This window comes from Tyto alba, unplaced genomic scaffold (assembly GCF_018691265.1).
Source record: "Tyto alba isolate M040663 unplaced genomic scaffold, T.alba_DEE_v4.0 Super-Scaffold_46, whole genome shotgun sequence".
NCBI lineage: Eukaryota > Metazoa > Chordata > Aves > Strigiformes > Tytonidae > Tyto > Tyto alba.
The window spans coordinates 10820346-11108703 of NW_024881322.1; the positions used below are offsets into that span (position 1 = coordinate 10820346).

Consider the following 288358-nt stretch of genomic DNA (forward strand, 5'->3'; position numbering starts at 1 on the left):
TCCATAATAAATCTGTTGCTTCATGTAATACTTAAGGAAAAGCATTTGATCCTCCTATCGAAGGCTGCATGAATGAGTTTTTTCTTTTATATTGTCCAACAGATATTATAACTGTAAAAATAGTGTTTCAGAATTACTATTTAACATACATACATAATTTTAGACAGTGCAAGATAGCATTTTAATTTCCCGTGTTAAAGAAAAGGTCTGAGAATGAAAAATAAAATTCTTGGTTTGCCAGAAATACAAGACATAGGGAGATGTTAAATACCTAGATACTGTTTTTCTAAAAGCCAAAGAAAATGACAACATACTTTACAACTATAAACAGATTACTGTGAGGAAAATACTTAGGTAGCATGCAAATCTACAAAATTGAACATTTCTTCATGCTTATTGGTTTCATCTTGACATGTTTAATAGATAAATGTTCTGTATCAAGATTTAAAGCTGTTCTACTGTTCAAAAATACACTATTCTTAATTGCGTTGCTTGCCAAAATCACTAAGAATGTTGTCTTTATTAGACAGCAGAATCACTAACACCCATCATAGTTTGAAGGGTTTTTTTATGTTTGTAGTTGAATGAACATTGAGCAAGTGTTTTTATTATACCAGCATATTTTTTAGGTTTTTTTTTTTTTTTATAGTTACCTAAAATTACATTATAGCCTTAGGAAAAAGAAAGTCCAATTTAAGATATCTGATCCTGACAAGATCATGTCAGCTCCTTTGAAGATGGAAGAGGATACTTTGCTAGATTTCAATTAGAGGTTTGACTGACTTTAATAAGATTCCCTAGGAAGATTTATACCAAATGGACAGCAAAGATTGATTATTCTGCAGCATTAGCATGGTGATTTAACTAATCAAGCTCTGAAACTAATTTACTTACTTTGTTGATTTTGACACAGACAGTATTTCACTATTAGTTATTACAAAATTAGCTAGTTCAGTTAAAGAATGTGAACTCCTTAGTTCTAGTGACAAGTTTTCTTGTTTTAGTTAAGATTTATAACCTAGAAGTTATAAACAGAAGTTGGTGTTTGCTCGTTTTTGGAAGGCAACATGAATCCACGTCTTCTGCCTATGAATATCCAGGATAGATAGCAGGCAGTTGGCCTGAAAGGCTGAGCTCTGCTAACAAGTTTGTTTCTCACTCCACGCTGACAAGAAAGCATCCGGCACACTAATCACACTGTTTTTTTCAGTAGCAGCTATTTTTCCACACTACTGCCTCTGTCTTTGATTTGAGTGCTACTGAAGGGAAAGAGGCAGGAAAAAAATAGAACAAAGAACATTTTCTTCTCAAAAAGCCCATCCCAGTTACTGTGAGGAGCAGCATTATTTTTGAAGGGAAAAAAGACCCCCAAAACAAACCACGAGCTACAGAATGTGGTATCACTTTTCCGCATTAACTTTTGCTACCATAAATGTCACAGGACTGACTAATGCTAATACAAAGTAAATTCAGTGGAAAGAGCAAAGGTAACAACCATTACCCCTAGGTGATTTCAACCGTTGTTGAATACATCCCTAATAATAATGGTGTGTGTGTGTATGCACATATATATTTTAACTGGTGTAATAGTTCCAGCCTCTTCCCCAACACCACAGGTTACCATCCAGCTAAAAGTTGTTTTCAATGACTACCACAGTATTTGGGCTACACCAATTCTACAGCTAAACCCATGAACCATGTCAGAGTTGCCCTATTGGGAAAGGTTGGGGGAGAAGTCAAACTTCTGAACAATACGACTGCACCTCAGACTATGAACTATGTTTTTGTTAAATATCAAGCTTTGCTCAAGGTGATGGTGGACAGAGATCATTATTCTGCATCTGAATGTTAGGTTTCATGTCCATATGTCATTTGTACACACTCAAACAATTCCACTACACAAAATGTGTCCACTTATTGTCTGAAACTTTACAAACGGGGTGTGTGTGTGTGTTTGTGCATTATTTTTGTGTGAAATATAAAGTTACAGTCAGACGCCTCACCCTTATGCATCCTTGACCAGGCTCTGGAGTATGCTTACCAGAGCACCATTAGCCTTGAGGCAGTCTGGGGATCAGGTTTGCTTTATCAACAGCTCAGAGAAAACATTAGCTGTCCCTCCACAAGGATTACCTCTCAGGTGGAAACATGTTGTCTATAGCTGTAAGCAGCTGACTAAAGAAATGGATTTAATTTCATACTGTTAGCAAATGCTTATCAGGAATCACAAGAAGGAAATGATCTGCTGTTAAAACCCCAATATATCATCTGCTACATGGTGCCCACATGATGCAAATGTGTTACTATCATTGCCTACTTCAATTGTGAGGATGACAGCAGTGCAAGGAATACTCTGGGAATTTACTTTCAAATCTTTGCTAATTGGCACTCTCAGTGTAACCTAATTAAGGATCTTTTTATAGAAAAATCATTAACATTTTCATTCAAGCCTTAAGAAAAATCAGAAAACGTGGAAAGCAACACTAATATGTCCTTTTAACATATATGTACTAATTAGCAACTTAATGAGACAGCCAATACACTACTTAGGATTATTTCAGTCAGAATAATTGTGACAGAGAAATGTCTAGTGCCAGTGCGAGTTCTTTAAAACATAACATGATTCAGTTGTGTTCATTACCAAAGCAGTTAGGATTTGTTTCTTCACATGTAATTAGGGACAGGCTGAATCTTCATTAGCAATAGCTCAGTCTAAGGAAATGAGGAAACCTAACAATTTACAACCTGAATGTGTTGTAAATTTACTCTTCCTCAGGACAAACCCTACAGTGTTTCCCTTGGATCTGTGTCTGCAGGTATAGCAAGAAGAACATGAAGTCAACTACATCTGGCACTTTATGGGAGAACTGGACAGAGACCAAAACAGGAGCCTCCACCCTCACCTATCAGCAATGCACATTGCTACGTAACAGGCTAACATCACAGCATTTCATCTCCCCGGTACTTATTGTGGTTACTAATCCCTAAAACTCTCACTGGAGTGGGAAAGGAGAAAGATCATGAAGCTGAATGTGAAGCCCAAGTAGTTTTCATTGGGCAGTGCATCTCCATCCTCTCCTGCACATCCATGTAGCTCTCCTTCAAACACGTCAGTCAGTCTGCTTCCATTACCAGCATCTTTCAGGAGCAAGAGCAAATATTAAGAAACAAACAGGTGAAAACTATGGTTTACCCTGGAAGTTTTAACTCATTCTGTGGTATGATCACTCTATAGAGGTCTCAAAGATAAATTCCTACTGGTCTAATGGAAACAGGTGGTCCTTTGGAAGTCAGAGATCTTACTGGTGAATCCACAGTGGGAAAGACCTGTATATAGCCTGTCACACACGCACTTATTAGATGTCAGAGAATCAACTCTAAGGGTTTTGCAGGAGGCTGCAGGGGAGATTGAAATTTGAAATATTGTTAGCCAAATGCTGGCATTGGGGGAAAAAGTAATTACAGAGTATTGCACTAATGAAGACAATTTCAAATGCACTCACAGCTCAGGAAAGCATCTTCTCATGTTTCACATCAACTAAACTGATTTCCTGTAGTGTCAGAGGAAAGTAATTGTTTATTTGGAAGCAAGCTCCCCTCCCTAAAGGACATCCATGCAAGGATGGTGTGCTGCAATAGTCAAATGACCACCCCTACTAAGGAAGGAAATAACTGTTACACACCACATCGGAAGTGGATACCTTTAAATTTAAAAATTATTATTGTTAACTGGCTTAGACATGCTGAAGTGTAATAAGAAAAAAAACTAGCCAGCTGACTCTAGCCCATTTGCTTTCTGGAAGCATATTGACTCAGTATCTGAAGAAATCTTTAAAATATCAGGTGGGTTCATCTTTCATTCAACAAAAACCTCAGAAGACTCCCTCCTGACTCATCTACCTCCAAATCAGGTACTGAATAGCCCTCGAGTTCTGCAAAACCTCTCCTCCTCATTTCTCAACATAGGCCAAGACAAAGGAGGCACATAGCCTTTTCTGCATCCCCCTAGAATCTTTTTGGTGGACTTTCAACTTCCTTTAAGTCACAAAGCCTCAAAGCCTCTCCCTGTGAAAGCCACTCAGATTAAATCATAACACCAGGCAGTAAATCATCCTACAGTGAAATGCCTTCTTAGGCTAGTCACAAGAATAAAATGTAGGCTTGAGAACACTAGATAGTGTTTGGTTTTTTAACAGTACTAGACTTAGATGAGGAAATTATAGTGCTGAATTATGAGAAGGCAGTGTGGATTTCCTGCAGCATTTATGTGCTGTGTGACTGACAACTCCTATATAATTGGGGGGGCGGGGGGGGACCAGGGGAGTGATGAAACCACAAACTAATGAAATATTTGTGGCTGTGACAGATAGGAGGAAAAGCCATGAAGATAAATATCAGCCAGGGAATAGTGCTACCTATACTAACAGATATTTTACTACCAAACGAGACAGTAATTATGAAACAGATATGAAAAATTTGGGGGGTAGAAACCCAGACGTGATGATAAGCATAAGAGACAGTTCATCTGAAAAAGAGAGAAAGTTTAATTAATAGCAAGAGGAAGCACAGTCTAATTTAGTTAGTGAGTAGGTGGAAGTAGTACAGAAATCTCCTGAGGAAGTAGTTTGATTCCAGTGACAGAGACTTGGAAGATGTATACCATATTTGAATACAGAGTTATTAGTTGGAAACAATCAGTAGCCTCTTCCCTCAGTGTGACACATCAGAAAAAAAATACTCTGAAATGTTGTATCAGAAGACATGAAAACAGACATTAGCTCAAGCTTACACACTGCTTGGCAGAATTAAATAGTATTCTACTAAGTTGTCTAGCAAATACAATGAAATAGTAAAAAATGCTATAATTATGAATTTATTTGAACCATGCAGTAAAACCTGTTGATCTCTCTTTGAGGAAAGAAATATCAACTCATAGTAAATGTTTTCAAAATAAAGAATAAACAACACAACATTTATATTAAGAATCAGAATCCACAGATCCTAAATAAAATAATATTGATTTTTTGAGTACAGTGGCAATAATAAACCTCATACAGTACCATTCTAAGGAGTCACTAAGGAACATATTTGAATCTTTAATATCTACTAATTTTATTATTAAAAATGAAATTTGCATTTAAACCTGTTGGTGGCATTTGTTGTTTCTCCTTTTTTTGCTATGTCTTTGCACTGACCTGTTTCATAGAATTACAGAATGGTTGTGGTTGGAAGGGACCTTAAAGATCATCTCATTCCACCCCCCCTGCCCCGGGCAGGGCCCCCTTCCCCCAGCCCAGGGTGCTCCCAGCCCCGTCCAACCTGGCCTTGAACCCTTCCAGGGAGGGGGCAGCCACAGCTGCTCTGGGCACCCTGGGCCAGCGCCTCACCGCCCTCAGAGAAGAACTTCTTCCTTTTATCTAATCTAACTCTACCCTCTTTCAGTTTAAAGCCATTACTCCTTGTCCTATCACTACATACCCTCGTAAAAAGTCCCTCCCCACCTTTCCTGTAGCCCCCTTTCAGTACTGAAAAGCTGCTAGAAGGTCTCCCTGCAGCCTTCTCTTCTCCAGGCTGAACAACCCCAACTCTCTCAACCTGTCCTCATACGAGAGGTGCTCCAGCCCCCTGATCATCTTTGTGACCCTACTCTGGACTTGCTCCAATGAGCTTGGATTTTAAGCAGAACGCTTATCTCATAGCATGACTCAAATATACAAACTGAAATTCAATACTATATTCTGATATTTTATTCTATCAAAAAAGGAAATAGGTTGCCTTCTGCACACAGCATGAGATTATTTTATTTTCATGTCCACACTGGATAAGACCGTAGAAATGTGAGAGAGAGCAAAGAGGACTGAAGAAGTGCTGTCTTATTTGTTGAATAAGAAGCTTAAACTATTCAGTTTATCAAACTGAAGACTGAGAAATAATTTGATCACTGTATGCCAGTGCTTTCACAGAGTGAAAATGTTTAATGGCATGGGACTTGCTGACCTCGTTGATGAGAAGGTAAGAAAATTAAATTTGCTGTATGCTAGAACTATGCATATTGAAGCTTGAAAGACCATGCAGTCCCACAGCAGCCAGGGCAATTGAACATTTAAGTCAGGGGTGCAATCTCATGCATTTTGAGTTCAGTTACAACACAGCTGTGAAGTTTTAATATTTTGGTCCCATTTAAGTTCAAGACTTAAAATATCAGTTTGATTTCAAAAATTAGTCAAACTGATTAATTTTGGGCTGTAGTTAGGTCACTGATTAAAGGTTACATGTTTGGCATGGTGTCAGATTTACCATCACACTGGAAGACAACTTATTCTGATTTAAAGAATTGAGAAATCACACCAGAACCAAGCTTTTGTGGGAAACTAGGCTGAGAGCATGAGGCAAGGGAATGTGCATCATCTCACTCATACTCTTGTGTCCAGATTAAGACCATAACTCTAATAAAACATCAAACTTCTGTGCTTTAGCCAAACATCTCTAAGATTCAGAGAGAAAAATTACCTCAGGGAAGACAGGCAGCCTCAGAGCTATGATCTCTCTTATTTAAGGCACAGTCCATTACTTCCTTAGCACAAGTAGACCTCTGTCTATCATCAATCTCTGTGTCATACATATATACTCTTGTTAACATGGATGATCAACAAGGTCTTAGCTATTCTGACTAGCTAGGATATTCTTTCCCCCTGCAACCTGGTAATGGGAACAGGTGACCTCAAAATATCCTGAAAGTACATACTCTCTTAGTATATGATATCACTTGTGAACATTTCACATGTCAGAGCATGTCAAAACACCTGGTGAATATTTCCAAAAAATACACACACTTGTCAGCATCTTTACTAGTAGAAGCAAGGACTGAAAATACTTCTCTGGGAGAAAAATATGGCTTGTAATCTCTTCGCTATTTGCTCTTGTTGTGTAATATCCACTGACTTTGCAAGATAACATGTATTCATCATCTCTTCAAAAATTCTTCACAGTTAACTGAACTAACTCAAATAATGCTGAAACAGTGCATGCTCTGCTACTCAAATATATTTCAGGTGGCTTGTTTTCTTTTTTAAATGACTCACATTTCTAGGACTGTTTCTCAAGTTAACGCCTCTAACTGAAGACATCAAAAAACCCCAACAAAACAGTAACCCCCCCAAACTCATGGTAAACACAAGATCCATAGCTGTGTAAGATTTCATAGCCTCCATTTAGGCAACCTGGGAGAAAATACAGCCTTAAAAGTGTCATGAACCTGGAGCTATTAGTGGTCTTGGGCACCCAGCCTGCAGCGTACTCATCAGCTTGGATGATTCCTGTCACAGCCAGGCCAGCTGGGGCTCAGCACAAGCTCAGCACCAGGGAGCAGCAGGACTAGTCTGCTTGGGGCAGAGTTGGGTTGAGGGCCCCAGGTGACAGTGACGGAGGCAGGGAAATATCACCACATTTGCATCAGAGGTGAGTGCAGAAGGAAGGAGATAATTCAGGTCCAGCCACGCTGCCTTGTGTTGCAGTAACATGCGATGATGGGTCAGCAACCTGCACACTCCCTGTTTGAACAGTGAATTCCTGTTAGCAAGCTCAACTCTACAGTAATTCACCTGAAACATGGTAACGCTTACAGCTTAGAAACAGAACAGCACGTAAGGCCAGTTCCTTTGTAAAACAGACAGTTTAGACACAGTCCCTCCACAGGAAAAATTTCCATATAAATATATAAGCAAGAGAAGAAACTAGTGAAAGCACCTCCCAAAATATGGTGGCGATTTCAACTACATCCCCAACCAAGATTTCTTCCAGCAAAGCAATATTTTTCCTGGACTATCCATTCTCTCTAGCTGTTCTTCATTCCTATACTGCATTTTTGGTTAAATTAATTTTTAATTAATATGAACCAGACATTTGAAAAGGTAGTTATGTGGGCTCAGGATAAGCAAACATTGGTCTAGTTACATTATGTCAGTATTTTAGAAAAAGTCTGCATAGTGCCAAACTCCATACAAAAATATCCCATTCATCCCTGCCACAAATTGAATAAGCAAGAATCCAGTAATATTTGTAGACTGGTCTTTTATTTAATGACACTGAAGTTTATTGAATATGAAAAAACTGCTTCTTATTACACTGGATGAGATGTGAACTGCTCTTCTTGCATTTCTCAAATGTTTGGAGCATTGTAGCCAGAATCAGTTAATGTCAGAAAATGGATTTGAGAATGGTGCCAAACAGACACAATGGTGGGTCAGGCAGCCTGTGTGAAATATCAAGGGCTGGGACATGGCTCTGTGTTAATAGGCAAGGAGGAAAGACACATCCAAAGAAACAGAACATTTCCTAACCTCATAGATGAGCTGACCACATGGAAAGAACAAAAATGAGCAATGAAACAACATATTTCACAATGGAAAAAAGATTAATTACACTGAGCTGTTGGGCATTTTCTGCTTTCTATTCTACCACCCATATGAAGTACACAAATCCTTTCTTATCTCTTAGCTCAGCTCTCCAGGCAGGGAAGGCAGGACTCTTCCTCGCCTAACAAGGCCGATCTCTCCTAGCAGATGGAGAAATCTGCCTACCTGGAGCACTTCCTTTCCCATATCTCAAATTCCACAAACCTACAGGTCTTTGCATTACTGAACAAAAGCACGCTCAGAGCACCGGTATCACTCTATTTGCTGCATGACTTAGGATAGCAGTTACAAAAACAGTAGTGATGCCAAGAGACATCTCCATGTCTGAAAAGAAGAACGAGTACCCTGCAGTACAGTATGACACTGAGAAAAGGAAAATAAATCTGTGCTAGAGATTGCTGTTCTTTTGTTCATAGATCAGGTAGCCCACAGGTGCTTTGGAAGAAGCTAGACAGATAATGTTCAAAATTATTTCAGGGCTCGCACATCTGTACCTAGGAATAACAGAGTGGGGATAGGATAGCTGTATGTTAACAGATGCTCTTGCTTCTTAGGCATTCCTGCTTCTAGGTAGTCTGGAAATGACATCATCTTTTTATCCTATTCTGGTTCTATTTCCTGCCAGAACCAGGAAGTATTTCTTTGGCACATCTTCCAAACAAACAAATAAACAAACCAACCCCAAATTAATCATTGATTCTGTGTCATCTTTTTCTCCCAGAACAGCCTTACAACTCTCAGCACAAAAAAAATTAAAAAGTAGTAAATATATTTTAACACCCTTTGAGTGAAAATAAACAAACAAAAATCATTCCAGGAGCAGCAAAACCAATGAAGTCAGTATTCCAAGAGATGTGTATTTCTAAGTGGATTTTGTCATGTTCGGTGACAGATGAATGCTGATGGTTTCCCCTCTATAAGAGTGTTAACAGGGTTTTTCTCCATCACCCAGCTGTCAGTTTCTGTGCCATTTGCACGAATGTAATTGTTTTTAAGACCTCTGCCAAATGTCACTAGAATTGACCAGTAGTTCAGAAGTTAATTGCAATATTCTGACAGACACAGATGCACATACACATGGAACGTGACTCCAAAAGCCTCATTTCCTTAAGAAACCAAAGGAATAGTTACATTTAATTTAGATACCTGAGAATAAACACATGTCCTCACGGAAGAAGTGACTAGAATCAGAGCAAACAAGGATTGCAAGAGTAGTTCATGTTTTGCCTGGTAGCTCAAATGGACACACACAACTGTGAGCCTTACAAATAACATTTCTTTCACCTCAACACAAGCAGCTGTCACCTCCAAGAGCTGCTTACCCCAGCAACATAAGCAAAGGATCGCTGGTTATTGATTCCATTAATCACAAATCCAGATTGTGAATAAAATGTCATCCTGATGTGTTGACAACTACTATTGAGCTTTAATAAAAGAGGCTATTTTCAGGGGTAGAGAGGGATTAGAGGAGGACTGAAATCATGATAACAAGAACTGGATCAAGGGCAACATGCAACTATTGCTAGTGCTTAGCTAAACTACAAAATACATTTCGTGCTAGGAAATAGCTCCATCTCCTGTTCTGCACAGAAAAGTTCTCAATCCTCATTTCAAAATATAAAGAAAACCCACTCCACAGCTGCTGGTTTAGAGTCTCTGTAGAGAGAAAACAAAATTCAAGCTTATGTCTACAAAATTAAATCCTCTTATGTACACATTCAAATACCCCTTTTATCTTGCTGGGATGGAGCATTAGGAAAAAAAAAATCAAGTGGGTGCTAGGAGAAAGATGTTCCTGTTTGTCAAGCCATCATCTGAAATGGTGTGGGATGTTCTCAGTTATCCCTACAAAACTCTTAAATGGTTGGAACGTAAATATGTCATACGTCCTGTGCTGCAGGGCTTTGTTCACCATTTTAGAGTGCTTTAAAGATTTTACTCCATAAAATGGCTACTCTTGGGTGCAAGTTAGGAAATTAGGGTGCAATACTCTTACTTTTCCCAGAAGACAGACATATTCTCATTCCATCTTCTGCTGCAGTGCATACCCTAACACAAACTGAAAAATACTGTATGGGAGATAAATCTTTGAAAAGATGGACCTTCTGCAGAGAGACACAACTTCCTGCGAAGCATTACTTGGAAGACTGCAATCTCCTGTGAGACTACCAAGGGGAAAAACCAAGATAAAATCAGCTGTGACATCTGATTTAATCAAACAGCAGGACACACCCTTTTAAAGCAGAAAGTAGGGACAGTACTGTTGCCCATCAAGCAGACTGCGTTATATTAGTGACAGATATAGAAGCTGCACAGGACAGCATCATTTAATTTTTCTACCAATTCACCTGCATGAGAGGACTTATCCTATCAGGGAGAACAGCAGAGAAGTCATCTCTCTGCCCATTCAGGATGGCAGAAAGGAGATTCTGTGAACAGCTCTGGCAGGCAAGATAAAGTTAGCATTTTCAGGCAAGGCTAATGGACAGTCTACTTCCATGAGTGGGAAGGTGAGAGATAAACCACACACAGAATCAAGACACTGATAGGAAAGTGATGTGCTGCTAAAGGAACAAAGGGATTTGAGTATTACAGAATGGCACATCAACTGAGCAATAAAAGAAGGATTCAGGTAATCCCTTTCAAAAACATGAAGAAATTTTAAAGCTGTACCCTTCTGCCTGATATGGGCAATTTGTTGGTCTGTGAGGCTGCGCTGCAGATGCAAAGGGAGAAGGGAAACTCCAGCTGCCCTATGTTGCCATCTGTGCTGTGAAGCCACCAGATCCCTCATGCTTTGTAATGCAGGGGCTTCCACAGAACTGTGATTCCTGTTCCCATTCAGTACAACCTCTGCACTTCTCTGGTGCCTGTAAACCATCTATACTTCCAGAGCACTAGATAGCAACCAAGACCTATATTTCAAACACTGACAGAAGTAAATCTAAACAGATCAGGTTTCATTAAAGTCTACTCATAAGAAATAGCTATTTTGTGTCTGTACCTCACCACTTTTTTGTCTGGTTATTGAATGAACATAAGAGTAAATACAACTTCCCCCTAAGTGTGTGGGACCAGTTCACACCTACTCACATAGGAGCACTAACCCTAGGACACTCAACTACAGTGAAAGGTTTCATAGCCATTGAGTAGTTCCCTTTGCTACTTATGTACTAACTAGCTTTATCATTTGCCTTTTACAGCCACCCTGGATGCCTTCATAACAGCATTGAACATATACCAGAATAACATCTGTTACATAGCATTCAAACAGAAAGCATCTGATTTATGAGAGAAGTTTGAGTACTACAGAGGTTGGGAGAGAGAATAAGGATCCTACAGCCTTAATTTATTTGTCCATAAATTGCAATGGAGATGGAGGCATGCCAGTCATTCTATACCAGTCCATCAGCCTGCTAAAAAGGCAAGATAACTTATGCTGAACATCTTAAATCTTTCAAGGGCAGCAAGTGGTTCACTGCTGGCACTTGCGTGCTGGAAACCAAGCACCACCCTGCTGGGAGATCATACCCTCCTGAGAAAGTGTATCTACTTGCTGGACAAGAGCCAGGCTTCCCAACTGCTCCTGAGAGTAATGCAGGCTCAAATCCTTCTCATACCCTTACAGCACCCATACTGAAGTTCTGTAAGTAGTGTGGGCTCATGTATATATTGGATGCAACATGAGCCTGTTCTGTACCTGCTTGGTACAACTGGAGTTCAGAGTGGTTGCCAAGCTATTATTTCACACTGGAGGAGTTAGCATGATAAAAATTCAGCTCTGTGGAGCTGGGAGGTTTGTAACTCTGATATGTCACACAGTGCATTCAGACTTTGACACTGAAAATAGTTATGCAATTTATTTCACAGCCTGGGAAGGTAAATAACACTATCATCTACTTTTAAATGCCCAGCAGACAGCATGAGCCTGGTGGATCTGTAGGGAGCATTTTTCAAGTAGGTGCCCTTTGAAAATATATGAAAACACAGCAGCTTTGACCACCCACCTGTAAGACTACAGTATTGGTTGTTTATATTCCACTGCACAGAGTAACATCACTCCTCACTTTCTTTTCACCTTAAGTATCAGTCTTCTCATCTAAGGGCTCCTCAGCAAGGGAATCAAAGCAGCACAACATCAATTTATGAGCAATTACCTATTCTTATAGGCCTGCGGAGGAGGACCTTGATACGCGTTGTCTACCTTCTCCTATGCCATTTCAGGTGTTACAGGGCTAGCAGGATGGCTTCACAATGGAAGCCAGTCTCAATCCAAATACCACTGCTCAAGGTCTCTGCGAGCAACGCAGTTTCAAGGGCTGGCTTTAGAGTGGGTTAAAGGAGAAGCAAAACGTTTTTGCAGCTCCTGACAGCTTCCTCTAAGAATAAGCACTGTAATAAAACAAACAGCTGCATGAGAATTCCCTCAAAGCAAAAATCATTGCAGCTCATAAAGCAAAAGAATTTATATAAAGAAACCTGTTTACAACAGCAGTATGATCTGTCTGGACACCTTTCTGTTGAAGCACTGAGTTTTCACACAGTTTTGATGTCCCTCTTTGAAGGCAGCAAGGCCACACAAAGGCCACTCAAGGATAAATCCAGGGAGGTGGGAAAGAAAGGGGCTGCAGTTGCACTGCTTATTAGCATTTCCTAGAGCAGCACAGAGCACTGCATTGCCAGGCTGTGTTCTGCAGGAGAAGGGGGTCTGTGTCCTGTGTGGTACAGCCTACACCAAGGCAGAACATGCAGATGTCAAGCTGAGCACCTCACTCTGACATCACTGCACTGGAGGTCAAACTGGTTTTCTCTAGTGTCTCCAGAGCATGCTGGACTCGGGATCTGGTCCCAGGGACCCACACCACCCCTCCCGAGTTGATTATACTGCAATGTATTTTGCTGTTCCTAGAGGAATGATGAGCTTTTGTCCGAGACACTGACCTAAAATTCAACAGCTTGAGCTATAATTCCTAGTTCACAAGTTCCCTGGGAGATTGAGTAAATCACTTTGTGGTTTTGGTTTAACCCTCTACTGCGATTATTTACACTTACTTTCTCTGTCCAAAATCTGGCCAAGCAACATGCAGACCTGATCTCCAACACTACTGCTGCCTCAGAGCATGCACAGCACCAAACTGGAAGCTCACAAAACTCCCTCACAGTAACAGTGTGCTCCTTAGATCAATCCTGTAACAAGCTCATGTAATACCCTTGTTGATTAACTATACTTCTTCCTGGGTAGAAGATAGATCATTCAATTCCTCCAGGCGAAACCTACAGTACCTAAAGGTTAGTATTCTGCAGGTGAGATTTTGAAAGACCTGCTATTCAAAGAAGATGTATGCAATGCAGCAAGAGAGCAGATCACTTTGAATGACAGACCAGAATACACATAGGCATAGCCCCCTCCTGTAAGCATGGTGAAAATGTCCTCACCTACAGGAATAACAATTCTTGCAGCTTCAGGTTTTTAAATATCAAAAACAGAAAATAAAAATCTTAGAAGTGGAGTTGGTTAAGTAGTTCAAATAGCTAAACTCTCCAGTGTACAAAGCTATCGTTTTAGATAATGAGACATTTCTCCATTTTCCAAAAGGTTAAAGACAGACTCTATAAATTCTGCATCTAACAGCCCAGGGAGGCTTCTCCTAATAGCCCCAACAGCCATCATTTCATTGCCTGGGATGCATCAGGATCAGTTAATGCTGACGAAGAGCAAGGCTTTGTGTTCAGAATAAAAGCATGAGCTGGTGAGGCTTCATGACTTGAAGCTGCAAAAGAACTTTCTGCAAATAAGCTGCAGGAAGGGAAAAGAAAAAAGAAATTAACTGCCACCAAATACAATGAAACCAGTAAATAGCTACTACAAAACATTTGCTGAGAGAGGAATATACAAGGTCATTATCATACTATACATTGCAAAAAGGATAATCTCTGCAAACCAGACTTATGGGCCAACCTGTGTTTCACAGAGCAGGTGGCAAGGCTGCCCTTTAGGTACTGGCAAGCCAGAGGACGCGTGCCTCAGCCATCTGGAACTCTGTCAGCACGCACTCATGCTAGAAATAAAATGCACAAAGATTTGCATGGCTGATTTTCTGCTTCATGTTTTGGCAAGGACAGCAGAGACGAGCATCCTTGCCCTGCTGACCGCTTGTGACAAGAATTTACTTGGTGACAGAGACCCTCGGGTGGCCAGATGAAACCGGCCATCTGTTCCCTGTGAGACTGCATCCAGCCACTGCATGAGAAAGTAAAAATTAAAACGAAGGGGGGGGAAGGAAAGAAAAAAATAATCAAAAAAAGGACAGAGAAAACACTACTAGCTGTACTGCAGATTTTTATTTTCCTTCCCAACAACAGAGGGCATCAATCCTCCATTCTGCCCGCAGCCCTGGCCCTTTATGAGCACAGTGTAACACTCCCGAGGTTCTCAGCCTTCTCCCTAAAGAGGCAGCAATTTTATTTCTAGGAAGCAAAACATTTTGTGTACTACTTTACCAGAACCAAGAGAGGCAAGAGGACTAGTGGTGGCTTCAGGCAGTCAAATAGACACCACTTCTTTGTTAAATGATAAATATTTTTTTCAGGTTGAAATGCAGAACTGCTTTTATGCTAGGCATGCATGCACAGAGGAGCCATTTAATAAAATTACAGCAGCCCCCCTCTAAGCAGATTTTGAACTCTGCTGGAGGAAAAATCATCCACTGTGGGACATAGAGGCTCTTCTCCCCTCCCTCTTGGTTCTGAGCCTGCTAAGAGGGCTCTGCGTGCTACCTGGCCTGAGCTAAGACAACTGCTCAGAGCACTGGGCAGATTGTGGGTTTACCATAGTCAGCAGATGACATTGTTCTAGCTGATCACCTCTATCCTGAATCCAGCTGGGCCCCTGATGGGGAACGCAAGCATTGGCCTCCAAATTTCATCAGGATATAATCAGGGAAAAGACAATGCATCCTGAAAGTCTTCAGGGCTTAGGAAGGAAGGAACAGATAGGACTTGGCCATTCATGCCATAGCTTTTGACACATAGAACACCTCGAAGAAAGCCTCTCAAGCGTTTAACGTCCTAGTCTGGAGACAAAAGCAGCAGTATGTCTGGTGTTAATGCAAAAAAACAGGAAGGACCATGAAGCCAGGCAGTAGATCTCCTGCAGCCCCTCTGTTTTGAGGCACTCTGACACCACAGTCACTGCCTGCTGCAATGCAGATTGGGCACCTGGGGCCAGGGAGCAGGAAAACACAACCCTACCAGTGCAGAAGGGGAGCGTATATTCCCTCATCTGCCATGTAAAAGTAAACCTAGAAGGTCGGTGAATGAAAACAGGGATACTGAACAGACCCTATTTGAGAGGGGAGTGTTCACCTTCATTACATAAAGGATCCCAGGGCTTTGGAGATTATATGCCTTGCATAAGGCTACAAAGCCCAGGACAAGACCAGAAACAAAACCTACATCTCCAGAGTCACCAGTGCTAACGGCATAGCTCCACATCCACAGAGACTCTGTCCAAGAGCTTCATCTCTGAGCCCTTACAAGATAATCAAACATTTCCTGCTCAAAACATAGGCCATATTTCAGAAAACTTTTGTGGCCCAAGTCTCCACATGGCAACTTGACCTGAAGAGACTGAATCTGAATGGCAGGTCCCTTCAAAAAAATCTTTCACTTTAGATCATGTTAGCCCCTCAGCCCCAATGTTCAGGAAACTGTTACATGACACAGTCTGGAACTCAGTTTCAGTAACATTAAAGTTTTCCCTGTGAGCTCCAGAAAGTAGTTACTAATGCAGTCAAGCCCTGTCACTGTCAGATGATGAAGTTCTAGCTCAAGGTAAAACACATACTCTTTGGAAAAGGAGAAATTTTGATTCAAAGTGGCAGAGGGACTGAGTCTCACAGTGAGCTCAGAACAGGACAGCACAATTCATGATTATATGTTGCATAAAGAGATCAGTAGCTGCTACATATATAATTTATGCTGCTTAGTCAGCCATGTCCCACATTTGCAGTTTTAACCATTAATGCAAATTAAAAAAAAATGCATGAAAACAAACCACCCATATCTAGAAACAGTACCAGTCACTGAGTAAACAGATCATTTGGGTAAAGCTTTGAAGTGGTCGAAATTATTAGGACCTATTTTTCTACTGACAGGAATTGTATTTAAAATTAGCCAAAGCTTTGTTGTAATAACTGGTGTAGCTGTTTTCATTTTTCAGTTAGAATGCTAGTTATGAATAAATAATGAAGGTGCCATTTATTTAAAAACATATTCAACATCTCTCCCTTGGAAGCCTCATAGGATGAACATGCAGCTCTACTTGTCTGTTTGCCTCGTACTAAAAACCTTGTGTCAAAGTACAAAGCTTAGAGTGGGTGACCCAAGTACGTCTAATCCCCTCCCTGCCCCATCTTCCTCCTGCCAAAGAGTTACCATGTCAATAGATATTTATAATTTATTAATGTTTTCTTCAGATTAGAAGTGTGCTGAAAACTTTTAATATCAAAACCAAGTATCTACACAGAAAGCATGATTCTCCCCCCAGTCAATCTAAACTGTCAAGTTTTGTTGAAACTATGTTTTCAATAATAGCCTAAGAAATGCTTTTGTAAGAAAATATGCATTTTCTATGGAATTTTATTTTTATTGAACAAGTGTTTGAAGAGAAAAATTCTGAATCTGCCAGGCTAGGATGCTCTCCCAGTACAGAATGTTCACATTTGCAGCTGGACAGTCCGGTTGCGCAGTATGGAAGCCATGCCCAAACCACTTCCTTTCTTGCTATTTCAAGATATTAGAAGAAACCCATCATTACGATTGTTCATAACCAGTGGTTGAGCTGAGCACTGTGTACTCAGTATGTGGTGAGAGGGGAACAGATAGGAGCAGGAGAGTACCAGCTGTTTTCCCGTAACCCATACAAAGCCCTGTACAAGTAGTCTGACATCTGCAGAATAAGATATAGGATTTTTTTCCACTCCCTGTATCAGTCAGTGCTAAAGCTTAATTTGACCATTGTATCAATACAGAAGTGCAAAATCTAGAGTCTTCATGTTCAACCTCACTTTTTATCATGAGTTACCATTCAGCATTGATTAGAACAGCAAAATACCATTTCCAAGAATCACGCCCATATTTAAAATAGAAAAATATTTTAAAGAGAATGTATCCTCATCTACATGACATTAGCAACCCGATAATTAAGGTTGAGATTTCCCCCTGTAAACAGAGTTTAAAATCAGCTATTTGAAGATGTTGCACTGTTTAGTTCTGGAGACCAGTCTCTGGCCCTCCTACTGCAAGTCAAGGGCAGTTTTTCCAGCTGGCTGTCTGCTGCTGTGCACTACACAAGCCAGAGTAGTTAAGACCACAGTATTCCATTTCCACAAACTTCAGGGTTTGTGAGAGCCTGTTGCAGGAGTCTGGCAACACTAAATAGCAGCTTGGAATACATTCCGATCAGAAGGTAGACTGACAGAACACAATATCCAAGTACAGGCCCAGCTCTGCGTCAAGGGAAGATATTCCCATACTACCAAAGCAATAGCAGGTGCCATGAAAGGCCACTTAGTGAAGTCACCAGATAGAAAGAGTAAAGCTTAACTAAAGGAAGTGATATTATTACCACAATATAAAATTTGTGACCTTGTCACATACTATGGAGAGTGCCAAAATAAGCTGGGGGACAAAATAAATCCATGAGGAACAAGCCTACCCATGGCTTCTAAAACACAACTGGAAGTGAGCGAGGAAAAACCCTCAGTGCATTAGTGCCAGAACATCTCTGACAGCAGAAGGATCACTAGAGTTGCCCTGTGTCCAATGCACAGCGGTTGCTGTCAGAGGCAGGGGGGCAGGTTGGACTCATACACAGTCCTGACCCCAGAGAGCAGCAATAAGTGCCTTGTGCTCCATGTTACCACATGCAGGATCTGCTCAGGCTGCAGCCGAGGTCTTGGCATTGGATGCCACCCCTGAGCTTCTCACAACCATCCTTCCTGCAGCACTTGTCTGCTGAGGATCAGCAATGGAGGAGAGAGCTGTTAGTCAGGGACACGGCAAAGCCATGCCCTGCCAGTGTGCCTGTTGTTAACTGCGGGGACAGGGAGAGATGACCAAAAGCCTTGACCCGTGCTAATTATGAGAAATGTTCATTCTTCCAACCAAACAACTGGTGAAGATGACAGACAAAAATTTCCTTTTAAGAGGGAGAAGATGAGCCAAATTTCATTCCAGGATACAACAGCAAACGTATCTTTACAGACTGACATCTTTGCTTCCACAGGATTTTTCTATGACTTTTCATTTATTTATTTTTCATTTGAGACAGATTTTGTTTTTTTGAGGTCAAAAGCACTCAGTTTACCCAGTTATTTTTAGACATACTGGACAGATTCATTGAATTGTTCCATGAATTATTCATAGCACCGAGAAACAGCCTGGGCATTCCTATGATATTTGAAGACAATGACAGATTCTCACATTTTTGCTGTGCAACTGCAAATCCAGGCTCCAGCAAGACTCTCACAGATTTGTCAAGGGAGGCCAGAAAAGAGCCTGTCTGTTTTCCTCTGGACAAATATCTGTGCTTGAGTGCTGGAAACAGTGAAAATCAGTAAGACCTATTACAGTGAAGACAGAATATCCCATCACAAGGGTCTTTAAATTTTATTATTATTTACTCTGTCACTCTTATCTGACATAAGCTTTTACGTTTGTGTTTTCCAGTTTAAAAAAAGCCACACCTACCAAAGCATAAAAAAGGTCCTCAGAGCAGAGAAAGGAACAGCAGGGAGGAAATTGCTGCTGATTGTTCTGGAAATATCCTTCACCCAACTTACTAATTACACACTCCGCTGATCACCTATAATTATGATCTGAAAGGAAATTCTACACCCTAGCAATTTAGCTGGTGTTTCTTTTTTAAAGTCAACCATTTCCACTCTAATGAACCTCAGTATGAAGCAGCAAAACCTTGGAGGGAAAGGCTACAGACACGAAAATGAGTGCTTGCTGTCTCATTAACATTTTACTTGCTTGGCTAGGAGTCCTTTTGTTACAGGAAGCTAAGTGTTTTTATGGCCAACTCTCCTGAATATGTAATAATATCCAATATGAATGTAAGTGATTTCTGCTTTTAAGCTACTGAGCCTCTAAGTAAATTCCACTAAAGCTAATGTATCCACAGTCAATGTGCAGCACTAGCTAAAGTACAAGTAATTGCTGCCTTGGCCAGCTCCACAGCACAACTCTAAACCTGACATTTGACAGCTGTTAATATTTATATCTGGATGGATCCAACCTGTCAGATATTGTCTTCCTGAAAACAACTGCACAACTGGAGCTAAAGTTCTTCTTTCCAGTCAGTAAAAAGTTGATGTCAAGCTAAGATGCACCAACACAGAACTAAGGCCACAGCAACCATGGAAGAGAGTTTCCCTGCACAGATAGATCTAAACATACCCATGACAAGTATGTATACCTGGTCCCTTCTCAAAGAAACCAACAACCTAGGTTTAACGTAACTGTTAAAAGAAGAGTCTTAGGGAACCACAAGGAATACAAGGCAGTAAAAACTACACTTAAAACATTTCTGAGATATTGATATAGCAGGTATTCAAGTGAAATTTAACAGTAGTTACTGTTATGACTCCTAGTGTAGTGGGGATCCTTCACGATCATAACCAGCTGAAACAGCTGCCTCGTGGCTCCAGAAAATTCATCATATGAAACCAGGTCAAATACGAAAATAAGAGAGCTACCTCTCAGTGAATGAATCTGTGAGGTACGTGGTTCTCCTGAGCCCTGCTCTCACCTTCTCAGTGGGCAAGGTGTTCTAAACAAGAACTGATCAGATGAAGGTGAAGAACATCAAAGAAGATGGGGCTGCCAGTCTTTTGCCACAGGCAGGCACATGTAGCAAAAGTGGTCCAGACATGGTCCTTCCAGCCACTCTCTCACTGCAGTGATGAAGAAACAAGATCAGTAGCAAGGTCAAAGGGAGAAGACTAAGAGGCAGAGACAAGCAGAGAAGCTGAAACTGTACAAGCCAGTAATTATTATTTCTAAATAGGACTATTGGCTGTTGCCTACCTCTTTCCACAGAAATCAAGGTCATTTCAGCTTTTAAAAGCTCTCGCTGACATGCATTATTTGAATTAAGAGACAAAAGCAATGTGTGGCACAGGCCATGTGATTCAAGAAGTCAGTAGCCTAACAGAGATGAGGCAGCAGTGCTCTTCAAACATGTAAAGGCCAAGGAGAGAACCCTCCTCCACCCAAGAGAGATTCTTCTCTGCCCGGAAAACTGCTCTCAGGAGAGCATGCCTCCTGCTCAGGACTTTATTTAAGCCATGTCTACAATGGATGCTTTTGGCCCACTGCCTTAGTGAGCAGGGCCAGCCACGCCCAGAGGTCCTAATGGGGTCAGTGCTATCTACTGCAAGAAACTCTTAAAAACTTTCATACCATTTTCAGTGATACTGGAAGTCAACTTTTCCTTAGAGGATTTCATTTCTGCAGCTGACTTAGAATAAGTCAGGAGAAAAATTAATTGCAGTAGAGATTCTTTTCCGCTCATGCTAGTGTACATTGGTTTATCTAATTTTCACCATTTCTTACATTGCTATCCCTCTGAGATCTTACCTTCTCTTTGGCTGTGTTTATACTTTGTGGTCTCAAGACTCTTCTGTTTGAGTGTGTGAAGTTTTATGGAAAAACAACAGAAGATCACCTGTCTTCATGGATTCTTAGCAGCTCAACTCAAACTTGTGTTGTGAGCTTTGGGCTGAAACTAATATTGATAGGCTACTAGCACAAAAAAATATTGTCACTGTGAAAACTTGTTTTACTCAATAAATCATAATTCAAAGAACAGAGACTAGGTGCCAGTTTGGTCCCATGTACCTTTGTATCAATCACACAGCCCAGGAATTTGAAACATTGAGTGACCTTGCGAGTGTTTGTTTCAACAACAGCTGGGAAAGCAAATAGTCTCACAGAGACCAAAAAAAGGTCTTACTAGTAACCTGGGATTGTTCCCAGCAGTGGCAAGTAGCAGAAGCTAGGAGAAAAGGTAAAAAAGACTGCCATACTTTTATCTCAAATTGTTTTCATTTCATCAATCTGTGGTAGGATTTTGCGAGCATGAGGTGCTCAGAAGGGTTGAAAGATTTGGTATGGAAAGCAAATTTAATTTTCACTGTTGCAAAATTGTGTGTCAGAATGTAAGTTTCATTAGTTATCAAATCGGCACTTTAAATTGTTTTATAAAAATAGAAAACTAATGAAAAACATTTTTCGAAATGTTTGTTTCAAACATGTACAGGGTCTTTGACATTGTGGACAAAGTCATGCTGAGTCAAAAGCTAAAAGTGACTCAAACATCAGCTACTGAAGAAAAACTCTTCTTCTGTGAATGTTAGTGCCTCTCATTTCCAGTCTTAAACCGAGTCAAATACCCTTTTTCTTATCAAGATGGTTTTCTAGAGTCTCTCCTGGTCTTCAAGAACAACTCTTCTAGAGATGTTCCTTCAAGGTAGACTGGGTCAGGTTCTCCTTCTGCATATTGATCATCTCACCCTGTCCCTAGAATGGGACAAGGATCTCTTATGCATACCTGCCATAGCCAGATTAGAGGTTTGAAACTTTTGCCAAATAATCTGGACCTTGTATTTTAATTCAGGGAAACAGTTTGAAGTCCAAAGAGTCCAGTGCCACAGAACAAGAATGGAAAACAGATTCAAAGAGTAGATTGTAGTCTTTGTTATTTGATTTCAGTTGTTTCTCTGACACAATAAGCAGCACCACATGAACGGGACCTTGCACAGCACTGTATGAGAGTACAATTCTGATTTGCCCTTTGTCTATTGAGGGCCAGGAACCTCAATTTCAAAATCCTGACAGCATAAAACTGCAGAAACCAATAAACGCATCCATAGCAGCTCTGATATGAGATTTTACCAGAGGCCAAGAACTTGTCACCCACAGCATATCATTTCAGATATATCATCTAGGAAGAATTCCAATGCTTAAATTAAAGACCTTCTATCACAGACATCCCACTGCAGCATCACAAATTGTTCCAACAGTTACATGTTCTCACAGAAATTGTTGTGGTGTTATTTGCTACTGATAATTGACTAACTTCAGAGATCAATCTTTGGCCTATCTTTCAGAAAACCCTTCCTTACTTAATCTGTTGTGAGTCAAACCACAAAAAGGTTGCAAAACTTGATCCTTTCCAGAGTGAAATCCATAACTGGGAGTAAGATGCATTAGCCTACCTATACAATAAGTAATGATAGAGTCTTGTCCTGAAATTATGTCAACTGCTAATAGGCAGTAGAAGGCTAGTCAGGAGGAATTATCTAGGACAGAACCACATCTGCATCTCTGATAGCTGGGAAGTAATCACCTCTGGCTTTTGAGAATCCATCACCCCACACACACACCAGGAGAGAATCATCCCCCCAAAGTATGTGTCTTTTCTGTGGAAGAGCTATAGAGAATTCAGCCTTCTTTCAAAATGTATGCAAGAGTGGTGGTGACTACCTTTTAAATCAGATCATTGACAGAGAACTTGCATGAGAATCTGAAAACAAATTTAAATCCATCCTCAGGTCGGAGAACAAAGTTCACATTCACATCACTATATTCTTTTTCCAAAAAATGTGTCCAACACTGGTATATATGGAGACCTGTATTCCATTTTCTTTTCTCACTCCCTGGCCTCTCAATTCTTGAATGGTTTCCTAAAGAATGACACAATTTTAAGAACTGGGTAAAGAGTGCTACCCACCATCAGAAACCTCTCAAGACAGCCTTGTGGTTACACCACTGTGCTAGAAGTGAGACCGCCGTACTCTTCTGTCCTGCACTTTCCAGGCAGGTGCACAACCTAGTTGCACGTTACACTAACATGAACATCCCCACTTTTAAACACGGAGCCCAGTGCTGGGTGATTTCATCAGTCATTCTTACAGCTCTTGTTGATGACATCCCTGGTGCACAGATACAGGAGAGATCAGATGAGGAGGCTTAGTCAGGCCAAGGCACAGGCTAGGCGCCATTCTCTTGGCAAGAGACACAATTCTGGTCTGCGATCCTGTGGAGAGCTTTAAAGCCAAATGGGGAAAGTATCTGTGAAATACAGGCATCTCCAGGCACTATAGAAGCTAGGAAGGGGTTTTATAAGAGTGCAGGTTTAAATGTGTAAATCTGAATTCCACATGCATTCTGTATCAGGTGTTATAGTAGCTGGAGACTTTATAGGCTTCATGATCAAGTCATTCCTTAACTTTCCTCCTGGATTGCATAAACAGGCTGATACCGGGTTTGATCTTTCCTGTGCCCCATTCTTACAGCTGTCTTTGAAAATTTAAAATATATAGATTTACTGGAAAGAGACACACACTACTGGACCTGTACAATACATAGCAACAACATCCTTAGTAAACACAACATCCTCCAGGTTTTGGTGGGTTTGTTTCTTGGGTTTTTTTTTGGTGGGTCTGGGGTTTTTTTTTTAGATATTAGAAATTCTGTTTATGATAGGGTTTTGGGAGGCTGGAAGGAGAGATCATATGCATCTTTTGGTGACTTTTTCCTTCCTTTGTATCAAGCTATGAAGGAATAGACATCACTTCTAGAAGTGTGTAAAAGGACATACGTGGAGTTTTCCAGCTAAAAACCAAATGGGAGCCTTTAAATACATCTAGGGGTGAGAAATTCATTAAATGCATTGTCCTCTGAAGTGTTTCAGCATTAACTTTTGTAAACCTTGTTATTTCCATCTTTTTTGTCGCATATGCAAATAAAACGTCATGATCCACAAGAGAAGCCAAGCCTACTTCTTTGCTAAGACAATCAACTTAATGAATAATTAGTGTAAGAATATTAGTAACATTAATGCTTAATGAGTTGAATCTTCTTTGCATCATATCCTCTAGTTTCCCCAGCTTGCTAAATAAAAGTTTATTTATTGTCTTAAATTAAAGGACATTTCTGAAATGAGATATAATAAAATTGCAAAGAAGGAAAAGCTAATCAAGATAATTAAAATGAAAAATTGTTAGAATAATTCACTTTCACCTGCAGTTGCAGTATAGTTGAACTAAGAGTTTCTAATTAAATGAGAAAGTATGTGAAGTGCAGTTCAGCTGATTTGCATTTATGGAACTGGAAGAAAATATTACCTTATTAAAGTGAGTTTCAGAGGAAATGTCATAGCACAGAGGTTGGCCTGACTTGACTTTCTAGTAGTTATGCAGTCATTTATAAATTTGACTGCCTCACAGAGCCAACTCCTCTGTGGCTCTAAATCAGCATGGTCTCACTGAAGTTAATGAAGCCACATCAATTTATACCAGGTAAGCATCTGCCCACTAACCCTTTCAATGTATATATTGCTGCACAGAGCAAAATTCAGCTCCATCTGCCACTGTGTACACCTGAGAAAGATGTCAGTGAAAGACAGCGTAATGCTGCTGTGACCAGATAGTCAATGTAACCAAATTCTGCTGCTTGGACAAGGGCTGTAGCACACTGTCTGCCTCTGGTGATTTATTCCTGCAGCTATGTACAAGAAAATGCACTAGGTGATACTTGCTGGCCATATTTTTGGTAAAGTCCAGCCCACGAACACCACTGCTCTCCATGCTGTACACAGCACTTGTTAAAACTACCATATTTACCCCAATCCATGAGAGCCCTGAGTCTGAGTTGCCCTCATATGTTCACTGCTGGGAAGGAGAAGAGCTTTTGTTGGCACTTCCTGGTGTGATGCACATTACCCTTCATGGTGGGGTCTCCATACTTTCCTACCTGCACTCCCAGCAGTGAGGTTAATGCAACAATATGGTCACAATAAAAACAAGGAAACAAAGCCGCCTTTTGCTGAGAGGAAGCAGCCTTTCATTGCTTTATAAACATGGAGTAGCTGGTGGCTAATCCTGCATTGTCTCACTGCCTGTGTACACTTTCTCGACACAATATAGTTGAGTAGGGTATTCAAGGTACTTCATTCTGATTAAGTTAATCTAATTCTTGGATTTTAAACTCCTGAGGCAGGAGAAATGGCTCTTCTGAGATTCAAATAATTTATTCCATCTTACAGATGGAGTCTAGCAGAACTCTAACTATGGGCATCTGCTGCAACATCACAACTACATCTAGATTATAAAACTGTAATACTTGATCTTTTCAGAGTATTTACTATGTCTCTAAGAAACCAGGATTCTGTCTATTGAAAAAGCAAATGCTCTTGCAGGTATTTTATGCTTATGTTTTGTACAAAGGAATATGACTACTTAATCATACCTTTGCTGGGAAAAACACAGCTGTTTTGAGGAGGCATTCTGTGGTCAAGGATTCAGCTGTCAAAGTTGTAATACATCAGAGACAACAACGACCTACTGGCAGAGATAACAAGACAACCCAAGAGAAGAAACGCTTCAGAGAGAAAAGGCTCATTTCCAGCACTGCTTCATTCATTGCAGCTACAGGCCTAAATTAACCTTGCAAAACTGTCATGAAAACTTATCAGGCCAAGCATAAAATTTACTCTACAACTCTCTATCATAACAGTGATGACAAAAAATATTAATGACATTCAGTTCACCTGTCAGGTTGATTGCTCAGCCCGGATAAAGAGCAACAGTTTTGTGGAGCTGTTTCAGCTGACAAGCCCCAATCACAGCCATGTTATAGCACAATATCCAGCAATGTAGTCATGCTAATTAAGGGGCTGTTCAGCTCTGTCTTTTCCTCAGCTGTCAGGGGTGAGCAGATAGCTAAACAGCCCATACAGGCCTTGCTGTTAAACACAGATCTGTCACTAGGTCAAATGACCTTTTCACCTCATTTGATTTAAAGTACATTAGGCTGGTTTCTTTTTATGTATATTTTAAATCCCCTCAGTTTAATGTTAACTATGGAATTAATTATGTGCTTGGAAAAATCCATTTTACAAAAATTATGTTGCCTTAACACTGAGTATGCAAGAACCTATATTTATGTAGGTTTTCTACGCTGCATGTCACAAGAACATTTCTACATGCCTTGAGCAACATTTAAGAATAAAAATAATATTCAGTTCTACCAAACAGACAAATTACAAATAACCTACAGCCACTATCACAACAATGATTTATTAAAGCAAGGAAGACAAAGAAAATCCTGAGACAAGTCACTTAAAAACCACCCGCACCCTGAAAAAAAAAAAAAAGGGAGGTGGTGCTGGTAGTCCTCTTTTTACTTTTATCCGGCCGCTTGTGACACCACCATTCAACAGCACTGCCAGAGCATGGAGAGGAGGAAAGATAGACTCAAGGAGAAGCAAGAAAAAGAGGACAAGAGACAGTAGCAGGCTTCTCACCTGGGCTAGGAACACCCACCTTGCTGATTTGTTGCTTTGGTCTCTCATGGTGTTATGCAGGTTGAAGCTGACACAGGCCAATGTACCAGCACAAAGAAATTGTTACAGGTGGAGATCAGCACAGGACATTTTTGGGTGCCGGTGTTGGGGCGCCGGCAGCGGGGGCCGCTGTGGGGAGAGGCCGGGCCGCCCTGTGCTGGACATGGCCGGTTCCAGCCGGCTCCAACAGCCCCAGCACAGGGCACGGCCAAGCCCCTCGGCCACGGCAGCGGTGCCTCTGGGAAAGCATGATTTAAAAAGGGCAAAATCCCCCTGGCATGGTGAGGGGGAAACAGGGAGAGGAACAGCCCTGTGAGCCTGGAGGAGGTGCTCCAGGCGTGAGGCTTGCTGGAGACTTGTCACCCGGCCAGCACAGGTTTGAGTATACCGGGGGCTCTTGACACAAGAAGTCTCCAGACACTGCAACAGGTGCCTGAAAATGAAGGTCATGCAAAAGATCTGTGGCCTGGTCTGAAAAGTTTTTAATCAAGGGGCAGATTTTGTAAGTGTGTAGGTTTTCACAGGTGGCCATTAAATCTGTGATGTAAAGATGCTGTCAAAGAGCTGACGTTCGTCCTCCATGTCTATCAAAGCCACATGGAAGGACTGACACTACCATTTCTAAAAAAAAGAAAAAAACACAAAAAAAAAAAAAAAAAGCTTCCAAAAGCTCCCAGTACCTGAGGTACTTAAACTTCATGGTACTCTTGAAACATAGACAATGTCTCAAAATTATTTGGAACCTAGAAAGCATACTGGAAGTTACTATTACAATAAATGTTTGTGTGTACACTGAAATTAAATTGTACTGACAGGAAGATGTTGAATGAAGAGTATGCCTACAAGGGAAAAAAAAAAAAAAAAAAAAAAGAGGAAAAATATGGAACCCCTGTATACACAGAAACAAGTATGGATGGAAGAAGAATCCCATGCTCCACCTGAGATTGAGATCACCCATTTAAAAAACTGGTCTCAAACGAAACGTTAGAGGCCCTTCCCAGCAGCATTCGCTGTCAAGCAAAGATCTGTTCCCCAAAACCCACATTATTTGGGATGTGTGTTCAGTCTGTGGAGCTGTTGGGAGGGTTAGTAGGCTTGCTTTGGAAGCAAGTTGATCATGTATGCCATTGGAGAGTAGAAATCGTACAGAGAAGTCAACATGGCCAAGTTCATCCTGTACTATTTCATGATACAACTTTCCAGAGTTAACTTCCCTTCACCCTTTTCTTGTAATTAGAAATTTATAGCCAGATTTCCAAGTTTGTTTCTTTATTATTTTTAAGCATACAGGAGGAACCAGCCATTGCTTCAAGAAGTTTTAGCATCTTTCTAGATCTGTAAGCCTATGAACATAAGGAAACCTCCATGAGCTAGACAACTAAAGGATACCTTCCTGACAACAGTAGCAATGTTAGTGCCAAAGCCACAGCTGACATGCATTACTTAAGTGACAAATTAGCAGAACATTTAATTCAATAACTTTTTTTTTGTTTGGATGAAACACACACTTCCAATTTGAAGATACAGCTATTTAAAGTTATTTAACAAGTTGTTGGAATATGCTCACATAAACAACTTGTTAGGCATTTCTGCTACTGCATTTGCAATGAGATTTTCCATAGTGAGCAAAAGGTCACATACTGATTCAATTTCCCGATTACAGCATTCAAGTCAACACAGCCAGTGTATTATGGCTGCCTCAGTAGAATCTCCCATTTGCTTGGACAGTTATGGTACTTTATCCATGGACATTCCCACAGATTAAATTAATCAGCGAGAAGTCAATGTCAAATAAACAGACAGGAAACTTCTAGAGAGTACTTTTTCTACCAGTAAGTGGTCACAAATGGTAGACTTTGCAGATTTTTCTAGAAGCGTAGATAGATTTGATATATAGGGAGAATGCCTGTCATAAAATAGCTGGATATGAAAACTTTAAAGCCACAACTCAGAACTTCACAGATGACCACATCAAATGAGGAGGACTTAGGGCTAAGATTTAATGGGATTTAATGCTGAGACTTGGAGCAGAACAAAGAACAGAGTCTCAAAGACCTGATGAGAAGGGAAAGAGGGATTCAGAATCTCCTTTTCAAATCCAGCCTTTGGTAACAGAGGCACCAGTTAGAGCAAAAAACTTTTAACACTTTCATGTTAATAACTGGTAGCACATGTAATATATGTACCAGTGCAAATACACACACGTATAACATATAACTTCAACCATTTCTAGAATCCTTTTTGTAATTTGATTTTGCCGTTCCATTTCAGCTCTGACCAGCATTCTCCAAAATCCATGGACATTCTTTTATCCATCCATCCATCCATCCATCCATCCATCCATCCATCCATCCATCCATCCATCCATCCATCCATCCATCCATCCATCCATCTCCTCCACATTCACTCATCATGGTCACCTCACATTCCTCTTTAAAAAAATTCTTTCCTGTTATCTTTCTATCTTTGTCATATTAAACATCCATCCACCTATCCATCTCACCCCCTCTAAATGCCTCTTTTCTCTCCCCTCTCATTTTTCCATGTCTTTGTGTGTGCCTGCCTTTGGCGATAGAGCTAATTTTCACAATTTCCATATTTCCCTACTGCTTTTCCTACCTTGTCATTGCAAATTTTTTCCCTGCACTTGTGTCTATCACTACTGGAGCAACTGGACAGCCAAGTGTTGCAGACAAGATGTAGTTTTCCATTCTTCCCTCTCCAAGAATATCCCAGTTTCCTCACCTGATTCACAGCACCACCCCACAAACAGTGGTATCAGCAGAGATGAGGGGGCAAGAAACTGCCATGCAAAGGATTGGACTTTGAAATTACCAACATTACATCGCACCCTGAATTTTGCTCTCTCTGTCACTCCTATCTTCCAGAATCAGCCGTCTTTACTCACATGGAAGATATTACAGCAGGTTCTCCTGCTGCTTTTAGTAATAAGAGTACAAAACCCTTTAAATGAAGACTAGTAATGTCTAACCTTCTAGATCAGTGCAGCATTATCCCAGGCAAAGGATTTTAAAAACAGATTTTGATAATGTGCTTGTATCTAGACATCCCCTTATCATGATTTTTTTTAACCACCTCCCTGTTTTATATCCACATCTCTTTCCAACAGGAAAATATTTCTGATATACATCTTGGAAGTTCTCTTAATAGTGTTTCCCTTGTGTACGTAATTAATCCACCCTTTCTTTCTCTTTCCTTGTATTTGTAGATTTAAAATAATGTCTGTTTACTTGTCATGCCTAAACTGAACCTGAACAGACAATGCTCAAAAAAGAGTAGATATACCAACCTGTCAAGAAAGCTTTTCCCTGACAGGAAGGTACATATAAGAGTGCATTCAAAGGAATCATACTGAAACTTCAGACACTGGAAGCAGGAGTAACATATTTCCTAGTTGAATTAAAACTTTACCTTCATGCCTTTTGTGCTTAGAAGAGAAGACAGAAAAAGTAAAGGGGGCACATAATGCTGAACAACTGAAAAGATAGGAACAAGAATGAACATCTGCTGTCCCTGGACAAAGGAAATTCAGTGTTCTTCATGCACATTTGGATACATTTCCTGAGAAACCAAAGCCAAGTCTGGCTAGAATAACAAAACAAGAGTGCAACTAAGTGCAGTAATTTAAGTGGTGCAGTATTCTATTGATTTATGCAGTCCTGACACCAAGTAATTTACTGCATATTTCCTTAATCTTGCATTTAGGATTAAACTATGTAATAACCATTTCCAGTACAAAATTAGAAGTTCACTAAATCTGTTCTGGTGTACAGTTTGTTTGATCCTTTCAGAGAATTTTAAAAAAATGATGAGCTCACAGCTCTGAATATAATCCCCATTTTCGCATGATGGTATTTCTGTAGTAAGAATGTCTTAGAGATTGATATAATATATTGCGAACATCATAGATTATATAAAAGCACACAAAAGGCCAAAGGGATAATATGTTCATACCTCCTCCGTTATCCACCTTCTCTATTTCACAGCAGGCTACACAGGAATGCAATGTGAGTTTTAAATAATCATACTGCTGTGTGAAGTCACTTTAACTTTCTCTCCTGCAAACCAGTAGAGGTGCAGCTAGAAGGATAAGCAGATATGGTCAAATGGTTGGAACCATACACCTTGTCAGGTGATGACAAATGCTTTAATCACTGCACAGATGTACAGCTTGGGCATAAAGCACCAGGTTTCTGCTGGACTAGAGCAAGTAACTTCTTAAAACCATTAATTTCACTTGGCACTACTGTCAGCCTTTCAACAGTTTCTCAGAAAGGAAAACAGTTCTCACTAAAGACTAAGCCTATCTAGATGATGGGAAGATATATCACAAATGGAACAACATGTTCAAAGACAAACTTTGCCGTGTGTATTCCAGATGCATCAGCTCATTTCCTGAGGTCATTATAATACTCTTGAAAAATCTTCACCGATCATTTAAATCATACAAGCATATAAAAAAAATCCTGTAACATATCCAGAAACAAATCGACTAGCAACAGGACAAAGGAACAAGAAAATTCAACTCCTGGGAAAAGGAGGAAAAGAAAAGTATTCATAATAAGTTTATAAAGTCAATAAAACTATACTTTGTCAGATGAAAGCCCCAGGAAGCACTTAATTAAACAAAAGGAAGAGAAAGTGAGCTGTCTTGAACAAAGTAGTATGCAGTTCAGAAGGCTGCTGCTCTGATTAGCAATGGGTGTTAGATATTCAGTTAGTTTAGGGTTGACTTCTGCGAAGAGTCAGACAGATGGTGGCTAAAAACTGAGAAGTCTTGCTTCACAGGTTAATTATTTCTTCAACATCCCTGTTGGGAAAGTTAAGATGCTGGCACAGCTGAACATAACTACTGTTAACTATTGCCATAGAATATTAAGATGTCATAGAACATTAAGAATTTTTCTGTTTGCTTTTTAAAAATTTCCTTCTTAACTTTGTTTCCAGCTCTATACTCAGGAATACATTAGCTTTAACAAAAAAAACTTGCAGTGTTCAAGAACTCCAGGAATTTAGGTGAAGCTGCCTGATACCTCCTGCAAGATAAGGAGTCTGGTAGAAATAGCATGTGGGTACACTACTCCTGCAAGTTCAAGAATAAAACATCAGCTGTGCTAAAAATCAAACCTTATTGCTGGTACACAGTCTCAGATCACATGTAGGGATGCATTTATGGAAGCTTGACAGTTGAGCTAGTGATTTCCCTGGTTCACCTTTTTAAATAAAAATTTTGTCAAGTTGAACAAGATCATTTACATTCACCTATGGAAATCTCTTCTACATTAGCTGGTACTCCATATGATAGCAGACCTTACCTAAAATTAATACAAGCCCTACATGACCTTATAACCTAGTAAATTCTGTTGACTTCATCTCCCTTGCCCAAATTACTTTACTCATTCTGAAGTCTAATACATATTGAGGTGGTGTTATCAACTGAAATTGCAGGGAAACATAATTAGCCAGACTTCATGGCAGTGTTTTATTGCCATTACAGATAGTGTTTCATTCTATTTATGACTACCAACACAACAAATCTTATGGGACTGCCCTATTTTGGTAATTTTCTGTGCACATTGATTTCTTACTAGCAATATTGCTCAAATGATATAGTTCTGAAGAACGCTAAACAACAAAACTAATCAAGACAGTTATTACAGCAGCAATGTAATTTATTTACTCTTCTTCCCACCCCCACCCTCCCAGTAAAAATAACAGATTCTTTTTGTTATAGACCAATATGACTGCAGATGTTAAGAGATTTTTATATGCCCACAGATCAATTCTTCATACCAATGTAAATGCAGAATAAAGGCCTTTTGTTATAAATACATGAGCAGAATGTGGTTCACAGTATAAGACGGGTCACAATGATAAAAGGTGCCAGATAACTGATGCTTAAGTTCCAGATTACTGAACAATCAAAAAGCTGTTAGTGTATTCCACAATAAACTGTAAGCAAAAGTACAGGACACCTAAATTGAAAAACGAGGTCATACTTGAGGTGAAAAAACTTGGTTAATTCTCAGTTTTTTAAAAGTCTAGAGGATGCCTTAAGATCTTTCAACTGGATAACTCTGTTAGCTTCACAGTGCCTAAAACACATACCCTTGCATACCAACTCTGGTATACAGCTCCGAATATATCTAGCGGATGATTCCAAAAAAACATTTCTAAGAATGAGTGCATTTCTTCATCACTGAGTTGATGGAAATACATTGGGGAAGTCTGGGCAGCACCTTAAGTGTTTCATATTCTGTATTTTTTCTGAAAGAAAGAGTTCCTAGGCAGTCACTCAAGGACTTAAAACTGTACCATCAGATAAGCCATATAAATCAAGGAAAGTTTAAGACCTAAAACCATGGAAATAAAATACAGTTCAAGTTGTAAGAAGTGGCAGGACATCTTTCAAGTACCAATACATTGTGTCTCATTGTACTGAAGGACTATAACACATAATGGTTCAGAAATAAAATAATTCATTAGCATCAATACACAGTAGTAGGTAATAAAATTATTTGGAGCTGCAGTATCATTTATCTATGCCAAGTGACACAAATGAAACAGAACATCTGAAGATATTCTTGCAGAAAAATCTAAATGGAGAACATGTCAAACAATCTGAGCTGCATGCAAAGCACATCGTTGTTAGTCTCCTCAACTAAGTACTAGTGTCATTTTAGTCATGGCATAACATAGGTTTGTAGATCCAATCTTATGCAACACAGGCCAAAATCCCACTGTAGCTGTAGCTTAACCTCTCTCCATGTGAGTTCCCTGACAAGCAGGAAGCCACAAGCATGGTCAGATGAGCAGAGAGCAAACCACCACATTTCTTAGATACACTGAAGCAGTATTTGAACCTGCAGTGAGTCCTGGGCAAAATGCTGCTTGGGGGGTGTCTGCTGGTGATTGGTGTGGGACAAGAGCTGGGGGGTGGGGTAGATTTTGCCATAGAAAGCTAGGACCAAACAGAAATAGGGGCAGGGATAAACAGGAAACATCAAAACAAGATGCAAACTGGGAGGTGGCAAGCTGAGGTGGATCCATAGCAATTTACCATGTGAAAAAGATAGCAGGGGAACAAAGGTGGCAGAAAAACAGCACAGAAAGCAAAAAACATAGTAAGGTTCAGCTTAAGGTACCCAGAGAGGGAAAAGAGCAAGCAGAACCTATATTCCAATTGTATAGTGTTGGGACCTGAAAGGGTGAATGAGCTTTTATTTCAACATATTAAAAGCTAATCTCCTGGCAGCAAAAGAGATTAGCAACACAAAAGATAAATGTTAGACTGTCATTAGACTTTCAGAACTCATTGCGCACATTCCTGCTGTCATATTTCAGCATCCCATTAGAAATCACTGGCATTAAAGGCCATTTCAAAGTGGGACCTTCCTGAAAGTGCTTTAGAGCAGTACTGATCTTTCATGATGACAGGGGAAAAACCTCAATTCGCTCATGAGGCTGCTCCTGCTTCAGCTTCTAAATTAATCTGGGACCAAATGCCCAGACAGACACACAGTGCTAATGACAGAAGCCTTTTTTCTTGTAAAAAAACAGCATTTTTTTTCTAATTAAAAAGAAACCCAGCACATGATATAAGGGAGAGGCTGATTACCTAAGAGATTGGTTCAATAGCTGGAGTAGTTGTTGTAGCAGCCATGGGATTCCCAGAAGTGATGCTGCAAAGAATGCCAGTTCAGCATTGATTACTGTACAGAGACACTGGATCCTACTGTGCATCCCAGAAACAGGAGCCTGGTTTCTTAGGCAAGGAGACCTCAGAAAGATGATCATCATTCCTATTTTTAGTAAAAGGTGAAATGCTGAACCCTAGCTTTCTTTGACTATCTTCAAAGAGAGGATTTCACTTTAGTAGGAAAAAAAAGGTGATTATAGACTTCTTGCATCTTGACAAACCTGAAAGCGATAGTACAAAGTTTGGTTGTTTTAGGCTTTTCCTCATATAATACAACACCATTGCTATGAAAATTAGAAGGGAACTTTGCTTTGACACAGAGTATGATTCAGTGGCTTGAAGAGCCAGACTGTTTGGGTCTTCTGGGCCTGACCATCCAAAGCTCCTGACCCTTTAGTGACTGTAGAGCTGCCTTTTGACAGTGTTTATCCCATAGCAGATGCAACATAAGGAGGCACAGTAAAGGATGCTCTATGCATATAAAGAATTGTGCTGGCTTTGGCTTTTTTAGAGATCATTTTCTTCATACTAGCTAGTATGAAGCTGTGTTCTGGATCTGTGCTGCGAACTGTGTTGGTAATTCAGGGATGTTTCTGTTACTGCTGAGCAGGGTTTACACAGAGCCAAGGCCTTTTCTGCTTCTCACCCCACCTCAAGAGCGAGGGGGCTAGGGGGGCACAAGAATTTGGGAGGAGACACAGCCCAGACAGCTGACCCCAACTGACCCAAGGGATATTCCAGACTGTATGAGGTCATGCTCAGCAATAAAATTGGGGAAAGATTATGTTGGGAGGGGCTGCTGATCAGGGACTGACTGGGTGTTGGTCAGTTGGTGGTCAGCAAGAGTTTTCATTCGCATCACTTCTCTTCCCTGGGTTTTATTTATGTCTCCCTGTTATTTTACCTTTCATTACAATTTATTATTTTATTTTATTTCAATTATTAAACTGTTCTTACCCTAACCCATGAGTTCTCTCACTTTTATCCTTTCAATTCTCTTCCCCCTACATCCTGCTGAGGAGTAGGGTAGGATTGAGCAAGCAGCTGTGTGATTCTTAGTTGCCAGCTGGGGTTAAACCACAACAAGAATGCATAAAGCCACATCTGAACTTTGCTGTGCTTCTATGGTGATGAAGAAATACAGCAAGCATGGAGCCTACCAGAGAACAAACATTAGTTTGATTCCATAATTGTGTCCAGACATTAAAAATGTCTTTTAAGTGTGCTCCAAGTGGCAATATCCATCAGTTTTTATGGTGATGGGGTAATCCCAGTTTCACCTTCTCATAAGTCTTCCCAATGGGGAGGAGGGGAAGAAAAAAAAAAAAAAAAAAAAAAAATCACTGTTCTGTCTGCCTAATCTCTCTAGATTCCCACTATCATGAGTGGAGACTGAGAAATTCCTCCAAGCGTTGATTCAGAGCTGGAGCCTAATTTAGCTAAACTACGTGACTGACTTTGTTAGTTCTGTTGAATATTATTCCAATACAACTTCTATTTTATTTTCAAGAATGCTGTCATTGCTCACTCCCACAATTTTTATACAGCCCCTTGAGCACTGCTCTTGATAGGAATTTCACATTGTTCATTAAACTTCAGCCTGTGCACACAGTACCAGCACCCAGCCCATGCGCATCATGAGTCTTACTTTGCAGGTGACCAAGGAGACTTGCTTAAAGGAAGTTTAACTTGGGAGGTACAGAGGGCTGTTCTCTTCTTCCTTTTTGGCAGCATGATGCTGTTTGCAATTTTTTACATTCACTTTAACCTTTTTATTTCATTCACTGAGGCACTAGCATGCATTCTGTGAAAGCACACTGGCCTCAGTCCTACACAGAATGCTTTACTCAAGTATTTAACTACATAATCAGTCTTGCTTAATGAAAGCTGACATATTAAATACTGTTTCTGCTGAAGTACAGTGCGTTGATTCTCCTGGTGATTATTTGATTGTAATGTCAATAAATCAGTCACCAGGTTAAAAACCTAAAACAATTCAAGTGGTCAAGTGTAGAAATCCTAACATGGGGAGGAAAGCAGCACATCGAAAGGCCTGGAAGAGATGCTGAGCCTTTGTTGGTAATTACTGTATTCTTACCCTCATTTGCTCATCACTAACAAAGCAAGCCAACTTCTCCCACTACCAATCAAGACAATGTGGGAACAAAGACTCCCTCCCTGGGAGTAACTGCAAGACAAAAAACACCAAAGAGTTTCAGCTGGTATAAAATTGGAAGTGACGTTTTGCAGACAATAACAGCCAAGAAAGAGGCAGCCCTTTTTCCCCTGTGTTAGTAACTTGCCGAACTGCAGTCACTATGTTGATGTATCAGGGTGAAGATAGATGAGACCCAGTCTTTGAAAAACAAACAAAAAGTATAAGAAAGATGTTGCCCCTTTAAATAGAAAATGGTTAACTATCTTTCATTTTGCAGCAGAACAATGAAATAAGCAGACAACTCCAAGCTTTCTTCATAGTAGTGAGTTACAAGAACAGCTTGGGCTTGTGGTCAGTATTGAAAGAAAGAACTCATCTTTCCTGAGCTTGCAGCAGACTGCTCATTTTTTCTGGAGTACAGTGGGAAATCCTAATGTTGTAATCATAGTCAATGCAAAACAAAGTGTTGGTAATAAGACAGAGATTTACTAATCAGATCTCTGATCTTGTATCTACCTAATGGGAAAAAGAAGAAAACAAGACATGTGTAATTTATCCTGTTCACACGCTTCTTTGTGGCTTGAAGAAAAAAAAAATCTCAAAAAATCCAAAAGAAGGAAAAGACTTTCACAGAACCCAACTGTCATTCAGTTTCTCTTCAAAAGGAAGGTTGCAGCTTTTAGTTTATGAATGATTCACTGTACTTTTGGTAAGTTGCAAGAAGAGGCATTTCACACAAAACCATTTAAAAATATTATTTGGCACCCCAGCAGAGTCTGATTCCCCTCCACAAAAGTTGCAGCACAGCACCTGAAGTGCATGAGCAAATGCCTGGACTACAGTGAGCCACATGTCTCCACAAGGTCAGACAGGAGCTGAGCAATCAAAGATGGCATTGGAAGACTGCACAAAGCCTTCTCTGTCATCACCTGTGAGTGGGTTTTCTGTGGTGGGCTCCAGACATCAGCCATGCTCACTGAGCACTGATGGTCATATCAAATCCCCTGCAAAGAAAGGAGCTGCCTCAGCTATATCTCCTTTGGTTTAGCATGTCATGTCCTCCCTGGGGTTTCCAGGTGGAAGTGCCACAACCATGCCTCTCCATTCTGAGTTTGAAGCCCATCTGGCACCACCTTGCAGCATCTCACCCTGCAGCTTCATTGGTGGTACAATCTAATTCTCATACTATGGCTTAATGGCACTAAGTCAAGAGGGCATCCATTTGAAGGGATCTACCCACAGCAGCCACCTTGTTACCCTGATCCAAGTAGGACAATTTTCTGAGGTCCTACAGTGCCATTTCCCATTGTACTTGTCTGTCAAGAAAGATTGCTTTGCACCCCTCCAGAGATTAACAGTGATTTTCTTAGCACCCTTGAGACTTCCTCTGGGAACCAATCTGTAGCAGATGCCAGTCTGGTTCACTCATTTCTTTAATGCTCCAGTTCTAGTTTCCCTTTTCTGACAAATTCTGTTCATGTAGTTTCTCTTCTCAAACATATATAATCAAATGCATCCACTGTATCATTTCCCTATCAACTGACCTTTCTCAGCTAGAAAAATTACATTAAGAAGCAACATCTTACTAAACATTATCTAATGAACTCCTGCAGAAATATTGCCTTGACCTTCAGTTGACATCTCATCATAAAAGACAATTTATGCGACAGTCTCTCCAATATCTTATTCGCCCACTTACTTTGCAGTAGACAACAAGATGAAGTTTTTGACCAAGGAAAGTAATAAAACAGTTCCCTCATATGTCCATTTAAACATGGAGTACTTAACACCACGTAGACTAGTTATAGCACTTCAGGATACCTTCTATATACCTACAGAAATGGCAGTTGCCATAGTTTGCAATAAGATCTGCAATCAGTTGGCCACTTTTCCTATGTCATCATCATGATTAACACTCACCAATACTATATGTCAATAGATTTTATGCTGGTGGTACCTCACTGAAACATGGGACTCATTACAACATCTATTACACTTAGAGCATAGAGGCAATGTTCTGCTGACTTGGTTCTGAACCCCTCCTGCAATAACTCACTGCTGATCATTCAGAGCTTGTTTCCAAGGAGATATTGCAACATGAGCCTGAGATATATAGACCACAAGTAAGCCCACATCTTAGGAAGGTCTTGTTCAGTCAGTACTCTTCATGCAGTCATCCTAAAGGAAAACAGAATAATTTTAGTAACCTATGGCGACAGACATCAACTAAGTTTTACAGCTTTAGACCAAACTTATGGAGAAGTAACTTCTGGTACAACCCTAAACTGCAGCAGTAATATTTCTTCATATTTAACCTTTGTCCAGCAATTTGTTCTTCTGATGGGCAGTTGGAACTTCCCTTAGAGATGTCTGTAACACGCCACAAAAGGTCTCCAGGCTGGCTCTCACAAGCCTGACCACTGCTTTGCAGACTGTCATATGCATCTCAAGAACAGCAGATTATTTCTGTGCCCTAGACAATGAACTGCCTGTTCAGGACTGATTTATGCCAGTTTTGCTTTCAGACCCCTTTTGGTACAAGGGCAAGAATCTCTGAACTGCTTTCCATTGCATAAGCCGACCCTGAAAAGATTTGTCTTCAGGACTTCCTCCAGTTACAGACAGGATTTTAATGACAAAGCCCAAATAATTGGCAAGATGGGGTCTGGAAATAAACATGCAGATAGGCCAACACTCTCTCTGAAGAAGTTCAACATGCAAGAGGAGATTGAGACTAATGGAGTATCAGGTTGGTTATAACCAAGTAATAGTGTCTTCACACTGTCAGTTCAGTCACTTGCCCACATGACACAAATGAGTTGGCAGCTCCTATGGCTAGCCTAAAATAGCAGGCCCATTGCTCTAGATCTGGGCCTCTTTCTGTGCAAGGCCCCATGAGAGGGACAGCAGCACACCCAGAGCCTCATTTGACATGGAAATTACATGCAGATTTTCCTGCCCAAAACTCCTTGTGAAGGAAGACCCTAAAATCTCAAGACACATTTTCCATGTTTTGCATTAAAAAGGGCCTGGATAATTCTCAAGTAGTGAAAAATCCATTTCTTACTAAGATCTGATGAGCTACCTTACGACTATTAGCCCACAGGAGAAGCAAGGTAATACAGCTCAACTATGTACTCTTCCTTTGCAAGTTAAGCAACAGTAAATTACCTCATATTCCATGGTGACCAGGAGTGCACGTACAGAAAGTTGCAACCCAGTTATAACTTATGCTGTACTCACTGAATGTTTAGTCAGAACCCAGATGTCATCTGGTATCTTGAGGTGTTATGACAGTGTGAGATGCTCATGAGCAGGGCCAGTCCCACGTCACATAAGGCAGCTCTTTCACTCCTTAGAACTTGCTCCATCTCCATGCAATTAAGTTAAAAAAAAATAGCTCTGTTCAGGAACAGATTTGGTGGATTTCTCAGCATTTAAGCCTTACCTAAATGCTTTGCAAGCAGAAAATAAAATTCTCAATCCAGTTAAGCTGATGCTATCGGTAATATCAGCCAATAAGGACATCATCACAAACTAGCTTAAACTATAGCTGTGACATTTGGAAACATAAGCAGATAGATGCATTACCAAGTACTTTTTAACTTTGGATTTTGCATGGAAGAGAATGTTAGTATATTTCTAAATCTGGGAGGAGAAGAAAAAAAAAAAAAGAGAGAAACAGCGTGCTATGCTTTTTCAGTAGTTTTAAGGGAAAAAAAAAATCCTTTCAACATTTTTCATTAGAGTCCTCCTGTAAGATTTTGTCTAGGAATTAAATTTGATTCTAAACTACCTCTAATTTTCTTTATGTAAGTGTGAAATAAGTGCGTACTTCTATCTTATGAACACTCAAGCATATTATACCAATTCATCATGTAGCATGTGTTCCATAGACTCCAGGAAATACCATCATCTTAAATACATGTTTCATTCAGGATCCCAGCTCATTTCCAACATAGCAAGAAAAGATAAAATCATAAGAACTAATAATCAAAGACATTTTTATGAGTCTCAGTGCTCCTGACTCTCTAAGTTCTGTAACAACAACAGAAACTCACTCCGAGAATAATGATGTTCTCAGTATTTTTTTTTTTCCTGTTGCTGCCATTTATACCAGTCCTAAGGGTGCTGTCTGGGAAAATAACAAGGACTACTACAGAACATCTTGTTGTCAGCATTGAACATCAGCCTAAGTGAAACAGAGATCAACGTGAAGTGCACTTTACAAAGCCTATCTTCAGGCCTCAGGTATATGCTTGATGGCAGGAATTCTTCAAACAGCTGGAGACACTGCATCATTCCTGCTCCCTCCCCACCCCCTGCTCTCTGCAAACTGAATCAAGGCAGCAACCTTTTAAGCAGGTGCTGCATCTGAAGAGTTAACACTTTCTCTTCCTTTCTGCAATATGGAAGATCCAGAAGTATTTTTAGGGATGCCTGGGCTAGAGGAACAAGTGGGTAGTGCACCTCTTCTCTACCAATGCGCTTCTCAGCTGAATGGCAGATCATCATTTTTATCTTGTGTCATACGAGACAGACAACTTCAAGTTGAATGAAATATCTACTGCACAAAAAGTTATTTTGTTGGTCACGTCATGAAATACCCACCATGTGCCACATGCCATTAGTAGCACTGGCTTCTCCTCTTACTCAGGTAAATCAGTGAGGTTTATGCAGATAGTAAAATTGCACCACTATGAAACTGATACATCTGGGAAGAGAAAGACTTATTGTATGCTGCGATTGACCTGTTAACCACATCTAGTTAACAGCTACTATTTCACATGTGGTGTGCTTTTTTCTTTCATGTTCTCTGAATGATTCTTTTCCCTTGTAATGAGTAACACTCCTCAGGTTTTTAGATCTAGGGCTCTTTCGAGAATAGGTGAGAGAAGCCGCTTACTACTACTATGGCTATGTTTTGGAGCACCAGCTATTCTGTTATTCAGGAAGTGCTGGAAAAACAAAGAAGTCATTCTACTGAATCCTACCCCACAGCCCTCCCTGCACAGAGGCAGTAAGTTGTTGCACACGCCATAGTCACTCTGATACTGCTCTCGCTCTTTCACCTTCCTCCATTGCTCTGGTACTTTCAGAAAGTCTACAATAACCTTCAGGGGTCAGTTAATGAGTTGGATAAACTGTTTCATCAATTTGCTTTCAATTGATGAAATTACAAAAATAATCTTTGTGAATTCATGAGTCCTTTTGTACTCCTCCTTATAAGCTGTAAAATAGGTAATTTATGCTGTACTTGCAAGTTACATAATTGTTTAGGTATTGGGTTGCTAAAACCCTAAGAGGGGGATGGATAATCATGGGGGAGTGGAAACAAGTTTATGGACATAGAAGTATTTTCCAGATGATCTTTCACTATCTGTTAAAACACTGCAATATGTCAGGTGCTAGAACTTTTTTCATTTGCAGCTCCACATAAAAAAAAGCAATCAATCCAAAGTTATGCACACCAACAATTGGATACTGACTTCAAAACCCCTGAATTTGAAGATAAAAATAATTTCTAGTCAGTGTGAACTCCCAGGCTTTACCATACACCACACCCCTCATCGACATGCCTCTCGCAATGGATTGGGCTGTCCTCCTTGCCTCTTTACTCCATGAGATGGACTCCTCCCCTGCATGGCTGGCTATCAAACTCCAGTGCAGCCATCTCATACCACATCACATTCACACTATTAGAATATGAGCAGAATGAGACTTGAGTGGTCCAGCCAAAGTTTAGGCAGTGCATAATTTCTGGCAAATAGCTTTGTTAAAAGTATCACAGTTGGACATGTGATTTTCAGATAGTGCATTTTCCTCAAAGAAGAAGAGAGAATAAAAAGACATTGTCTCTGAAGGGCAACACAGATAACTCCTACTGATTTGTCTCCAGGGGAACCAATACCTCAATTGACTGTAATATTTCCTCCTAAAATTTGTGATTTCAGTTTTCATCATCCAAGTGTTAGATGTTTCCTCAGACTTGTAAAAAATTTCATTTACATTTCATCTCTTCAATTCTTTTTAAAACTGTTGTTCTTTCCAGTTTAACAGCACACCAATTTAAAGCATTCTGCTTGTGTGCCAAATGCCAGGCATCATATCAACTAAAACCTTGAATATGCATACAAAATATCAACTTCTCTGGCATTTCCACTTGTCCAGAGCTAGTCCACATAACCTTTCCACCAGTATTCAATTACGATGAAAGTAAGAAGTTTCCAGACAATTATCCTCCTTTAATATTATCAGTACAGTGTAAATACAGATAAAATTATATATCTTTCTTCCAAGCCTGCTGTGCTTAACTGTCTCAGAGTGAATAAATTTCAGTTGAGTACTCCAGTGCATGTGTGTCATGCTTCTATCAAAAAATTGGAATGAAAAATACATGTCTAAAACACAACTCTGGACCTCACTTAAGGTATATATAAATAACATCTTAGAAAAGTAGCATTCTTAAAACACACAATGAATTGAACAGAATATGACCTCAGTCAACACTCGTTCAAAACTATTGGTTGTAACAGCCTTTCAAACATCCAAGACCCAAAAGTTTTCACTTGTTGCAAGGGTTTTTTGTAAGGCCTCATTTATTTGATATCCAGACAGGTCTGCCTCCAAAATGTCAGAACTGCTGCATCTCTAATAACCAGACCCCCTCAGGAATTTTCCCCTGCAGAACTTGTCACCTCAAAACTGTTGGATCACCATCATACGTATCCTGTATTATGAGAGGGGAACTCAGAGTATGCATTGGTCATTTACTTATTGGTAAAAACCAGTGTTTATTGCCAAGTTACTGTCATAAGGCTGCATTAAGTCAGTAGTTTTATTTATTGCCTGACCAGAAGATGGCCCTATACAGCCGTGTCAGGAGGACAACAGCATTCTTTCAAAATTAAGCAGGGACAATAAGCACACCTGGGGACAAGAAGTGCAAGAAACAAGAAGTTCCCTCACTTACCTCCTCCTGATGCCTTAATTAAATATTGTCTTTATGAATTACAAACTCTGAAAGCTGAAGGCCTCTCTAAGGAGAAAACAGCAGAGACTTCTCCCAAAGCTGGTTGATGAAAACAGTATCTAAAACAATATCTGAAGTTTTGCAAGAGACACAGATGCCAGCCAGAAAGCTTTTTAAATGTGTGAAACTAAAGATAACTTGAGAATATGTTGCTATAAAGTCTGCTTTTGTCTCACTTGTTTCTGCCTGTAGTGCTAAGTTCGTCAATTTTGCCTTACAGTGAGTTCTATTTATTCTTCTCTAGAACCACAATGTTGATCTATTAAAATGTTGTTTCAAATGGACTGGTACCAGCCACAGGACCTGGAGGTCCCTGTTCCCAGAAAGGGAAGGCAGTCCGTACAGAGACTGAAGTCACCATTTGCAGATGTTTGAGGCATCAAAAGTACCCCATGGCTCATTCACTGATCAGTTGCTGACCTCTTAGCATTAATTTGTGCATTGAGCTGTCTGGAAATTGGTATGGGAGGATGGCATTAGCCGGGTCATTATTGGTTGCAGCAGGTTGTGACTAGAGTCCTTCAAGCAACTCCACTGAATTCCAGACCCTTTGAAAATCCTGGCTTCAGAAATGGACTCTGCGAAGTCAGGAAGCTCTAAGAGAAGCACATCTGCAATAACATCTGGCTAGTTTATTTTTTTCTGAAAGCATATCAGCTACCATTACACACATACAAAGTATTTGGGTGGAGCAAAGCTCAGAGCTAGGGCACAGGTGCTACACAATACCCAGATGGACCAATTCACTGATTCACTACAACTTTGGGGCAGTTCCTTCCTTTTGGCTTTCTTATGGAGCTGTGGCCCAAACACAAACTTTCTTCTCCCCACCACATTGCCATTTCAGGTTGATGCATTCTGTGTATGGCCTCATTTCTGACATGTTTCTCAGAAGTAAATGGTAAGTATTGTACTCTCATGGATCTCAGATAGAAAGACAACCCACATACACACCTCATAATCTGTAAAGGATAAAACAGGTCATTTAATTAACACACATTTTGGAAAAGCACATAGAACGGGTAGAGCACTGCCAGTAGCCTTTGGGCCAACTGTCTTTAGCATCCCTGACCAAATTCCTCTATGGACAGCAGTTACTTTAGTTCTTCCCAGCTGTGGAGGAAAGCTGGGAAATTGGACCATGATGCAATTTCCAGTGCATGCAGTTGAATCCATCTCCATTAGGTAAGGTACACAAGACCAGATGATGTAACATTGGTTTTCCAGGGTAAACCCAAGTGTTTTGTTAAATCAAAACCTAAATATTGGTTACTATGAAGAAAGCTAATTCACACTGGGGAGGTTATCATCAGTGCTTCCTTTGTTTGCAATCCTTGCTGCCAAGGAAAGCGAGCATGTAACCAAGCAGAGACTGGCAGGCAGTTCCTAAAGCAAGGGAGGATCCCAGCAAGCACCAGAAGACCCATGATCAAAGCACATTAGCACATCTGAATCCTTTCACCAATTCCCTATAAGCACTAAGTTTTAAACAGGAGTCTATTGCCACGTCTGATAATGCTGTATTCCCTCTTCTGTCAGGGTGGCTTAACATGATGGTAGTCACTAGGAGTTAACGGGGGAAAAAACGGGCTTATATTGAGGAAGCAGTCATGCCTGTGTTTTTTATACAACTAAATAGTAATGAAACTACAGTCACCAATGGGATCCTAAAACTTATGTTTGCTAAATCCACACGAACACACCATGTCTGGAGGCATTCTATCTCCAGCATTTTTTTATTTTTTACAAGGTGCTAGAAGCAGTATTTTTCAAACTTAAAGGCAACATTGCTTATAACAGCCAGAAAGAGATAGGAGGCAAGGGAACTCATATATATTAGAAGACCATAACAAGAGGGAATAAAAAAAAAATCCTTCCCCTACATTAAATACATAGCATATAAAAAATTAGCCCAGTTGGAAATGTCTGCCAATTACATGGCCAAATTAAATACATAGATAACTGGTACAAGATAATTGGTACTAAGTTAAACTCCCATCTAAAGGGTTGTGAAATTGCAAATGGGAGAAGTGAAATGAGGAGGAAGTATAAAGTTAGATCTGATTATGTCTTGTTTGACTTGACCATTTGAATAGCTAATCCTTTGCTAACATATCTGTTTTCAGAGATATCTCATTTTTATAAGGCTGAATTTGTTGTTGCCTAATGTTATATGCAGGATGGTTTTGATCTGATCTAAGGTTTACAGGGTGGTGGCAGGTTGTTTTACTCTGCTTCAGATTAATGAATCTTTAATCACATTGATGGGGCAAAGTTAATAGAAAAATTAATGAAAACACAACATCAGTGGCTGTGATGTGTAATGAATAATAAGGAGAACAACAGATGCAGTCTGTTTGATGGCCCAATTTAAAATACTTCATGCCCAATTACAGACACACTCATTTTCTGTAAGGCAGACAGTTGGATAAGAAACCAATTATAATTTTCTGCTTTGAGACTACTATATAGAATACTTAGGGTCATAACAGGGATGATTTACAGAAAACAATAGTTCTCACAGGACATATGTATGACAAGGAGCCCCAGTTCTCACCTGACACACAAAGGTACAACCACCAGGAGGACCTAGGTAGCCTTGTGAAGGAAAACTACCAAATGTGAGTCTTGTTTTACAAAACTCACCACTACCAGAAGAGTTTGTTCTTGAATTGTATCACCCAGATGCAGATTTCCTGGTCAAGAAAGGAGGTTGGAGTACAATTATGTCCTGCACAGCTACACACTCCTCCTTCTTTACTCTTTCTTCCCCTCCACAGGAGCTGTGTCTATCCCTGCTTCACCTTCACTGCTTCTCTTGCATGAGGGAAACTTCCCCCATACAGAAGAGCCAGCTGAAGGCCCTTCATCTTGGTGACATCCTCTTTTGGATGTCCTAGATGCTCTCCCTCTTACCTGGGCAGAAATACAGTTCTACTTTACACAGGGAACTCCAGGATCTCCATATTGTCTCTGTTCCACGACACCCCTTTGATTAAAGTTATAAAAAGAAAAAAGCCCAACACAACTAGGAAAACCAAAAAAAAAAAACCAAAAAAAAAAAAAAAACAAAAAAACCACACACATAAAATGAGGAATGATACAAAAAAGAACCAGGTCAAAACAAAAGGTCCAGACCAAACTATTCGGTTCAAAATAGCAAAGTACAATGTTGTGGTTTCAACTTCCCCTATTATAACCCACAATTTGAAAATTCTAGACCAAACCTATCTGAAGACAAAATTCGAAGTGTGTTCTTTACTTCCCTGTTTTCACAGAGCTCTGTTCAGGTTTGAGGAGGTGGGGAGCAGGGAGGAGGGAGAGAAACAGGGAGGGGTGTGTTTTGGGGGTTTTATTAGTTTCAGTTTCTTTTAAACTAGAACTTAGTTCAACCTCTGATGAATTGATACCTTTGAATGACAGAATAGTCTGTTGGGAAATCTCTGACTGGATACACTTCAGCCCCTTGCACAGCAGAAGTTCAATATTACTTTAGGTAACATGACATAAATCACTTTGAGTGTTTTGAAATAAGTCTGCAAAATGACAAAGTTCCTGTGTATTAGTTTCATCCAGGATAAATTTGTATAAAGGTGACTCCTCAGATTGTTACTGGTATCTATGAGAAAAGTCTTTGAACCCAATTTTAACTGCATCTGCCTGTTGTCTGCACAGGGGCAAACCACCTCAGAGAAACAATTGTTTGACTTATTAAACCCACATGAATAGCTCTGAAGTGTAAGGTCACTGTTTTAACCGGATCTTGTTTACTCTCCCTCTTATTGATTTGGGTAGAATGTAAGTGCTAGGAGTGAAGTTGAAAAAAAGCAATATGATTTAAACTAAATTACTTTTGCTTGTTACCCAGGGCAAAAATACAGTGAGGTCTGAAATAGATCAAGTCCTGTTTTATCAGCTGCCACCTTAATCAGTCTGGACATGTGATGCTATTAACCATCCATATGGCTATTTTATATAAACAAGATATTCTGTATTATCGTGAGAATCATTTTCAGATTCATGATCTTGTAAATAATCATTTTTGAAAGGGCCTAGTCAAAAATGGGGTTTCATATATTTTTCACTAGGTGCCCTATAGTCAAAGAAGATGACATTAATAAAGCCTTAAAATCATACATTAGCAAAAAGTGGTATGTATCAAGATTCATATCATGTTATTTCACCTAGAGCAAAGATCTTACTGCCTGTTAAACAATAACCTGGTACCTGCAGAGACCAAAGGAGAAAACAGGCTGTATTGAATCACAGCAAAGTCAATCCAGCACTCAGTTCTGTCTCTGACCAAGGCCCACAGGAAGCACTTTAGGAAGAGTATAAGACTGGGAAAACATATTCTGTCCTTCCCCATGATACTTTTCCAGCCTCTCAGGATCTTAAGGCTCAGGAGACTTTTCAAACCAGAGACAATGCCTTTGTCTACATATTATCAAATTTTTCTTCCAGAAATTTGTCTATAAATTGTGGTCATCAACAGCAGCATGTGGCAAAGAAACCCACAGTTTCACTTCATATGATTTTTAAAAAGCCTTCTGGACTAAAACAGAAATAAACAAGGAAGGAGCCTCCAAAAAGTATTCCTAGGCACAAAACTGCATACTATCAACCTCCCACTGGAGCTACAGAATTTTCTGCTGTGTAAAGAAATTACTAGCTGCAACATTAGAAGGAAAAGACTACTTACTGATTCTTGATAGTTCAGGTTGCCTGGAAGATACAGCAAAACATGCAAGACTTGAATAATCCAATACATGGCAGCAGAACATACAGCTCCATGTCACAGCAGTACATGTGCAAGAAATAAGTAAATATAAATATGCATTCTCAATTCTCTAATCTAAAGTACACAAGAAGTAGTCAGTTGTTTCAAGCAACACCATTTCTGTTATTTCTGAGTGAGTTGTCTTTGAAATTAGCCTTGCACTGCTTCAGTACAGAAGTTTTATCTATCAGAAAAATCTGAGATTCTCCAACAGCAGAGGCACATGAGCTAACAAGGCATAGGTAACAGGATAGTATGTGGTACACCAAAGACCATAATTACTGTGAGGTCTTAATCAGTGACAGATGATGGGGCTGATGAAGAAGGTCCTGCTTTCCAGTGGAAGCTGTGTTTTGTTCATGGACAACATTGAAGATAGAAAATAAACCCACATGGCTTATTTGACCCTGACAATCTTTCCAATGTTCTCCTAACAAACTGCCATGTGCAGATTGTACTATTTGCATACAACCAGTGTAGCACTCGCAAAGCATGGTAAATACCAACACATTTTGTAGTTACCTCAGCTCAACATCTTCCTAGCCACCTCTAGCAACAGAGCAAGAACACCACAGCAGTGCTTTCCTCCACTTCAAGGGAAGTATCACCTCTTTCCCATGTTGCTCTTAAGGGAAGCAATGCAACATCTCAGAAATCTCACACCCACTTGTTCCCTTCTAGAAAACAAGCAAGCTGTAATACCACCACCCTTCACAGTAGTCTCCAACACATGTCAATTTGCTCTCGTCATTCTAAACTATGGAACTTACCACTCTTTTTCAGTGGGATAATTGGGCACCCACTAGTGCCTGTACGATATGGGAACAGGATACCGCACCTTCCCAAATCCCAAAAAAGCAAGTTTGTAAAATACTGCCTGAGTCTGATAACCTGAAGGATGATTCTGCTACTAAATGGTGGCATCTTTGAGCCCCTTTTGTTTTCAGTACAGACTGACACATCCTAATGAAGAAGAAAAATTATGCAGCTTTGGCAGAGCTTCTACTGTTTTTTTTTTGTTTGTTTTTTTTTTTTTTTTTAAGCCAGTTTAAAGTTCTTTTTATATTCTTTGCTAATAACCTCTCTGCTAGCAGGAAGTAAAAAAATCACAGGAAGATTCAAAACTATACATGCTTAAAAGGGAAAACTCTGCTTCTACTTTGGGCATTTCCTGAAGTGAAAAAGCTTAGGACACACATCATTCAGAAGGTTTAACAAAAAACAACGACAAAAAGAAGCAAACAAACAAAAATCCCATGCAGCTTTATGGGGAGCCAGCAAGCAGGAAGGAACTTCAGAGTACTGCTAGTAAGCAGTAAATACTGCCCACAGAAGAAATCATGCCAGTTTTTTACTAGTCACCATTACAAGAACATTTCTAGAAATGGCAAAGTGCCTGCTCATGTTAAGGATGTATACTGCTGATGTAGTCATGGATCCTATCTAATACTCATTCTACAGAAATACCTGCACAGACATTTCTGTGTGGCCAAGCCCACCAGTCCATCACAGCTGTTGTATATTACTATCTATGTAGACATCAGCAACCCTTCACAGCTGCTTGCTCTGCCCAGCACTCTGGACTGAGGCAAAATAAATGGGAGCAAGTGGGTAGGGTCTGTACGAGGCAAAAACTTCAGTGTGTAATAGCTCAAGGGCTAAGGAAATGGGGTTGACCCGAGGGCCAGACTACACAATAATAGGATTAGATCAGTACTCTCTATTGAGGTGTCATAGGAGCTGTAATAGGAGGACTGGGGAAGTAGGAGAAAAAGGCATCTCCCCAACTTTGAGGAGATGCAGGGAAGAACTTTGGAATATGCAGGAACTTTGTGCTGCTGCAGTTTGATCTCCCCAGCATGCACATTATGCCCTGCAAAGGATTTCACAATATTAACCAACTGATTGATGCAGTGCCCCTTACCTCAGTTGTACCAACATGGAAAACAATCACAACTTCTCAGATGCCAGAATTACAGGATACAGTAGCAACTAGAATTAGTACTCACCAGGACTCACTCCCAGCACTCTCAGCCCACCACTCTGCCTTCCAGAAGAAGGAACAGAGGCTCTCAGAAAGCTCAGTTATACACAGCTGACCCATCACCACCACCAATAGCTGTAAGTAATCCACAGCTACTGCCTAAAGAAGTCAAAACCTAATCAGAGAGTACCAAGCCCAAGTCCCCTTGAAATAATAGCAAAACCCTTAAGGAAGCTAATGGAATAGAGACTTTGTCAGTGCTTGTTAGAGTTCATCTGTGAGGTATATCTGATCAAAGTTTTAGTTCATGACCAAAAGCCTGACAGTAGAATAAGATGTTTGTCCGTCTCTTTCTGATTTTGGAGCATTCCTGTAAGACTGGAATGGCAGTGTGTAGGGATACTGACACATTTGCTGCTAGTTAAATCTTTGTTCCTTTCCTCAGCCCCTTGCAGAAGTGTTTGTGGAGCAGGAACTAATTGGAAAACAACAGGATGCTGAATACAGGTCAGTCCTCAGCTTGGGAAAGAGGTTGTGGACAAACACAAATGCATGAAATGAGTACATGCTCCTGATGCAGCCTTTCAAGCCTCAAACTGCCCAGATCAGTCACTTAAAATGGTGTCCTCAAGGTAGCTGAACACCAACTGTGAAACACAGTCAGGAAAACAGATATTTGGATCAAACCCTGTTGCTACAGAGGCCCCAGCATCTGTGTTTAATAGCAACTCAAATCTCTCTCTACGCTACTGTCACCTCAGAAAATCTTACCATATGTTTGACGATCAGGAGGTCTCAAACCACTGGATGGGCATGGCTCCAAACCATGCACACAGGAGCACGGGGACAAAATGTCTCTATGGTTTTATACTCATCCATGGATGAAAGCAACAGGGTGACACACTGCTTTAGACAGGATTTCTTGACACAAAAGTTCCCTTTCAAGCTGTACTTCCTCTGTTTTCATGTTTAGGTTTGCATTTACACACAAAAACCAAAAACCAAAAACCAAACCATTGACCTTCATGCCTTTATTTCTGCTTAGCTATCCCATATGCTTAGAATGTACCCATAAGGACATTGACTTTGGTCACAGGCCCCACAGAGACCCTTGCTGTATGTGTCCATGTGGGAGAATTGTGGAAAGGTGAGATGAATGAGCTATCAAACAGTGAGATTGGCATACACAAAATCCCAATAAGCCCACTCTCATGCAAACTGAGGGCATAATTTTCAAATACAGCCTCCCCAGGAGCCTGTATGTGGTTTGTGTTCTTCAAACTTTGCTGTGTTCGTGAAATTTAATTGCACAGTAGGCCTGCTGAGACAGGGGTGGTGAGGGAACCTGACATTTTTAAGCCCTTCTTCAGGAGTAGACATTCATGTCACATCTTTGTTGGTCCTTCCTTTCCAGAGGACCTAGGACTGCTCACAAGACACAGCCTTATTTTGCTTTGTCTTGCAAGAACTTGGCCAAAAATTGCTCAATTTTATGGTGCATTTATTGAAATCTTAGCATACAGGATGGCTGACAGGTAGAGCAGGAAGTCAAGTCTCATTTTCTACCCCGTAAGTGACTGTCTGCTTTTTCTACACCACAAGTCTAGGAAACCAGGCTGCTACTGCTGAGATGAACACTGGGGCATACAGAGAAAAAGTTACTGAGTTGGCTCCACACGCCCTTCTCCCATTCCCCAGCAGCCATACAAGGGGCAGCAAGCCCAGCTTTAGATATCTGTTTTATTGCTTTATCTTCTCTTGTCCAGACTCAAACTTTTCTTTCAGCGGGCAAACTCTGGATCTTACCTTGCTTCTTTCCCACATTTTGACTTACTCTGCAAGGGAGCTTGCACCTGAGCCTAAGCAAAGGTTAGCTTTTGGGTAGACGGGACAGCTGCACTGTCTTTAAATGGAGCCATATGCCCACCCAGGCCAGATTAGCTCCTCTGCCAGCATCAGTGCCTCTTGCCTCATTGTCCAGGATATCTCCTGTGCTCTAACCATACCTATCCAAAATGCCCAGTCCTGACACTCAAAAAATTATCACCAGCTCCATGTAATATAGTTACATTTGCCTACAGGCACATATCTTTCTCTGGCTCTCTTCTATCTTATGTGAAGGAAAAAGAGTGGAAAAGAACCCACAGCATGTAACATGTTGCATTTAAGCAGAAACATAAGCACAAACCTTCAGGAGGAGAGTATCCTTCCAAATAAGGCACTTCCATTCTGCTTTCTACATGCTGTGTCTCAATTTACCTGTAAAGCCATGTGCACCTCAAATGTATTTCAGAATTGGGCCTGATTTCATGGGAGCCAGGAGACCTGAAATCCATTCCTGTCCCTGACACTGAACTGTGCCCTTGGTTGAGTCATTTCCTTTCTCTTTCTTCACCTCTTTGCACTTTTTTGAGATTAAAATTCTTTCATCGGGATAATTTCACAAACCAGCTCTGCTGCTGAATGGAGCCATCATTCCTTCTGCCTTACCCATAAAGTCTGTAGAGCTGTGAGCAAACCATGGCATTGACCCTGGTTAAAACAACATAGTTTTTTTTTTCTAGTTTTGAGATTGCTAAAGGCTTGTGTTGGGGGAAGGATGAGGGCAGGAGTCAAAGCCAGAAAGCTTGTCCTGCCCATTGTCTGACAGGAGCTTGTGGAAAGACCACTCACACACATGGTCTGCAGCAAGAAGCAACCTCCTAACCCGCCTGCTTTGAGCTGCTCTCAAACTGGAGCTCACAGCCAAGAGGCCTGGACTCTGCCTGGTTCTGAGTTTCCTGCTTTATACTGTGCCTCCATGATGCACTCTTAGAAAAAATAAGGAGCCACAGCTGGGTTCAGATAACCATGTTCTTTCATCATGAAAACTTACCCAGACCTGACACTTTTTGGTGACTTACAAAATACATTCAGCACCTGGGAGAAGGCTCACAAGCTGCTGAGGTGCGTAACCCCCTCCCCAACCTCTCTGTTCACTGGAGCACTGTTGAAGAGGGAAGAAAAGGAACAAGCACAGGGGAATCACTCTCAAAATTGGACAAACCCAAGATGTACTTCAAAAGCTTCACAGTACCAGACAGAAACACTACAGTTCAGATGTATTTAACATCATGTTAATACTCAGTCTCATACCTTAATGAGAAGCAGTGTGACATTATTTATTCATTCAAAAATAATTTACTTCTATGATGGTGAGACTGAACTATGGCTCCAGCAGAATCTTATTTTTCTTACCAGTGTAATGAAGTTGGTTTCACAGCAGCACTCTCCCAGTTGTAATGAGCTGCCTGTCTCCTGCCACTACAACCCAGTGAGAGAAATAAGACCAGCTGAGAAATACTTTATACTTTGATCTGTCTCAACAAATCAGTTCAAGAGCTCTAAAACAGAAACCCCAGGGAGAGGGAAGGGGAAGAGGAGAAGTTCAAGCAGAGAAGTTTTAAAGCTGTATTTGATTTGTTTCACTAGAGCTGTGGTAGTTAAAACAAAAAAACAACAACAAAAAAAAAAAAATCACATCTGTCCATCTTTTTGAGCTTTCTCAGCTCTCTCATGCCATACTCCAGTCCAAACTTTAGACAACATTATTTCAGTGATAGACAAAAGAACAACTATATATATATACACACATCTCTTTACATATACTTATTTATATATATACTTATATACCTTAAGAGATATATATATGTATATAACTTTACAAAAACCCCCTGTCATCTTGAAAAGTCAAATTATGTAAGCTGGCTGAGCTGGATTTCTCCTGTTGTAAATATATCAACCACCATGTTATCCACCTCTCAGGAGAAAAAATGAACCACGCAAGAAAGTACAGTAAGAAAAGGGAGGGGTGCAACCACACACACACAGGTTTTACTCCTTGCCTTTGAAGTTAAGCTGCTCTGAATAAGCAAGGCATGAATCCTACCTCTGGGATTCATCCTGCACCCTCCTTTGCAACACTGGGAACAAGGAATTCATTACATCCTTGAGCACTGCCGTGCTGATGTCTCCTAGTTTCAACATCAGCTACATGGAGGAACTTTGTATTTCTCTTGCACTCTTGCACTCTTTTGTTTTCTGTTTTTTTGTTGCCTGATAACTTGCTGTATGATCTTGGTCAAACCCCTTCACCCAAGTGGATCCATCTGCTAAGAAATTATGAGGTTAGCCTCTTTACACAGGGAGTGTACAATGAAACATCTGGGGAAAATTATTATCAAGTGTTTGGTGCTGTTGGAGAGGTTTTCTTATATGATCAGCAGTTCTCCTGAAAGAGGGTAGAAATTTTGAGACTTTTAGTAAAAGAGATCAGGAATTAGCAGGAAAAAGCAGATTTCAGTCATGAAACTCTTCATTATCAACATCCAGAATAATCTTCATTTTCCTGTGTGTCAGTATCACAACTGCTATTTCTAATACAAGCACACACTAGAAGCTGAATCTGTTCATGAAGATGGCCATCAATGTGCAAACCAGTGATGCCTTAATGCAAGTTCATGGCTCACACTAGTACTACATGGTGTAAAATAGAATTGTAAGGACTTCGTAAATCTAGTCCCTATGATGGCAGTTTTCCTGCCCATCTATGTTTTGTAATGGACAGCTCTACTGTACTCAACATTCAACCAGAATGCTCTTTCAAAGAGATGTGCCAATCAAAGTCACATTTGGTATCTTGTGTATTTTAGCCAAAAGCATATTAGCTAGCCTGAGAGCCAACAGCATATAAGATAACTTATGTTAGGGAGAAAATATATTCTCCAGTGTATTGGCTGGTTTTATACTTTTAATACCACGTTCCATTTCCAAGAGCATTTTGTAGCTAAGAAGACTGTTTTAAAGTAAAAGAAAATAAAGATTAAGTTTAGGAAAGTGTGAATTTAAGACCAACAAAAATCAGGGAGAAATTCAGAGATGGTGAGAGTGCTTGAAATATAACTCTTCCTTTCTCTTCTAATTGACGTTCGATGATCAATGGCATTTTAAGAAAAATGCACAGCTGAGAAAGCACACGTAAGAAGGAGGAAATAAAAATGAGTGAATAAATAAAAAGCATTCAAGTACCACACCAAAGTAGAGAATTATTTACATTTGTCCTTGTTGGTTTTGGTGCTTGCCACTATCTTATATGCACTGATATCAGAGATGTAACAAAATTGGAACTCAACACAATTTTAATTAGCTAGGTTTTCAGACGGACTTAATTTCAGTGTAAAACAACTTCCATACGTGTCCCACCTCTTTCTATAGGATCATGATGGAAATGAAAAGGGTCAAAAAAAATCCTGCTACCTTATATAGTAGCATCCAATGTATTAAACACAAGTGTGTCCCAGTGCTACTCTCATCAGCCCTAGACTGCAGTCTAACAATTCAATGGGGAGCTAAAGCTAGTGCTCTCTGAGTGGTGGAGCAAGCTTATGTTTAAAAGGAAAGAGAGTCATGACTGGACCCCAGCAGCGTGCCGGTGCAGGACACTCTCAGGCCTGCCTTGCCACCAACCCCCAGTCGCACTGGACCCACCGTGACACCGCTCCGGTTTGCCAGAGGGGACACATCTTTGTGGAGGACACGTCTGTTCTGGCTGAGATTGGAAGAATAACCCTGGCAAAGTTGTTCTGCCAATTCCTTAGAGGGCTGCGCTTCTTCGAAAAGCTGAGGGTGTGCAATATTTATACTGGCCGTATCAGCTTACTTCAGGGCTGGACTTTGCCCGGCAGTTATCGGTGCTGGCGGGGAGGGGGCAACCCCACCTGCTGAAGCCCAGCTCCAGATTCCAGCACCACAGGCACGGAGGGCTCTTAATGCCCCCTTTGGCCGCTCTAAGTAAGCAAGAAACAAATGCAGGATTAAGTGTCGCAGCAGATTACCGAGCGGGACGCCTGCTTTTATTGTGACGCTGAGCTCCCCAGATGCCAGGATGGCCCGGTCCACACAAGTGACCAGAAGGTCACATAGCTGCGTGTCTAGGGCCATCGGCATTAGGCGGTATTTGCAGGCTAACTGTGGATGCAAACCAAAGCTAACTGACAGGAATGTGCATCTGTTGAGGCAGTTGGGCCTGCAGATGACATCCATCGCCATCTGAAAGCCACTGACAATGTGGGTCTCTGCTGTCGGGGTCTTAACTGCTGTGTAGACTGACGTGGGACCCAGCTTCTCTTACAAGCTGCCAGCCACTATTTCACTCTGAAATGGACCAGCTGAGAAGCCAGACACGGATAAATGACTGTTGAGAAGAAATACAGTGGGTAATAGGCTGAAAAACAGAGCGGTTGTGACTCTCGTTTTTCTGGGATTCCCAGACACAGTGCACTGAATTGAAGGCCCTTGCTCCGTTATCTGTCAGCAGCAAAGATCACGTCCCGGCACTTCTCCTTGGTCTTCCCACAGCTCAAGATTTTACTAATTCTGAAGAAATAAGTCATTCTGTGAGAGAGCATCCCAGACCTTCAGGCCTTTTCTTCAACTACTACCCATGAGACACGCTGCACTGATTCATTTTAAAAAGGCTGTGCTCCACTTTGGTAAATTATTGTGGGGGGGGGGGGGGGGGTGGGGAGGGAGGGTGGTAGGGGAGGGGGGTAGTGTTTTAACGATAGTTGGCACAGGGCGTTGGCAATCCAGTATTTGTCATTGGTCTACCTGGAATGATTTCTGTGCCCTGGGTATCATTTATCCCACTTCTCTCTGTCTAGAAGTTAGATATCGAGCTGCACTAATTATCTCAGCTCCCCTACTGTCAATAGAGAGAGGAATGGGGACTTGCACAGAGCAATTAATTCTACCTAGAATATTGCATCCTCACAGATCTCTGTAAAGGATGTATCTTTATCATGAAAAACTGAGGATAATAGCTCTTTTTTTAATGAAAGCAGCAGCAGCAAAGGGAAATATTCTTTGCCGGTAGCACAGGTTGAGAATCTCTAACGGTGCGTTTTCTGCCTGTGTTTCTGTGTGAGCTCAAAAGATCGGTCCTCTCCCACAGAACCAGTCCCATAGTGTGGTTATTAGCATCTGTTTCATCTCCCTTCTGGATCTCAGGGGTGCCAGAGTGTTACGCATCCTTTTTCTACTGATCTTATACATATTGCTGATATTAGAAGCGCCCTCCCTGGCACCTTGTGTATGGCCACAGCTGGCTTCTTCATGCTTCTGTGGTACAAAGAGCACTACAACACTGTTCACAATAGGCACAGAGAACAGGCAGCCAGGGCCTGATTTCATTTGCAATACACGTTGGCATCAGGTCACACACGTCTCTTCTCACTCTGGTGCTGACACGCCTTCACAAGCAAGCATGAGCGCAGGCTCCTCACTTTAGCCAGCAGCTTCAGAGACTTTGCCACGCAAATCTCCAGGGGCTCAGCACACAGGCCTGAAGAATATGGCAGCATTTCATCCGCTCTGAACCTCCTCATGTGCTCTCAAAAACTAGCCGCCATCACACCTCTCCCACTGAATCTGCAAGCTATTTGTTTTCTGTGTACAACATTTTAGAGCCCTTTTAATCCCAGCCCCCAACAGTACATTTATTTACCCGGAACAAAACTGGGCAGCACAAGGAGGAAGGAAAAAGGGAAAAAAAAAATGCAGTAAAATTTCTCTTTTAGACACTCGTGTCTCGCGGCATCCACAGAGCTCATCACAGCAGAGCTGAGCAAAAAGGCCTTGCCACTGCAGCTTGCTCCCAGGTATTTCTGTTGCTTTTGAATGCAGAAGAAATTTTCAGTTCTCACAAAAGACATGTTTCTTTGCACAGAAACATTTTAAAAGAGCCACTGTTACCTTTGTACTTAGGCCTCTGTGATTTTTATAAAAAACATGTTTTATTGATGAGAAGAGTGGTCATAGATTACAGTTATACCAGAAGAGTCCTGTGTTGGATGAGTGGTTTGAAAAAATTGCTGCTTCCCTTTACACACTTGTACTTAGACAATGTTAGTTACTCTCACTGACATTTTTGCTAAACAGATACATACATCTGTTCAGACAATTAGCCTTCCCACTCAAAGAAAAAAATGATCCAAAACAGAATTATTTCTTAAGCAAAGAGGGACAATGTTTCTAGCTCTGTACCACAGAACATCTGCTGTAGAGCAAGGCAACTTTCTAAAAAATACACTCCCGGTCCAGGGGAGCGTAGAAGCACATGAATAAATAATATAACAACTCTCAGATCAAAATTTTTCATATGCTGTATGAATGCTTCATGTCCAGAGCTCATTCCACTGCTGTGTGACAGCTCTGATGTCTGCAACATCTTTATTCACACATCAGCAGTAACTCCTTCCACCACATGCCAACTACATATAATTTCCAAGTCCCAGTGAACTGGGAAGATAAAATCTGTTCAAGAAATACTTAAAACAGACCTTTTTCTCCCTGCCTCTCTATCCCCTGGACAGCAGGAAGGATCCAGATTTATCGAAGCATCCAGATTTACCCGAGCGTCTTCCATATAATTTGGACCCCTTTGTAGTATCTGAAACACTCCCTGATAATTTCAGGCTAGTGGAAGATGGCAGCGAGCCCCATGACATGCAGTTTTCTGATATCCATGCCAATAAAAGAAGAATCAAGCTGTGCATAGCCCATAGTCATGGGAATACGTTGCCCAACAGGCTTATGCACCCAGTAGGAAGCAGGACTGTGGATGCCTGAAGCAGTTCTGAATTACAGCATGCTGTATGTCTCGCTGTTTCATCTGCATGGATGAAACGAAATGGAAGAGTGGCCATTGACGCGCACAGGAGCTTAGTTCAAGTGCCGCATGTGAGCTTCATGCAAATGCATTGCTGTTTGCTCTGCATGGGAGAAACCTTACCTCAATCTTAAACAAACTCAGGACTTGAACCTCCCTGAAAATTTGGGTCAGGGAGATTCTGAATGCTGGTTGGCCTCCATTTTTCTTACTCTTAATGTAATTAACTGAGCGTGTACATGTGAATTGCTCCAAACTGTTATTTATAGGAAGCTTACAAATACCTACCACTTTGCTCTAAGGTCTGATCTCCTGGCCTTTACAATGGGTGGCACAGCCTGAGGCATCGAAAGTAGTTTCTTTTTTCTTTTTTTTATTTTTTTTCCCCTGTGGAAATATTCTCTAACATATTTGAGAACTTTTTATCTCAAAGGCAGAACGTGTCCAGATTTATCATTTAAGGTTTGATCTCAAGGTCAATTTTTTCCCTCCTTGGTTCTTAGACAAGATCATTTGTTGTGCAAGTAACTGCATGAAATTTTGCACATCAAAGGATTGTACCGTGACCACCCACCTCCTGACTTCGTGCCCCATGACTAAACTGTGCCCTCAATGAATCAGCATCACTTATCTTGGAAAACAGGAGCATGGCTCATGAGAAAATCTGTAAAATCTTTGTTTTTAATTGAAAGGCTGTAGGAAAAAAACAATTCTTTTTTTCTCCATCATGAAGATTTTTAGTCACATACACACACGTGCACAGAAGCCCTTTTCCCCAGCAAGCTCCACCTGGCATAAGATCTGATCCTGGTGAGATCAAAGTTAATGGGAGCTAAGTAGAAATTGTCCAGACTTGTCTGCTCAATTTCCTTGGACTTCCTATCACACTGAGTAGCCCAGTAGCCACTGCCTAGAAAAAACATTACCAAAGGATATCATATACATCTGTTTTCCATGCAGATAAAAGCAATTTTTTCATGATGGTGGAGGTGATCTAGTCTATATTTGCAAACAAAACCTGGGTATGGCAGATGCCTTGGTCCACACTCATATGATTCACCCTTAGGGATAAAAAAACAGCCTTGGGAACTATGAAGTCTGCTTTTTATCTCAAGATATACAGCCCTCTTTGAGGGGACCATTTTAAAGCATTCCTCGAATAGAGTTCAATGGAGATAACTTCTGTACTGGGGAGCATATATCTTTGCTATAACATTATCTTCTACTTATATTTCCTTTTAACAATTGCCTTTTGTAAAACTGCACCCATAACATAAAAGGCAAAGGGCTTTTTTTACTCATTTTACTTATTTACTAAATCTGCAGCCTCAGAAATTATGGTTTAAAAACACAAGGATGAACCGAGATGTAGTGCTTCATTAAGCATGCGTACACCTGCAGCTGATCTCTCCAAATGAAAACAAGGGAAGGATTCAATACTGCTTTTCAACAAGTGATCCATAAGTTTACCCAGGACACCTGTTATTCTTCAGTTTGAAAGTTAATCTCAGGTGCTCTCTTGCAGTTTATTCTTGTAATTCTTATATCAATTAACCTTTGTTAGGTCAATGACAAAACACTTTAAAAACCACTCTTAGTTGCAACTACACCTGATGCTCAGAAAAGCCAGGACTTTTGACATGAAATAATGGATTATATACAAAATGCCACATGGAAGAAAATACTTCAATTATTATAAACTAAAGCAAACAGCTCTTAGCACAAAAGCATTGCTTGTGCATAATTAACCTTTACAACAATAACAAACAATTATATGATATAAAGAAGAAATGGAAGATGATGAAAAGATGATGAGGCACTTCCCACTGGCATTACATCCTACTCCAAACAGCAGAACAAGCGGCTGTGTAAGACCAGTCGCAGTCACTTGTGCAGTCAGAGGCATTTGACACTAAACAAACTGAAGAAAATTAATCCAAGGTTAGCCTCACCTCCTCCTTCTGAACCTTACACATTTTGTTACAGGATGAACTTTGTCAGATAATTTTTTTTTTTTTAATTTATTTTCTTATTAAATATTGGGCAACAAATATTGCTTTATGGAACTGCCATGTTTGGTCAGGTCAGAGGTTCATCCCCAGTCCAATACTCATCTCTAATAGTGTCTGGGGAAAGGTTTAAGAATGAGGCAATGGTGTGGGCAACATTTATTTAGGCTGTTCTCTGCCTAAACGTCCATGAACTAGACACTGGCTGGCTGTATTTAACAGCCTCCAGTACAGCTTACTTCTCTGACCTTGTCCACCCATTTCTGAAACCACACCTAACATCCTGCAGCAAGGAACGCCACAGGTTGTCTATAGACTCTATGGGGAAAAAAGAGCTCTTCTGTTTTCTTTGTTTAGAGAATAGTGATTTTATAAGTCTTTTTCTCTTACATCCTTATATCAGAAGAGGTAATGAGGAGTCATCCCCTTCCACAGTTGGTGGGATATTGCAAAAAGAGCCAGAAGAACAGGGTTTGATTTCCTGCTCTAACATGCACTGGAAAGCAGTATTTTTAGCAGTATTCAACCCAAAGCCAAACTCGGCAAAACATGTAACAGTATAGCAACAGTTCATTCCACTCACTGAATGCTGGGCCAATCATCCTCAGAAACACTGTGTGGCATTAATTATTTAACCATCAATCCACTGCCTCAAAGGCTCATTATATCCACTTTTCTGAAGAATGAAAAGAAACAGCAGGGATGAGAGTCAATATTACAGTAAGCCAGGGGCAGAAACTCAATGAGAAATGGGGATCTTTTGCCCTGTTTTGGGAGCAGGCATTCCCAAAACTGCTGCACCACCCGCATTACGGTAGGCACAGGCGATGTGCATGCAGCGAGGTTTCTCTTTCTCCAAACCACTGAAGACATTTCTATTGCCTGCCCCGCAGTGTTTGAGGCTCCTAGGATTGCTGTCAAAGCATTAGTCAGAGCTCGGCTCAATGTTTGCCCTATGCTGGCCACTGCCCAAGACTAAGATGGTGATGTCCTACACCACACACATGGTTTTAGACAAGATGAGGTTAGCAGGTGTGGACGCTGTGAGCGTTTCTAAAGCACAGTCTCTGGGCTAAGCATGAGTGGCATATTCCTGAAGACCGCGGAAACTAGTCTTCCTCTTCCTTGCCCATCAAGAGGGGAGCTCTTGGAGACAGCGAGACAAAGCTCCCAGCCCTGAGCGGGCATCACCCTTCTCCACAGCCTCTCCACTGAGTGTTAAGGGAGGAAACTGGTTTCTCTGCAGTCAGCCCAAAGGGGCAACGCGTGTCACAGCTCAACAAACAGCTTTGTGAACGGGAGGGCTGAAAGGACACTGGCCAGTGTGCGTCGTGTATCGCTTTGGGGACAGCCGGTGGAACGGTGGCACTGAAACACTCGCCGGCCGTGCCAGGGCAGGTCGCCGTGCCACAGAGCAGCTAACGGGGCAGAGAGCAGGATGCTCCGGGCATGCCGCAGCCTCCCCGTGCCTCTCCATTCCTCGTTGCTGGGATAATTTATGCAGTCTTCCTGCAGTACAGGAAGCTCTTCACACAGAGTTAAGCAGAAACATAAGGGAATGCAGTTTTGGAAGGAAATCATTGACTTCTCGGGCAGCACAAAGGGCAAAACAATAGCAAAAGGCATCTGGCTTCCATTAGGACATACAGCCTCTGCAAATTACAACCCAAGTGAATTAGATCCATCCGAAAGGCTGATCAGTGTCATCTGAAGGAGTCAGCTTAATTCAGGATATGCATCTTTGGTTTCTCAGTGCAGCATAAATTTAAAAAACAGTGGCAAATTAAATATGTATGGGGCCTTGAGAGAACTTTCCACCAGCCTCAGAATATAAAGGAGAAAGCAATATACAACTACCAAAGCAAGTATGCAGCAGGTAAAGGGAAAATGCAACTAACAGTCCCTAGCACCACAACAGGGCTGCCACAGAGCAGCTGCCTGAGCCTGCCAAACTCTAAGGGAAGACTAGAGAAAAGCAAACCCACCGTCACAGAGAAACCCCACCGCAGAGAAACATGTCTTGTAAATCGTTTCACTACTATGAGATGGACTCTGAATTCAGGGTTACCAACTGCTGATTTGCTTGAACTAAGTTTGGCCAGGGGAGTCTAATAGCACTCCTCTTATGGAGAGTGCCTACAAAATATTTAAAAGGACTCAGAAAAAAGCACTGTGCTTCACTTACCTATTTTTGTTACATGTATTTGCAGGTCACTTCTTTTTTCCTCCTTCTCACCTTCAGACAATGCTGAGACATCTCTGGTTTAATAGCATAGGGCTGCTAAGCAATCCAGCTCAGAATGTTTTTATTAATGGACAAGAAGTTTAGGAGAAAGACTTCTAATTCTATGATTAAAAAAATAAAATTAGAAAATAATTTTTGTACTTCACTTGATATAGAAACAGAATTATTTAATTGTAATCAAATATAGTCTTCCAGCATAAATCAAGTATGTGCACCACCACGTTAGATGTCTCCCCCATGTATATGATACCTTAATAATTAGGGCATTCTCCATAGCTGAGGGAGATCAAATTCAGTTTCCTCATATGCCTAAGGAGATTCAAACTCTTTGGAGAGTGAGACAATCAGAGGATGTAGGCCATTTTGGGGTGGATGGCTGCGACCTCCTCCTGAAATGGCTCAACTGTACATAAAAAGTTAAAGTCTCGTTTCAGCAGGAAGGTGCATCGACGTGCGGGTAGGTGCTGCTGACACAAGGCTGAGAGGTCAGTCAGCGGGATCCCTGCTCCCACAGCTACGTACGTGTCTTACAGAAGCTGGTCACTGAATGGGCAGGTACAGGTAAATCATGGGAACCCACGGCCATGGTCAGCCATAGGATATGTTGTTTGCCAAGGGGATGTGAACAAGAGTGGCGTAAGGACATGAGGAGATTCTCTCTTTACAGAAGCAAGATTCCTAGGCTTTGTTTTTTGACTCCCTTCCCCATCGCTACAGAGAGCATCTACAGCCCAGCTTGCCATCTATCTATAATGCTGACAGCAGATTTTTTTTTTTTTTTTTACCAGGCAATTCATTCATAGTTCTCTGACAAGAAGGAAGATCAATAAGGTAACAGCAGTGCTTCAGAGAAGAAACTGAACTTAAATATAGTGATTACCAAAGGGTCTCTTCACTTCAGACACTGCATGTCCAGAGCTTCACCTTCCATCCCCCTCGCTCAGCCTGGATACACCTAACCTGTCCTGCACAAGGTCACGGGCGAGTCCCTCCTGCTGGACTCTGGGGCCTGGACAGAGAAGGACAGCCCTTCATTCAGCCGTCAGTCATCCAGCAGCAAACCCAACTATGTGTAATTACAGTAATGCTAAGAGAAAAACCTCCATCGTACATAAAACACTGGAAGGAAATAAGCCATACAATGCAAGGCATCTGAAATGAGAGCTCAGGGTCACAAGCAAAATTCAAATGCAGTATCTCAACTTAAAAAAGCGAAAAAAAGAAAAATCAATCAGTATGCTCTCCCAGGGCATTCCATCTCTAATTGAAGAGTGAATTGTGTTTACTTACTTGCTCATGTTCTTGACTGTCTTTCAGCAAATGAATCGTGATTACACTACATAAAATTCAGTGTTTGGCATTCTTATGATCCCATAGGACTGGATTCAGTAGAAATTGCACACTATAAAACACGTATGTAAAGAAAAAGTCTGAACCCTGAAAAATATTTATTTATTGTACAGAAAAGTATTTGCTTTAAATATAGGTTATAGCCCTTCCAGTTTGTGATTCCACAGCTGAAATGTGCAAAGGAAATGCTACCCCTCTTAAAGGGAAGACAAAAGCTGTTTCACCTTCAGAATAACAATGGTCAAGGGCACTGTAGGCTACTGTGTACCTAAATCATAGTATGACGCATGCAGATTTTACATACAAAATGATGTCAGGCTTTTTCATGATGCATATGCATAATGCTGGTGGGCTCAACTCCTACCTATTTTAAAGGTGTTCAAAGTGATCAAAAATGCAGCTTAATTGAAAACCAACACAGGCTATTGTCTGGTAAATACATTTGCAACTTGAATGTTGTCATCACTGAAGCAGAATGAGGAACTCCATGCAGCATTTATGAATGAAGAATAATTTAACAGAACAAGCTGGGAATTTGAGTGAACATGGATGTAATAATGAGAAACACCACAGGAACTCAAAAAAAGGTTCTAAAAATTTCTGGCAAACCACTGTGCTGCATATTTTAAGAGCCAAAACCCCAAATATATTGTTCATCCGCACTACTTGAGCATGATGGATGAGATTCTTGGGTTGTCATGTTTTTGTTGCAAAATAGCTTTATAGCTGGAGTAGCAACAATTGAGTAGAGTATCTCTACAGAACAGAGTAATTACTGTAGTTGCTACCTCAGTAGCAACTGATCTTCCAGGCAGTGGATGGGATATCACAGGTCATCTATGTCTTCTTATATTCAACTGTTGGCTGGCCTCTTGAAGAGGTGTAAGTTAGTAGATAGAGTTTGCAGCTGTGGCAAACTGTGTTTGTGACATTACCACTCCTAGGGATTGGGAAAGCACAAACTTAGTTTAAGACTATCTGGTACATCATTCATGGAACACTTTCTGGGTATCTACGCTATTATTTTATTTCTAAGAGGTCTTAGCTGTTATGGTACTGCACGCTAAGACGCAGGTACTTTGCATTTTCATCAAACTCCCATAACCCATTAAGCATCATTCCCCCTTTAGCTTCACCCGAAACAAGATAATGCAGAAACAAAGGGGAGTTCACTCAGAAACAGAGAGGAGACCAAGCAGGTGGTAGAAACATGACCTTTCTCCATGAGGTCAAATAGCTTTATTGTGATTAAGCACTACAATACAGTATATATCCATAAAAAACTCTATAGTGTATATAAATTATTCCTTCCATTCAGTAATTCTTTTTTTTGTTTTCATTTTTTCATTTCCATTACAGCTTTGGTACAATGTGATTTTATTATATTTTTAAATACTTTTAGCTTCACAAACTCAACACAAAGTACAAAACTAATCCGAATCAGGGATATTACAATCTACACAGTGGTGTTCAGTGGTAGGAAAAAATCTTACCTCAATGAATTCATGTCACTAGCTAAGCTATAAAGGCATACCTAGCAGACATGACAAAAATATGCACCATTAACCAGCAAACATTTTTTATTTTTTCAAAATTTATTTTATTTTATTTTTACAGATTTTTCCAGCAGCAAATCACTTGAGCATAGTCAGTACTTATGTCCTCAACTGATTATCCTGTTGTGTTCCTCTTCAATTGAAGGCCATGAGTTATTTGTCAAATAATGCACCGCTATCCTCGTATATCCACACTAAGCCACAGTGTCAGTACTTGACCTGCCACCCTGCATTATTAATGCTCGCACAGTTTGTCCTGCAGCTGGCAGAAATAACTGGAACGTTATTGGAGGGGCAGTGTGGGGCAATCAACCGTAGGTTGTTCTGTGGGGCAGGAGGTATGACATTACAGTAGACAGGCATTCCAGTGGCTGTAAGTGTTCCTTGACCTGATTGATTAGGTAGCATGATTGGTTGTTGATATGATTGTTGCGGCAATCCTTGAGAACCCTGGGTCATTGGCACCTAGGTAGGAATATGGAAAGATGTAGGAAGAAAAATAGTAATTACTAAACACATTAAAGTAGATCCCTTCCCTAAAGTATCTTCCTTCTAGATGAACTTGAGTATACAACATGTTCTGGCAAAATGTGTCATTTTCTGCTTCTCAGAACTGTTCTCATCCCTGAGAATTTTCTTTGTTAGAGAAGGGTGAAAGAGAAATCCCTTTGCTCCCGGGCCGAGTAAGTGGCTCTGTTATGATCTAGCAGAATATGAATTTCTGGAATCAGTGCAAACAGAAGACTCAACCCTGGTATATCTAGGCAACCTAAAAGGTCTAAACTTGATCATTAACCTTTAAAACACATTTTCAGTATAGTAATTCTGAAGACGTAAGGGGAAAATTTTACCCAGAAGCTATTCCCCCATTTCCATCTGGGTTGCCGTGGTGTTTTCAGAGAAGCCGAGGGAAAAGGTGAATGGTTGATCAATCAGTACAATCTATTAAAATGAATTAGATGTCATTTAGTTTCCCAATTTTCCAGACGGACCATCAGGAAACGTAAGCACAGGCCAGCTCTCACAGGCTGTTGGTATATCTCACAAAAACCAGGTATGAAGTTGGGGAAATAAGTCTGGGTAACTTATGGACTTGGTAAAAATCAAGCCACTCTCTTCCCTCTCCCTCGAACCCAATAAACAAAAATCTATCTGGCTACAGCTTGCTATAGAAGACATGGTGAGATCCTTGGCAGGAGTCTCTACTGATGAGTAATTTTTAACTGGATCAGGCAAAGCCCTCAACTTCATTACAGGAAACAATAACGCATTGGAAAAAAAAAAAAAAAAAAAAAAAAAAAAAAGAACAATGTTCTGTCTTTTATTATTTTACATTTATTTTTTTCACAGGAAGAAGTATAATTCCTTCATCCTTTGTGACATTTTACCCGCACTGCAGGCTGTAATAAATAGTTTATTTGAAGTATTCCCAATTCAGAATGAAAATCGAGAGTACTAAGAATACGTAAACAGGAAGCAAAGAAAAGAATTTGACTTAGAAGCATATTTATCAGGAGGCCTCCTGCCACACACTTTCCTAATGAAAAGACAAAGACCATTCTGCGATGTGAAAACTTAATTCAATTAAGCACTGTCCAGCAAAAGCAGTCTTTCTTTATGGCTCCCAAGTACCTGATAAGACGACATGGCTGGATACTGCACCATCATGCCTTGCACCTGATTTCCCTGTTGATTATTCATCAGGTTCTGGCTTTGGGGCGGCTGCTGCATTCCCATGAGACCCTGGAACCCCTGCTGCTGGTTCGGCAGGACGGGCTGGTAACCTGGAAGAAGAAAGACACCTTCAAATACCCTGTCACTCATAAGGGCAAAATTGAAACTGCTCTAAGGAACCGCCCATAATCCCATCATTTATCCCCACATTCATCAGACAGTTCCTCTATTTCTAGAAAAGCATTACTGGAAGGGAAAATTGAAGGGGAATAAACAAATGCTGTGAGTTGACAGCCCCGGCAGGCCAACATGAGCGGGCAGCACCGTTTCCTCATGCCATTCAACCCTGCAGCAGAGACCACCTTGAGGGCTGTAAAGCCCTGAACAGACACATGGTGCTACTGGCTTCTGGCTACTTCCTCAGAGGCAAAACTCCCACTGGCTTCCAGGACACCAGTATTTGGCCTTCACAGTCTAATCTGGTAGTTTTCTTTCAGGTCACGCTTTTTATCTTGCCCTCTTACCTTTCTCGTAACGCAGCTCCCTGGCACAATGTAAACAGAGAAGGCTTTATTTAATCAAGAAGAACACCTGTATACACACTAGCTCCTACCTGCAGTGCTTTTTATACAATTAGAGCATATTAAGGGTCATATTCTACCCTACTAGTTCTGTGTTTGGCAAAAGAGGAAGATCATAAAGAAGGGAGTGTCTAGTCCTCCCCGTTGCTCGGTGGTACCACCACTGACACACAAGTGACCGCAAAGGGATGAGAAGTCGATGCTTCTGTTTCCACCTGCGATTGCCTCTGTGTTCAAAGTCACCACAACGCTGGGGGTTTCCTCCTGGGACAGCTCCTCTAGGACTGACTGAGAAACGGGCAAAGTCTGGCTGATCTGGAGGGCAAAGCTGCTAATGAGGCAGAAGCGTGGATGGGAAGTGAAGTGCGAGCGGCGCGCTGCTTGGCAGCAACACAATCCAGCCCGGGGATGAGCCTTGCCGGATGGAAGTGGGCTGCCTGCGTGGTGCCACTATTTAGAGACAGAGGATTTTGCAGAAAAAGCGGGGAAGGAAGATGCAGAAAGATCCTGTCCTTGAAAAATGCAGCCAGCCACAGTCATTATAAATCTATGAATAATTTCTCCTTAAGACATTGTGTGTCCTTTAGCACTCATATTTTTTTAACGTGCAGTTATGCAGTGCATTATTAACTCTGTAGTGAGGTTCTCAGAATAAGCATTTTTTAGGCAAAGAAGAATTATCAGAAGAAGCAACGCTGCGTTATTTTTATATGAAAAATGTGTGTCACGTCTGCTCAATTTATATTCATGAATACAGTACATGGTTCAATATACTTCATGAATTGGAAATCATCACCTGGGTATTTCTTCATTATGTAAGAAAAATAAAGTAACGAATGTCTCTGTTTCTGCTGGTCTATTGTCAACTGATAGTTTTCCTTCAAAATCTTTTCTGATGCCAAAGAAATGCTGGATATCTCTGATCAATTTTTTGGCATTAAAGATACCCTTCCACAGATATAAGATTAATGTCTCCAGTCAACTGAACAAAATAAAAAAAAAATTAATTCCATAAGTGATTAACTTGGCTGGGATATAGCATCAAACATCTCCCAAATGCACCGGATTATTATACATTCAAATTTGCTCTTTTCCTATGCACAAACACAGCGTCAGCATATTTTTTAGTCACAAAAATTACTAACATCAGAAGTGCTGTAACTGAGTTTACAGAAGGCTTATACAGCAATAATAAAATTGCAAGTCCTCTTCTGCTCCCGTTTACCAATTATGGGGGGGAAGGGGAGAAAGGACAGAAATAAAAAATTTAGCACTACTATTCTGGTGTTTGCAAGACTGGAGGTCTAAGCAGAGAGGAGTCAACTGACAGCAGAAGCAGCAACAGACGACTCATCTCGTATCACTTGGGGTTGTCAAAGTCAGTCCCAGATGCTGCAATGAATGACAGATTGATGGCGGAGCAGGGATCAAGTGACGCTAAGTTGGGCAGTGCAATAAAACATCGGATCTGGGCTCGGAGAGTCGGACCGTGATGCAGTGGCACAGGGTGGTGGATGGGTGCTCTGCAGAGATGGACAGACACCACTGGTGTAAATGTAACTGCATTACCATAACTTTAGCCAGACTACTGCCGATACTCTCCTGTATGTTTGAACATACAGTTGTCCCTTCACCTCAGCTTTGTCTCCCGGATTGTCCTGGGTTGAGTGAATGGTGAAGTTTTTTGGTGGCAGGGGAGGGGGCTATCGGGGCGGCCCCCTGTGAGAAGCTTCTCGAAGCTCCCCCAGCTCCACGTCAGCTCCACCACTGTTTGGGAAAATGAGCCAATCAGCTGCGCCTCTGCGATAACATATTTAAGAAGGGACGTGGTGACGGGCAGTGGGACTTGTGAGGAGGAGTTGCTGTAGCTGCATGAACACCAAGGTCAGTGGAGGAACGGAGGAAGAAAGGAGGAGGGAGGTGTGCCGGAGCAGAGACCTCCCTGTATCCTGTGGGGAGACGGCAGGGCGGCCCCCCACTGTCACCCATGGAGATCTACAGTGGAGCAGACATTGATTTATGGCCTGTGGCTCCTGCTTGCATTATCAAGGTGCTGTGCCAGAAGAAGGCCGGGGTCTCGTGGGAAAAGGCAGCCTGCTGCTGTAATTCAGTGCTGGGAGGATTGCAGCATGTGGGGGAGTCCCACGCCGGAGCAGCTCGAGAAGGGCTGCAGCTGTGGGAGGGAATCCAGTCGGAGGAAGTTAGTGACCCATGACGGAGCAGTGTGGGGAACGCTGCGGCCCATGGGAGGAATTCAAGTCGGAGAAAGTTTGTGGAGGACTGTCTCCTGTGAGAGGGGGACCACGATGGAGCAGGAGGAACAAGTTCCGAACACTCCCCTCACCAAAGATAAGGGAAGTGGCAGCACTAACTGCACCCCCCATTCCCTGCCCCTGTGCCACTGGTGGGAGGAGGTAGAGATATCGGGAGCAGAGCTGAGCCCGGGAAGAAGGGAGGGGTGGGGGGAAGGTGTTCTCAAGATGTGGCAATGCTTCTCACTGTCCTACTCTGTTATGTGTTGTTAGTGTCGGTAATAAATGTATGTTCTTTTTTTTTCTTCCCCTAACGAATCTGCCTTTTGCTCATGACCATATAGGGGGATTTTTCCCCATCCCAGTCCTATCTTGAACCCCAAGCCTGGCTCTCTGTCCCTTCTCATTGCCGGAGGGGAAGGGAGAGAGAGCTGCTGAATTGTGGTTGGCTGCCAACCAGGCCCAAACCACGACACAGATTCTCCAAATACAACAATTTTATTGTCCAATACAGACATGACTAGAAGACTGAAACAAGAAGTTATGGAAATAGTGACTAAGTATTTACCCTTATATTGAACATGCAGGCATCATCTTATGGGGATATTAGAATAAGATGTATCCCTGCCTTGAACATCTCCTCTGTATTAGCAAACAGTGCTTAGTATATGGCACAAGCACTCCATGTTTTAGGAGCAGGAATACAAAAACGGGATGGGTTAAGAGCTGAGGTCCACTAAGCTATATATTATTACTGTAACAATCTTATTGCTCTTCAAGGCCTTCAGCAATTTCTCCTGCCCATTGGGCATGTGCACCCCTCACCTGTCCCAACTTGCAGAGTCCTGCTTACGCCCTAGAGAGTCAGAGAAGACTTCTTTCCTACTCCCCCCACGAACCCTTTGCAATGCTCTAACTACACAGAGGGTCCTCAATACAAGCAGAAAAATACCTCACATGCAATCTAACACCCTTCCAATGTGATTAGATGGGAGCAAAGATGTATTAATGTAAGAACCTGATCGCACTGTCTCCTGAACCTTCTTTCCTGTTAAGGGAAATTAAGACACTTTGGCCCAGAAGGAGGTACTGTGGTCTCTTGACCATTTGCTCCCTTGACTTCTGGGTGGAAACTGGGATGTTTAAGAGGATTACTGGCCTGCTTGTATCCTTGCAAAGATGCTGGCTGTCATCTCTTCCTCACTTAATATTCATGGACTTCTTCTTTATGATCAGTACCTTTTGGAATACAATCAAGTTTATGGTTGTCATACCTTGCTACAGAACCCTAGTACAGCATTTGGTCAAAATCCAGCATCTTCTTCAAGGCTCTGCAACTCAAGTGAGGCCACTTTGCATTATCTGACAGCAAAGTCTGACCCTTTACTATGTTAAATATACGAAGAAAGATCCATTCTTTCATATATCTTCATGTATGATCCATGTCCATCCACTCTACTGAACATAAAAACCTGACAAGCTACAAAAATATACTCCCAACTGTGCTGAGGGGGTACAGAGTACTAAAAGCTAAATTCATTTTTTTATCCACAACAAGCTCTATAAGCAGGAGGAAAATGCTGTGAAAAAATCAAAGCAGCCCAAGTCCGCTTTGCTAGACGGCTTCTGTTTCAGCACAAATGCAAGGGGAAGGAATTGACATTCTACATGCTGCTCTGAATTTCCTACCTCTGCAGCTCAAATTCTGCAACTCTGACTCTGCACGCCATGTAACATCTGAAACAGATCCTTCAGTGTTTACTGTGTGTTGATGTCTTCAGATGTTCTTGCGCACTGGCCAGGAAATGAATGTAGATGGGAGAATTGAGACTCAGCATAACTGATAGTCTTAATATACAAACCTTTCAGCAATGTTCATGAAACTATGTATTTTTGAGGGCATAGAATATCCCCCGAAATTATCTATTTTGTACACATACAGCAGTTTCAACCCTCAACTCAGCTCTGCTGCGTTTGTGACATGCTATTTATTTTTCAATTAAATTAAAATAATAGTGTTCTCAAAAGTCTTGGGAACCAACTGCAGTGCACGAAAAGCCATGCATTGCTGGGAAGAGATGGACGTTTTGGAGCTACACAGGTGTCAGAAAACAAGTGAGACCAGGAGTGGCACCATGCTTTTTGCAGCAATAGTTTCCTTGATACTTGCTCTTTTGCTCATTAGCTTTCATACTACATAAAGTGTAATCCTTAAAAGCCTCTTTACTGTCCCCTGAGAACATACATACGTGGGTTATTTTCTAATGGCAGTACACATCAGATGAACCATCCTATTACTGCAAGCTCCAGGGCCTCTTTACTGCAATTATATCATCCTGCTCTATGTTATCTCTGCTACAAAGGAGGATTTTTAAAATCAGGGCAAACATGAGAGACATTGTTAAACAACCAGAGGAACAAATCGTGCACAGAATTTCAATGAATGCCTCAGAGGAAAAATGAGCCTTGGATTGCAGTTGAAATGGAAAAGGTCGTCATACCATCAAGGTAATTCTCTGAACCTTTACAGCCTGCATCACCATGCTGACAGTCAGCCAACTTAAACATCCCAGGGGGAGAAAGGCTGCATGAAAGACCCACAGATGTTTTAATTTCTTAATGAGGTTACAGAGCTCAAAAGACAAAACACAGTGGTCTTACACCTCTGCCAGTAATGTCACCCAGAGATGTAATTAAAGCATGTTTGGTGCTCTGCTGGCCTCGGCAGACATCCTTCATGAATGGCACATCCATGTTTGGGGGAACTGTTTCATTGCTGATTTTGGATTTGAAGCATATATCACCAAGATAGCTTTGTAATATGTGTATCAGCACCCTGGGTAAAGAGTAATCAGCACTTCAGCTGACAAGCGCAGCAGTCTGGCACGAGTCCCTGAACTGCAAATCTTACTGTACTCTTATTGTACTCTTACCACTTGAACAGAGCCTTGGCATCTGAGCCCATCCAACGCAAATGCATAAATTCACAGTGGTTTGGATGTGAAGTGATTCGAGAGCTCATCTGTTCCCTTCCCACCCCACTCCGTGTAGCGCTGGGAGAAGCCGAGACGTTGCCACCAGCGAACCCAAAATGCAGGTACCTTGGCAACGGGCTGCAGCGGCTTAGGCAAGCAAAGCCCAAAAAGAAATTCAAAAGAGAAACCTCAGCAGGGCTAACCGGGCTGGGTGCAATGCTGCACAGGTCTGGTCATGCTCCTGCCCGCTACCGCAGTGCCTTTCTGGTGCCCTGTGCAACCCCCCCCCCCCCCCCCCCCCCCGTAACAGACCAGCTCAGCCTCTGCTGCAACTGCCACCAGGAGCACTGGGAAGAGATTGAATCTGAGCTCCCATGGAAAAGCCAAGGGGAGCGAGCACCACCTCTGGGTGCAGACACAAGGGAATACCCTGCAATGTACTGAAAACAGTGTAACAGCAGATTCTGCATCCAGTCCCAAGTGCTGTGCTCGCTGCAGGGGCTTACATTTGCAGAAGACTCCCCCCAAACTGATAAGGGCTGAGAAGAGAGCTACAAAAACGATCCAAGGTCAAAAAGTGTACCTCTTCCTGGAAGGCCTAATGAGCTCAACTCTGCTCAATTTATACAAAAGATGAAGACATATCTGCTGGTAGAGAGTTCTCGAACAAAACAGAAGATGGTACAATAAAATCACAAAGTCAGGAGATAAACCTAGAACTGTCCAGATTAGAAATAAAACACAAAGTTTCAACAGACTCTGTAATTAACAGGGAGCAATTTACCCACTGAGGAAGCACACTTACTATCACTCAAAACCTCTAAAATGAGAATGGACAGCTTGCTAGAAGATACCAGTTTCATAAGAAGTTCTGGGGATAAAATATGACTAGAGTGTGCTCTGTGTCCAGTATTATTCAGAGTACTAAATTACATGTTCCAGACTTGAAATACTTACGAGAATGTTAGTCAGTTAGCTCTTAACATTATTCCTGTCTTCCAAGGAAAAGGACTAAACTTTTGCATGTGAGACAGGATCCTCTTTGCAGTCTCTCCTCCCTTTGATCACATACTGGCAATGCCATCCAATTCAGTCCACAAGCAAAGAGCTCACCTGCGCACGGTGGATTTCCTAAGGGCTATTTCTGGCCTATTTTAGTTTACTTTTGCCCTGGCTGGAGCAGCGCTCAGGAGGTTTTGTAGGCTGAAGAATATGATTGGTATCTATTCCCACAACTTTGCTAGGCTACATTTTCCTTTACTTTTTAAAACAAGCTATGGGTAAAGTATTAAAGTGGCTGGATGTAGCTTTCACTCTATAACCATAGAAACTTACAGTGCCCATGGTAAGCTACTAATCAGTGAAGAAAAAATGTCATTATAAAACTACAGTTCAGTCTTGCACACATTGGTAATTTTGGTAAAGTTTTTGGCAACTCACTTATTTGCCAAAAGCTCTGAGCTGGTCCATCCCAAAGTACTTGCAAAACTGTAAGGAAGAAAAAAAATGAAGCAAGCAGTTCAGCAAGATCAAACATTGTGCCTTGACACAACGATTCTCAAACAGACCCCCTAAATGTTATCTGTAAAATACGAGGAAAGGAAGCCAGGTTGGGGAACCTTGCATTTTGGATGGTTGGCCAAGCTGTGGGAGGTGAATACTTGAAACCCCTTCCCAGCCCAACTGAGAGCAGGGATTTGAGGCAAGGGGTTTCTAGCAGCCAGAACAAAGCCCTCCCTGCTACAGGGGTCCGTCAGTCCCTCCTGCCAACGCTCCTTACCTCACAGGAGATACCCAAGAACTGGACTGCAACCAGATGCTTCACCTCCTACAAGAACACCGTAATTACCAGCTACAAGATCTCCCCCTGTACTTCTCGACCTAGAGGAGCACTCCTCCGAGGCCTTGTGCTCAGACTGGCTTCTCGCATCCAGGCGTTACGCCTTAGACTGGGGTGGCTGCTGAGGAAATCAGAGGTGGGGGTTCATTATGCATCTGGTAATTACCTGGCCAGTTTTACTGCAAATGATGGACTAAAAGTCTCATAGAAAACATAAAATTAAGCGATAAATTCAAGCTGGTTTTGATTTTAGCTTCACTTCAAAGTGTCTGCAGTTTGGAAGACAGCCACAGAACACACGCTAATTAATGTCTCTCTGCCGGTGTGTCATTTTCTGGGTGAGTCTGCTGCATCTTGTGCAGCTGGAATCCAAAACACTTTGTAAATGATTTTGTAGTTTAAGCTGGGATCTAAAATCCAAGGCACGCTGCAAACCAAATCTGCTGCAGTTGATCAATCCACTCCTACTGTGTCTGCTTTCTCTCTGCAACACACATAAAAATGTCTTGACCTAGTAAGATATTCGGGTCTTGTCTTCCACTTGAAGATATCACAAATAATTTATGGGTGTGAACTGGATACCATGTGAGCTAGAAGAACAAGTATGTAATAGCTTAAAGCTAAAAATCCATCCCTTTTCCCTCAAAACGTAAGAACGTGAAATGATTTTATTTAGTTTTTGCACACACACAAAGGAAAAGACAAGAATACCTATGCCTGAAATAAAGGACTCTTAAGAAGCAACAGATAGTGGAGGTATGAGGTGGCTTATAACGCACAAAAACCAGCACATCTCCCCAAAACCATAGCAGTACACAGACTCCTTTCCACGTGGTACTCTGCAGGCTCAGACCCTCACAGTTTGGCTTCTTTCATTTCAGGTAAAAACACAACCCATTCCAGCAGTACAGCTTGCAGGGGAAAGCATGGGGTATTACGCTAGTTTTGTTTTCAAAATTTAAAACTAATGACATTGATTCTTTCAAGTTGTGCAAGATCAAAACAATTTTTAGCTAATGGCAATCCAGTTACATTCACTGAAAACACATAACACAGTAAATATATTCCCAAACTGATTACAATGGCAGTGACTCGAATAATTGTCTGCGGAGTTGGGGTTAGAAAACTGCAGGATTTTGAACTCAGAGTCTCGACACATAATTGCTGCCAGAATCTAACTCCCTGGTCCCTAAATTGGCCGTAGCTTTGCTAAGAGCACATTCATGCTTTTTGAACCTGGTAACAGATCAACAGCAATGTTTGTTGGCAGATCCACAGAGAAAGAGCCATATCAGCTGCATTAAGGAACTCAGCAAGATGTATATGCAAGATATGACCCAGCAAGATTTATTATCACAAGAGAAAGAAGAAAAATGCTGGTTAGAAGACAGCTTGTCTGTCTTCCCCATCCCTCTTTCTCTCTTCAGTTTACAAACCTATAAATCCCACAAAATCAATAGCGCAAAACTATCTTCATCCAGCTTCAGAAGAAGAAATAAAACTTGGAAATTTGATGCAATTTCGCATTATTTCAGAATGACCTATTTGATGAATTTGATAAAAAAACTGCTGATGAAAATACTCTGATACACAAGAAATTTTTTTTGTGGGTAACAGCTCTGAACCCCCCCATCCGGCTAGTTCTGTCCAACTGCTAGAGCAGGATCTGTCTTATCTAGTGGAACTGCCCCTCCTTGTCCTCGTCATTCATTATTCCTCAAAAAGCTATGTGGAAGCCTAGTTTTACTTGTATGGAAATGCTGGGGGGCTGGAAGAAATCCAAAGCACAGAGTATCTGAAGTGTGGATAGTTTCACTTGCTACTTGACACAGCCAACCGCGGGCACTTGTCAGCTGCTAACGAAATGGGGAAAAAACTAGGGGAATAACACAACTCCCCTAGCAATGCAAACCCTCCCAGTTCAAAAGTTGTGCAGGATCAGGGCCTCACAAGCCCATCTTTTAACTCTGCTTGTCCTATATAAACTGAAATAAGGTACATCTTTACAAAAGCTAAGAGACAATGCTTTGTGCACAGACTTTTCCTCAAGAATAGTACCCGTATAAAACCAATGGCCTCATCTGGGTGGTAGAAAGCCTTCTGTTATGGTGGTTTAGATTCTGCCAGTGAGAAATGATCTAAGTAACAATGCATATCACACGTGAGATTTAGAGCTTCTTACATGTCAAATAAATATCCATTACATTTTCTATCACCCTTTTTCTGCGATGCCAAGTTCCAACTGCTGGAGACAAGGAATAACACTATCTTTTAAAAACCATTTATATGCATGCTCGCTGTCCCATGGGGGAAAAATGTTTTCGCAAAGAGCACTGAACTATTATTTAGAGCCTTCTACTTCATCATCCAAGCAACTATGTCCAGAGCAAACATGCAAAATCATGGATATAAGGAATTTATGAATCACTTAAAGATGCTTACCCACCCCGCAATTAATTGTCCACATCTTAAAAGAGTTGTTTTAAAATTTAGTAACCTCACTACCAAGTAAAAAGGCCCAGACAAATAAGAGGCATGATTAAATACTTTCATTATATACCTAATGAAATCACATACTGTAACATCTTCTGAGACTAAAATTTTAATTAAGACAGGCTGGCATTTTGGCTTCCCCACCCCCCCACTATGTTCCAGGGGAACAGCAGGTAAGGTCAAACAAAAAGCTTATGTGATAAAATTGTGCGAGTGTGCTCCTGGGAGACCTGGCATTATTAACAAGAACATGAAGAAGGGCACAGTTGAACAGTTCAAAGATAAATGATTGCATTCAGTTTACTTTTCGCTATCAACTGGAGAACCTGAGAGCTCTGTTATTTGACAAGAAATGTATATACATAGGTATCAAAAAGAGCTTGAATGGATATAAATATAGGAGATTCAGGGTTGGGGAAACATTTTTCTGTAGTTTAAAATCTGGACCTATTATTTTACTTGTCTACACAAAGGATTTCCAAATTATAGGGACAGCTTTAAGAACAACTTGCTACCAGTAAGTGGCTTGATGCTGAAAATAAACCTGTGCTTGCTGAGAACCTAAACCCATGTTATTACATGACACTTTAATCACTTATTTTATTTCCTTTTCAATATACTTTTATTTTATGTTTTAAGATCGATTAGCACTGTTCCTGTTCTTCAAAAACTATTATAAAAATTATTTGCTCTTCTCCTTGAAGATAAATCTGAAGATAAATGGAAGGGCACCTCTTACAGACATGGTATGTAACTCAAAGCTTCTGTAAGTTTCAGAAAAGAAAATTCTATTTTTAAGACAAAATCCTTTTATCTCACTTCAGTAAAAATATAGAGGGAACAGCCAGCTGCAAGCCAAAATAATTGCAACACAATAATGCAGGGCTCCATTACAGCAGCATAATTCTGGTAAAGCAGCTGATCCAGGATCTTGGCACTTACCCAGACCCTGGAGCCTGACTTAAATGCATTAACCCAGACTAAGCATGTGCAGCTGTTTTGGTAATCTGAGGCTTCTGCATTTTATTGCAGACCAAAAAAAAAAAATAAATAAATAAATAAATAAAAAAAATCACTCAGCCAGCAAATGACACAGGCACTATATAGAGAGAGGAGGAAAGCATTTTATGCTTTTGAACTAGATTAATCCATGGAGTCATGTGAACAGGCTCAACAGCTCTGGGAGGTGGGCTTCAGAAAGAGTCTCCCTTTGGCTAGCACAATGAGCAAGGGTTTACACCGGAGCACTGCAGATGCCCAAAGCCAGCTGAGGTGTCTGCAGGGAGGGTACTACAGGACGTGGAAAGCATTATTCTGAGAGGGGTGAAGCCTTCTCATCCTCATGGAGCTGAGCCACTGACAGGATGCACGGCAAGCTGGTGTGTGGGTCTCCTGACACCCGGGAGGTCCCAAAGAGTGCTAGGGAAAAATCAAGTATAATCCATCTGCTCTCAGCCCCTGCCCGCCGATCCCACTGCCATTAACAAGTATTAAGGCAGACCCATGGGCAGGCCAATAGATCATTCTGGAGAATTTGGGATTGTCCTTGAGAGAGCTTTACTGCTTAAAGATCAGAACAGATGCAAAGCTGGTCATAGCCCTTACTGTGGCCATAGACTGTTATACTGCTGCAGTCTGCTGCAATTCCTCTTTATGGGATTTTTGAATACCTAATATACAACTAAAACACCCATGTAAAAACTCATTAGTGTTGATAGTAATATTCCTTTGGCATATGACGTGCTATAACTCTTGTCTCACATTGGAAAGTGGCATCTAGAGAGATGCCCTTGCCAGCAAAACATTATAGAGAGTTTTCATTTGGAATAACTACATAATATTATGTTCAGGATTCTGCTGAATTCAGAGACAAAGTGTCCATACATTCTTGCAGAGAAACTGAATTTTCTTTAAAGCTAAGATTTACAGTGAACTGTGAAGAAATGTAGCATACAATTAACTATTTTATTACTATTATTTTCAGAAAAAAAACAAAACAAAACAAAACAATAGCTTTGGCTGAAGACTGAAAGAACAAACTGATCTTTTCTCATCTCTCTACCCAGTAAACTGTACTTTGAAGAATTGCAAAATGTAACCTTTATTACAAATGCATACATTTTCACATGGGAATATTATTCATGCAAAATGGCAACTTCCCATAGTTCAGGGCAGGAATATCAATACTGTAGCTGGTACAAATGTATACTTGGTATAAATTCAAACCCTTATTAAAAAGTTGGCACTAACTTAACTCTTGGTATGCATACACATACACACACACTCGTATCTGTACCAGTGGAAACAAATAACAGATAAAATGGAGAGCTAAAAAAAATTAAATAGTGATTAAACTGCAACCTCAGAGCTCTAACCTAAGCACCTGCTTTACTGTTGGGATGCAGGGCACGTGACAGCTCCCGACTGCGTGATGCAGCGGTCCCAGCACAGGGCTGCCCAGGAGAGTCTGTATAAATAATGAAAACAGTCAAGTAACATCAACTTCAGGTAGTCCACTAGAGAGATTTTTCTTTCTGATTGCATCGGAATGATTTCTTCACCCGAGTCAAGTGGCAATAAGATCATTTTCCCCAAGTACAACGAGCCTGGCCTTTCCAGGGACAGCAGGCTTACAGCTGTTATTTCCAGCCAAAAGTACCTGCAGACATGAGTGGCAGGGCTCAAGATATAGGAAGATAATAATAAATGCCCAAGTTACTGATCATCAGCCAGGCTACGCAAATTGACTGTGCACAACTGCTCTGTGCTGAATGCAAAGAAAAGCAGGAGGTGGGGTAAGGCTTTGTGCATAGAGGAGGCTGGAAGCACGAATGGTCAAGCAAATGTAGCTCATGAGATGAGCAGCACCCTGTGTAATACTCCCTGTATGTACCCACATCTGTGTTTGCATTCTCTTATATAAAACAGTTCCTGGCCACAATATAACAGGAATTTGCAACATCCATAGCATAACAGGAATTTGAGATATCCATAGCATAACAGGAATTTGCAACATCCATTGGTTTTGTTAGCAAATCCGCAAGAACTGTGTGCAGTGGGACAGCTAGGCACCCAAGAAAATTTAAGTGTGATGCAAAAAAAAGAACAAATACAAAACCATCAGGATCACATCTTCCATGCAAGCTGCAAACCCACAGATTCACTGAATTTCAGCAGGTTCATCTCTACATTACACTAGTTTGATTTTCCGCATTGCCCCCAGATAAATAACAGCAGGTCTGAGCAAACAAACTGTTGATCCCCCGTGTATTGATCTATAACTTAGGTCCTGGTATTGCTGAAATATCTATGAGCACAAGCCCAGGATGAACCTCCACCATGCCAGCTACTGTGCAAAGTCCAAGTAATAGCTGCAGTCCCTGCACTGAAGATGGCACGTTCCTGAACAGACAAGACAGCTGGAAAACGGAAAAATAAGCACCCAGGAGAAATAACTTGCCCAGAGGAAAACAGCAGAACTGCACAAATCTTTCCTGGAAAATACAGCAAAATCTCAGTGCTTAGAGCCTGCCCGGGCACAGTCACAGACACAATGCCCCACGTGCTCTCACTGCTTCTGCCACGCTGTTTGCTTCCACACAGCTTCAGGTACTGGCTCCTGCCCACATTCTACGTGTTGGAGGAAGGCTGCAGCATGCAGCATGCGTCAGTGAGCTGCATTTGACTGAGGGCAGAGTGGGGTAAATGCAACACAGGATGGGGTGAACCGCACTCCTCAAGGAGAGTTTTCATAAATGCGACACCAACTGTAAATACCATCTGCAACAAAGGCACCGCCACTGCCTGATGGCACTCCTCCTCCCCACTGCTTCTACGTCTACCTATAGGTCAATGTATCGAATCACTGAGCAAAAGGACTTGTACTTCTTTATTTACCCATAACATAAGGGCACAGCAAGTTATGGGCTACATCCCCCAGCTAGATGCAAACAGACGCAAGGATGATACTGAAGCCAACAGGACTTTGATGGAGCATATGTCTGCCCATATGGGTCCAACGGCAAAAATCTCATCTTTTCCAAGTGCACCCATGCAGAACGTAATCCGAAGACTACTGCGGATAGCAATCAACTTTAACAGGCTTTACGCCCTATTAGGAGCACTCACCTGCAACACAGTGATTATTCTGGCCTCTATACAGCAGAGCCCTTAAGCATTTGCTTAACTTTTAAGCATATGAGCCAATTTCTTGATTTCAGAGCAATGATTTGCAGGCTTGAGTACACTTCTGGACTGAGGCCAGGGAACTCAGCCCCTTGACGGAGGGAATCTCCAAGGGGACAGATACCGACACATTTATTCTTAGCACCCTTTAAAATGCCTCTGAGAAACTTGACCAGGCAGGTAGCAATCAACCTAAGGAAAAAGAGGCTCCATTCCAATAAAATTCAATTCTACAATATACGAAATAAAATAATTCCTCAACTCTCCTTTGGCATAGCCACTGTTTAATCCACAAGCTGGAAAGTGGGAGAAGATGGGACTGAGCCTGCATTCAGAGACGGCCCAATGAACATATATGTAAGTGCCATTAGACTTAGAACTGGCTACGTACCAAGAGATATTGGCAACTAATAAGCCAAATGGCAACCAGGGATGAGTCTAACCACTTCTGTGGCACAGGCAAAGAGTGCTCCCACTTGTGTTTATCTTGCAGTTGAACCCTTCCCGTTTACTAATAGACCCCAGCTTACTTCTCTTGTCTGTCTTAATTAAAAAGACCTGTTATGGAAACTGGGTTAGGCCTTTTCTGCTACTAAAGCAATCATTATCATTAAGACCTCCACTGGCACTACCCCTTGAAGCCCAAGGCAAAAGACGTGTATCAGCCTCTGTTCCAGGCACCCACTCCATTCTGTATCACTGCAGAAACGCAAACGGATTGGAATTCTGCCATGGGTACAAATGCAGTACATTAGATTACTGCACAAAAACTGGGCTGTATCTTCCGCTAAACCTTTTCTTGGAAGAAGGTGAACAGCAAAATCTAGAGAGGTACACACTCCAGTGCCTGGTTAGCTTCACCTGTAGCCAAATTATTTTTCTAAAAAGAAGGGAATAAGTGAGTAAAAGCCAAAGACGTCTGAAAAAGTAAAAATATTCCCTTTTGACATTCCAAATAGAATATCACCAATTTCTAAGACTTAAAAAATTTTGTTGAATTTCCATTTAAAAAAAACACTTTAAATGAAAATGAAACAGTTTAATTGTCCATAGGCAATTTAAAGCTTTTGTTTCATCTTTTGGGTTGCCTTGGAAGGGGGGGAAACTGTCTAATTTCAACAGAATTTGAGATTTTTTTTTTTTTTAATTGGCCAAAGAATCTGCAAAAGAACTAATTTATACAGTTTTATAAACTCTTTTGATAAATCAGGCAGTTAAACCTGCAAAGCATGCCAATCTCCATATCACAGGCAAACCTATTTTCAACTCTTTCATTGGGTGGGCAGACTAATACAAACTACACTTTTTTAAAAAAGAAAAAAGCGAAATTCATGGTGAATGTAAACTTTCACTTTTGCCTTTTCTGAAAAGGGTTTAGGGGCACTTTTGAAAACAAGAGTATTAACACCTGGAGACACAAGTTCCTTGTGTATTCATAAAAGAAATTAGAAGATATGACACTGTCAGCAGTGTCAGAAATTTTGGCCCAAAGGGAGCCGGAGAAAGAAAAAAGGGAGGAGGAGGATGGAAGTGGCTTCAGAAGAGACTGCTTGGTTTCTACATTGATTGCAGAGTTTCTCTGTGGAGTTGGGCAACAGGCTGACAGCGGTGCGTCCCCGCCTCACTTGCGCTAGCAGCTTTTCTGTGGGCTCGAGGAAGCCCTGGTATCAGGCCTGTGGTCAATAGATGTCAAAATGTTCAGCCAGACCATGGTATAAATCAGCTACATGGAAATAAACCTCTTTGCCCTTGCTTGCCTCCAGGTTTCGCTGCAGAGCACATTAGTCAGTTGGAAAACTCCTGCTATAGCTGGTGCAGTGTTATCTACTGCACAAGGATATTTTGTTTTCCCCAACTAGTGCAACAGCCGGAGAAGGCTGATCTGTCAAGTGAAATCTGCAGGATCAGTCCTGATGCCCTTACCTCCCCCCTCAAGGTATTTGCAACTGTGCAACTGTAAATGATGCAAAACTTACTTTCAAAATTTACTTTTTTGCTAAGTAAGCAATTTTATTTACTTAGCAAAAAATCAAAGCATAACACAAATTTAAATGTAGGAAAGTCTCTTGGATATCTGTGCTTTGTCTGTTGTGGGTCTCTCCAGGGCGATGTCTGCTCTCAGAAACCACTGGAGCAGAGCTGCCACAGAGAGTTTGCTGCCATACGGCACATTTCTAATAGTCTGCAACCCCAGCAAAGCTGTGTTTACAGTCTTCATGGCCAAAGGTATTTGCAAAGTCTGAACTCGTGAGCAATGCTAGCTAAGCATTCAGAGCTAAGGAAAATGCACAGTGAAGACCATAAACATACGGAGTCTTCAACTCAGCATAAATACTGAAGATCAGCCTGGGTGTGTGGTCAAGGTAAATTTGAGAGCCACCAGCAGAACTATTTCCTTGAATACATCATAAATAGATAGCTTTTTGTTTGTCTGGGAGGTAGTACACCCTAAGTGCATTACTTCTTATTTCTGCTTATTAGTTTTCTCATCTGTAAAATAAGGTTTTGAGGGGTGACTTCTTCATGAGACATTTTGAAATCCAGCAGTGCTGAAAAGTGCTATAAACTCAAATGATAAAGCCAATGGAAAACCAACTGATCTCCAATATAATATATAATATGAAGAGACCTCTGGGTGCTGAATTTGCTAAGAGTTACATACGGAGATTTGCAAAATTTTCAGTTCTACGAAGAAACCTACTTTGATCCAAAAAAGATGTGTTTTTTCTTTCTGTCAGCACCTGGAAGAGTAGGGCCAAATTCCCAGAGCCCAAAGTCTGCCAGTACTGGCAGGAAGGTGAGGAAGAAGGCATAGGAAGAGGCATTTGCCCAGAGCACGAGTCTGAGACCTTACTACAGGTCTCTGCGAATCAGAGATTCGCCAGCAAACCAATACAAATGGGCATTCTGAAATTAACCTGCAAGGGTTTGCAAAACCTTTGAAATGCTTGCTAAAAGGCAATTGCCAGCTCGCCAGGCCCAGCTGAGGTGGGAGAGAGGTCTTCTGTGGGAAAAGCAGGTTTCTTAGTGTTTTTTCACAGAAATACAAGTCCTCCAGCCTTCGCTCCTCTGATCCTATGAAATGATCTATACATGTAGGCAGGGGTATATATGCATTCCTATGCATGCAATCACTGAATTTACTATGCAGCACCGTCATCCAAGTTGAGTTTAGGATAAAACACTTGTTTCTTTGTGGTCTGGATGGGGTAATTGCTTTCATATACAACTTCTGGGGCTGTTCAAAGTCAAACTGCAAAGCAGCTGCCAGAAATCTCTCTCCATGTAAAATTTACAACATGCATTTCTGCAGTGGTAGCTGATGTGCCTAGCTAATCTGCCAAAAATGTCTGTGTAGCTAAAATTTTTGAAAAGAGAAAATCACAGCATCTGCAAACACATCTGCAAAATGTTCTTTAGCAACTACTGCTCACTCCAAGTGCAAACCCTGAGAGTAAACTTCTGTAACTGAAAAAGGACAAATATAAGTCATACCTTAGACTACTTCTCATGACAAGGAACTCCATATATACCTATAAATTTTCCTTATAGTAGAGCCATTGTTCAGTTTTAAACAATTAGCATAACTTTGTCAACCTAAAAAACAGATGAATACAATCTTCACATTTGAGCAAATGTATCTGCTGCAAATAAATAATTTTCTAATTATAAAAACTGACTACTTTATAGACCTTGTTCTCATATTCTGGAATAAGCTTTTGCATCGATTAAAAGAAAAGCACTTATTGTCCCATCATAGGAGAAGCCATGTCAAATTGGTTCATAAATATTCACTGGTATTTTAGGCATGGCCATAAAAAGGAGACAGTTTACTGGCTGTCCTGGAAACAGTGCATTTAATGTCAGAGCATCCCTGAGAAAAGAGAGCTGAGGAGAGGCTCTTGTTGCAAGGAGTAACAGCGAGGTCCTGAAGCAGCCACAGGTCATGTTCATAAACAGATCTAACACTGTGGCAGGGGAAGAAAAGTACGATGGATGAGCTTCTGTCTGTCCAGATCTTACAGTGACGTTACCAGGAGCCTGCCTGGTGGGGAGGCTGAGCTGGCGGATGAGAGCGTCCCACCCGACATGCTTGGGCCAGGGCCAGGGCTGGCTGACGGTGTGAGCACAGTTGGTCCGTGCCCAGGAGAGTGGGTCTGGCTGCTGAGACACAATTTTCCTTCTCTACAGCCAGTGCCTGAACCAGGGCACCACATCCCAGCTCCGAGTCCTCCTGCCGCTCATGCTCTTGGCCATTTCCTACAATTCAGGGGGAAGGGCTCCCAGACAAAGGAATTAATTATGCCTCAGGCACAATTAACTATTCGTGACTTCCCTGTTATGCTACCCTTCAGGTCTCAGGTAGGAAGGCTTGTTTGCAACTGCTTCCTGGATTTGATGAGGTTTTTTATTTTAAATCCACACAATTGATTAGCCTGGTGGATATTCTGCACAGTTAGCGAATAAACTCTATGAGGCAGGGAGGCTCCTGCATCTCCCTGCTGTCGTACTCGGTGCAGGGACTCCGTGGTCCTGGATTGCTGTGTAGCTGCTCTTCCTGCTACACAGCAGAGTGGGAGAGGAAAGGAGCTACAAAACAAAGCTACTCTGACTGCGTGAACTGCTTAGAAGAATGAAAATTAACAAATTGAAAACAAACTGCAAGTGTTCTTAGAGATAATTAGTAATAAAAAATAATAATTAGAGCTATAAACCACATTCCATAAAAATGCTGTCTTCTTTACAGAGCAGGGCAAAGTTACCATTAAAAAAAAAAAACAAAAAAATCCCACCCTCAAATTTGTTTGATAAAATAAGTTATGATGCATTACAATTTACACAAATAAAAGTCCAGAATAGTATCAAGACTATAAAGCATGAAGATAACATATTGTTCTGGCAAGTGATAAAGCTGCTCACAGTGACAGCTGTGATTTATTGAAGCAATTCAAATACACTTTGAAAGTATATTAGCTTCGCCTCTGCCCACAAAGGGCGGATTTTAGCAGGGTAGGCCATGCCAGTGATAAATTACATACCAGCAAGGAGTGAAGGCAATTGGCAGCATCAGATGCCCGAAGGCCCTGAATTACTGTGATAATGTGGTTTTCATGATAATACCTCACATGCACCAGCATCTGAGCACCTAAAGAAACACATCAAAGCTGCATTTTCGCTGGCTTTTTGGAAGATAACGTTACGATGGTGAGAGTGGCTGGGACTTCCCAGCTAAAGTTGACAAACAAAGCATTTACAAATTGGCTCTGGAACAAAGTCTGGTACAGGAGGTCACAGTTGAGATGCTACCTTTTAGGCAGAAGCTGGAAAATAACTGCCTCTTACTTCCAGGTTGTTGGCACTGAAGCAAACCACGGGCTGCAGACCTACAGATCCTGCCTGCTGCAGGGCTTTAACAGGACCGGTAAAGTGACCCAAGTGCTGCTGTGGTTTAAGCCGTGCTCATACCCGGAATCGGATGGGGACTTGGCTACGTGGCGGGTACCGCGGCCGTGCTGGCACCTGCATCACCACTTCTGTGAAGGAAGCAAGTTCCTGGGCACACTTGTGCACTGGTCCAACCAGTTCAAACCCGCAGAAAGAGCCTGACTCTCTCCATGACTCAGAGCAGCACTGGGGAAGGAGCACAGGAAAAGCATGATGCCAAAGTCTCCTCCCACAGCAACATTTTACTACTGTAAAAGTACTGAAAAATTATTTTATTTTAAGATGGTTTGAGCTAAATTCTACCCTCTGACCTACTAGCATAGACCAAGATTGACTTCACAGTCAACCTGGGCTTCAGAGGGTGTCCCTGGACAGTGCCATGCAGAGCCATGCAGCAGACTCTTCTCCTCATATTACCAGGGAAAGTTTAACAAATTGTATCTGCCTCCAGTTATTACAGTCTGCCTATTTTGACACACTAGGAAGCACATCTTTGTGTCTTTGCAGCTCCTAAATTAAGAGCAACAAGAGAAACTAAGGACCTGGCCAAAGCAGATACATCTTGCTGCGGATCGAAAGAGGTTTATCAGCAATTATCCTGTAATCGGCTCATCTCTATAAGATAAAGCACGTTTAACAAAGAGTTTGCTTCTGGCGGGGATTTTTAACTTCTATTTAATCCAAAACACTCCCTTTGGAAGTGATAATGAATATCTATATATTTCTGTAATATCCATTACCGTATAACCTGAGGACCTCTGACATATTGCATACTTAAAGAATGAGCTTGTGTAACTTTTTAGAGAAAGTTGGCCATTTCTTGAGTTTATGCCAGCAAACGCCTGAGACAATCATGTTTCTGTATTTACAGTCTCTGTCTGAAAAATGCCTCAGTGACAATGTAACTGAAATGGTAGAAAACACCCATATACAGATTGATACTTTAAGCTAGCTAAACACTTTCTCTACAGATGGAGACTTGGAGAAGATACAAAAGTGGCAAAGCTTAGTAGTTATTTTTCTAATTTCCCTAAAGCATATGGGAAAGATGAGCTCAGCACCTTTTCGAACCTGCCCCTTTTTATCTATTTTGTAGCTCTAATCTAATGATCAGAAGAAATAACATTTTTTCCTTGAATTGAAATTCTGCATAGTACAGATATTACAGCACAGTGCAGTGCACTTATTTATGGCTCTGCAGCACCATTCTTCTTCAGAAACATTTGCAGGAATTGAACTGATTGTATGTTAAGTGTTATTCCTAATAGTTTTTTCATTGCTAGCTAATGGAAATATAGATTCAACATTGTTTTAAGCTTAATGCAGTGTAAAAGAATTCATCTAGTACACTGTAATTATATATATTTTTTTTTTTACAGCACTTAATAAAAATACAAAGCGTAAATAGATTTTTTCAAGCAAGGGAGAAGAATGGGAGCATTTCTGTTTCTTCAGTAACAATAACTTGAGTATCAAAGCTGTAAGGAGGAGGTCACTCCTCCCCTTTCTTTTTCTTGTCTATACCCATCAGATTTACATTTGCCACTTAAATACAGGAATGTGTTTTCAGCATCCCTCAAATTCTATTTTACCAAAAGACAGAAATATTCTGCTAAACTTTACCTCTGAGCAGGGGAGGGTTTCTTCCCTCTCTGCTGCAAATTGGGTAGCAGGCAGTAGTAATTGCTACAGTCCCTGACTTGAGTTCAATGACAGAAGAAATAAGAATAACCTTCCCTGCCCCATCACCTGCCCACACTTGTTTTTCTGACGTGATGAAATAACCCTCACAGCATTCCAGTAACCGGGGCAGTAAAAGTGACCAGAAAATGCTCATTTCTATTCCTCCCACATCCTCTAACCCAGAAAACATGCACTTTGTTCCCTGGAAAAAGTCACTCTTAAATAGGTTTCAAATCTCCCTCCTTCCCAAACACCCGTTTCTATGTTGCAGTCTTCAGAATGTCTTTTGGGACATTCCCCCCGGAAGCCTAACTTCTCCTTGTGGGCACAAATGTGACTTTGTCTGAAGAGCCCAATTCACTGGAAAACTATTGCTCCGTCTCTACCTCCTCTGACACCTTCCCAGGTTCTCCGCGTTGCACAGCCTCTCCAGCCACAGCAGCCAGCCTAGCTGCTGCAGCCGCAGTTCATTTTTCTTCCAAAGGGAAAACAAGGGTGGTCTCCTGGGCCTCCAAGATCTCGTTACAGAACAAAATCCAGCATCTTGTAACACAGTGAGCACGATGGACTTGGGATTTCATGACTCTGCAAGAAAAAGACTAAGCAGACAGCACCGTTGAAAGGGAAGGAGACAAGGTGGTCTCTGATCTTGCCATCTGCCCCTTGCTGCCTCCTCATTTTCTCCATACTGCTCAGAAACTTGCTAAGGCACATAGTCCCCCTACCTCCCCTTCCTTTTTACTCTGTGTTAACAACACCTAGCCATGGCTCTACTCGGGGGCTCTAGCAACTATGTCAACAGAAACAAGTTAACACGAAAACTGGAAATGCTCCATACATGTCGGATTCCTTAGGCCTCTGAGGAAAATAGTAGCACGATTCCCAGGCCTAAGACTGGTTTTGGAAAGCGGCCATAAAAGGCAAATACCATATAAAAGCTGACAGTATTCTACCACCTGCTTTTACAGACTAGTAGCTGTAAAGCGTCTTTTTGCAGCACTGCCCTTCAAATGAAAGGTCTCCCCTATATTATGTTCAATTTTTCAGTTTCTGTTATGTCAATATAACAATCTTTTGTAACAAGAAGACAAAAGCTTCTCCATCTTCTTGGGATCAATATTATCACTCAAGCAAGGATAACTGGTATCTCTTTGTTAAGGCTCTATTTTAACGTACTGCCAAAATACAAATACAATTCTAACTCAGTAGATAATAATCTGCTTTTCAGGCCAAAGGCTGAAGTAGCCAGGATGGAAAACCTACATACACTTTAGTCATGCAGCACCATTTTCTCCCAAGCCCTGCACACAAATAAGGAATCTGATGGTGCAGGATGGTCTGTGCAGCTGCACCTGACCCAAATGTCAGCTCACTCCAGCAGAAGGTTAAGGTCTGAAGTAAAGAGAAGTCCCATACTCCCCGAGGCTCCCTTCATGCCAGACCCCGCTCTTCCACAGTGTGATCACAGCAGTTTCACCACTGAAGGACCCTTCAGCAGGGAGCTGCAGTTATTCCTAAAGCTAGGGATGCATGAACTGTAAGAAAAAGCTTGAAGAATTAATCTGGAGCAAACCACATGGAGGTATCTGTACAGAGACAAGCAGGTCCCTGAAATGAAAGTCAAGCGCTGAAAACTAAGAAATTTGTCATTGCTCGGCTACAGCTGCATTGCCTCAAGGGGTCACACTTTTAGATTTTTAGAACAGGAACACAAGTCAATGCATTTGTGTCTGTACAATCTCAGAGAGTGCTGGGGTGGTATAGTTAAATACTCAGAAATCAAGAAAAGGCAATACAGAAGTAGCCCCTACAACCTTAATTCCAGCGACTTAGGCATATATGAATGAGAAGCAATGTTTAATTACCTAATAATCATATATACTGCAACAGAATTTGCCCTACAAATTGCTGAAGCATCCCCCAGAAGAACTTCTAATCTTCCTATTTCCTGTTGTGAACCACAGGAGGACTTCAAAATAGTTTTTAGCATGACAGCTTATAAAGACTTTACCTCAGCCCTTACACAGGTCTAGACATTCAAGCGCACAGATGAATTGGTATACATTGCTAGCAATTTTCTCCAGATGGATCCTTTGTGAGCTGTGTGAAAAATCCCGTGAGAAGTATGCTAAGTAGGCAAAGTGAATTTCAAAAGATCAAGCCTTGATGAAATCTGCATCTGCTTTTGCTGGGACACATCGAAAGGGCAGTCGTCTTGTCAAAATGTTATCCTGCCCTGGGGAGAGCTGGTGCTTGAAGCCATAAGTTTTTTTTCCTCTTTGTTTGACCATACAAGGAGGAATGTACCTGCCTACATACGTTCTCCTCATACTTGGAAGTCGCACATGTGGGGCTTTTATTAATCATTTAAAGAATGTTCATCTTCGGAAAGAAATAGATTGACACAAAGCATACTGAAAAATAAATGGGCAAAAAAGCTCCACACAAACTTATCAAGTCTTGGGGTCACCCCAAAGCATGGGTATTGAAGATGTTAAGAAATCACCTGCTGGTGAATTGGGATCAGAACAGATTCCACTGTCCCTTCGGAAGCAGCACTGCTCAGCTCTGCTTACGCTCTTGCCTCAGATATGAGAAGAAAAATCCTTATACAGGAAAGCATTTTAAACATGTAAGCAAGTCCTACTGAGCAAGATGGGGCTCACATCGTTGAAATGATTACCTGAACAGGAACAGATGTAAGTATGCACTTTAGTGGCCCAGAGCTCCACTGCAGGGGGAAAAAAAGGATGTGTCTAAGGAGGCAGCTGGTTTTCTCATGAAAGTAGCCAAATTGGGGAAACTATTTGAATAAGCCTTGCCGATTTCACCTTTCCTTCTATCATACAGTGAACGCTCTAAACCTCACAAAATTGTTTCCAAGAAAAAAAAAAAAAAATCTTAAGTACCTTTTAAACAGGATTGAGTGACTGGTACTAGGAAGTCCCCAACATTCATGAAACAAAGACCAGCTCTTGAGGCCAACACAATTCTTCCCAAAGACACCAGCATCCCACGGGCTGTGTTTCTAGCATGTTAGATACAGTGAATTGTAGAAATTACAGGTGCTAAGAGAAACAAGGTTTTTAAAAGGACAGATTCAGTACCTTCTTAATTCTGTTCTTTCTTAGACACTAGAAAACACTTGGATAGCCACTTTTGGAGCAAAGGTAACAATTCAGCTAATATACTGAATCCTGAAAGAGTGCTTTCAGTACCTTCACTGTGCAGCAAGACTAAGGCAGTATCTAAAGCGACTCATAGGCATTCTTAGAAAATGAATATAAAATTATCCCCAGTTTCAAAACCACTGAAAAGACATGATACATGACCTTGACCTCAGGAATTAAATAACAATTTGGAACATTATGGCTTTTGCTCATTTACAGCACAACCAACTATGAAATTATACTCATGACCCCACCTAACTGTTGGGCTGCTATTTTTCACTCTAACAAGCTAGTTCTTAAGATTTTTTTAAAAGAAGTCAACTCTTGTAAATTAAGCAGGTGGTTTTCTGAGAGCTGATTCCTGTAACGGACACCCAAACACTCCCCTCTTCCACACCCAAGAAGCCCTACCGTCCCTGCAAATATCCTTCCCTAGCCAGTAAGCTCTACTGACTTCGCACCAAACAATGGATAGCTGGGAGTCCTTTGGTATTCAGGTATTAAAAAATAAATCTCGTTCCTGAATTGCTAAACAAGAAGATAAATGAGATATTCTTGAATCTACTAAAGCAGAATTTGAAATCAAACACCTGCACAGCAGATTCACCAATATCCAGCCCTGTTTCATCACCAGCATAGCATCTGTGGTGAAGTCCTACCTCTTATCGTGACAGGTCTGTCACTAATACAATACATACAAGAATCAAGCTAGATCACATTTCTGATTATCAAAACTTACTGAGATTTTCAAATTACTACAATATATTATAAAAACTGGGTTATCACTTGTTTCATCTTCAGATTAAACATGCCCAGACCTAAAGATTTTGAAAACCCTGTGACAATGCTGCTGTAAAATGGATATTCAACATAAGTTTTTGACATTCACTTTTGTGCTTAGTGAGCTCAGCATGATTAGAGTTATTACAGCAACTACCGATGTACCTGCACACCACAACATAATGAAAAGAATATGAGAGAAAATGTGTGAGACCATTTAAGGGCTTATCAGAGACAGGTTTTGATTTACCAGAACATGTTTTGTGCCATCGTTCTTCTTGACCCACCTCAGCTGCCTTCTTGGCATGCAGTAGCCACTGCCAAGTGTATTAAAACTTTAAGAAACCTACGAGAAATGAGAAATTCAGGATTTCTTTTCAAAGCAAATGTTGCGATCACTTAGCAAAGCTCCTTGCTGGGATTGCTTCACTGAAATACAACCACTTTGCTCACTGGAGACTCAGGCTTTTTCCCCTCTCATTTTCTCAGTTTCTACTTGATGGATGTGCTGAGTCTGTTCATTTACAGCAGGAAATTCAGGAAAAGAATTCTTGCTGATTAATTATGGCCTACTCAGAAACAGCATTTTACTAGTCAATTAGAAACAACTCTCTAAGGCAAATTGTGTTTCCACGTGCCCACACCTGTTTCTCCAATAAATCATATCATTCTGTATTTACACAATGGGCCATATAATAGCACAAATGAGCTGCCTAGTGCATTTCAAACACCACTGTAAACTCATGTAACATATTAATCAGGACTGAATAGAACGAACAGACAGAAATTGAACTGCGCCCTCCCGCAGGCTTCAAAATCGGTCAGAGAACTGATTTGTTTGAGGACTGAAAAGACTCAGTCCTACCTCCACTGCTCAGCAGACTACGACTCTTAATAAAAATGAATAGCTCTGCACTTCCACTTTCTTCCTTATAATGTAACAAGTAAATATATCAAAGTGGGGGGAAAAAAAGGTACAAGCCACACTTCCTTAACTTTTGTCAGACTGAAGCATACCATGTCACCCTTTGTACCCATTTGGTTAGTCCCAAATTTGCATAGAAGAAATAAAGACCGTGTGAGTAATTACACATTACATTTATTTTTTACGTTTTATAAAACTAAGAAATCTCTTCAGTTTAGTTTGTGAACACTCCATAGATCACTATCAACACATAGACAAAATGGATGAAAGCAGATGAGTCTTTATCACTGTGATGTTTCCACCATGGAATTATAAATATGGTTCACTGCAGACATATGGTATCTCCATGAAATTAGTGGGACCAGTGTGCAGACTCAACAATGCCCTACAGACCCACCGCTATTGCTAGCTGTGTTTCCTAGGAACGAGTTTCTTGCTCCTTATGTTGCAAGGCTGTATTTCTGGCGGTGCCAAAATGAGCCTGACGTAACAAACTCATGGCTTCTCATTGTTATGGAGCTAGCCAGGGGCTTGAACGGCTCCTGACTATTGCTCTGGTGGGCCAGTATGCTGCGACACAGTTCTGGGGTAGAAAAATACAGCTCTTTTCACTCCTGCATTTATTTATTTTTTCACATCCTTTGCCTCTCCTTATCAGAGCACCCTGTACACTGCTCCGTGAGATGAACTGATGACTGATATCACACGTGCTTCACAGATCCTTTCACTGACCAGCTCCCACTGAGCTGGCTGAAAAGCCCCAAGGTGAAGCGAGGTCAGCCACGCTGCTTTGGGATCTGCCAGGCACGCACGGGAGCCGTAAGGAACAGCAGCGTGGTGCGGCGGGGAGAGGTGTCCCCTGAAGCCATGGGGGTAGGGGAAAGAGAGGAGTTCAGGGTAAACCAGCTCTGACTTGTATCTTTAGTCTCCTCGGCAGCTCACCACTATGGAGCAGAAACTTTCTATGATGTGGTACCACTGAAAATTCCATGGAAGGCAGCACTGATGATATGGTGCCCTGAGTGAAGAGCAGAAAATTATTCAGAAGATGTTAATACACCCATGCACCTTGGAGATCACCTTCTCCCTCCATAAAACAAGTCCTATCATCAGAGGCTCGATGTGAGTTATAGCCGAGAGGGTGCAAGAGCATTTGCCTAAGCCAGCACTGCAATACAAATCCTTTGGTGGTAGCTTGGGTATAAAAGGTGCTTTGTAAAACCCGGCTCCGCTCTTTTACACACAAATCACAGGCAAATTCATACTTTTCTGGAACAAAGAACATCAGGAAACCTAATTCAGATTTCTAATTCCTGCATTAGATGATAATCTATTTCACCAAATTACTTTTGCCTTGCGATGTAGCTGCATTTATAATTATTTATTGCCCGTCTCAAGGTTAAGTGAATGAACAGCCTCACTGAGATCCTGTTTAAGCCCTTATTTTTCACAATGTGCTACAAAAGATTAACTGCTTTCTATTTCTCCAATAGAGACAGAATTAAAATTGCCATTTGATACAAACTATTAACGCAGCAATCATTTTGAGGTAGCACATTGCTTCTTATAATTTAATACATTTCCCCTCTTTTGCTTATTCTATAAAGTGGTACTTGGTGACCTTAAAAATTTAATTTGTGGAGGTTCCTTTGTAGGACCTGTAAAAATCCAGTCTTCTGCACTCCTGCAGGCCTGATGAAAGGTAGTTCTCAACAAAGAGCAAACTGGAAATGCAGCATTGTTGAGCAGATGCTATTGAAGATGTTCTCTTACCAGCATGCTACTTGGAAGACTTGAGGACAGTGCTGAAGCACATAATAAATTGTTTTGATAACATAGGCTGACACATAGAATAATGACACATGTACATATATATACGTATAGCCTAAGTATTTGCATGCTCAGAAATGGCTTCCTTTTTTTTTTTTTCTCTTTTATCTCTTAAGTAATGCACAGGGCTAAGGTCTTTCAGAAAGAAATTATTCACAACATGCAAAAAACTGCAGTTATTTACAGGCCAAGTCCACTACTCACTTCTCATGATGGTTGTCGCTTTTCATTCTATAAGCAAATATAAAGAACATCAAGACTGAAGATAATGAGAAATTCAAACTTGCAAAAACATGAATTATTCCAAGCAGTAATATTTAGGAAAGAACACCTAGGCAACCTACATGTATGATCCCAAAAACTACTTATTGTTTTCAGCAATCAGTGGGAACTTTGGGTGCCCAGTGTTTTACAGGTAGTGAATGAATGAACAGCTGCCACAGTGAAAGCTTTTTCTTCCTTTTTCTGATTTACCTAAGCTGTCTAAGAGACTTTGTAGAGATGGACAACAGCCTCAAACTGGACCGCCACCATGGTGCTTACCTTAATATTCTTTTAGCCCTGGATGCAAGCTCCATGGTGGATCCCAGGACTGAAAAATAAAATCTCTTCACATTTATACATACAGTTCTTAGCACAGAGGGCTCTCAAGGCTATCTGTAGCTCCTTGCTATGACTATGGTACAAAAGTCATTATTGCCCAGATTAACCTCTTTTCCTTTCCTTGTTCTTAAGCACTTGTTGTATGACAGTAGTCAACAGACTGTATTTGTTACTAAGACATTAGGATCTTGGGAACTGCATTGAAAATAAAAATTCAATATGTAAAAATACAGAGGGAAAATCCACATTAAAGTAATTCTAATCTCAGCTTGTTCCAGATAAACTGGGGTAAAAGCTTATCTAACTCCCCATTATTCACGTGTAGTTGGGTTAGGGAATCAAAATTCTAAAAAAGCATTGTGTAAAAAGGAATTTCAGTTCAATGTATTGAGTAGTGTGCTTATCTGCCTCTCCATCCCGAAAACAACATTCCTGATGAGGATATAGTCACATCTTGCTACCAGCACATAAACAGAAGCAGAAACAGCAGCTCTGAATAGTATTAACCAACCTCTATTTGTCAGTTCTGGAGGGAATTAACATAAAACAAATTGCATTTACAGCTAGGTCTTTAGACAGGCAGCAAAGTCTGAGTAAAGAATCACCTCTTTCCCTTCTCAGTCTACAATCTATCAGCCACGAAGGAACCCTCACCAGAGTCTGCAGCAAGAAAACCTGCATTTATCCTTATCGTTCATAATGATAAATGCCAGCGATACCCACTGGAAGTGAAACCTCAGCAGGGACTATGTATCACTAGTAATAACAGAAATAATCAAGCTGTTGTTAGAACCAGACACTCGGAGAGCAAATTCAATTTTTTTTAATTTTCTGTCCAATACCAATGACAGCTACCAGCCATCACGCATTACAATTAGCTCATGCTGCAGGAATGTGATCTGCTCTGGTGCATAATGAGTGAGCTGCAATGGAGAGCAGGACCTGGGGAAGAGGTGAAGAACTATTTGGAGAGGTATCGCGTATCCTTGCCTGTTGCTAAGGAAACCAGATCCTTTCTTTGGGAAGACTCAAGGGCTGCCTCCTTCACACACCCACACCATCACCCCTATTTCACTTTCAAACAAACAAAAGAAAAATTAAGACAATTGCTCACTTGGTATATAAATGCATACATTCTATATATCTAAGGTTGGTGAGTCAAAATGAAAATGTCCTTGCAATTGCAGAAGGATGCTGTTTTTGTGGATGGTTTAGGCAAACAATAGCTGACTGTAAAAAAGATTTAATAAAATTCAGGTAAAGGCACTGGGACTGCTTTACATTTCAGGGCTGGTCAGCAGAACACTGCTTCAGTTACTGGGACATCATTCTTGAGTTCCTCTGCCCTAACACTGACCACACGCTGTGGCCCATCTTCCAGGCAGCTTATACTCACACGCATTTTTTTGCCACGTCCCAGTCTAAGGAAGTGTCCCGTTCTATTCAGTTTTACAACTGCAAAGCATGCTTCCATTCTTAAATGCTCAGTGAATAGCAGCTGTAAGGTAAACCCCGCTCCCGTCCCCACCCTCCGCAATGCAGTTATCTGGTGCACATTCCGAGTATTTCTTCAATTACCAGCTTAGACTCAAAAGCCCTCCTGCAATTCTCCATCCCATTGCATGCTTTCAGCTGCAGGAAAGTTACAGAAAGCTGAGCCCCACAGCCTGTAGACCTACTGTGAGCAGCATGCCTGAAGGAGAGCTGGAGATGGCCTCTGCCCCTCCAGAGAGGCCTTCCTTCTAGCATTTCTGTCGATGGTGGGGCTCCAGTAGTTCTAGCAATGGCAGGATGGTATCGGAAAAGAAAAAAATAAAAAAATTCAAAAAAAAATTAGAAAGAAGAAATCTGTCTTTGCTCTCAAGGACTACACTATAAACCTCTCAATTATTCAGAGTTGGAAAATTCCACTGCAAGAAGTGGGAGCACTGTGCAGTGATCCAACACAGAATTAGCAATACAGATGATGTATGACTCTTTTTGGCAAAGAAAAGACAGAAATGTAAAGATTCTTTACAGATATTGTTGAATGCCTTATAGCGCTCCTTACATCTTAGTGCGGCCTCTGCAATTTTCACAAAGGCTACTTTGAAGTCCTATCCACTGCACAATGCTGTTAGAATTTTTTTCTCTGCTTATTCCTGTACATTAACTGACATGATATTAACAGATACTAATTCTCAAAAAAAAAAAAACAAAACAAAAAAAACCCCACACCACAAAAAGCCCAGAACAAAACCCAAACCAAACCAAAACACCCCTGTATTTTAGTGTGAAACCCTAGGAACACTGTCAGAAATGGCTTAGATTTTAATTAGTGCCAATTCACAAAACTTGAGAAGTCTTAAAAGAAAACCACAAATAAATGCCTGTCTTAAGACTCTTAGGGCTGTTGAGCCTACCGGTGTTCTCTTCCCTCAATATTTGCACTCTCTTGGTATGAATGTTGAATAATTAAACAAGTCATTTGAGGAAGAACAAAGCTTTTTGACAAAAGTGATTTTGTCTTTTAATTTTCAGAATCAAGTATGCTGCAGGGAGTGTGAGAGTATTAATTCTGCTATTAATTTAAATTACAGATATTCTGTGAAGCTGAACACTGGGTCAGTACTGGTGCAGTACTATTGCTTAATGTCAGAAGGACAAGATCTAGTTTCTGAGACTAGAAACTTAAAAACTTTTAAGTCCCAGTCCTGGCTCTCTCAGCAAGCTTCTGATAAGTCTTGAATGCAATATTCAGTCACAGAATCCCCCTCCAGCAGTAGGAGAATGAGATCCAGGGTGCAAAACTCTAGGTAGGAAACTCCCTATGGGTAGTTAATAGGAAACACTGAGGAGGTGGATGGGTCTTGGAGCTAATCTTAATCACACATGCTGTGCAATAGCTAAATACCGTAACAGTAAGACCGTAAACTTGCAAAAAAAGAACACAAAAGATAGAATCAGAACTAAGCAAGTTTCTTGTTTATGCCCTTCTTTTTCAGGCACTTAATTCTCTGTTCCTTCACACCTTTAAAGAAAGCACAGTAAGAAGGATGGAGAATGCCCCTGAGCAGCAGAGATCCCAGTGAGCATTTCCCCTGCAGAGCACAGCACGGGTTAAACCCCTCTCGGGCCAAGGCATTCAGGTTTCTCATACCATGGGAGTGCCTAAAGTTGGAATCAGATCATAAAATTAAACGAAAAAAAACCCAAGGGCTGATACTTCTCCAGATATGATTTAGGGAAAAAAGAAAAAAAAAAAAAAATAAATAAAAGCAGCAGCCCAAAGAGCAGTCCCCCAAGTTTGCTACAGGCACAGCCATCAGAAGTCCCTGAGGCAGTCAGGCAGGAGCGGCTCTGAGCCCTGCCCTGAAGATGCTCTTGGTCTGAGACACTCGGTACTGTCCAAATGGAAATGCTTCTAGGTAAAGCTTTGAGTTTCTGGGCAACTTAAACATAAAACAGTTGCACAGAAACTAATAATATCGGTGTGGATCACTTCAAGGTCACAATTTTGAACTGAGTCCTTCTACTACAAACTCCTTCTTGATCTGACCCTACTATTTTATAAAATGCTTTGAAATTTCAAAGCCTTACATCGACATGAATGAAAGCAGCACTACACTTAAATATCTAAAACAGTAGGACTCTGTCCCTCTCGTTCCTGTCAAGACTCTGTAAAAATGTGACACATCCCCCCCTTGTAATGCTTTTCAGGAGCAGCAGAATCTGATGAAAAAAATATAGCATTAAACACAGATGGACACCTTCAGTACAAATCTGTTTCAATAGTGCAGTAAGCAATTACCGTTGGAGAAATAGTTTCTTCAAATAATTAGATACTTAAAAATTGAAGTTGTTTATGTTTATATAAGCACAGAAATTATAGACGGAATTATGCAAACAAATCTATCATGGACCATGAGCTCCTGTCAGGTTGCTAATGAAGGTAGAAAGCAGCAATCTTTCTTTATAAGGTTCTCTAATGACCATGATAACAAACCATTTTTTTTTTTAGTGCTGTACATTTCCCTTCCCCCATTTTTTCCCTCTCAGTATCAGCTTATAGTGACAAATGCTTTCAGAAGACAAAGAGGATGAAAGAGACTCAAAGATAACACTCTTCAATTATGCTGACACCAAAATGATTAAATTAAGCAAAAATTCAGTATTTCATTGTCAATTTGACTCTGATTTCTACCTCAACAAATTTATGGACTCTGTTAAAGTACATTTTGTCTTTGCTTAAAATTTGTTTCAGAGATGCATTAAAGAGACAATTACCTCTTTTGCCTTACTGGAAGCTGTAAAGGCTAATAATACAGTACTCCATCAGAAATATTACCTCTCCTTCAAGACAAACATTTGCTGTTTACAGAAGATCCATGTATACTTATTGAGAAAGGATCCTACATCCAGGCAGTGTTCAGACATATACTTTCCTCACATAACAACTTCCTTTGCCTACTGTACGCAACCAACTATACTGCCTTTAGGAAAAAGCAGAGATTTCCTATGCAATCTGAGCCTTCTTGTGGTATCTGGGCACTGAAAGAGGTTATAAAGGCAACCTTTGTTGATTCCCAAATGTATAAGAAATCCTAAAATCATTACATTAATTGCAGGATTTACGGACCGTCCAGTTAAGCCAAATACCATCTTATTTTCTCTGAAAATATTATAGTGTAAACTTTTGGCAGGAAGATTTTTTTAACCAAATGCTACAGGTCTGAGCTTTAATCTCCTCAAAAGATGATCTTCATTACTGATGCAAAACACACACCACAGATTCATACCAACTGTGCGATAAACTAAGCTAACTGCTTTTTAGAACTAGGCCCAAACAAGAATCTAAATATTATTTTATCCATAAAATTTCTGTTGTGCTCTGAAATTATCTGGAACATGAGGCAGACAGACAACAATGAACCAGACTAGGAAAAAATCATGTAATTTGTTGCAGCTTGTTCATTTGTGAATGGCAGTAAGAACAGTTGCATATCCCAAAGTAATACACATGCACTTATCTACCTCATGTTTATGAAGCATTTTAAAGATGAAAAATCCTTGAAGTGCACAGCACTTTATAATGAAAGAAAATACAGAAAGACTGATATTAAAACCCACATTGGTGATTTCTTCTATCATGATAAAATACAAATCATTACTGATTTATCATCAATATATCTCTATTTTTCTATTCCAGCACAAGAACTAGGATTAAAAGCTTTCTAAACTATCAAGACAGAGATAATTATTGAAGAATGATATACTGATGATGCTAGACATGCAATTTATAGAGCATTGCTCGATGAGAATACAGAAACAACATTTTCTTCTGTGTGATTACAGAACTGGGCATTTCACAGTATCTTAAGTATCTGTTATGGAGTGCAGAAATGACTAATAGCAACATACCCAAATAGTTTGAAAAATGAGCATATGGTTTTGGCAAACAGCTGCCCGAACACACCCTTAGAACCCACCTTCGATGGCCGAAGCATGCCACGGCATGACAGACATGGGCTTAACTGGCAACACTTTGAAAAACTTTGCACTGTGCAGGACTGGACACAAGCATAGTGCAGAAGCAGCATAATGAAGAAGAGCAATGATGGTACGTATCTGAGTGAAATGAAAGTATTGCTGTTTACAGACCATGCTACCATGCTGTCAGATAGAACATTTTGGCTTGAACAGAAACTAATGGTATTTAAATGGCAGAGCTTTTTATAAAATCTTCATGGACAACTCTCTTTGTACCAGGCTTTTGTCAGAAATGGGTCACTTATGTTCATGCAAGCCAGCACTTAAGGAAAAAAAAAATAATAAAAAAGGTAAATAAACACACAAAAAGTTCTCATTCTTCTCTCCAAATGATTTATTGCTGCCAGAGCCCTAATCTGATTTTAGGTGAGCTCATCTTTTTTTTCCTGCCCTGGAGCCATTTTAACTTAATATTGCTTCCTGCCCAGAGCCACAAGAGAGTACAGGCTCCCTTAGCCACCACAGATGCTGTGCTGACATTTTACTTTAGCTGTTTGCTGTAAAAGTCATCAATATCACTCCGCTCCTGAAGAGACCTTTTCTAAGAAAAATGAAAACAAATTGCTGGCATTAGATCAAACTTTGACCTCTGCAGCCCTAAGTGAGGAAAGCAAGATCTAAACTCCTTGCTGCTGCTTTGAAAGCTGCCATAAGCTCCTCCAAGCAGGCAAACTTTTTTATTTTAATAAAACACTTTCTGAGCGGCCAGCCTGAGGCTGCCTCTGTGTTCACGCTGCCGTATGAGACAGACAGACAGACAGCCTGGGCTCTCACGGGCCTGCCGGCACTGCAGCCGTCCTCTCTCCCAGGCAGCAGCAAGTGCTGCAAGGTCTTTGGGGAAACCATTTCAAAAATCATCTTTTCATCTGCCTTCTACCCATCTGTTCCCCCTTCCCATCCTCAATATCCCTGTCTCACCAGTGCTATTGTCCTCTCTACATCTTCATTTTCCTGCCCCTCGTTATCCCTGGCTCCCGCACAACCTGCTCACGTGCTGATGTGAAGCCAAGCCTGCATGGGGAGGCAAACTGCAGTCTGAGACGCTTGCTTGTTGATTGCTGTTTTCCAGTCATGTACAGGTTTCTAGGAAGATTTTAAAAATTTCTTGGTGTTTTTGTGTTTTGCTTTTTAAAAACTGGTTTCTGAAGGAAAAATGAGTGTGATTACTCCGCTAGTTTTTCTCAAACAACCCTCAGAGTAACATTTTGAGTTCATCACCTTAACTTCTGTTACGTTTGATAGAGAGATGAAAGCTGCAAAGACATGACATTTCTAAAGTTTCATAAAAATCAGTGGCTTGAAAGGGGAGAGGCGCATCCCAGCTCACTTGCCCTACTGCCAAAAGGCAGCAGTTGGAGCTGGCGGTTACTTGCCCTGTCTGGGTGCCACCAGTCAATCTGCCGAGGTGGTGAAATGCTGTCTCCTGCCCAGCAGCTACTGGGCATCGAAGAGCAGCCAAAAGAGATGAGGATTTTGCAGTTGGGCTGAGGCTACAAGGCACACGAGGAACAAAATGTGTTTGTGTGTGGAGGCTAATGGTAGGAAAAGCAGCACTGGGCACAGAACTACCTGAAATCATCATTGCACATTTAGTTTTTTGGTTGCTCAGTGCTTACAGTAAACCTCCTGCAATAAATATGTAGCATAAATAATATGCTTTCCTGTACTTTATCTTTTATTTTAGTATAAATTATGTGACATTTTGGAAAGCTAGTTATTTTTCAAATACCAAGGGATGCAGTGGAACATAAATCCGAATGATCCTTATACCATCTCCAAGAAAAGACGTGTAGGAAACTGCAAGCTGCTTCCTGGCACGTCTCACACACTCGGACGACAACTATGGGAAGGATGTATCTGAGCCCAAAGGGATGAACCAGCTTGAGGAATTTGTTCTCAGCCAAGTCTCAAGATCTGAGAATAGCTAAACGCTTAAAATCATTGCCACAGCAGGGAGTCTAAACTGTAGTCACAATGTTTTCATTTTTAAACAAGAGATAAGAATAATGTTTCCAACTGAGCAGGCAGCTGAAAGAGCGAATTGCAGGAAAAGACTGACGTGCTAGAGATTTTACACAAACTCCTTGACTCGTGTTTTCCAAACATGTAAGGAAAATGATGCAGTAAACACAGAAACAAAATTAGCATTTGCATCTCTGCATTGTCTGTACTCAAACATAACAGCTTCCATGCTACAATATATCTTTAAAATTAGGATTTCCTCAAGATCAAACAGCTGGATCTTCTCCAGAACATCACTCAAGTGCTTCAGACCACCTCTTGTGCACTTCATTTACCATAATCTTCACTATGCTATGGATGTAGCATTAAACTGATAAATATGGTTTTATAACAACACAGTAGACCCAGATAATGTCATCTAAGTTGATTTGCACTTAGGTTCAAAGACCTACTATACAGAGATAATAAATTTGGTACCAGACTGTCAGGCAGGAGAAGCTAGAAAAGACAGATGACTTTTGTGCAATATTTCACCCTCCTCTCTCTCAGGAATGTATAAATACTAAAGGACAAAAGCAGACAGTCAGCTACTGCCAACACCGACCAAAACACCACCAATTTTATTAGAACATAAAACAGCTTAAAAAAAAAAAAAAAAAAAAAAAAAAAAGGGGAATCCAATTGCTTAGTTATAGATGTGTCTGCTGTGTCTTTGTTGCCCTGAGCGCCTGAGAGAGTGTGAACAAAATTGCCAGCAGTAACATTACAGAGACAGGTTGACGGGCTAGATGATCCTCTAAGTCTTGTTCACGTCTCATGTCTGGGCTCTTGACTTGCATCTTAAAAGACTTCTCTATCAATGCCTGTGCAGGGAACCTGCTTTGCCATTCAGAAGGGTTTCTGCCAAACCCAGACAGAGCGATGAATGTTTTGTCCTACCTGGCACGTCTGTAATTGCAAGCCCTACCAGGAAACAACACCCCTCCATACACCTTGGAGTTACTGTTTGAGAGACCCTATGAGAGGAGGTGTGCACCAGAGAAACAGACAGACAATCAATAACTTAAAAAAAAAAAAAAATCTCCAAAACCAGCAGAACTGTTTATTCCCTTGAAAGGCAAGGACCCCTTCACAAGCACAACCCCTGCCCTCCCCCAACACGCGCCAGCCCAACTCTGCCTACGTCCCTCTTGCTCTGGTGTTATCAGGAGTGGCGTGACACAGCAGGAAAAGAGACCGGTTCACTGTGAGACCTGCTACTCACTCTCTTACAGTGTAACGGCCCCCCTTCCAGCCGCACATCGCTGCGGGGAGCCGGTCCCGACGGGCGCCAACCCCACGGAGCACCTCGCCGCTCCTCGGGCTCAGGGAGAGCAGAAGGTGCTGAAGCACGACCAGCCCCCTCCTGTGTCACTGCAATCCTGTCTACCGTGTAGAGCCTTTACAAACGTTTGGGGAGTTTGCGTGATGAAGGACAAACCGCAACGGTTGGCTTGCACATGGAATGGGACTGCTCACACCAGTTCCCCCCCCAGCGCTGTCTGTGCCCCGTCCCGTGGAGCACGGACACTGAGGACACGGCACCGCGTGCAGGACTGCAGGGGTGGAGAACTCAACCTCCACTGTCCCACTGCTCAGTGGCTCCAAGCAAAGGGTCTCTCAATTTGGTAATTTTCACCGTATTTTCAGACAGGACAGCGACCAGATTTCTCCTCCGCTGTTTAAATCCGAAATTAAAACGCAACCAATAGGTTCCACCAGCAAAGGCACTGCGAGCAGCTGAAGAAATGAGTAACAGATGTAAATACCTGCTTGCTGTGCAGTCTGTGGGATCTGTTGACTCCGCTGTGCACTGTACTGAACTGAGGCAATGGGTCTGTACTGCTGAGTTGTTGAGGTAGGGTACTGACCAGATGGGTAATAATACACTGGCATCTGCAAAGAAAGAGATCAGAAGCTAACTACAACAGACTCCAAAGCTCAAAGATTCACAACATAAAACAAAATTGGAAGAGGAACAAGAATTCAAGTCAAGTATATTAGTCGTAGCAGTAATCAAAAGGAGAGATTTGCATTGTGTCTCTTCAAGAACTGCTGCTTGCTTTCAGCTTTGCTATCAGTGCTCAAATTTCTTCTCAAAAACTTTAAGAAACAGAAGAAAAATAATTTTAATTGAAAGAGACAAAACCACACAGAATGCATAAAAACCTACATGCTTATACTAAAGAAATCACAGTGAAATATCAAACGCTGCAGAAAAACTGATGCAAACACCACCATCTTCCATATCAACACTATAGATATAGACAGCATGCGAACCATTAAGTGAACTCCAGAGAAAATGGCCAATTCAAAGCAAAGAATGGCCTGGAGTAAAAATATATAGAAGCGAGATAGAGGGAAAGATGGAGTGTGTGTGCCCTTAACACTTGTAAGAAACGATTATTAAATTCACACTTTTGTTTAACAGCTACATCCTTCCTTACAAGAACATTTCCCTGTAAAGCCTCTCTCACACTTGGTGCAATTACAACCACAGTTCAAAAAACAGTCATAGTTGTTTTCTTGCAGAAGCTGAGGTTAGGCACTGAGCCAGCAAGTCTTGCTAGGTGGGCTTCTTTTTTCTATTATTATTGCCATTATAGAGCAACATGTACTACATCACCTTATCACGTAGGTGAACATGGAAGTTTGAGGGTGACTGAGACATTTGAGCTAAACAGTTTTCAACTGACCCTTGGCAAGTTCAAAGCACTCAGTATTTTTCATTTTCAGCTGCAGTGGATACTGTAGGTACCTGGCATAGCCCAGCAGTGTATTGTATCGACAAACTGCAGAGGGACAGAGGCTTGGGAAAACACTGCTTCTCTCATGTCTTCTGCCACATCTGTCAGTATTTCTTTACAAATCGTACATTTTTTTTTCCCTCTGTGTGTAGCATTTATCCTACTCAGACATATGCACAGAGTCATACCAAACGCTTTTGTTTTTTGTTTTTGTTTTTTTTGTTTGTTTGTTTGTTTGTTTGTTTTGGTTTTTTTTGTTGTTTTGTTTTTTTGTTTGTTTTTTTTTTTTTTTTTTCATACAAAATTAAGAACTGTATTTGTCAGTTTTATTTGCATGGAGGAAATGTTCCTGTAACAGCTCATTCAACTTGACCACCCATAAAGCATTAGCAGTGTAAAAGTAACTGCATCCTTTTGTATACTGCTAGGACATCATAGTACAGATCAGAAATTTTACTAGAGACGATGTCAGATGAGAAAGAACAGGCATAGATACAAACGACTAGGCAAGAAGAGGGTATGGATGGCTAATTGGGCAAGCAGAAGACTAATGAAGGGGTAACTGGTGGGAAAAGTATCAGGATCAACAAAACTGGACTTGGGTGTTGTTGAAGTGAAATCCCCCAGACTGACTGTCAGTCAATATCACCTGTCAGTCAAGAGGCTGAATACCCATCCGTTCTTCAAGGTCTATTAATTTTCTCTCAATCAATGGAAATCTCCTCCCCCACTCCACACCCCGCCCCATCCCCTGATAATATCAGCCAGATTCAAACAAATACTAGAAAAACAAGATCATTTTGATTGGAAAACATTGTAAGCTATCCTCCCTCCAGACAATACACCAAGTGACATCTAATGGCTACAGCCTGTCCTTGACTAATTTGTTTTGTTAGACTAAAGTAACTAAAGCAAAATGCCTTTGTAAAATGGACAAAAACATGTTGAATTTGCTTCTCTGCAAGGAAAAGCCACAAGGTATAGGAAAGTTGACCCAAACATTTAAGGTGCCAAAATCATTCTTTAAACATCACAGAAGTGTAAATCATGGACCAGGAAAGTGTGGTGTGATAAACTCATCTTGTGGAAACCTGATGGCTCCCAGCAAGACTCTACAATAGGAGATTTGAAAGAAGTGAGAAGACTAGGTCTAAGTAAAGTCAGTGCAAACAGCTGATCCTGCCTTGGAGCAGGGGAATGGAGTAGACATCCTCTCAAATATTCTTTATTTTCTATTACTGTATTCTACAAATTAAAGAATATTAAACCCCTGTGGAAATACTCTCACTTCTGACAGCAGCTTAATCTCACTTAAAGGATTTAAATTTATTTGATTTACCCTGAACTTCCTCATTTTCCTTGTGCAGACAGGCCCCTAGATATTTGAAAATACACGAGCATATGAGAACAATGTGAATTCTCTCTTGTGGAAAGATTCTATAGGTATTAACTTTAAAACATAGCCTAAAGAATATAGGTTTTGAAATGAGGTTTATAGTTGAACATGCCTAGCACAAAAAATATACATACACTGAAGCAGAGTAATTTGGAAACATGTATTTATTTTTACCACACAAGGAACGCTTTAGAGTTAGTCAAAGAGTTTTCTCCCTTTCTCTCATTTTCTCAACTCATTGGAATACATTGGTTATATACTTCACTTACAAGCTTATCAGAGTGCAATTTATCAGTCTGAAAAATACTAGTAGTAAGAGTATTGAGTAAAAAAAAAAATCATTTCACTTAGAAAGATTCATGGATGAATTTGCTAGTTATCACATACACATGACTTGCAAGAAGAGGTTTGGTTTTTGGTGTTGCTTTTGTTTTTTCATTAGTTGGGTTTTTTGGTTTGTTTTTTTGTTTTGGTTTTTTTTTTTTTTTTTTTTTTTAATGAGATCAGACATTAAAAGATGGGCTTGGTGTAAAATACAGACATGGATAAAATAGGTCTTTTGTGGTTGAGGTTTTTGGAAGGATCCATTTTAATTTATCTTGAGTACAACTCTGCATCAGTAGTTGAAACATATAATTTGTTGTTTCTGATATTACTTTAGTGATCAGTGGAATCAGATGGATCAGAGAGAACAAGTATCACATTGTCTACTCTGACACTCTTGAATTTTTTAGTTTCTCACTATATCAGTGTTACTAACACATTTGCTTATGTGCTCTTAAACAAAAAACATTAAATTTCTGTAGCAGCCTACTGACATGCCAAACTGTACTTGAAGTGCTTTCCCATGTTAATGCACAATCTAATCTTGGACTTTTTGCCTGTATAACATATTTCATTTACAGAACCTGGAAGTCTGCACTGCACTAACCAGCATGCCAACAGCGCTCTATGGTTATCCTAAAAAAAAAAAAAAAAAAAAAAAAAAATTCTTGATCTTAATCTTGACACTGTGAAAAACCTCCCCTCTTTAATAATTACAATGGAAATAGTTGACAAATGATCCTTACCCACTTGGATATTCTTATTTTGAAGGTGTTCCTTGTTTGTATGCTGACCATTCGAAGGCATTTTATTTTCTCCTCTCATACACAGAATTTTATTTATTCAACTTAAACTGTAACAGGGCTGGGCATGTCACTTCAGAGACACTCATGAAATGGCATGAACAGGCTTTACTTCTTCCTCCTTATGTGCTTTATCTCTAGATGCTGTGCAGAGACTCGATACAGCATGGGCTTTCTGCTTTGTTCTGTCCACATAAGAGTTCAAAACACATTCCCAGCCTGGGTCACCCTTGCACTGCTCTCTAGCAGCATCCCTTAAATTCACAGGTATGTTGTTTATTTCTTCATGGTAGGAAAAGGATTCCACATGATTTTTCAGGCTGATTTTACTTTCCTAAACAATCTTCCTGATCGTTTTTACTGATTTACATTACACCTCTTTACAGCTTGATTCTGCCATCAGACCAGTATTCTACCTTCTCTTAACATTGGTGATATCCAGTTAGGTTTGGACTGACACCTTCATCCAGATGATTAGTGATGCTGACACTATTGCTAATGGCAGCTACAGTTGCATAAATGGGAGCAAAGACAACAGAAACCACAGTGATGTATGGACATATGGAGGTACCATTTCTTCTCAATATCTAACTGACTGGGATCAGTCATTCTTCAAGGATTTTCTCTTCCCCCCCACCCTCCATAATGATAAGAACAGTAAAATAAAATAACGGCTTGTGTACAACAACTGTAGGATGTCCTCCAATATAATTTTTTGAGATCAACAAAGAAAGACCCACTCACTTGCAGTGACTCCCCTACCTTCTCATAACAAGTTTCCTAGAGGACACATGCTATGAATAAAGATTTTGTCTTAGGGTTAGCTATGGAGTCTCTAGGAGGGGGCTTCTGCAAAGAGATTGCTAAAATTAATGATGACACAATTAATTCAGGTGAAAAATCCCTCAACATGTGTCTTCTCCAAGCTTCTCCAAGAATTCATGCCACCTCATTCTTGGACAGCATTTTACCAGCATACATCCCAGAAAGAATGAGTCAGAGGTGAAAGTAACTTTTAAGGGAGCATATCCTTTCCCACTGGCACAGTACTAACAGTTTTCCCATTTCTTCATTTTCAGAGGTAGAGCAATGACAAGCACCATTGAGAGAGTGCTGCAAAAACCAAATGAGGACCCTTGTTGAAGTGCCTGGACCCACAAGTGCTATAGAAGAACCATCAGAAAAAGAAGAAAATTGAAGAAAATAGAGAAAGTAAAGATGTATGTTTGCCATTTGTGCTACAGAAAGCAAACAGGCATTTGCTGCTAAAAGTCCTTTTCAGCAAATCCAGACTAATGGTTAGGTTTTTGGGGCTTTTTTTTCCAATTGGCTGAACAAAGACAGATCATTATTTTCAGGTTATTAAATCATTACTTTCTTGTCAAGCTGGGGAGTAGCTGCAATGAAAGAAGCAGCAAAAGAAACACAAAGGGTCCTCTCACCACTTCTTAGGCCTGTCATTTCAAACTCAGTCTGCTCCTGCTTTGGTACAGACTGGGAGAGAGAATCTTGGAGAGCAGCTATAGATCCACATTTAATTGAACTTTAACACAAAAGTTAATAACTGAAATGCAGTACCATTGGGTTTGTAGGCTTGGAGAGCATTTCTTTCTCCTCCTTTCAGCTGCCAAAGGAAATGGTCATACTCACAGGACCTCCACCCAAGTTTTCACTGCTATTTTCCAACAGGATACAGAGTACCACAGCCAACCTGCCAGAACCTTATCAGCAACGCATTTTCAGGAATTAATTAGCCATTAAAGTCAAGTCTCTTTTTTACTGGTATAAATTCAAAAGCAACATTTAAGATATAAAGGTGCGTTTACATTGACTGCATTGCATTGATTAATGCATCACATAATCTTTTGCATTAATTTCCACCTTTGTTGCGCTGCCTTTTTTTTTTTTAAAGCCTGCCTCAGACCACCTGCTTTGGCATCTGAGAGCAGCCTTACTATTGCATCTAAGCCCAAAAGAGTAACGTTTGATTCAGATTGCCAACAGCCACTGTCACAGTGAAGTTTTGCCATGAGCAGGACAGGGAGTTGGGATCTAGCTGTCCTGCACATAAAGCTGAGCTGCTAGGGCAGAGCAACCACTATTTCCCAAGGCTTTGCTCATTTTTTTACAAGAAGGATCCCCTATTTGCCATACATGGGCTTCAAGTAGTATCCAAACCACCGTGCCACATTCTAGGGCTGAAGAGAATTAATTAAAACACAAAACATTGATCAGAAGTTGCCATTTCTGCATGCAAAGACAGAGAGCTGCTGCCCTCTCTCCCTCCCAGCAGACCAAGGCCATTGCACTTTCAGGGTGTAGGGACACAGGCAGCAGGGACTGTCACACCCCCCCTCCACTTCCACAAAGGTATCTGACAAGGTTTTTTTGGAATAGCGACAAGTTGGAGATGAACGATGCACGCGGTGCAGCGGATGCTGAGGAAGCTGACAGCGCTGAATTTCTCACCTTTCCACACCTCCTGAGGACAAACTATTCCCCAGCGAAATAACTGAGGTTGCTGCAAACCCAGAAGATATTTTTCTGCCCTTGACAACTTCCCACTTTGTTACAACTTAGAAGGAAAGGCCCGTATGTACTGTATTTGGGGCACAGACAGAGACACAGCAGCCATTAGACACGTCAGTATGGTACTCGCCCTACAGCAGCCTGTATATGAAAAGGCAGCTCCTCATCACTTTATCCCCCGAAGAAGTTCATCTGCCTCTCCAGTAGCACCAAGGCAAGTATTAAATGAGGGAAGAGAGCTTCACAGAGTGACACTAGGCCAGATGGAGCGAAACCGCTGCACCCTGCTGCACACGCGAGGGTGAAACCCGACGCTCCCGCCCCGGGTGACGAAGGCTCAGCCAGAGTCAGGCAGCAGCTGAGGGGGCAAACCCACAGAAGCAGCATCTGCAAAGTCATCTGAAGTGGTGGGGGGTCTAGGAGAGACCCCAGGGTGGGCTGCAAACCCGGTCTCACCCAAGGGGGGGAAAAAAGGAGGCCTGGGGTGCCCCCCGCCATGATAGGCAGCACGATGCTGCAGCCCCCTTAGCTCCTGCAGCAAAACCTGGCCCGGGGGGTTGGGAAACACATCCCTTCACCTGCTGCGGTAACGGCCTGTAAAATGGAGTTGTTCGCATTTATCTGGTTCACCAGAAGTGTTGTGAGGTTTGATTAAATGATGCTTGAAAACAGAGGGCACCAAGGGGTTGTACACAAGGAGAGAAGCCTGGACAGCCTCTACTTACTCTCTTAGGAGGCACAGTCTAGATGGGAAGACAGATTCATCAGGGGATTCTGGTTCTCAGGTTGTTTTTTCCTCCCAGAACTATTAGAAAAATTGCTATATTTGGCAAACAGTAAAATATCTTTCTAGCAATATTTTCAAATTAAAAAAAAATCATGCCTATTGACATCAGCTCCTTAAAAATTATTTTTTGCAAGCCTTCTCTCAGAAGAAATGGCTGCATAGTTTCCAATGACAAAAACTATGGATGTCAGAGCCCTCTACGGAACATGAACATCCAATAGTTTTCAGATTTGTTTTATTGTTAATTAGTGATATAATTAACTTGATCTCTAGCCCACTTAAAACATTGCAACAGTATAAATTCTTCATTACTGTGGCAATAGAGAATCCCATTAACAAACACAATTGGAGACTTTCAGTAAGAAGTGGCAAACAAAAAATCCAATAGGGTTTACACTACTTTTACATTAAAATAAATGGTGAAGTTTTTTTACTTTATTTTTTATATATTTTCTTCCAAAAGATAAAATGAAAACAGGAGAAATACTATTAATAACATTTTAAAGTAGAGTTTAAATGAAGTTATCTATAATTGGATAAAAAAATTTGGCTTTTTAAAGCGTATGCCTTGAAAATGGGCCAGAAAGTCATTTGTGCATTTTACTTCTTGACAGTAATCACTTTCAATATTCTGTAAAGGTACCCAGGAGACAAGCAGACATGTTTGGTAGTGAACAGTAAAACATAATCAGTCTTCAGGAAGACAGTTAAAATTACTGATCTGTGACATCTCACATGTTCAAGTCAATTAAATATGATTAACGACTACCTGGGCTGACGTGCATGTTGCTCTTTTGGTATATATACAGGGGAAAAAGGACTACAGATATTTACTCACCCTCCTCCTTCATATTCATGTGCAGATGTGCCCTGGAGTACGAACATATGTTCAGAAAATGGTTTGAGGTTAGGAAAGGAATTGCTGAAACCCAGGAAACGATAGAGGCTTTGCAAGTTTCCTGCTGCCTAAAAATCTGCTTTTACCAGAGGCGGGGGTGTGGGGAAATAATCTAGAAGCTGGATCATTTTTTTTATACTCTCCTCGCGATGTTTTAATGAGCACCGTGACCAAAGTGGTCGCGAGGGCTTTGCCTACCTGCGCCGGTGGCGGTGGTTGTTGCACAAAGCCCTGGGGCGGCGGCTGCAGCACTTGCTGGGATACTGGTGGACCTGAACCTGTGAAGCCTCCTGCGGGAAGCTGCTGACTCGGGGAAGCCATGATGTAACCCGGCTGCTGGGCAGGCTGCTGCAGGATAGGCGATGGGTAGACAGGACCAGAAGGTGATTCGGGGTTGTCTCCTGACGACTGACGACTTAAGCTCATCTGGTTAAACTGCGTTGTCATGTCATCTCGCTGCAGGGCAAAATGCAGTAGAAAACGATGGGGACATGATGCCTGCAGTAGGCACGCGGGTCAGCAAAACAAAGTCGGTTCAAACAGGGCGTGGGGGGGGGAAAGGAATCACTCAGCTCAAATACGTGCCAACCTTTGCATGGATATGTACAAAAATGTAGGCAACTGAAATGAAAATCACTATAAGTGCTTTGACAAAGACTTCCAGACTGCAAGGTGAGTGGCATCGCTTAGCGCAAAAGCCGATTATTTTGGCTTTTACCCTGCCCCCCCCTTTTTATTCCAAAACGACAAATAAACTTTACAGTGTTCAAAAGAAGACACTTTAGATACAAAGGGCATGAAAATAACGTTATGAGTACCTCTTCCCCCAAACACAGAATTCCTTAGCCAAACACATGCTGGTAATTTCACCTATGTTTCAAAACGATCCCAAGAGGAATTCAGTAGGCTTCAGGTGCAGACCTTTTCCTTTTTGGACTGTTTTGAAAATCCAAGGTTACAAACATAGAGAACGTAAAGAAACCCAAGCCTTCAGTTGATATTTCAAGGCTTTTTATTCAGTGTTGGAAAGAAACAAGTACTTTATTTGACTGGAGGGGAAAGAAAAAAAATCTATGGTAGGATGAACGCACCAAATAAAGTCAATGGACCTAAGTCTCATTACATGCTGGTAATGATACAAGGATTCTAGACAGTATCTGTTCAGTCTTGCGAAAAGATCCATACTAATCAACGCTCTCAAGTTTATTCTGTGAAGGTCGAAGATTTACAAATGTGGTTCTATGCATCTTCATTTGTGCCCTTATCATAAGAGTTTTAAATACTCAACATTAAAACATATTGTATATGGCAATAAATCCAGCATAAAACTCCATCATGTACTAATATGCAGATTATGGTCCCTTCCTTATACCCCCTCACGGATAGGGAATAAGCACTATAAAATGCTTTTCACTTAGAACATCCATGCATTTTTTTAAAAGGTGCCTCTTTGATTTTGTTCACATCCCTGTGGTGTTCAGTCTCCAAAACCACCCTGCATGACGTATTTATTGGCAGGAAACTCAAAAATATAAAAAAAAAAAAAAAAAAAATGTTTGTTTGTGGAAAGCACTGCCAGAGACTGCACAGAGACTCACCCTCCCACTCTGAGAGCAGATACCATCGGCCAACAGTTTAAAGACTCCTGGCAGATATTCAGGTGATGTAAGAAAGTAATGCTATTCACTTTACCATCATCCTACATCCACATTCAGGCACATAAGTTGTGTCTCTGAAGTTGTTTCTTTAAAAATCTAGGATACTTGTTACCTGGATGGCAAATAACTGCAAACAGATTCTACAAGAAACTTCACTGAGCCTGCAATGTCTGTGTATTTGCACTATGGAGACCAAGAGCTTCAAAACCCTATAATTTATACATTGTGTGTATAATGTAATATACATTGAAGACATTACTTCAGGTGAAGTTTCACTTTTAAATTAGCCACTAAAAATATCAGCCTTCCTATGACTGTCACTAGAACAACATGAGATGCCTGCAAGACACTTTTCAAGAGAATTAGCACTGAGCTATGCAACTTCTGTTCAGCACAGAATGTTTTTTATTGTCCTTTAAATGGTACCGCTCATCTACCAGGCATTAATAACATTATTTTAGCTGCAAGGATCCGTTCAGCTTTGTTTCCATCTCTTACTATAACTACGTGACAACTCTACCTTGGGAAAAAAAAAAATCAGTCATAAATAAGATTACTGGAGCAAGAGAGAAAAATAACAGAAAAAAATCCTGTAGTGCCTCTTAAAATGTCAGCTTCATTTTACAACAGTATAATCTTAGCCCTGTAAGCACCAAGCCAGATTCAGACTCCAGAAGAGCACTCTATTTATTTTTTTTTATACATGTCCATTGGTGCTTTGTCATCATGCATAGCGTACCACACCTTCTGCAGCTGGTTCACTGCTACTCTCTTTTCCAAGTGCTCTGGTATCAGCAAAGAATAAATTCAGGCAGTGGATTTATTATACTGATAAAACAATATAAAATAAAAAAATAATGATTTCTAGAGGTCTCTTCCCCAGTCTTTGTGGACATAAAAGGGGGATAACCCAAATCTCAGATTCTCAAGTTAGCAATTTAAGCTCCCTTAACATAAAGTGGGGATACAGAAGCTCCTCTCACAGGCAGGACAAGATACTTTTCTGGTGGCTCTGCTAATCAGGTAGAGAACCCTGCCCCTAACATCATCCTCCAGGTTAGATAGTCAGATTCAGTTGGAACGCTTTTAACAAAATGCTTGTTAGTACCAAAAGCGTTAATGCAAATGGGGAATTAGATGGGCCTCTCATGCAGGACACCCCTCACAGTGCTCCCCAGAGGTTTTCGGCCATACTCATACTCACACACGCAAATTCAAGGAAAGTAAAAAAAAAATAAAACATTTAAAAAAAATAATAAAAAGTAATCTTTAGTACCACAGAAAACTGCTGCGTTGGAGAGACTGGCAGGAGATGCTGGGGAGGATAAGAAACTGCTGGATATTGGACTGACTGAGAAGATGGCTGCATTGCCTGAACAGGCTGAAAAATAAACACAGTGAAAGACAATAAATACAACCTACTTAGAGAGAGGTAACAACAACCGCCACCACCGTTACTGAGAACAAAGGTCTCAAACACAGCTCTGAAAATGCAGGTGACTCATCGCCAGCCCAAGTACAGGAGGTCAGGTACCGAAATTTTAGTCTCCACTTTAGCCTTACACCAAACAATTTTTTATTACAGATTTTTCTGCCTATTTTCATATATTTGATGGCTGTTAGATTAAATAAAGCCACAGTTACACCTTCTTATTACTGATGTGAGGCAAAGCCAAATTATGATTCTACATTTAATTTACGGAGATAAAATGGAAGAGCAGCACAGTGTAAGTGCATATTTGAATTCTGCTGATAATGACTGATTTAACTCTGCATGTGTCATAGGCAAAGGAATAATGACTGTAAAGCTGCTTTGGTAGAACACAATAGCTAAAAAAAAATTGACAAAGAATAGGCTGTGAATTATCAACAGACAGGCCCCTCTGCTTGGAGCAGATGTTTATCTAAGTGAAAGAACAATTTGCTACAGCAGTATTACCTTGGAATAGCTTTACTGTTCCTTTCGTTTAAATCTTTCATTTAACTTAAGTCTTACACAGGTTTGGTACTGCCTCCATCTTCTAAAACTGCTAAGACCAAATCAAGAAATAAGAGCCACAAATACTTAAGTCCAAACACAGTAAAATCAAAGCAACTTCACTGAATTTAATCATTGTATTTCTGGGTAACCTGGGGTGAAACTGTGCCAAATTATAAAGCCACACAAGAACCACAGTACACCTTTGCTGCTCTGGGAGTAAGCAGGATGTAGGATTCTTGCTTGAGTAGTTCCCTCCGCCTGCTCAGCTCTGGGAGAGCAGGCACACAATCCACAAAATTAAGTTTGAACCAGACCCAAACGCTGCTGCCCATGCTCGGCCACATCTGGCCACACGCCATGGCCGGCCCAGGGGCCAGCGAGCTGACATACCATGGCACCGTGCCCAAACTGCACTGCTCTTCCCCTCTCCTGCTGCAGCTCGAGACCTCCTAGCTCAGAGCAGGGTCATGGCCAGAATATGGGGTGCAGGCAGAAGACCCACAATCAGGGGCAGGGGTGCTCGGAGAGCGAGCTACCCACGGACCAGGCCTGATACAACGGGACATGGAAGAGTTTGTAGAGCCCTGCGTTGTACTTGACTCCCTGACTCAGCCTCGCTGCTGTCGAAAGGGACAGGGAGAGGTCCCCAGCTCTTTGGGGAGAATTACGCGCTGCACTAGTTTGAGAATGAATGCTTCAGCTTTCACGTATGGGCAATTTTTGCAAAGTACTTTTATGTAGACATACACTGACTCGCTTAACAGTGCATTTTGAAATGAAACCATCCTTTAGATAGAATTGAAAAAGGAATCTTCCCTCTCCATCTGTTTCATCCACACCAAAAATACAGACCGTGGGCCTCATTTGTTTTGAAAGAAAAGAATATCCTGATATTTTGTCTAGCTGCATCCTTCCCTCCTACCCTTTAGGTCATCCTTCGCATCCCCGAGAGCTTCTTCCCTTTTTCCAATGGCCACCACACCTACCTGTGTGACAAGGTGACTTGCCATTTGCTGCTGTGCCTGCTGAACCTGCTGAGACTGCTGGGATGAAGGCTGCTGCTGAGACTGTCCCACCATCTGGCTCCTCATCGTCTGCTGGCCACTGGGAGGATTGTATATTGCCGGCGTCCCATCAGGATTTACAAACGGTTGACCTGAAACAAAGCACCCTGCCTTTGCTGAACACTTTTAAAATCATACTGTTTTCTCCATGAAATCATACAAGCTTACTTTAACTGATCGCTCTTTAGCTGACCTGCTACAACAGGAAAATGCTCATCACTCTCAATGCCTCATTACAGTATCAGCCATCTTTTTTGTCTTTTTTGCAAGCAAGGCAGACAGCAGATATTTGTTTTGACAGTATGACTTTCCAAGGAACCGGTGGAAGGTTACCATGGCTAACAGATGATTCAGATGCTATGGTTACTTGAAGTCATTCAACGATGAATCAGTTAATACTGAAATTGAACTCTGGAGCAAACACTGCAGGTAGAGAATAGTCACACACATTTTACTGCCACACAACAGCACTCAAATGCACACAACCACTCCTGACACACTGTAGTTTGTACGGAAAGGAAAAAAAAACAAACCCACCCTTGTTACTAATTTATTTACAGATTCTAGTAACATAGTGCTGTACCTTTGAGATCTGTGCCCTATGTAATTAGAGGAGGCAGCATTGGAAGTTATCAAGGAAGAAACACTTTAAAAGTCTTTGAAAATCTCTTATATACAGGACAAATTCTGTCCAAAGTTCTATTAAGTGGCTGAACACTTTGCTTCATATATTTTAGCTTGGGGAAGTAACTTTGCAAAAGCAATGTTTGTCTTAAAAAAAAAAAAGGGGGGGGGGGGACACGATGACGACACATTTCTCTGTAGGCAAAATGTTTTCCATGACCTCAGTACTCTTTTCACTTCCACCATAAATTCATAAAACAAAGGAATTACTTCTGTTTCTGTGAGAAAAAGGGAATTTTAGCAATGAAGTGATAACATTTAAAGTAGGTAACTAAATGTATATCTGAGATAAAAAGGGAGATTTGGAGGAATCTGGTGACTGAGAACAAGAGTGAAACAATGAACTTTTGATTTGTATACCCCAAGCATCTTTACTTGTTCTATCTACTCCTCAGCCTTTCAGTTCTTCCATCCTATTAATCATGGTTAGAAATGTATGAGGACCGCTGGCTAGGAAACCTTGCCTTCTCTCTCTGAAGCATCAAGACGTTCTGGATGAAGTCGTCCTATTATACTGGACACATCTCACACTCGCAGAGTGTAAGGTCATGATTAGAGTGAGTGGAAGAGAAGCATGGGGCAGTTCTGTCCACTAGCTGATTTCTTGCTTCTTGCTGTGAACATACTGCGTGGCAATGACGTGGACTCCCTTGATTTGGGAGTCTCAGGCTCCACAAGTACTTTAGGAGACCAGAGAAGTCAGACTGGGTGAGTGGGAAAACAGGGCTCCCGAAGCCTGCACCAGGTGCCCAAGGAAAGCCATAAAGAGCATTTCCCATGGCTTAGCAAAGGATAACAGAACTGAAAGAGAATAGGTCCAGCAATGCTCTTGAAGATGAAAAAAAAAAAAAAAAAAAAAAAAAAAAAAAAGACCTTTCATGAAGAAATAAGAAATGAAAAGGAGAGATCAGATGGTAACAGGGAAGACATTTGTAAGTTATAAACTGTGGCCCTGATAGAAGGGCAAAGATTGTGATGTCATTTAAAAGAGTAAGAATGAAACGTGTAAATGCTCTTAAATTGTCAAAGGGGTTCAGTCAGAGAATGTGTCAAGAGGAATCCTTCAAAGGGTAAAACAGACTGATGAAGTGGGTGAAATGGTAAAAAAGCATAGCTACAGAAAGAGTCCTTTCCTAAAGCAAGCAAGAAGCTTCTCTATCTGGGGAAGGAGAAGGGTGAAACAGAAGAGAGAAATCAAAGGAAACTACAGATATGGAAAAGAAAGTGTGGATTGCCAACACCTGAGAAGGAACTGAGAGGTATAATCAGAGCAGGGAGATACTGACAGCATCCGTGGATGCCATTAGAGGCTTGCACAGTCAGTGACTACGTAGTGTGAAAGGAAGCAAAAATCTTTAAAGGACGCAGCGTTATGATCAAAAGAGAGAAAAAGACTGGAAGTAGCCACTCTCCAGGAGGAGAAGAAAGAGCTAAAGAATGGTGTTACATAGGGAGAGAAAATCTATTCATTACAGGAAACAAAGCTCCTTTTTCCTTTTCTTTAAACTGTCTTCTCTTCATCTATGTTTCTGACAGCATCCATCACTTTGATAGGCAATCACAGCATCCAGCAATCTAAGTCTCCTCCCTGTGGAGCTTCTTTTGTAACGTTACCCTAATAAGATGCAAAGATTCTAAGCCCAAACAGTGGTAAATCTGATGCATGTTAAGAACACAGTAGATGCCTGACTTCCAGCACAGGTAGCGGTGTGAAGCTATACATCTGAGACAAGAATTTCAGTCTTTTAAAGAATCTGCTCCCTCCGTTCTCTTTATTATGTATGTATTTACAAGGGAGCTACAGAAACAAAACACGGGGTTTGAAAGAAACACAAAATTATATATACACAAAGCCACTTTCTCCCTGAACGTTAAACATACTAACACAGATCCTGATGATGCCTCTGCAGACACTGAGGCATGCTAGGAGAGAAAATGAGGTGCTCTGGTCTAGTGACAGTATTGAAAGGCATTATACCTAGAGCAGAAAAAGACTCCCTAGATATCAGGGAAAACTATGAGCTAGCTGCTGCAAACTGCTAAACTGACAAAACAGATGTAGGAGATGTTCCTCTTAAACAGCTCTTCTGGCTTCCAAGTGTGGTGAGCTCCAGCCTCCACCCTTGCCATGGCCAGATCTCAGCTGCTGGTGGGCTCAGAGAAGCAGTGATTCCTTTATTTTCTTTCTCTCAGTCCTGTCACCTGAATTATGGATGACTTCTGCCTAGGCCTGCTGAGTTTTGTATGATAGTGGATTACATAGCACAGAAAACACCTTCTTCTGTATTAACTAAGAATTTTCAGTGTTACAGACAGAACTGTCAACTACCAGAACAACAGAAATGAGTACATTAATAATGATGGGTTTTGTCATATGCCTACCTCCCATGCTGTCCTCTCCCCCAACTGAGCTTTTAAGAAATGTCCAGAATCCCCATTTATGCTGACAGTATTAGGCTCTCATTTCAATAACGTAATAGCTTGAAAAAAGTACACATAAATAATAAAGGCTTTAGAAAAGTTTGTTTAAGATACTACGTCACCTCTCTGGAAAGAACTACCACATTTGAATCTAAACAAACAAGAACTTCTCCCTGATTTTATACACGCTGATACTACTACCTCTAAATATCGATGGAAAGCTTGGTTTAATACTTTGTCAAGGCTGTTTTTCCTAAATGGTACAACTTTCAGTTTTTCTTGACTGAATTCTGACCCCCCCCAAAAAAGTATTTTTAGCAGTGTACTCACACATAAGCTTTACACATTTGCACCAATATCGAAACACAGAGGTGTAATATACATAAAATACTGTCTATAAACAAAAATCCCGAAACAAAAAGCTCCTGAATGCTCTATTAAGGACTTTGAAAAAAGAATTTGGAGTTCAACTCTCAGCTCCCACTACAATGGAAGATACATTTCACTGTAGGCTTTGTTATTTTAAACCCAGCATAACTCAGCTAAGGTTGACAGCACAGGTAGTCATGGTCACTGAAATAGTCCAAATCACTGAAGAAGCATCACAGTCTCAACCTCCCTGAACCTTTTTAATGCTGTCAGTACATTACTGTGGGGAGTAATAGCGTAACATGATCTGGACTTCATCTGGACCAAGGAGGTAACAAATTGCCTTAAACTTTCAGCAAGCACTCAAATTCAAGATGAGTGGTTTCTAAAATGTCCACAGTGCTTGGGTGACTGCGAGTGCCTCGTTTGTGTGCTGCTAACTACCAGGAGCTGAAGAGATTACAACTTTCTCTTATCACAAAACTTCCAATTTAAATACAATTGCTAATCATACAGCTCACATAAAATTAACTCTGAAGTGCCAATTCAAATGCAGCCGTTAAGCCTTTTGAAATTCTGCTGTTAAGCACAATCTCTAAGACTCTGACATATTTTGGTTGTACTCTATATTAGCATGCTTGATATGGAAGAGTATCTGTCCTTACTGAAGCTAATGGGATCTCAGAGGATTCACAGCCAAGGAGTCCTAGGACTTTACGAGATGAATATCCTGTCTGGAACCTCATGAGTGTGTTTTGCATCACTTCCCACCAGCTACGCCACAACAGCCTCAGAAAGTCAACCCAGCTTTGCCTGCAGATTTGGAAAAATAACTTATCAAATGTAATTTCTGTGTATATTTGCTACTTGCTTCCTCATACAGTGCCTCAAGGAAAATATCTCTAGAATCAAGAAATTTGGCCATTCCCCAGATGACATCAGAAACACTGAAGGGCAGTGCCTGGCGAGAGGGCATCGTACTGACCTGTGTGCGGGTTGAGAAGGATACTGCCAGGCGGTATCCCTGCAGCTTCAAGTGGAAGAATGATATAGCTGGTGTTGCTGGGGGCCACCTGGCCGCTCATCCCATTCTCAGGGTAGGACACGCTGCCCGAAGAGCTGGCCGTCACCCCTGGGACAAGAGATGCGCTTTGGAGAGGCTGATGTATTCGTGACAGTGATCCTGAGGAGCCAGCGCTGCTGGAAGACTCTGAGCCTAACAGAGAGACACAACCACAGCGAGGGGTGGGGGGTTACGAGAGACCCCAGTACCCACCAGGTACAGCCTTCACAGACTGCAAAGGTGAGCACTAGCCCATGCCCAGCTGGAAGGAGTGGGGTTTTCACTCCCTACTGAGCTCAGTATCCAGTGGTATTTCTACAATTCAAAAGACCACTTTCCCCCCATGACATCTGCTTCCCCCCAGCCAGTAAACAGCTCCCTCAAACAGAACACGAAATGCTCAGCCTGTATTTATAATGCCAAAGAATCGGTTCATAAGATAAAAAAACTCAACACAGGGCTTGTAAATGGAAAAGAAAAAAACCAAAACACGACACACAAAACCACTGAACATTGTCTGTAAGTAAAAAAAAAAAACAAACAAAAAAAAAAACAACTGGCAACTGAGTCGTCAATCAAGAAACAAGGTAGATGTGCCATATGTGTATTAACTTAAAGCTACTTAAGACACTAAGACTTTTGTCACTTCAGTTTTTCAGCACCTACCCTATTAAAATTGATCAATCAAGATAAATCAAATGTTCTGAAAGACATTTGTGCTTGGAAGGGAAGGGAGACGCATTATTTTAACATCCAAATATTTTTATATTTCCAAGATTCAGAGAGTTTACTTGATTGGAGTTCAATTTGCTTCACATAAAAATTACAAGAATCTCTGAAACTGTAAGGCTCAGATGAACGGCTTCCTTCAAGTAAGATATTAAGGCAAATACACAGGAGGTAAAAAAGCGAATGTCTGTATGGATGCTTCCTCCCAGAAGTAAAGTATCTTTTAATTGCAATTTCTTTAATTTTATTTCTGTGCACTATCTATGCATCTTACATTAATTACTAACCTCCTTAGTGCCTTCCTGCAGATACAGACAAAAACAAAAGAGAGAATTCAGACTTAGGTTTTAGTAAACTTCTTTCTTGGAGGACAAATTATATCCCTTCATGTTTGGGATACTACAGGAGGACCGTGCAGTAGACTGCTTAGAGCCTCAGACCTGTTTTCAGTGAAATCCATATTGGAAATAGTTTATTTCCTCAGAGCAAAACAGGTTTCCTCTGAAGAAATCACACCAGCATCCTGTTACTTAGGTGAGGGTCTTTCCACAGATTATTGCAGATTGCCATGTAAAGCACGTTTTTATCCATCTTTAAACTTCATATTCATAAAGCAGCTGTTACAGAGACAGTCCTCTTTATGAGCTGTGCACTATTTGCTATTAGCAGGACCCTAAATCTGCTTATCCAGTATATCATGAAGAATGTAATAGAGATTTCATAAGAAATTTTTAATTTCTATAAATACATTTAAAATTTGTATGAGTTGCTACATTTTTTCCCCCTCCTTGTAGAGTAAGGTTGGAAATTTAGAACAATTATCCTTTAAGGGATAGGTTTTTTTATTAGATCTTTTCAGATTGCAGTGTTTCTACAATGTGAAGAGATATTCCTGGATGTCATCCTCATCAAGTTGGAAGCAGTATTTGGCATCTTCCTCGCAAATGTAAATGCAACCACCAGAGTTCAGTTTTCCTTCTACAGCAGTTACCAGGTCCTTTTCTGCATTTCCCTGGCCCCTCTACATGCTCTTCATGTTGCTTCTTTTGAGTTCTTGCCATACTTTCTTCTCTTTTCCATCACCTATTGAATTCAACGGGTTAGAAAGAAACCTGGAGGTGCAGAAATGGTGATGAGATTTCATAAACCTCCCATTATTTCTAAGTGTATAAGTAGTATCAAGCCTGAGTTAAAACTTCTCTCTCCCCATTTTGTGCTATTCTGAAGAAAAACCGTTAGCGTAAAAGAAGATTGCAGCTCTGACCTACGATTGTTTTTTTTCTTTCCCCCCTTTGAGCTGCTCTTATGGCAGAATCACAGATTGATCTTTACCAGCTTCTGAATGTTAAAAGCCAAAGGACTGCAGTAAATTCAGAGGTACTCATCAAATGGTAGGCAGAAGCAGTGGGAAAACCTCAGGAGCTATCACCCCATGTTGGCCGAGATAAAAGCTTCGAAATGTCTGCCTTAAAAGATCTGAGATCTGCTGTTCTATGTCAGGAGATCAAGTTGGTTATTTTGAAGGAACACAAATAAGACACAAAACCATTTAAGCAATTATCTAAATATTAAAAAAAAAAATCCCAGAAATTAATACTTAACCAATTTTGTCTCCATTTATCCTGCATAAGAATGATCTATTTTCACTTTTTGCCATCACTACAACATATTTCCTATCATTTTAAGACTAGACCTACTAAGTCAAGTAAATTCCAATACTAATGTTTGGAAATTAACACCAATTAATCTTGTCTTTGTAGCTCTGATTAGCTGTTTTCACGGTGTCTAAATTTAGGATAAGAAATCACCACATAATGCATTCAGTACTGCAGTAAATGAAAAAAAAAATTAACTATCTGACTTTACTCAGATTCACATTAAGAGATGTCTTGCTAAAGACTTCTGAAAGGAACTTTGACTAAATGAGATTTTTGCCCCCATTACACAATCTAACCTCTTTTTTTTCAGTATGTAATGATGGCTACTTCTTCTAGATTCTTCTGTAATTTTCTTGCTGCTTCATAGTTGATATAATAACCTTCATATTCTCATCACTTTCCATTAATATAAGTTTTAAGTATTCTGAGAGATATAGCAGTTCAAAGAGTGGTAAAAGAAAGAGAGACAGAAAAATCACCACAAAGGCTTAATAGCTTAGAGGGTTTGTGGAGAGAGAGCATGGAGCTACCATTAATTTTCCAATATTCTGAGCACTAGTGACTGATGCAACACGTCTTGCTCTATTTCCTTTGGGTCAGTATTCGGTACCTGATGACTCTGAACAGTTCTGCTCATCAAACCTTCCAAGCCCAAGGTAAATTTTTACCTTCTTATCAACTGGACTCTCAAGATCTACCCACTACTTGCTCCAGACAGTCAGTTTTTCAGGAACGGTTGAGCACTGATCACCTCTGGAACTATTTTTGTCTTGGATATAGGTTCTTGGCTTAGGAATATTTATTTGCTACTTTTGTAAATCACTTGCATTTCCGTATATTACAACGTATTTAGGGGTTTTTTAATGATAATGGTACGTGGTCATGTGAACATGATTATTTCTCTGCAAGCCACACTTCTAAAAATGAGATTGATGTTTCAGCACAGTTGGTTGGCGGGAAGAGTATGACTGGAAGCAGCTGACTCATGTTTTATCACCCATACATGAACATTTCTACAGTTTCTCTTGGACTCACAAGATCCGTCAGGCTAATGCCCGATTAAAGGAAATCATAAAGTAACAGAAATCCAGTTCCAAAACTTAGAGACAAAATTATAATTTACAAGACTATATTTTTATATATATATAAAGTTAATGTATTGAAATGACTGCAGTATAATCTGCTACTCCTGTTGGGGAAAGACATGAACACATAACATGAGAGATTAGACTGTGGCTCTGATTACTTAGAGCCCGGCCAAAAAATTTAACTATCCCTACAGATCTGTGTCAACACAGCTGATATCTCAATGGAACCAGCTCTTTATAAATTGGGGGGGAAAAAACCACACTCCAACATATGTGAGTTCCACTGAATGGTAAATGCGTTAGATGCTAAAGATGCAACAGTTACATCTTTTAGGTCTTCCAACAATTATTTAGATATGTAGATACACAGAGAATATTTCTTTGAAGCACATGTTGTCTTCCCTCCCAAAAATGTATATTAAAACCCTTTGTAACGTATGAGTGAAAATAACATAGTAGTTGATGAGCTGGATTTTCTCTTCATGGACGTGGTTAGAGACTGAACAGGTACATCTTTGATGCCTACAGGGACATTTATTTCACTCTACTATTCTATGCTCTTAGTCAACCCTGGAAAGTCCACTATATTACTGGAAATTTAAACAAACCCATGTTTTGTATGATGTCCTAAATTGTAGGATTGCAATCTGATTGCAGTTTGTTAAATTATTAACTCCTCACTCCCCCAATCAATACTGAATTATAGCATAATACATCTACTGAGCTTCACAATAATAGAGAACAAAATTTTATTTACAATATACAATCTGTGCTTTTCACTGGAACAGGGCGTTCTAAACAATCAGCAGGTGCATGAAAATAACCACCAGAACCAGTAAGATAACTATGTAATGGGTTTCAAACAGCCCCTTTTGTGAAGTTTGCAAGAATGAACCAACATAATGCCTTTTTCTAAGCTCTAATTCCCATGCAGCTGAATGCAATTAAATCCTAAGACTAACTGACACTACTGGACTCTACTGCAGAGAACAGCACATTCTATGATCTGTCTTTGCCTAAGAGAAGGCTAACATCTTTCTGTGCTTCAGTTTCTGTTTGTCTGCTACGTAACATTAATTACTGATTTGTCAGAAGTTAAGGGTAAGGGCAAAACATTTAATTTTGGTGACAATACTAAAAGCGATCAGAAAGACTATAATGCTAATATTGCATCACTGTACATACTCTCAAAGGCAGCTGTGAGCCATCTGTGAAAATCCTGAAAGTTTTAATATTCCCATGCTCAAGAAGAGTGTTTGACAACGCTTCTGGGTGACTGTCATAGACGTAGAATAATTTTCCTGTTTAAAATGGCCATAAACAATTTATATCATTTAGTCCATGAAGAACATTTTAACCAACTAATAACTTCAGACTGATTTCATACATACTATATGCAAGACGAAAATGTTTTAAATTTACTACTGTGAATCATAAAGCACTTCAGAGTACAGACTAGTACTTTCCGCAGAGGAGAACCAGGACAAAATTGCTGTCTACCAGGCTCAGCCACACTACCAGGGCAGCGTGCCTAATATTTGTAGCTACACCTCTGCAATCTCATTTCAATCACTGTTGTAAAAACAACAGAAAATAAACAAAATTGTCCCAAATAAAAACATGATTAAGCTTCAAATGTGTACTGAGCTACAGAACATCCAGCGCTGGCTATGGCTGAAGTACAGGGTAATGAAGATTGAATGCAGAACATGAACAACAAAATGTCACTTAGTACCTAATATACCTTAGAAAACATATGCAAATAGCGCATGGAGGCTCTGACAGCTGTATGAATGCACTCAGCATTTTTTGGTGAAGGAAGAACGCTTCATCAAGACATATTTCTCCATTATTTTTTGAACAGTCATTCTTTTCTGCTTTAATGCCATTGAATAACATTTTAGAGAGAAGGATAGAAATAGTGATTCTGATATTATTTCCTATGACTTTCCTCAGGCTGACTGACAGTTTGACTTTGTGTCCTGGCTTTGAAGATGTAAGTTTGTTTTGACATCCAGCCTTGCTCTTTTTCCCCACCTCTTCCTTTTATTTTGTTTCTTTTTTACTCTTTCTGTGCCTCAACTAGCTTTTAAATTTAAGCACTTTGCTTAAAAAAAAAAAAAAATAAAAAAATCAAAGCACTTACAATATGTAATTGCTGTGCAAAGAACATGGAATTTTAATATCACAGATGTTTTAAAAATGTATTATAAGAGGTTTCATTTGAAAGCAATTTTGGCTTTGGTGCATATGGAGTGCAGATGCAGTTACAACTATTGGCATGCTCCTTTAACACATTTTCTAAGTGTACCCTTTAATATGCTTGATTTTAACACTGAAATGGCTACTTAAAAGTATTACTCTTTTGCAATTAGATGTCTCAACCCTCCAAAACTGAATTTCCCTGACACCACTTCCAATGCCCTGCGCCTCTGCAATCCAATGCTGCAGAAAAATAGATTTACCTGCACTCTACCGAAGGTGAGTGATATGAAAAAAGCATACCAGGGACCTGTGCCTCCTCCCTAATTCATGCATATCGAATTGAATTCTGATGCAACGGAAAGATTCACAGGAGGCAAGGAAATCTGGAGGTATAAACATGGTCTAACTGCACACTTCAGGCCCTGCTGTATAGCCTATTCAGCCATTATACAAATAAAAAATACAGGAGGGTGTCATTTCAAAACTACATACGCACTGGTTTTTCTATGTAGCATATGCTTGTGCTCAGGAATGAGCCAGAGGTAAACTACTATACCGTACTATTTTTCAAAGCTAGCGGCTAGAGCAGGCAAACTGCGTGCGGTGTGGCGGGAAAGGCTCTGCCAGCCCGACCAGGCAGCGATGGCAGCCCCCAGCAAACAGCCGGGGCCGCCCCGAGCTCTGCGCCCACAGCACGACATGGCGGAGCCCCTGTCCTCTCCCCGCCCGGCTGAACACGGCGACTGAGGGGACGGGGGGCAATGGCGGCAGGTTCCTACCTCTCCTCTGCGGTGGCCACCCCTCACCAGCGGCCCTCCCTCGAGTAACAGGCGCGAGGCTTGGTGAGGAGAACCCAACAGCAACGAGGAGGAGGGTACATCTCCCTTGAAGTAGTCACCAAGGTTAAGTCGGCCTATGCCCTGTGCCAAAACTGCTCCCATAAAGAAAAAAAGACGGGCCATTGTCCCAGCAGACTCCCTCCTGAAGGGAACAGAAGGCCCCATACACAGACCTGACCCACTTCTTAGGGCAGTCTGCTGCCTCCCTGGGGCCCGGGCTAACGGTGTGAAGAGGAAGCTTCCTGCCCTGGTACAGCCTTCGGGTTACTATCAGTTATGGATTTGTCAGGTAGGCAGTGATGAAGTTGCAACAAGAAGGCCGATGGCAATCAAGAGAGACTTCAGGGCTTTGGGACAACCGGTTAAGGGATCAGGAGCACAAGTAGTGTTCTCCTCTGCCCTTCCAGGTGCAAGGAACAATGACAGAAGAAACAGTCAGAGCCAGCAGATCAATACCTGGCTCAGAGCCTGCTGTCACTGGCAGAATTTTGAGTTTTTTGATCATGGGTCTGTCTATACAACACCAGGCTGGCTGGAGTACACCTGTCTCAAAGGAGGAAAAGGATCTTTGTGCAGGAGTTAGCAGGGATCACTGAAAGAGCTTTAACTAGATTTGAAAAGGGAAAGGGACAAAACAAGGCTCACTGGGGATAAGCCCTGGGGCAGCACACAAATGTTTGAGGGACAGTGTGCTAACAAGGTCCTTTGGTCTGCCATCTCAGTAGAGGCAGGGGATGGAGATCCATGTGGCAGCAAAAATCAAGGGTTATTGATGTGCTAGAAACCACAGAAGTGCCCAAGAATGGTCACATAGGAGTTATGGCTTCTCCTCACAAAAAGGTGGTGGGATCAATTGCCCAACTGAAGTGCATCTATACCAACGGATGCAGCATGGGCAACGAACAGGAGGAACTGGAAGACATTGTGCAATTGGAAAACTGTGATTCAGTTGCCATCACAGAAATATGGTGAGATGACTCACACAACTGGAGTGCCACAGTGGATGGCTATAAACTCTTTAGATGGGATAAGGCAGGAAGGAGAGGCTATGGAATATCCCTCTATGTTAGGGAGTGTTTTGACTGTCTAGAGCTCAACGATGGTGACAACGGGGTTGAGCGTTTATGGGTAAGAAGCGGGGGAAGGCTGACAAAGCAGGTATCATGGTGGGAGTCTGTTATGGACCACCCAAACGAGATAAAGAGACAGATGAAATACTCTGTAAGCAGCTGGAAGAAGTCTCACAATCACTAGCCCTTGTTCCCAGGGGGGACTTCAACTTACCAGATGTCTGCTGGAAATATGATACAGCAGAGAGGAAACAGTCTAGGAGGTTCCTGGAGTGTGTGGAAGAGAACTTCCTGACACTGCTGGGGAGGGAGCCAACTAGGGAAGGTGGCCCGCTGGACCTGCTGTTTGCGAATAGAGAAGGACTTGTGGGTGATGTGATGGTTGGAGGCTGTCTTGGGCAAAAATGATAATTTTCAATTCTCAGAGAAGTAAGGAAGGAGGTTAGCAGAATTGCCACCTTGGACTTCCAGAAGGCAGACTCTGGCCTGTTTAGGGACCTGGTTGACAGAGTCCCTGAGGAGGCAATTCTGAAGGGCAAAGGAGTCCAGCAAGGCTGGATAGTCTCAAGAAGGAAATCTTAAAGGCTCAGGAGCAGGCCATCCCCATGTGCTGAAAGACGAGCCAGTGGGGAAGACCACTAGCCTGGCTGAGCAGACAGCGTTGGCTGGAACTCAGGAAAAAAAAAAAAATAGGAGTTTACGGCCTTTGGAAAATGGGGCAGGCAACTCAGGAGGATTACAAGGATATCATGAATTTCTGCAGGGAGAAAATTAGAAGGGCCAAAGCCCAACTAGAACTTAATCTGGCTATTGCCATAAAAGACAATAAAAAAATGTTTCTATAAATATATTAGGAACAAAAGCAGGGCTAAGGACAATCTCCATCCTTTATTGGATGTTGGGGGGGCAACATACTGACAAAGGTTGAGGTGCTTAATGACTTCTTTACCTCAGTCTTTAATAGTAAGACCATGTGGTCTCTTGGGGGATGGGAAGCACAATGAAGTCCTCATAAGCCAAGGGGAAATGGTTAGCAACCTGCTACACCACTTAGACCACATAAGTCTATGGGGATGGATGGGATCCACCCAAGGGTACTGAGGGAGCTGGCAGAAGTGCTCACCAAACCCCTTTCGATCATTTATCAGGAGTCCTGGCTAACCAGGGAGGTCCCAGATGGCTGGAGGTTAGCAAATGTGGCACCCATCTACAAGAAAGGCCAGAAGGAGGATCCAGGGAACTACAGGCCTGTCAGTCTGACCTCGGTGCCAGGGAAGATTATGGAGCAGATCATCTTGAGTGCCATCACACGGCGTGTACAGGACAACCAGGTGATCAGGCCCAGTCAGCATGTGTTTATGGAAGGCAGGTCCTGCTTGACTAACCCGACCTCCTTCTATGACAAGGTGACCCACGTAGTGGATGTGGACATTGTCTACCTAGACTTTAGTAAAGCCTCTGACACCATTTCCCACAGCATTCTCCTAGAGAAACTAGCTGCTCATGGCTTGGACAGGTATACCCTTTGTTGAGTAAAAAACTGGCTAGAGCTGGATGGCCAGGCCCAAACAGTTGTGGCGAATGGAGTTAAATCCAGTTGGCTGCCAGTGTGTTCCCCAGGGCTTGGTACTGGTGACAGTGTGGTTTAATATATTTATCAGTGATCTGGACGAGGGGATCAAGTGCACCCTCAGTAGGTTTGCAGATGACACCACGGTGGGAAGAAGTGTTGATCTGTTTGAGGGTAGGGAGGCTCTACAGAGGGATCTGGGCAGGCTGTACCAATGGGCTGAGGACAACTGTATGAGGTTCAATAACGCTCAGTGTTGGGTTCAGCACTTGGGTCACAACAACCTCATGCAGTGTTACAGGTTTGGGGAAGAGGGGCTGGCAAGCTGCCTGGTGGAAAAGGACCTGGGGGGGTTGGTCGACAGCCAGCTGAATATGAGCCGGCAGTGTGCCCAGGTGGCCAAGAAGGCCAACAGCATCCTGGCTTTTTTCAGAAATAGTGTGGCCAGCATGACTAGGGAAGTGATCCTCCCTCTATGTGGCACTGGTGAGGCCACACCTTGAATACTGGGTTCAGTTTTGAGCCCCTCACTGCATGACAGACACTGAGGTGCTGGAGCTTGTCCAGAGAAAGGCAATGATGCTGGTGAAGGGTCTAGAGAACAAGTCCTGTGAGAAGCAGATGAGGGAACTGGGGTTGTTTGGTCTGGAGAAAAGGAGGCTGAGGGGAGTCCTCACTGACCTCTACGACTACCTAAAAGGAGGCTGTAGTGAGGTAGGTGTCGATCTCTTTTCCCAAGTAATAAGTCATAGGAGGAAAGGAAACAACCTTAAGTTTTGCTAGGGGATGTTTAGATTGGATATTAGGAAACAATTTTTTCACTATAAGGGTTGTCAAGCACTGGAACAGGCTGCCCAGGGAAGTGGTGGAGTCACCATCACTGGAGGTATTTAAAAAATGTGTAGACGTGACGTTTAGGGACATGGTTTAGTGGTGGACTTGACAGTGCTAAGTTAATGGTTGGACTTGATAATCTTGAAGGTCTTCTTCAACCTAAATGGTTCTGTGATTCTATAAAATTCTAAACTGTATTCAAGATATGGGGGTCCAGAGTGTAGTTACCAAGTCAAAGGTTTTCTCAATTTATTCTGAATACTCCATTCCCCAGCAACCTGAATCACAGCAAAGACTGCTGTAAAATTTTGGGAATAGGAGTGAAATCTGACAAACCCAGGTTTGATAAATTTGGTTTAAATTAAGTACCATCCATAAAACACTCTCAAGCTGAAAGAGCACTAAGTGCTAAGTATTGATTACCACTTGTCCTGTACTATATTTATCAAATAAACGAAACTGATGGAATCATCTGATGTGCTCATTATTTATCATGCCCTTTTACACTAATAGAGTAGCTTAATGGCATGGTTTGAAATTACTTAGATCCAAGACCCTGTGACTCACTCATATGTTAATGCACCCATAAAGTTAATGCAAGTAGATGCAGAATTCCCACCAGTTTCCTAGTCTCCTAAAATGGTGCTTTCATTTATTGAGAACTAAACAAGAAAATTGAGAGACTGTGAGACCTCTGAATCCAGTGCTTCTTTCTGCTTCCACCACAGCACAATGCCTCATCTGCCAGCAGCAAGGGAGAGGCTGTACTTCAAGATACAGATGGTCTGCATTTAGCAATAACAACAAAATGTTCTTGGATTTCTCATTAGATGTATGATATTTAATTCTTCATGGATCAAAAAAATGATACTGATTAAAAGGAAAAATCTGTGCTTTGTCTGATTGTACCACCAGCTTTGCAGGCTACAACAAGAGAAGACAGTGTTCAAATAGGATGTGCACATAATTACTCCAGGAAAAGCCTACCTCACCTATCATTTGCAAACCTCAGGCATTGGTTTTCCTTCTTGATTCCTAAAAAGTCAATACCAGGTACACAGATACTAGTGTACATAGATGGACATACACATCTGCTGTGCACAGGAAATGCAACTGTTCATGTAATTCACCATCTAGTCCAACTCATCAGCTAGTCCAACCACGCCGTTGGACTAGATGATCTCTGAAGGCCCCTTCCAACCCAAACCATTCTGCGATATACCATACTCAGACAAGTACCAGTACAACCATTTATCACCACAAAACAAGAAGTACTGTGAACCCAATACAGTACTAACTACCTGTTTTAGACAGTTTGCCGGTACTTCTGTTACTCGATGAGCTATCTCCTCTTGTCAGGACGGTTATCCCACCAAAGCTGGCTGTCTTTGTTATGGCTGGCTTCAAATTTCGGTTTGAGCTGTCCGAGTCTGTGCTGCTCCATGGTCTCTGGTGGTCTGTCCACTTCAGTTCGTTCTCTGTACTGCTCTGTCGACTGCCAGATGCCTTCCCTATGCTGTCTCTGTTACCCCTATGGACATCAGGAAACAAGGATTTATACACAAAAAACCCCACTTCAGGGCAGAGTCTATCTTTGGGTACCCTGCAACGAGCCTAATAAAGGAAAATTAAATACTCTGCATTTATGACAGCATGCCTGAAACAGGGGATTTGACCCCCATACTTATTTGCCTTCAGCAAGTAAACACTGCTATACCCTTTTACATGCACAGCACTTACCACTGCTCCCCTTGCGCATATATCCTAAGAGCAATTCACCAGACAGGGCTGACGTAGCAGTATTACACACCACTGATGTAGCATTTCTGTTGCCTGTTGACCGGTCTCTTCCCTCAGCAAATCCTTCACTACTTCTCCCTTTGCTGTCCATCACCTGTAATGTTTTTCTCACCACCTTCACCTGCCCTCTACCTTTGCCTTCATATCCATCCTCCTTATTCCTATTGCACCTTGTCCCCACTCATCATCTGCTCTGTAAAGTTACCCAAAGCCTTTCCCTAGACATGCGTCCTCCCAGTGTGACCACAAACTTCAGTGCTAACGTTCCACTTACAGACCCATTTGGGTGGGCTTTTTTTCCCCCTCTGCATAAAGTAATTGCAAAAATCTCTAGGTAGAGATTGTCTGTCCTTGAACAGCTACACAGCACTAAATGTACTGTGAGTAACAACACAGTAAACTGTGAGCAGTATCTGGCTTATTTATGGTGAACCACTTACAATGGGCTGCTAAAATGACAAAACCAGCATGCCTACCATGACTGTTAGCCCAACTGATGCTAATAACAGTGGTTTTTGGAAAGCTTTTAGAAGACATTTTCCACCCCTCCATCTTATTTTACAATATAATACCTTGCAGGCTCAAAGCTTTTTCTACAAATCAAAAGTATGGGACTGTTTTGGTTGTTTTTTTTTTTTTTTTTTTTTGTCCCCTTTCTCCTTTTGAACATGGCTCCTGCTTTTTATTTGGAGAACCTGCCAAGCTGTGTCACTCAGGATGAGAAGGAGCAGCGTGTCAAAGGCGGGATCAGGCTGGTGCGTTCCTTGCCTGTGATCAGAGCCTCTCACAGATGTGATCAGCAGTATTAACCTGTTGACCTTTGCTAGACCCAGACAGCAGGAAAGCATGAAGAGAAACAGCACAGAAGAAACAACATAAAAAAAAAGGAAAAATATTTTAAAAAGAAATTGTCCTTAATTGGAAAGAAAAAACCCCGAAGTATTAAGTTTACAGACTCTTTTGCATTCTTGTGCTTAGAAATTAACAATTATATTCTAGTGGAAAAGGGAGAGAAATTGAATGCTTTTGTATCCCATTTAACTGTGGTTTTGGGTTACACAAAACTCCTTTTTATTTCCCAAACAGATATTAAGAGTGTCTGTGTGCAAGACGTCTCCTTACTCCTGCATGCCCAATCCAAGACTCCCAAAGCATGGAGAAAAGTTTTTCTGCCTGCTGCCTGTGGCCATGGGACGCAGCTCCAGATGCTCCAGCACTGCTCCTGATCTGGTGCAGCCTCACCATCTCCTCCATGGCTGCTGTTCTGACATGCAAAGTTAGCAACCACACATCAAAATAATCTTGTGTCCTATTCTCCTCATAAGGAAAGATTACATAACATAGATGAAATTGGTTTCAAGTGATATAAACTACGGCTGTTACATATGCAAACCCCAATCCATACAGGCATCTAGTGATCACCCTACTTCTGCCTAGCTATCTACGTGCCTTACTGCTGCTGAAAGCATCCATTTCTGCTGCCCGCTCTGCTTAAGACTTGTGGCAGCTGAATTGACTTTCAAAGCAGCTTGGCCTGCTCAACTCTGGTTGACTTGAACTGAACATGTGGGAACTCACGGTGTGGGAAGAGAGCCTTTCTAAGCCCCTCAGAGGACTACTGTCACCACCAGCTTGCGTCTTCCACTGATCCAGAGTGTGAACTGATAAAAAAAAAATTTCTCTGTGAAAATACGGACCTATTCCTAGATTCCCTGCACCTTGGGACGTGATTTGGGATACAGGATACATCTGAGTGTTCTCTGGGCAGAAGGAATTGGAGTTTGGAAGACGAAAGTTCACAGAGAAAATGTTTCAAAACATTGTTGCTTTAGATAAGGGAACTTCAATCAGTTTTACCTCATCGTACTTTTACTTCAGCTTTTAATAAACCAGCAAAAGGAAAAAAGGTCACTGTGGACACTAGCCTGTGAAACGTGCCTGTCATACACAAGCGCAAAATGAACTTCCACCAGTCACAGTCACCCCCAAATTGTGTCAGTCTGAGCAGCTGGGCAGTGGAAAAAATCTCATATTGTTCCTGAGCCAATGATACATAAAACCAAAGGAAAGGGTCCCCTTGTGACCTCCCCACATTCAGAGAGTGTGGGATGAGCAGGGCAAGAACTCTGTTCTCCATGCTCCTTTCCAACCAGAAAAATTACATGCACGCACCCACCAAGGTCTCCCTTGGTGAGGACACAGATAGAATCACAAATGAGAGTTACTGGGAAATGAATATTAAATAAAGTCATACAAACCTAAACAGCTGTCTTTTCTTATGGGTATCATTGCATATACTACTGTCTTCCAACAGCCTACTGAAAAATGAAAAGAAAGATTATGGTAACAGACATGGTAGTTCAAGTTTATCTGATCTGTAAAAGCTGTATTTAATTTCTAGCAACATCTTCCAATTTTGCTAGATTCACAGTTTAAAAAAACAAGATTAAAATTGTCCTCTCTCCCTCTCCCATAATTGCACACAGTCAACTGAACATGAGAAATATCAGCCAGGGAGGCTGAAGGCCATTTAACATTTCCTGTTACGGAGCAAGGTAATTCTCAGAAGCCAAGGAACCATATATCTACATCCAAAAGAAAATTCATAATAATGTCACCTAATAAGAACATGAAAAATGCAAGCCAGTAAAATACTGCATATATAATTTTAAGCACTTGTTAAGCTGCTTGGAAATCTCTGCATCTTAGAGAAATGCTCAGGTTCTCTGATGAAAAAGAAAGGCAAAGCACTTAAACACATACCGAACTTTCAACACAACAAATCAAGAAGATCTCTCGTGCACGGAGCTAAGTATGAGTTTAAGTGCTCTGCCCGATCAAAAGCTATAAGGCATGCAGCAAGAAAAAGCAGTGTTCTGAGGAATGCAGCTGAAGTCTCCCTCCTGACAGCAACAGTGCAGGCAGCAACACAAGCCCAGTTTCCAACCTGGCCTTTTCCTGGTCTCCCCTTGGGTATGCCTCCTCCCACCAGGAAAGCTGGTCAGCCAGCTCGTGGGTTGGAGCAAAGTGAACCCCCTGCAAACACCAGAACTGGCCACATTCTCCTGCACGCAGTGTGGGGTGGAATGCATGAACCAGCGGAGGCCTGGCTGTGAAGCGCGTGGTTTGCACCATAAAGGTCCCCACCTCAGCGGCGCGGTGTCTGAGCGCTTTCCGTACTGGCTGGGGAACGTGAACAACTACGTCACGTTTATTGTCCCCATCTCTCCAGAGAGGGAAAAGCAGGTTTACGGGAGCACCTGTTTTTTTTGCTTTTCAGGTTCTTCTCTTGCATTTTGGATTTAATTTGGTAAAACATATCTCCATAGTCATGATACAGAAGAAGCAGCTGAGGAAATATCCTTGGCTCGTGGAATACAGAGTGGTTAGATGACAGGGGCCATGACCCCCTGAGGCCTTCCCTCATTTCACCGACAGGACTGTCCGCCGGAAAAGCTGGTTTGTACCATTGCTGTGGAGCCATTTCCTATGCGAACAGCCTTACCCATAAATGTATCTGACGTACCTCTGATGTATAGAAATACTGTGAAAGATAACTTCCCCCTTCTTCAAGGGGATGATAAACAGTTTTAAAATCTGCACAGGACAGACTTGGGCTAGCACTGCTCAAACACTCACCAGGGAAATTTCCAGCGTTTTGGTTAAAACCCTCATCTGCCATAAGGGTGTAAAATTTCTAAGATTTTCAACACAGTTAAGCTAATTTATGACTGCTATGGAGCTACATTTCATATTTTGTAGATCTTAAACACAGTTTCTTCTTCCCTTTACTTTAAGTGGACTTATTATAATAAAAAGAACATCCATAAGAAGTATCACACAGTAATGTAACAGTTGGCTCAGGCATCATAATTTCATGACTACAATGCAGCAGCAAAGCAGGTCTGGTCTGGGGGACTTGTGAGCCTTCACAAGTAACAAGTGAAGTCAGTGCTGATGCTCAGCCCCACGGAAGAGCAGGTTAGACAACAGAAACACAAGCGTGGTGTTTCATAAATACCATCATCCAGCCACTGCTAGAGTGCTTTTTAAAAATCAGTAAGTTAAATTCTAAAGGCACTCCAGAGGCAGATTGGACATTTGAAATGAAACCTTCACTGGGCTTCCCCTCCCCGCCCACAACTGGATTTTTAAACTGACATGCAAAGTCTTGGAAAAGCAGCAGTAACACCTTTTCTGCTCAGACACAATACTGCAAGGCAATCTCTTTCCCCCTCTCTTAAAGCACAAGACAACACTGCAGATAATATGGATTACAAATTTGCTCAACAGTCTTTGCATTAGGATAAACAACTATAGAACTATAAATAGACAAAATAATAAGAGAAACAGCTAAGTTTAACACAAAAAAAAAAAAAAAAAAGCTATTTTTTACCTGTTTTCCACAAAAAGGTTTTCCTGGGAGCAAACTGACTGAAAAATAAAAAAGGCATTGTATCAGACGTTCTAGATATGCTCTGCTGTTCCAATTCCTTCCTTGATTTTAGAATTACCTCCCCTGTTCAGGCTTAAGGGGATTTCAATTCATGCATCATTTGCATTTGCAGAAGACAAGAGGGAAAAAAGGTCAAGAATAAGGTCAGGCCAGTAAAATAAATTCCATGCATTACAACACATTGCCAATGAGGGGGTCTCAGTTTGGAAACAAACTGAAACTTCTCAGTCCTGAGATCACAAGGCGGCGATATGTGCAAAATACTGGCAATTTGAAGGGGAAAAATGTTTTTCCTACATAATATAAGGCTCCACTGGTCTGCCCTACCACCTCAAAGTAAGATTGCAGTATAGCACAGAGCTGCAAGTAGGAAGGACAAACAGGAGGAAAGCATGCAGAATTGACAAAGTTCTTCAGAGGGAGAGAAGATACTGCAGTACTTTGAAATACTATGTGATCTGACATTTTACAGTTGGAGAGAAAGCAGTTATACTGGCATTGAGATATAAAATTATTATAATTGTCTTGATAATAATATTAACAACAACAGTAGTTTACTGCAGAAAGGATCTCTGCTGGAGGACTCATATCCCAAGAAAGGTGAAGGGATCGGAAGAAATAAATCCGATGGGCAAGTAATTCTTTTAGCATTACTTAATTTTTTATGCAGAAAAATGAAGCTGTGCTCAATTTCCCATGAATAATTCTCCCTCTTTGATTTTTTCATTTCCCTCCTATTTCATGTTCACTACACAAAGTGCCTCGTAGCTGTCACTGGATTATATCTCCATGAGGTACAGAAGAAAGGATAGTCAGTACTTGCACTGAATTACTGAATTTAAACAAAAGGCAGGCAAAGGGAGGAGGGCACCAGAGATCATGCCCATTACTTCTGTAACAATGGGACTCAGCTCAAAGAATAACGCAATGCCATCATTAGCTGTGTCAAATTTTAATGGTAAGGCATATGCACGGATTTGAGATGTTTCTGTTTTGAAGAGGGTGAGCTAATGACCTACTCAAAGGGTGCTGGCCAACACCAGAAGCAACCCCAGCTCATTCCCAGCGCTCTGGATATGCATGAGCAAAGTTTTCCCTTGGCACTGCAGCCAGTGCCATCCCATCAATTTGTGCAAGGAAGGAATTTAGCCCCGAGAAGGCACTATGGTTTCTCGTTAAAGATGTAATTTGCCCACCCAGCATCCACATCAGAGAACATCTGACAGCTCCGTGGGCTTCCCTGGCGAGCTCCCACCCTGCACTCCTACTAAACACGCAAGGCTCCGGGCTGCATCGGTGACAAGTGCGTCTCTCCTCAGCACAAAGCCTCAGGATACCAGGAGCAAGTCCTCCATTGCCAGGGACCAAATTCCCACCAGCTACAGCAAAGCTAGCGTTTCACCCCAGGCCGAGAGGAGACACAAACTGTTCCACCTAAAACCCCCGGGATCCTTCATACCCCTACAACACTGCCTCTTCTCTCATTTTATGTACCTTACTCACACGGTTTCATTAACAAATGGGGCTGTGCAGACTTGAGCAGAGTCTAGCTACCTACAAGCATAGTGAAACCACCCGGTGGGCTTGTATAACCTCAACTGTAGGGCTGTGTCTTCACTTTGAGGTTTGTGATAGGCATTTGCACATTGACTGCACTGCAGTCACATTTCCAAAGCAGCGTTATAGCTACTCTCCCAGAACAAGGGAGTACAAGCCTTTGCTTAGACTGGAGTACTGGTCTGAGTCCCCACAAAATTACAAAAGCAAAGGAGCATGTACCTCTCTGGATTGTTTTCTTTTTTTAAAATTTTATTTTATTTTTTTCAAGTTTTTAAAGAGACTGGGACATAAAGAAGAATAAATATCTGGGATTTATATTTTATCAAGCAAGTAGAGGTCTGCTCCCTTTTCAGTGTCTTGATGGGAACCACTATCAACTGCATTATAGACTTAAAGACGGAGTCTGTAATAACTCCATTTTTCTTCCTAGTTGATGATGCTGGCACAGGGCCACACAATCCCTGGAAACTATCTTTCAGTACAGGTGTGAGGCTGAGAGGCAGAGAGGACAGGCACTTTTTTATTATGTTAGTCTTACTGTTAAAAATCAGATGGCTAAGCAGCTCTGGATAGCAATTTAGCTACTACAAGGTCAGGACTCGCTTTCCTGATCTATGGCATCAATAATGCTCAATTTAAAGCACCAGGAGAGCTTAAGTACACAGCACAGCTGATGTCAAAAACATTCTGAAAACACTTGACTCTTGTATACTGAAAGACACTGACAATAAGCCTACAAAAGCAAAACAGGTATGTAAGATTACCTACAAATTCACCTCCTTAGAGACCTCTGCATGCAGGATTTCCATTAGGGTGCTCTGTATGACTAATTATCATTTCTGAAATGAGTATTTCACTCTTCCAATTTCCCAGAACCTTTTGAAGTCTCAACTGGAAAACATGCATCAGCTCTGCCAGTGCACTAGGTATACTGGGGGTTGCTGCTCTTGTTTTTAATTACATTAGCCAACATAGATAACTATTAACATGCAGCAATATCCTGCAGTGGATACCATCAGGTAATCATTTTCACATCAGTTAACAAGACATGATAGATCTCAGACTTCCAACTAATGCTTATTGCTTGATCTGCAGCCACAAACAAAAGCTCTGTACAGCAGTATGGGAGTTTTAGTACCTACAGGTTTATGGTAGCCAACACAAGGCATGTCTTTGTTTTGTTTTTATTAATTTTAAACTCTCCTCTTCCTAATATTTTCCTGCTAGAAGGATAGGATAAGGCTTAACCTGCCTTTTCAAATATTTATTTTGTGACTCCATTTAATTAGAGAGTAATAAAGATCCCCAGTGTTTTCTTAAGAAGAGGAATCACGATTTATTTTATCTAAAGGATCTAGCACTTCAGAATACTCTCCTTCGTCAAAAACAGCCATTACAATTAACAACAAAAAGTAAGTAGTATGGTATATTTCCCTTACTAAGTTCCATGTGTACCATGGGCAATTCTAACATTTGTGTAAGTAATAAAACTTCTAAATTTTTCAGTGACTACACGATTACTAGAGAATACATTTATGAACAGTGGATGGTCCTTACGTGATTCTGGCTCATGAGGTTATACGTTGTATTAACCTTGAAGAATGAAATTTCCCCCATGTAATTTGATTGCTAGTCTTTAGAAGCAATTTTCTACACGCTTAAAAGTCAAACGTAGTGTACCATTTATGCACACATTTGGGATTCTCAGTTAAATCTGCAGTTTGAATTAATGCACAGGAAAAGAACAACATAGGCTTTTTAAAATTATTTTAGATTGTACTTTGTCTTTCTTGGACAATTACTTTTCAACCTGCTAAAACCAACTAAAGCAGTTCAGACAAAAGTCTTCCCTGCAAGACCCAGATACTCCAAGTCCTCTGCTCCAGTGCACTTGGTTGTAAAATTCACAAATTGCTGTAAAGCTAAGTTTCCAATGAAAACATGTTTTAAAAAGGATGGTTGTAGGCTTTGCAATTAAAAAATAACCTTGAAAACAGCTTTGAGCATAACCGAGATCATGCAGCGCTGTTTTACTGTTAGCAGCCTAAAAAGTTTGAGGTGCACTTTGTAGTTCTTATTTCAGTGAGTTTGAATGATCACATTTATTAACTATTTATTTCTTCACCGATCCTTTTATTAAGATACCACATTAACATGCTTCTCAATCCCTGCCACTTGCTATGACTCTACACGTGACAGTCATTAAAACCTCCAGCTCCCCTTGTCAAAATTTATGATAGCCAACACAGCAGATGGAAAACTTGCCAGAAAGTATAATTTAAACTGACTAATATCAGACTAATCATCATAAGGACTATCATAATGATGGCATTATTCATGAACAGATTTATTTTGTTAAAACCTTCCCACTTGGAATTTAAGATATCTGGCACACTAGAGTGTTGCAAAAATCAAAGGAAGGACAGGCAAGCTTTCTGTTGGCTGGTATGCGGGGTCCAGGTTAAGATATTTTTTCCAGTACTGGAAACATGCACAGATATTTGTGCCCCTGTAACCAACTGCCTTTTCCTCCTAAATTTTATTCAAAGTTCTGACTCATGGGCTGATATGTTACCTACAGAGTTCTGGGACCCTCAAACATGTTTAGGGAGGGGGTGCTAGATGCAACAAGTTACGGCAGTACTCTTGACCTTCATGGCTGCCCTTTGGAGACCTCTCATGCAAGCTCTCTTCATGCAGACTCTAATGAGACGTGAAGTATCTACAGTCCATTTGCTAAAGTTCATAAGCAAGGCACTGATAAAGGCTTGACTACAGCAGTGGAAACATTACAGAGATAATAAAAATACCAAATCGTTAATCCCTCCCTGTCTCTCTTTCTACATCTATGATTTTCAGGATGACAAGACTTAGGTACCTACCCCAGCGAAACCTGGGGAGAATTGGATTGATTAATTACTGACTGCAGGGGCCTTTAAAACTATAAAAGTCTTACATGCAGTATGCGGTTACCTATAATAATAGGAAGCCATTGCTCTCTTTCTAAAAAAATAACATTGTCCACCACCACAACCACTGACATCATCCTAAAAACACCTCATATCTGTGAAGAGTGCTCCACTCGGAAAAGCTCAGCTAAAGCATATATTCCTGTTAATATCATCAGCTTGCTGAAATTCACTGCACTACGATGCTCACTAACATCTGCAATAGCAGAGAGAGAGCACAAATGAGTGGATATGAGAGAGAGAGGGAGAGATATCTAACATTGCTGAACTTTAAAAACGCTCACTCCCAATCCATTTAAAATGCCTGCCACAAACCACACTGTCACTTAGGTCTTGCCACTCGGAGATGCTAGCCCAGTGGACCACAACAACCTCCCGCTCTGGGCAATTAAAACCCTCACTGCTTGCCTGACTTTAAAACTCAAGTATCTAAACATAAACACAGCAGCCCATTGCGGAGCGAGTTTCAGCACACTCTTCCAGCCACTTCCATTTCCCAGCCTGGCATTTCTAGCTGCTGTTGGTGATAGAAACTGCATTATTTTGGCAACAACTTTCCCTATGGCATTTTTAAACAACATTTTGCCTCATTTGAAGTCTGCTTCAAAACCCAAAGATTTTTTGGTTTTGCATAAGCTCCTTTATAACGAGCCAGAAACAGCAACTTTCATATAGGAAACAGCTTGCAGAAGCTTTTGCAGCCCCTGAATGACTCAGTAACTCTACCATATATGCTGTGACATATTTACATCGGACCCACATGCTAAAAGCAAAATGTAAACTGAAGGGCCTCTGCTTTTACTGAAATTGTCTCAGTTAAAGACAAAGCGAGGCTAAAAACATTTAGGTGTGGCAAGCTACTTATTAAAAAGCAAAATTACTTATCACAAATGACACAACAAACACCTTAAAACTATACAATGTATTCTGCTAAAGAAAAATAACTTGAATGTGCATGACTCCAAAACCAGAGAAAAAGGATATCTAAAATAATACTACTAACCCTGCAATATATGAACAGTTTTAATTTAAAAGGACACTGCCAAGTATGATTTTCAGTAACAATTTTAATTGGGTTTATTCCCATATGCCTCTAAGTGGCAGAGCTCCCACTGAGATGTGAGATAAAAAAATAAAATGTTGACTTTCTTTTTTTCCTTTTAGGACCCTGTCATTACAGTATTACAGCAAACTATGATTTTCTTCCTTTTTCAGGAGCATAAGGTATTACTCACAGATGTTTCTTATTTAAATGTTTTCCCCTAGCAACACAGCTCGTTGTGCAAATTCTGATTTTTTGGTAAAGGCAAGAATTATAATGCCTATTTCGTTTCTATTCCTTTCAGAATAAAATCATCAACAATGCGATTGACTCCTTCTGATGGCAGGAATACAGTTCTTTATTCGCCTATTTCAAGAAAACCAGTGCAACTCCATATTTAACCTCTGGCTTTATTTTGTTCTCACTGTCTTAGTGCTACAGCACTGGTCCAAAGAAACAAAACCACGAGGAGGCTCTGCAGAAGGACACTTACAAAATTTGATCCAGCTCAAAACAAATACGAAATAACGCAGCTATTTAAAATTATTGAGAGTGTCCATTTAAATCACTGCTCTTTGGTTGGCAAAAGAGAAGGATAAAAGAAGGAAACCTAGACCACACGAACGTGAACATTCAAAGGAACAGGATTAGCACTCCCCAGACGACATGCTGGGCCTGAACTCTCCTCTACCCTTCTCCCTGCGCTCTCATCACCTCCTTCTCCAGCAGCCAACCTCCAGACCTCTCAAGCTCCTCTCGGACCCTTCCCTGTCGCCTCCAGCTCCACGGGGCAAGTCCAGCTGCGGTGTTCGTGTCGGAGGGGGGCAAGACTGTCTGACTACCGGCGAAGGTATGGCACTAAAGAGGCAATTAAAACAACTACTCACATCTTGTGCAAATATTCTCTCCCTCACTCTCTGATACTCCTCTTCTCTCTCTTCAATTGATTTACTTCGTCTGTCATCTCTAAATGGAAGAATTCTGTTTTGCTGAGCAGAAAGAAAACCAGGAGGGTTATATAAGTTGAGCTGTTAAAAACTGCCATTAAGTAACTGTCAGCTGAGAATAATAAATGTTCATTTAAACAAATGAAGCATGAAAACGATAGCTGTCGTTCCTGTACGAGGCGCCCTGCGAGGCTGGGCACCCGAGGGTTTCCAGTGAGATACTGCACGTGGGTTTGTAGAGCGGGTGGCCAAAACAAGGCTTTCTGCATGGCTTTTGTGGACCCGCCATCCTAAAACTGGGCGTTCTCACCCCAAGCCTAAGTGCCATTGCTCTCGACTGCTAAGATTTCTGGACTCTCCTACTGGCTGCGAGGAGGAGGAGGAGGGCAAGCAGCGCTGCGCTACCTACGAAGAAGAGAGAAACTATGCTGCCAGAGCTAAACTGCAAACCCTAGAAGAAACCCACCGAAATCTGTGTGTACAACGAGGAGAGGTCCCAAAAATTTGGCACAAGAGTTTTAACCATTTCCACACTATAAGGAACCCTTGACTTCTGTTTTCCTGGGAAAAGAAGGGCCAGCTGTGCCTCTCGGTAAACTGCAGTGCAGGAAATGGCTGTGCTGTGGAAGGGAGGAGAGGAAAAGAGGAGCCCCGGCAACAAATGCTTCATTAGCACCTGGGTTTCAAGAACTGCTCCTTCTCCCCTTGCACCCCAGCACCTGGTGAGATGGGTCATGCTGCTTTCCTTTGGCTGATCCCCATGTTCACCACATCCTGAAAGCGCCTGGGGTTTGTTTTCAAAGCCAACTCAGATGCAGCATAACTGGCAAGGCTGCTAGGTATAAATGAAAGTCAAGGAAAAAAAGGGGGGAAAAAAAAGAAAAAAAGAGAGGAAAAATAAGTCCTTTACTGAAAACATGGAGTAGCAATGAGACACACTGGCAGGTCCCTCCACAAATATAACCTAAGCAAAGAAAGCATATGCTGTCGTCTTACCTGTGAGAATTTTCTCATAAAAGCAATTCACGTCAGAACCCTTTTTGATTTTTTTTTGTTAATATATTCCACATATACAGCTTGCACTGGTTTGAAACAGCACAACACCTGCTTTTAAAGGCAGCACAAACACACACATTTCCCTGGCGCTGCCCTACTCATCGGGCTCACCTAAGGTGAGGTAGTGTTATGGCACAGGCAACACAGAAGGGGAGACGTCTGCCACAGTACATGCACAACAAGCAAGTAAGTTACACAGACAGTAAAAGGTGGTGAGGGCACAGGAGGAGGGAGGGCACTAAAAGATGGAACTGATTTATTTTTGGTCAAAACTTCATTTGGGATGGTTTTTTTTTTTTAAAAAAAAAAATAAAAAAAAAAAAAAAGAAAGATCAACCTGGCCTCACCATCACATGTTTGCTTGGGACAATTTCTTTAAAATTTTTTTATTTCCTCTCTCCTTTCTGGGCTACATCAGTTTATCATTGGTCCATACCAAAATCCAACTCTGAATGGGTACAACGGAAGGAGGAAGCTGTAGGGAGCGGAACAACTGCCATAGTTAGGCGAGACATTGAGAAATGCGACTGACACAGCCTTCCACGCAGCCCGGAGCCGGCGGCATTCCCCCTCCCGTGGGCATGCAGCAAGTCCTGCGCCAAGCAAACCACCCATGCAAACCCACACACTGCCACGGCTGAAGCGGCCACGCCGGGGCTCGATGCTACCCACGGTGGTACGTACGCCAAAGGAGGCGGGGAGGGGGGCAGGAGGGCAGGGGAGGAGGAGGAGGAGAGCAACAACAAAAGAACAACAATAACATCAGTCAGCCCACCTTCAAAAACAGAACAAATTTCAGCAACTCTCGAACCGAGAACCAACCTGATTGTCTTCTTTATCAATACTAGAGTTATCTCGCTTCAAGATAAATCGCTTCTGGGATTCTTCACCTTTTTCATCTTTTAAATGTTCAGAAAACCTTTGCTCTGGTCTGCCAGCAAAGTAAAACATAGCAATAAAAAAATCTTTCTTTTGGTTTTGCTTTGATCTTTATTTCTCAGTGCTCTTTGTTTTCACAGAGGCATTCAGTGCAAAAGCAGTTAACATTTGTGGTCATGGTGAGACGCTGCCTATAGCTGTCTGAGGCTGCTGTATCGCTGCTAGCTGTTATTGCTATAAATAGCTTTTGTTGTTGTTGTGTAGCAAGGAGTGGGAATCCAGAGTCTCAGTCACTGAAATATTTAGACTCTCCTCACTGTGACTGAAGGACAGGGAAAACAAATTAGCATACTGTATGTTAATTTGCTTCCTTCAGTAGCTGGGACCACTGGCAACACTGCCGCTTAGTGAAGCCTACCCACCATTAAAAGTAAGGAAAAACTGGTAGGAATTTTACAAACAAAACCAAGTTTTCTCACTCTAATAAACAAAACCTGTATTGGGAGAGGACTGATGGTGTTTTGTTTAAACAAAATATTATCTCATCGCCATTAAGTGAAGTGGAGGAAAATACTCCAGAACAATCATAGAATATCAATTAGTTCACTGATTTTAACCCATCCAAACACTTTTAAATTTATTTTTAAAAGCCAGACACACACACACACACACACCCAGGTTAAAACCTCAACAGTTTCAGGTTCATAAGCTGGTAGGATGCTGTTCCACATTCTCACCTTGTGCAAAGAAAGTAGCATCTCATGTCACCTCACATTGCACGAAATGAAAATTTTAAGCAGCATCTCAGGTCACCAAGCTGGTCACTGCCAATGCCTCATAGCTGTCAATAACTTACACACCAGCCTGCACCACTCCCAGACCCATAACCTGTAATGTTTTATGCTCCACTGATGTCAACAGGACAACCGATGACCTCAAGAACTAAGCTGGGATTCATACGCCGTTATCCCCCAACTGAGGAGCTGCTACTGCACAAGCTTTCTTTCAAAAGCAGAACCACGCTGTGTCGTGCCGTGAGGTTTCTATCAGCGAACGCAAACCTTACACTGTGCTGAAGGAGCTGCTAACAGCAGTAATGGTGATGCTCATGCCTAGAGGACTACGTAAACAAGACACAAAGCTTCCACTGACACTAACGGACCGATGCTGAAGAAATCAAAAGGCAGATTTTACAGAGAGAAATCAGTGACTTTGGAAATAAGAGTCCTCTACAAACTTTAAAATAAAAACCTCAGCTACATCTTATTTCAGAATGAAAAATTAAAACAGATGCGTAAATCAGCCACCATTTTGTTGTTACAGCATTCCGATTTGCACTTAAACAATTAGCAATGGATTTCAAATCAAAATACAGCACATATTCATGCCATAATTACAGTTCATTACAATTCACTGTCAGAAGTGCAGGAAACATTTGCAATGAACTGTTAGAAAGACAATATTAAGAGACAGCAGCTCTCCTGCCTCTCTTTCTGTATAAATTTGAAAGACTCTCACTTCTGCTCACAATTTGCAGTTTTGTGACAAAGTGCCAAAACGCACCGTCCCAATTTCCACAGATTTTAAGAATTCAAGAAACCTTTGTCCATCACCCATAGGTGCTAACACTAACAGATATAGGGCCAGCACATGAAAGTCAGCAGACTCTCCGGCTGCCCTACTAGCCTCATTTTGGGGAAAGCCCAGAGGAGCATGGTTCTCTGCATGGTTTTTTAACCTAATGGGTCATTAGTGATGTCTCCTCATAAACAGAAAGGCTACAAAGCCCCTTAATGGATTGCTGGGTGGGTTGTTCTGCCTTTGCTCCCACTAATGAGCACTGTGCCTGCCACAGCCAGAAACGAAGATTCATTCTCCTCAAATAGTCTGCTTTGACAGGACCAGCTGAGGAATGTTGTTTTTTTCGTTGTTTTTCCTAAAGCACAAACAAAATTTCTGCAATTGTACTACCAGTGTCAAATTTATAGTTGTAAGCTGTCTGCTGAGGACCTAATGAACTATACACCAAGAATAATAAATAACTAGGATTTTAAAATGCAGAGAAAAAAAAAAAAAGTTATCAAAAATTAGAGAGGAAAAAAGCTTGAAAAAGCAATCTGGAAAAATGTCTCCTCCAACTACCAACTTATTTAAACAACAACATGTTTTTTTGTATTTCATAGCGCTATTTTTATTTTTTAATCCCATTTTGACTTCATTTACTATTTATAAAATGTTTACACTTGTCAGAAGAGAATAGGAGAGGCGTGAGATCAAGTCACAAGCTTAAACTAATGATCCAATATGTGCCTGTTAATAAAATTAATCTACAAACCCAGTAGGTTATTAATCTCCAGTTGCGAGAAAAAGTTTGCCTGGGCAGAGAGACTCTGCAAATGTGCAGAGCATTACGGAGCGCTGCAGTACTACCAGCACCACGACAAGGTCCTGCCCTCCCCGTCGTCACCACAAGTCTGGGTCACCATTACCAGTGAGGTTGCAAACAGCATGACCAGCTCAGTTAATAAGGATGCAAAGCCTGAGGGAAGACTGTCAACTGAGAAATAGGATACTCAAGCAACAAACATCTTCAGGCTTGCCAACCTGCAGGCCTCCCTCAAATATTAAAAATCAGAAAAGGACGTTTAGCTGAAAGAAATCTAAGCTGACTATTTTATAGAAGATACCAGAGTTCAATAACATTTGCATGTGTTTGTGGGGTTTTTTTCTTCAATACCGTTTACTGCATTTTTTTTTTCTAACATCGATTACAAAAAATGTATTATTAGTAAGATACAGATGGCAAACAATGTTTAAAACCAATTAGTAGAACCAAATACTCTAATCATTTGGGTAGAGAAGAGGTTGACTCTGCAAAGATTTGGGTCTGGTCTTCTGATGGAAGTGGGTGGAAGTTCCACATTCACAGCTTTAAAGTTCCCTGCAACCGTACACTACATTGGCTAAAAGGAAGCAGAGACATTGTGCTTATCCTGGGAAATCTGTTGCATTAGTTTATAAATTTGCAGGTGAATCAACTGCTTGAAAATGGAAGAAAATCATATGTAATTTTGAGTAAGATGCAGTATACTGTCAATACACTAATACAGTATATAATTACAGTAATACAGCAGATACAGTGAATCCATGTCATGTGAGTCTTAAATCAGTAACCATCACAGTTATTTCTCTCCTGAGCTTCTTTTATCCCTGATATTGTCAGTAATAGAGTCTGCACAATATACCAAATTGTGTTCGTGCATGTAAGGGAGTGAATTTGTCAAGCTTATGTTCAGTTCTGGCATAAATTAAGATCTTACACAAGTCAAAGCACGGTTTACAATTATTATTACAAATCCATATAAAATCAGGAACTTATTCATTATTACCACACTGGTTACCTAAAATTTACACCTTCAAATCCTAACCACATCACAGTTTCATTTTAAGCAGTAAAAATAGGATTTGCATAGCCTTTTTGAAGAAACACTGGGTACTTCTGGAGACCTTATCACTAACTCAAGTACTTTAACTATTTAGGGATCTTTTGAAAAAAAAAAAAAAAAACCACAAACAAAAGAAAACAAAACAAAACAAAATAAAAACAAACAAAACAACATACAATACCTATCCTATATTGGTGGTCTTACCCTGGCCACACAGTACACCCATTTACATGCTAACAACCATGTGCAAGAAAACAGACACGAACGTATGCTTACAAAGAGCGCTGCCCACCTGTATGACATTCAGTATTTCATTTAGTCCCCATGTCTGGCAACAGTGGATCACCTAAGAACCTCAAACCCCACTACTCCAAAAAAACCTTATGGATGAAACACCAATTCCCTTTTAAGTCTATTGGATCTTTGCAATTTGGGGACTGTGCTGAGAAAATTGGAAAGTATGACCCAATTATACCTTAAAGGCTCAGAAGCCAACACACAGGGAGGGGGAAATCACACAGGCTAAAAAGATGTAAAGTTTGGGGCATGGTTTTTTTTGTTTCTATTTAACATAACCTTTTGATCACCCAAGTTTTTATTTCTTGACAGTATGGGTGGAAGAAAAACATCTGTGACCTAAAAATGCATCTTCACAAAACCACAATTGCATATGAACTCCTTTAATATTTCCTAAAAGTTGTCAGGTATATCAGTTAGTCATCTTTCTGGCAGCATGTTTCAGAACAAAACACACACCGCGTTTCTTCCTTCCCTGTAAAGCTTTTGATCAGGTGCTATGGATGTTTAAGAGAAACTGGATCTTGGAGTAAGTCAGTGCTCTTTGCTGTACACCCTTGGGGAGCTGAGCAGCCCCTTCTCACCCCAGATCTGCCAGAAAGCGTAGACCCTTCCAGCAGCCAGGACAGCTTCTCTTCTCCATCCTGCCTAGGGAGCTATATCAGGTAGGTGCCAGCAGGATACCTACAGGGAACCAACTTCAGTAGGTGTCCTGCAGCACCCAAACCTTTCGCCAGAAAAAGCTTCCCAAAACTCTCTGAGCATCCGCGGACTTCTGCAAAGTCTGCTCCAATTACTCAAAATCTTTGGAAACCTTTTCCCCATCCATTTTCTGTCACAGTGAAAATAGGGAGAGGGTGGATTATGAAATAATTTTTGGCCAAGTGATCAGTTTACCCAATTGCCAGACACAGTATGTAACCGGCATCATTAAGCCTCCTAACCAGTGTTTTTCCCTGGTACAGGAGCACTTCTGCATGCTTCATGGCAATACCTGGTCCAGACTTGGGGAGAATACCCAGGCTACATCCCAGGGCAGTACTGATGTCCAATTTCTAGTGCCTGTGCTTCCTCTCATGCAGCGAACGACCATTTCAACTCCTTCAGCCTTATTTTTGTGCTGGAAGATTATTCTCACTTCAAGATACGGCTCAAGTTCCTTAATTATGTGCTTGGAATACTTTCACTGTGAGGGTGACTGAGTGCTGGCACAGGCTGCCCAGAGAGGTGGCAGAGTCTCCCTCCTTGGGATGGACCTGGGAAACTGGCTCGAGCCGGGCAGGGTTGGACAAGTTGACCTCCAGAGGTCCCTTCCAGCCTCAACCATGCAGTCATTATGTGAAACACTGAGTCAGATATATAGTAACAAACCTATAGCACAGCAAAGCTCCATCACTACCTCCTTTAGATGTTTTCCTGTCTGCTTTTTCTTTTGCAAGTTGGTCACAATCATTTGCCTTTCTCATTTTATAGTTAAATCCTTCTGCAGTCCTTACTCAAGCAAGGCCTCAAAGATACTTTTCTGGACTTATTCCTTACAATAAACCTTGTATTTTTGAAATAGTAAAGCTGGAGTAAGCCGCGAAACATTTCCGTGTGTCAAAAATTAAAATAAAGTTCAGCTTTCAATAGCAACATTCATATTCTACTATCATTATGGTGATTTTAATGTGAACTACTTCCATTCACTTCAGCAGAGTTCCTCTCAATTTCTCAGTACAACAGAAAACAGAGGTCACCCCTCAGGCATATTTTTTACATGGACTCTTTCAAGACAGTCCCCAATTATGTGCTCATTTTATGCTTTCAATTCTGAGTCAACCATTGTAAGTAGTAATGAAAAAAACCTCAAAACTAAGTACCTTAAGCAGGTATTCACTACTGAATCAAGTTACAGATTTAAAAAACATACTGCAGGGTGGTAATAGCTATCAGGATACATGGACTAAGGAGATGAGAGGGCATTTCCTTGCATCTGCCATGTTTAGAAGGAAACTAAAGCAGTTTCCTAGACCTCTATTTGCATGGGAGATAAGAAATCAAATACTTGGGGGGAAAAAATCTGCACTCATTTAAAATACATTAATTAGCTCTGAAATAACTGGCTGTGAAACAGGAAACACAAATACCACACCAAAAGGACAAATGGAAAGAGACAAGCGTGAGCTCTGAACACTATGGTTCTGAAGACTTAGTCACTGCATTAGCAGAGCACACAAACAGTCTGGTATTGTCAGGGCTGACTTATATACAGCACATAAATCTTTATTATGAGGCATATGTTTCTGACAGCACCACAGTGTGCAGGCTGTTGCAAGATGCCTTTCAAAAGAAGCAACCACCTCACCATGTGTAGAGAAGATGGGTCTGCCAGTACAGCGCCTGATGTAGCTGAAAAAACCTAGCAAGTGCTGTAGTGCACGTCATCTGCAAAAGCCTCACAGGTAACAGCGAAGCAGCTGTCTGAAGGAATGCATCACAGGAAAGCGAGTTCAAAAGTGGAGATTGCTGTGGCGTGCAAGAGTAAGAAAAAAACCAACCAAACAAACAAATGAACTTCGCAGGTGCAATGCAATGTTCATTTAATGCATGTAATGGGGGACAGCATGTCAATATTCCTCTCCCGAATGAATGGCAACGCAAAGTGATAGGTAAGGTAATAGGGCTAGGAATAGGCACAACACCACCCCTGAGGACCTGCAGGATCATCATCTGGCAAACAAAATGAGTAACTGACAAAACGTTCTTACACAAGGATGCCATCAGGAGAGCAATGGGATAGTGAGAGCTGAGGAGAAGCGCTGCTGCCGCCAGGATTCAGAGAAGTTGTGAAGATTCAGGGCACTCTTATGCAGGTGTTCTGATGGTTTAACGGTGTTTTCTTGTTATTTGCACTTGTCTTCAATTAAATGGACTGCTCAGTCCAACATCATGTTGGCCTCTATTTTGAAGGCATGCTGTGACACAGTATGGTGGCCTTTCTTACTTTGCTAGTTTGTGAATATCTACTACATCTGCCCAGTGTGCTTTTTCTGGTTTTATGATGGAGGGTCTCCTAGGGCTCTGTATTACCACCACGGTAAAACTATGTAAGCATTACTGTTCCTTTGCTTTACCTTGCAGGACAAAACTGCAGTACAAACGACTATTTTGATCATGGAGGCATGGGAACATATTCTAAGAGTTTGAGAATTTACAGAACTTGAAAGCAAGTATAATCATTGTCAAAAGGCTCAAACTTAATGATGAAAGGCAGAATTCCAGCCCTACAGGTTAAATTATTTGATTAAATTCTCTCAGAATAATGTTTTTCAAGAATGAGGGCCCAAAATTACAGCCTTCAAATAGGTTTCATGTATTTAGGAGCTGATGGATGCTAAAACACAGTTTCAAAAAGTCAGCCTGGGAATTTAAATACAGATAATTGTTAAAGTACAGTACAGTTATATTATCACAACTTAATACTTAAAAGCACTCAAGATGGCATTTCAAGCATTTGAAGGTAAATAATGCCTCATTAACAGATTGCTGCTTTTACAGTATGAGTCACTAAGAACTTCTGTTATGATGATAAAAGCACATTAAAAGCCATTAAAAAAAAAAAAAACTGTACAAGACAGTTCCTTCAAGGTGCTGCCTTCTCTATAGCACAAGAGAAAGAAACCCCTCAAATACCAAATACTACATTTTTCCTGGTTAAAGACTGTATATCCTTTAATGTTTTTTTCATAACAGCATCTGGACTCTAACCACATTATGTATTTATTACTAAACAAGGATGTAAAAAGTCATAAGTTATTTTGACAGGCATTCTCCCCCTCTAACCGAGGTTGCAGGTAAGTCTGGCAGGACTGAAAGAGCACGTAATGCTACATGGGAGCAATGTCTCCCTGCGTTTTTCATCCAGTGAGTGTGAGGTTTATTCTATCACTCTTGCCCACCTCTCAAGATGCTCAGTCCTAGTACCCCAGCAGCAACATTTCAGTGGGGCTGGCACCAGTGGCGTTTCCCATTATGAAAACCATGGTGAAGCTGAAGGCTGCAGGACAGACAGAGTCAACGCACACTGAATTTCTTCCATGCCAAGTTATTCTGTGTGTGGACCAGATCCTGAAGGTTTTCCAGATACACAGTTTTTAAAGAACCTGATCTAATGCTGAGGTATCATCGCACAACTCGTGACCCTCACAAGCTTTCCTAAAGCTTAATTCCAGAAAGTTACCCTGTTTCAATCTATGGATGCAAAGCCACAGTACATCTTGACTCCCTGAGTCTGCCCGAGTACAGGCTTCAATATTTGGGCCTGGTGTTTTGGGGCTAAAACACAGGAATCTAGCTCAAAACTCAGGGTAGAAGCTGGCAGGCCAAGGCCACACCAAAGTACCAGCTCTTCTGCTAGACCAGTTCTGAAGCACAATAACTTCTCTCAGACAGGGACCATTTTGGGAGCTTCAAAATGCTTTGCTGTGCTGTGATCAAACTAAGATTATTTCTGTACGTAAGAGCCCTGCTTCTCCTGCTCCCACTCCCATGGACTGGGTTTAGTTCTTGATATTCAGGATGTCTATCGAGACTGAACATCTTGCACAGTGCCTATTTATTTCCAGCTAGTAGAGGCTCATAAGTGGTAGCACAGTTTATTGCAGAATTCATTAATATTTGATTTTAAGGATGTGGCATACTCTGTAAGCAGCTGAAAATTACAATGTTGCATAACTGCTGTCATCTATATAAAATCACATTTTTCTATTTTAGAAGTTCAAAAATTAACAAGAGAAAAAGGAAGCAAATTCAAGATTTGAAGACTACCGATGAAGGCAAGATGGTTTCCCCCCAAAACTAATGGACTAATGAAGAAACTATTAGCTCTCTTGAAACGTCCCATGCGTACAAATTAATATCACCACAGATTCTTGTGCCTACTTCTACTTCAGACCGTGAACATTTTCCCTGTCTTCAGCAGGAAGACTGATGGATCAGAAGTCATACCCTGCAGAGTCACTGGCCTGAAGAACACCACCTGTTTTTAATAAACTGTCAGATACAGTCTCACAAGGCTACTTTGGCAACAGCAAGCAGAAACAACTGATTTTTCTTATAAAGACAAAGGTTTCTCAAAACTCATGATATTTTTTTTGTTTCCAGTGATCATGTTCTATTTCCTACATTAAACACGAGGCAGGCAACAGAAGCATGCAAGGCAATTACTAAAACCAATTTGGACCACCTCTAAAATTCACTTGCTCATGTATCACACCTAATTTCTGAAATGTCCAGATTCAAAGACATTTTTTCACCTACAACGGACGTACACTTACCTCTGAGGAAAGCCTAGGAGCCATCTTAGATTTTCAGCTCTCCCTCCAGTGATTTGAAAGTATAAATGACCAAACAGAATCTTGATTAATGGGCACTTTCCTGCTACAGCTTGGATGAGCACAGAGACATGGGTTAATTACTCATGCAATGAAGAGCCTCCCAGAGCTGAACTACCTACTTGCTACTCCACAGCACACTCTTCCTGGGAAACCTCCCATCTCCCCATATAGAGCAGATGACAATAACCTTCTAGGTTTGTCAAAATACATACTGTTAGGTGGTGTGATAGTAAGGATTTAAAACAACAACAACAAATAGAAAAAGAGAAATACCATTGATGTCTTCTGATTAATGCTTAATTAATATTTCATTACAGTATAGAACAGCTGTAAAGTACATGTCCACCTTAATTATAAACAATTTAGTTTTGATAAATTACATTAGATGAAAATTTAATATTGGAGCTATTAGAACTGGTTAATTAGCCCTAACATCTAATTTACAGAGTAAGTAATTTCCATGGGTCCAGTATATAGCTTACATTGATTGAAGTAAAAATGAAATCAGTATTCAAGGGTCAAATTCAGCTCAACTTCAAGTATACCAAGTATTTTACTTTTTTCTTTTGTATCTTTCATGTAAAATAAGCATGTGACTAAAATGAGAGAATGCTTGCTCAGAAAAAAGGTTGTCCTAATTCATGTATCATTAAAATAAAGAAAATAAACATTTTCAAGAAGAATACCAAAAAAAGATGGGGAGGAAAAAAAAAAAAATCTCAATCTCTTACAGATGAGCATCAAGCAATGAAATGACAGATGTGCACAACCTCATAATGCATTTAGCGGAACAGTGGCAACTTCCTGTCTGAAACAAAAGCCTGCAGCATCACCGTAAGATATTGCAGAAATCTCTACCCAATGTTAGCATGTGTACGCGCTGAGTTATTTCTCCAGTTACCACGTGACTGGATAAAAGCAAGGCAGCTCCTCCATTTCAGGTGGCTCTCTCCTGAGATAAAAGGCCGAGGCATTGTGGTGCCTGAGGAGGCTCAGGCCGCTGCTGGAGGTAGACGTTTCCTGAACCCCAATGCAAAACATCTGATTCCCCTTAGTGCTTTTCTGAAGCATTTCTCAGGTACAAAAGCCTTCCCCTGCTCGGCATGCAGGGAGGATGCCCTGCCCAGCTCTGGGCTGCAGCAGGAAAGGTCAGAAAGGAGCTGAAGGCTAAAACCTGAACATCACAGCAATGACTACTGAGACACTGGGCTCCTGCATCCTAAACACAATTACTATTGCACTGAAAAAAAAAGTTTTTTCTAATCATGTTCCTAATTTCATCCCAGACTGAAAGAAACATATCGTTTTTGTATTAAAAAAATCAAGAAATAAAATTCATGGAAAATCAACATCATGTGTTACTTAAGCACTACATATGTTGCTATGTAGCTACATAAGATAATAGTTATTATTCTCGCTATTTGTTTTACTGATGTTCTTACTAAATTCTTAGTTGCATAATGTATTAGTTCATCTTAAACTGAAACAAAATGTCTCAGTCAGTGTTACTTCTCAGTTACACAGTTTCTCTATTTTAGTTGCATACATCTACTATGCACCCTTATATTTCTCTACACATTTCTAAACATAAGACACTAGTACACAGATTGGGAAATGGCAACTGTAAACCAGAGGGAACGTATAGATAATCCCAGGTTTTGTTTATTTTTTAGTAGTCAAGGAGCAACTATTGTGTAGTGAAGATGGGAAAGAGGTAACTACAAAAGGAAACAGGGGAATGCAGCTGACTCCATAGCCCCTTGAAAAAATTAATGTAAGACTCCACTGAAAAAAAAAAAAAAAAACACAAACCCAAACCAGAAATAATCATGGTGCAGGAAAGCATATGCGAACATGTGGCTCATAAAAGTGATTCTGTTCTCATGAGTTCATTAGTGTGTGCACATATATGATAATCAAGGAAAGCATAAGGTGCTTAAATGCACATGCAATTCCATACACCAAACCATTTGCCAGATAACTATTCTCTATTACAACAGGGGAAAAAAAGAAATAATTCAAAACTGTGCTTCAAATACTCTGGCAAACATTGAATTGCTCTGACTGAGATTTTACAAAAAAAGATATATGTGTTCAGGTACATACTTGTAACTACTACCATATACCTAACTAAAAAAGAGCCATTATGAATTGTGTGTGGAAAATGTCCCATCTTTCCCATCAGCAAGCAACTGCTTAAAGAAATTAAAGTCATTTACACTGAATACACGTTATTCAGTCAAGGGGAAAGGCATACTTTTCTGCATGCTCCAAAGCATGTAACATTTGGCATCTCAAAGAAGGTATCTTGGCACTTCAGCCTAGGGTAAAAAAAATTTCTAGAAACTATTCCTCATGGAAATTGCCAGTGTTCAGTGAATGCCATTTTCCTGATGTGTCTGTAGGATCCTGTACTAAAGTTCAGATTCTCACGATGGTGAAATTGGCCCAGTACACCTCTACTAGCACAGATGTTATCTACAGCAAGATCACTCAGCATATACACAATAGAAACCTAAAGAGAACTTTTCTTCTTTGTTTGCAATTCAAACCACCCTTACACAGAGGAGACAGAATAATGCAGATTGAATGTCGTAACTACGAAGGTCTTGTAGGTTATTCAAAATACATACTGTACCTTATGTCTTCTGCTGCTGATACAGTTCAACCCTAGATTATAAGGAATCCCTGGAACAGACATAACATCTTAGTATTGCCCAACGTTTTTGATGCATCTCAAAGGCACCAAAAAACCCTCCTACTGGGCCAATATTATATTGACATGTAAATATTAACAGAGTAGGAAGAAAACCAAATATTTCAAGGATCATAACTCATGATGCTCTTGAAAAAAAATTAGTCATAACTGAAGATGTGAGTATTGGTATAAAATTCGTAATAGGTATGTTACACCCTCAGAATGTACGAAAATGTCTAAATACGACCATTATAATACCACAAGCACTCCACCTTCTCAATTCTGATGAGCCCTGCCACTCACGCTTATATAAAAATGTACATGAATGCATGTGTGGGCTGTGGTACAGACATACTTGTCACATGGGTGATGATCTCAACCAAATGAAAACCCTCTTCATTTACCAAGAACACCAAGCACACTTCCCCTACACTTCTCCACCTATCTACAGATAATCAAATGAATGAATCTGATTGAACTGATATGTGTAATAATTGGAACAGTTCTGCAAAAAGCTCTGAAGTACTTCCAGTTGTTCGATAGGAATTATGAGGAATATCAGAAGCTGGCACATACATGTTTTTTGGTTCCACTTTGGGGTGCCCTGTGTAACATATTACCTCAATTCCAAACTTCTGTTTATATCGTATTTCACTGTTTTAAGTTCCCCGTACATTTCTGTGTATCTTTAGATAGATGACAGGCAGACACAGATGACAGACAAATATACATTACAATGGTGACACAAGAGCAGTTTCATAATGAACAAAGCAGACTTTGCATTTTAAATAGCATTTGAGCTATTTGACTATAAAACAAAACAACAATAAAAAAAAAAAAATCCTCCATTTTCTTAGCAAATTTTCTCATGTATACTACCAAGAATAAGATTTCAAAAGTTGGACAATTTAGTTAGGCAGGACTTTCTAAGGTATGAGACCATGACAAATTTTTCAAAGTTGTTCCTCTTTTCTTAATCCAGTCTTAATTTCAAAAATCATATGTAAATATAATTAGTTTTTAGAATCCACTATTCTATAACAAGAGCTAGAGTACAAAGACTTAACGTCATGAAGGTTAACAAACATTTGGGTAGTTTAGGTCATCTCTTTGTTTTAAAATTTCTTTCCATAAAAAAGCTTCAAAAATGGTACTTGTTCACATTCCAGTAAAAATTAAAAAAAAAAACCACCTTAGATAAAACTCCTTGTTATAAATACTCTTCAGTCTGACAAATTGTCATTGTGGTCTGACTGTATTTTTACGAGAGACTTCACTGAGAGTTCACGAAAGCTGCAGGCTTGCAGTCTCGGAGAGATTCAAGTCCTAGCACTTTTTTACTGTTGTTTTCCCCTCCCTGTAAAGCAGCACGGATGACCAGGCAAGCCTCAGCCCTCATTCCAACTGCAAGCCCTTCAATAAGCACTTCCTCAAATTCCAGACCCCCCCCAAATGTTGGTACTTTATAGGCACAGGTACACAGAAGTGGATATACGTAGCCCTAAGGTGGCCAACTGATGAAAGAAATGAAATGCGCCCTATCCACTCCATTCATAACCTAGCCTTCTGTTTGACAGACCCTACTCTGTACCACGGCACCTCTCGTGTGGTGGTGGCAGCACCAGATTTTCCCAACCAGCCCATTCATCTCGAAGTCATTACCTCTCCGGACACTCGTGCCCCTGAGCACCCACGGGCTGCGAGCACGGGAGGTCTCTGCTGAACAGACCAAATGCCCCTCGCTGCCTGGAGCCAGGGAACACTCATCACCTGCAAGCGTGACCAGAGCTGTGACACAAACCCTCACTCAGGGAGAGGAAGAAGCCACAAGGTGCTTATTGAAGCCCACAAGGTGCTTATTGAAGCCCACACGGTGACTCTGCCGAGTCATATGCTCCTCCCAAACAGGCACGCACACATACAGAACTCACAGCCAGGGCAGAATTTATGAATTCTGGAGTATGCAAGACTACTCTTCCCTCTCCACAACATGCACCTAAAGTACTTTGGAAACCATATGCCGTAAAGAGATAATTTGTTGTCAAAATGCAAATCTTCAGGATATCTGTCTACGGGGCCCCTCCATAAATTCGCATAAAACTAGCAAGGCTCAGGCTGACAGTACCACATAACCACGCTGAACAGCATTTCAGCTGCTCTACAGATTCACCAGTATTCTGGATACTGTCCAAGTAGTAATTAATAGAGTCAACACATTCCCAGCATTTGGTGTTGTTTCTGAACCACACAAAATTGTCTCCTCTGAGAGTACCGAAAAGCAGAACACATGAAATCACATTGGACGCTTTCAGATGTGGAATTTAAACAATATTTGCTGTGGATAATAAAACCTCATCAGCTCTTATTCAAGTCGGATAACAACAACGTATTTTCTGTCAGAGCCAGGGACTTTTTTTTTTAAAAAAAAAAAAAAAAAAAAACCAAAACAAAACAACAACAACCAAAAAAAATGAAACCAAAACACACCATCTCCTCCAGTTATGAAAAGGAAGAGCTCCTTCTACAAAGCTTTATTTTACAGCAGTATCAAAGTAATGTGAATAAGACACTGGAAGCACCATGTTGCAATACAAGCTCCATATAATCCAGTTACCTACCACCAAATCACTGCAGAAGGGAAAAGCTCTGCAGTTTGTGTGGTGCTTACAAAAGAGCTGTACTCAGTCAGAGGGGCAAAGCCCTGTGTTTGCTTCTGGAAGATCTATACAGGGATGGTGTCAGAACCAATTTGTCTAGCTCCATGACTCACCTCCAGCTTGCAAGACCACAGCTGAAAGGGTCATTCAATCCATTATACCCTTGCAAAGTCCTGCCCGCTGAGCTTGCCACAAGGATGCCAGTCCATGTCTGGTGAACAGCCTTGCTTGCTCGTTCCCACCATGCAAGAAGCCAGAGCTTCACCAGAACACTCAGATAAAGTTTTGACTGTTGAAGAAGACTTCAGTGTCCTCTTCAGAAGCGCTGTGCAAGCGTTTGCAACAGTGCTTCCAGTGCTACCCATCTCTGTGATGCACAGCCACGCAACCGAGCAAGGCATTATCAGATAGAAATGTAATATTTCCACATTATCAAGTCAACCAGGAGAAGGCAATGCTGTGAAGAAAGATCTGTAGCGGTTGGTGCACTACAGAGGTAACACAGATGTGAATGAAAAAGGGAGAACTGTAAAAAGAGAGAGGAATGCCTAAAAAAATCATTCAAATATGATTGTGTTTTGTTTAAGAGGAGACTACCTTTTTCATTTACAGCTCAAAAACGAAAAAGTTTGCTGTATACCCAGCTTTTTCTTATTCATACCCAAACATAGCCCTTGCACAGGGGCAGGTATTGACAGACCCTGAGGTTATCCTTAGCAGCCCGAGTGTTAGTTTTATTGAGCTACTGTAATTCTCTTGACTTCTGAAAATCAGACTGTTAGTACATGTTTTATTCAAAACTTCAAAAACATTAAATGTCTAAGTGTTATTTTACAGATGTCAGAGTATCTTAGGGATAGTCTACAAAAAGGAGCTAAAATAAATTGCTCATGATCTTAAATTTACTTCACACACGGAAGATTTTTAGGGCTCAGTGAAATAACAAATACCAATGTGTTTGGCTCAGGTTTTGATCTTGCAAAATTAGGTAGTCCCTCTAGCCTTTTACAGGAGAAGCTAATAACATTAAAAAAAAAAAAAAATAGTCTCTGCAACTGCATCTAAGTAAATCACCTAACTACTGGATATGTAAATGAAATAAATGTTTTTGTTTTTCCTACTAATTGAATACAGGAAGTACACAATTTTCAAATAGGGCTTTCCTGTTCTAATACCAGATACCAAAACTTCATTACAGAGTTGTAATTACTTCCTCTTCATTATGTAGTTTATAGGTAAAGAGGGAGAGGAAGGCTATGGTTCCATGATGGTTACTACACACATGGCACTTGGCAGAACAAGTAATGCTGATTAGGCAAGGACATACGATTGAATCTTTGCTAAATTAGCCAGGGAACTCCGTATCGGGCCTTCGCTAGCTTTGTACAGGTTCATGGAGGAGAGCATAAAGCAGGCCAGCACAAGTTTAACCTGCCAGGAATTTTGCAATGCATTTGAACCATCAGAAGGAATTGATATCTCACAAAAACTCTTTGGTCAAACAATGAGAACTGAAGAGAAAAGAAAGTGGAACCAGGAGGGGAGAAAAGGAGGAAAAGGAAATGAATGGTGGCAGATGGTGGAGGGGAGCCAAATCCTAAATGATCAGGTTGGGCAGAAAATGACTCTTCAAGCAGGGAGAGCCAGAACAAGGGAAGAGGCAATCTTCCAAATACGTTTGTCTTATTTAGGAATATAGCTGTATGGTATCAGGTGACATGTAAAGCAACAAGCTCATTTCTATAGCAAAGTGGTGCCACTAAGGAGTCAGGGAAAGTAACTTTCCAAGATACTGTGCTAAGTTTCTTGCAAGAGACAAATGGAGTTGATTTCTCCTTATGCATCTTTATATCCTTAAATAACCTTACAATGCAAGCCCTGTTCTCCCCTCCCACCCTAAAAAGCACCCACTCTTGCTACAAAAAAAAAAAAACAACAAAAAAACCCAAAAACAAACGAACCATGCCACACAGTCATGGTACAAACCAGCTCTTGTGAAAGGGAACAAGGAAAAACACAACAGTATTGCTACTTACATTCTTGTATTGCTGGTCTTGTTGATAATTACAGATTTTCCAGTCTGATCCACATTGTGATCCATTCCAAAGTAAGCTGCCACTCTGTGCACTAACATCCTCTGATACGATGACATCTGAGGGAACTTTTTATAGTGATTACTGGAAAAAAAAGAAAACAAGTTGCATTGATAATTACATTTCCATCTGAACTATAATTAAATTAAAATATCAATACATTCGGTAATTCTGTGGACAGAAATCTAACTGAAAACTTCTCCTTTGTGCATTTACATATAAACCTTTGCTACAAGAAGGGAGAAAAAATAAAGGAATTCTTTGTAGAGTTTGTAATAATCACATTTCCATGTGCTACACTCAGACAAACAAAGCTTACGCTTCACGGTATCTACTGAGTATTCTGTATATTGGGAAGAACTCGTCCCCCAATGCCTCCCCCCCACACACATGTTCGCACTCCCTGCACAAACAATCCTGCAGATTTGCTGAGACACTGGCAACAGAGATGCAGAGTGATGCTGGAAAGATATAGTTTGGCAAATACTGCTTTTTTCTCTCTTATTGACAAAATGCTTATTTCTCATCAGCATAATTTCTTCCTCTGCTGCTATTCTGTCTCTCCATTTTTTAAAGCTGAATAAACACTTTATTATAAAGAGCACATGGTAGCAAAAATGCCTCCACACAAGTTCAGTTTTATTTTCCAGTGCATTAGAATAACATAGCACACAGGGAAACCCATGAGGTAGCATATTTGATCATCCTCTGCACTGAAAGCTCTAATTACATTTTTGTATCTAAATGAGCAGAGCCAGTGCAATTATGACGCAATGAAAAGCAAAAGGTTTTAATTTACACCTACTGTATTTTAAGCAGTACCACCATGTGGCAGGAAATTAAAGCCTGATCTTGCAGCATGCCAGTAACAGCACCCAGGAGCTGTGTGATCCATACGAGTGGATCCCTCACACAGCTCACATTGCTACACGCACACGTGACTTAATAACCAAGTGGGGAACTAGACTTACTTGTTGTCACTAATAAAATCAATAATTTCCTGTTCCATTTTCAAGAGTATCATTCTGTCCCTGTCAAAAAGAAATGCAAGGATTTGTAGCATCAACTACTGGTAGACATTTCAGATGAAAACAATTAATATATTGATGTTTGTAAGGCAATTTTGCAAGCATTGCCAGACAGCTTGATTAAAAATGAAACGTGATTTGCCCTGGCACATCTGGAGAATATCACAGCCTGCTCTGCTGCACCTTCACTGGCATACGTGGCAGATTTAGCTCTTCCTTGAGCCCAACTATGGTCTGAGAGTGCTTCCAGCCACACCACACTGTGATCAATGCATTGCACAGAAAGACTCCGACTGCTATGGATAGATTTGGTCCTTTTTCACCCTTTTTTTGATGGAAAATGAGGTTTCCAGCTAACCTAGCTCTTTCATGAGAAGAGCTGCTACCCACAGAAATTTTCAACATTTTATCTGAGACACATCTTCAACGAGGAATTGATCTGCAGGTGAGAAGACTGGGCACACACCTAATCTAGTTAGAGAGCACAATGGAGAGCAACGCCTTTGAACTGTGGCTCCCAGGAGGCAATGCCACAGCATTTCTCCATCAAAATGCTCTGTTTTCAACTGGAAGGTCTCAGATGTTCATTTTTACCCCCCTCTCTTACCAGAAACAGTCAAAAATTTTCCCAGCATATTTCCACACAGACATTTTTTTCTAAGGTTGACAGAGTCCATCACTCCTTATTTCTTTTCAACTTTCTCATTTTGTGCAGATAAAACAATTCAAGGACCTAACATCGTCTATACAAGAGGTTATGCGAGCTGTTAGGTACCCATTTATTCCTAGTTCTCCTATAAATACTTATTTAACAGATTCGGTCAAAACACAACATATAAAAATATTATGGATCCTTCCTTAGACATTTAGAGGCAAATTTAACGATGAGATAAGCTTGTTGCTCCAAATGAAAACTATGGGAATACCAAGAACAGAATTTGGCAGTGTGGACAGGATTTTAACTGTGTACAGCATTGCCAAAATAAAGCTTTATATTCATATACAAATCTCCAACTGCAATGGTTATAACATATTACCGTTAACACCATGCAGAGCTATATGCAAGAAGGTAAGGACAAAGACCAGATGTTGCTGAAAGTGAAATTAAGCAATGGGTGACTGGATAGGGGAGTAGAATTTGATGACTTTTTAATAGCTTTTTTGCTCAGTAAACAGCTTACCTCCTTTACATTTTCCCTCATAACCATCTCCAGAACTAATAAAACACAGTGTACAGTTATGGGAACTCAAAGACCAACAGCTATAATTTCATGAGTGCCAGCTTTAATGAAGAAAATACCTACCTGGGGTTATTCTTTAATGTGTTAATGAGAAACTCATGCAAATCTATGCCTGTTGAGTCTGTATACTCTTGACTGCAATCTGAAAAATAAAAACAAACATCCCCCCATTCATTTATTTAATTTCAACAGTTACAACTAAGCTATAAGATACATCAAAATCCATTTTCCAGCAACAATCTGAAAGCATATGCTCTTAAAGAAAATGCTCATTTGGAGTTCAACCAAGAAAGATCTATGCTTGGAAGCATCAGGTGGACGTTCACAGTTCCTCTGCACCTTTCTACTGAGAACACAGCACCAAAACTAGACAATGACAGAAACTGCTGGTCATTTGAAACTCCTGGGAAACCTTCAATGCCACTCAAGACCCTGCCAAGCTCTTCCTTTAAGCTACTAAATAAAATTTTTAAAAATGAAAAAAAAAAAAAAAAAAAAGAAGAGAGGATTTATTCATCAATGCCTCTTTGCATCTCTTAATAAATGTGGTACACGTGGCAAATGAGGCATCTTGCCAGTGGGGATTCTATTTGCATTAACAGCCTGAAATCCAGTGACGCCTGAGAGTGGGCAGGTAATAGGGATGCGTGACACTAGTCAGAATTAATTTTTCAGCATTGCTGTATTGCCTGACTCAAAAGTACACACAGATCCTCAAGCTGGCGTGAACTGTGAGAGCTCCACTGAAGCCAACTTACAATTCACACCAGCTGCGGATCCACACCCAGGTAGGCAAAGATTATTTTTGAGAGATTGTACCGTAACTTTGTATCATGGATTAATAAAAATATTTTCAAAAAATACCAAATTCAGATACCAGATCTTTTCTGAAGAAGTCTTAGTACATGGTAATAGTAGACTGCAATGCAGGTTAAAGGTCATGGATGGATTTTCTTAGAGCATTTAAGAGAAAGTCTCCATGAGAGGGGAGCAGTCGTGAAGAGGATTATTTTCTACTGCCTACACTGCATAGGTGACATGCCAATATATTATTATTAATGGCGAAAAAAGTGTAGTAAGAGTCTTACACTTATTATATAATCACACATATATTTACATATGTGTTAATAACAATAAAGTATTCAGAAGAATGATTTTACATTAAAGAAAATTAATAACCTCTAATATCAAACCTCAGCTTGTAAAGTTTCTTCACTTTCAAAGCCCAATATTTGTATGAAAAACACTCATGTATTAACATTTCAGGTTCTGAATTTTCTCAATGTACAGAAAACAATTCTGCTGTGTATTTATACACAAAGAAAGAAATGTATGCTTATAAAAAAATCATACGATCCTTTTTATAACAGTAATTATAGCAACTTAAATATTTTTAAGTTCACCTTTTGATAACATTCTGATCTTGTTTTTTTCACTGTTTTTATCTTTTTCTTTATTTTTATCCTTCTCTTTTTCTTTCTCGGAGTCATCTTTACTAGATTTATCTTCTTCTTGCAAGCTAGGAAAACTTGAAAGCTGTAGTTGGATTGATTCCTGTTGGGAAAAAAAGAAAGATAAATTTAGGGCCAGATTCAGTAAGCTTCCCATGGCTTCCAACCTGGAGAGATTTGCGTTAAACTATGTGTAGCTAAAAAAGCTGAAGCCAGATACATTTCTTTCCTATTTGAATTTTTTTTTTTTTTTCCCAGAAGAATAATGACATCTTAGAGGCCAAATTCTAGTGGTAAGTGTATTTCTTCCCTAATATTTGAACACTATAAAGTTTTAGTCTACCTATATTAAGGGCACTACATTATTCTACACTTCAGCAATTTTCCCTTAAGGATTTTTAAAACTGTGAAATATATTTTATATGGGCTTTCTTAGTTAATTCTACAATTTAATTAATACTACACATGTTAAATGATGGTCAATGGATAGATGTCTAAAAATAGAACTTCTTTCCCCTCACTAAAACACCTGCAGGTTCATATAAACTGTTTTGCATATGTAATTGCAGTATCGGATAGACTGAGCTTTCAAGCTCTCATAGCAGAAGAGTGACAGCAGATTTTAAACTCGTTATGTACAAGAGGGCTTACTCACTTAGCAGGTTTATATTTAAAGACATACGTAAACATGCCTTTAGCAAAAGGGGTGAAATGTGCACAGCGAGTTTCAAACAAGTTGTGTTAAGTGAACTTCGCCTGAGGCATCACAAGTTTTATCCTCAAAACTTCCGTATGTCAGAGAGTATAAGTCCTTTTGGAAGCATGCTTCAGCTTTAAAAAGTTAATTAAATCTGAGAATTCAAGCTGGTTTGCATTTTCTGATTTGCTTTGAAGAACTTGTTATTCCCTACTTAAAACATTACTTTATATTGGCTTTGTTTTAACAAAATGCAAACTGTGTTCTTTTGAAGTTACCATGGCATAATTTATATATTTCAATAAATACCAATCTGGTTGGACAAAACTGAAAGAAGCATACTTCTGTGTTCACATTCTTTTGGAGAAAAAAAAAATGGCCAGAATAATACTATATGCTTAAATTAGTGTAAAAATGCACATTTGAATGAAGCTGTCTCAAAACTCCCTGGTAACGCAGTTTTCTTTAATAGAAGAGAATCCTGTATGCCTGATAATTTTTTGGCATCATGTTACTGACAATCAGATTCACCACTGCTGGAGAAAATCAGAACTTCTTGAATGCTAGTAAATTCCCTTCCTTCACAATTTTTCAAAGAATACCAGCGTACCAAAAGATCAATACAAAAATGTAAAGTAAATGGTGGGGTTTTTTAAGCAACCAGACCATTACAAATTCAAAAGGTGCTTTCTATAATTATTAAAAATTTTAGTTTTTTTAATTTTTTGAAGAATTACAAATCAGCCACCACAACACATGTAAGACAAGATCCTAACAGAACAAGATATCAGCATAAACATGCCACAGTAAGACAGAAATTGGTCATTTCTCAGCTTAATCATTATTGACTTTTTGTGAAGTTTGAATGTGGCACAAAAGACTTGAGATGAAAAGCACTGTAAAAGAGAAACAAACCCCTAGAGCTATAATTTAACCTGACCTAGCGTCCTTAACCCCTACTTCCATTAGTTTTGGCTGACAGCACTAGCCAAAAACTAAGTGTACAGAAGTAAAGAGTGGGAACTCCTGGTCATTTGAGGTAAGGATACATAGAAAAATGTTTGCTAACCTGCTCACTCAGCTGCACTCAGAGGACTGACATTATGCCTGCTTTCTTTCGCTTCGAATGGTAGCCCGATTTCTCATTCAAGCAACAGACTCTGAATCAACCACTGCCAAAGAACCCCAAAGGATAACTGATGCCCCGCACTGCCCGGAGCAGAGCGACTGTGCCGCTAGATTTTCAAAACAGGAGAAAAATGTAACTGGCCATGCTGTTCCCAGGATATTCATCCTAACCTTCACAGTGGTTGTTAAAATGCACTTACAAAAACGACAGACTTCAGACATAAGCACACTTATGAACATACAGTAGATACTGTCTTACATGTAACATAATACTTATATAGTTGCACTAGAAGAAACACACAGAAGGGCTGTAGAGTCGTGAAAGCAAGCTACTGTATATTTTCTTAGATTTTTATTGATTTTTCTCAATAATAAAATACAATGTTAATAAATACAATGATACAAGATAAGTATAGTGAACAACAAAATAAATGTTCAAGTTGCAATAATACACTTCTTGGTCAATAGTATAACATTAAAGGCAACATTCCTTTTAAGTAAGGACATAGTGAACCATCAGGTAAGCGTTCAAGATCAAGTAATACAGGTCAACAAGTTTTTTCCCTGTACAGGAAAATGAAGGCAAGTATTCAAATATAAATACAAACATCAAGTCTACAGTACAATCCATACTCAGTAGTTCTGGCAATGTACCGTACATTCTCTGGTAATTAATTCCCTGTGCTTTGTAAACCATTAAGATAAAATAATAATTAAAAAAAAAAAAAAAAAAAAGAATAAAAACTCCAAACCGAAAAAAATAAGCTTTTTCTCCTCTAAAGTGAAAGCAAAGCAATTCGGTTGGCACAAAACTTCCTGTATCCTTCAGCCAGTCCAAGGAGGAGCCTGCAGGTCCAACTTTCCATGGCAAAGCTGAGCCACATTCATTAGTAAAAGGTCAGCGAGAGCAAAAGTGCGATTCCTATCTAATTAATTACACCAAGCCAATTGTATCTTTAGGAAATGGATGCTGGGCTCCAGGGAGGCATTTTATCTCCCATAAATGTTTCGATATGGTCAAAGAAATCTTTGCTGCAGCTGGTCAGAGTCCGGTAAGACCAGAGGCCATGTGGAACAGGAACCCCTCCTCTGCCTGGCATCAGGGTGCAATCCGGACAGGGATTTTGCCTCAAAACCTGTTAGTCTCTCTGACATTTAACACAGGTCCTATGCAGTACATTATAAACTACCATGCGATGCTTAATACAATCTCTATATTATTCTCCTTTTCATTCTCCATTAAACAATTGAAAATACAAATGAAAGCAGAACAAAAGCCACGTATCTTGAGTAATGCAAGTTAAGCGGAAAGCATATACCTACAACAGAACAACTGATAAAATAACCTGCCCGTCTAATGCATAAGCGTCATTGTAGAGCAGTAGAACATGTAGATGTCCCTCTGCTAAACAACCTGGTTTTTGGTCTTTCAAAAAAAATTAAAAAAATAGAAAAACCTCTCCATACTTATGAGCTAAGAGGAGAGCTGGATTTGTTTCATTTCAAGTCAATAGAGGAAACAGTGAGAAAGTACACTTAAATGTGATTTTTTTCGTTTTTGTGCTAAGCTCACAAGAAGTCACTTGCTCAAGCTCTCTCAATGGCTGATCTCATTTGCACATAAACATCTCATAGATTATAGACAGTGCTCATGATATTTTGGTTTTCGTTATTTTTAAGCCTTGCTCTTACCAGGCAAGCAAAGAAGAGTATTTGAGGTTTTTACTTTTGCTTTTTGGGATACTTTTTTTGAAGTGAGTCTACAAAGACTGCCACCAGTGTTATTGTCCCAGGTGAGGGGTGCAGGGGACAGAACTTTACTAGCCACTGGGAATACAACACTACCAGTACAGATAAATTCAAAGACACGTTTTTCGATACCGGAAAAATCTACACCAAGAGTTTAGAAAATGAATGCCATTCAGCAGGAGGCATCCTTGGCTCTACCAAGGTATTTTAGAGAGCGAAGGACCTGTGAATTTTATGTAAAGGGGGACACTGATATGAACTGGAGTCTCAGAGGAACCAGAAACCAGAGCATATTCGTAACTGTATCTGGTGCAGCCTCGAAAGAGATAGCCTTAGAGAAAAGAACATATTAATATTCTTTTTGATTGTTACTATTTTTTTTTAATTTTAAAATCTGAATTCTTTTGAATTCTTTTCCATTTGCTGAAATTTTCAGGGGGTCTGGAAAAAAAAGCAAACAACACCCTGTGATATACTATAAAACTAATATTTCAAAATAAAGTTCACGCTAAACCAGATAACTTCATAAAAATGTGTTCATTGTTGGATGTAATTTTTCCCCCAAGACAGACATTGTTAAATGCCCAATTAAGTAACATAATCATGCAACTGTACATGGAGGTCAACCATGCAGCTAACTGCAATAATTGCAAGTGTACCTGATTATCATGAAGATTTTCCGCTCCTGGGCGAGGGGATGACTCTTCGCACACGGCAAGACTCCGGACGAGTTTTCCTTTAGCTCCTGACTGAATAACAGAGAGAGAAAACAAAACAGAGAACACTACTACTGACCCCAGGTCACACAAGCTGCACACATCAGCTGTCCCCAAATAACTACTACCCACCCAGCCAACAAAATTTTATCTGCCTTCAATGTGGATAGAAAAGGATTATAAGCAATGAGCCACTTGCCACACAGAAGAGGTGACAGGTTTCTTTTTGCTTTTAAGCATTTCTGCCACGGTGCGCTCACTTCCACCAAAAATCGTTACAACAAAGAATAGACAATCCAATACTAAAGGTTATTTAACGTGAAGTTAAACTCAAAGGTTCCTTCTGCCATTTGGTTTTGGGTTTGGTTTGTTGTGTCTTTTTTCCTTTGTTTGTTTGGGGCTACCCCCTCTCCCTCTCTTCCAGTAGTATTATATCCAAGGAACACAGACAATAAAGTGTGGAAGTTGCATGGATCTGCACTTAGAAAATTAGAAGAAGGTTTTTAGGGTGGTGGGGTTTTTTTTTGTTCCTATAACTTCTTTTTTTTTTTCTCCCTCCTTCTTAGGAAGCTAGTCAGTCTCTGCTTCTTTATGTCAAGATTAGTCTATTGAAATAAAATTCAAACAAAAATGTTAATTTACTAAAGCAAAAGGAACAAGCTTTTTCCTTCCCCAGTGGCACACAGAAGCAAACATGCTGTCTAACACAGGCATACAGTGAGCCCAGCAGCATAAAAGTATGATGGATAAATAAAGGGGAGACTGACACATTTTATCTAGAGGAAGTCCTCTGCCTTTGTGCAACCAGATTATGGGGTAAGAGAGAGAAAAACAAGAAACCACAAACGAAAAAAAAAACAACCACCACACAAGTGATGAAAGGCCATCATTTCAATCCCAGACAGACATTTGACGGCAGTTCTTTATCCTACCATGGCATGCAATTCCAAACGGAGATGGACCCTTACCTTGGATCTCTTCTTCTGCTGGTTCTGATTTGCACCTCGTTTCTGGGTATAGCAAAAAAGAGAAGCAGTTATCACTTCAGTGAAAAATGTGCATGACAAGAGCATTAGCAATAAACAGATCAAATCACTCCTAAATGATATTTTAATCAGTTGCTGACTGCAAAAACAACTTCCTCAAAGCCAGTCTGGAAAGCAAGGAAAACCAAGAACCTTCTCAGCTCACTTTATTCATGTTAAGAACAGGTATAAATAACAAAAACACACTGCACATTGTTCTATAATTTTGCATAATGAAAATGGAAGAAAAGGCATACTTAAGTAAATGCTCCCCCTCTCCAAATTCCTCTTAATTTGTATTCTCCCCCTTTACTTTTATATTTGGTTGAGCAAAAAGAATTAAACCCCCTCATCCAATAAAGTCTTCTTAACAAATTACCTTCTTAGGCTTTGCATAACAACTATTTGCTGGCAGTAACACCTACAAACCAAACCACACATTAAGTGATTATTCATTAGTATTACCTGTAAATTCATGAGATCAAGGTAGTTTTCTAAATCCCCAAAGAGGGAAAACAGTCAAATATTTCATCAAGCTTTAAACACAGATGCCTAGAAATTAACTTCTCAGAAAAATTAATAACATGAAAAGCAGCCTAAAGAGCGTGAAAGATATAATGAATAACAGCATTTTTTTTTATGGGGAGATAAAAGGACACACAATTAAAAAAAAAATAAATACAGGAAACAGTCTCAAAATTATGAGAGAAAAAATAGGGGACGCATGAGCAATGAAAGACATCATAGAAGTGGAAGGGCGATGGTAAGACATTGCTATTTAATGCACCATTCGTTATTCCTGTCTTACCTGCAGCTCTGACTTGGCATCGCTCAGCTTCTCCTCCTTCTCCTCTACTTCCGAACTTTCAGATTTCTTAAGGATACAGTTGTCCGGGTTCACTTCCGAGATGGACGTCTCCTGCTCTTTCGCAGCTTCGTCTGCTGTCTCCTGGTTCAATTTACCTTGCTCAGACATTCTTCCAGACAGAAATTAAAACAACAAGATTTGGTGACCTGAAAGGTCGAGATATCACAACACAAACACACACACACAAAAAAAAAAAAAACCACTGGGGGTGAATTTATTTATTTATTTATTTATTAATTCCCAAGTCATTTCATTTCCTTTCATAAAACCAAAATATGGAGAGCTCAGAAGTGGAAAGCTACAGATGTCTCAGCTGAAGAGACGTACTGAATTGACATCAGGCAACAGCAGAATTGTATCAGGTTAAACAAGCAGATCTCTGATCTAAACAGTCCTGGTGGAGAGCAGTTTTAAATCGAGGTTCTGTGACCGCCCCGGCCCAGCCCCAGGACTGCCAAGGTCCAGGCAGGGATGGTGACAGATCTCGGTGGCACCAGGCAGGAAGGACCCATTCAGACTTCCAGGTCTCTGACATCTCAGTGCTACCCCGTTAGGTTGTTTCAGTTTTTGTTTCTTTAGTAAAAAAGAATAGCCAAACAAACAAATAAAAAGCAAGCATGAGCAACAACACTGGTTTTAGCACTCAGTTACGGGTTTTGTACATAGCAGAAGCCCACAGTGCTGACTACCAGTTAAAAAATATATCTATTTGAAGAGGTAATAATTCAGTATAAATATGAAATCTAAATTTGGCGATAAAACTCTGAGAGTCAATGTTTTCAGGCATCAGACTGACAGCTCCATTATTAAAATCCTAAGCCTCTTCCCAAACCCCATGTCCCTCTCCAGCACTACGAAAATCCTACAGGAAGCCTTTGGCAGGTATTTCTAATGAAGATATCCTAACGGAACTGCATTTACTCTCAGCTCACAATGGGTTGTTGTACAGAAGCTTTAAAGGCTTTTCAAAGTTAAAGCCTATTATTATTTTCTCTCTCTTTCTCTTTCTTTCCCCCCAGCTCCCTGTTGAAGCCTCCCCCACAGATCAACTGTCAATGAGACTCATGAATAATTTAACTTTTCTTTCCCTATCCATTTGACTTAAGAAGTATCTTCAGGAAAAACAACTGCAGTTGAGAAAGGCAGTTATTTCCGAAAGAGTCTTTTGCAGTACCTTGCCACTTCTCAACAATGAAACAGTGGCTACTAAGCAAAACCACTCTTTGCCATCTTCCTTTTTACAACTTGTAATTAACATACAACAGATCTGATATCACTTACCTTCATTTTTTTTTAAGCTATGTTTTACTTAAAAAAAAAATAAACACATACTGAGTTTAAAAAACTTACTAATTCTAATTCTTGCATTTGTTTTGACACTGTGAGCAAATAAAATCACAAAAATCTTTCCTACATAATCTTCCCTTTGGAGAAGAATTATGGATTTCACAAGAAATGAAGCTTCACGGTTCATAAATAAACTGACTGGAATACGAAGCTCACAAATTAGCTCACAGTAAGCCAAGTCAAGCTTTGAGTTGTTCTCTTTCCTCCCACTGCCCTCCCCAGGAAGTCCCATGGTATTGGCTATTCTGCAGTTACAGCTGAAATTTGAACCGCTTTGCTAAAAATTCAAAACATGATGAATGGCAAAACCTGAAACTGGTCTGTTAAATAGCTCTTAATTTGTGAAGGATTTTCATCCAGAAACGCACAGGCATGCACAAATTCTTCATGGGCATATTACCCCGCAGCTCGTCTACATGCTTACATAGTGTTTGCAAAAACAGTTGCACTCATAGTTTACCAGCTGCACCAAAGAAGCCATTTACCTGAAAAACTGCTATAATTCCCACTGTCTTTCTAGCGTCTTCTGTTGCTTTTCGCTGGTTAAGTCCACACAAATGATCAATGACAACGTGAGTCCCATGTCCCCATTAACAGTTCAGAGTGCCAATCTCCATGCTGGTCCTTCAGAGAGTTTGACGGATCATAGTCAACCTGGAAAAAGACGAAAAGTAAATAACAACGATCATGTTACAAGGTAAGGATGCAATAGATAGGACCAGAATTCTAACACTAATGACCAGCTTCAAGCAAATCACTTTCACAGCTTGATCCAGCTCCACCTGTCTCAAAACTGCCTGCTTCTTCTCTAATGAAGGCTAGAGCCGGCTGTTCAAGTCATAACAGCTCCTACGCAAGGAGCTAAAATTAACAATTGCATTATGCACTGAAGATTACTCACTTCAATTCTAACCTTTTTTAGTGAATTCCAGCACTTTTCATTAAAAAAAGCATATATACATATTTATATATAAGCTCATCTGTTTGTTTCAACAGAAATCAATGAGGGTATGAGGAAAAAGGACTTGCCTGCTTTTTAACTACAGCTTCTGCTCCAATTAAAATCCCAATAGTCAAACACTATTGAAAAAGAAGCTAGGTGGGTGCTTTTAGAAAGTGACTTGCTTTGCCAGGGTAGTGAATCGAGGTGTTCATTTAATAAGCTGAATAAAACTTGAAATGATCAAAAGAAGGAAGAAAACCTATCCCCCCCAAAACAGCCACCAGATAATCTTTCTTTTGAGGCACTGCGTGAAGAGGAAAAAGGAGATTGATTCTCCAGGTTATGGTTCAGGAAATAAACCCAAAGAAATAGTTGCCTCAGCAATGCAATTTATGCTGTTCATCAGGATTGTGTTTGCCAGATGAATAGCTGATCTGACAGAAAAGGAGCATTTGGGGATGAGTTGGATTGATTTACACGCCATGGCCGTGTGCTGAACTGTCTTGATATAACAGGCGCCTCTTAAAGCTTGCACATGAATCACAGTTGAAGCAATTAGTGCAAATACACAAAAACAGCAAATAGGAGGAAGCATGTATCATTCTACTTGAGGGTGGTGGGGGGGCAGGGGTGGAAAAAACAAAACTGAAAATCATCTCACTCTAATATTAGACTCGTTGTTTCTGAGGCACATTTTAAATTGTGCATGGTTGTAATTGCTGTACAGTACGTGGTAGCACACTGCAACTTGCCTTGTTAGAAGAGCTGAATTTCATGTGCCAGCAATGGAATTTAGCCTCTCTCAAAAATCAAGTCCTGCTCTCTCTGGGAGCTCAGGCACACAGAGGAGACCAGCAGGCAGTTATATAAATTACCACTGCCACCTTGCAGATTTATATACACAAAAATATTTATTTTCCTCAAACCACTTATTAATTTCTACAGAGTAGTATAAAGTGCATCTGTACAGAGTAACACAAAGTAAGTCTTCCCACATGCTTTTTGGTATTCCTTGCAGGACATTTTCAGCAATGTTCTCACTGACAAACAGTTACAGGATCGTAACGGGAGTGGAAAAACAATATGGAAAATTATGCCTAAGCACTCAAGCACATGCAAATGTATTTCATGGAGCCAATATTCAGAGAGAAAAGAGTGAATAAACACTGACTAAAGAAACTTTCCTCATAACTGTCTTCCATTAACCCTTTCCCTCACAATTCCAAAAGAGGGGGAGGTGGGGGAAAATACTCATACAAACCCAACAAACCAAAAAAAACAAGGAAATACAGTCCATTACAGTTTCACCTGGAAAACAGCCAGTCACGGGATAGACCGCTGCAGTCAAAACCCTGAAAAACTAACTAAGAAATAGGTATCTGTACCAAATCAGGACACACACACACACACAAAAATTATTTCAGGACTCCTCAAGTGTTACCATGTGTTGTGAATTAACTATTCACAAGCCAAACAGAGCAAAACAAAAAACAGACAACAAACCAACTAACCAAAGGGCGTCATAACCAGCAAGTGAAGAGATGTGCCAAGTCTCCAATAAACAGCATTTCTGGCCTTGTGTCACAGAGGCTCAACATAATCTTATCATGCTTTACCAAAGACAAATTTCTTCATATACCGAGTCCCCCATATTATTACACTTAAGATCTGATGCCAATATCATTTTTCATTGACAAGGCACAAGACGACCACAGAATCTTATATTAAAACAACAAAAAAATTTCATAAATTTTGCCAAGAAAACATAAGCAAGTGGAAAATACACTTACAGTGTTCATCTACCATTTTTCAAAACTGCAATGACAATGTTTCTTAGGATGATTTAAAAAAAAAAAAAAATCCATCAAAATTATCTTCTAGGGGAAAAAAGAAAAAGGCAGCAAGAACTGAGATGTACAGCAGTCACAATCCAGTTCTTCACCTTCCCTCAATATAAATTTCCTCCTCCTCCTCCATTAGGCAATTTACAAGTGATGACTAATCATTTACATACTACAATACGTAAAATACACTTAGGGTTGTTTGGGTGGGTTTTCAAAGGGACTCAGGTTTCTATAAAATACTTCAAGGACAGTATAAATAGCAACAGGAATCAATCAGAAAATAGCTATTAAGAGCGAGACATTTTGATTGAAAATACGTCGATGTTTCTCGCGCTTTTCCAGGATATCTGGTTATTCAGTGACAAATGCACTTTTTACTATTGTCAGTCCTGCAGAGACAGTGCTGCAATGGAAAAATATATTGGATTATTCTCTTTCTTGCACATCGACAGAAATGTCAGAGATGATTTGACTGTCAAAATCTTCAGTAACGAAGTGACGCAAAAAGCTGAGCAAATGCACCTATGGTTTTGATCCTCAAGTAAAAACCATAAAGCTTATTACAAGACAAAACCCACCTTTATTTGCAAGTGAGCAAAATTTCATAGCATTGTTGGGATCTTAGAAACTGTCTACAGGAGCTTGTGGCAAAATTTCAGCCTCTAATTCCTTAAAGCTTGAGTAAAACTTGAATATCGGACACCCCAATGCAACAGAAAATACAAGTGCCCACCAAACCATTTGTGGAACCACTTTAATAGAAATATAATCTGTCTGTACAAAATTTATAAGCACCAGCTGATCCATATACACTGTGGGATAAAAATGCTGTTGTTTTTTTTTTTTTTTTCTTAAATTGTTTTCTTTATTGACAGGCTTTTCACTATAGAAGCTGAGGGTACTACCAAGCTTGAGCAGCTACTGCCAAAGCTTGAAAAGAAAGGGATGGAAGAAGGCACATATGGTCACACACGTTCACACAACACATAGCACGCAGATTCCAAGAAAAGTCTGTGGGAAGGAATACACTTAATTTAATCCAAGAGTTTAAAAACTATACCGAGAAGAGCTGTAAAAGAACGAGCAAAGATATTAGAAAGTCCTCCTCAGCGAACATCTGATAGCTGACCATCAACTGAAATTAAAGAGAGAGACATCTGACAACACCCTAAGAATCCACCACAGGAGAGTAAGACGTTTCTATATTATGGATCAGGAAATGTTTTGACGGTCTCAAAGCTATCACATACTGAAGCAGCAATTTTGAGATCATTACACTCCTATTAAGTATCAACATATCCTCTCTCAGAAGAGATGAGCAGGCTTTAAGCCAAACAGCATACTCTTAACCAAGAGCAGGCAGCAGCACTAGGCAGGATTGAACCCTGCCAAACTGAAACTCAAGGTTGTTTGTTTTTTTTTTCTCCAAATAAAGCTGCTGAACATAAAGGTAAAATCATGTGAGCCTGAACAGCTCCAGTAACTGAAAACTGTCTGATGTTGGCAGTACCTACATGTCAGGAACCTTCTCATCTCATAGTGACTCTCCACTAACATGAATGGCTCATGGGTACAAGCCCATGAGCTGGAAGCAGAGATGACAGTCATGATTTCCACTATGTGATATATACCTCATCCATACATATAAAGATAACCTTGACTCATTATTGCTATCTCGCTCATCAGATTACTGGAAACCATTGGAAACAAGACTGCGCTATTATTTTAAGATTATCAGTACACACAGCCATTAATGTTGCCAAACTCTCGTGGCTTAAAACATAACTTTCCTGTTATCTGACATTTACTTAAATATCCCAGTATCCACCATCAAGCAAATCTATGTAAATCTCACTGAACACAAAAGCTTCAACTCTCTGTGGTGGCTTCAAAGAAAAGCTTCATGATATAAAACCTACTGTTCAAAAAATCCAAAACCAAAACCACCCCACCATCAAACCCAAAAAAGGCAAGTAAAATAAATCCTACAGTTTTAGTTTGAACACACTACTACTTGGTTGTCAGCCCTAGTTTTCAGTACCTACATCATTAGACAGTCAATACTGGCTGCTCCTTCTCACTGTTTTCCCACATTTCCCCCAGACATGCACATATACACTTGGAAGCCAAATTTGCAGCTGTGTACTAGCATAGGAGGATGTCCTGTCACCCATGCCAGCTCACACCAATATGCTTTAGTATGAAAAACCAATCAAAATAAATATGAATTCTCTGAAATACATGGACTCCTACAAGTTCACATGGTTGTTAAAAGGCTGAAGACTAAATCTTAAAAAAGAAGGGCAAAAAATACTTTTAAAATACATGTTTGAAGCCTTATTACCCGCCTTCTTTTATCTTTGCAATGTCCCCTCTCCATTATCGCTACAAAACCAGATACAGTGATTGCCTACATTTTCTGCTCCTACATACCACAGACCTTTGCAGTAAAAGATTATTTAGACTCATTTACTGTTGTCACTTTAACAGAGACTGTCAGCAGACACAATGTCTTTTTTTCTTGCAGGAGTTAACAGAACCATGAGCACCCGTGTACAAGCAATGGCACAGAGGATGCTGGCCCACCTTAAGCAGGTAAGCAACCAACCATCAGTGGCAACAGTGGTCAAAGTTCATCAAAATGGGGGGGATTGAAATATATTGGATCAGATTTCAGATCCTGTGCAACAACCAATTGTCTTTTAAAAGAGGTGACTACATGATATGAGCAGCATCCTAGCTGAAGACTACCTTGGAATAGCACTGGCTGTCCCCTCAACCTGCATGTGAAATCCAGTATTTACAAACTACAGCAGGGAGGGGAACAGTCTAACAACCAACAGAAAAAACAGAAACACAGCAATTTTTTGTGGTTTACACATGATTCCTTTTTTTCAAGGGGATCCTCTTGTTCCTTATGGATTACAACCAGTACTTTCCACTATAATCCCCTGTCAGAAGATCTCATGCCAATGTCATCATCTGCAGCCAAGTAATAATGATGATGTTCCCTCTGGCTTCTTAGATTTCTGCAAAACTAGAAGCTTTACCCAGGAAAATAAATATAGATGCCCTATAGGGAGAGCCTGTTTTGTTTTAATACTTAAGAAAAGGCTCAGAAAAATGCTCTTTTATCTGTCACAATGACCATTTGAAGTCTTCCAGGATCAGCATGAAAAGATATGAGGCTTTGAGTGACCTGGCTAATAAATGTCAATCACGCAAGTTTGCTAGGAACAGAGTAACACCCAAACTTTTAACAAGCTGATCAGATGTACAAATCAGCACCCTTGGAATGAGTTGTTCACTTTAGCCCAGCCTTCAACACCGCCTCATGCATTTCAAGCACATACGCCAAACTACCTCATTCTCAGACACAAACCTGACAAATTTCCCTAAAATCAGTGTCATTAAACTAACTGGTCTCACTGTTGGGTGGTGGAAAACAGCACAGCTCCATGACTCCAAACACAGACACACCAGTTCCCAGCTATCCTTTCAGTGCACACCAGTCTCCTTGCAATACACGAAAGTCGTTTTCCTCAAATCCTGTAATAAAAACAATAGCCAACATAGGCAAATACACAAATCAAAGGGAAAGGGAGACTGAAACTCATCTTCTCACATATCAAAGGTAACTGTAACACAAAGTCCTCTTTAGAGACTGACAGCTTTGTTTTAAGATTAGAGGGGATCCAGGGAGGACTGTAAGGATGTTCAAGAAACTCACTGCCTTGCCAGGACACCTTCTCCATTACCCCACTGTATACATTAAATACTTTGTACATTTTTCCTCTTGTGCCAGTAGCTGTTCTTTATTTTAAATAGCTTTCCTGATTTCTCAACAGTTCACTCTTCCTGTGGGAAATAACTGTACATCACCTCATCATTTGCTGTTAGGTTTAAATGAGCCAATTGCTTGTAATCTCCATTTAAACAGGTATGCACCACCTCCATTACTATCTACGTCTAGTCTAATTTGCATCGACAGTCCGCTTCAGCGTTTCCTTACATCTTTCTCACGCTCCTCCTCCACCAGGACTGCACTCGGTGGAGATGGACGTTCCTCCACCCATGGACGCACAGCGGTGAATGTGCTGGAGGAGCTCCGTTTTCACAAGCACTAACACCAGCTTAAAGACAGCGACTATCATGAGAATATCCCAGAAGGAATACTATCGTTCCAGTATGAAATGCTATCAACAACAGAGCCTAAATGAGCCCGGGTTGCCCACAGACGGATCTCGGCAGAGCTACTGCAGAGTCTGAGAGTCACAGCCTGAAGTGGTGGGACTACAGATACCCAGCACAGACTAGGTGAGATAATTAAAGCCATTTGTGGTACGCCATGATATGCTGTTATACATAATGAAATATGTAAGAATATATAGCTTACATTAATTTTAATTTGAACAAAAGGTATGTATATATTTTAGTTTAATGCAGAGGTTCTTGAAACATTTTTATGTTTTTTGTTTCTCTAAGTCAAGCTATCCCTACTCTTTCTTCCTTCAATGCCTTCCCTCTGACATTTTTATTCTCTCAGGTAACCACAGGTTAAGTAAATTTTGCTTTATACACAGGAACTAAAACCAACTTAACCTATTTTCCTACTGAGTTTGTCCTAAAGCTTGAGGACTTTACTAGAAAACCCAAGCACCATGCATCTGCATTTTGATCATACACGCCTTTGAAGGCTTTGGTCTAAGAGGACTGCAGGTAATAAATAAGTGGGCAGTTAAGCCACCACGCCCCATTCACTAATTACCAGTTGTGCCAAACACAAATCAACTGAGTCCAAGGAAGGGAAAAACAAAACAAAACAAAATCAACCACAAAACCATCACTCTAAACAGAACAAAGACAACAATTTTGTACACTACTAACATAGTCTTTCCACACAACTTTCTGGGCAGCTTCTCTCAAAGCACAATTTTAAAGCACAAAATACTCAGGACTTGGATGGCCCATAACTTACGATGAATTGCTTTACACTTCTTCCAACATCACTAGAGGATGGAGGTATAACCAGAAAATGCTGCAGGAATAGACCAAGTGTCACCGAGTCTCACATATGTTTATCCTGACTTTTTTTCTTTCCCAATTTATATAATGGCCCCTATATTTCATCCTGCCATTTCTTGACAAATTAGGTGCATTTTCACTAGTACTAGCTTAATTGGCAAACCCTGAAAGAAAATAATTGCTAACAGCAAAGCAGCATTATGCTGATGAAATAGACCTGCACTTAACAACTAGAATTGCCTTAGCAGACACTGACTGCAAAACAACAAAAAGCTTTTTTCACATAAGAACTGAAAGAAAAAACAAAACAAATCAATAAAACAAAAACCAAAATTATTTCCCTCCAGAAGTCTCTTCTGATTACTAGAATTAACCATAGTAGCTATTCCTGTTTGTCCTAATGCCATTTTCTGAAACAAAACTAGCTTGCAGCTAAAGAAAAAATATTGTTTCCCCACCAAAATTAAAAGGTATAAATCTCTATAAGGTTTAAACAAAACAAAAAAAAAACCAAAACATGATACACTGAGATATTCCCCCTCCATTTAACTTTGCTGCTCAGAAACTGTGCATATACTCTGTATTCAAAGGCAATTGATATCTAGCTTGTTTTAATGCAGAGTAAATTTTCCAAGCTCATATTCCAAACAATTTGTATAATTATAGTTCAAATCTCCTCTACCAAAGGCAACAAAGGCTAGATCCTTTGAGAGTTCCCAGTACAAGATTATGATTTTTAATACATTATCTTATTGATTTATTTTTATCAATATAGGATCAATTAAAAAATTTCTTCCTGATTGTGTCTATCAGAAAATAGCTTGGAATACAAATGCTTAGTTGATGGCTTCTGGTTATTAGCAGACTTAATAGAGCAACATACAGTGAGAACAGTTTACATCAACAAAATCTCATCGAGTAAGTTTATTTTGCTAGACACCTCTATTCTGCCTAAAGTCTTGCAAGACATATAGACAAGATCTTGGCAATTTTCAATCAAATCTGGAGATGCCCCATGTTTTCAACTTTGAATCTCCTAAGAATGACTACTTTTTCTTGTCAGATCCATGTCCCCCTGCTTTCTCATTGCTTAAAGTCCTTCTGAAGAAAAAGAAAATTAAGGCAGAAACATTGTAATTTCTCTATAGTATTGGGAGAGTAAGATAAACACATACAATAAATATAAATAGCTACATAATTTATATTAAAAATGTTCATTTTGTGTGTTTAATTTATATATCTTTATACTTTAATAGATGTATATTTGTATTTTATATAAATACCTCAACCCTATTTTGTTGGTCCCATTTTGGCTGGTCTCGGACAATGCAGTTCAGTAGTGAATACCACACATTACAAAAAGAAGTCTTAAGCATGCTACGGATTGTATTCAATGCTCTATACTGCTATGGTTTCAAAAGAAGATTAAGAAAAATGGCAGTTATAGGTATAAATTAGAACTTAAAATGCCTAATGATTAAATGCATGTTATAAAAGCCAACGAAACCATTACACATTTCTGTGCAATGCTCCAAGCACTTAAGTGCCAAATATCCTCAGCTTATGCTCACTTGTAGAAATAAAAAAAATTAAAAAATAAAAAATAATAATAATTAAAAAAAAATCAATGTTTATATCTTTTGTCAATTCCCTTGACATCTCTAAAAATAGTTAGAGATTCTCCCCCTATGGTAAAACCCATCTTAAAATATATCACATTGCCTCATTAGCAGCATCAGTACAATATACTACACGTTACAATCAATTCCTGAAGAAACAAACAAAAAAGTCCAACTATAAAATACCAATCAGGTATTTTATACTGTCATCCTAATGGCCAGCGAGAGGAAGAAATCCTCTTCAGAAGCAGTTACAATAGTCAAGAGAGAAAAGGCAGAAACCCAGGTTTACAGAACCAGCAGTGCCAGTTCACAGATTTGCAGCTTTGGTTTCTGAAAATATCTTTCCAGAAACCCTGTGGTTTCTGCATTATGTTTGCCTTTTCCAGTGGGTAATTTCAGGCTCCATGTGATACTGTGAACAAAAGGAAAGGCAGAAAAAGTGTTTCAACGTCTGTTTGTGTTTTTCAGGGAAGAAATGACGACATACATACAAAAGAGAGCTAAGCAGTTTTTTGTTTAAAATGTAATTGGTCACTCCACATATGCCTAGCCAGAAAGCTTCATGACACACAAACTAGTAAAAGAGAGCAATGAATATACAGCAGAAATCAAATATTCAAGCCAATGGCTCCAAGGAATATGTCCCATTAAATTTAAACTAGGAAAATGTATATGTTTAATCAAAATGAACATTCAAAAAACAATCAGAAAAAGCATGGGGTTTAAGTACTTTAAATCTTGTTATACAGATTAAAGTCTCCACAAGTTCAAATATGATTTTAAGAAAACTTCTATAATATCTAAAATTGTGTTTACCTGCTGTGAAACGATCTGTCTTACTTGGCACTAGAAACACTAACTACATCGATCATCTAAAAATACTGAGATTTAAATTACAGGAGAGAAGTGCGGCAATGAAATATATTCAATTTCTACTGCAAAATGGCCATATCATCACATTTTTTCATTGGTGTGCTCAGTATCAGAGAGTAAACAGAAATATGATTATAAAGCACAACACTGAAATGGTAGAGGAGAATATATTTTATGAGATTTGAAGAAGAGAAATGGAGGTGGTGGGACTTTACTGACTATGACAAATTGATATATATCAGAGACAGCTTATGCTACAGATTCTTTAAAGTAAAGATGTATTTCCAGGCTTCAGTCCCAGCCTGGACCTTAAACAAGACTGGTAAGTGGGACCTTCATTTAATAGTTTTTGGAAAATCAAAAAGCTTTCATAAAAATTCAAGAAGATACCTCTAAGATTTCAGAATTTAATGAGTACTTCGGAACTTCAGTTGCCCTAAATTCTTTAAAATTTCACAGTGTCTGGCTATGGATATTTTAGTGGTGTTCAACCACATAATACAGTTACTTTTTTTTCCCCCTCTAAGCATTTAAAAAAGTCTACCTGTAAATGAAGTATTTTTCACCTATTTAATCATATTTTGAGTCTAGGCTGACCTTCCCCTTCCAAGAACTGAAACCATTATTTTGTGTAAAACACAAAAACTGTTTGGTCAATACTTCTTAATATGTAATGCTATACCATGTGAACCTCAGGATTTATTCTGATACCTTCAAGATTTTACCTTCAAGAAAGGGCAAGTCAATAACCACTCCTGTCACTCTACATCCAGTTCTGAGGAACTGCAATCCCTCTTGTAAATCTCCCTCCCTAATAAAAAAGACCTTATCCTTTGCATGTCCTATTTTAACATGTTGAAGCGCAATGGCAAGAATTTATGCCCTCATCTTTTCTTCCAGCATTAAAAATTATCAACCTCAGAACTTTCTGCAAGAGATAATAAAAGAAGTAAAACTAGCTTACTATATGTTTTACTTAGTTTATGACACTCTCTATAGCAAAACCAATCTTCTGATCAAATATTGATTAAAAACCTTTATCTACTGTACCATTTGAAACACTCAGAGGAGGGAAAGAGGGGAGAATTGCAGTTTCATATAGAAGAATAAAGCAAAAGGAATTATTACAAAAACTGTATTTTAGTTGCTACAGTATCTTGGTTTATAAGTATTATTAAAAAAAAAAAAAAAAAAAAAAACACAACAGGAAAAAAAACAAAATCAAACAAAAAACCCAAACAAAAATAATAATAATAAAAAAAAAAATCCCTAGTAAATACACTCAATTTAAAAATGTGGTTAAAACACCCAGGGACTTGTTATCTATTGGTGCCAACTATAAGCGAGCTTACAGATGTTCCAAGTTTTAGCAGATACCAGCAGGAGCAAGTGTAAATAAATCACACACTAGCAACTGCTAGAGAATCACTGGACCTTCAGCAATGCATGACTTTCAAACAGATTCACATGACTGAGTGAAATCTTTCACCCCATTATAGAAATTAAAAAATGCCAGTCTAAAATACCAAAACTTTTCTTACCTAAGAAATTTCTCCTTGAGACTAAATGAGTAATCATCTGGCAGTGCAAAAGTTATGGTAATATCTTAAAACAAACTTAAGGGAAGACATAAAAAAAAATAACTTCATAACAAAATATATTTGAAGTTATCTTCAGCTGCCTTAGAAAGTTTACTTATTTACCAAAATATTTCAATTAAAAAAAGAGTTGTATCTCTGAGCAATGTTCTCTATCGTCTCCTTAAAATTCAGACCTTCAGAATATCAGCTGGATTTCTTTTGGCTGAAAAAAAGGTAATTAAGCTGAAGTTTTTTCCTTTTGCTGTTGCCTAGGCTCCTGTGTGCACAGGTCATTTTTCACAGCTCTTACAGATGAGCATTGGCTTTTATATGCATGCACAATATACATACAACATAACCTGACAAATTTCATTTTCTTCTCCTGAAAGTGCAACAGAAAAGAAAGTTAATAAAACTGCTGCATACCTCAAAAAATAAAGTACTGAGCAGTAAGTTCAGTGCTGTCATTTACTTTTAGGTAGGTCCACAGCTGTCATAAATCAGAGCACAGTATAGGTTGTCCTCTAACTATCTCTAAGTAACTTATCTTTAGGAAATTTTCATAATTTAGGAAGGACCAGGAACAGGCCCACCAGCAGCTCATGTAACTGCACCATGCAGTCCAATATATTAAAGGCTCAACTAAACACCACCAGCAAAACTAGGTTTGTTTCAAGTTGAGAATTGTGCCAGAAAAGCCCTGATCCTCAGGAACTCCTGCATGCACGGAGATCTGAACCCACCTCGAGCGTACGATCTCAGTGAGCATTACATTTAAGGGATACTTTCTGCATCAGAGGAAAACTAAATAGATAAAACCCCAAAGAACAGTAATATTTCTCTCTTCTTTCTATCCCTCGTTTGAATGTTGGTTCTCCTGAATAGAGTTGTTGAGTTAGACAGCCAGCTCATGGAAAACAAACATACAAGTTAGGACCTTCCTGCTGGTGTATGACCATAAAAATATTTGGTTTTATTAACAGTCAACATCACCTTGACCTATAAGCGAGGGGTCTTGAAGTTGTAGCTGTCAGAGCTACTGTCTCATGGTACATCTTCCAACACCAATGCAAGATGATCAACAGCTGCAAAGATAACACCTGTGAAACCATGAAAAGTTAGAGCTGTTTTTCATATATTTCAGATAACGCCATGCTTTTAAAGTCTAATTTGTCATTTACACTAGAATTACAAAATGAAATGGATTGCATCCTGCTTGATGAAGGAAATGTTTTTTAATCTGTGTTTATCCAGCATCCTCCACATTTTGACAGGTGCTGCATGGAGTTACCACAATACAGGAAACAAGTCCACCAGCCAAAATGAGACAAGAATGTGGTATATACATTTAGGGACAAAATCAAATCTCTATTAAAACTGTAAAACCTATCAGCAGTCTGTTAATCAATGTTGAACTGCAGTTGCTCAAAATAAAGGTTTTTAATCATTCATTAACCTCCAAGGAAAGTTGGACACCAAAATATCACAGACCCTTATGAAAATTCCAACTTCTTACCATAAGATACAACTAAAAAGGATTTCTACAGTTCTACTCCAATTATAACAAACTAAACAAAATTGTTGTAAATGCAATACTCTGCTGTTGATTACAAACTATCCTGCTGCTCCATACAAACTCCTCTTGATTTCAATGGGAGTCATAAGAAGATGATGGACGATGCCTGAAGCATGACAGCAATGCTGACACTGAAAACAGAGACATCTTCTTTAACTGAGCAGAAATAATCAGACCCTTGCATGACCAGTTTCAGGGCAATCTTCCTGGCCCTGTAAATTCCATATGAAAGTCTTCATTTGGCTGATGGCTAAAACATTTAAACATCAGAACCAAATTGAACAGGATAAAGGATGGATGACACTGGAAGCAGGCTAAAAGATTACGACAGCCCCGGCATCCCACCACTGGACTAGTGAACAGAGCAAGTCTTGCTCTGCTGCCACAGCAGCTTGGTGATGTACACTCACGGTGATTGCTGGAGCTAACTTCTGCCCAGTTCAGGGTGTTAGTAGCCCCCTGACATCTACATGGTGTAGCCTTGGCACATGAACTGTTAATTGCACAGCAGTACGAGAACTGAAGGATGGCTAGATTACAAAATGGTACCACACTTACTAGTCAGCAGACTAGAAGTGTGATTTAAGTACCCCTTTATGTGTGTCTGGAAGGCAAGAAAGTAATATTTCAATCTGTTTTTCTAAAAATGTTTATCAGAGATAATTTGGAACTTACTGAGATGTAATGTGAACATAATGGGAGATCACTGTTTTACACTTTTCATTTCACTGCATGCTGTTATTTATTTCTTATCAGTTTTCACCGCAAAAAACATTAAATGAAGGAGAAGGACTGGTTGCTATGCAGAGTTCACAGTGGTACCAACATGGCATTCGTGACCTGATTTTTATCACCAGTGGGCACAGAAGAAAATTTACATGCAAAAGGAAAAAATACATTAACATTACATTTCAAAAGAGATTTAAAAAACTCAGAAGTCAAGATTTTCAAAGTGATGGCTCCCACAGCATGCATAATGTCTTATGAGGAATATCCCGTATTGCTATATTCTATGTTTTATGTCTTAATACATATGTGCAGTTTAGCCTAGTTATGATTGTTGTGGGAACCATAAGCAGCCATCCTGACAATTTCATTCTCAACTGCAGTGTTGTCCTAATGGAGTTTTGGTACTTAATCTCCTTGTTTGTTTCAAAAAAGAGGGAGGAAAAGAAAGGAAAAGATACAGGGAAATAGGGCAAGAAAAAGGAGAGGGAATATTATCATTTTTATGTGTTCTAATTATTTAAATCCACAGTGAATTTGGTATTTAAAAACAGTGAGGGCATCAAGTATTAGGAAAACCAGTACTTCCACTAATACACTTTTAAAATGTAGGCAAATCCCTACCATGCAGGCAAATCCACTATCCCTTGTATATATTACTTTGCTACAGCAAGTCCAGTGTGCATTGACACCACCACAGTAAATCCCCTTTATTGTGTTCCCAGTTACGATGTGGCCAGCCAAGACAATACCTATGTCTCTTAGTCAACTTAAAGACCTTACATTTTCCATTAACAGGTGATAGTAAGATCTTCACTGGTCGAAGAGAAATCCTTTGGTCTACAACAATATGATACCAAAAATAATACTAAGTGACAATGATTTCCGAAGATGGACAAATTCAGTCTAAAGGGAAGCAACGTTTCCCCTTACCTTATCTCCCAGAGAGAGAGATACAAGGTCTATGGCTTAACCTACTTTCATAAGCCATATGAAAAGACATTATCTTGTAACTCTTACAACATTTGCTGCTACATTCAGTTCATTCAGTTTGGATGTTTATTACTTTCCCATCCCCTTTCCATCTTCTCAGTATAGACAGTCTTTGAGACAGCACACTAGTTAAATCAGTGGGACCTGAACAACCCCTTCAGTACTGCTACAACAATTCTGAATACTAATCATTGTCATTTCTAGCTGTGGAGATCATTCTCAATAAAACGAACAAAAAGCAAACAAACAAACAAACAAAAAAAAAAGAATCACCAAACAACCAAACACCAAGAAACCAACCAAAAAACACAAAACACCACAGAAAAACAACAAACAAAACCAACCACAACACCAATAACCAAGTAAACACACCCCCAAACCCCCACCATCTCTTGCTCAAAAAGATCTGTGTTTATACACAAGTTTTCCAGTTCCCCCCCCAACACCCTGAGTTTCATATCCCTTTACACACAGAGCAATTATTAAAGAGTGGAAAATTCTAGCCACTGGAAGAGTCTTCCCTTGTCTGTTTCCTCCTACAAAAATATCCAAACACACTATTGCCTTTTGGAACTTCAAAGCTGCAAAAGGCTAAGAAAGACCTGATTTTCTTTCAGAAGTGTCTCTGAAAAACGGAGAGGGAGTTTATTGCTCTTTTTCATTTTTTTTTCTTCATCTGACTTTTCCCAATCCTTACCTGCATCATTACCATTTTCAATCCAGACATGTTCTAGCCTGCCTCTAATCTAACTGGAGATCTAAGAGTAAAAGGTCTGAGGCTCATTACGCTTGTGTATGACTGCGGCCAAAGACAGGTGCAAAGGCTGCCAGATGTAATTGCTGGCATGTTACTTTATGCCTAATGTTCCATTTTTTGTTACACAATCAAAGGTTAGAATTTGAAAGATTAATGATCTCCTAAAATATATTATCTGATAGAACTGTCCAAATTTCAACTGTCAGGTTCAACAAAGGGTCTTTCTCCTTTCTTGGAAACCTTTGTTCTAGGAAACATTTAGACCTCACGAAATCAAAATACCAAGGCACTGACAGAGTAGAAAAACATGGAGAGACTAACCAGCCTCCAGCATCCATATCAGTTGTTTGACAACTCAAACAAAAGGACAAGGCAGGACTCTGAGTGACAACCGAAAGAAACCTCTATACTACTCTATCAAAACCAACATCTCTTTCAAACATACTTGCTTTGACCAATAAAACTTCTACTTTTAGAAAACCAACATGTCCCAAACTATTTACCTACGTATCCACAAATATTTACAGAATCAAGCTTCTTTCACTGTGAGTGGCTTGTCCCTAATTTTATAAAATCAAAGAAAGGATAGTCATGGCAGAAGAAAAGCAATGATGGATCTTTTCAATGATGATTTTAAAACCAACAGTGGAGGAGAAGCCCAACACCTGTAAATATTCTGTCTACCACATGCAATTCTGATCCACACTGCTTGGAGCTGGTGAGATCAGACTGCCACGATGAGAAGCTTTCATATTTATCAGGATTGGCCCAATTCTTGGCTGTCTTGTATTCTACCCAAAAATCTCATGTCTCTCATGTTCTGGCTACAATCAGAGCACTGAGAGCATACATCAGAACACACAATCAGAGCAAAAAGAGAATATTATTGTTCTGGAGGCTCTGGCATGTAGTCATTTTCGTACTTAGGACAGTCTAAGGAATGAAGTATCTGACATTCCAGTACACTGCACATGCATGAATGGGACACGTTACATTTGCAATTTACATGGCTACCTAAAAATACTGTTGTCACGATATACAGAACTAAGAATATTGACAAGAATACTGGGTAGTGTTAAAAACCCAAACCAGGAAAGAAAACACTATATAAAGCAAGAGTTTCAAAGGTATTCTTACTCCTGTAACTTTCCACAAATCAATTAACTAAGTTTAGTTTCATTGATATAAAGATACCAATCTGAAGACATACATTCACTGGGAAAGGCTTCCTCGCTCACTGCTAGGAACAATGTGACTTAACTTCATGAAAAAAAAAAAAAACACACTGATGCTACAAATGCATCTGCCTCCCATGCTCTGTTTAGCTGTATGAACATGAATCTCTGCCTCCCACCTATGCCTGCTCAATGTAAAAGACCCTTTTTTCAGTGTGTGGGACTAAATAGGGAAGAGTTTAATAAGCCTTTGATCTTGGCTGTAAACTCTAGGCACAACTGCAAAACATAACTCTCAGGGATATTCAATTAGGGAGGTTAGAATCAGTCTTCTAAAACAATTTGCAAGACTTCTCTCTTCCTCAAAGGACTTCTCAATACAAAACCTTCTGAAGCATCAAGTCTCAGACAGAGCAAAGATAATTAAGATAAGCAGTTCCCATATTTTTGGTGGGTACCACCATTGGCATCCTAACAACTAATACACTACTGCCTGGAGAAGGACAAAACACTTGGCTGTCCAAACATCATTCACAGAGCACTGTAAGATGGCTTGCATTCCACTGGTAGTGCACACACTACTAGAAGATCTCCTTTAGGGAATATTCTTTCCTTTCCCTTCATAATCAGATACCTTACTATTATCCTCTGTACTGTAAGAAAGATCTCTCAAGTGTTTAACTTCTGGATAGCCACTTTTTTGGGAACTGTCGAGGGTTCAAATGCAATAGGAGAAACCTGTTTCAATTTCAGTGGAAGTAATTTTCTCAATATGAGAACATTTAGTATCTTGTAACAATTGATTCAAATATCAGACTGCACTGACTCCCTGCCACAGCAGAATTAGCAGTATTTCAGCTGAAATTGTGATTGGCAAAGCTACTGTTCCAACCCTCCCACATCACAGTCCTGTGTGGCTGCTGGCCGTAATTCCACCCATGTATTTATTATACACCCTATTAGGGGCCTCAAGATCATCTTACCTTTTTCTATATCGAGAATACTCTGCCTTTTTCTACTGAAATCAAAGCTCTTTTAAGTCCAAACATTACACAGTTTGCATGAGCAACCTGACAAAACTAACCAAAATATGACAAAAGCATTTAAACAACTTTTTAAAATTCTCTGAATGTAAAAATGCCTGCACAATTTTCTTCTATGTCCACTTCTGCTTTTTTTATAATCTCTTATGGTTTATAATCTTTTATAATCTCTTAAATTTTGTTAATTTGTCAAATATTTATATCAATCCCAGTATGTGAACCAGTACTGTACAACAACGAATTTCATATACCTAGTTGGAACCTCTGGCATTTCAGACAGGGGAAAAAAAAAAAAAAAAAAAGAGAAAACAAAAAAGAAAATAATTACAGAGTAATATAGAGGTTGAGGTCCAAAGGGATAGTTTAAGTACATTACATTTACTTCTGTTTCAAGAGACACAACATAAAACTTCTTTCAATGGTCTTTAGTTCCTCTGCCAAGCACTTCTCTGAGCATGTTCCAAACACAAAATTACCTCCCAGGAGAGTATCTCAGGTTGGAGCTTTCTTCCATTGTTTCTGGGTTTGCTCCTATATTATACATTATCAGTTCCAGATGTGAACTGGAGATGGTAAAAAGCCTTACAACTACAACATTTTTGTTTTCCTGGCCCTTCAGGAGATTCTATAGGAACTGAAGGGAATCAATTCGCTTTTCATCTACAGACTGTCTCTTGGGGAGGTCTTATCTCAAGGATGTATCATAAAACTTACAGACCTCTTTCTCTCCTGAAAAGCATGCTTGTGGACATTTCTTACTGACCCAGTTCAGTGAAATCAGTGAATATTTTTGTGATACTTCAGAGCCTTTGAGTATCTTTGAAAATAAAGAAACAAAAGAACCTACCTAGGGCCCTTCTATTTTAAATGAAAAGTAATATTACAGTACTGACTTTTTGTTTTGGGGTTAGGTTTTTTTTGGTTTGTTTGGGGTTTTGGAGGGGGGGAAACAGTGTTTTGTTTTTTATTGTTTTTTGTTTGTTTGTTTTGGGTTTTTTTTTTTTGCAAATACCATATTACACATGTAAGTAACTGGTGTGTACATCTGATTTTTAAGAACCAGAAATGCCACTACCTAATAATTTTTTATTCTTTCCTTCTATCTTCATTCTGTTTTACTGCTCACAACCACAGTGAATGCAAACATTCAGTTGCAGTGAAGTACAGCTGAGCACTGTATATACACACATGTAAATATAAAAAAAATCTGGCCATGAGTAAAACAAGGCAAACAAGTCACTGAACGATGACTGCAGTTGTATCTATTTTCCTGTGGTTCTGTGGACACTAATATCAGCAGAGTATCATTCTACTTGGGGACAAATGGGTAGTGATGTCCTGTAACCACTGACACACACAGGTAATTTAACACCAAAACATTTACAACTGTTTTAGCAGATCAGACCTAAGTTTTTTGCAGTATTAAGTCCTAAAGAAACATGCATGCAGACTAAATAATGACACACATGGAAGACAATTTATGCTTCTGACACACTCTATGTATAAATTTACTGAATGCAAGGGTACTTTTAATTTCTCAGACAATGGATATATGTTCTCATCAATCACAAAACCAACACAACAGTCCGTAACCCAATCTATACTTCATCATAGTAGGAAGACATTGTCTTTCAGCTCTACTGGCCTACATAAAAAGTTTTATCAGGCAATCTTACCTTTCAAAGAACAAATTAATGCTAAATACATTTATGTTTTACTGCTGCCACGGGCTTATTTTATTACCAAATCTGGCTTTGGGCTTTATGCCTCTAGCTATCTGTTTTTTGTAAAATTTTAAAAGCGTTACACATTTTTGACAACATAAGAAACCATTAAAGAAGTGAACAAAGAACTGTAGAACAGGGAAGCTGCTCTTGCACAAACAGGGGAGGCAGAATAGGCATAGGGGTGTTCCCTGGTTCACAGAGGCATGAGAAATGGATAATCTCACGATATCAGAAATACCAGAAAATTCAAAAGAACAAGGGCAGAGAAACAGGGTGTTACTAAAAACAAAAATAGAAAGACTGGCTGGAGCTAGCTGCAGCAAGCAGAAAATGGTAAAATTTCCAGTAGTAAGAGAAAACTTGGAGGCCAGGAAAGGCACAATGCTCCAGGGCAGCTGGAAAAGAAAAAGGATAACTCCTGTTTTAAATTAAACTCTTCTTTTATGTTGAAAACAAAACTGGAAAAGCAATTAACACACTCTTCCCAGCCACTCATTCATGGCTGGCACCTCCTTGGGTAAGCAGGGAAACGGGATGCAAACTCTGGCACAAAGGGGGGTACCTGCTGCACGCAGTCAAAACTACTCCTCAGAACAAACCTACTGCAGCGCTGAGAAAGGTTGTAAAAAAGCCTAAAACTAATGGCATGGAGCAGTTATATGAGAAATACTAAGTGCTGTAATGAGAAGAACAACACAAGATTAAATTTTTATCCAACAAGTGATTGATTTAGGCAGCACCTATGTATACAAGCCAGTGGCACAGAGAACTGGTTATCCTGGTACACAAACTTCAGTGATGTCCAGTCCACACCCAAGAGTGGAACTGTGATGCCACAGAAGAAAGTGGAAGCTCTAAAGGTAAAAGCCAGGGCCTCTCACACATAGAGAGTCCAGCAAACCAGACTGCCTGAAGTCACTTCTGTATGCCAGTCTCCAGAAAAACCCTGTCAAGTGAGAAATCAGATTCTAACGCAAAGTAACAGTCTCAAGAGAAAAGTTAAAGTCCAAACACAGATGTAGGAGGTGATCAAATTCTTATGTATTCTGACACAATCATTACAACATCATACATTTTCATGATACACTTAAAAGGCTGCTTAGAAAGATAGTTACATTCTAACAATGAAACACATAAAGGATTCATTTTAAACAATAATTATTTTAGAATCACAGCTATTTTTGAAACATTGAATAGAAATTAGTATAGGGAATTATGAATAAATATTGTTTACCAAAGGGGGATGGCCTTTTATGAACACTCTACACAAAGTGAAAATGAAGGAACAAGAGAAGAATTCACCTGCCTGTAACAAAACAGGTCACGTCTACTTTGTAGCTTTTTCAAAAGCTTCCCCCTCAAAATGTTTTGTCTATTAAACTTTGGCCTGCAAGATAAAACCCTACCTACTTAAGTGAAAGCCATGTGCAACATTTAAATCTGGCATTTGTGGATGCATTCTATTTACATATATGTACTACCAGGTTTAAAAAAAAAAAAAAAAGAAAAATAGTCTGAAAAACTATCCTGTCAAGGACTACACCCTGAATATGTGCTATACATAAGCACATATTTATAGACTTAGAATATAAAACAAACCAGCTGAAAGAAACCTACCAATTCTTTCAAGATTTGCCTCAGGTACTAAAACTCTTAAATTTTAACATGGTTGTGACTTTTCCTTTTTTTTTTTTTTTTTTTTTTTAAAAAAAAAAACATCTGGGGACTTTATTTTCTGAATTCTGTTTATGTTGTACCTTTTCAAATTCTTCAACACTATCACCTGATAAAACTACCAGAAACATGTTATCACATGATTTGTCTGGAAAAGAATCACTACACAAAGCCAGTAATACCCAACACTGACAGCAAAGAGTAACAGCAGCAACAGGAAAGCAACCGCCTTCGTATATGCTGTGGATTAAAGGACAGCACACAAATAATAACTGTGACTGAGCTAACTTGAAGGTACCATAACTTGACTGTATCTGCCAATATTAGTGCAACAGAGACAAAGTGTATACTCCTATATTGCCTCTTTATTATAAAACACTCTAAAATGCTATAATCTCCAATTAAGAAGGAAAAAAAAAACACATTCAGGGAACGTAAGTACAAAAAGTGAGTACTTCCTTCCAGATGAGGACACTGAGGAACACAGAGGTTAAATTAGTAATGAAGTTGGTCAAAACAAGAGCTAGAAGGGTAACCTGCACCCCTTTCCCCAGGTACATGGCCATCATTCTCCAGCATCTTCCATACCTCAGTGACCCCTTTAAACCCAGGCGCTTTGGTGGCAGGTAGTGAGCACGCATGTATAAAAAGGAGCTGCTAACAAAACTATCTGTTGTCTATACGTGAAGATACAGTGCGTATAAGAAGAAACCTGGAAGTTCAGCATTTTTAACAACAGTAATAATAATTAGGGAGAACCTTTCATGTCTCTTTTGTATGACCTGAAGCACATTACAATTAACTGGAGCCTCTGGATCAAACTGATTTAGAAACTACTACTACAAGATAGCAAGTAGGAAAGTGAAAGAGTGAGAGAAATACTTTTATTTATGCAAAATTCTGTCTACAGGATCCATTCTGCTATAAATCTAATTAGACTGAAATAGCACTTACAGGTAAATTTATAATAATGGCGAGGATTAATTTCCTAGGAGAAATGAACTAAAATAAGCAGCGTGCAAGCCTGCATTGTAACGCTGACAATAAACACGGCAAAAAAACAGGCAGTCATATCAGCATCTAAATACTAACGTGATGGCATTTTAGTTATTTACAACAAACACAGTATTGAAAGTGGACTGCTGTTCTTCACATTTCTTCTGCTAGCCTGATTAGCAGCGCCTACACTTGTCAGACCGTCTTTTCATATTTCACTTACACAGGAGGAATATTTCTCTGGGGTATTTTGAGGCTCGAGTACATCAGTTGTACACCCATTAAAGTACACTATAGAGTATCAATGCAAACTGAACAAGGCAATCAGTAAGGACGATCAGCTCAATTTCACTTGAAGTCTGCTTTCATTACCCGAGTTAGAATTCGCTTCCAGCGTTTTTCAGAGCCTTGCTGGGAATATTCATTTATACCACAGGTTTTATCCTCACCGTCTACCACGTAGTACAACCACCAACATATTGTACAGACGTACCTGAGATGACCACAGTTAGTGGTCGGACAGCTTACTTTTCACTGGGGAGATGCAAATGATGCCAAAAGCGCATTTTTTGTTTAAAAACAATTTCTTTTGTTTTATTTTCTTCTCCTATTCACTCCCCAAATGAATCTTTGTTAAAAAAGTTTCACACTGATGAGGGATGGCTGGCTGCCTATTCTCCTTCCCAGAGGACATCCATGCTTCTTAAAGCTGAGCGTGAGGAAGGGAAATTCAGAGCTGGAGAGTGCTAAGAAAAAAAAAAAAAAAAAAAAAAAAAAGGAACAATAGGGATTTCTACTGTTTTAATACCTTTCTCTGAGTTACTGTCCCATGGTAGACCATTCCCCTCTTGTAACTGTTTCATGTTACTCACTCATAACATGCCCATTTATCTGTCTTTGCTTTTTGAAAAACACGTTTGTTAGGAAAGCTGTTTTTTGTGAGGATATTGGCACAGCATACAGTTTGCCAACTGATACTATCTGTGGCATTTGAATTAGTAGCTATTCCCACAGTCAGAAAGGCCCCTTTTTAAGACATAAATATTTTTCAGAAGTCTTCACTAGAAAAGAGTAATGCAAAATTATCCCATTAACCTCAAAAAGGCATCTGGAAGTACTGAAAATCTGTCCCCTTCCTGAAAAAAAAAAACAACCTGTCATGATATTTCACTGTCTGTATCACAAAATACTTTGAAAGGCAGCAGCTCTGTTTCTCCACTAGTGACTCAGCAAACACATCCTCTCTCTTGGCAGACTAAGTTAGCCAATTTATAAAAGGGTCTCCTTTTGTTTCTTGAAGTAAACAGGCATTTTATGACTATGACACCCATCACCTACACCTTGTGCCAGGCAGAGAGGAACAGGTCTCCACTGGCCCACCACCACTGACGGACTTTTTCCCCATACACACCCTTCACAGCTAGGCATCAGTGGAGGAAGCACTCCCATGCAGTATTAGCCCACTGTCATCCTCCTCATTAGAAAACCCCAAAGTTTAAGATTTGTTTGGTTTTCCCACATCTTGTTTTGACTGGAATGCCAGCAAAAAAGAAACTTCATTGTTGAAAACTTACTTTAATTTAGCTGACACTAGTGAGCACAGGAGTGGGGATTGTCAAGACTGCATTTTGTATCTAGAGTCATTCTGGTGGGCGAAGAACACAAACCAACGTGACTTTCAGAACAGCTTCCCTTAACACATAACGTGCGTTCACCTGTTCCAGTGCCTGAATTCAGCAGAAAGCTGAAAACACGTGTGTTGCCTGTCCATCTTCCAAACGCAATCTAGTTATTCTCCTATCCATTGGAAAGGCAGATTAGCAGTAGACCAGTAATGCAGTCATTTGGGAAACATCCCAACTTCATTTTACTCAGAAATACAAGTGTTGTATCTTAAACTTAAGAGACCACAAAATATGTGGATGCACGTTTTGGAAGGATACCTTAGCCATACCAGCTTCTGCTACAGAAGCATACTCCAGTTGCATATTTCTCTGAGTTATAGGAACAGGGTTATAGGGACTAACATTTTCATGCCTTTATTTGCAAGGATTAGGACTGGATAATTAATTCAAGAAAAGCAAGACCTTTCCCTCAGTCAATTTACACCGAGGCTTGTTTTTTTCACGTAGCCTATCTCACAACATTCCAAGTCTGTGCATCTACAGACATTTATACACGTTTTGGAAAAAAAAAAAAAAAAAAAAAAAAAAAAAAAAATCACAAATCATCTCCTTAGCAAACAACTGAATTCAAGAATTCCATTATCACTGAGTACACTGAGAAGAGTATTGGTGCCATTATTTTATTTGTGGAATAAACAACTTGTTAGTACGTTATCCTTCTAAAACATGGAATAACTCTGCACAACAGAGAAATTTGTCTTTAACTGTTGAGAGATTTCTTCAATTCAATGCTGACTGAGACACAACTGAGCTGACTGTCCACCAGTCCACAAATGAAACCATAAAAAAAACAAACCATAAATCAGTTAATTACTACTATACATCATCTGTTCAGACTGCTGGCATAATTTCTTTATTAGGTTTCAGAATACTCAGAATGTTACTTTCATAATAAACTGACACAGTACAGTGGGCAATTAGTGAACTAGGCACTAATGACAATCAGATTACTGAAAAACAAATAACTGAATTAAATCTGTAATTGGCAGCTGAATACAGGCACTTCTCCTGCTATATCTCAGAAACAACAACGACAAAAAAGAAATAAAATAGAGAAAAAAAAAAATTAAGATTTCCAGGAAAAAATAAATTTCAACTTTCAGATGATGGCAGCAAACATGCTCCTTCAAACACACCAGTCTTCCACTTCATTGAGAAATTTTAGTCAACAGTTTCTTTACTTCCCTGTCTTTACCAGGAGCTTCCATATATGCATTTCACAAAAATGGATTATGTATTTAGTATATGTCGTCAAATGTAGACATCTACATGTCTTAGTAAGTATCTTTACAATCTCTTCCACTTTTGACCAGGATCTGTGGCTACACAATCATTATAATCAAAGTTATGAGAAGAATATGTAACCTTCAGCTTTTGGTGCAGTTTTCAAGCCTATTCAACAAGTGCACAGACATGAAATACGAAATAAGTTGTCCATAAGAACTCCATCCATTTTTCCCTCTTTTCATTGTACAACCCTGTAATGCACTAAACCGCATCCAATGTAATGCATTAGGTGCCACACTAGCTGTTAGGATCTCCTGCTCACACCACAGAGAGCAGTCCATCTGAAAGGTCAGAGACACAACACGGAAAAAGTCTTTGACGATGACAATGCACTGTCAAAGGCATTTAACTTTGTGTTATTTCCATTATGTTTTCTTTTCCAAGCAACTGACAAATATGAATGTATTGAAACTATTAATAATCCAAGTAAAAAAAAAAAATCTACATAAATAGACAGAGTTCAGGACAATAATTTCCAGGAGTGTCAAAAATACACATGATTCTATAGAGCTACTGAATTCAAATGGAGGCCCCAAAGGGACCCAGGAGCACTGATATGAGCTGCATACATGAAGAAGTTCAAAAGCACAAGGTCATCTAGATTCTACACAAAACCTTTTGTTTAACAGATGCAATCAGAGCTGTTTTGGCACTCCCTCCTTAAGAGATACCAAAACAAAGTCCAGGAGATCTGGGAACTGGTATATTTTGCATAATGATAGTATGATTTATATAAGCATGTTTTATTATAAACTGACTGTCCAAATACCTACAGAATTAAGTTATTTTTAAAAGTGCAGCACAATATGATGAATAAATCCAAGTTTTCAGTGATTTCAAACAGGGGGAGCCAACTGACATAGACAGAGGCAAGAAATAAAAGCTGGGAAATGCAAGCAAATGATGAAAAACCAAGAAAAGTCAGAGGTCAGCTTAACAACAGAAAGTTCACACAAGGGGCACAACTTACAAAAGCGAAGGCCTGGTATGAAGAATGGTCAGACAATGTAAGGAGCAGAAGAGACCACTGATGCACACGTGGAAACAGCCAGGAAAGAGGCAGAGACATAAATGATAGACACTGCTTGAAATACACACATCAAGGAACAGAACAAGAAAAGAGTTTATATCAGGACTGCACTGAATTCCTCTAATATTTAACTCCCTGCACTTTCATCAACCTTTTAAGTCAGGGCTGCAGATTAGTTTTAAGAAAGATTCCTTGTTTGTATGTTACATCTAAGGATGCAGTAAGCCTCCTAACTTCAGTGTGACTTGCTTCACACACTCTGCTGTTGCCAGAATATAACATTCGTTCCCCTCCATACTTTTTATTTTCTCTGCTGTAATTGTAAGGCCACTTGAAATAATCTCTGTTTTCCAATTTTACAATGCTTAATAATAGCAGCACCTCAAGTTACTGGCCCCAACATAAACCATCAGAGGTCAAAAATGGAGCCTCTGAATTCCTTTTACTAAAATTATCAGTCTGGCAGTGACTAGACACTGAAATTTGCTGGTACGTGCAGCTGAGGTTCTAAGGAGCACTGGTATGCTACACCATCATCTGCCAGCCTCATTCCAACTACTGAGTACAGGTAATAAAGGATACATTCCAGAGGAACATTTACCTATGTATCAGAAGGACTTGGGTCACTTATGCTTCTCCTTTGTTATGCTCTTGCGTCAATGCAAATCTTGCAAACACATCCCCATACACAATCGAATTGCTCAGTCCACTGTCATTTTTTAGGGAAGACTTAGGTATTACTGCGGTTGCTCTCAAATTAATGAAGTAATCAGAACTGATTTTACTTTTCCACATATTGAAATTGTGCTGTTTAATCAATAAAATGTTTTGTTAAGAAGTGACAATGTTTTACTGTCTTGTTTTCTGACACATTCTTATACTGATGCGGTTTTATTACAGATGGCTTTGAAGCGCCTGACAGCATTAATGAAGACGTGACACTAGTGTATGTTATTAAATAATCACAAACAGAAATAGGCACCAAAAGAATCTACATTTTGACTTGCATTGCCTGGACACTGAACATAACTGTAATGTAGAAAGGAGTTAGCAGCAGTTCTTTGAACATACAGCTCTCTAAGAAGTGATCTGTAGAGGAAAAATTATAATTAGCCTTCCTGAGTACAAATTATGTTCTCTGTTCCCCTTCCTGAAAAAAACCCTGAGGAGTAACAAACACATCAAAGAAATATGTGGGCTTTGAAAGAGGTAGGTGCTTGCCGCATCTTCCTCCCGCATTGCGGAAACGATCGCGACGACAGAATGAGTGGACAGGGCGCCTGCAGAAACCACAGCCCCACCACCACGGCTGTATGGCTACCGGGAGCACAGCCACAGGCAGCCAACACGCTGCATCAAGATTTGCGTCTCAATCTGCTCTTTTCTACCAATCCTCCTCCATTAATACAAAGCCCTTTACAGAAAGGTGCACATTTACATAGTCACAGGACACACGATGCTGTTTCTGTAAACACCTGATTTATGAGGTTACGGGCATGCTGAGACAGAGCTGTTAAGGACAGAAACCAATTTGTTCTCATAGAAGAGCTGGCTACATACTACAGAGCCCACGAGCTTGCGTGCCTCCCCAAGACTCACCCACCAGCTTCACGCCCTGACATTACGCCAGGCTAAGAAGTATCATCCCAGTGCTTGCTGCCCTGTAGCTGCCCCCAGACCCGGCAACATTATTGTTTCTTCCTTTCTGTTCTGCCAGGTAGGTGGCAGAGAGGAGCAATTCCGCAACAGCAACATTCAAAAGACATAGATCGTTTACAATTCCTGTAACCTCAGATTTGAGGAGATCAAATGCAACTGCAGAGGAGTAGCCACTTTGTCCTGATCCTCCATGCAATGACAGCGATCACATCGCATGCATAAGGATTTTTTTTTTTAATTATTTCTTTTTAAATCAGAAAACAAGTGATAATGAAAAGAGGTTACACACCTGTGTTTTTCCTCTGGGTGATCCAAAACTCCAATTACTTAATCTTCAGGGAATATCTCCTAAAAGTGCTCCTTCCCTTTGCTGTCCCATGCCCCAGAACCTGATTTCACATTACAAGCAGAACTACTGCCGCTAATCCTCCATTAAACCCCTTACCCCACCACTCCCTTATCTCAGCCTCCAATTTTGAGATGGTTACTTCTAGAAACGTGTCATTCAAAGACTTCTTACAAATTCTGTCATTTTTATCACTACACAGATTAAACACAAGTCACATTATCCATCAGTAATAATTCATTGTCTTCAGTATCTAACAGGATTCTTAGGCTGCTCGCCACAGTTCTTGTCACTAGAGACCACTCCATTTTGCTGCTCAGATGCAGAACAGATTGCTATACTGTAGTGGAAAAGCATAGAGATACACAAAGCTGGTAAATACAATGCATTTTCCAATTTAGTTAGACTTGCTTTCTATGAATTAAAGCTTCCCTCAAAATCATACCCGAATCAAACATGGTTTCATTATCATTTTCCTCACAGTACTACGTGTTATAAAATACAGCACTTCAAAATGCCGTAAGTTACTCATTATGCTTTCCTTTTAGATCTATGTTCACAACCTTCCTTTCTGTTTTTTTTGTTGGTAGAAAAAAGCTCTCAATTTTTCTTAACGTTACAAAAACCAGAAGCATGACAGTCAGACCTCCTCACTTCAGATTTCATGGCTTATAAAGTACACAAATTATAAAGCTATCAGACATTTCCCAGGCTTACATTAAAAAGAGTAGTGAGACTTTAGAGTGGACCGATTTATTTGATGTGTTTCTCCTAAAGCTTTTATGACACCATAAACATTTCTGACTCCATGACAAATACTTTATAATACATTAAGCAAGCTCATTCAAACTATTCTAAATGTTATGCCCGTGGCAACGTATTTAGAAACGGGAGTCACTTGAAAATGTAGAAACCCTGAAGTTTAGTTTGAACCACTGCAATTTACTACTTACTTTTGTGCAACTGAAGGCAAAGCATTTCAAATAAAGTTCAATGGCACAACCACCCAAAGAGCACAAAGTAGGAATATCCTCCAGAAGCACATTATGCTGTACCTATTTCACTCAAGAGCATCAACGCCACAGTCTGCTCCCCAGTAAAACTTCCCATTGAATTCAACATTAGTTAGCATGCAGTGTTTAACTACATAACAATTTAATTGTATTTATAACATGCTTCTAATCACAGCAGTTTATCTGCATTGGCTTCAATCAAATAAAAAACCCTGCTATCTGTCTTTACTCAGGAACAAATTGTGGCAACTTCCTTCACAGCAAATAAAGCATTGCACCATGAGACGCTCTGCAAGTCGCCAAAACCAAGATGCGTGCACTCCCTGTGAAAAAGAGCACCACAACCCGACTCTCATATTTAATGATATAATGAAAATTTAGAAAATGCTTTCTGTATTGAAGGCACTGTGAGACTTCAACTCATCAGGCAATAAAAATACGAATACTGCAACAGGATTAATTAATGACAAAATTCTTAGCAATTCAGGCATGCTTTTGACGGCAGAATTCAATTCCTAGAACATAAAACTGGCTCTGATGATTTTATGAATCCAGTAAAAATCACTGCTGTGTGGCCATAAAAATTGGGATGAAACAGAAGCCTGAAAATAGCCGATTCACATATATATTTGATTTTTATGTTTTGGCATAGATTGCAAACAGAAGACAAAAACTTTGAGAAATAAAAACCAGAGTACTTAACAGTGTGGGGGGGAAGGGGTTCAGGGGTTTTGTTTGGGGTTTTTTGTTTAATTGGTGATTATTTTTTAACACTATCCTGCTGATCATTTAAGCTTTCCTTTGACTCAAGAGCTTCAAGTCATCCAAGTTTAGGAAAAAAACAGTTTTATCAGTTGGAAGATGCTACTAAGCTTCCATAATTTTAACACAGGTGCTGTATAAACAGCTCATAAATAAATCATAGTATTGCCTAAGACTAAATGAGAAATATACTAGAAAGCATTAAATTACATTTTTCATAGGACTTAACTTTCTCATAGTACTTTTCTTGTTAACTGTGACTCTTGGCCTGAAAAGATCAAGAGCAGCCATCTGATTTGGAGAAAGAAGCATAAACATGTCCCAATTTCTCTGGGAACAACATTTTCTTTCACTTATAAAAATGCACTTCTCACCTTACATACTTCAACATATGCTATGTGAACATGTCAGCCCTGAGAACCATCCTAAGATGGTTACTAACTCCATATAATGCCAGTGTCTATAAAATACTCTAAACTCCCTGCTTCAGAAAGTCATTGGATATCCAAATCGTAAATTTCAAATTCCCAGCTGTCACTGCTTAACTACACCTTCTGCATTTCAGCTAAGTCATGCTGTATGACATTATCACTCTCTCACACTTCATAGCTTCTTCAAAATCAACAGAAAAACCTGTGGGCTGGCTAGTATTTCTTATTTTTCACCATGTTTATCACAGGAGCAATTACTTCATCTAAATAGCCCTTATGAACCCTCTCCTGCAAAATATGTTGTTTACTCCTTGTTTCTCTGTATTTCTTCCCATATTTAGTCCGCTTCTTCCTCTCAGTAACAGAGAATTTAGGTGTAAAAGGGGAAAAAAAAATATGTAACAGTTTCATATACCAGCTTATTACTTATTTGGCAATCTGGAATTATCTAACATGGTTTAAAGATCTCACCATACAATTAAAAACTGATACACAGGAATGAAATGAGACCTTTACCACAACTCCTTTTTCCAATGAACCATAAAGGTGTGTACTGATGATGGATTACCTGACAGCCTGGAAACCACAACAGTGAAAAAGGAAGCAGTAGTAAATAGTGGCAACATTATTAACAGGTGGAAGAGGGCAATTGCTGTAAGACATTATGCAAGTGGTTGCTTGGGGCTTTTTCCCTAAAGGTGACACAGAGCTCCAATACTCTTTCCCTGGAATTAACACAAGTTATAATGTGTGGCATATGAAAGCCAAAGTTAAGTATTAATATAGATTATGTATTCTTATAAATAAAGATAAGCTAAGGAAAAACGTAAGACAGCCCTATCAAGGGAACACTCTTACACAGGGTCATCATCAAGTTTATCTACTGTAAAACCACCACATGAGATAACGTGGAGTCTAAGACTGGAGTTACTTCAAATATCCACGAAAATGATGAGCAGATTAGCTTTTAAGTCCTGTAACTAAGCAGTTTGGACCTTCACTGACAACGAAGGACTTACTTGGCAAGAACCCATAGTACATGTTATTTATCAAAAAACGAGTCTTAATTAAAACAGAAAGTATTGTAGTTTTACAGTGTAATGTCTTTTTTATGTTTCTAATAAATTGTGTATGCGTGCACACTGGCATACTCATGCAAACCACAGTGGCTGTTGTTCTGATTTGGGTTTAAGTCTCTTCTTTAAACAAGAGCCCAAGAAAAACATATCCTGTCCACAAACAGTAACCAGTATGTCTACCCGAATTTACAGGCATGTTTAACATATTACAAAAAAAAAAAAAAAAAAAAGGACCAGACATGAGTCATTCCTTGCACTTGTTCTGAAGGTATTTCCTTCCTAGAAGGGCTTATCGTTAAATTATTATGTAAAAATAAATATTTGTAATTTACATCTACATGTTTCTGAAAGTCACCATTTCATGTATGAATTGGAAAAATCATAAAACAACAAAAAAAAACCCCAACAATTAATCAGGAAGCCTTATCATACAGGAGTGAACCGCGTAAGGCTGGAGACTGGAATAGGTCTCATTTGATGACTGTCAAAAACTAGATGTGTGACCTCACACGGTTTGCATAATTTATCTGCAATTTAATTTACCTAGCCTTAAAATGGGGAAAATCCTACTTACCTGGAATGCAGTTTGTCATCAAAACAGAATGCGCCCTAGAAATGCATGTTACCATACAGATACAAAGATGTTCATACACTTTTATGTCTTCAGAATCAAGTGCTCTCCACTGGAACATACAGAGTCTTTGCCATGTATTACTTGTTTGATGAATGTTTCAATCTTCTAGAAGAAAAAGTGACCCATTTGCTTGACTTACTACCTGCTGAGAACATTAATACAGAACTTCAAGTCTAATAAATGAATGAGCAAGGGACAAACGGATTTTGCAAGTTTATTGCACGGTAGTTACATTATTTCTCAACTAGCCAACCTTTAATGATATTTTTGAAAATAGGTTACTTAACACGAATAGCATTTCCTTTAAATAATCACGTTAAGTTACAAATTCTCTTTACAACTGAGCAAATAAATCGAGCTGGGAGCACTCACTGGATCAAGCCGCTCATTTGTAAGTAGTCCCTATAAACTGGGATTTGCCAATCTGCCAAAATAATTTTCCTACTCTGAAATTAATACCATCAAAATTGATAATACCAGTCAATGCAAGGTACAGATCCTGTACGTTACAAGAAGAGGGGCGTATCATCAGCTGGTGTAAATCTATACTGTTCTTAAAACCAATGGAACTACATCAATTTACAGCTGCTGAAGATTTGTCCCTGTGCCTGTCTTTAGCGCTGATAAAACCATTGAACCAAACCCTGGACGCACTTCCAAATTTAAAGCTCCCATTGACTGCAGTGAGAGCGATGCCTACAGAAGGAAAAAGAGACTATAAGTAAGCCATCCTAGAATTAGTGCACTTCCTTCCCTCCCTCCCCCCCCCCCCCGCAATTCATTCCAAGTATAAAGTTAGTTGTTAAAATCATAACCTGGGATGAAGCCAAGAGCGCAGCGGATTTTAAAACTTCTTACGTTTCTTTTAGGTACTCCCAAAAATTCTGTTCCATAACAATGATTTATCAGGCCAAGTCCAATTTACTGTAATCATGCAAATAACCCCAGTAAAACCCACAGGAAAAGCAGCACCATCAGGAAAACATGCTTTCGCCCACAGTTTTACTCCAACAGGATAAAGTTTCAAAGTAACTGTTGTTCTCTCTCTGAGATCTATCATTACACCCATGTGAAAAATCTCCTTGTGTTTCCTCTATCATCCTTATGTAATTTTTCCTTCGTGGGTGCGATGCAGTGCAACACTTGTCTGAGCAACCCTCACTTGCACACTTAGCCCTGAGGCAGTCAAAAGGACTGGCATAAAGCAGAAAGAAATAATTGCCTGAAAAAGGATTTTGCAGGAGGGGTACTCAGCCATTTCTCAGACCACCATCCTGTAAAACCGCAGGCAAAAGAGAGAAAATACAGTTTTATAGAAGACATCTTTAATCAAAGTGAGTTCTCTATATGATTCTGAGTGCATGGATTGTTGCAAATAGCTCGTGTATTTCTGACTACAGGTACATGGAACTAAACAAGGCAGTTTCTCAAAAGTATCTACACCCATCTTGAACAATGGCACGCAGTGTAGTTATCTATAGATATTTCCCTTTACACATAGATGGCAAGAGGTTTAGAGCTGCTTGCATTCTGCAAGCATTACATGCAACAAAGGTTTTTAATATCAACTGAATTAACTTTTAAACTGCAAGGAACAAAAACTCAAGACTCCTGCTTCAGGAGGCTACCAATAAGAACAGAAGTAGTTAATCATTAAAACTGATTAGCAAAAGAAAAAAAATATATATATTTTTAAGACGTTCCTCAGCACAATTCCACTGTAAGATATTTCAACATTAAAAAGAGAGAATTAAAATGGAATGTTCTTCTTCAACTTAAGCATACCTGCATACAGTTAGATTTATCAACAGCACAAAATCATTTCCCACCTACAGTTTGCTTCATACAACTTTCTAAAAGATTTTTTTTTAAAATATCATCTTAGAGACTACAAAACAGTTTGACTTAAAACCAGATAATCGATCACCTTTCTGCACAGCTGTATTTTCTTTCATTAATGTAACAGAAATATTTGAGGGATTTCCGTTTTTACCTTTGCATTTTTCCTTTTCCAGTATCCATAACCAATCATCGCTCTGCTCTTCCATTATGCTTCGTATATCGCAGAGTGAGAAGCATCTTCATTAAATAGTATTAAAAATAGAACACACCCGATCTCCCCACCGGAGCATGCTCTGACAGTGCTGCTACCACAGCTCTCAAGGTAACCAAGCCCAGCTGGGAACTGAGAGGCAAAGTCAGTGCGAGATTAGCAATTTGCAAGCCTAATTGTGCACACAAACTTGCCTCGATCCGTGACGAAGACTGCTAAAACAAAAATCAGCGTGCAGTTAAATTATGCGACTGAAAGTTGCAGGTCAGTTTTCAGCATTTTTTTTTTTTTTTCCTCCTTTCCCCTCCCCATCACCCTCAGTTTCAATTGCTTTGTACTTGCCTAAAATTTACATATGCCATTTAGAAGAACCGCACACCGGGCATGCATCTAGCTCAGCGCGCTGGTAGAGAAGTCAAACAGGTGATCAGCAAACACTTGGGCTGCTCTTTAACGCCTTTGTTTCCCCCCTCGCCACATTTACAGCAATGTCACACGGCAGCGGGATGAATTTAAGCAAAACCGCACACACCTGAAAGCGCAAAGACAGGAAGGAGAGCGGAGGCGCAGAGACACACCTAGCACGGAAAAAGGCACCCGAAATTCGAGTGTGTTCCCCCCGCTGGCTGAAACGGTAAATGAATGCAAAATAAATAAATAAATAAAATATAACAGCAGTTAAACAAGGCTGCGCAATGGCTGCACTGGCTGAGCACGTCTTGGCGAGATCTGCAAGCGATATCGTTGAAACACACATACAAGTAGGCAGAATTACACTCAGCGGAGTAACGTTAACTATTCCTCATGAAAACAGACTGCTAGGATACCTAAGAATATGACTGCAACTCCTAGGCTGTGATCCTTCTTCACGGCATGCGATTAAAAAAAAAAAAAAAAAAAAAAATGCTAAGGGAGTACCAAGTAAATGTTCCCCTCAAATCGCCACCCTGAAGAACAATGCCAGTCACACAAGCCCAGGCTTCCCCTCCAGCAAAGTACGGCTTTTTAAAGCGCATCCCTCGATGCTGTTCACAAATCAGCGAGTAAAAGTTGGGTGCCTTCTTTTTTTTTTTTTTTTCTTACAGTTTGATACATTTTAGCTAAAACGACCGCTGGGAGGAGGGAGCTCTCCCTCCCGCGGCTCCCCAGCCTCAGCACGGCTCTTGGGGTGAGGGCAGCGCCGGCACCCACCCACCCCCCCCCAGCTCCGGCCACCGAGCCCCGCAACCCGCCGCGCCGAGCGGAGCCCCTTCCCCTCTTTTTCTCCCCCTTCCCCCCCCCCCCCCCCCCCGTTCTCCGCCGCCGCTCCCGACGGGAACTTCACGGAGGCGCCTCCGCCGCCCCCCGCCCCAGCCCCTCACGCCGTACCCGGCTCTCACCACCGCCACCCTGCCGCTCCGCGATCCCCTGCGAGGCTCCGGCACCGATAGCATCCTGCCCCACAACACTACGAATGCTAGCCTTTTTTTTTTTTTTTTTTGCCCCTTCCCCTTTTTTTTTTTTTTTTTTTTTTTCTCCCTCCCCCTCTGGTAAATACCACATCTTAGAGTCGGAATCCTGCAGTTGCTATAAATAATTGCACATCGCATGTAACAAACGCAAGCCCCAGCTCCATGCACAGCTCCTATTTCCCTCTCCCTCCGCTTTCACATGCTCAAGCCGCCCTGACCTCAAAAATTAAAAGATCACGGGGGGGGGGGGAAGGTGGGGGAGAAAAGAGGGGGGGGGGGGGAAGGGGGCGAATGACTCCAACAACATGACAGAAGACACATGCTGGAAAAAAAAAAAAAAAAAAAAAAAAAAGAAAAAATCGCAACAACAAAGAACATCACGCCACACAAATGTCTACAGATTCTGCTTTGGCTTTTTTGGTTTTTGGTTGGTTGTTGGTTTGGATTTTTTTTTTTTTTTTTTTTTTTTTTTTTTTTACCTTGCCTGAAAACGGGATCTGCCCCCAGCGTCTTGGTGGCTCGGGTTATTTTTTTTGTTTGTTTGTTTGTTTGTTTGAGTATTTTTGGTTGGCTGGTTTGTTTATTTGGCTGCAGGTACGCTGCTGTTACAGTACAGTGCCCGTCTTCCTGAAAGACATGGTCTCTTCCTCCGCCCTTCTTCGCCGCCGCCTCCTCCTCCTCCTCCTCCTCCTCCGGCGGGAGGAGATCCGCCGCCGGGCCGCCCGCGGGCGCGGTGCCGCCCGGGCTCGGTGGCCGCGGCGGCGCCGCCCGACCCCCGCGTGGGGCCGGCCTCGGCCTCGGCCTCGCCTCTCCCCGCTCCGCCGCCTCCAGCCGCTGCCCGTCCTCGGCTCCCGCCGGCAGCCCCGCGGCTCCCGCCTGCCTCCTCTCTCCCTCCGCCTCTCCGCGCTCCTTTATCTGCCGCGCCGCCCGGCTCCGCTGCGCCGCACTGTGCCCGCCAGCCTCTCTCTCCCTTTCTCTCTCCTCAAGCTCTCTCTCTCTCTCTCTCTCTCCCCGCCCACGCAGCGTGGCGCGCCCCGGGGCCGCCGGCAGCTCCCGCGCCCGTTCCGCGCCTTGCCGTGTCGCTCCGCGCCGGTTCCGCGCCCCCCCCCCCCCCCCCCCCCCCCCCCCTCAGCGCCGCCGCTCCGGCTCCCGCCGCTCACTCGGCCGCCGCGCAGGAGCCCGCGGCTCCGCCGCCATTACGCGCCCCCCCCCAACACCCACCCACCCCGCCCCCGCCCCCGGGAGCTGTGTCCGTGCGTGGCGTGGGTCTGTCTGTCTGCCTGTGCGTGGCGTGGGTCTGTCTGTCCTCCCGCCCGCCACGTCCGTGTGGCTCCCCGCACGCCGGCCCCTCCAGCCACACTGTTTCCCCCCCCCCCCCCCCCCAAACCCCTCCCCGTCAGCCCATCCCCAGCCGGCAGCGGAGACAAAGCACCCGAGCAGGGCTAATAAGGAGAAAGCTCGTTAATCTCCTCCGATTCCTTGTTATTTGCTCCCACCCACTCCCCATCGCCTCCCAAACGCACCCTCATACACACACACATTAAAAAAAAAACCAAACAAACAAAAAAAAAAAAAAACAAAAACAAAAACAAACAAACAAAAAAAAACTGGGCCCTTGCCTCCGGAGGACAGCTTTAGTGAAGGTCTGGGGAGGGGTGGTTTTAATTAATGTTTTTGCTGGTGAAACCTGACAGCATCCACGCTGCTCTGCCGAACTGCTGAAAGGGGTAAAAAAAAAAAAAAAAAAAAAAAAATACTGCAGCAGATTTTGGGTGGTAGCAGAAGAGCCACTTAAAATGGGGCACATGATCCCCTTCCCCCTCCCCTCCCCCTTGCCAGCAGGTCTCCATCGAGGATCTGGCTTGAGGATCCTTCTCCAGGAGCCTCGCTGTCCACCATCGAGGCAGAGGGAAACGGATAATTCACCGGCACGCGCATTTCCAACACATAAACCCCCTGCTTTCCGTTTAAAAACCGAGCCTCGTTTTACCCGACTGAATACATCCAGGCATTCGTTCTGCACCCAGCCGAGGAAAGGGCATTTAGCTCTTTGCTAGGTGGCTATTAATATGCAGTAAAATTATAGCTGTACAACGCCAAATGTAATTGCCATAGATCATTTAGAGCAGATCCAGCAATTCAGCTGCTGGAAATGCATGCTCTGTGAATAACCATGCATCTGGTACAATGCCCTCTACTACAATAACCTGAAAAGAGACAGAAGCGTCTGGTACTAGCTGCAATTAGTAATCCTATAGATGAAAAATAAACAGTCAATAAGTACAAAGCGGCAAGGTCCTATGAAATATAGTGATCATTTCTGTCTACGGTGATACAAGTAACCCAACTCCCACAGACAGACAATTCTTATTTAAAATGTACAGTTAAAAATGCATTCCTTTCATTAAGTACTTTCAGAACGTCCCTGTTACAAAAGACAGTTTGCCACAATTAACGAATGTAGAAGAACTTGTGTACCAGTCAAACGCGGACAATTATACAGAAGGCAGGGAGGGGGGAAACATTTGCTTTAGTAGGTATTATCCTGGCACCCCTGGAATCCCTCTTTCCCCTCAGGAGCAAACACCTGCTTTTACCAGGGACCGCTGGCTGGAATCAGGCTGGAAGAATACGGCACGCAAGGAACCACAACAGGGTGTGCATTAGCAGGCTCCTGGCGCACGCCTCGAGTGATCAGAGGCATTCAGCCAGGCACACCGAAACCTGTTCTGCTAATTCACCTCCTGGCGGGCCTTACTCCTAGGATGGTCACGTGGGGCTCCATCTACTTTTAATTTAATTATTTAACATATCCCCAACACAGTGTGCTACAAGTCGCACCTGAAAGCAAAAAGACTGGCAGAAAGGCTCTTAAATGTCACCGGCGTGCTACAGCTGGCGATGGGGGCAGGACCAGTTCTTTGAAGTGTTTTCTTTCAGACATCTCCACTGCAGACCAAAGTTCCTTTTCCAAAACGGTTATCAAAACTGTCCTGAGCATGCACTGAAGTACAGAGGACCTCACCTGGCTGCTGCACATCATCCCTCTCCCTCCCAACCAGGGTGTCCAGCTAAAGGGAGAGAACGCGGGGCTGCACCAGGACGTTAAAGCAGTACTCACTCGTGCCTTCACTAGCCGGCTGGCAACTCCCCTGCAAGGAGGAGAGGGCAGGGGGTGAGAGGCGTCAGTGTTTCAGAACCTTACCCCAGCCACTAGACACAATGAACATGTAAAACAGCCACATGTCCACGGCTTGTCTCCCACCGTTGGGATACTGGTGTGTCTTCAGAGTGGGAAGCGCCGAAGCTATACGTCAGATCTATAAGTAGATAAAAATTCATCCAAGCTGTAGTCCCGGCAGTTCACTCCACTCTCTCCTGTGTGGCGGGATGTGCTGGGGGTAAGTTACCAGATGCTAAAAGAAGCCACATCAACACCAAAGGAAATACTCAAGAAAAAAAAAAAAACAAAAACAAAAACCACAAAAAACAACCAAACAAAAAAAAAAAAAACCCTCAACAACAAAACAAAACCAATACAAAAACCAAACCAAACCAAACCAAGTATCACCCCAGTATCACGAAAGCTAGTATTCCAACTTGGGCTGGTGAGCAGCACCAAGCACAGCATGTACAAAGAGGTGAAATTGCTTCCCTTTGTTGAGAAGTCACCTCAGACTTTCTCAGAGTTAGATACAAATCTAACAGCATATGCATCCTACATCCCCTCTTCAGGACTTTGCTTAGCAGAAATTAAAACCTCAATCATTCCACAATCATAATGTCTGAGAGGTGGGGAGCCACGGCAATGGTTTGTTGCTGCCTGTGCTGATTTATAAATGTGCACGGGGATAACTGTCCATTTAAGCCTGACAGAAGTCAGCAGAAGCTGTGGGTTTAAGCAGAGGCAGGATTTGATAAACTCTTCAGATCTCCAACACCTTTTTCTGTCTGTTGCGTAGCAAGACTTTGGGGGGTTATTGGAAAAACAAACAAACAAACAAACACACACCACAAAAAACCCAAGACCTACTTCTCCAAATACTTTCTTGAATAAAGCATTTAACTAAGCCCCCGGCACCTGCTTTCTAGGACTCTGGTCTTGCAAAGTGCCCTTGTGCAGTAGGATCACCCTACAGCAGTGAAGCATACATGCACTATACATACACAAAATTCCAACAGGCAACACCAAATGCTTCAGCTCAAGGTATTTTCAAAGCATGTCAACAGATTATATTACTTGTTCTCTGTGAGCACACTTTCTACTTTATCTCAGTTTCACCTAGAAATCAAGAAAACCTTAGTGGGCTCTCAAAAACCGACATCAGATTGGAATTATGTGATGTGGGACAAACACAGGGCTTCATGCAGTTCTGCAATCACAAGAGATTCCTGTAACAGAAGGCATGCAGCATTACTTAATACAATAATAAAAGCTTGCATGACTGGTTGCACATTTCTTCTGCCTCTAGTCATTTTTTCAGTGAAACAAAGCTAGCATATAAAGTCTGTTGTGGTTTGGAGTTACAGAATGATTCAGATTGAGGCACAATAGTATGATAAGCTAACTGTTGATGTATTTTATCATAATCTTCTGTAAAAGAGATGTCAGTTGTTTTTTTTTTTTTATTTTCAAACTTTTTTCCATTTTTATGTCCTACATGATACAAACAAATTAATAATTTGCAGATGGACTTAAAAATACTGCACTTCTATTTAAAATGGCACTTCCAATATGTAAATATAGCCAAATTGCTCTAGTTTCAAACACTTCTCAGGAAGAGCTGAAATATTTATTCCAGCTACGGCACCACAAGTAAAGGAAAATTAACCAAGCAATTTGCATACTGCTTGTACTGGTAGCTCAGATTTGATAAAAAAAAAATGAAGCTTTATGCTATCCCCACTGAAGTCAGTGAGAATTTTGCAATGGATTTAATTGGGATTAAGATCAGGTACCTCAATCTAAAACTCTCTTTGGAGGAAAATCAATGAACAACCCTTTAAAAATATAATCTGTTGCTAGAGGGGCTGAGGAAGGTATTTTTTTCCCACTAAAAGCAAAGCATCATTTCTTTGTGTTTGACATTTCAAATCCCCTCTTAGTTTCTTTTAGAAATCCCTAAGTATTTGATGTGCCAGATCTGTGTATCTTGAAAAGGATACTCCAGTGTGGAGTCCCTCACCCCCCAAAAAAAAAAGTTGTCTGATCCCCCCCTAAGACCAGAAACTGTAGCTCCTGCTCAGCTGTGACTCTCAAAAGAAGATGAGAAGGAATTTGAACCCTAGCTTTGACAGCTAGCATTGGTGCAAGTGCTCTCTCCTGTTGTAGCTCTTTCCCCAATTGATGTTTATAGGCAGGAGGACTGGGGGACTTTTAAGGTCACAGGGTTGGAGGGACAGTGGGCTGTTGTATGGGCTAAAAGGGTGGCTGGCATCTCAGGAAAGGATGTCCCAAAGTAAGCTGGAGGCCACACAAAGCGCTCAGCCTGGTATCCTTGTGGCTCAGTCATACTGCAAACAACATTCAAAGAGATATGACAGGTTGCAAAATTCAGGCAGTGGTCAGCTCTCAGTTGCTCTGGACAGAAGCCCGTCTCTGATGTAGGAACTTAGCATCGTGGTAGTTTTTGTAATATATGTGTGTGGCATGCACGTTAGGGTGAAGAGGCAAAAGAAGTAGTGGTGAGTAAGAGAAAGAGCAGTAAGAAGAGAGAGTCAGCAAAAATGCTGTGAGCTGTGGTGTTAGGATGGGCCAGAGAGAAAATGGTGAGAAAAAAAGGAGGGGGGGGTGGGGGGGGGGGGGAGAGTCCCAGTCCCAGGCAGGGAATGGAGTGAGTTGGTTATCTTGAGACCTGTGATTCACTGTGGGGAACGTGCACTACCTACACATATTAGAGTACTGTAGGGAAAAAATCAGGCTGAGGAAATTCTGAAGTCTTTCAATAGGATTTATGAGCTTTAATAATCCAACTGCTCAGGGTCACCTAAGAGCCCAGGAACTGCTTGGCTCATGAGTATGAGTGGCTCTAAGGAGACATATGACAAACACAGCATCTGCAGGAGGGTAGTTACAGTCCTCAGCATAGGAGCCATAAGAATCACAAACAACTTCACTAGCACAAACCAGTTTCCCATCAATATCTTACCGAGAAAAGTCTTTTTTGCAGACCTTTGTCTAGAGCAAAGTATAAAAGCATAGCTTTCCTCCCAGCACACCTAGAGACCAGACCAGCTTTGGTGAAAATTTTCAGCCACCACACTAAGATGTGGGTAATACCAGCTTTCAAAAGTACACGGTGCCTCTCTCACTGCTAAACTATCACTAGGCCTAGATCTGCCCTTAAGGTGTCCTGGCAGAAGGGAAGCTGGGGGGCACTAGGGAACTTCATGGGTGAGCAAGTGGATCCAGAAAATGACAGAAGGGGGCAAAAAAGAAAAAAAAAAAAAAAAAGCAATCTCGAGAGGAAATCCCATTTGCCTTCTAGAAATCCTGCCAGAGCAATATTAAGAATAGCAGTAGAGCATGCTTTTGGAATTATAGGCTTGGTTTAGCACTGAAAAACACCACCAGCATATTTCGGAAAAGACCACTGTCCCAGCTGCAAGTAGATAGAGAACAGTCATACAGAGTGTGAGGTATTTCAGTTCAACTATTTATTTCATGTAGTGAGGAGACTGGGTCTTGGTAATGCTCAGCACGTCTCTGTTCTGTGGTTCGGTCAAGTCACATAGATGCATCCCAATGCAATGTCTGTTAAATAAGTAGTGCCTCTGTGTAGATCAGATACCATGTGAAAACCTAGAGAATTAAGTTGGCAAATGATTTGCGGGTGAAGAAAAGGAGAGTTGCTGTGCTAATCAGTCCCTGTAACTCAAAGTACTCACCAAGTACCAATTTCTCCATTTGACATTCCCCTGAACATGTTGCCCTCTTAACTTTTGTTTCAAGAACACCTAGTCTTCTCTGAAATGCATATTTTGAACGTAACAGTTTAAGAGAAGGCTCCCATCGACATCAAGCCCAGAACAACCTCACAGGTATTTATCGCATATAACTTGATACTACACTAGCACGTTGATACTCTTCCACCAGATACCATTTTTCAGTCTTCCTTTAAAATTTTTTAAGAATAATGTTTAACTTACCACATCAGAATGTCTAGAAAGGATCCAGGCCACAGCATCTGTGTAAGTTGGATGGGTTGCTTTCCTGCTGCCCACCCCTCCTCCCTGCAGTATGCTCTGAGGCTCACACTGGCCTGGAAGCCAGAGCACTCACCTCCAGTATCAGAATACAGACATATATTAACCCCGGGACTTCAAGCTTTCCTGCCACCTGCAATGCCTAAATATTGACTTGCGTTTGAACTGTAATATAGAGGAAGCCAGCCAGGGACCTCCCAGAGAGAATGGCACTGGCCTTGACTTCTATACAGCTGCTCCCATCTCAGACCTCCTGTGGATGCAACTGGAAGGCTGGGTTGCTAACTTGGGACCATAAACATGAAGTGACATGAAATGAAGAGCCTCACTATAAAAAGGCTTGGAAATTATTGCTCTTTTGGATCCCCAATCCAAAGTCTACTTCTAGAAGAAGGTTGGGCTTTATCTTTGCTAAGGTCACTCCCAGTTAAGAGATATTGTCCGAGTCTAAAGAGGGTAAAAACAGTATAATGGCTTCAAGATGCGGCCACTAGTATTGTAAATAGTTACATCTTAAACACTGTTCTACTGGGAATAATTAAAAGAGAAGTCTGCAAAAAAAGTCTTACTTAAATGGGGATGAACCTGTCAAATCACAGACTAACTCTCAAAATCTGTAATCTATACAGAAATTAATACAAAGGTTGGAATTGCACTAAAGGTAAAGAAAATAAAGACTAGTTCTTATTCTGTAAAATGGTGAGCATCTGTGCTTAGCCTCCTCCCCCCAGATTTATTAACCTGTTCAGTTAGAGAAGCAGCAAACAACAAACATTGGTCATGAACGCTGCTCAAGAGGAGATGAGGAGACCCTCCACATTAGAGGGAGCTAAGAGTATAACCTGAGTTCCTAGCAGATCAGTTCCCCTCACAATCCACGTGAGATGAAGTAGTTGCCCCCTTTAAGGCCACATTGTGCTTTATGTGCAAAACAGTGTGCAGATGTAACAAAGAACAAGAGCAACCTGAAAAAAAACAAACCAAACCAAAGACCTCAACCTGTGCTAAATCATGCTTTCCAAAACCAGCCCTTTACAAACTACTGGAGGCAATGTACCTGACAGCCTCTTTTTACAGCTTACGTATCATCACGTTAGTTTTGCTTATGCTTAGTAAAATTGGCCAGAAGAGGCACAGACATAACAATTTAGCACAGTCAGTGTGATTCTACTTTGGATCATCTTACCCGAAGATCCCAACAGTAATAGCAGCCCTACAGTAAGCAGAGAATAATTCCTGCTACGTGTCATCTGAAAGCCCTCTCAAGTTCTATCAGTGGTGATACAACTAGCAAAAATGTGGCGCTTGTCATGCGACTGGGGAGTCTTAGAGGTTTTTCAAGGAGCTGTGGCTTAAAATCCTACTGAGGTAATCATCAGACAAGGTGTGGGGATCGCTACATTGTGCAGGCCCAAGGGGCTCATTATTGCCCCGTCCAACTGCCGTTACAACCGTAGCGCGTGCCCCTTACCTGTGAGCAGAGCACACTGCTCTCCAGCACACCCTCACCTCTCCACTTCCACTCATTTGGGACCACTGTTCATTTCCTGAGACTCTTAGCAGAATATGAGTTTGATTAGCATCAATTTAGCCATTTGCAGTGTTTCTCTGGAACACTTTGGAATCAACTTCTGTGTTGGCTGCAGAAAAGAGACAGCAAAGAATGAATGACTGCTTATGTAAAAATTAGGTCCATTCAACACGAAGAGGTGGGGGCATATATGAAATACCACAGCACTGTACTTCATGGACAGAACACAAAGACAGATACTTAAGCTTCCAGCACTTTCAGATCTTGGACCTTTCAGGTCTTGGAGTCTTAAGCATAGTTATTTCTCAGTCACTGCCCTTAAAATAACGCAGTTCCCCCAAATTTTCTCCAGCTGCCTTCTTTTTGTTTCGCCTTGCCTTTTCCACTAGACATATTTAAATTTTCCTTTGTTTGGAATCTACATTTTTTCACGCCCTAAAATTATAGCCTTTGCAATGCACAATACTGTAGAAAGTCCCTTCATTGAAAGAACAGAACATGGTACAATTTTAGCATCATATAATTTCCCGCATAATTGTTAAATCGTTTTCTTCCTTTTCTCCCTCCCTCTCCTTTTTTTTTTTTTTTTTTAAAAAAAGGTAAGAAGATTCAAAGTGCATATTCAGAGAGAGCGACACAGAAAACTTAACAGCCTCGTAATACCGTGCTACACTGCATCTCACCTTTATTGCAACGACAGTCTTGCATCAGTGACAAGACTTTCCTTATCTATTGATTCGGTCACTCGGCACTGGACTCTGGACTCTGCAAGGCACTATTGGTTCACAAATGCAAACCTCCTTGTGTGTTTGTGACATTGTATTCCCAAATATCACATCATAAAAATATTAAAATAAAACTGTTCATAACATTTTCCTGTGCACCATCTGGGCCTTGCAAGAAAGCTGACATTATCTGTCAAACTAAAGATAACCACATTTTCTCTCTTTTGTATCGTTAATGTTTGTCATCGCAAATTTCACTTTAATGCTCCAATTACATTATGACATTCTTATAAACTGAATGGCACTAATGACTTTCATTATTATTTACACACTTCCGTAATTATAAGGCTCTCCCTCTCATTCACAACATGTTCTCCCTCATAACACTCACTCTGATATAAAGCTAATGAATTTTAAACTTTCTATTACATAAAAGCTCATGATTAATTACCCAGCTTCACAATCTCTTTATGATGCACAATACAGGGCTCTCCTGCAGTGATGCAGCAAAGGGAGAGAAGTATGGAACTTTTATTCCCTCCTCAGTGAAAGCAAATAGAGAGATAAATAGAGTATCTTTCTCTTTAAAGCGGCATATGCAAATTTAATTGAAAACAAATATACATCAAACCATTCCTCAGGAGAAATCTAAATCTCTCTATATTAGCAGCATGTAGTAAACAGGATAATAATGCCTATTATTATCATCTTTAATTTTTCATGACAACAATTTTTTTAATCTAGTTCAAGCAAATGAGACAGTAGAAGTAAAAATACATGGCTTTTACATAAGACATCCTAGTGTTGTATGCTGTATCACCAAGATCAACTATTTATGTCCTTTTAATTATTCAAAATACTGGACTCCTCCACTGATGAAAAGACAAGACAAAAAAGCCCAAGGTTGCACCACACCAGATGAAGGGCAGTCGTGACAAATATAAATTACTGCACTTCAGATTGACAAAGGTAATACAATAAACCAGAGCCTAGAAGACTTCGAAAGACATTGTGGGGGCACTGAACAGCCTCTCAATGAAATTCAGGGCTCAGTATTTAAGCGCTGATACAGGCTGCAATCTGAACAAGCTGTACATGTCTCAATGCCTGCGCTGCCGGCAGAAATTGGATTCCCGCAGCCAAATGTAAATTTACTGACAGCTACAGGGAAAAAAAAAAAAATGGGTTAATTAAAAAGTGTGGCTACTCTTACCCCATTTGCTGGCTAGTAAACTTGACCTTAAGATTACAGGGAATCTGTACATATAAAAAAATTATTTTCTGCCATTCCAAGGGAAGTTCCCTTTTATGCTTCTCCCCTGTTAGTAAAGCAGGAGCCAATATCTATGCAAATATATACATAATCCAAATAGGGATGTAGTCCCAAATGGGACAAAAGAGCTTCCTGTCATGACTAAATCGATGGATAGCCAGCTATGAATGACATATTCGCTTAAACCAAGCACAGGACACCTAGAAAGATGAAGATTCATTTGCCAGAGCCATTTACCCATGTGTTGCATTTATATTAACTCCTACTGCTGATCTGCTGCTGGAACAGATAAGAAAATTGGCTTTGTTGTGAGAAAAGCCTGTTCCCTTTCAAATTCGGTTTGTTTTCTTTTTAATACTATATGCTTTAAATTTCTAATCTGGTTCCAGTGTCACGGAAAACCCCAGAGGCATATTAAATTAAATAATTCCCTGGAAGTTCATTATAACACGACTATTCAGTGTAGCTTCAGCCCTGTGAAAATTCTGACATGGTAACCGTACTTTGGTCTACTTTTGAACACCTCTTGATGAGTACGGCAAGTACGTGGTCCTGCAGAGCAAGCAACTTAAAAAAAAAATTCCCAGGGCCTGATCCAAGGCCCACAGAGTAAGCTATATGATCATCCTACTATCTTCAGTTAAGATCTCATTCCAAGGCTGCTACTCATCAGCATTTCAGTTATCTGCATTATGAAAGTCCCTAACATCAGAGAATGTTCTGTAGTTAAAAAAAAAAAAAAATCAAAACAAACAAACAAACTCGAAGGGATTGAAAATTGGTCCTTCCATTCTCTTTAATGTTGTCTTACATGCTGTGTATCCTACAGAAAGTTGTTAGGAATACATTATGAAGGAAAAATTATAAAAAACTTCTATTATTTCTTTAAATCCGTAGCTAGAAGCCAGGCTTTAGAGGGCAGGCAGGCTCTTGGCAGAAATTTAACAAATAGCAGAGATGGAAGAAAGAGACACAAATGCAGAAAGAGAGTAGGTCTCAGAAAAACAGTGCTTTTCTGATTCTAATAAAGCTCCTTTGCTCAACATTCAAAAAGAACATGGCAACTTCTGTGCTATTCCAGCTTTAATCGACACGTGATTCAGGGATTTACCATTTGCCCTTAGATATTGTATAACTGCTCTGTGTAAATAGATATGAGTGCTCCTGAAATCCATTTTTCTCAAGATTCATCCGCTTTCTGTGTCTACTGCAGTTGTTCATCTTTTGTGGCTGACACTAGGGTCAAGAGCATTGGACTAAGGTATCTATAGGATACGTAAGTTTGCATTCAAAGCCTCCTGACATTGTGGACAGAGTGTCAGGCTTTCACAAGGGGCCAGATTATGCTCCTCAGTCACATTTAGATGCCCATCAAGAAATTTCAGCACAATCCTGTTGAGAGTCAATTGAATGCACGCACATAAAAAGTCCTTTGAGCAGCGTAAGAGACGTCCTATGTGCTCTTGAAAGATTAGACCATGACCCTAACCTCTGTTTTATTTGTTGATGGTTTATGTTGCAGATAATCTTCCTTAAAATGCAGTGAATAATGGACCACAGTAGCTGTTAATCTTGATGATTGTTTCCATGTAAAACAGTTTCTATGTTTAGACACATTTATCATTTTCAAATGTTATTAAGGCATAATTGTACCGTAAAGAAAATGGTGTGGTCCTTGGAGTTCTTCAGGTACTTGACGATTAGTAATAGCCCTTACACAAAAGAAATGAGACATCACAGAGGAAGACACAAACATAATAAAGTAGCCGAGCTAATCTTTATACAAAGATATTAAAACGAGTGGAGAAGGTTGATAATAATGTCAGAATAGGTAAAATTAGTCACACTTTAGTATGTGGCATGAGGGTGTGCAGTCATAATTTTATGGCCCATTCCTAATGCGGGCCAAACTCGTGATAAGGCTACAGCCCACAGGATCAACTGATTAATATGGTAATTAAAAGATAAATGTATTTTAATGACATAAGGCATTATCCTTACGCTATGTCGCTTTCAACAATATAGCTATTTATTGTAATATTTATGTCATGAAATTCGAGTTGTTTAACATTACTAAATGGGTATATATCACCACATTCCCCCAAAGAGGAGTTAGACACTGGCCCTCCAAGATTCCTCATGAAGAAGAAAAGATTTATTAAGCACTTTGAATGTGAGATAGGCATGGTGAACGGGAGCCTTGTAACTGTATCTGTAACTCTGTTATATGGCCCTGTGATCCACTACTTAGATGAGCATGTGAGGCAGGAAGCCTTCTCCCTGTCTTGCCTTTTCCATCAACGTCAGGAGAGCTTCATGGCTCACAGAAGTAAATGATGGAGAGAGGAAGTGCTTCCTAAGCCTGGGGATAGGGCAGAGGGAAAGGCGAGATGCCACTATGAAAAGTAATTAGTGGCGGTGGGGAGTAATCTGCTGAAGCTTGTTCTTACAGTTGATTTTGTTGTTACACGCTATATGAGATCTCCACAGCCCAAGAAAGATGAGCCATGCATCACCTGAGAAATCTGCATGGGAAGCAACATCCTTAAGCAGGAGCCAGGTCTTGACTTCAAATATCAGGGCTCTGATCCTGATTCAGCCTTCTATTTAATAGATAACTGAGCAATTCAACCCATCTCCCGGTGCCTTTGTTTATTCTTCACACTTGTTTCTTCTGATCTTTCTTCTGGCAATAGTAATTGTCAGGAAAGGACTATCCATCATTATGAGTTTACGTAATGGCAGTCTGTAAAAACGTAACATCCTACATACCAGTCTGAAAATAGTCTCATTGAAGATAAGGGGAATTTTACATTGATCTCAGCAGCAATCTTGTTTGCCATCAATATAATCTGTATGTATTCTTTTGAAATGTTTGGTATTGATTAACACGGTTTTTAAAAGCACAAACAATAAATTATTCATTTTGATGTATAAAGTTGTAAGAGTAAGCATTTATCACAGGCAGAGTATTTTCACACAAATCAGGATACTTAAAAAATAAGCCAAAACAACCTCCAACAGATCAGATTTTCCCTGTATTATAACTGTAATCACTTTTCTACAAACATAAACAAAACTGGGAACCTCTTTCCTGGGATGCTTAAGAAAAGAGATGAGCCTTGCAGACCAAGAAAGCCAGTGAACTCCATAAAAGATAGTGCCTTCATGGAGAATATCTCACTAATAGCACCCCTGCATTAAAGGCCCAAGTGCCTGTGATTGTTTATAATGCAAGTAGATTGGACAAATGGTATTAAATCCACAGGAGTCAAATTACAAAGCTCACTGCTTTTTGATAGAACTGTGCATCACTGGAGGACCTAGATGAATTTGATTCAGGGCAAATCAAGATAGACCCAGACATTTGGAAATACTGCGAATAAGGTCCTTAAGTCATCATACCCTGCTATGGAGAAAAGCACACATTAGGGAGATTAATTTTGAAAAAAGGTGCTGCAGTAAAATCTTAGTTGCACAAGTGATTTCTTCTTTTGTCTATCATTCTTACTATCTGTACAGTACTTGTATTTTCTGTGTCCTGACTTACTCCTACGAGGAGTTGGCAGCTTTTAAGATTGACCACAGGGATGGGGCAGGCACCCAGCCTTGCATACCTGAGCATCAGAGCCAAAAGTGGTGTGCTTATTTCCAAAACAGCAGCAGGGGAGTCATGGCACGGCCACCAGTAAAAGCATCACAAACCCCTTTGCGAAAGAGCAGAGCTCTTTCCTTTTAATTGCAGTGCCCAGCAATTCTTTCAAGGGTGAGTATTTCTCCAGTGTACCCTGGAGGCCTTTTGTCAGCTTCTGTGCACTCTTGGATGTTTTGCCGATGCTCCTCAGCAAACGTGATGATAGCTGGTAAAGCCATACACATCCACGTATCCATCTGAGAAAATGGACAGAATTAAAAACCAACAGTGTTTCAATGCCAGTCTTCTCCATGGCTTTTATTGAACACCTGTAAGGAAGGTGGCCGACAGCTGCCTCGTGTCTAGAGCTACATGCCATGCTAAGAGTAAAAGAAAAATTAGATTTTCCAGTGATGTTGGACTCCACTCACAAAGCACGAGGGTAGCACACCTTGTAGATCCTCAAGCTTTGCGATTTATGCTGTCTGCCTCTTCTCCATTACCTCAATTACCTTTCACCTCCAAAATAAGCTCTTTCAGTCTTTCTTTGCCCTTCTACTCCTCCATGTTCCTGTCCTCTGTCCAATGCACTCACCTTTCTCCTTTTCCCTCTCTCCATATTCGTGCCGGAGGGTATATCATGATGAGGTTCTCTAATCAATCGTCTGACTCATTGCCTTATGGCAGAATATTGCCATGACTAATGACTAATATGACTGCAGGATTTCCAAATGTCATCTTATAAGATCTTACAGGCTGCCTATTAACCATTTTTCAGCCTTACCAGGATTATCTGGGTAGCAAAATAAAACTATGATTTAGCACAGTAAACTCATTCCTAAGCAGCTGATTTCTATTTATAGGTATAGCCTAAATAAAACGGTATAGGACAAAGTATTTCCAAACTGAGAAATGCTCCATTTGTGAACAGATTTTCCTCTGATACTCGAAGTGTTCATTTGCACAGTGAATGACAAAAAATAGTGGTTGAAACCTTCTAATCCTTGAAAGATGGGAATTGATATTTACATTCATATTATGATTCACTATAAAAGAAGAAATGTGTGAAACTGCTAAGACAAACAAATACTGTTAGATGCATTTTGTTTGTTGATTTTTATTTATGCATATGAAACACTTGGTTTTCCACATTACAATTTTGTGATGAGCAAAGGAGCAGCACATTTTCTCTCTGCAACTCCTGCGTCCATGCAACTGAAGTTAATATTTGCCTTTTCAGTTAAATGCAGTTATTCTATGATAGCAACTATGTTTTATTTTAGACTGATGTGAAAGCAACATACTTATTTTGAGTAATAAGAATTTTTCACACCAATAAGGAATTACCACAAAAAGCAGTTAAGAGTAATCGCAAGGAGAATTGTGGATGATTTTAAAGTCTGACAATATATAGAGGATGCTTTGCAATCCTAATGATGCCTAAACACGGCCAGTATGATTTACAGACACATACACGAGTTCAATTATTCTTTTCTTGCCACGCTTATGTATATAGTGTGGAACTTCAGACATTCTTACCCTTTTGCCTTTTTCAAATTCCTGTGCTGGCATGAACAAAGAACTTGCTAATCACAGCATTTCGATACTTCCTCTGGGCATTCAACTGTTACGCTCCTGCAGTTTTACCATTCCTGAAAATACAATAATATTCGAGCAGCTCTTTTGCATAAAACTCAGTTCAGCATTGACAAATTTCCCAGATATCCATTTATAAATAGTGATGCCTTCTTGATCAACTCAACTGGTCACCTTGCCACTGATGGTAAAATGACACTGATGTGAAACAAACATCCTCAGAGATATTGTGAGAAGGATAAAGTACTAGGGAGTGCTATTTTTTTTGCTGCTGATTGTCAATAAATTAACAAGAAGCATTATCTTGGGTATAAAAGAACAGAGCCTATAGCTAGCAAAGGAGACACATCAAATTGGGAAGTATACTGTAAAGATTAGGGTTAGAAAACTAATGAATAATGTCACAAGTCTTTAAACTAGTTAATCTCGTTGAGACAGCTTGTTAGATCATCAGATTGCCTAGCTGAGAAGCCTGCTTCCATTACTGCTGTGTTTGTGCTGTCAAACCCAATTAGTGTTTCTCTAGATGAATTTTCATTCATTAGAGGTGGAAAGGCAAGTAGAAGAAAATGCAGTGGAACTGGATTTGTTTCCCTTTCAGTAGCAGAGTTTTCTCTATACATAGGGATCACAAATATGAGAAACACACACCAAGATCAGCCCTGGCAACTGTCGCAGCTCTGTCCCTTCCCCACACCCCTGCAAGCTTTAGCTTCGCTAACGCCTAGCCTTCAGCACAGAAGCAGTTAGGAGCTCCACCGTATTAACCTGGAAAATCCAACACAGTAGGAAAATTTCCACCTCTCTACTCAACCTGTGCAAATTTGCTGTCAGCCTTCCTCTCAGCCAAAATAGGGTATGCCCTCCTTTGCTCTGCCAGGGTTTCTAGTTCTGTGTGACTATGCAGAGGTAGCCATCGCTGACTCCATCCTGGGGTTCCACCTTAGCATGCTCACATCACTATCTTACACTACAATAAGAGTCGCTTCACTACCAATATTCCCTCTAAAGCCAGCATCTGGTAGAAGAAAGTAGAATTTTGTCAGCTGGGGTGAAATCAAAGCCCTGCTGAATTCATGTAATTGATTTCACCTGAGCCTTATTTTTACCACCCATCTTCAGAGGAGTGTTATACAACATTGGCTAAGTTTTAAAAATTGCTTATTTCCTGTTATGTAATGAAAAACTTCTATCTTAACCTCATGCAGTGCATCTAATAAACTGCCACAGAAAACTGCTGAAATATTAAGGCTATTAGGTTGTCTCAGTTTTTAAGAGTAAACACTGCAGTAATTTTTATTTTCTGAACTCAAATGCAAAACTTTTCAGGTGTTGAGTTTGTAGTGACATTTTCAATGTTCCTGGAGCATTATGAGAGGAACTTGTGAATTTTAAGTAGTGACAATCAATAAGGTTTGAGAAATATTATATTAAAACTTAAATCTCAAGCCCATGATCCTGACAGAGCTGACACTAGTACGTACTCAGTCATCATAATTTTTATCATTTTTTTCTACTCTGTGAAAACACTGTTGATCTTGTTTTGGCTGCCAACTATCCAAGCATACTATTAAACTCATTTAATAAGATAAGCAGTTTCTAATGGGATCTAAAACTCTAGGTGCAATGAAGTCAACATCAAACACTGGCATAAATCTCTTGCACTAAAATTCAAATTTGTCATCAGAAGCAGGGGAAAGGAGTTGTTTGTTTTTTAAAGCATCTGTAGCTCCTGATAGTAAAGGTTCTATGTTCAGGAACACACTTTAAATTAACTTGGGGTGCTGTTAAAGAAGCCTACTCCCTCCAGCTGAACTGAAATTAGGTTGATTTCTTCCAGTTTTTTTAACAGCCAGATAATCTGAATGTTCAGTTTTGCATCTGTTACACAATTGCCACTTTATTCTGAGTCATTTGGTAGCCTCCCAAAATAGTTCACTCTTCTCGAATTAGCAGCACAGTGTTATAGATCATGTAGACAGAAGAGCCTATCTCCTTGCTTCTGCATAGCCAATATGCTACAGGGCTCCAGTATCAGAAAAGTCGCTGCAGTGTATTTTAACTCTAACAGATGTTACTGCTGGCCTCTTTGAGAGCCGGAAGGAAAAACAAAAGAAAGAAAAGCAGTGGATTACAGGCCAAAAACAATCGCTCGATTTCAACAGTAAAACACTATGTCCATGGAGGTGGACTGTGAGGTAAAAATGTTTATTTATAGCAGCTTACTGTGGGGAACAATACCTAGTTTTTTCAGGTCAGTACTCAACTGCTTTTATTGCGCCTGTAGTAGAACGTGATATTATTTTTGCAGTAGAGGAACTATCTGTTTTGGAAACAAACTCCAGTTTCTGATGGAACAAGAAACTTCAAATTCCAGCTCTCTCAGTGATGTCCCGCGCATAGGAGTCCCAGGAACAGAGGAATACATTCATTTGTTGTTCTGGAGTACTACTAAACTATTATTTGATACTTGGCAGTAGGTGTTCTTCTAGGATTATTCCCTCGGGTAAATTAGACTGTCTTTTGTTTTGCTTTTTAGCTATGTGATATGTCTCGAGAGGATTATTTTCCAGTAAAAACATTTGAAATAGCCTCAACAAGCTGGTGAGATGAGAAAAGGCAGCTGGAAATATTACAAAAGTCTAAGTGAAAGTACGTTTTAAAATATAATTTAATCAAAGGCAGACAAGATCAGTCATGAAGTTAGAAAAGACTTCCAGACAAATGACAAGTCACCGTTAACAATCCAAGCTTTGCTGAGAAAACAAACCAATTTGAGGACAAAAAAGAACAAAGTTCTGGAATGTCATGCATACAATATAAATACATTCCATGCATTTCATGCATCAAAGAAAAAAATATTATACTTTTCATTGCTGCAGTTTGTGGGAAATCATCACATTTTCCATCCAATTTCACAGAAAAAGAAATGTTTAGTTACTTGTGTTTCACCTTCCCCTTTCTCATATTCTAAGAGGGACATAATATTCATGGGATATAATATAGACAATGAATTTTCACTGAGAAGACAAACAGATTCATTTTCCTCAAGCATCTCAGGCCTTCCTGAAAATGTTTGTTGTTATTATTTGATATCAGTTGCCATAAGAAAGTTTTCCCCCCATCTGTTCATTTTTGCAAAGGGCCTGCTATGAACTTTCATCTCCTTTTTTTTTTTCTCTTTATTTTTCTGTCCAAAGGGACTGTGAAATAGAAGGAAACACTCAATTTCTACCACTAAAAAACCAGGAAAGCCGCCTCTGCTGGGCTGGAAGAAAGGATGGCTTTATCCTGGAGCGAATTAACTGCTTTCCTCCAGGATAAAAGCCAGCTATGGGTTCCCTTTACAGGATCTATGTTGGAGCCTGTGCCTACCCCAGACAGAGAATGTGAATCTACGCTGCACTGAACTCAAGTGGTGAAAAATTCCAAAACTATCTCAGCTGTTATTGTGCTTCACAGACTCATCTTACCATCATGCCACGTGCCAGGGCACTCTGCACACACACAGCATCACACCATAAAATCACCTGTCTGGTTAGCCATGACTTGGCCTTCTTGTTGTTTGAGTCATTTCAGGTGATCCATTCTACCTCAAAGAAAAAAAACAAAAACAAAACCCAAACCAAACAAAACAAAAAACCCAGACCCAAATGAAAAGGTACATTTCTGCCACAGAGGTGAAGATTAAACCAAGTTCTGTGTGTTATGCAGATGCAAGCAGTCACGCTCCCAAGGGCTACCAACTCAGGAGGATTAAATGATTTCATAAGCAAGTTATACTGGTCTTCCTGGCCAGTGTCTCCCACAGCCAGCAAATAACTTCAACCCCTATGGCATGCTATATCCTAGTTTCAGGAACACTTTCAACTGAGAAATTTCTTGTCCCTCTAGGTAAATGCCTACAAAAATAAGGTGTCGCCTGGGCTCTTCTGTGCTAGGGTTCAGGGGGAAGGAGGGGGAAATTATTTTGTTTTTACTGGACTTATATTGCCTGTAAATGAAGGGGCATTTCTGAGATGTGCACACAGACATACGCATAGAAATCACCATAGTGGATCCAATTCAACCTGAATCCCACCTCTGATTCTGAAATGAACTACAAGAAATACCTAAATAATTCTTCCTGAGCTCTTTCCCAGCACTAAACTTGAAATATTTTTCTTTATCCATACAAATGACTAAGATCCAAGTGTATGAATTTTGCTACCAATACCCCATAGAATTTTGATGTCGTGGCAAAGAGTATTTCTTTACTAATGTTAAACAATCCCATTTATAAATTCTACCAGTGCTGCAATACAGAGGCATCTACCTGTTTGCAACCGTTCACTGCTTTATGTACTTTTATGTCACCTTTGAGTCTTCTTCTTTCTAAGGTAAGCAAAGTTTTGCACTTCATATGAGAGCTTTCCTATGCCTTTATTCATTGTTGTCATTCTTTTCTGAAATACCCTCTAACCTCGCAGAATCCTTTCAAAGGTAAAGTGACCTGTTCTATACAAGTTACTCCAGGTGAAAAAATATATATATGAGTCACGTAACAGCATGTCAACATTTATCTTTATGGTTCCAAATCACATTGCTAATGACTTCTAATTCATCACATTCCTAATTAATATTTTTAGCCACAAATTCATATTACCAATAAGCCTGCATTTTGATATCCATTTTCCCATCTTACTACTGCTAACGCAAAAATCTGGTAAGTGATGGCTAATAAACAAGAGACATTTGTTTGAAAGATTGCCAAGATTTCAACATTCCACTTCAAAACAAGGCTCTCAAACATTTCAGGGAAGAAACATGAGAGAAAGTGTGCACAAACCACACACAAAAGCTCAAATGCTCTCCATGGGCTCTTCACGGTCTCCCAGGGACCGTGAAGCCACCAGTAGCTCAGCTGTAGACGATCATAGCCTGAATTAAGCAAAGCCATCCAACTTCCTTTCTCTCTCTTCTGTGATAAAGACTAACAGATCACCGAGATGCAATTTTCTTTCTCAAGAACGGTTGTTTAGGGTTGTTTAGATCCTTTCACAGACCTCCTACTATTTTATTATGTGGCATATATTGTAATTTCAACCCAAGTGTTTGGAACAAATGTTTTCTTTGTCTATATATTCATGTATATTGAATTAATATCGATACTGACTTTAATATTGAATATAGGGAAGTTGATAATGCAGTAAGATTTGATTTTAACCATCATACAAAACACATTTTTAAGTGAAATAGTCAAAATGGCTTTTCTTTAAAACACTTAGTTTTGGATAATTAGAAATCAGTGACATTCTTAATATAAAGCCAATACCATTTCATAGAATCTGATTGTATACTAAGTGTTCTTCATTTTGTAACTTTTTCACATTACAGTTTTCTATATTTTTCAATTTTTTGTTTCATTCCGTGAGGCAAAAGATGAAAGGAAAATGAACTCACAGCAAAGACTGAGCTCTAGTGAAGCAGTTGATTGCCTCCGGAGAGAGTTATTGAGAAAACTCTGCTAGCTTTCAATTGTTTCATGAAAACTAATTATTGCTAAATGACACTTTAAAATCTTGTGTGTGTAATCATGGTGTATGTATTAGGTAACCTTCATTTCAGGCTGGAGGAACATGTGAAACACTTTATGAAAAAAACCTGGGGTGAATCTGTACTCATTTGTTTCATCCTTTTTATGATTTCCTGAAACATATTCTTCACCAAAGGCAGTTACAATATGAATAGCAGCTCAGTGGAGTGCTTACGGATGTGTCTACAGTCTGCAGCCTCAAAAAGAGATATTCAGAGCTCCACGATGAGACTACTTCCAACAACCTCATGTTTCAGATAAAGGAATGCATCTTTATTTACTCTCTGCTTTTCAAACCTTTTGGCACGGCAGCGCGTTTGAAGGCTTATATAGACCTATGCGCGCGCATACGTGTCCACAAACGCCAGTTAGAAACTCCCCCTCCTTTTCTTGCTTAATCGTGTAAGTCCTGGGCGCCTCGCAGCCACGTGGCCCCGCAGCACGGCTGCCTCCCCGCACGATCTCTGCCACCCAGAGCGGGGCCGGTTCCGTGGGTGCTGAGCACAGCAAGCGCAGAACCGGGATTACGCTTCACGGCTGGTGCTTCCAACACACGGCCGAGCAACGTCGTCTCCGAGGCACGAAACACGCGGTGTGCCGGGGGGCTGGCAGGCCGGCAGCAGCCCTCCTAAACTCTCCGTAAATCTTTGCTAACACTCTCATTTGGAGGCCTTGCCACACCTCTCACAGAGGTCTGGTCTCCTATCTCCCGCTTTAAGAGTCTCTTATTTCCTCTTTCGATAGAAAGCAAGCTACAGGCTTAGGTAGGGTAGCAAATGTCAATATATCAGGCACAGAATGAGTTTTTGGAGCATGAGTCATGCTGTTGGGATGTATCGCCGGACCTGCTTTTTAATAACCACCTCTTTTATTAGTTTTAAATAAAAAACTTTACAGGAGCTTTAGCTTTCATCAGTCTTAAAAAGTCTAACTCATTAGGAATGTTTATTGTAACGTTTTTTCATATCTTTTAAATAAACTGCTTTGTCTTTAAACAATCTTTGCTGAAAAATATTTCTTGTACTTTTCAGAATTAAAATGTGTTCAGATTTCTGAATTCAAAACATGCACTCTGACATGAAGCTTCTATTTCCTCATAATCCATCCTCCAACGCAGAGATATATACGAGATAGCTGTATACATACATTTCAGCTGAAATAAAAGTAATTAAAAGTATTTCTTTCCTTTTTTTTTTTTTTTCCTCAGGATTGCAAGAAGCTGGAAAAGGCACTTTATATCCAAATCTGCCAGAAACAATGGCAGAGCCAAGAGTGTGAGGTGATGAGATTTTCTATCATTTAACTTTATAACACACTTCAGTGGGGTATTTCCTGAAAAATACAGAAAAACTACCTGGAACTGTGCATCTCAGCTGGGTTTTTCTCCTTCCATTTTGCTTCATGAGAGCAGGACAATATAAAGAAGCTATATTCAAGGAGGCTGCTGAGTTATTGAATTGTCAGTTAACTTCTATAGCACATAACCTTAGAAAATAAATCATATCAATGTTTTGGCCTGCAGTAGTTAGAATGTAAGGCTGAGATACATCCAACGTTGTATCATAATGACTGATTGGTGATTTCTTTCACAACAAAACTGTAGACATCAATACACAGTTGGCCACAGAGATTCTCAAAGAATAGACTTCTACAAAAAAACTGCTGCTGTGTTCTTCAATTTCTGTTATTGTCTGGTTTAAAAATTATATCAAATATAGGCTTAATTATAAACTGAATTTATAGTCAGACACCTGTCCTAATTGTCTCCTTTATCTTACAAATAACATATTAAAATTTGTAATTGCTTGTAATATCAGGATTTCTCTTCAGGCATTTTATTTAGTACTTATTCTGTCCACCATTTAGTATGATTATTTAACTAAGTCTCTTTGGAAAGTTAGCTTTTTTTTTTTTTTTTTTTTTTATTTTTCCAGCAAGACAAATTTCCTTCCTAGTGTTTACAATCCATTGCTTTCAATTGCACATTGTTACTGATGTTTTCTTAGTCACAGCTCTTTTTCAGTTCACACCAAATTCCTTTTAGTTGCCTAAGCGGGATCATTACAATGGCCAGATGCTAACATATCAATCATTAGGAACACCTACAAAATATTTATTATGTTGTAAATCGCTACCCTGGCATAGTGAAACTTAAGTTTAGGGCTCAAAAGTATATACACACACACACACAGAGAAAAAAGATGCATGGAAGCCAATGTGATGAGATGGTAACTGTACGTTAAATGGTAATCGAGTATTTTAAAGATTTCATGGTGTTTTTCCATTATAGATATATTTCTTCCTCTCTCCACAACCTTTCCAGAAAACAGATGTCGCAGCTAGCAGAGACCTATGAAGCGAGACACAAGGAAGAGGGGAGCGGCTGTGCGAACGCTGCTGCCACGTAGGTGCCACATGTCGGGAGGGGCGCCGGGGAGGGGAATCTCGGCACGATGGGGCTGATGCCGGCGCCCGCGGCCTCGCGGTCGGGGTGCGAGGGAGCGACGTGCCAAAGGCACTGCCGACGAAGACGTGGGCGACGAAGGTTTGCGCGACGGAGGCTTCGCTGAGAATCCTAACCTCGCCGTGCCCAAGGAGGAGCCCCGCTGTGGGCTTCAGTGTTTGCATCTGTGGAGGGAGGGGGAAAGGGCCAGGCAACTTCTCTTGGCATCTTCACTGCACATCAAATGGAGGAGGGACAGCTTGATTGCCAGAGACACGGAGAGGCAATTAACAACAGGAGAGAGCAAGATGCACGTACATCACAGGTTACTCAACAACTGCTTGAGAGCTGCACCTTTCCTAATGCCATTTGCCAAAATACCCAGATTCTTCATTCGATAGCAAAAACATGCTTTTCACCTTTTTATTGTACCACATAAGTAAAACCTTGCTTTTCAGAAAACGACTGCTTTTTAAATTTATTTCTATCTTTCTGTGGTGAAATGACACCTCCCACACACACACATACACCCAGTCTCCTGCTATTTACATACAGCATGCCCTAAAATGTTAATTAATACTGTAAAACTGGTTTGCCTCCCTAAACAATTGAAAAGCATCTTAAGCTGTGATCATTTTTTTCCTTTTTTATTTTTACTTTTAAGTACGTCTCCACATTTTTTACTATTTTAATCTTGCAACTCTATTATATGATCCTTCCAGGTCCAATTAAACTCCTAATTGATGGAGGTGGCCCTCAAAGCATGATGCATAGGAAAAATAAAGCAGAGAGAACACTGTGAGTAGTGGTAGCAGCATACAGCTTCAGCATTTACTTTCCAGCTTACCTACTAAAAATATCCACGTATTTTGACTTTCCACCATGGCCTCTTTATTTCCAATGTTTTGGTGTTTTGTTTTGTTTTGTTTTGTTTTGTTTTTTTAATGTACTGATTGCTACTGCACACCATATTGTAGCACAATGGCAACAAGACACTGTACCTGCTATATGAATTATGTATGCTGTTTTCAAAACCCCAAAGAAAAAGACAGAAACAGAAAATGATGTGCTTTGAATGGTGATCTAAAGGTTACCTGATGTAGCTCACCAGTCTTGACAAGAAAAGTAAGCCCCAAAGGAAAGGAGCATTGATACTGGTGTCCAGGAAGCCTTATAGGTGCTCTGGGACAGAACAACCACCTCCCTGAATGCTGTTCCAGCAGAAAAGAGGGGGAAAAACTTGCTACACATGAATTTCACTGCCAAGTGTTGGAGGGTGTCCAAGAAAGTTACAAATTATCTGAACTGTGACAAAACAGAGGGTGAGAGGTGGCTCATATCAGTTCTGGATCTAAACTTACCCCATGCATTGCAGAACACCACCGACTACCTAAACACAGTCTGCAATTTCCAAGGAAGCCCTGCAGAAACTCAGTGATAGATCATAATTGCTCGCTCTGCCTCACACTACTCGGGGAGCCAACGCTGTGCTGTCCATAGGCTGTTTTTTCCAGAGTCGTCCCTAAGTACTGCCACACGGGAGTCTAACCTGGAGCTGACTGAGAGGAGTTGGTCAACTCAAAAGGAGCAGGAATGAGCCAAATTTTGTGGTCTGCCGTCGATAGCAACCTCTAGAACTGTGAAGTCAGAGAACTGAGAGATCCTAGAGTATCCTGAGGTTGTCGTAAAGACTCACTGCTGAAGGCCTGTTTTTTTGAGAACTTTAAGAGAAAATCTGAATACTATTACATCCTTTGCATTACACAATTCCCGCTGTTAAACAGCACTGCTTTCATCACATGTGGAGTCACTCATAGAAGGGGTGAAAGACCATATTCGAATTGCGTACGAAAGTACACAGCCCCCTGATGAGAAATGCTGGATCCTGTTATGATGAACAATTCAGGTTAACTGAAATTTGGTCTTGTCTAAATTGTTCAGAGATTTAACTATAACAGAAAAACAGTTCTGGTTCATTTGTTTTTGGGGTTTTGTTTGTTTTGGTTTTGTACTTTACTATTCCTAATATCATTAAGATACAAAAATTCCCTAGAAAGAAATCAATAAGTTTCATGTATCTTGTAAACTGGTCATTTTTAGCCTTTGCATGCATTCTTCTGTAATCCCAAGGTAAATGTGTACTACAGAGTTCAAGGAGCATCTGGACCATGCTCTTATTCATATGTTTTAGTTTTAGGTAGTCCTACGAGGAGCAGGGAGTTGGACTCGGTGATCCTTATGGGTACTCTCCAACATGAGGTATTCTGTGATTCTGTGATCTTATGATTATAATGAACTCTAAAACATTATTAAAATGCAACCATACTAATGAACAGTTGAACTGTGTGTAATACTAGACCATCAGAGAGCATCTCAGGTACCTAAGCCTTCTATGCTATCTGGTCTTATGCAAAGAAATAGTTTCTCAGAGAATGTGCTAACTGAAAATAAAACAATTTTGTTAAAAAAAAAAAAAAAAGTACTTTTCAAGTATATTCCTTGTGAGACCTTTTTTTCTCTTAACTGTTTGAAGTTGTCAACAAATTTAATTTTAAAACCTTGGCTCTGCTTTTCTTTCACTTGGCTTCTCAAACATCCTTCATATGACCGGAGATGGCTTTCTGTATTATGAGAAAAGACAATTATTAGGGGGGAAAAAAACACCTAGAGGATGCTTTGGCTTATGAACAATACCCATATAGTGCCTGCTGTTTCTTGTTGCGTTGTTTATTTTTCCCTGTTATCACTAGACCCAGTGGCAGAAAATACTCAGGTGATCCTGACTGGGAATTAAAACAAATTTATATCTCACTTATGGGACAGTATTACTCAAGGCTCTTCCACTGAAAGGGACAGGCCATTATCACTCCTAGCATATCAACCCCTGCTTTGCTTGTTTCTCTAGATGACAAACAGAATTGTAATGCTCCTAGCCTTTTTATTAAGTTCTGACACATTCCCACAAAAGAAATTAGAGCTGTGTAAAAGGAAGAGAGGACTCGGAAGCTCCAGAAAAAAATGCAGAATAACTTTGCTTGCTGTTTTATATTGTATTTGGATTACTGTTTCGTTGAAAAATCAAAAACTTTAGATTACTCACTAAATTGAATAATCTGGACACATCTGGTTATATGAACCCAACATTATGAGTATCAATATGCTTTCTGTTGTTTAATAAAAGTAGAAGGCTTCATAGTTCAAAGTAGCAAAACAAGATTTTGAGTTTAGGCTGTGAGGCAAGTTTAAGCATGGAATAAATTTATTAATCTTATCTGCTGCACTCCAGCCAGTAACAGACCATTCAAGACCGTCTCCTTAACTCTGACTTGACACAAGAGGTAAGGGTGAACCTCCAACTTCTGCTCCTTTCTATAATTTTATTTGATGTGAAATCTTCTTTCACCTCATTTACCTCGTGTTCTTTTGTGTTACCCCACAAACTGAACTCCAAAATCACATGAACAAACCCACTTGCTGGATAAACTACTTCACTATTTCTAATCATTAGTACCAGCTGCTCAGCACATCCAAATGACTAAATGCAAGTATATGAAGTTTGCCAAAAGTGCAGTTCAGAGAAGGAAAAATCCAGGGAAAGAAAGAGACAGAGGTATCAGTCATAGCTCACAATGCAGCACAATTATGCAATTTTATCACGGACAGCAAGACTACTTGTAATTAAAACAGTTTATTACACAACAGCCTACAGCAGAGATGGAGCAGGTTCATGCTTAGAATAAAAGGTGAATTTGTACTACTTTTTTCTTTTCCAAATATAACAGTGAATTTCATTTAGAAAAATTATCTTGAGTGATGCTGAGAAGCAGCACATATTAAAAACTTTCAATGAAAAGTCACAATTAGCAAAAAACAATAAACAAGACAAATCGCGGTCATTCTTATAAGGAAAGAAACTTGATCTTATGGAAAAGTTTTCTGCAATTACAGATAAGTCTGCATGTGCAGCGATGACAGCCATGTGATAAACTGCAGAGTATTATCAATAGCATGCTCAACTCCATCTTATTGATTACTTCACTCTCAAAGCTACTGCTAACCTCCCGCTTTCTTGAGCAGCTTCAAACAGCCTGTGCAACTTCAGTTTTCCCTCTTTATGAAATGCACTAGCAAAGAGTTTTTAATCACACAGTCACGTAGTACTGCTTTGCAGATTCCTTGCACCATACAGCACGCTGGATGGATGGTACTCACTTTATGAGAAGCTGTTTGGTATTTCGTTTCTCATCAGTGTTAATGATTTGGCTTTGTACTTTATGCCTTGCAATTTGCTTACAGACTTTTCTTTGGCACATACCACTGTAGCATTCACACAGTTTTGGAAATACTAACTTTTCTTTTCAGAAGTCTGTGGGATTAAAATGTGGTACTAACTCCATTTTAAATTACAGGAATCGAGGCTCAGATTTAAAAAAACAGAAGCTAAAGAGGCATTCAACTTGCTTAGAGAGTTGAAATGTACTTAGCATTCAATGGCATCTTTTATGCCCAAAGCACATCTCCCACTGATTTCATTAGATGGTGTGAGTCCTCAAATACTCATAGAGGTGAGACCCTCAGGTTTCTGTTAAAATGAAGACTTTTCACTCCCAGTTGAAAGACCAGTTTCAGTGAGGTGCTGCTGCAGTTGAATTTTAAAGTCTTTCTGATGTTACTGTAGCCTCTCAACTCCCAGTTACTGCAGCTTACGTGGAAGTTACTATGCCTTCAGCTGAGGAGTAGGTGACCACATGAGCACTATGGCTCCTATTCAGTGTACTGTAGAAAAGACTCATTGGATCCATTACAGAAGGTAAACCAGTGAAACAGTACTCTAGCTTTCACTTGGTCAGTGACTCAATCTCGGTTAAGCAGGCAACCTTTTCTGTTTTAAGGTAACACTTTGTGGAACTATTCAAATGGGACTTGTAAAAGTTTCTCTGCCTTTGTCTTGTTTTAACAAATATGGAATCAGAACAACATGTCAGAAGCAATGAAAAAAGCCTTCAGGAAAGCATTTCATCACAGTAATTTTCTTTTGCTGTTTCAGCTTCTCTATACAATCCCTAATGTTCTGCAACAGGTGAGGCAGGGGATCTGCAGATAAACAGCACCCTTTGCTGCACAGTATGTATTTGTCATTGTATCAGCAATTCTTTGCAGTGAGGGAGGTATGAGCCCAGATGGAAAAATTTGATCATGCAGTTAAGGTCTATTTTGCAAAGAGTAAATTATTTATGTGCAGAGCAGGGAGGGACTAATTAAAGTGACACAGGCAAAAGTAATTCTGTCATTTCCTAGTGGAGATCCAGTAGGCTAGTATTGTTCAGGTGCAACAACACTAAAGGGGAATTAAACGTACTTTGCTGGGGTGGGGGGAACTTCACAGAAGTTTCTAAAAGCAAAGCTTGCATCCAAGATCCTTGAAGAACCACTTCAGTGTTCTGGAAATAGTGCATTTGCATGGACTCAAGTGTGATGCTTTGTTAAAGGCTCTCGATTGTGACCTTGACTTGCTTCTCATCCAGCTGGACTCCTAGCCCCGTGACCGTTCTCCCTGCAAAGCTAATCACAGCCTCCAAACGTAACACTTATCACAGATCCATTCCTCTTCCTTGGTATCCTCAACTTCATCAAATCCCAAGTGTAGCGAGCTTACCCTGACACCCCTTATAGCACACAGACCGATGCCATTTATATAGTTATTCCCGATCTCTTCCCTTTCTGTCCAGATTTCTTTTTCAGCTTTTCCTGCAGACTGGTTTCTAGTCACCCAGACTGTACCCCAGTGGCTCTCCTTCTGCCACTGCTAGTGATCCAGAGAGTCCCACTGAGCTCCCATAACACGTTTGGAGTGGGATGAGGACTGAGACCCACCCTCCTCATCATTTGAAAGATGCCTGGAGGACAAACTTCTAGTTAGGGTAGAGGCCTACATACACCAAACTCATTTTTTTCTGAGCCAAAACCAGAATCAAAATGGATTTTTCTTAGTTAGAGGGATCAAAGCAAATTGGTCAAACAAAGTACCAACAGAAGTAAACACAGCTGCTCGGTTGTCAGTGACTTGACTGATCAACCATTTCAAGGAAATTAAGTCCAACTGAAAATCTGTGCAGATAATTAAACATCTTATAGGCAGCAACACACGCTAAAGAGCTGATAAAATACACATATCATGTTCTTGAGAAAGCCATGTCTTGTAAAAGACACTCATGAGAAATGTGGCATATATGATCTATGCATGTCAGATAGTTTCAGGTATTAACAGTGTGAGCCAAAACTTCTGTGCAGCATCTTATGACCCAGAAAAGACTGAGAGGGGCAGAAAATCAATAGTCTGTTGCTATATCCTTAACAGATCCCCAGCAGTACCAAGACTGGCTGCTTAAATTCACTGTATAGCTGCATCTTCGGACAGTTAAATTATTTAGAGGATTTAGTTTACAAAATGTGGTGAAAGCATGAGGAAAATTAGTTAATAGAAGGAAAATAAATCTCTACTGCACATGTCTGAGCAGTAGTTACAAAACTTGTAATTTTAGTGGATGCTCATGGGAAAAGCAAAAATGCACATCTCCAAAACAACTGCTATTTTCAAATATCTGATTCAGATCTTTGGGGAAATGGGGCTTTTCAGGAAAGCCTGTCAGAGCGGTTCTTCTGTTTGCTTGGTTTTAGTAAGTGAAAAACAGGCACTTTTTTTTTTTTTTTTTTTTTTTGCCTAGCTTTGTTCTTAGAAACAGCTGGATGGCATTGGATGAAATTTCAATTAAATTTAGCCCAAAGCATACACTTTGGAATGTTTCTATCCAGAGAATGGAAGAAGGTTAGGCGGATCTATTAATAAATGAAATAAGAGAGAGTTTTATTTAGGTGATGTTGTTTTTTAAAGGGTAGTGTGTGGCTGTGCTACCTGCTCCACCTACTGCAGTATCTGAGTGGATGACAGTGGCCACGCATCAACTTTCAGGTTGTCTTCCTCATGGTACAAGAAATGTAGTTTCTGAAGAAATGCTGGGACAGTTTTAGGCTGGCGTTATGAGGGTTGTACTAGAATAGGTGTTACAGATTTTAGAAGTTTGATTCCTGCTTTCTTTCTCTGTTAGTCATCAGGTAAAGATGATGCAAGTACAAGCACCTGTGCCCTTTATATTCCATGAATACGTGTATGGACAACAGTGTAGCATAAGGATCTAGAACGTCTTTCTACAAGCCTTGCCTCCATCCTGCCTTATTCATGACCTGCATCAATATATGGATCCATCTCAAGCACTGTCTAAAGACATAGTTGTTTCAAAAAGCCAGTTAGGTCTAAAGACTCATAATTCCGCAAACTTTCTGAATTAGGAAGTAATTGCTCCTTAATGCTTTACTATTATATTGAATACTCAATAATCCAGACTCGCTCTTCACCCTTGAAGGTTGTAAGCAGGTGCTTCTAATCTTAGCAGAATGAAGAAACTTCAGCAGCCTTTGTGCTACATGGTCACTTGTTCCTTCTTCCTCCCCAGGCTGGAAGGGGAAGCTGCTGGTCACTGCACTGGGGTGGCGTGCTGGCTCCAGTCAAACTAACAGGTTTTCTCCCCAAAATAGTGACTGGAGCGAGATTTTCCCCTTGCTGTCTGACTGAAGTGCAAAACTGGGATCTAGTTCATTTAAGAATTTAGCCTGAACAACAAATATTTTTGAAAATTTGTCTGACAGTGTATTAGCACTATGGTATGTCAGAACTGGATATTTATAGTGCTCTTAAATCCCTTACTTTTGTTCCTGTTTGAAGTAACGATAGTAAAGCATACAAGATCTGACCATTACATATTAATGAATAATAACTGTAAAATAACTGCAAAGACCTATCAGGAACTCCATTTAACTTCAGAAGCCATAACAATGCCAGGCTAGCACTTTACCTTGAATGGTGCAGTGATAGCATAAAATCTTCCTAACCAGTTATCTAGGGTCAGCCTTAATGGTACCATAAAATTTCTTCAACATGAGGTGATTTTTGCTTCCTGAAAGCTATGTAAGTTTGCTGTAAGTGCATTTATACATCTGAATATCTAACAAAAACAAGTTAGCAAGAAATACATATTTGCCCAAATGTAATACAAAGTCTTAAATAACTTACCAGTCTGATAAACCCCTCTTATTTCAAAGAAACATTTTAGAATAGAGGAATGAATACATATAAAGCACCAGAATATCCATTTGTATATACTCTGCAAATATATATTTATGTGTATAGATTATGAGTATGTCCCCCTGATAAGTCTGAACCAGTTTTTGCACTTCAAGCCATGTATTCACGTTGCCGAGCATGAGGAACACTGCTCAGGCTCCTAATATTGATGCATTTACATTTTTAGAACATAATTGATATTTCCATGTGTTTACAAGAAAATTTGTTGATTAGTTTCTAAATTAAAATATAATTTGAAATGGATCCTCCTGTAAATTTAGCATCTCACAATCGCCTGTTGCCTTGTCCCAAGCAATTTTGATAACAACAATGAATGGACTCTGTATTTCCTGTACAATTAAAACTCAGATGACGTCTGCTGTGTCTACCTGGCTACAGTGAAATGGTAATTTTCTTTCCATTACTCTCAATTTCTAAAGGTTTGTTTTCACTATGGGACTACTAAAAATCAGACTAACAATAATTTCAGTGTCTCTAGATTGACACAGAAAGCAATGGTCATTTTGTAATGGGTATCTTAAGAGAGAATAATGATTGCATATTAGATAAGGACAATCTGAATAAAAACAGTGGCAGAAAGATGCTGTTATGAAAACAGGAGCCTCTCTCAAGCTTCTGGGGTGGGGGAAGCATCAGCCTCTGCAGAAAGATAGATATTCATTTATATGTGAAAAAGAATTATATATTTTGTTGTTAATTCTTAAGCTTTGTCATAACAATAAAACTACTGAAGACAAGATTTAGTGTAGAAATTACATATAAAGACAACATTTCACTGTACTGCAATCTAAGTGTCCATAAATATAGGAGTCTTTAATTTCTTACCTATCTCCCTTTCAGCACATCTTTAAATGCACAGATGGTGCAATGAGGCTCTGACTAGAGTTCTGCTTTGATACAATTGCTGGCAGCCACAATTTAAAAACTAACTCTTGCATCAAGTGATCATAAAATCTGTAAGGGCTCTTTTTCTCTCTTAGAACAGTAGCCTTTGCTACTTGCACAGAGAACTCAGTAGGAAGAGTGGTAGGCTTTCACGTTTGAAAAAATACACCAAAGACCAGATTAAATGATCCTTCTGTCAGTTGTCTCCATAAACAAATGGACATTAAGTTCATTACTCCTTAATGGCAGAAGACTGAAGAGATGAGAATGTCATATGCTGTAAAAGGCAACGGGAGCCTTCCCAACAGCAGGAAGCTTTTATTTGTCACCAAGACAGAGATATTTCAGCCACCATATTTTTTACTGAAGATATTTTCTCACTTTAATTTCAATACAGTTGGGACACTGGGATGTAGAAAAAAACAGGAATTACTGTTATTATTTTAGAGATCTATGGTGGAACATGTCTTTGTATTTACACAGAGAACACTGGAGATGCTAACAAGGTCAATCATGAAGGATTTTCTAGATGTTTGACTATTAGCTCTGCTTGTTTCTTTTTTAAAAATGTTAGGAGAAATTAAATGTTAAATTCCTCCTTCTCTCCCTCCAATGAAAACAAAATTAATAAATTAAACACTAATTCCCATCACTCATAATTCAGAAAAAGAAGGTTAAGAGGAACAGAAATAGAGTTACAAGCTTACATGAGCAGTTAGGACTCATGGGCTTTCCAGCTGACATATAATCCACCTAAATACCCTCAAATACTAAATAGATCTCTTCAAGCTTTGGAAGAGTCAGGCTTGAGCTGAGAGCTCACAACATTTAAGCCACAAAGCCGTCTCTGGGACCACAGGTCCACTTGACTCTCTCCAGCATGCTGAAAATTCCATCAAATTAAGTTTCCAACTAGAATTTCTGAGGTTGGATTCGGATAATTCAGAGGCCGAGTTCACCATTCTGTGGATGCTCTCTGTAGCTCTAATCCCTCCAAACCAATCCGAGCTCATTTTCAATTTCATGGGTCCAATTGGCTCATGCAGCTGAGCTTTAGGAAAGTCTGTGAAGTTGAAAATTGTCATTCTGCTGAATGCCTGAAAGTATAATGATATATGTATATTTCTATCTTTCTGCAGAGAGATGTTACTAACACATATTCTTTGCATATTGGCCAACCTGTAAACCATAAACAATGAATTTTTTGTGCCAAGGAATTCATGCTACTGTTTTTTAAAAAATACATATTTTATATTTAGATATAACTCCAGCACTTAACGCTCCACAATAAATAGAAGTCAGCATTCAGTAAGCATAAAATCAAATACGAGGCTGAAATGAAAACAATACAATTAATTTTTGATTGCCTATTCATCCATCAGTTACTACTTCGGTAACTTTTCCTTATCAGCTGATAAGTCTCTAAAGAAAAGTTGAATATTTTTTTATTCATATAAAAGCCCACTGTCTAGCAATGATATTTCCCTCTGCTTAACATTTAGAGTATGCTATAAATATTCTGTTATATATGACATTAACAAGTTTTAAAAGTTTTCTTTTAAAAATGAAGGCCAAATTTATCTTTCAGTGTACTTCTGAGACCAATTTGATCATGCGATTGTGTTGTGTGCATGCTGCCTGGTGTCATTCCCATTCTACCCTCTGCTCCCCACAGAAATGACAAATTCCCCCTGGCCCCTGGGACAGAGCTCTCAAACTTTTAGGGTCCCACAAGTTTCATAGGCAAGGGCAGGGAGGTAGAGGCCAAGCCACGGCTCGTGTGGAGGAAAACATGGGTAAGAGTCGGCTGCTGTCCGTTCTTTGGGGCAGCAGCCGAGCAGTGCATGCAATGCTCTCAGCTAGCCCCAACCACGTCCCTTCCTTCCCTGCTGGGAGCACCGGAGCGGGCAGAGAGGGCACGCTGGGGATGAGGCAAGCAGAGGATAAAAGAAGAAAACCACAGCAAAGCCATTCTGCTCTTCAGGGACTAATGAATTTGCTCTACTACCGAACATGTTAGGCTCAATCTTTCTATTTCTGAGTTAGTACAGGCACGATTGGAAAGCATAGCGTACTTTTAAATTAAACTAAATAAATAAGTCCACATTTTGCAAGGGTGGGGCTTGCTACGGTCTGACCCCTCTCTCTTCTCAGGCAGGAGATCAGAGTACTGGCCCCGTGCACTGCTGCCTTCCCCCCGTGCTGTTCCCCCCTGCCTGCAGCCGCCAGCCGGGGGGCTCGGTGCGGGGACCAGACCTCTTGGACACTGGCAGGTACAGCCCCCACCCCTCACACACCCGCTTCAGGCCCAGCAGGCACGTCCGGGATGCTTCCCGCGCCTCATCTTGCTCACATCCAGCCTCCAGAAACAGCCAGGGTGCAGGACTTAAGGTTTCTCAGGCTAATCTTCCCATGATGATATGTCAGAAAAGGATGGAACCCCAGCTTAACAGAGAGTCCTTCAGTCACACCGCCGTCTCAGGGCAACCAGACGGTTACAGATGCCTGGAACTTATGCCCTCCATCTTCAGGTACACATTGCTCTTACTTGAGTGCCTCCTCCAGCCGTCTGATAGCCCAGGCAAGACTACACTAGTTGGATCCAGCAATCACAGTCTCAGCCTAGTCTCGAAACCACCAGTTCTCGACACAGTCCCTTCCACAAATCTGCTAGGATTACTTTATTATTTATGAATGTGACATTCTTGGTTTTAATTTTCAAATTAGTTTGCCTGCAGACAGGCAGTAGACACTTCAGCACTAACAATACAGATGCCATCTACACATTTACTGAGGAGCAACTTATCCTGAGACATACTCCTTCTTACTTTTTGTTTTTCTTGACAGCTCCCAAATTAAACTAAAAATTCTGGGAACCAGGTCACCATGCAATTCATGAACTAGGATACAACAACTCCAATTTAGTCAAAACCCAGGAGCTTAAAATTTAGTTGCAAGTGAGTATCTTGAAAAATCAGTCTTATTACACACAAGGCAAAAAGTGCATTATATTTTTAAAAATGAAATAAAAGCCTAACTAACAAAGGCAACACATAGAAGTAAATTTATTTTAATACTCTTCTTGAATTTCAAAGATAGGACTCCTTTACAAATTAAGTCAGAAGAGGAGAGAAGGCTAATGCCATATAATTATATTTCTGATATTTTTAGTGGACCTTTATGACTTAGGCTTTATACTGTTTTTGAAAATAAGCCTTTTCACTCTGACAAACAAGTTGCTGAAACTTGAAGGGAAGCCAATAACTTTGACATCAGCTTCTCATCATAGGAATATTCTGCATATCACACTGTCAGTATTATTATTTTATACAAACTGTCATAGAAGTGGAAGAAGAAGGTGTTATGAGAGAAGAAACTGAATTCAAATATTAAAGAATAAATTCTGGTATTTGTAAAAAATTTGAAGAAATAAGTGCTGAGGGGGATCTTGCACATGCTGATAGGAAAACTGAACTTCCTAGGAGACAAGTACAGCTTCTTTATAGTCATCTCTAAAGGTCCTACTCCCACTCCCAGTGGATCATTGTGCATTTGTAAGCTTACACCCAGTTTTCAGACATTCTGAGCAGATCAGGTCAACACTCAGACTCTTTGGTTGGAAAGAAACTCTCAATATATTCATTTCTATCTTTTTAAAAGAAAGGGGCTTATGTTAAAAGAAAACTCTAGAGAATAGGAGCATGTAAAATTTTCATTTTTGAAATTCTTAATTTGTTACAAGTTCCCATGGTCTTGTTCAGAAATGGATTCTAATTATTACAGTGTTGTACTACTACACTGTGAGACAATAACTGCATTTTTTCTATTTTTATATCTTTAAAGCCAGCCACTACTTAGTGCTAATCATAATGCTTTATATTCTTTTTCTGTTTCAAAGTGCTTTCTGTCTGTATAGTAATGAAACACGTTAATAAAAGACAAGACAACCAACTTGGAAGCACAGAGTAAATGCCTGAAATCCTTAAAGAGGACCTAACCACACCATCAGGCTTGGATGTATATTATCACAATATAATGAAAAATTAAAATATTATCAAATTGTGTTTTAAATAACAGCATTATGATGGGTAGAGTTCACTAAAAATCAAAGTATGTGGTATTAATCTACAAATCCCCATAGTAGATGCTGTCCCTGCACTTTTAAGAGATGTTAGACGGTGATTTATTCATCCCGGATTTACCGTCCACACCTCAGTCACACTTCCCTGTGAGAGCCCCAGGTTTGCCATGTGTTCAGGGAGATGTTAGGGACGATATGCTGCGATCGGTACGGGCCACCCTGCCTGCGTGGTGCAGTCGGGAGGGGCAGAGCTGGCACTCGGCTCGGTGCTGGGGACTGCCATGGACTTGACTGCCCAGCCGGGCAACACCCAAGCACACCCCACAGTGACAGCACCACCGGGGCTTCCCGTGGCTGACCCGACTTCTTTCGGCGTGGTGTGACAAACGTTTCCCCGCGGTGACAAGTCCCTCCTTGCAAGGTGGAGGCAGGCTGCTCTCTCCTAATCCGCTGCTGATGGTGGGAAGTTGAGGCGCTCCCCTTGTAAACCACCTAGTAACAGTAATTCGCTAACAGCGGACCAGACCTCCTCTTCCCGTGCTCCACCTCTAAAGCATAAACTCTCTTCATGGATTTTATTACATGCTGTAAACTTGCCCAATTTTCATTTTCCCCCTGTGTTCAGTGTTCTGCAGCATTTCACCTTTCCAGAGAAGGGGGAGAAAGGGGAGTGCAGTATAATGCGGTTTGATTTAAATTATTAGCCTGGTGCATGGTTTCTTTGAGATGCTATTTTCCCTGCCTGTTCTAACTGCTGAGCTCAATCGCTACAGCTCAATTATTAAAGAGATTCTAAAAATAGTGCCATGCAAAGCTGTCTACAAAGAAAAATCATTCAAACACAGCAAGAGACATAGCCTGGGCAGTGAGCTTTCACTGTTATTAGCTTCTTAATTCTTTCTTTCCCACCCCCCTCCCCCCCGCCTCTATCTGTTGCTCCCTTCCCTCTACCTTTCCATTCTTCCCTTCAGCAACAATAAGCAGGAGGGACCTCCAGGACCTTCTCTCCGCTACCCTAGAAATCTGCATTAGCTTATACACACATTGACCCAATAAAGCATTTCCTTTTTAGTAAACGCCAACATTCCCTAACTCTTGTTTCGAGAGAATCATGAACCTGCGTGCACAGGAGTACAGCAAAAACAAAATAAATAAATAAATGCAAGTGCCTAGTATTTCTAGCTGTGAGTCTTTTCATGCACTCTTCAGCAAAGCTCAAAACAAGGGCATGGTTAACCATCTGGAAGCCTCAGAAGTTATGTTTCCCTGCCAGGGATTTTCACAAGCCTGTGATTCACTTGATTCCCACTTGGGAAAGCATTTAAAGGTATAGTTAAATCTCTAATTAAGCACAGGTAAGCACTCCCCTCAAGGAAAGTCTCTCTTATTTTGAATCACTAGGTAGGAGGGAAGGTGACTAGGATAGCTAAGAAGGTTCAGCTTATAGTCAATGTGGGCATCCTAAATCCTAGCTACTCCTTCAAAAGATATCTTTAAGGATAAATAAGGAAATTAAGGCTGATGCAAAATAGTGATATGCTAACCTCTTTTTTGTTTTCAAAGCTTCCCAAATGATTTCAAAACAAACATTAGCAATTGCATCCAGATGTAGAGCAGTGGGAAGGGAAAAAAGGCAGAAGAGGAGGGAGAGACAGGAGAAAAAAGCTAAAGGCTTTTTGGCCCCCACTGCGAAGCCTGGGTGGATACGCAGTGTGTGTAAGTTTGCCTCCTGCTCCAAGGCAGAGGCCACGTCACTCTTTCTGCCAGCTCCAGCAGGACCCTTTTAAGCCGGAGACTGGTGGGATCACACCAATTTCACCTGGCTAGAGGCATCTCTGTTTGGAAAGAAAGTATCTTCTTCCCCCATTCCCACCTACATCAATACCAGGTCCCATTAACATTCCGGCTAAACCTGCAGCTGCCACCTCTCCATCAGGCTACGCTTTGCAGGAACGGCTCTACCACCAAAGCTGTGAGGACTCCAGAAGTGTTGAGTGACTTAGCCTGAAAATTAAAATCCGGGGGCTATCAGCTTAGAGGTTGCACTGTGCGTGCAGGACATAACAGCAAGGAACAAATTCATGTAGTACTGACAGCTCTGAACCATTTTACTCTGCTTTTCACAGCGAGCTTAGGTGGCCATACACCTCTTTCACATGCCCTGTCATATACAAGAGGAGTGTTAACTGCTAATGCCAACAGTGTGAAGCTGTTCAGGAATTTTTCTGCCAGCTTTTGCAGGAAAGCAACCTATTTAAGGGGCATAATATCCTCAAGACTGTGTCTTTTGCTGTCTTTGAAGTACACACAAACAGATGAATGGTCATACACATCTTGTAGGAAATCAATGTCTGTGGTTGTTCTGAGCTAGACACTGGCAATTGAATACATACGCCTCCAAAGCAAACTATGAAAAAGTACAGGCTCTTTGAAAGTTACGCTGGCATCATCACTGGGTCCTTATCAAGTTATAATACCAAATTCAGCTATCTAGACAAAGGTAAAACCACATGAAGAACAACCATTTGCTAGAACAAAATATATTTCACATTCAAACTGGTCATTTGGGATACACAGTTGCCATCATGAAGAATAGCTGAGTTCACCACAGAACTAAAATTTAGGTGAATTCTTTTATTTTTTTCCTTTTATCAGAAAATAATTAAAAAAAAACCCAAACTGAAAAATAATTTTTCCACAGCCAATTACACGAGATATTTTGATCAGACTAATTATTACGCAGTGATGTCTAAACACTCAGTTAACAGAAACGACCACTTACGTGAGGAGAAGAAATCCGATAGTAAACTAAATTTATATAGAGCCTATGTGCTTTAAGTTCAGCAGGTAATTTACACCATAGACGAAGCAAAGCACTGAACCTTAAAGGAAAAGAACCAAAATTTACTTCCTCTCAAGAGCATTCAAAGTAACTTGTACAACGCTGCCACACAAGCACCAATGTGACATGAACAGTCTCCCCATCAGGCTGCCTGTGTCTTAAAACACGATAGAAATATTTCACTCAATTATTCCACCTTGAAGTGGAAAAAATATGCAAAAGAGCATTACAAATAACCGAAAATGTAACATCTGTGAAGTACTGCTGATTAATAAAAATAATAAAAATCAGATATAAAATACAGCATCCCTTTGTTAATTACAGATTGCTCTCTTTAATTAAAACACTGTATCTAATTATTGGCATTTCCTTTAAAAAGGCAGAGCTTGCCAGAGGCACTATAAATACTACTAATTCACTCTACAGACATGAAGAACTCCTTTCTGTCGAGGTTTGCATGTCTGACCCACACGGAAATGGAGGTGGGCACCGGGAGCACCGTTTGGTAGATGCCGCAAGCGGCGGGAGGGAGGGAGGGGAGCTGGGGCAGGGCAGAGAGGGGGCAGAGGCGGGCGGGGGGCAGGCTGCCAGCCAGCTGCTAGCACCGGGAGCCGAGAGGCATTTGGGGCTGGCACGCAAAGAGCAGGACCCGTTTTCAGCCTGAACACCTTCGATGAGATCAGGGGTAAGGAAAAGGCTCAACACGTCCCCCCCCCCCCAAAGAGGGAGCGCGGTGAGCAGCGCAACGCGCCGCAGCCACCCTGAGCCTGCCCCAGCGCTCGCTGCCAGCCTCCCTTACATTTCAGAGGTGCAGGGAAGCAGCAGAAGAATTGGGTTCACAGCCTCCCCCCCGTATTTACATAGCTAATTCTTCAGTGAATACCCCCAGCTTCCCTCTTCTTGCCTGCCATTCAAGACTGGCCGTTAAGCGCTGAATGAGCTAAGAGTAGATAACCTGCAATACTTTTCACATGCCATAATTTAGTATGATTTGTTGAAAGTGGCCTTCTTTGACACCCTCATTTACTGTAAAGATGTAATGCCTTTTAAATGTTTATCGTGAGCGATGTATCTGCGCAGTAGCATCAGCCTTTGCTGATTTTATTATCGCACTGCCAGAAGAACACAGATGTGTCCTTCAGGTTTTATGAAGCTCACACCGTTCTTGTCAATTTAAGGATGAAAGACCTAAACCAGCGACACTCCACCTGGGTATTTTATATGTGATCTATTCTATTTCTCATACTTCCTTTGGAGACCAAGTTTGAAAATAAGAAAACAAAGTTGGGAATCACTCTCACAGGGAAAATTTGTCCTATCAAACCCACACACACGAGATGGAGCCTGATGTTCTGTCCCCCTCCCTGCCCACAACCACGCAAATTCCCAGTGGTGGTCAGGGTGAGGTTTTTTGGAGTAATTTTTTTTTTTTTTTTTACAGCCACCGAAAATGAGCTATGGAACACAGAGAGCTTTTTTTTTTTTTTTTTTTTTTTTTTTTTTTAACTGTTATTTTTTGGCAGTGTTGCCACAGCTGCTGCAGGCTGCCCTGGGGAAGGTGGAGCATGAGGAGCCAAACGTGGAGTTCGCCACCTGCGCCTGGAAACAGTTTAGCCGCAAAGAGCTGGATTCTTGTTCCGCTTGAGCGTGGTACACCTGCACGGGACCGCCGACGGGCTAGCGTCAAAAACCGCTCCAGCAAGAAACTTCAGGCTGCCGGGAGCTGGGTTTCTCCTGCCAAACTTTTGGGAGAGTTGTGCCCTCTCTCCAGGCAGCACGGAGGTGGGGGTACCAGCCCCCACGCCTGCCCCTTCTCCTGCACCCCACGGCAGCTCTTCGCTCACAGGCTGCTCCCCAGCCGGGCTGAGTAATGCTGCATTACTCCTTTCATAAGCTATCTAAGGAAAGAGACCCCCAGAAAGACTTTTTTTTTTTTTTTTCTCTAAAGCTCAGCTTCCAATTTACAGATATATATATTCTCACAGAATGGGGTAGCAGGGGAATTTTACATCGCAGGAGTACAGGCTAAGGGAGTACAAAAACCACCAAAACAACCAGGAAAACACACAAACAAACAAACAAACAAACAAACAACCAAAAAACAAAATCAAAAACAAAACCAAAAAACCCCAACTTGTCACCATTAGCTATTAGTTATGGTATTTTAGGCTGAATGAACGACGTTGGCTGCTCACATGTACAATACCACAGAAAAACCTTGACAACAATGAGGTCACTGAGGGCACTTTAGGCAAAAAGTAACCACAGCCTACAATGCTTGGCACATCTAATGCAACCTGGCTGTTTGCCGGTCTTTGTCAAACCAGAGAATTAAAGGTCTCTGTATAGATCTTGGAATAAATTCATCCCAGCTGCAACATCAGGGATGAATTACATCTGGATTTTGCACATATTTGGTAAACTGGCACTCCAAAGTCTCTACTTGCATTTGACATAATGTGGATGTTTTCAATTTCCCAGGCTCTTTATTTTAAAAGGCAAAATAAAATTTTAAAAGCATTCAGGCACCTTACAGTGTAAATTTTCCTCTATTTCCCCCACCTCTTCTTCTTTTTTTTTTTTTTTTTTTTTTTTTTAATAGATAACATCTATTTTAAAATATCCAGGCCAGAACTATGATCAGCAAACACAATTAAACACTGACTCAGACTAAGGCTTGTTCCAAATAGCAAACCGCCCCATATAAAGGTACTTTTAGTCTCTTTCTATTTATCTCTCTCTGCCTTGAAGAGAGCAATGAGATTTTGGGACAGCTGGGTAGCATGCTGGGAAAGAGAAGCAAAAGGACCATTTTATTTTCTTGGCATATCCCAGCTACAAACAGGTTTCCTACAATAGAAGAACAAATGAGCAACTTCAGAAGAAAATGGACAGCTAAAGTCTTATATAAGAGACTATTTATGTCTGAAAAAAATCAAACTGATGTAAAAACAGCACCTGAAATGAAAAATGTGAGGGAAATTTAAGACAGAAAATGATTTCTCAATGTTAATACTTATCATGTCAGTCAGAGCAACTCGATTTTGGTGGTATTTTACTGCAATATTCCAAGCTATGGAAAAACTGAAGTTTCATTATAATGATGATTGCCGATTCTTTTCTTTATAGCACTACACCTGCCAGCTGAGTGCTGGGTAAGCTCAGGTGAGGGCTCCGAGCTTGTAAAACAAAATGAGATTTTTAGCAGGAGATCTTTCTCCATGAGGTAGAGACTGCCTTACACCTGCTGGCCCTGGGCACGTGGGCAGCCTTCCCACCACTCAGGCTCTTCCCTCCAGACTCCAGAGGTTGCTGCTTGCTCTCACATGCAGACATGGGGTGACTTGCAGAGCCAGGGGTTACCAGAGCATCACTTGCCTTAGGGAAATGGGTTTTATCGCCATCGGGTCATCGGATGCCTCTTTTTTTACTGTAGCCTTCACGCCTCCCTGTGGGGCTCCTTCCCACCATGCATGTTCTCACTCATGTCCTCCTGACTCAGGTCAACTGATGGAGACCTCTGTAAATCTACAGTTGCTTTTGGTACCATATCCTTTGCTGTCCCTGAAACCGTGCCTCTTCCAAATGACCAGTATCCTACTGCAGCTGGGACCGTTGCCTTTAACCACTGAGCTTTAGTGAACACGGTGACAGCTCATGACCGCAGCCCGGCCAGCCTCAGAGCCTCCCGCAGGGCTCCAAGTGCCACATTCATTACAGACTCATAAACCCCCATACGGTTCTTTTTCTAACCATATTTTCATCAGTGCGTAGAAACATCCCTGTATTCTGTTAGGCTGAGAAGGACCCTAACAGCTAGTTTCTTCCCTCTTCTGTCAGAGAGGTTTTGGGGTTTATGCTAGAGTTTAGTCCCATTGTTACCCAGCAGTGAACAGTACTCTTGCCTTTCAGCTCTGATGATCTCAAAATAATCCAAACTGTCCTGTGGTTTTATCATCTGTCTCCACATTTGCCTCAAAGTGATTGTCTTGGCCATTCCAAGTGTCTGGTAGCCCAAGTTCTTCCACATTACCCAGAGCTGCTCCAGGCAGCATTTGGTTGGTCCATCAGTCACGCTCCCCCCTTTCCTCGGGGTGTCACCCGCCAGCCCACAGTACTGTGCCTCGTGTACCCCTTGATGAAGTACAGCATGGCTAGACCCAACATCTCTCAAATTTCAGGGAGAAAAGGCCTTCTAAGGTTTCTAAACTGCAGATTACGCTACGTCCAGATGGTTTCCCAGAGCCTCCTTCAAATTCAGAGATCCTTTTACTGAGCTCTGCATACGCTATCCTCACCTCCCTAGCTGTAAATACATTTTTTTGGAATCTGTCATGCTTTTAACACCTTGCCTGTCTCCAGACTGGCAGATGCCGATGCTCACAGATTAGCGCAAAAAGAGCAGAGACCTGGAGGGTGGAAGGTAGTTCTTGGGTTTCATCCTACCGTGCTGTGTACCTCTAATTGGGAAAATATTTCACAAGGATACTGGGAAAACACATTCTTCCTTGCATAGCATACGCTGCTTAAATAAAATAAATAGATAACAACCCCCATGTTGCATACCAACAACGAGCAGTATACAATTGTGACTCAGGGAGCCAAATGTTTAAAGCAAATATGCCAGTAAAGGAGAACATCAATCTGAGCTGAAGGGAAGCTGCTGGCTGGATGATAAAACCAGGCACGGCCCTTTTCTTCAAACTCAGCGTAGCCCTTGAATGTTAAAGTGAACTCTTGCCTTCACATGATGAAATCCTGAGCCTGGGTGGGCAGGGACGGGGGGAAGGGAGCTGCTGGGGCTGGGAGGGAGCGGGGAGGAACCGCAGTGCCTCTGAGTACTGCTGAAGTATAAAGACATTAAAGGGCCATCAGCAGCTCACCAGCAGAACCCTGCATTTATTACAGCATAGCAAATTTTCAGAGTTGAGCTCCTTTCATTTAGGTCTGCAGCTGCTTCTGACATCTCCCAGCTGAAAAGGGCTGAGCATTCTCACAATATTAAAAACTCAGCTTCTTCTCCTCTTGAAACTGTAGAGAGGAAGAGCAATAAAAAAATGAAATAAAATAAATAGTCTGCTGTGTCCTGCCTGTTTACTCTCAGGCATAGGAGGACTGTATCAAATTTAAACACGATGGAAAAACTGGAGCCAAAAAATTTGTTTCTAGAATCCGTGCTCTTGCCGAGTGTACGTAAGCCTTATAAAATTGAATATGTGACTCTGATCTTTACGGTAATGCTGTGAGTCATCCACTAATGGTCAGTCTCCCCCGGTTGGAACTCATTATGGGGTGAGACTCATTATAAATAAATCCTTTTATCAGAAGAATTTAAATTCCCACTGCTTGTTCCAGGTACCTAAACAGCCAGGGTCTAATTAACTAATGATGCTGGCCAAACTACAAAACCAATTTGTTTACCTGATGATGATACCATACATATATGCAACAACCTCGGGCAGCAAACTGGGCAATACATATACAAGATCATGGCTTAAAAGCTCATTTTCGATAGCTGTAGATCAGAGATGGCATGGGCATTACATTTGTCTTGCAGCCAGCTAGTAAATGAGACAGCACTGTACAGCAACCTATATGTACACAGGAAGGATATATTAATGGATCAAAAGCTGACTCTTGTCTCTACATCATGTCACTCTGCTTTCACTGATGTGGGTTTGCCGTTTGGCTCTGCAAGCGCCTCGCTCATCGACACTTGTTGCGTTTACCATCTTAACGCCACAGAAAGATGAAACTGAGGAAAACAACAGCACTTTATCACACAGAAACATTAATATCTCTCGACTGGAAGCAAACTGCCCAAGGGGTCTGCCTGATGCCTCCAAGCAGAGGAATGCTTTGAATGAAACTAGGCAAGGCATGTGTCTAAAAAAATGTTTGATGCTGGATTATATGGTCTAGCAGAATAATGCCACGCAAATTAAAATAGAGAGCATGTTTTTTCTTTTTTTCTTTTTTTTTTTTTTATAAATCCAAATGTATTCTATCTAAATAGAAACGTATAGAAAAGAACAAGCTAAATGGAAAACACTTTCAGCTATAATGTAAAAAAGAAACTCTGTGATCTACAAGCAATGTCAAGATGTGCTAGTCAACACCAAGTAACAGCTGCTCTTAAGGTTTAAAAAAAGAATCAATTAAAATAAGTATTTCAGCTATTGCAAAAAAGACCAAATGAAAGACGAAAACCAGCACTGTGTGCTATTGACATACCAGAGAAGAATACTGAAAATAAATGCAGAACTGAAAAGCCAGTAAAATAGGACGTTAAGTGAATTTTTAGAATTCTGTGCTTTGAGAAAGTTGAGAGAATTTTTGTTCCCAGTTCAGAATGAAAACAACACTTTGGCTTTTTTCTCTGAAATAAATGTGGAGCTTTTCCCCCCAAATCTGGTATCTAGGTTAACAAAGGTGAAAAGACCAGAATGAACCTGAAGAACCAAATCACTCTCTGTCTTCTCTTCCAGACCTAGTGGAGGCAGAGGGGTGAACCCAAAATGTTATGGTCCCTCCTTCACCTGATCTGCACCTGGGTGACTCCAGACTGGCACTGCGTCCCCAGTCCTGCTGGGGACAGTGTGGGGACAGGGAGAAGGCTGAGAGAAAGTGGTGAGGATGAACAACAGGTTATGGAACCTGCAGCAGTCGCACTCCCTTTCGTAAACCTGTTGTCCTCTGCTCTAGCAAAGCACTCATCGTAAGGAGATTTGTGGATGAAGAGAAAGAGCATCTTAGTCTTTGACATCACCCTCTCCTTCAAGCCTGAGAACTCTGCGGTGTGGAGGTACCAGGCAGGGCAGATCCTGACATCTGCACCTTAAAGGTCACCCTCTTTCTGGATGCTCATTCAAAATGCATTTTAAATATATATGCACGCAGGGGTTAGGAGGGAGGTATGACAAAAAGTGAAATGTGCCATAATCTTCCTCGCCCAGCCCTCACCAAAAGAAACAGACTCCCAATTCAGAGGCGGATGCACAGGCTCATCTCTCTCAGGCTACATTGTAGATACAAGTGTTTTTGCAGAGAAGCAACAGAAGGCTTGGTTATTCTGGGCCATCTTCATATACCGCTGTTTAGGAGTAGTTCACATTTTTTAAGAAATGAAAGAGCTTTTCAAATTTCTTTTTTTTTAATGAAACTGTCAAACTTTGTAACTGCACCTTCTCTTTCCCTCTCCTCTCTGATCGCTCAAATGAGAAAATTAGAAAAAAAATCCTAAACTTTTTTTCCACAATAAAATGAACTTTTTTCCATGTTTTTGTAAAAAAACCCACACTGCTTGCTTTTGGTTTTCTATTTCCCATCCCCCAGAAGAGGAAACATACATTCACCCATCTTTGGTAATATTTTTGGCCCTGGAATGACAAAAAAACTTTAGTGGTTAATTATTCTGGCTTTCTTGTTTGTTTAAAACTCTTCATTACTGGCATATTAGTCAGTATCTGAAAAGCTAAACACAGAATAAAACATAATTTTTGTTATCAAAACAATAAATACATGAATTTTTTCTTGCCAAAGACTTTGGCCACTTAACTATAACACATTCAGAGCTGCCATTTTTCCTCTCCTACCACGTAGTGATTTTCAACATCATTTATCATGTCAAATGAATATCCTTAATATTTATGAATTATCTGACTGAAATGACAGTTTTTCATGATATGCACTTTCTGTTTTAACACCAGAACTCCTACTGCTGTAGATAGAGTCTATGTGCTGAGACGAGCTGGCTGAAAATACTCGTTGAAGCATTTTTTGGGAGGATTTGGCATTGGGTTAGGTCATTTTTACTGAACATCCCACATCATTTAAAATGTCTCACTGAAATTCACTTTTAATTACAAAGGTTCATTTTTCAAAATAATATGACTTTTCTTTTCAAAATGAATGCTAATGGACAGCAAAAAGAAATTTTCCTGGAGTAAAATGAAAACAAAAGGAATCCCTGACTTGACCTCATGCAGGATTTTTTCCCCCCTAGCTTTTACAGATTTTTGGTCCACACATTTTTTCAAGTCATACAACATTTGCAAAAAATTATAGTGGAAACATTTGAATTATAAATATCAGTATTGCCTTAATTAAGTCACAGTTCCTGTAAACATGAAACCAGTTCCCCTGCCTGCTCCATGGACCAGCACAGCCACCCTCTCCCAAGGAGAAGAGGATCTGCTTGGACATTTGGAAACGTCTTGCTTGTTTGCACCACCAAAGTGAATCAAAGCCCCAGTACTCCTACTTATTTTTTTCATTTCAGGGGCAGATCAAAAACATTCAGATTTCCCAAACAGATGGCGTTGTTTTAAATTGTGACCACACTGACCGTGTGTGTCCAGTATACTGTATGGATTATTCCACACAAGCGCTTGCTGGTGGCGGACCCAGCGGCACGTTGTGCCTTTGTTCTGCTCCTTTGCGCTTCCAGAAACATCTCCCCCTTTGGAGTCGTGTGGGATTTCTGTTGCATTTATGTCAGTGCCATGTGTGAAGCCCTGCCATGTTTTAATGGTATAAATATGAAGGAAAGGCAAAGTAAATAGAATAATAAATAAGGACATGGTCTCCTCCCGTTGCTATTACTAAGACACTATTTAAAGCTAGGAGCACCTACTAGAAAGGTGATCTGAGGGGTGGGGGGTTTTAAAATGATGGATTTTTTTTTTTAAAAAAAAAAAAAAAAAACAGCACTGTTTACACCTGGCATCTGTTCTTCCAGGTTTGCCAAGCAGATGTGTTCACACCGTGGGATCCCTGCTGGAGTTCACATCAAGGCACCACCATGAACCACATCCTCTGAATGGACAGAGTCTCCAGTAGATAAACTGAAGGGATGTAGTTTGTCAAAAAAAAAAAAAATACACTTGGTGCATATTTTTTGAGATCTAAACGTGATTTGGGCTAATTGCAAATAAAAGCTTTGCTTCAACTGTAATCTGTTTTCTGTTTTTCCTTTCCTGAATGTTCATGCAAGTTAGGTATGTTCTGGGGACTCTGTCCGCTTAGCACGAGCCTCTAAATGAGGAAAGGTACTCGCCTCTAGGTAGGATGTGGTCCTGCTTCCTTGGAATTGGTCTTCCTCTGCCTGTAGGATGACAGTCATCAGGCAACAAGGGCAACATTGCATCATGGGGAACCAAATTTACCTACCTATTTTATAACCTACTGACACAAAATTAAGACTAAACACCTTACGAACCAAAAACTTTTTGGATAAGTATTTTGCAAGCAGAAATCACGAGGCAGAAGTTGTCAGATAAATTGAGTAGTTCAGCCAGCCCCTTTCCCTGGCTACGTAGCTCTCTTTGGAGGAGAATGCTAAGATTAAGTTATTGAGGGTAGATTACCATCAACTTTATCAACTGCATCTGAATCATATGATCACTCCCACAGTACTAAAGTAGCTCAGGGCACTGAAATCAATGGAAGTAGGCTGCTTTACACCAGCGGAGAAGAAGTCTTCCTATGCCTGCACCAATAATAGCTATGAAAAAAACCTTAAGTGGGTTTACTCATGGGTGAGGGAACGGGGGTGGAAACAGTTTCTTGGTAAGTCCAAAATCCTGGCCAAGGATCCAGAAGGGGATTATTATTACAGTATCCCTCTTACAAGCTGTGCTGAGCTGAGCTTGTTAGAAAGGTGTTAAACTTTCCTCTGCCAAGAGCACTTTGCAATAATCAGTTTATGAAAAATTCAATTTGGCAGCAAACTCTTGGCAGTCTCAAATCAACTGTACCTATTATGCCCCAGTCACAAGTGGATGGACAAAGGTGGCTCAGCGCATCCATCTCTCCTCCCGCTCCTCCGCAGCCTTGAAATTTGCTCAGTGATGCTGGAGGAGTGAAAAAACCCAGCGTTGTGTAACTAGTCTCCAAAACTCAGACAGCCATTAAGGACAAGAAGGAATTAAAAAAAAAAAAAAAAAAAAGTCAGAAACAAAAGACAGCCAGCTGCAGAGCTTCTGGCAGGAGCTTCCAGGTAGAAAGTCTGCGCAGGTTTCCCAGGGCATAGGAAACAGCCTGTGCCCTGTCACGACAAAATATTCACCCCGACTGGGGAAAAATGTAAATGATGCTGAAGTGATAATGAGCACTCAAGTGGATTTTTTCCTGAAATGAGTCACAGCTGCTGTCAAAGCTCAGTCAATTTGATTGCTGTAGCAGGACGAGGAGAAAGCTCTCAGGAACGCCACCCGAAAGGCTTTGCCCTGGAGAGTCAGCCCGCCAAGCCCAGGCAGGGACCCAGCAGCACAGGGCAGCGTGAACGTCCTCCCCACCAGCAGGGAGCGGGGCTTCCACCTGCCTCCCCTGGGGAGAGGCAGCGGTCCCTCCGCACACACAAACCCTCGCGTTACGGTGCACTGCTGTGTGTCATGTCAGTAGCTTCACAACTGTTTTTCCTCTAGAAGGCATTACTGGGACCAGGGAGAGTAGGCTGGAGAGAAAACAGATGGTATTTTCTCTCTAATTTTGGTGTTTGAGAACAGAATTTGCACAGTTTGTTCCTCAGTCAACCCTTACTTTTAAGATTAAAAAACTGTTACCTGCCAGAACATGAATGGTTTTGAAACATGCAATCAAAAAAAAAAAAATTTTTTTTTTTTTTTTTTTTTCCCAAAAAGCATGTGGAGGGGGAGCTATCATCTTAAAGAGCTACCAAATTTGCATTCCTGAGGTCTGATGCTATGGTTATTAATCAGATGCTTTGGGGATATTAAAGACTCCCTCTCAGTAATATCAAATGCAAACGTTCTTTCTTCCCCAAGATTTCCCAACAGATCTTTAAAGTCTTGGAATTCCTTTCATTCTTAATACACACCATGATTATCTTGTATCTGCAGAGGTCTTTTTTACACCTAGAGTTTAATATCTTCCCCTCTCCAGCAGATCTCCTCTTAGCTACAGCTCCATTTCAGGCAACTGCTATTCTAAAACCCAGTTTACCCATTTATATTAATAGGTGTCCTCAGAAGAACAGAATTTGGAAGCGCAGCCTGACATCTGCTGTGCCCATGCTCTGCTAACTTACATGGCATTATCCCGTCATGGAAATCTGCAGCCTAAGTAAAAGCCCCAGCTGCAATTAAGTGAAATCTCCTGCTCCATTTGATGTGGCCAAATGACTTTATGTTGCTTGTTCCCATCTTCCTGGCTGTACTGAGAGATGGGCAAGGAGCAGATGAGAGTTATAAGGTGCATGGGCAACCCTTGTGCAGAATGAGACTCCTCTCCATTCCTTCCTGGGTTGAGCAAGCTGTTTCCCATGTCCAGGAGCCTTTTCAGGAATGAAAGCTGCAGAGAGAGTGTGAAGTAGTTTGCTGTCAAAGTGACAGGAGAATTAATTCCCATAAGACCTGAGAAAGCCATGGACATTTGGAACCTTTGAAACCTTTGGAAATGGTGAGTGAGAAGGTGAATATTATCTTATGCATGCAAAACACAGGCTTTGGGAAAATCATGTTTGCTCAAGGAGCACCCGATGCCGCAGCGGCGCTGATGCAGGAACACCTGACCTGCTCAGGCCATGTTCCTCTGGCTCTCCCTGACAAACACACACACACACACACACACTCATTCACGTACTATTTCTTAATTAAACGTCTCTGAAATCCACATTCAAAGCATTCCCCAGTTTCCCACCTTGCTTCCACCAACTGCCACTCACTCTGCTGAAGGTGTAAATAGATCAGGTGTTTCCATGGCCACGGTGAACCAAATAAGCAGTTGGGGTTCAGTGAGCAACTTGGTAGTTTGTTTTTGTTGTTTTTTTTTTTTTTTTCAATTGTTCCAATGCCAGGTAGCACGAGGTGCGCAGCACCACACAGACAGAACCTAACTACCTCCTCTTGCTCGTTGGCGAGGTGATGGCTGGCACTGGCCCCTCTTCCCCTTGAAACCGTTATCTCCTGAGAGCTTCAACAGGCAGCTCCCCTCATGGGGTAGTGCTGATGAAAAGTACATTTGACACAGAAAATGTCTCTTTGCATCACCACTGCAAGTACTAATTGCCGGATCCAGTGCGGCACTGAACCTATGTTCACAAGGTGTAATTAAGTTGTGACTCACTGCCACAGGACGCTGCAGAGGCCAGAAAGTATAAAATAAGCCTGAAAGGGGACTAGACAAAATCATGTCTAAAAAGCAGGATGGTAGGGATAGCACACCGTTCAGGAAGCCCCTCCTAAGCTTCTCAATGCCTGAAGGCAAGAAGCTGTGGAAGGGAGAGCAGTTTTTGGTGCTTAAGCCCTATTTCTTTCTCAGAGTACCTGCTGTTCACCAGGATCCTGGGCTAGATGAACATGTAATCTCCCACCTTCTCACTCTGCGTAAAAACCAGAAACACTGGGATGAACTGTGCGAGCTGATGGCTCTGAATCTGAGCAGTGCAGAGGTGCCTCTGACCTTATTTAATGAACTGAACACCAAGAACACCAACGGGATCAGCTCTGTGCTGGATTTGATAATTTGTCACAGGGCATTTTCTGTTTTCTGATTTTTTTCTGTGTGGTGAATCATCTGGCTACTATGGCACAGATCAGTTTTCACTCAGTGAAAAGCACCAGATCTTTCACACATCACAGACTGAGTTATTTGTCAATAAAACTGCTCATTTAAGACTGATTTATCTCCCTTTCCTGGGGCCAGTCGTAAGACTGTCTACTCTGGCTAGTGTTGTTCATGAAAGCTCTGGATGGAATATTTGGTCCCATAACCTGCCACCCAAAATTATCTCTGTCTCAGCTGTAATGTTCACTGAAGCCTTCTTGCCATGCAGAAGAAGGTTTTAGGAGGAAGAGTTAGATCAAGACTTCAAGGAGGCTGCCTTGGTGACGAGCCTGCCTGGGCAAGCAGGAGCCCTTCCCGTTTCCCCATCCTGTGAAACAGACACACCAATCTCTTCTGCAAATTGTCAAGCATATGGACCCCCTGATATAAATACTGCTACAAAAGTAAAAATAGTAATAGAAATATTAATAATCCAAATATGTTGTATGATCCTGGGATTTCAGTTCAGGCTGTAACATTATATGGTTGAAACACTGCAGTTTCTTGGGTCCCTTGCTTATCCCCTGGGCTAGCAAAGGAGAAGGAGGGTCCACACCAAGAGCTCCTCTCTCCTGTAACCAAAAGACAGCTCAAACCTCCACAGAGGGAACCTGAGCAGCTTTCTTGACAAACGACTTCTAGTATAAGCTTACTCTGATACATCCTTCTCTAAAAAATCCTCTCAGCTACACTTCCCACCTTTTGGCAGTCTGGCTTACCAAAGGACATTGGGACCATGATCATATTGCCTGGGCCACGCTGAAGCCAATGATGCTCCTCATGTCTGTTCGTTCATCTCAGCAAGATGGGGCCTGAAACTCTTGGCGTTGTCTCCTGCCAACATCACCATCACAAATGACCAGTGCCAACCAAAGCAATGGCTCTTGCTCTTGCCCCTCCGCGTGTCCCCTTGCACAACCAATGGGGGTCTAAATTCAGGGTGTTGTTGAGGGCTTGACAAAGAGTTGGGAAGGTAATAACCAGCTTAGCTCCCTGCCTTTCTCCAACTTACTGGCTTGACACTGCTCTTATACTCCTGGTGTCTAGAAGTATGAAAAGGGAAAGGATTTTAATTTCAAGGAAAAATTTCTCAAACTCAGTTGTTACATGAGGCTTTGTATTTAGCCCCCAGTCTCTCTCAGAAACCTGATAAACATACATTCCCAGTTTGAAAATATTGATTTTTTTTTTTCCTCCTCAATATTTTCTTCATAAGTGAAATGAGAATCAGTAGAGATTTTCTTGTTTAGCAGCATAAGATCTGGCATAATATAAAAGTATCACCTTGTCATGACAAATAAGCTTTACTTATTCATTGGCATTAGCAATGTCCACACAGCCCTGGGAATAGCGTGTTGTTGTTTCAGCTCATTACTGCACTGTCAGCAAAAGGAGAGCAGTAGGGCTGAAATTCAACCCCCAGACACGTGTGCGCTTCTTGGAGCCTGCAATGGGGAGCAGTGTTATGGGTGGCTGTAAAAAATGTTCTTTGGAAAGTCAAAGAGGACACAGCATGAGTAGCAGAAGACCTGGTGCTCCCCTCTAACTTTTTCTCTGGTCTTCAAGAAATTGAACCCCTCATCTGTAAAGGGGGGATAACTGTATTCACAACCACTCTGCAAAGCATATAAAATCTACAAATAAAAAGAACGGTAGCAAACCAGATAAAACCACTGCTATTAGTTATCTGTCTTCTAGGGAAACTTTCTCTCTCAAAGAGATTCTTATAATTAAGATAAATATGATGTTGGGACCAATACATGTTGTACATAATTATCCACTCCCCACACATATTTCCTCCACCCCTACTTTTCTCCTATGTAAAACTGGGTAGTCTTGCTTACTGACTAGATTTAGTCATATTAAGGTTATCTGTAATAGAACAATTATTTGAACATTAAAAAATATAGGGTTTAGCGAACAATAGATTAATGAGGAGGGAATGTAATGCAATACAATGGAAACTATATTGCAGGATTTAATATTGTATACCTCGGTGGTCAGAAAGTCCTGTATTATAATCCTGTGATGCCAATGCGGTGCTGAACAGCAAGTAATCCTAAAATCCAGTTAGCTTTGGCTTAGTCTCCTGCAGAAGCACAGGAAACAGCAAGAATCTATCTGGTCACATTGAGCTACCACAGTTATGGGACACGTTCAGGAAAAAATGCTTTGTTTTGTTTTGCAGACTTCACTTTCCAAATGCTGGTACTCAGTAGGTCTATATAGCAACTGTTGGGCTGTTGCCTAATATCGTAAGTCAAATCATAGGTCATTACATGCCTATTTCAAAATAGTCCTCCCTCCCTGCCAAGTCCTAAGTCCCAGAAACCCTTATGATGGATGAGAAAATGGGAGATATGCAACCAGGTGCACAAGAAGGCATTGAAATGACAAAGCTTCTAAAATTATAAACATGAAAACGCACATACTATGCCATTTAACATCAGTGCTGATTTTATAAACACTAACTCTCTTGGACAGACCTAGTAGTCCCACTGTAGATGCCAGCACCCCATCTGGGAGGGGACATTAAATGCTCTTCTATTATTTACTAACACCACCCATCCTAATTACCAGTGGCCCACAAAAACCTCATGGGTTTAGCAGTGTAATCTTTGGAAACTAGGGCTCAATCATATAAGAGGGAATTTTTGGGTTTTTTTCCTGCAGGAGAGTTGTCCTTTAAACATGGACAGCAGGATAGCTGTCATTACATGGAATGGGATTCTCAAGGGGGGAAAAGACACCAAAAAACCCCACATAGAAAGTATTCTGAAATGCATTGTACAAGACCTTAAACATTGAGGCTAGGCAGTTAATTTTAGTATTCTCATTCCCTGGCTGCTTTCTAACCCTCAGACACATACCAGAGAAAAATTTTGCAGTATGAAATTTCTTATGCATTCCTTAGTTGTTTATAAGGAAAATAAAAAGGAGGAGACATTGTTTCACTGATTTCAGGGGGTTGTGGGCAAGACTTCTGAAGCTACCTCAAATTGTTAAGATAGCCAGTGTATTCTTCCCACTCCTCTTTTTTTTTATTTTTTTTTTTTGAAACAAGAGATGCTACGCCTTTTCTTGAACAATCCTTTCGAGATTGCTAAACCAATTAATAGATTTCTTAATCAAAGTCTTTATTAATTTTTTAATGTTGCATCCAGGTAACATTTATCTACCCAGCAAAAAACAGCATGGAGAGCTTACCTAATTGACCATTGCAGCAGCAGCAGCAACAGAAGTCTGTTTTCTGGTATTCATATAAAAATAAGCAAGAGAAGAAAATTCATACCAAAAAGTGTGTGTGGGGGGAAGGTAAAACACTACAGAAGATGATAAACAGGAACACTCAGAAACTCCAGGGTAGAAGTTGAGTCTGTGGCCCTCTGTGTATAACCAGGTATCACATATAATGAGTCAGTGCCTGGGGCAAACTGTCTGATTGTCCCCATCTTTGGGGCAGCCCTGATAACAAGTGCAAGAAAAGATGGGTATTTAACCATGGCTGTAGTGGTGGGGCCTCAGCTCCAGACAGTGACATTCGACAAGCCGCAAGGGAAGTTGTTTTGTAACTTTAGCTATGACAACTGAGAACCTACAGCTGCAGCAGTACTTGACTCGGATCTGGATCAGCCTTAGATTACACTGACTGTATGCAGCAAACACAGTTTTATTCATGCCTGTCTATTACAAATAACAGTCCCTGCCTCCCTACCTTTTTCCCTTAGAGAAATAAAATCAGAAAGTATTTTTACTCCAGCACTGCCTGGAGGATCTATAGCAACACAATCTTATTTATTACCTGTCACTTCTACGCAAACATTTCCTACTGTGTCACACCAACCATTTATTATATCATTTCTCTCTGAGTCCTCAACATCATCCATCACCAGTAGTCACCTTCCCTGCTCCTGCTCTGGGCCTTTGCACTGCACGGGGATCTGCCAGTGTGGATGCCGGGGGCCTGGGCTGACGACGTTTTCCATTTTGTTGCTCTTCCATTACCACTTGAGCTGCCTGGAGCTGCTAGGGTGTTGCTAAGGGTTCAATGGGACACCTTCTTTATGAGCCTTTCCCTACCACCATCCTCTTAATGTAGGAGATGTCAACCTGCTTGTTTTATGAACACCTCACCTCCTTCTTCCTTTAAGAAGAAACAGGTGGAGGTTTCCTTCCCTATGAATAACCGTGCCACCTTCCCGCCCTCCCCTCCAGGCACATATATGACCACCTTTAGCCTGAAGACTCTGGGATACATAGATTTTTACCTAACCTTTCTTAATTACTGCAGGGATGAGGTGGGAGTGTAAGCAAGGGTGCAGTTGCCCTTGTAGCAGCAAGGGAGAAATGGATGAAGTTGCCAGGAAAGTAACAAGGGAAACCCAGCATTAGATAAATCTAAGACAGATCTAGATTCAATACGAAGACCTCTAAATATAATCACTTATACTGAGAACATGTTAACAGTACCCTAGTTTGCCAATGACAAGCAAGGCAAGAAGAGGAGGCACCTGGACAGCAGCAGACTCGGCTCCACGTGGGTATGTCCTCCTCAGACCTCCACACCAGATGGGTCATGTAGCCCACTTAAGGTCCTCTATAGCCTCCGGGAAGATTGTTCATGCATTCTTCTTCTGGGTTTCCAATAATTTTCCCTCCCTCTTTTGGTTTTTAGGAGGTGAGAGTTTGTAAACAATGCACAACTGTAGCTGTAAACAAACTTGTCTGGAAATTGCCTTTGCTCTGAGGAGCATCTGGTAGAAAAATCTGTCCCTGACTTCTCTTCCCAGCCTCTCTGCCAAACAGCCTTTCTCCCTTGCTCTTTGTCTCTAGACCTTGACAAGGAGGAAACAGGCCATCATCAGATTTTCTGTGCCAGAAAGGGAAAGAAGTGTTCCTTCACAAATTCACAGAAGCGCAGGATTGTCAATGTATGACCGAGTGTTACCTTGCTTGCACGTTCGGTTATCACCAGCTTCACTAGCAGTGGTGTCAGGATCCTAACAGGGTCGACTTTACGAGTAGCTAGCCCGTGCTTTTGTATGCTATAGAAATCATATTCTCAAATGCATACATGTGTACATACTCCTAGGATATAGGAAAAGGCAGACTTTGTAATAGCTGAAGCAGCAAAAGGGACTGTCTTCCTCACTAGCTAGAAGTGTACATAATTAGAGTATATTCTTCTATTTCCTTAATGCCAAACTTAAATAACTCTGACCAGGCAACGTGTTTATAGTGACAGCAGGGATTCCCATACTGCTTAGAAATGTAACTGGAATTTCTCGTAATATGTTGCAGCGACATTACAAGCTAAATGCCCAAGAAATGACTAGAACGATGGGAGGGTAAGTTATGAGTATGATGTACTACATAATGTAACACAGGAGCCCATAAACCCATAATGATACTATGAAACTGATACATAATTTTAATTAAAAAAAAAATACAAATATTGTGCAGCTACAGCAATGACTGCATGACCTGCTTAGTTATGAAAGGTCAGTTGTAAAACTTATTTGGATATGCCCTCTAACTTCCATCCAAGAGCAGTGATTTGTGTACAAAGTGGGACAAACATTTTATCTGAACCTTTTGTTAACTGTGAGCATTTTCTCATAATGGTTAAAAAAAAAAAAAAAATTAGAACTTTTTATTATCGTGCTCTCCTGTCCCCAGCACTGCTGAGGATCCACATGCTCATTTATGCTTTCCTACCTGGACTCAAGAGCCTTTGCGGGGTGATGGATCTGGCTCTCCAGGGATGCAGACTGCTGCACCTCTCCTCGGACTCCTAGCTGCGGAGTTCAGTGGCAGTGAAATCCACTTTCATCTCGCATTTAAAAACTGGCATCAAAACTGCAAACGACTTCTCTGAGCCGCTTAGAGAGGCACTTTGAAAGTCACAAATAAACGACTTTCAAAGGAAGATGGCCATGTGTTTTCCCTGTGCCTTGGCACATCTCCCTTTAGCAAATCCCGAGCCCTCACCTCTGGCCCATCGCTGCATGGGAGCTCCTGCTCGGGCATGGCTGAAGCATGGCTTTGAGGTACAGCAAATTCTGCTTCGTGGATCAAAATAAGAAAAAACAGGGTTGGGGGGAGGTAGGGAGCAGAGAGGGAGCTGGAGAAAGGCTTTGGCTGGAAGCATGAGTCAGAGCATTACGAGATGTATGGGATTACCATAGTTTACATAGTGTCCTCATTGCCAACCAGCCACGTCAAGTCCCGAGCGCAGTGCAGGCTGTGGAGAGGTCATGAGCAGCAGGACAGTAGTAGCGTTACAGTAGCACAGTGTCCTCAGCCAGAGCTACCGGCCCGGGAAGGATCTTGCAACCCCATAAGATGTCACGGTTCCTGCAGCAAAGAGCCTCCGAGGCACGACCCCACGTGTAATTGTCACGTGTAGAACTGAGGAAAGGCATTTTCTCTCTTTCTTGTCAAGATTGTGTTCAAATTTTAATGGCCTCAACCAAAAACCTCTCCAGGAAGAATCTTAGACCTAGGCTGCACCTAGAGACACATAACAGTTGTGAAGTTGGACCGTTCTCATCAGTTCCATATCGTATTTATTTAGCTCAGATAGCGGTTATTTATCCCACAACTCCCAAAAAATTGTTTCATCCCTAGCCGTAGATGGAAATAGTGAGGACAGTGCTGATCCAAAGCCTCCCACTGATTTCAGTATCTTTTGCATCAACATACCTCTCCAGGAGCACTTCTGAGGCCGACCTTCTGCCCTTGGTAGTGGACCAATTCAGAGCAGAAATCACTGAATTTCAGAGACAAGTCTCCTTTTCTATTTTTTGCCTATTTCCACCCCCCCCACCCCCCCCTTAATTTAGAAGCCGTATCAGCAGCATCTGGCTTCCAGCGCACGGCAGACTGTCACGCTGCGGACTCCCTGAGCAAACCTGCCTCACTCCATCCGTGAGCGAGCACGTAGGCACCACGCGGGCGCACGCGCGCGCGGTTCGGCAGAAGTCACACCGCGGCACTCGGGTCTCTCCCGATCTGCCCGACGGCCCTGCCTCTCCTCACAGTCAGCGGAGAGGGGTCACAAAGGGAACAGGACACTGGAAAGGATCCTGCGAAGCATTACAAGCCTTTCTGCTCCCCCTTCCTCTCTACAGCCTTTATGCTAAGTAAACACCACCTAGACATTTTGTTGTTCTTACCAAAAGCAACTATTATGGTTTAAAAAAAAAAAAAAAAGAAAAAAAGTCAAAATAGAAAGGAGATGGGAAACCTTAAGATATTACCCCTGAGCAGACAGATCAGATACTTTTAGAGCAGAGCTACGGCACTTCTTCCCCTCCCCACAAGTGCAGTCAGCACATTCGATTTCTTTTTCTATATCTCTCCCATGTTTATTATTAAAACACGTCATCACCATCTAATCACCACTGGAATTGAGAGTAACTTTGCACAGGAGCATTCCAAAATTAGAGAACGCCGATTAAAATTAACACAAACCCAAAGTGCTGTGCCGTAACGAATCTCCGGCCAACGCACGAGCAAACACAACCCATACCTGCTAGTTTCACATTGCTCATACTTCGCTTTTAGTGCTTTTTTTTTTTGTTTTTTTTTGTTTTTTTTTTTTCCTCCGTGTGTGTTTCCCTCCTCTACGAGCAGCGCCACAAAACTGCCAGTCCGGGGCTCTGCTGAGCCCTTCTCCTTACCCCACGCACGCAGGAGGAGTCGTCCCATCCAGCAGCCTCCCCGCTTTTCTCTCCGGCGGACTCACGCTTCGCTTCCCCCCGCAGCAGCCTCCCCGGGCGGGTTCCCACCCGCCGCCCCGCTCCACGTCCCACGGACAGCTGGGGCCAGCCCCAGGGCATGGTGGAGACGGGACGTGGCCCTTCCTGATATAATGGGCAGGCCGGTGCCAGCGCCGGCATCGGTCCGGGCAGGATTCCAGCGCGGCGGCCGTCCCGCAGCTGTCGCGGGGCACGGGCCGGCAGGACAATCAGCTGTGTGGCTAATATTAGCCACCCGCGCCGCCGGCACCGGAGCGTGATCCAGGCACAGAGCAGCTAGTAGGGAAATAACTGTCCCGCTCGGCCTTCGGTTAAAACGAAACAAACAAAAAACGTGAATATCCCACCCGACAAATAACCTTCATGGAAGTCCCAGAGCCCTACGTGGTCCCTTCCCGTTCATCACATTAACCTGCTTTTCTCTCCAGCGGTGGTCTTGGTCCTTCCAAAATTGCTGGCCACAAATAGGAAAGGATATATTTGTATTTACCATCTCTGCCACCTCAGCACTGACAACCTCAGGTCCTCCAGCAGCCAGAAGAGAAACATCAGGCTGAGCCTTGGCCGTGCCAAGGGTGAGCGTCGAACAATTGCGCTGCTTAGTGGCACGCTTTGGTTTGTGGCTCCTGGGAAAGCACCATGATGGACAGTGCTGTTGCATACAGCAAGAAAGTAAAATAAGCTAATGCTATAAGTGACTCATAAAACCCAAAATCAAGCAAACCCTCCCACCCAGCATAACCTGCAATGATAACATAGCATGTTAACGTCCTGCTTAAAATAAAACACCCACAGATTCGGGCCACCGTTCTGGGGTTTTTTAAAGGAATTTTTGCAGCTCTATTTTCTCCGCTCCCTAGATGTTGCAGGTGTCTCCAGGCACCAGGGGATGTGATGAAGGCATGCACTGCAGCAGCAATAAGCACCAGAGGGCAGCTTAAATACAAACGTGAGCTCCAACTCCAAATTCTCTGACCAAGCAGCTTATAGCAGATCTTCCACAGTCCTAGCTGTAAGCTTCTTTGATGCATCCATTTTGTTTCCATAAAACAACTGTGTTCAAGGTGAAAGCGATGGAAAGCAAGAGCTGCAAGGCCCTGCTTTCTGCAAGACCTACCTGGATGGAACAGGACACGATGGTGGCAGTGTTTGTGGAGAAATATGGGTGGGAAACTCTCATACTCGGTTGTGAAAGGTGTAAAGTCTTGTTGCTGGCTTCGTGCTGGCTGGATTGTTATTTTAAACCATGTCAGGGACCAGATGGTGCCTTTTAAAGAAATGTGATTATAAGCTAAAATTTAAAAATACACCAGAAGCTTTTGCGAAACCGTAGGAGAATTAAAGGGACAAACACCAAAAGTAAATGTACAGAGACCTTGGCTTCTGAAGAAGAAAGCTGCTGCAGTCTGAGAAAGATAAAATGAAACTGGATGTTTCCACTTCTGCAAAACGTGGGAGGCTCCCTAGACAGCTAAATTAGAGAGAAAATGTGACACAGCTGAATCCCTGCATTCCCCTTGCATCCTCCAAGTAACCTCTTTGATCCCTGGGGAAAAGAAACTTGATTCATTTCCACAGCCAAGTCTATCTTTTGATAGTAATACATAGATCAGCCTAAGATCTGGGCAGTTCCTCTCCTTCCCTACTGTATTGCTGCATTGCTTGTTTACCTGGCCAAATCAAGATGGGCTCCCCAGACTGCAATAGCAAATACTCTCTACTCATTCCCTGACTAATCATTGGAGTCATTCAGTTTAAAAAAAAAAAAAAAAAAAGTTTCCATCTAGCGAGAGCATCTATCTTTAGACTAAATCTTTAAAACAAATATTTAACGTTTACATCTTTCAAATAGCATTATTGGTAGATTTGGAAAATTCTCTTTGTATTTTACAGGCTTTCAGATAAAAGATGTCAGGTGATGAAACTATGTAATCCAGCCCACTAGAGAAAGGAACATTTCTCTTGAGGAACGTGGATTCAGATTCACTTCTTCCACACTTATAATACTTATCAAACTAGAACATGAGAAGCCTGATTTGTCCTGATGTGACACAATCTGTTAAGTGACCATGTGCAGTCACCTATATAAACAAATAACTTTGTTCGGTTTCTGTCAGTGGCATTCATCTTACTGGGGAAGAAAATTACAGCTTTGCTTAAAGGAGGAAAACATCAGACATCAGTTCAGTGAGGGATGTTTGCGGTTGAGGCGTGGGTTGCATATCCATTTCAGGAGATGTGTGTCCTTAGCTATACTTCTCATCACAAATAATTCAAGATCAAGTGAAGACCAAATCTTGCTGCAAGACTTGAGTGCAGGTGAGAGACTATCAAACCTCTGAGTGTATTGGGATTTAGCTGTCTACTTTAAGCTTTTATTATATATGGGACAGTACGCCAGCACAGCATACCATTAGAAGGTAAGCATATCGGAACAAAAATTGGACATGCAAATCCATATTCTCCCAAGAGAGTTATAATAAACAACAGAGAGATTCAGGAAACTACTTATCTTTCAGTGTCAGCTTCCAGTCCTCTGCTTTTCAGTCTTGCAGCAAGCCAACCATTCCTGCAGGCACGGTGTGTCCCCTTAGGGCCACCATCTAGCTGTAATTCAAGAACCCGAGCACAGCTGGTATCATCACTCAATGTTGCGCAAGCACTTACGACATGAAACGCGGCTCGGACTCTGGCATGAGGCCCGTGCCTGCATGCAATTACCCCACTACTGAGGTTTCTCATGTATATGTTCGTTTCTTTTTATGGTATCACAGATTTTCTAGTGAATGTATGATCTCCCAGGATGTTGTCGACCTAGCTTGCTATGCACTATCACAAGAATTAATATTACAATAATGAGAGGAAAGCATTTTTTAGTCCAGCTCCTCCAACCCCTGTACTTTGAAACATACACCCAAGGATACAAGAGGACAAAAATAGAGATGAACAGATCCACAAGAGCTAGACCTCAAAAGCCATACTTGGCTTCTGCCTTGTTGTGGAGGTGCCTCCAGTTTTCACTACAAGTGTTCCAAATATCTGTAACTGGGTGTACTTGATTGTATTTCATTGCAGCAGTACTAAACAGCTGGGACTGTAGTTTATATTGAAGATTAAGCCAATCAAGGTCACATTTTCTGTCTCTCTCCTCTTTATTTTTTTTTTCTTTTGCCAAAACACCTAGTATAGATCTGTGATCAAGTATATGAAGAAAAAAAAAAAAAAAGTTAGGTCCTGTCTAAAGGGAACTGAACCCAACAAAAGGCCCCACCCACCAAGCTAGAGCTATAAAGCACTCCTCTGAGGGAGATGTCTCTAATTTCAAACTGTGGCTATTCTGGTAGAATAAATTATTACGAATAAGACAAAAGCAATACACAAGTTTCCAGCCAGTCTGTATATATGAGGAAATACTCATATGTTTCCGCAACAGGACTTTAACTTGGCAGAATGACTTAATCAGTAGACTAGAGGCTTATTTTTGAACTGTCAGCCACCCTGTAATTACCCAAACAAAACTTTAAATATTTTGATGCATGCGGATCTATTCTCATATTTGTTTATGAATAATCATGAATTTTTTGTTCTGTTTCAGTTTTTTAAGTATATCAGTTCATCTAAAAAATAACAATGCACACAGTTCTCCATCCAGTGTGAAGAATGGTATGTGTGATGGGCAGGGCTGTGTTGTGGGAGATGAGGCTGAGCAGTAGCTCCTCTGAACTGCTCGAGTCCTGAAGCGAGATTTCCAGAATGTCCTAGCTCCATTCCTAGAGAATTCTGTAATTACGCCATCTCTACCACTCTGGGGAAGGCTGGATTGATCATCAGGTCAGCACAAAATTAATTCCAGGCCCAGTCTTATGTGACAGATTGACTTAATGGTTTCTAAAATAACTCTTCAGGACTTTGCTGCACCTACTCTCAGAGAAGCAGCCCCTCACTTTATCAGTGCAGCGCTGCACCAGGGGTAGTAATTGTGAACACACAAAAACAGGGATCTGTCAGCATCCTCATGCTCCTGTCATTAGGATTCAACATCTACAACAGCGGAGGTCAAGGCAAGAACCTAATCACACAGTTACACTGTTACTGAGATATATATATAAAGAAATATATATATATAAAGAAATTTATATAGCATGAATTGAAGCAACTGACAGAGTCATGGAAGGAAGACACGTATATTCAAAACTACACTGTATATTTTACCTGCAGATGAAAGTACATCTCCCAAACAACACAGAGGTAAAAAGCTCTAGTGCTTTTTGCTTGCAAGCCCAAATAGAAAAGGCGTCTCTGAGTCATGCAAAAATATAGTGAAAAAAAAAACATTTTAAGTCAGAAGAGGAGTTCAGGAAAGTGTAAGGCATCTCATCAGAGAAAATTCATATCATTCTATGCAGAGTATATTCAGATCATAGACCTGAAATGCAATACACTTCTAATTTTTATATACAGATCATCAACACTGCATCAATGGCAGCACCACTATTGACAAGGCAAAACCTGGCTCATCCCTGTATTGGGTACTACTTTGCAGCAGCTCATACAACTCCATGGCACGTGTATCACCTTTTGGAAATCCCTGTGCTTGACAAAAACCTGCCCAGGCACAAGATTGTGCTGACCACAATAAGATCTCTAAGATTTCATAGCAATTAATATCACAGAATCATGATTAACAGAATTGCTGATATGTGAAGGCAGGGAAATGAAGATCCACAGGCAGAGAACAGATATCAAAACTGACATAAAATTGGGGCACAGAAGACAAGAAAGAGAAAGAGTGTTGAGAAGGTAACACCAAATTGCAACCCGAATTGTAAATTGTGATGCAGCATGGGGGAAGAAATGATCCTGTGGCATCACATCTTTGCTTTTCCAGACCAAGACAGCTTCACCAATTGCATCTCAGCCACCAGGGACTTGTGCAACTTCTGCTGTTTGACAAGAACCTAGCTGTGCCGATGAGCTGACAAATCCAAAATGCCTCCCGCCCCCAGCCCCTGCTGTGTGCCAAATTGCTATGCATGCGTTTGTGCACCACTTAGAATCCATCTTCAGTAGTTGCCAAGAATGCCCCCCTCCCAGTCTCTCCAGCAGAAAGAAGCAAGGAGAGAGAGGGAAACGGGGGGAGATGGAGAGGCAAAAAGAGAGGGAGTGTGCTGTGCACTTAAGAAAGCCAGCTTTTATTTTTAGAGATGTGAAGCAGTGCTCAAGCACAGCTTGCTTTCACCCCAAACAGAAATGATTGCTCCCAAAAAGAAAAAAAATAAAATTAAATAATAAAAAAAAAATATCAGATGGCAGCTTGGCATTAGACCGGTACCTAAAAATGCCCTTGAATGATGCAAGAGCCTAGCTGAAGCAAGAAGGAGAATTAAGAAACGATAATGAGCAGAAACCAGGGCGCACACCACCCCCCTCGCAGGTGCCTAAGCGGCCCTTGCCATCCCCCCCCCTCCTCCCTTCTCCCTCCCAGCCCCAGGAGTGCTCCCATCCAGCCTCCCTGCTCTGCACTGGCCCGTTCCCAAAGCAGCTCACCCAGAAAACAGGCGGGCAGAGGTTTTGGGAAAGATCATTCGGTTTAACTCACTACAGGCACAGTGATGCTATCCCAGATCGCCACTTAGACTGGGATTTAGCGAGCGCTGCAGTCCTGCCAGGAGGAGGAGGAGGAGGAATTGTGTTGAAGCACGCGAGCTGAAGAAGAGACAGCAGAGATGAGCAGAGGGAGTAGGAAGCACAAGCGTGGCACAGGAGCTCAGTGCGAGCTGCTGGCCTCAACACCTGACCGACAAGCTGCCAGCAAAGCCAAAGTGTCAAAGGATGAGGCATAAACAATTAGAGACTATCAAAAAAAGGTACATCTGAAATATGCCTGGTAGGAATCAGGATTGTATCACTGTTTTATGAGTACGTTTATCTGTGTTCTGATTGCTTTTTCTTCAATGTTACTCTGCTTGACACAAGGGAGAATGTATAAAAAGAAGTTATTCTGAGCGAAAAAAAATACTTCAAGCCAACCCTAGTTCAATCCTAGTTAATTCTCAGTCTCTCAGAAAAACATATTTGAATAATTTCAAGGATGATTTTGGAGAACCTTGAGACTTTTTAATCTCTTCTTAAAAGAACGTGGACTTGAAAACACCACTAAAAAAAGGAATATATATCTCTTGAATTGCTCTTCAGATGCCCATATACTGCAACAGCCTCCTCCTTCATTCCTCTTTTGGTAAGACAGGATGAGTTTCCATAAGTCATGAGGGGAGAGGTGACACTGAAGACTAGCAGGGTAGCAAGAAGTCAGTTCCTCTGCAGAGGTGGGCCCCTGCACAGCACCATCGTTTGGCAAAACGTGCAGGTGAAATGCCAGTCGTCAGAGGTCCAGCTTTGCAGGGCGACTTTAATTTCCAATGCCTGTGCTGGGCTGCCGTCTGGCACAAATGAAGCAGAGCACCAGGAGCTGATTAAGGATGCTTGACTAGATGCATCATTACGGCTAGTGCAGCGATTCCTCTATTTATAAGCAAGATGTATTTTCCTGAAATATAACCACTTCCAGTTTTCATTATTTTCTCCTCATTCCTAACCAGCAGGAAAGGAAGATCTACAACGAATTGAACAAGTCCATCTTTGGATGGCGAGGCAGGCTGAGCTAGACCTCTTCACTGCCAGGAACCTAAAACGCACCCTGGGATCATGTTTAGAGAAATCCTGTGGAATTTTTAACTTCTCATTTGTGAAATGATACTACCCACAAGTTTATCACTGTCAGAAGCTATTAGCAAGTACAAATATCTTCCAGATGAAGAGCCTTCATATTTTCTCTTTAAAAGTGCCAGTGGTTTTATATTCTTAGTGTTCACATTCGTGTGTTGGTTAGCAACAGCATTTCCAGCTGCACTGAAAATGTCTTCATAATACAGGGAGGAGAGCAACTTCAAGGCAGCATTACCAGCCAGGCAAGCCATAATTATATTTCACTCACAGCTCCCCTTCCACCCCCAAATTATGTGTGAAGCTCATCCCATGCTGCTGCCAGATCTACCCTTAGCATCACTTACCAGGGCCAACTCACATTTTACCACTGAGTTCCCCTCTTAGGAAGCTTCCTACTTGCAAGCCAGAAACAAAGCAAACAAAGATTATTACTAACTCCAATCCCTGTTTCTGATCTATCACAATCATCTCCCACTCATTAGCATGACTGCCTCCAGTTTTGGACAGAATAAGACATCCTTGTCTCTCTAAAACATAAAAAAAAAAAAAAAAAAAAAAAGGCAAACAAGCCACCAAAAAAAAAAAAAAAACCACCAAAAACAGTTTCCCCAACTCATGGCACTCATTCTGTCATGTTTATTTATAGATTGATTTGTTACACTGGGTAACAACTTGTTGCCCTACCCCCATCTATGTCTGTCACTAGTCAGCTTAACTAGCAAGACTAACATTGACCTGGACAAATGCATATTAATCTCCTGATTAGTCTCCAGCCTGGAATACATTATCGCTGTCATAGTGGTATTCATACCTCATGTCCAGTGATTCCTTACATGGAATCAGAGCATCTATTTAGATAGTCCTGTATTCTCCTGGAAGTTTGCAGCACAAATATAATAAATTTTATTGTCATCCTCCTGCTGAAGCTGGCTTTATTAGCGACTATTTCTGTGGAAGTCACTTTTGAAGGCTGCAATTTAACCACTGAAATCGTAAGAAAAAGGAGAAACATGAAGAGTGTCATGCTGCTCAACTGACCATACTCCCTCTCAGATGTTATTAGTTTGTAGAGTAGCAGCACCATATTACAGCTTTCTTTTTCAGCAGCTCTGTATAATTTTTTGAGATTGGCACCGCACAAGAAGCACGGCATGAAAGATGTCCTGAAAGCTTGGTGCTTTTTAATTTTTTTTTTTTTTTTTTTTTTGGGGGGGCATTCTCAAATTCAGGTAACAACATATTTATGCAAAAAATGCTCACTGTCAAAAAAGTGGTTCTAAAGAATTTCTGAAGAGTGAAAAAGGGAGTGAAGTTGACCAATTCTGGACTACTTTCAATGATAGCACTTTTGTTCTCCATCCCCAGACTTCTAAAAATCAGACACAACAAGTGTTGCATTGTAGAAACCCATATGGCAAGCCAGCCTGATTTGTTAAAACAGTATCATGGACCATATTGTGTCATGGCTTTTTACGTGAACCACCCCCTTTCATCTAAATTTCAGTGGCAATGGGAGGAGAATTCAGGTCTAAAACTGATAGCAGGATAGGGTCTGTGGGGTTCTGCATAATGCCTGAGGTTATCCAAAATGGGAAACATTCAGACGAATCTGCAAGGAAACCGACAGCACAGATAAGCAGGTTTTGTTTCCTAATGCATGACTAGACATTTTAGAAGCTGCTAGTGATTAAATAAAAAAAAAAAAAAAATTCCCTAAAACCCAAATAATAATTAAAAAAAAATAAAACAACCAATCAAACAAAAAACAATCCAAACCAAAACTACACTCACCTTCCCCCCTTAAGTCCCCTACCCCTACAAGCTGACTCACCCATGCATTAGCTGTGTCAGGGAAAGGGACTGTTTAGGGCAAACAGAGGACAGTTGACAGCAGGTTCTGACCCCCTTTTTGTCTTCTTACACTTATTGAGACATGAATGAAAGATGACAGTCAGTCTGGACAGTAGAAGTGTGGGAAGTTTTCTGACAGGGGTAGATGTTGTTCTGTCTCTTTCTTTCAAGAAGTCTGTGAGTTGCACTGAAGCACACCTTCACAATTTTTTTAATAAATAAAGATGAAATTTAGGGTTGGTGTGAGGAATTGGGATTGTCCTTTTTATGTGCATGTGGCAGCCTGGAGTGGTGTGGGAAGCAATGCCCCGGGAAGCCACGCTCGCCTCACAGCCCCAGTGTAGGGAACAAGCTCTAGGGACGAGTGTGAACACATTTCTGCAACTCAGACCTAACCCACGTACATTACATGATGGTGAAGCTGTGTTTAAGAAAGTAACTGCAGTGTAAACTAGGTTACACTTGTTAGAGCACCTCTGGAAATACAGCAAAGCGTCAGCCAAGGGGGAGTGGAATAGAGGGAGGCAGTCTGAAATGCCACGAGAAAAACAACAAAAAAAAAAAAAAAAAAAAAAAACCAAAAACAAAAACAAACAAAAACAAGGGAGAGGGAGCACGAACCCAAAAGCAAGAGAGGGCCAGCCAAGGATGCTGCCCCTGCCAACCGCCTCGAGTGCTTGGCAGATCCTGTGCCCTGCATTGCTGTCTGAGCATCTAGGAAAGCCAGAGGGCCGTATCTCATTACAATTCCTGCCTGCAACTGTTTAGCAGAATCACGGTGAAGACCCAGGATGGATGATATATTGACATTTTAGAAGTAAATGGCGAGCTCTTTATTAGAAGAACATCTACTGTATAAGAGAAACAGAGGGCTAATAGGTCATGGGCCACTACAGTGTGCGAAACCAGGGAAATGAGGGACTATGAGCAATAATCACTCTTCCCCATATTATACTTCACTCTCCTTGGTCTTTAAGTGACAGTAATGAAGCACTACTGTCCAGTCAGTAGTAGGTTTTTTTGGTTGCTGAGCATTATCAATGTATTGGTATATATTTGTATTCTTTAATACTTTTTAAATACTACGATATCAATTTATTTGACATCCTCTCATGTCAGAACCACAAATGGATGAACTTTTAGTTTAAAATGGATGATAGTGGGGAAAGAGAACAGAATGCAGAACATGAGGCAATTGTGTAGCCTGACAATTTATAACACTACCTGCCTTCTGCTGCCTGGTTATTTATGGCTGGGTGGGGAGATAAAAGAAAGAAGGATAGTTGCAGGGAGGACAGCTTAATTTAAAACATTGTCACTCGCTCCTGCTCAAGTCAGGAGTCAGGTTCTCAATATGGGTAGCAGGCACACTGTCTCTGAGCGGATCCACTAATAACAAAATCAATTTAAAATAAAGTGCTCCTAAAAGAAAGATGAATGAAGACGGAACGACAGAAAAAAAAATATAATCAGAATGCTCTTTAAGTGTGGACCATGACATTTCAGCTGGCTACTGCTGGCCACCAAGACAGAAATGAAAAGCACCCTGTTTCCAGCTCCCTGGCAGAGCAGGGTTTATATATTGGGGCTCTGCTAAGTGTCCTCTCACAGTAAACACGTCTTCTAGCTTCCCATGTTAAAAGTCCATGCCCAGCATTATGGGTTCATATTCCATACTCTGACTCAGGTCAAGGCTTCAGCCTGCTGGGTCTGCCTCAAAAACTGTCCAGCAACACAAGTGGGAACGGCTGGGGGCACCAGGATGCTTCTAGCATCACCCAGCAGACTGGCAACACGGGCAGTTACAGACCATCTCCCCATCAGGTTTACAACACACCAAGCCAAAATGCCTCCAACAACAGTAAGCAATTCCACCTTAGACGTGGGGACTAGTGAGAATAAAGCCATATGACTTCTTGGATCCAATTAGGTAAAATATAGACCACCCAGGTTTGTTTTTTTTATATTTTTCTGTCCTTGCCCTCTACACACCCACTCACCAATTCTTACGCTACCTGGGTAGGTGTAGCTATGCCCTCAGTTACAATAGTTTGCAAAGTGTTTCAGTGCTTTAAGTATGAATGTTTAAGTATTGTCCACCCCCAAATGCACATAAACAGATTAAAACTGACACTCCTTATGAATCTAACATGGGTAAAAATCACCACTTTCATTTCAGAAACAAAATGCATTACCTTCCCTGACTACATACTCTCTTTATGGATGGTAAGAATTTGTAAAATCTGCTTACATTAACATATAAAAATTAGGATGTAAAAGAAATATGTAAAACATCCACTGAATGCAAGCAGATTTTGCTCAATTCTTCATTGACATCAATATCAGTCAAATTCAACTGGGCTGAAGTCAGCCGAGTTACACTCATGTAAAATGAAAAGCAGTCCCATCGCTTTTAACTTGGGCCCTGGTCACACAGGCATCCATCTAATGGAAAGAAAAAGGAGCGGGCACTCAGTCATGGTCCAGACTGTTATAAAGGTAATAAAAGTGCTGCAAGCTAAAAACTAGAATTCATAAATCCACCACGTATGTACCTTTGAAGCCTTCAATTTCACATCAGATCTCAACAAGTGGAAAATGCTAGAGCATCAGTACCATTTGCCATGAGAACAGAAAGTTTTTTTTTTAAAAAAAAAAAGTGTCCCTACCAAGCACACTGTCATGACAATGAGCAGTGACAACACAGCAAGAATCCACCATCACCAAAAACGTTCTCAAAATAAAGCACAGCAACAGATTACTTTGTAGATCAAAGACTATCGTGAGATCAGGTAATATTACTGCACGACTCTGTCCTAATGACAAGGATTATAACCAGAACAGAAAATGATGTGGATGATATCCACATGAACAGCATCAATGGCTGAAGAAAGAATTATTTCTGCAATTGGTGAAAGCCAGCAAAGCAGCACTATGCTGATTTATTAGTGCAGAGCAATAATGGGATTATATCTTTATCCTGTGCTACTGTTATTCTTAATAGAAACAGCTCCTGTGCTGACCAAATAACATTTGGATAGGAGATGACAACTTTCCATGTTCTGGGAATGTTCATTTTTTGTTTTGTTTTGTTTTTATTTTTCCCCAAAAATAATCATCACACTCAAAAAAGAAGAGGCAGCATAGATATAATCAAAATAACTTCACTTTTATCCTCTGTTTTTGGACTTCGCTTCCATTGCTTATTTAAAAACTTGCTTCCTATGTTTTCTCTCAAATTTTATTAAGATTATTCTCCAAAGATCTCACAGAGGAATACTTACTCTTCTACCTGCGACTGGAGTTACTAACACCCAGCCTGCTGGCAGTAAGTAGCTCAGCCAAAGGAGCACAGCCCTTTTCAGAGCACAGCCCTCTTCAGAGCACTCTGGTGCTGATTCATTTTGGTATCAGCTAGCACCCCTCCTTCTTGCACATGCAGGCAAAGGAGGCTGCAGGCAAGCTGTATCTGCTACAGGACCCTGAAACTCTTCTTCCTATATTGACTGCATTTTTGAAATATGCAGAACTGTCTCTCTTCTCTAAATCAAAGCCTTCTTTTAGCTCTGCCATCCTCTCCTCCCTCTCTCTTCCCCACTCCTCTCTTTTTGAGTAATTTTATTTCTCACTGAATGCCCCCTCCACCACTCCGTTCAACAGCATCACTCACGGCATTCGTGGGATCTCACTACAATTTTACAGTGGTACACTTGACAGGATAGTCCCAAATTATGTTGTTAGCTAATACGCCAAACACCTCAGAAATGTGGCCAAACCATCCGTCAGCAGAGAAGGGACCCAGGACCCAAAATGCCCTTGATAACATTTAAGCATGAAAACTGCTACAGATATATTAGAATAGCATGTCAGGTGGGAGCCCAAGGGGTTAAAAGAAGAAAACTATTTAAATACATCTTGATATAAGCTATATGAACACCTTTTTTTTTTTTTTTTTTCTCCACACTTGCTTTTTTAAAAATATACTTCTGTTTTGAAGGCCCGGTTCTGAGCATATTTCACTCCTGCCAACCCACTGTTTGTGTTTTGAATAACAGACAAAGCACTGGTCTAGAGACAAGAAATCCTCCAAACATCTGTCAGCCACTTCAGCCCCGAGAGCTGAAAGCAAACTCTGCCAGTAGCTCTGCCCATCCTGCTGCACTTGGAGGCTGCGGGAGTCATTAATATATATGCCTTCACAGCCAGCTGGGCAGCAGAGGATGAGGGAAACAGCATGACTCAAACCCACAGCAGTATAGTGGTGGTCTGAGGCTCCCCAGGATGTGCAGAGTGGGGCGGGGGAAGGTTATGGATAATAAAACGTCCTGACAGCCCTACAGCAGAGCTGAAAGGGTCGAGCATCCCGTATCACGGGTAGGGGCTGGGAAAGAAAAAAAGGAGGAAAATTCATCCTCACACAGAAAGCATGCTTGTGATTTAGCTGTGATTTTAATGAGACCAAAGGCTTTATGCTGGCAATCTGCACAGATCCTTTACCGTGGTCCTTCGAGGGTCTCTCTCCCTCCTAACCAACCCCTAAGCCCTCATGGGATGAGGAAAGGCTAGGTGAAAACAGAAACTAGAGAACTAATGAGGAAAGGGAAAGTGCCTAGGGTTGAAAAATGGATAGAGGGAGACTGTGTGGATGACAGTGAGGAGACCACCCTTGCATGTCCCACTCGGCCTTGGGGAGTTGGTGGACACTGCCCAGTGATGGTGTGCCTGGGGTGAGGAGGGAGCAAAAGCTGGGCTCACGGTGCTTGGGGTCTCCTTCTCAGGCTGCCTCCTCCTGATTCTGTGGATGGTCTCTGTGGGCAGGGCCAGGAGGAGCTGGAGGAGGAGGTTCCAAGACTTGATGAGCCCCAGGGCAGGCTCTTTCAACAGGGAACGAGCTCCTGAGCTGGGGACCTGCATGTAGAGACTTATGTTTAGGGAACTGAACACAGCACCACAACCTACTGTACACGCCCCATTTAATAGGTTTTTGTACCCCTGTCCATAGCCTAAGATTCTGTTCACTCTTTGTGGTTATGCTCTGTAGACAAAACCCTGCCCCAGGGATGACCGGGTAGGTGTCCAGCACTGGTGAAACCCTCCATCCTAGATGCACAAAATCACCAGTGACATCTGGAGAACATCGCTTCCGAAAAGCATGCTGCTCACAGATGCCAAGAAACAGTGTGCAGGGTCAACCTTTAGCTAGATAGGTCTAAAGCTTTGCCACGCCCTTTTAAATCAGCAATGCCCTATGCAATGGCAAATCTGTTTAACATCTAAAATTCATGAGTATCAGTTTAAGAATCACAGCAAAGCTCAGTTTTTCTGGTTGACCCAATGGGTGCTGGCACTGTTCACCTCCTTTCTCCACACGCCAAGACTTCTTGGTGACATCAGCAGGGGTCCATGTGCTTCTCTATCCCCAGTCTCACACACACACTCAGGCTTCAAAAATTCACCCTGAAGTATTAATGTAATGTGTCTGTATATATCGGTAACCTTTTCTCATGTGTACTCAATGCTGAGAAACCACATATGAAGACCAGGAGGTACATAGACATTCAGTGAGGGCATAGGTTTCGGCAGATGAGGCTAAAGACACTGTCATAGGACTCCTGTGCCTGTGTTGGAGGGTTAGTGTAGCAGGCAGGAATCCTGACGTGAACTCAAATGGCATTTCTTACTGAAAGAAGGTGTACAGCAGTCCCCCTCCTTGCTGTTACGACAAAACACGCTTTGCCTTCTTTTCCAAGCATTGTATTTAGACATTAATTCTCCATCAGAAGTAAAGCCTCCAGAAGGTTTTCTGGCCTTTCAGGAGATGCTAAGCCCTTTAGTATTGCCCATGAATGTGTCAGATGCAGTCGATATAATCACAAAGAGATGATAAGAGAAAGAAAACCTTGACAGACTATTTAGAGTTACAGCCTTAAAAAAAAATAGCATGAGCAGGATAGAGAATGTTTTCGTGAGCGGCAAGTCATTCACAAGTCCTTTAGCTGCATTTGTTTGCTTGTTTTTTCACAGGAAACAACTAAGGTGTCTCCCCAAGCAATACACATCGTGTCTCTGGAAATGGCGGCGTTATCGGATTCCTGTTGCTGTCTCAAGAAGTGGGACAGCAGAGAGCAGCAGGAGGCACGGATAAAATAATGACAATATTTAAATTCACCAGCAATCTGGAATTAATGAGTAGAGCTGCAACGACATTAGGCTTGGAAAGAAGAGACAGACTTCAACTTTTATAATGTAACTAACACTGCTCTACCTAGTCACTTCTGCGCCTTAGTTACAATAGAAATTTTTAAAAACTCTGCACAGAAATGAAACAATGAAATGGTATTTCTATGTGCAGAACAGCTCAATTATTTAGTGCAATTAATATATTAAAATAACTCGAAAGTGGAGCAGCACAGTTTCATCAAGAAAAAGCCTAAACTTGATAATATTAAATTGAATATTCTACAGTGAATTTAGTCTAAGAAAAACATACACAATTGAAAACTAAAAAGAGATCCTGGGATTGAATGTCCATTTAAAAAGATAATAGTTAATAAGGCTGTTTTGCTTAGTTTCTTAAATTAAATAAGCATGTCTCAATCTTTATGAAAGAAAAATGTAAAACATAGCTGTTTCTTAGTTAAAATAATTCAACAATTAACAACAAATGGAAGAAATTGGGCAGGGTGACTGAACTTTTGGAAGTATTTTGGGAAGTATTTTTGGAAGTATTTTGGGAAGAAGTAATAATCCAGAGTGTAAAGCATCATAAGGAAAGAGATGAATTCTACTCGTGGCTCTATCAGAGACTGCTCATATGACCTTAAATAGGGCATGATCTTTGTGCCTCAGTTTCCCCTGCTGTACAGTAAGAAAGATAAAAGTTTGATTCTGTAAAGTGCTCAGGCTTGTGAATGCATATTTTAACGTTAAGTTCAGCACTTCCTGAACCCAAATAACTTCTGCTCTCCAAGGTGGAAGCTGCTGGCATGTGGGAAGAGGAGCACAGGGGCTCTGAAAGACCAGTGTGAGCTCACATTCTGTTTTCAAGCACCCTCTGCTCAGGTAACTAGGGTGCAAGCTACCTCTGACTTGTATTTCATAAACAGAGACTGACTACTCATATTTTTCAAGTAATTTTTTTCATTTTTTTTTTCCCCCCAGAAAAAGCCAGTAACTTTCCCTTACAGAAACCAGCTCTTTGGTTCTCTTCTGCTTTTGAGATTTAGCTTGCCATGTGTGCTGCGAATTAGATGCAGTTTGCTCCTCTCAACCACAGCTTTGAAAACGGCAGTTTGACTGCTGAGGCTTGTTGTGGAATCGAAATGCAGATCAGCCACGTGGCTTATCACAACTTGTAATGCTATCTTTTCAATGTGCTACAACCATCCACAACACCTACTGCTCACATCTGTCAAGGCTTTCACGTATATATGAATGCATACACAGACATATACATGTATGCATATGTACCACCATTCATATATTGTCTAAACTAGAATGTTTAATAATGGTATTCAACAATGGGTGAATAGGTCATGGAAATCCTTTAAAACATGGCTAAGCTGGACCTGTGATGAACCTCTTTATTCCTGACTGTCTTAAAAACCAGGACCCACCTGGCTGCCAGCTTCTTACAGACTGAACCCTCCATCCCAGGGCAGCAATGAAAGACACAATGGGCTCACGGCCCTCACAGAGCAGCAGCTCCCTGACACAGGTTACAACAAACATATTCTGTCCTAAATACTGCCGGGCAAATCTCAGCCTGGAGAAGGAACTCATGTGTCTTTCCTATTAAATACTTTCAGTATTTAAAGAGAAAACAAAATTGTTCAAAGTGGTGGTTGAGGATACAGCTGAGTAACTCCAGTCATCCTTGCAGATGTCATTA

General features: G+C 40.7%; 1 protein-coding gene across 18 annotated transcripts; it reads right to left on the reverse strand.

Moving 5' to 3' along the window:
- Positions 1-66021: 66021 nt before the first annotated feature.
- Positions 66022-212239, reverse strand: ARPP21 (cAMP regulated phosphoprotein 21). Of its 18 annotated transcripts, none has more exons than XM_032997213.2 (22): positions 212049-212239; positions 210946-210982; positions 176071-176239; positions 174179-174384; positions 173314-173355; positions 172289-172378; positions 168008-168158; positions 166668-166746; positions 165307-165366; positions 164279-164419; positions 147710-147818; positions 145772-145873; positions 139254-139291; positions 137116-137175; positions 134356-134588; positions 122987-123217; positions 118450-118619; positions 116759-116863; positions 114023-114280; positions 106110-106236; positions 68007-68158; positions 66022-66839 (listed from the first exon to the last, which is right to left on the reverse strand). In XM_032997213.2, the coding sequence occupies exons 4-22, from the start codon at positions 174344-174346 to the stop codon at positions 66582-66584; spliced, it is 2574 nt and encodes an 857-aa protein (XP_032853104.1). In that variant the 5' UTR covers positions 174347-174384; positions 176071-176239; positions 210946-210982; positions 212049-212239; the 3' UTR covers positions 66022-66581. The 18 variants fall into 18 exon arrangements, with proteins under 18 accessions (XP_032853104.1, XP_042662296.1, XP_032853109.1 ...); XM_042806362.1 differs by lacking the exon at positions 212049-212239 and adding an exon at positions 210059-210330 and having other exon boundaries at positions 210946-210965; XM_032997218.2 differs by lacking the exon at positions 210946-210982 and having other exon boundaries at positions 174179-174347.
- Positions 212240-288358: the final 76119 nt, after the last annotated feature.

Excerpts from the sequence above, each read along its gene's own strand:
- ARPP21 (XM_032997218.2), bottom strand. The coding sequence starts at position 174,346 with ATGTCTGAGCAAGGTAAATTGAACCAGGAGACAGCAGACGAAGCTGCG. Across the intron at positions 168,159-172,288 it reads AAAATCTTCATGATAATCAG|GAATCAATCCAACTACAGCT; the intron begins GTACACTTGCAA and ends TTTTCCCAACAG. Across the intron at positions 137,176-139,253 it reads AACCTTTTTGTGGAAAACAG|TAGGCTGTTGGAAGACAGTA; the intron begins GTAAAAAATAGC and ends TTCATTTTTCAG.